At 37.7% G+C, this 288,358-nt stretch overlaps 2 protein-coding genes across 3 annotated transcripts; one reads left to right on the top strand and one right to left on the bottom strand.

The window, feature by feature from the left end:
* Positions 1–122,072: 122,072 nt before the first annotated feature.
* On the top strand, positions 122,073–262,356 carry LOC131044215 (acetolactate synthase small subunit 1, chloroplastic). Of its 2 annotated transcripts, XM_057977491.2 has the most exons (12): positions 122,074–122,479; positions 123,700–123,913; positions 176,905–176,988; positions 196,198–196,266; positions 196,371–196,454; positions 196,547–196,699; positions 196,814–196,903; positions 260,589–260,693; positions 260,785–260,907; positions 261,158–261,310; positions 261,620–261,685; positions 261,816–262,356. In XM_057977491.2, the coding sequence occupies exons 1-12, from the start codon at positions 122,247–122,249 to the stop codon at positions 261,897–261,899; spliced, it is 1,458 nt and encodes a 485-aa protein (XP_057833474.1). In that variant the 5' UTR covers positions 122,074–122,246; the 3' UTR covers positions 261,900–262,356. The 2 variants fall into 2 exon arrangements, with proteins under 2 accessions (XP_057833475.1, XP_057833474.1); XM_057977492.2 differs by lacking the exon at positions 260,589–260,693 and having other exon boundaries at positions 122,073–122,479.
* Positions 191,465–193,386, bottom strand: LOC131044216 (uncharacterized). Its single transcript, XM_057977493.2, has 3 exons — positions 192,969–193,386; positions 192,434–192,845; positions 191,465–192,323 (listed from the first exon to the last, which is right to left on the bottom strand). Exons 1-3 carry the CDS (start codon positions 193,194–193,196, stop codon positions 191,725–191,727), a joined length of 1,239 nt encoding a protein of 412 aa, XP_057833476.1. The 5' UTR covers positions 193,197–193,386; the 3' UTR covers positions 191,465–191,724.
* Positions 262,357–288,358: the final 26,002 nt, after the last annotated feature.

The following is a 288,358-nucleotide window of genomic DNA, read 5'->3' as shown; positions in this document are numbered from 1 at the left end:
ATGCATTGAGTGGTAGTCTTTGGGATTTATCCCATATTTATATTGTAATATGGAATTTTTCTATTTATATAGATTGCATTGCACCTTGGCTGTTGTGAGCTAAAAGCTCATGCTACTTGTTTCCCTCTAACACACATTGGGACTTATTGGCGGCATTTGGTGATTTGGCTGATTGTAGTGCTTGTGCTTGGAGGTACCCATGTTTGTGATCTTTTGGAGGTTTTAGAAACTTCAGTTGAGATAGTTGCTTAGCCTTCACTTTCATGTGAGACTTCCGTCATTCCTAATCTGCGAGATTATCATTGTCTTCTTCATTGGGATTCCTATTTGACAGACATTGGTTATTTGTCTTTGGATCTTGTTCGCTATAAAGATCTTCTACCTTGAATGTTACCGACAACTACATTAGCTCAAATGTTTTGTTGGGAAACATGAATTGGACCTCCCACTTGAATAGCCCCTATCCATCCATTTGTCTTCATATGTTAGGAATCTACATTTATTTTTTATCTACTCCTCTATTATATATTTAGGGGAGGAGCACTAACATTAATTTTGGGATCTGGGTTTGGATTTATTGGGACAATTAGAGGAATCCATTGTTGAGAGCTTGAACTTCCACTATTTATAGTAGAAATACTCTAATATGTACTTACATGATAAGGACACTCCAAGAACAGAATATTGAACTAATAGGGTTACTAAATTGACCAACATTTCTCAAACTATCAATTCTCCTTTTAAGATCATCCTGACTTCCCTTGCCCCCATAGCTTCAATCCTATCCAATTTTTCTCTAAGCTTATTGAGTTCTTTCAACAACTTGTCCTCACTCTCCCTCTACTTTACAAATGAAATGCTTTTGAGGAAAGAGTGCAAATATTGGTATCATTATAAGGTTTGAAAATAAAAGTAAACAGATCATTATACAAATAAGGGCCAATTTCTTGTCTTGTAGGTTCAATAACAATACTTACAAAGATATTCTTAGTAGGATTGGATATTTTAGGATTGACTTGAGAAAAGACTTTTTACTTTAGGTCATGTTCTAAATAGATTCTTTCACTTTCTTTCACAAGATTATTCATTATCTCATGATACATAGGACCCCTCAAATACTCAGCATTAACAACAACAATATTCATACTACTACAAGAGGGTGTAGCTTTATCATTTCTATCCAGACTTTGTCTTGGAAAAGGGTCTCTTGGAGTAGAAGGCTTGCATGTATCTTTTACCCTCTAGGTCTATTTTTCCATTTGAAGTTCTCCTACCAATTTCTTTCTAGGGTCACTTTGGAATAATTATCTTTTCTTGTCCATATTGAAAAATAAAATTCATATTGTGCTTAGCGGTATGGAGATTTCATCCTCAATGCCTAATTAAGGGGAAAATAATTCAAAGAACACAAGGGGATTAACAAATAACTAACACAATACTTTGTAGATTTTGACTCAAGGGAGAAAAATATGTCAACAACTTCAAACTCTTCCCATAGCATATCATTAGACTCAACAATATTTCTTGGTCGAGTAGCTTTTCTTTAATCCTCCCAAGTAGAGTCACCAATCATTGGTGTTCCCAACTAATTCCTAGTTGTTCTCTCAAGAATTTTTCATATTTTGTAATAAAGAGCATCAGGAGGCTAGCCAACAAACATGAAATGTAATTCCCTCTACACTTTAGGCTCTGCAAACCTTGGTGGGTTTTTCTTTCAATAACATTCAATAATGGTGAGAAATTTTAACTATATATTATTGTATTAGACAAATTCTCATAAATTTTGTCAAGTATTCATATGATACAACATGAAATTGGATAAATTATTTATAACATTTGAGACCCATCTATGAGAACACAAAATAATTAAGAATAACTTAAAAGTTTTCTATGACTTGTCATTTTGAAGGTTGGTTCTAGGTTTCAAGCATAACTCATTGTTCAAATTGGTACCTTGACTAGGTTACAGAGTGATACAATCGCATCTCCTCACAACAACCTAATGTATCTCAATGGATAGTTAGCATTATTTCCTAACAATAATGCATCCAACAAATGGCATCCACTATAACTCTACTTAGTAATCCCTATATAACACAACAATTTCAATACTTGGTTGAAAGAAATTAATTTATTGCTTGAGTAGAAGCAATTGGCAAAATACATATTGCAAAAAGATACAAAGATGAAGTTAAAGATCCTAGATCATTTTATTCATGAGAAATTTTTGTATTACATGTTGGAGACAATTACAACTAGAGCATTTTTATATTGCAACCAACATACCATTTCTATTACAAAGAACTTTCATTTACAAACTATTGTCCCTATAACTTAAGACAAAACTTGAAATCCCTAAACTAAGCCCACCCAATTACAACATCCTAGAAGAAGTTACAATGAGGCTTATGACCCATTTTATAAAATAATGCAAGCATGCAATCTTATGAGCCAGGACCATATGGCACATGCGTCTCATTTTGCATTTGACAAATAACATTTTATGTTAGAATATAATAGGATGTAATCTAATTAAAATTTTATATATCTCTTATATTGACCAAATATGGTTGAGGCCATTGAGAAGTTTGAACCTATAGTGGAGACATCTGAAGAAGACAAAAGTTGAAAGAGAACTTGGGCAACACTTCAAAATATCATTGCAGATGAAAACTATCACTTCTCATGTCATCAATCAAACTAAGATGTTGATGTTGAAATGTGATGACCAATTGAAATAACAATATACACTTATTCTTTGTATTTTTCTAACCATGAAACAAAGACTTTCTCTACAGACCATAAAAATGCTAACACCTTAGCAATTTTATCTATATGTGTATTGTACTTGTAGACTTTCATCCATCATGTCCCTTTCAAGGAGTCGGTTTTTATTTTCCCTTGGCCGAAGTTTTAAATATTGCATCCTCACATCTTCCATGTGGCGGCATGACTCGCGTTGTTTGAGCTTCTCTTTTCCCTTTGTTAGGAAGCTGCGAGAGGTTGTTGCGTGTCAGGTTGTCTTTTCACTCTCCTTTGGTGGACCTGCGATTTTAAAAGTGTTTTAAGTTTGTGCCATTTGGAAATTCCTCACGAGGCGCCTTATGCAGTTTTGTTAAATTCCTCGATTGCTCCCTCCTGCTGCCACATTTTTCTTGTAGAAACCACTGAGCGACCTTGGCATGCGTTTTGAGATAATCGGGCATTTGTCACCAACAGTACATAGTCCAATAATGGTCACGGGTTTTTCCATTTTGGTCCGGTTGTTAGAATATTTGGTGACGGTTGTGCTAAAGGTCGAAGTTGTTTTATCCAGCTTATCATCAGGTTGTTTCACAGTTATTAACAGTGTTGCCAACGGTGCATATGGTTATTTTTTCTCTCTATTTTCTTCGTTAGGCCGTTGGTTCTAGATTATATAAGTGATTCTTTTTGCTTTTGTAGGGGTTCATATTTTTTAGAAGAGAAATATAGACAATTGTTATGTGAATTGCGCCTTTAACTTGTGATTGTACTCCTGAAATTGTGATAATCAAATTGTGCCTATGGCCTTTTATGATCACTATTTTCAGTGTGCATGAATATTTTTCTATGCATTTTGTAATTTCGTATAACTTCTGGAATATATGTTGTAAGACTGTACAGATTAAACTATGTCTTTTTAACTTGTTATCTGATAGATGAATGGTAATTGTTGCATTAATGGGTTGTTGTTTATATTTCAATCTTGATTTTTTGGGCATGTAGATTGTTGAATGGGCCTTAGAGATGCATGTATGTGAAGTTTCTCTATGCTTATAGCATACTAAAATCATTTCAGTGCATCACTATAAAGTAGCTTTGTTTTAAGTTTCCCTTCTTCCCCTTTTCTCCCCCCATGTATAAAGAGTTGGCTTCTAAAATTTCGAAGGTCACTCAATGAACACATGGAGGTCCCCCATCACCAAGTTTGCCATAAGGTTGTTCTCCTAGAAGCACTTTTATTGATCAACAACTCTTTTTTTGGCACGCCCAGTGGGACCATTTTTGCTTACTTTGTCTAAAGAGGGTGTATGAGCAATAGACCAGTTACTAGAAGCCAAACTGCATCAAATCCAAGTTTATTGCTACCAACCCTAGTTGCAATCCAAGCGGTATCAGGAGTTGGAGTGCCTCCAAGAAATTTTGACACTTGGAATAGTGGGAGCCCTCTTATCCCACTTGTCCCTCCTGCTCAATGGGATACTATCCCTACCTCCGAATTAAAAGCATTACCAAAATTCATCAGAGATGGTTCTAAGACCCCAAGGAGTATTTACAAGATGTGGTCGATGTGTGCACTATACACAATGTCACGCAGCAAAATGTAGCATTAAGATTGCTTGCAACTCCTTTCAATGGAAAAGCCCAAGATTGGTACAGATCTCTCACGCAAAATTCAATAGGAAGTTGGGACCAACTAGGAGATCATTTCTTTGAGTGGTTTACAAAAAAGGGAGATAGATCTTCTGTTATGCAGCAAATGATAACGATAAGAAGGGCTCTGTTGGAGGCTGTAACTAATTTCAATACCAGATTCCAGAAGACTTGGCAAAGAATACCTATTGTTTACGGTGAAATGGATACAACAATAACAATATTGGAAGACTAAATGAATTCAACCACAAAAACCCTAGCCTAACAAAAACAAAGATCCACCATAACATATGAAGATTGCCTAAGACAATGCAAATCAAATGAAATCACAAAGATTATACCATTGTGTGGGGGAAAAAGTGAGACTAGGCTAACATGCCCTAATCTCACTTTCAACCACACACTTGTGGAATATGAAAGAGCCTAGAGATATCACACAATTGGCTACTTCTTTTTGTGGAAGAGAGAGCCACGGGATACCTATTAGGATTTCTATTCCTTTGTTGCAATTGAAAGATAAAATGATGCAAGTTCAATCCCTAACCCCAAAGTGCAAGTATGAATGAATAATGAGATTGCAAAATTGAACTTAAACAATGGAAAGCTATAAACACAAGGACAAGGCAAGAATAAAAATGTGTACCCGGTGTTAAAATCTGAGTGAAAATGTTCGGGACGGGGGTGCGGGCGCCACTGTCCTGATTCTGCCCCTGAAACTGCTCCGGAAACTGCTATTTTTGCACTCTGGAAAAGCTGTCAAAAATGCTGAAAATGTTGTCTGACAGAGGAACCAGGGCACCCAACGCCCCTGTCCTAGCAGGACTAGGGCGCCCCACGCCCCTGTCCTAGTCTTTTGCTCTGAAATTTGGTGGGAAGATCGGTCTCAGTCTGCAACTTGCGGCGTCATCCGAATTCCGAAACCTGCACTTATATCTGAAAAGGTGTTTTGGGCGGCTATATAGGGTTTTGCCTTAGTCAAACCCCCACTTCGGTGATTTCCACCTCCATGAATAGCCAAGTTGTATTGTAAAAGTAATGTGTGTGCAGACCTTGTGTGTGTGCAAGATCCTAAAATGCAAATAAGCAAACTAGAGCAACCTAGAAAGTAAACCCTAATTGCTTGTAAATGATAATGTAAATGCTCTAAATCAAGATGCAAAGTGATCTAAAGCATGAATAAGTGATATGTTGAAGCTTATGCAAAGACATGAAAACAACATGAAATCATACCCAACCCCAAGGGAGGGGTACAAGCCAATCTTCAGTCGGTGATCTCCTATTGCTCTTCAATGTCTTCAAAGCCCTAAATGGATGAATGAAATTGATGGATGCTTGATGGACGAATGTTGAATGTTGTTGAAGTCTTCAAAGATCTACTCTTTCGCTGCATAGAAGGTCCTTGAAAGCCAAAATTCCCATAATCGGATCCTTTCAAACGAAGAAAGAGAGCTCTTATATATGAAACCCTAGGTCGTAATTTCAACTTTTGGCTGACCTAGAGATTGAATATCCCACCAATTTCTTGGGGTTAAGCTTTATTTTATGATTGGATCGCGCTCCTAAATTTTTAGGAAAAATGTCCGGGACCATGTGCACTCCGGGCGCCATGGTCCTCTCCGGGTGCCATGGTCCCGACAAATTTTCACCAAATTTTCAGGGCCATCGGATATGATGATTTTAGAGAGAATCTCGAAGTTACAGGTGATTTTGAGATGTTTTGACCCCCGAAATCAAGCCCCCAAGTTCAAAATAGGACCTAATTAGGGTTTTTGATTGAATGATGTATTGGAAGAATAAAATGAAAGGGGCACACTTTAATGAAAAGGGCCCAACTTTATGATATGGAAGATGATGAAATAGAACCTTAGACCTAATTAATTTGATTAATTAAGTGCTAAAGGGGAAATGCAATGCAAAATACAAAATGCGCCAAGGCGGGTGCTAAACTAGGTGTGAAATTGTACCACCCTAGCAAGTGCGTACAATTTACAACGCTACAACCATCACATGTCCAATAGGGTTTGAATCTCCATTCTTCCCATCTCCATTGATCTTGCTTGATATATTTGCTCTTATATTTTATGTGTGCACAAGAACTCAACAAAGAACGGAATGTGGTTGCAAGTAGGATCGCATATGAAAAGCGTAGTATAGTCAAGTAGTCGGATAGTTAGTTAGGGTTTAATAATGAAGGAAGCATCTGCTTATATAGAAGACATCATATGAAATGGAGGGCTAAGATTGAGAGGTGTAAAAGGAGGTCGGCTATGATTAGAGGGTAGGTAGAGAAAATAATAAAATAATGAAAGGGGGTAGGTAGTGTATGAATTAAGAGATGAATGACATGTGTCATGGGTATAAAAGGTTAATGAATTAATTAAATAAATAAAGATTTATTTAATTAATAGAGGAAGTGGGATCAATTAAATAAATAAAATATTTATTTAATTTAGGAAAATGATAATTTAAATAAATAAAAGTATTTATTTAAATGAGAGATAAAGCTAGAAGAGGATAAATGAATTAATTAAATAAATAAAGATTTATTTAATTAATAGAAGAATTTGGCTAAAGTAATTAAATAAATAAAATATTTATTTAATTAGACTGGACAATTTTAGGTGTCTACATTTTGCCCCTCTTTGAGACAATGCAGCTTGTCGCGTTGTTTCAAAGAAGATAAGATGAATTGATACAGAGTTGCCCCAAGATGGGAATGATATGCCCCCTCGAGAGATTGGATGAAAATGTCTGGAAAGATCGCAAACAATCTCTCGATAAGAAAGAAAGGCTAGAATGGACTGACCAAATAGGATAGAGTGACAGAGTCACGGGATAATGAAGACTAACTCGGGAGACGAGGGCTAGGGTAGTCTATAAAATAGACCACGAGGGGAAAACATCCTCATTGTCATCTACACCTTCAAGAGATCAGAGTGCAGAGCGAGATAGAGCAGCAGTAGTCAGCAGTGATGGCAATGATTCACAGATTTGATCGTGTTCGTCGATTTCAGAGGCCAGTAGAGGCAGGAGAGCCGGTAAGTACCACAAAACCTCCTTGTACTTTGTCACATTAATTGTTTTCAATAATGCATGCTAGATAAGGTAATAAATGCGCTCTAGGATAGGGTCCAAAAAATGTCAAAAATGTCCAGACGCGTTTGTGTTGGTGCCAGGCGCGTCTGAGTTGGTGCCAGGCGCGTCTATGTTAGGAAAAGCGTTTGTGCAAAATGTGGTCATGTCTGTGTCATGCAGGCATGTCTATGAAATTCAAGCACGTCTGTGTAAGGGAGGCGCGTCTGTGCAAAGCATTGGCACGTTTATGTTTTTTAGGCGTGTCTGTGCAGAGCAGGCACATCTATGCAGTCTATAAGTGCGGTTATGTCAGGAAAGCACGTGTGTGTCTAAAAATGTGAATTTGTGTCTTCTAGGTCAAATCGACAGGTCTGTGATGAACATACGTTGTCGATTGGATAAGCTTTCTGAGAGGATACACTCAAGCAGGTCCTCTAGGGAAGACTAGGATAGGTCGAGGCACTTTGTGATGAACAGGGAGTACAAATATATGAGCAGCACTTTGTGATGAATAGTGAGTGCAAATGTGAGTAGCACTTTGTGATGAACAGGGAGTGCCAAACACATAGTACTTTGTGATGAACAGGGAGTACCACTAGGATAGAAGCAACACTTTGTGATGAATAGTGAGTGTCACTAGGATAGAGTACCATATGTATGTAGATAAAAGTAGCATTTTGTGATGAACAGTGAATGCCACTAGGACTGATATGATTGATTTTCTTGACTACAGAAGTATTTGCCTATGCTGGAGTCACGGGAGAGATTCCCATCGACTCAGAGGTTGCGACCAGAGTTGACGTTTGAGGACCGAGTTGTGATTGAGGCTATGGGATTGAGACATATTCTGTATGTGCCTGAGTTTCAGGCAAACATGGGATTGTTGACTGCACTGGCGGAGAGATGGCACTCTAAGACTTGCACGTTCCATTTGTCGATGGGTGAGATGACAGTCACCGTGGAGGATGTATATAGGATTCTACAGATATCGATCGATGGGGAGCTGATTCCTTATGATCGAGACGGAGACAGGGATGCCCTAAGATGAGTGTTCTAGGATCCGGCATTGGAGATGAGGGCTGGACATGTTGCTTGGCATACCATGGCAGCGACAGGGTTAGCGCTACCAGTGGTACTGGGAGGAGTGATTAGTGGGTTCTTGTGTCCAAACAGAGTGACACGAGGGTTGGCTATGGGCTGGGGAGGTGCACTGGAGACACTAGTTACTCAACACACCAGATATGCCTAGGGACCGTGCATGCTGGCACATTTATATTATGAGCTGCATCAGATTGTGTACCACAAATCAGTGGGATTGGGTTGTGGAGTGACATTGCTATAGGTGTGGGCATATGAGCATCTGCCAGTGACATGGCCGATACACTTCAGGGCAGGGGCCATGGATGCAATTTTGTGCATTTGTACGATATGATCACCTCGTAGCCACGGATTGGCAGGTTGGAGTACTGGCGGTGGGCTATAGATGAGATTGATATGGTTATATGCAAACCATACCTGGGATGCGAGCAGTGGGAGGATGATGCAGTAGAGCTACCCTACACCTTCCAGAGTAGGTATCTGATTGGGCAGATGCCTTATGTACTAGAGAGGCAGCTGGTTGACAGGGTGGGCAGGTAGTTTGGCAGGATTCAGCGGATGCCACGGGGTTCTGGTATGTACACGCGGACGATCAAGGATCAGGCACACTTTGGGCCATTGCTATCATATGATCAGGTTGTTACACAGCTAGTGGAGATGATGCCCTTACCCTGGGACATGTGGCCAGAGATCAAGGATGCCGACGTGGATGCAGAGTACACAGTGTATTGGGTCGAGCATCCATTCTCATGCCTGATAGATCTAGGAGAGCCGCTAGATGGAGATGGTGGTGGGGATGGTGACAATGATGGAGATGATGGAGGGAGAGGCTGACAGAGGAGGCAAGGTGTAGTTGGAGAGAGGAGGGTGGCGCCACAGAGGGAGGGTGGAGAGGACAGATAGGCTCAGATTGTGAGGGGTCGCGGTGGATTGCCGCTACAGGTGCCAACAACATAGGGTCCCAGATAGGTGCAGGGACAGGGACAGAGGTAGGTATAGGTTCAGCCACCAGTACAGGCACAAGCATAGGGACAGGCACCCGTACAAGGGGAGCCACAGGCAGAGGCACAAGGGGCCGAGGCAGAGGAGGATGAGCTGGTTGAGCTGAGGGAGATCTTCCAGGGACAGGCAGATAAGATCCAGGAGTTGGAGAGGGAGAGGGATCGACTGAGGAGACAGCTCAGAGATACTGAGCGGGAGCGGGACCAAGCCATTCAGTGCTACACAGAGGCTGAGACAGCACTGAGGGCTGGGAGGTAGGCGGCAGAGGACACAGTGGCTGGATATGCCTATGTCCTATGGGCAGGAGAGGAGATAGGCTACTAGCAGGATCTATATTATGGTGCAGTGCCACCAGATTAGCGAGCGAGGAGCTTCCACAGACCATCGCGGACAGCGACAGCTACGGGAGGGAGCCAGAGGTGATAGGCATCCAGCGGTGGGGTTATGGGTCCTCCACCACCACCAAATAGAGGGGAGAGGAGAGATGATCCTGAGGCAGGTCCTTCTAGGGCTTAGATTCCGTCGAGGCCAGGTGGCTCCGAAGGAGGGAGTTCATCATAGCCATAGAGGGCTCCCTATGTATCAGTATTGTACCATTTTGTATTATGATGTAGACACCTACGGGTGATTGTAGCCATGTGATTTTGACATCATTGTATCATAACACTTTTGATTTATATATATGAGATGATTCATCTTTGCGGTAGCTATATGCATGTGTACCTATGTGATGAGATGTTTCATGGTGTCTGTTTCTATGTGATGGATTATGATATGGATGCAAATATGTACATGATGAAATGCCATATTTTTGTTCTTTTATGTTTTATATGTTATGCATATGCAAATGTGAATGTATGAAATGCAGATGAATATGATAATGCAGATACTATTTACATGATGAGAATGTAAAATGTGTTAACATGTGTTGTGTGCAGGATGTGATGTAATTGTGATATCTATATGTATGTATGAAATGTTTAATATGTGGTAATGCAGGTGCAACTACATGAAATGCAGATATTTTTGGTGTGTCATTATACTCAGTCATGTGATAGTAGGCTATGAAGACTCAAGAAGGATGATGGAAGTCAATCAAGAAACGGGGATGGAAGATAGAAGATATGAAAGTGAAAGAGCTTCTTGTGTGTTATCATCATTCAGCTTTATTATGGCAAGTAGGCTATGACAATTGAGGCATATGTTTGACCCAAAAAGTCATTGTACTTGTTTGCATGGAGATAAGATAGTCACAAACAAGGAATGTCCCAATTCATACTAGACTCACAGTGTCCTCATATCCTTGGACAAGTCATAGCATTACTAAGAGACAATCCACAGACAGCAAAGAAAAAAATAGGTGACGATACCCCATCCTCGCCTTTCTAGTCAAAGACATCCTGAAAAAGCTAAAAGACATGCCACCAAAAAGATAAAATCAAAAGAAAACCAAGACTCGACACCAACATCCACTATAGTCCTCAAGTTTAGTGTCTCTTTTCACTTGTATAAGTCTTATTTGATTGTGGTCACAATGTTTACTTTCACAAAAAGGATAGATAGCACTGAACCATATGTTGTCTGAGTCTGTTGAAAGATTTGATTTGTTGAAGCACATTGTTGCTGCCGTGTCTCATCTGAAACTGACTGAATCCATGAAACTGATACTTTATTGTGGAGAAGACGGAACTTGATTGTGGATTGGCAATGCAAGTGTTTTTTTATTGCGGATTGTGCATGAATAGACTGAAGAAAAGTGGAAGAAACTGTACTCCTCGAAACATGTGATGCTCTCAGTTCCACAACCATCACTTAGACGTAGGATTTGCCTTAGCCACAGATAGGAGCTGATTTATTATGGATGGAAAAGGATGAAAATGAAGGTTATTATGAATGGCTAACCAATCTTAGGTAGATCAATAACAAGCCATGATGGGAATGGGTAAGTGTGTTATGAATGAATAGGTCGTGAGTGTGTGCAAAGTGAAGTGATGAAAGAGAATCCTGAAGGAGGGAGGAGCAATGTCTCTACGCATGGCGCTGGTGACCCATTTTTCACCATGGTACTTGCCCAGGGCGCCACCGAAGTGGTTTTCACCATTGGACGAAATTATTTCTTTTTACTTTTTTTGATTTTTTCAATGTTTTTTGTGTCACAAGGCGCCTGTTTGCCAGATTTTCACCAAGTAACGATTTTTTTGCTTTGTGATTTTTTTGTATTTTTGAAATTTTTGATTTTTTTTTTGTATTTTTGAATTAGGATATTCCAAAGAGCTATGTGTAGAACATGTGAAGGTGCATGTTGTTGATAGGATCCTCCAAAGGTTCGCCCTCTGTGGTTGAGAGTTGATATGCACCAGATCCATATGCTGTTGTAATGATGTAAGGACCAAGCCAATTTGGTTCGAACTTGCCCTTCTTCTCTCTATCTTGCTAATTTTTGGGGTTTTCTCTAAGAACCAAATCACCCACCTCAAATGTGCAAGACTTGACTTTGTGATTGTAGCTGTGACTCATTCGTTGTCGATAAGCCTTGAGATGATTAAAAGCAGTTTGTCTTCGTTCATCCAATAGTTCAAGTTCTTGTAAGCGAGAGACCCTATATTCTTCATCACTGATAATGTTTTGCAAAGAGACTCGTAAAGAGGGTAGCTCAACCTCAATAGGCAAGATAGCTTTAGTGTCATAGACAAGTGAATAGGGTGTAGCTCCTGTAGGTGTGCGGACACTTGTGCGGTAGGCCCAAAGTGCGGGATTAAGTTGGATATGCCAATTACGGCTAGCGTCGTCGACTGTCTTTTTTAAGATTTTAAGGATTGTTTTATTAGACGCCTCAGCTTGACCGTTACCTTGGGGGTAATATGGTGTGGAGAAATGATGGGAAATATGGAAGCGGTCACAAAGTTTATGAACATCCTAATTTTTGAAGGGACGCCCATTATCGGTGATAATGGAAACACGAATACCGTATCGACAAATGATATAGTTGAGAATGAACATAGCAATTTGTTTTCTAGTGACTTGTATGAGAGGCACGGCTTCGATCCATTTTGTGAAATACTCTGTGGTAGTGATAATGAATTTATGACCGTTGGAGGATGGAGGGTGAATCTTGCCTATGAGATCGAGTCCCCACTGACAAAAAGGCCAAGGAGTCACAATCGGTCGAAGTTCTTGTGCTGGCGCACGGATGAGGTCTCCATGAAGTTGACATTTCTTACATTTTCTGACAAACTGATATGAGTCTTTTTCCATACTGGGCCAATAATATCCAGTCCTGATGAGTTTCTTGGCTAAGGTAGGACCACTAGAATGTGGACCACATATCCCTTCATGTACTTCACATAACGCAATCTAAGCTTCGTCGCTTTTCAAACATCTAAGAAGAGTGCCATCTAGACCTCAACGGTATAGGATATCGGCTAAAATGATGTACCGAGAAGATTGGTGAATGAAAGTGCGACGTTGGTTATTAGATAGATTAGGAGGTAGGGTATTGTCACGAAGGTATGTGAAAATGGAACCATATAACTAGGACTTAGGACTGATGATACATATAATTTTAGTAGGAGTGATTTCATATGAAGGAACCAAAAGGTTATCCACCAAGAACTCATAGCGGGTCTCATTCGGAGGTAGATCGATCAGTGAAGCAATTGTAGCCATGGCATCTACGGCTCGATTTTTCTCTCTTGGTATCTGCTCAAAGTCTATCTTTGTGAAATTTTGTTTTAGGTCATCCACCATTCTTTTGTAAGGCATTAATTTCTCATCCTTTGTTTGGTAATCATCAGTTGCTTGACGGATTACAAGTTGAGAGTCCCCAAAAACATGAAGTTCCTGGATCTTCCACTGAACAACAATCCATAATCCTGTTGTTAATGCCTCATATTCCGCTATGTTATTAGTGCAAGGAAATGATAAGCGGTATGATTTTGGTATAGAATCCCCTTGAGGAGTTATAAAGAGGATGTCAGCTCCTGCCCCATGCTGTGTGTATGAGCCGTCAAAGTATAATTGCCATGGTTTTGCGTGTGACACTGTTAAAATGGATTCATCTGGAAATTCTGAAATTAGAGGAACATCATCTATCATGGGAGCATCTGCTAATTGATCTGTGATAGCTTGTCCTTTTATTGTTTTTCTGTCCACATACTCGATGTCGAATTCACTCAGGATCATTACCCATTTGGCTAGTCGCCCAGTAAGCGTTACTTTATTGAGAAGGTATTTTAATGGATCTATCCTTGCAACCAACTTAGTCTTATGAGTTAGCATGTAATGTCGTAATTTCTGTGAAGCAAAGACCACGGCGAGACATGCGCACTCAATTGGTGTGTAGTTTAGCTCATATCCCACCAATGTGCGACTGATGTAATATATTGCCTTTTCTTTGCCTTCAGTAACCTGTTGTGCTAAGAGTGCCCCCAGTGTTGTTGAAGTAGTTAATATGTATAGTAGTAGAGGCTGATCTGGAATTGCTGGCATCAAAACTAGCGGATTCAGAAGATAATCTTTGAGTATCTGGAAAGCCTATTGACAGTTATCATCCCATTTGGATTTGATGTTTTTATGTAGCAGGTGCTGAAAAGGATTACACTTATCTACAAGTTGTGCTATGAATCTTCGTATGGACTGGAGTCTCCCTTGCAAAGATCAAAGTTGACTGATATTTCTTGGTGGCTGCATCTCTAGGATAGCCTTAACTTTTGCTGGATCTGCTTCAATTGCTCTCTTTGAGACAATGAATCCCAGGAGCTTCCCGGAGGTTACTCCAAAGACACATTTCTTGAGGTTTAATCTTACTTTGTATTTTTCCAACCGATCAAAGATGACTGAAAGTATGTCCAAATGTGTATCTCTGTCTATTGATTTGCCTAAGAGATCATCAACATAATCTTCCACAGTAACGTGCATGAGGTCATGAAAGATAGTAGTCATGGCTCTTTGATATGTAGCGCCTACATTTTTTAGCCCGAAGGGCATGACATTCCAGCAGAAGGTTCCCCAAGGACAAGTAAATGTCATTTTGTGTTGATCCTCAGAGGCGATCTTTATTTGATTATAACCAGAGAATCCATCCATCAAAGATAACATCGCATGACCTGCTGTGAGATCAACAATCAAGTCAATATTTGGTAATGGAAAATCATCCTTAGGACAAGCTTTGTTGATGTCTCTAAAATCTGTACATATTCTGATACTCCGATCTAGTTTACTGACAGGCACTAAGTTGGAGATCCATTTGGGATAATCAATTGGGCATATGAATCCGACATCCAATAATTTCTCAAGTTCTACTTTGACTAGTAATGCCACTTGTGGATGCATCTTTCTTAATTTCTGTTTCACTGGTTTTGCCCCCGGTTTAACTGTCAAATGATGCATTACCAAATCTAGATCCAATCCAGGTATATCAGCGTATGACCATGCAAAGTTGATTTGTCATTCTTTGAAGAAACTTATGAATTTTGACCTTTCTGACTCCGTCAAAGATTGGGCCAGGAATATCTCTTCCGTACCAATATTTGTTTTGATAGTCTCCTCTACCAGCATGGATGACTTTTCCTCATATGATGCTAGGAGAATGTCGAGTCTTCCATCTTCAGGTGCCTCAGAGAGGTTTTCGCCCTCAGATATGTCCTTTCTTTTTACTTTTTTGGGATCAGACAGCGCCACAGTGTGGTTTTTTCCATAAGACCCTTGGTTTGTTTTTATTTTTATATTTTTGCGACTAGAAGGCCCGACACCCTCACCGAAATATGCCACGCTTTTGAGTTCTATAGTGTATCCCGCTTTATGGTCCCCAGGGGGAAGATCATCTCGTATGCCAAGATAGTCAATAAAAGCTTAATCATTTTGGAATGTGTCAAGCTTTGCAGGTCCTTCATGATCCCAGTCAATGAGTTGGTGATGAATGAGGGGAAGGCCTTTAATGTCTTTGAAGTTAGCGGGGCTAAGAGTAAAGATGCAGTTATATTCAGGTATGTCAAGGTAATTATCAAGGTCATCATTGGCACTCTCCTCATCAGCCTCGATCATGAATGAATCCAAATTATCATCACTAGTAGCGCATTTTGGGACAGGTGTTCTCATTCTATGTGATTTCGACCTAGAACCTAGAGACAAAGACTATATGGGTTCCTCTGGAGTTGTTTCTTGACCAACTTTGAATTTTTTATAAAATTCCTCTTCTTCTGTGGGTTCATCTAGCTCTCTAAATGTCTTGGTGAGCTCATAGTCACTAGAGGATTTCTCTGAACCCCATTCCCATTCGTTGGAGTCTGTGGAATAACGATTCTCTTGTTGAATTTTGGCATCTTTGATTTGTAATGCTCTTTTGTCTTTTGAGTCACAAAACCAAGTCCTTTGGAGTGTTCCTTTTTGAATGTCAATTTAGGTTGTAAAGGTTCAATGATGCCTTCCTTTCTTAACCCAAGAGGACTTTTGCCATCATACCCAATTTTTTGTAGAATCTTGAACCCTTTGCCATACTTTTCACATGGTAAACTGATGTGATCTTGTGTATCATATACAAGGTCTTTGTAAAGCATTTTGTATAAGTCTTCCTCTTCGAGTTCACCCCATTTTTGGAAGATTGTAGGATCCCATTCAAATGTAATGATAGATACCCGCTTAGTAGGATGTGGCGGTCCATATTATTTTGGTGAATTCATGACTTGTTGTAAGTACATGATCTGATTCAAAGTGTATTCACCCATGCCTTTGTCCTAGAATTTGCCCTTAAGTTCACCTTGTTTTGATGTCGAAGGTTTTAATGACTCAGGATCAATGTACGCAGAAGAAGGAACAGCTTCACGATTACTGGGAATGATGGTCTCAGTTTTTGGTCTCAAGTTATTGCAATATATGAATGGATTAGGATCTCCATTAACTGTTATTTCAACTCCATTGTGAGGAAACTCGATGCATTGGTGATATGTAGATGGGACCACCCTCATTTCATGAATCCAAGGACATCCTAGCAATATGTTTTATGTGAGATCAAGATCTAGGACTTGGCAAACCACGTCCTTCGTAACTGGCCCAACTCTGAGAGGTAAGGTGATTGTGCCTTTGGATGAACATTCTTCATCATCATATGCTTTGATGGTGATTTTGTTTTTAGAATTCACAGCTTTGTCGGAATATCCCAATTGTTTAATAGTGCTCAATGTACAAATGTTTAGACCTGCTCCTCCATCTATCAGGACTCGTTTTATGTGATGCTTGTGTATGAAGGCTTCAATGTGTAATGGTGCATTGTGTGGCTAACTTACGGAGGCGTCATCAACTTCTGTGAATGTAAGAGAGTGTGGAATGGAAAGGTATCCCACCATGGCTTGAAACTGGTCCACGTTCAGATCAGTAGGGACGATAGTGTCTCTCAAAGTTTTATCAAGAATGGCTTTATGTGCGGGGGATATGCATAAGAGCTCAAGGATGGAGATGAGCGCGGGTGTTTTTCCTAACTGTTCTACAAGGTCATACTCAGGCTTGGTTGATGAAGAAGTGGTGTTTTTAGCTGGAGCACCTTACAAAGTGAATTTACCTCGACAGGTTGTAACATGACATTCAGAGGTAGGTTCAAAAGAAGATCCAACACCTTTCAAAACAATCTTGGGTCTCTGGATAGAATTCTCAGGGGTTTTGTCCTTGATGATAATGGTAGAGACATAATTATCCATCGAGATGTGATTGATAGTTGAATGGTTCCTGGTATAGTTGGTCTGGTCATCTGTGGCTGTAGCTTTTCCCTTGTCATGCTTTGGGAATGGTTCCTTAAACATCTCATGTTCTTGATTGGATGAGTGTCCTTCAATCTCAATGTCACCTGTATCAATCAGATCTTGTATGATGTTCTTCAGTTGATGGCAATTTCCTGTCTTATGACCCTTGCTCTTATGGAATTCGCAATACTCATCATCATTCCACCAATTTCGTTTAACCTTTGGCTCATATGGAGGAAAATCTGGAATTGTGATTACTTTGTTTGCCACTAGCTTCTTGAAGACTGATTCAAGTGGTTCTCCCAATGGAGTATACTTCCTTCGTGATCTAGAAGTTGTTTGAGTGTTCACCTGATTGTTTGTAGAACTTGATCTCGAAAAAATGAATTTGGGTCGCATTGTATTGGCATCAACAACACCATCATTGACTGTGTTCTTGTTTTTATTCCAAAATCTTGGCTTATCTTTTCATTTAAAGTCCTATTTGTTTTCCTTGAATATCTTAATGACTCCTTGTTCAATTAGGACCTTCTCTGTTGCTAAGCCTTTTTCAATGATGTCCTTGAAGGTGGACAAACAAGGTTTCCTTAGATCATAGCCAATGTCTTTGTTAACATTTTGGGTGAACATCTCTACCATTTGTTTTTGTGGAATTTCACAAGAGCATCTGCTGGCTAGATTCCTCCATCTTTGTAAAAATGATGCAAAAGACTCTCCCTCTTTTTGCTTGGTGTTGCACAAAGTAGTGACTGATACGTCTATCTCTATGTTGTAGGATAAATGTTGGATAAATGCCTCTGCTAAGTCACCCCATGACTTAATTCCAGGTGGAAGTTGGGAGAACCATTCCATAGCTTGATCACCTAGGCTTTGTGGGAATAATCTCATCAAATATGTCTCTTCTGTTGCTACCTCAATGCAAGCTGTGAAAAACTGTCTTATGTGTGCCTTAGGATCCCCTTTTCCTCTATACTTATCAAATTTAGGCATCACAAAGTGTGTAGGAAATGGAGGCATTGGAATGCTCTTGTCAAATGGATAAGGACATATGCCTCTCATTGTGTATGTTGGATTTGGTGTATTTATGTCCTCCATTTTCTTTTGTAAGTCCCTGATTTGTTGTTCCAAATTACTCTTAGGTGGAGATTGACTTCTTGGACCATATCCCATGCTTGAGGCACCAATTGGAGGAGGAGCATGTTGCATATATGGATGATATTGATCATACACATGTTCATATGGAGGAGGTCTATAATGATGTTGCGTATATGGACCACTTGGTATAGATTCATGTTGAGGAATGAAATATCTACTTTGTCCATGTATACCATACTCTACAGGCATGTCATGTTCTAATGTGTTGCCCCCAAATTTGACATGGGGTTTCCTTGTGTCCAAATTTTGAGCATGCCTTTGAATATCCAATTGCTTTGGTAGTTGATCCTTAGCATTGGTATGTGATTGAGCATATTTTTCTGCATAAGACTTCCACAATGGTCTGCGAATGTGAGTATCATATGCTTGACCATGTGTGTATGAGACCTCAGGTTTTTGAAACAAAGATGATGGTGATTCGGGCACCATATGTGGTCCTCTATTGCCTCCACTATTAGGCCTCCTTTGATCCATGTTGGAGTGAGTAATGTAGTATGATCAGAATTGAAAAAGATATCATTGTCATACTCATAGGAACTCATGTTTGCAGACTCTTGAGCCTCTTTAGTTTCTCTCCTAGATTTTTGGGAACGAGTTTCAACCATGAACTAGGTATTGACCAAGATGTGTGAGACTAGATGAAAAATGGAAAGAGTATGGAAGACCAAGAGTTGGATGGAATGTAAATGAATCTGAGGTGTACTTGCAATGTCCAAAGTGTAAGACCAAGTATGTATGTAGTAGAGTAGGTGTGACTTCCAAAGAGAGGATAGTTTCTCTTGATGAGGTAAGTTGACCTTGACTCTAAGTAAGACCAAATGAGACCCAAAGGTGATAGACCTTGATGAGGGACCACTTAGCAAAATGTTGTTGTATGTAGTGTGTTGATAAAGTATGATGAGGACAAGCAAGTGACCTTTTGACTCAAGTTTAGACAAATGTGAATGTAATGTAAGGTGTAAAGCAATGATGGACTTTGTAAGACCCAAAGACAGGTTGAATGCTAGGTGAAAACCTGAAGAGATAACCTAGGAAGCTCAAGAATTCTGAAACTGACTATGTTTGTTTGCTGGACTGTAAAAGTTTTTCAATTTTGAACACAGACATGGTTCTATTTAACACAGACGCATTTCTAAGATTTTGTCAATGCAATGTTGATTCTGGGAACACAGACGCGTTTTTGCCCTTCACAAATGATGCAGAGGGAACAAAAAACTTCTTCCCTATCAGCATATTAAAATATCAATATCCATTTAAACTCATTCTTTAGAGGCAAACTAACAACTTCTTTCAATCATCTCTTCATTAATATCAACTTAATGCAATAACCCATATTCATGTTTCACATTTGAATCTTTAAAGTTCCCAGTCATAGACCTGTATTCTGTCATTCATAACTTTTGACCCAGATATTATTTTGCAAATCCCTTTGGTGAAATTTTATATAACTATACTTATTAAAACATATCCAAAACTTAGGAGAATCCAATGGTTAGATTAAACGTTATGGTCTCTGCACCGAGACCCATTTCTGCTGTCCCCAAATTAGACATGTGCATGCTCAGTCTGTCTAGGGCATCAAATATCTTTCACAAAAAATAACCAAATGACACCAAACCAATTTCATATGAAATATTTATTAATATAGATTCAAAATATGTAATCCATTAAATTTTCCAATTCTTAAATCATGAGATAATGTCAAACCATTGCCTGCAACTCCGTTGAAGACCTTTTAAAACCAGTTTTCACCAAAATATTCATAACTTCCACAAATCTAAATAAAAATGACTCAGACCAAATGGAAATGAAATATAATTCACATATCTATCCAATGAATCTATTTAGAGGTCATAATAATTTCATATGAATCTGTACCATATTCTGCAACATGACTGTTCTCAGGAAACCTCAAATCTGCAAACAACAACTTTCACCAAAACTTCCATAATTTCTTCATTTAGAAACATAATCAATCCAAACCAAATGGAAAAGAAAGGTACTTCACATATCTAACCATAAATTATACATTTTACAAAGTTTCCCAGGCCATACATGGTCGTACAAGGCCTGGAACCAACATAAAAACTGGAAAGCCAATCAAAATAACAATAGTAGAATGCACCAAAATGTATCAAAATGTTCTCCTTTCTTTCCTTTCTTTTCTTTATGATTTGGAACGACCATAAAATGACTTTTTATAGACTTTTGGTCAATTTTGACCTTACAACTACCTCTCATAACCAACTTTTAACCCTTTTTCAACTTTTGTTGCATTTTTGCAACTTTGCTTGACAACATTTTATTGTCAAGTTGACAACTTTTACACTTTTGAATAAATGACTTCATGGCTTTACAAAACACATCACATGACTCTTAAAATGACAACTAAATGACAATTTTACAATTTTGTTTGCCCTTAGGCATTACATTTGATTTTATTACATTGAATATCATATCCAAACATATGGATTAAAATATCTCTCAGGATCTCCTCCAATGTCTTGATGTCTAGGTGCTTCTGCACCAACAGACGTGGTTATACAACACAAACGCGGTTATATCAGACACAGATGCGTTTCTGTAAAATTTGTGCAATTTCAATCTGTGAAGTTATTTTGTGACCAAATCTGAATGTTTGACTATTTTTTCGTGACAAGAGGACACAGTGTTGATGAGGACTCAATGTTTACAAGTGTCTAGACAAAATGACTCAAAGAAAAGTGTGTTGTTCAATGTAAAATTGTTTTGCATACACTTGAAGACACAAAAGACACAATGTTTTGTTGTTTGGTCTTGAATGTTTGAATGTTTAAAATAAGTCAAGCACAATTCTTATGGTTGGCCAAGACAATAGTTGTTGATCCCACATGGGGTTTTACCCCCGAGGCTACGCTATTTAGAGCAGATACTTAGATGCTTGACCTCACTGGATTCACCCTCGGCACTCACTTCTCAAGTCAGCCAAGCATCAGTCCCCATGAAAACTCCCCGTCGCAAACTTTGTATCTCTACTAAGAACCGTATGTGTGTGGGCCACTACCAGATGTCCAACCTCCTGCCCCAACAACTAGAAGGATTTGGGCTTCTAAAACAAAAGGGTGCTAGTAAGGGCATCCGCTCATGTGGCCATACATGCGGCACTTTCAGCTCTGTAAATACAGAAGGCTCCCAGCTGGTAGGGGTTACGCCCTACAACTGATCAAATAAATTTGATCAAACGGGTTTATGGGGAGACATAGTCTCGGTATGAACTAATCAACACACGTTATCCATAGTTTTCACCATGAATACAGTTGTTTATAGTGGTTCAGAAGAGGTGGGTTTTCCTCGCTACCACTTGGATCATTCTCTTCTCACTAGTAGTCCTAATGACCACACAGGAAGACAGACCCTCTAAAGATTAAACAAAAAGAGCCTATTGCTCAAGACACAAAAGACAATGATTCAATTTTAGTGCACCAATTGAAGTGTTTGCTAGTCTATGAAAACAAGGCACACAATAAAAATCCAAAACCCTTGCCAAGGTCCTGCAACAAAGATTTGTTAGTAGTTTGGATTGTTTGAAATAATCACCCCTTCCTGCAAGCACACAAGCTAGGTAAATTTTAGATCCAAAAGACTTTGTGAAAATAGGGGCCTTCAACAAAATGATTTTGCTTTCAAGGCAAGCTGCACCAATTTCATTAGCTAGATCTGCAAATGTTAGCTCAAAATAAACCAGATCTAAAGATAAAACCGAATGACTAAAAACTTGAATCAATAAAAATCCGAAATGAAAATAAGTGTACACAAATGCGGTTACCCCAAACACAGATGCGGTTCTCTGACGCAGACACGCTTCTGTGAAACACAGACGCGGTTTCAGAATGCAAACGCGGTTTCTGGACACAGACGTGCCTAAAAACACCACAGATGCGACTAAAGAACACAAACGCGGTTTTCAGAATATGCAAAAATAAAATATTGTTGAGGATGTAGACGCGATCCAAGATGTCGCAAACGTGGCAGAAAACCATAAACGCGATCCGAAAGTTTGCAGACGTGAAAATACCAAAATGTCATCGAAAATGTCAGGTCTACAACTTTAAAATACAATATCTGCAACAAGGATGTTAAATGCAAAAGGGACAAGAGTCCCACCGGGTATGCCAAAATGTTTACGATGAAATGGATACAACAATAACAATATTGGAAGACTAAATGAACTCAACCACAAAAACCCTAGCCTAACAACAACAAAGATCCACCATAACATATGAAGATTACCTAAGACAATGCAAATCAAATGAAATCACAAAGATTATACCATCACATGTCCAATAGGGTTTGAATCTCCATTCTTCCTTTCTCCATTGATCTTGCTTGATATATTTGCTCTCAGATTTTATGTGTGCACAAGAGCTCAACAAAGAACGGAATGTGGTTGCAAGTAGGATCGCATATGAAAAGTGTAGTATAGTCAAGTAGTCGGGTAGTTAGTTAGGGTTTAATAATGAAGGAAGCATCTCCTTATATAGAAGACACCATATGAAATGGAGGGCTAAGATTGAGAGGTGTAAAAGGAGGTCGGCTATGATTAGAGGGTAGGTAGAGAAAATAATAAAATAATGAAAGGGGGTAGGTAGTGTATGAATTAAGAGATGAATGACATGTGTCATGGGTATAAAAGGTTAATGAATTAATTAAATAAATAAAGATTCATTTAATTAATAGAGGAAGTGGGATCAATTAAATAAATAAAATATTTATTTAATTTAGGAAAATGATAATTTAAATAAATAAAAGTATTTATTTAAATGAGAGATAAAGCTAGAAGAGGATAAATGAATTAATTAAATAGATAAAGATTTATTTAATTAATAGAAGAATTTGGCTAAAGTAATTAAATAAATAAAATATTTATTTAATTAGACTGGACAATTTTAGGTGTCTACACCTATAAATGCTCGTCCCCCTGTGGACATGGCTTTCGTATTCTATCTAAAAGATTTTAATTTTGACATATTTGTTATGATCCAATCTCTAGGAGGTAGCACTCTCCCAGACGCTTATGAGCTAGATGTCTGGGAAGAGAACAACCTAATTGATGAAGGGAAGCTCCCACCAAGACCACCAATGCTAGTATTTCCCAACTTGATAGGCCAAATTCCCAAGTCATCACCTCCGAGCATATTTGCCCCTCAATCTATGTAGTTTTATCCCAATTCTCAGCAAATGAGCACTCTCGTTCCCTCTGCTCTAGATGCAGACGTTAACAATATGAAAAAACTGCTTAGAACCTTTTCAAATGAAATTATCAACCTTAAGAGGAAACAAGCAGCGCCTGCCCCTTTTCAAAATTACCAAAGCACGAGACCCCCTTACCAGTAAAACCAATATCAAGGAGGTGTGAAAGCTAATTAGAGTCAGTCGAACAACCAGCTTGTGCCCGTGCCTACCCCTTTACAAACTATACCTCCCAATAACAATAAAGAATTGGTTGTTGGCCAAAATAACTTTCCAGATGACACCAATTCATGGTGCTTCCCTTTCAATGATGCTCATATGCCACGGAATTATCCGAGGGGGAACTTGCAACAGAAAGTGGTCGAGCAAAGGAGTCAAGGAATGAGCCCTCATGTTGGAGTTTATGCTTCTCTAGGTATGGATAATGCTTCACTTACCACTCAAATGCAATGCATGTCCTTAGAGAAAGAAGCCAAGATTGCTCCAGATCACGCTCTCTTTTCATGGATGGAGGAAGAGGAAACTGTCCTCACAAATGATGCTTCCACATCATCTATCAAGACACTGCAAGTGTAGTCTGATTATAACCTTCGCTCCAAGCGTCAGTTTATTGGAGAGCCTATGATACAACAGCCAAAAGCAAGTATAGAGGAGCCAGCATAATAGCTTGTTGTGGTTTCCAGTTCTCAAAAGGAAAAAGACTTTATACCTTATAAGCCCAAAGACTCAAAGGCTCCCGCTCCCACAATTTTTGACATAGTTGAGCAATTGAAGAAGGCTCCCATGAATGTATCCCTATGGGATATCCTCACCATTCCTAAATAGAAAGATTGTTTGCGGGAGGCACTCAGTGAAACCAAAAATATATCTGCTGAGTCAGCAGCAAATGAATCGCACACAAAGAGCAATGGACCTATTTCAGGAGACCAATCGCGAACCTCAGTGTTACTTACCAATGAAGACCTTGAGGTTGCTGCTAACATGAAAGAAGGTAAGTTGAAGCCAATCCTTTCTTTTTTACCCTCATAATTAGAGATAAGTTACTTCACAATTCCATGATTGATTCTAGTGCTAGTACTACTATCATGCCTAAGCAAATAGCGAAAGTTCTAAATCTGAAATATGAGCTTGTAAGTAGGGGAGTTATGCAATTAGATGGAAACAAAGTCAAGACTGTAGGCATTATAAAAATCCTTCTGCTTACTTTATTCGCTTGTCCTACCATCACTGTAACCCAATAAGTAGCGATAATTTATATTCCCCTTGTTTTCAACCTTTGTCTATCCCAGGATTTCACCGCGAAGGTCAGGGGATACCTCTCATCAAACTAGTCTCACCTTATCCTTAGAACTAAGCATGGGGCCAAGTTGAAGATATTGTTTGAACCTCTTCATTCAAAACACATAGCTATTGAAGCTATGATAAACTTTGAAGCCACCTCACACGTCCATTTATGGAGAAGAAATAAGATGTGTAGAGTTATTATAAGATGAAGAAATAACCAAAGACCAATCCACAGATCGGGAGGTTTTCTTGAATGAATTCATAGATGTAGATCCCTATGCGAATTACAATGCCACTAAAATTGGGACATATGTGATATTTATTGAAGACCAACCCATTCCTAAAGTGTCAAAGGACCCGCAAGATAGAGAAAAAGAAAAAGAAGACCTGACCTCCAAACTTTGGACCCTTCATTTTGATGGTGCAAGATGCAAGACTAGATCTAGAGTAGGCATTTTCCTTAGTTCCCCTTTCAGAGAGAAGACCTTGAGGTCTTTTCATCTTTAGTTTGCCTGTTCTAATAATGAAGCAGAGTACGAGGGATTAGTTCATGGCTTGAGCCTTGTAGAATGCCTCGGAGTCAAGTAGCTGAGAGTTTTGGGGGATTCAGAGTTATTCATCCACCAGGTTCAAGGAATATCAGCTGCGAAGCATGTCTGCATGTGTTCATACTGCCATAGAGTTTGGGACCTGATTGAGAGATTTGAGGCTTTTAATATTCAAAGGATTTCCCAGAAGAAAAATGAAGTTGTTGACCGCATCGCCACAATAGGATCCCAGTTTGATCCCGCATCATAATTATTAAAAAGCAAGCATCCAATTTAGGTAATTGTCAAACCAGCTATACCCGGCAATAACACCCATTGGCAAGTTTTTGAAAGTGATGAACATATAGCTATGGTCATCCAGCAATCTGAGGAGTTTGCAAACCAATTGCAACCTAAGGTGGCTGAGGCATATGGCAACCAAGTGATCCAGTTAAAGACAAACAAACTCCCGAAGGGCTTGATTACACTAGAAAATATTTTTGACTAAGAAGATTCTAGAAATGATAAAAGGAAATTCACAGTAGATAGAGAGGATTACACCAAACTCCATGTTGGGGATGGTCGGAAGCTCAAGGTAGGGAAAGATGTTCCCCAATGTGACGAAGACAGGCTAATCCATTTCTATGATGAATATATGGGGGTAATCGCATGGTCAGATGATGAGCTCCATGGGTACAATCTAGAAGTAATCCAACATACCATTGAGCTGAGTGAAGGAACAAAGCCTATCCGGAAGAAGCAATGTCTCGTCAATCCAAAGATAGAATCCTTGATGTCACAAGAGTTGCAGAAATTAATTGACTCTCGGATTATCTATTCGATTAAGCATAGCACCTGGGTTTCTAACTTGGTGCCAGTCTGAAAAAATAATGGAGACATTCGCCTTTGCATAGATTTTTGAGACCTGAATAAAGAGTCCTTGAAGTACCATTATCCTTTGCCTCCAATGGAAAATATTCTACATACAGTAGTCGGGTCTGAAATATTCTCTATGCTTGACTGCTTCTCTGGATATAACCAAGTCCTTGTCAAACTGAAGAACCAGAATAAAACCACGTTCACCACCAAATGGGGAACGTTTGCCTATCAGAAGATGTCATTTGGGTTGTCTAATGTTGGTCCTACTTTTCAGAGGGCCATGGATATAGCCTTCCAAGAGATAATTTAACAAGACAATTCTTATTTACCTGGATGACTTGACAGTTTTTTCAAAGCACAAAGAAGATCACTTCAACCATTTGGAGCTTGTTTTCCAGAAGTGCCTGGAGTTTGGCGTCTCTCTGAACCCTAAGAAATGCATCTTTGAGGTGCCTCAAGGGAAGTTGTTGGGACATGTCGTATCTAAAGAAGGAGTGTCGATCGACCTAGACCATGTGAAAGCTATCAAAGAGTTTTCCTTGCCAGTGAACAAGAAGGGTGTCCAATCGTTTTTGGGAAACATCAACTTCATCAGCCGATTCATTTCTGATTTTGTCGGGATGGTAAGATCGATCACCCTTATGCTTAAAAAAGATATGCATTTCAAATGGACTCCAGAGGCCAAGGAAGATTTTGAAAAGATTAAAGAGGCCATCTCATCTGCCCCTGTCTTAGCTAATCCAGATATGTCCAAGGATTTCCTCATGTACGTTTATGCTAGTACCTTCACTATTGATGTTGTATTAACACAAAAGGATGCAGAAGGTACAAGGGAGCATCCAATTGCTTTCCATTCAAAAATGCTAAAAGCTTATGAAGTCAAGTACAACTTTGTTGAAAAACAAGCATTCACCATTGTAAAAGGCTTGAAGAATTTCAAGCATTGCATTACTTGTAATAAGACAACTGTCTACATGGATCATCTTTCGGACCATGGATACATCATGGAAGGAGAAATCACGGAAAAGAGAGCCAATTGGATTACCAAGATCCTTGAGTATGACATTGATGTCAGGCCTACCAAGGTAATCTAAGGCAAGGGTCTCTGTGAATACTTAGCTCAAGAACCCGAGGATCTGTGAGAAATTCAAGACAAGACTATGTTGATGCATACAAAATCAGAGGAAAGAAGTTGGATTGCTGATCGAAAACTCTTCATGCAAACCAAAAGTTTCCCTCCAAACCTCCCTGCAGAAAAGAAAAAATTCTACAGGCTACATAATAGAGGCTATCAGTTGCTAGAAGGTATCTTATTCAAGTGAAATTTTAACGGAGTTCTACTCTATTGTGTGGACAAGCAGCAGGCTGAAAAGATTTTGCATGAGTTTCATAGTGGCCCCGCGGGAGGTCATCTTTTGACCCAAACAACTGTAATGAAAATCACCTGCACAGGCTATTATTGGCCCTCGTTGTTTAAGGACACACACGCCCTTGTCCGGAAATGCAAAGAATGCCAGTTCTACGTTGAAAAATGCAAAAATGCAGCCATGTCGCTTAGGCCTATAATGGTTGATAAGCCTTTCGCTCAATGGGGACTAGACTTCATAGGGATGATCAATCCACCATCTTCTGCTGGCCACAAGTGGATTATCACTACAACTAACTATTTCACATGGTGGATAGAAGCAGTGTTGCTGAAGAACGCAACTAAAACTAAGATTTTGAGCTTCTTAGAGGAGTTAGTTACAAGGTTTGGTCCGTCGAAGACCATAATATAAAATAATGCTAGAGCATTCATAGGGTCCAAGGTTACCCAGTTCACCCTAAGCCATGGCATTTATCTGAAGACTTCCTCAAACTACTACCTGCAAGGGAACGATTTGTCTGAGTCCACCAATAAAAATTTGATTTGTCTTATTATAAGAATTGGGGCAGAATATAAAAGAGAATGGCACTGCCATTTGAAAAGTGCACTCTGGGCGGATAGAGTGACTCCCAAACAAGTGCTGAAGAACTCCTGGTATAGGCTCGTATATGGGAAGGAAGCACATTTTCTAATCTTGTCAGAAATCCTAGCCTTGCAGCTCCTGAAATCCCTAAAGCTAGCGGAAAACAAACCCATGGAGGTAAGGTTGGTCGAACTCATGAAGTTACAAGAAGAGAGGGAAACAACTTTGGAGTCTTCTCAAAACCGACAACAAATCATGAAAAAATAGTTCAACAGAAAGAACTCGAAACCTAGTTTTAAACAAGGAGATCTCATCCTAAAGTATAATGAATGCAATGCTAAGCCAGGATACCATGCCAAGTTTGACAGCTTGTGAGAAGGTCTATTCTACATTTTTGAGTACAAAGGTTTTAACGCTTTCATGTTGGAAAACTCACAAGGCGAGCTATTGAAGATCTCAATCAATGGGATCCATCTCAAGCCCTTCAATTAAGCCTTAGTTATTTTTGTGTAAATATTGTAAATAGTGTGTTTTCAGCTTCCCCAGAAGCCCCTTTTGTTCGTGGTTAATTTTTTTTTAGCTCTTAAGCTCTGAGTTGTTTTTAGACCCAAGAAAAGAAAAAGCAAGAATTGATAAGCATTTTGAGTCAAAGAATCCATGATAATCCGAAAACCAAACTGTCTTGTATATTATATATGGTTTATTTACATATTTACATTCAAAGGAGGCTCTTAGGTCATTATATCATTTGAGAAAAATGCAAAATAGAGAAGGAAAAAGTTGTTGGTGAGGGAAGGCATGATTAGTCTTTGTCGTCATCTTCTTCTTTGATCTCCTCTTCGTCAACATCGTCGTCTTCTTCTTCGAGCTCCTCTTAGTCCCCAAAATCAGAGTCCGAGTTCAAGAAGCGCAGAACCACTTGGAGAATAGGAGGATTCTCAGGAGTCAAGATTCTTGGGAAAATGTAGTCCCAGAAGTCCGAGTACCACATTACCTCCCCATCTGTGTCAAACAAGATGTGTATCTTTAGCAAAAAGTCAGTTTCTCACCATGCTCAATAGTGGTGTGTCATTATTGACATGGTTTTGAAAGAAGAGACCAAGGGCAGCCATGGGACTACCTCGTCGTCATCAATGTAATGCCTCAGGTCTGAGGCCACAGGGATGCCCATAATGGGGTCTACATAGGCAATCACCTCATCCAACCCACCCAAATACTTCTTATGAAAAAGCAAGTCAGTAAGCTGCATGATAAGGTTTTTGGGAAAAGCAATATCCAACAAGGAGGCGACAAAGCAAGATGTGATATCTGTGTTTACACAATATCGGTCTTCAAAACCTATGAAATCTTCTCCCAAGACCCATTTGATACCAGCTAGAACTATGGGGTTTCTGTGGGTCATCATCCTTTGTAGACGATGATCTGAGATATTTCCTAAGAAAGTGACTTGATTGCCTATGCTCACTAGTCTAATGGGAGTATCTATTACTCCTATCCTAAGCAACTGCTTATTCCTATCCTAAACCACTGAGGCTTGATTTTCAATATGATAAAAATTGCTTTCTCAAGTAGTATTTATAGAAATTTTACACCTAGAGAAATATCAATTGCTCATTCATTAACTCAAGTTGGCGTTAATGGTGTTTATTTCCACACAGATTAGCCTTTAATCATCCCTCTTGTGCAGTCTTTTTGGAGGATGTGCAAATCATGAGCTACCACCATGCGTCCATCCGTGATATTTCCTTTTGCGGAAGATCTTAAGTAATCTCTTGCATATACTTGTTCGGAAGGCCTTCATAAATATGCATAGATCAAGGAGCCCTTCTACCCAGAATATTGTATTGGCCAGTATAAAAAAAATTTAAACGGTGGCGGTAAAGGGCATGGTGGCCTCACTATCTAGTGAGTTGGAAGTAATGCGCCAACACATGAATTAATTCTACACATATGTGCGAGTTGGCCACTTCATCGAGTTAACTCTCAGTTAACATACTATTCAACATGATTTTCAAGGATCCCACCCTCATGAGTAGGTTTTATCAAAGATGAAACGCACATGCAACAGCAAAACAAAACAAGAGCAAAGTTTTCCCAACATCTAAGGGTAAATTCTAAGAAAACAAAGTAGAATGGCATCATCTGCAGGAGATTTTGGCACCTCTTTCAATGGCCAGTATGTGGACATTTTCAAGGATGCGTCTTTTGCTGGCCATGTCATGCCTCCAAAGCCTGAACGCCCATTCACTAAAGCAAAAGCAAAAGGCCCTGTCAAAGACACTATTGTGGTTGCAGACAGGTTTGAAGATGTTTTTTATCTAGATCTCCACATTTAGCAGAAGACCCTCTGAGAGGCCACCTATCAGAGATGGAGGAAGAGTGGTTCAAGTAGGTATGCCTTTTAGCTTTGGTGCTCTGACCTCCCGCAATATATGGTTCCTATGGTACCTCATCACCCTGATTTCATTAATGAATGCGTTGAAAAGTTTACCCCAAACCTACCAATAATTGAAGGAGAAACACTAAGAGTAGTGATAAGTGTAGAAGTCATCAGGGATATGTTGTGTATCCCTCAGATTGATAGCAATACAACGATTTTCAAAAAAAAGACCATGGAGGGTTATTGGAATAACATAGACATTGTTGTTGGTTTCTATAACGACTTGATGCAAAGAGACTTGGAGACTGCTGAGCTCCCTCAATTCCCATTGGCTTACGGTGACCTCAAACCACAAAATATGAAATACATTGCACCTATGCTGGCATATATTTTTGGTCTAGATGATGATCAAAATATTTACCCATTTCAGACGGGTTTCCTGTTTAAGTTCCGAAGGCTGAAAAAAGCCTTCCAATTTGACTTCGTAGACTTCTTGGTGCATGAGATGGTGGGACAACTGATGAATTTCAAAAAGAAACATAGGTTCAAGTACACTTCTTTCCTCATCCACACGTTTCTACACCAGAATCCTAACTTCTTTATAGAATTCATGGAGCTTTCAATCTATGACTATCAGAATAGAAAGAATCATGTAACGATATGGACCCATTTATTGTTGCCACACATGATGCCTATTCATTTTTAGATGTCTTCTTAGCCCATGCAATGCAGGATTTGAGTAACACGGATATAGATTCAATCACTCACTTTTCAACAACGCAAATTGTCTGGATGACATCCAATGTTCTCTCATGTGATTGGTATCTAGGGTCGGACTTTTCATTCATCAAAACCCATGGGTTCACTTAGGAACCTTTTCGCCTCCCTCAGTCCGTTCCAAATCGCACTTTGGCCCTAGAGATGTTCAGGCAGCTGGTCATCATTGAGCAACACATAGGTTCAGGGAGACATGGGGTTTCCATATTAAAAGACAAAAAGATAATTGGACCCATTGTCATCTCTAAAAGACTCCATGCAGAAGGTGTTCTCACTTCAAATTTGGTTCAACTTGGCCTTATTGTTATTGATGATAAATGGATTTATGACCCAAATGGATGCCTTGCCTCAAGAAAGAATCCTATAGTACATGTACCATGCGGCCCCACCTGTGATTCATGGAGAAACCCTCGGGAAGATAACTCAACATTATACATAAGTTTGCATCTCATTCCCAAGGAAGAAAGACCGCCTTGGTTATATTTCTACAAGGTGAAATAAAAGCATAACCCGACCAAGAAATTGTCACTCCCTTTATACAAAAAAATGTAGGAAGATAGTTGTTCTGAGGATAAGAGGCATGACTTTTGGGTATATAGGCAAGAGATCAAAGAAACCAAAATAGGATTGGGAAATCTCCCTAGTGAGGAGACTTTTGAAGAAGAATGGTGGAAATATAATGACACTGAGCAAGATTATGATCCTCCTCCGAGCGGCACTGATGAAGAAGCTTTTGCAGAAGAAGTCAAGGTGCTCGGGGGAAAGAGAAAACAAATCAAGATCATTGCCCCAGGTCTTGCACCTAAGACCACATTTCACTCTATAAAGAAGCCTGTCAGAAGGCCTCGATCTCAAGTTTCAAGGAAGCGACCAAGTCAATCCCCAAAGCAGCAAGGTTCTCCAGAGGAATTTGTGGCCTCCTAGAAGAAGCAAAAGAACTCTTCTAGTGTTCCCGAGAGTTCTTAGGCTTTGGTCCCTGTATCAACGCAAGCCCCGCTTGCATCGACAACCTCCCAAGTGCAGGTACTATTTTCTTCCCCTCTTCTTTCTTCTCATTCCTTGGTTTCTATGTTGGCATTGTCTTCAATCAAGCCTGCTATTGTGTTAAGTAATCCTAAGATAGTCACATTATCTGGGACACCTTCGCAGACACAATTAGTTTCAGTCTCTGTTAGTTTGTTTGTGTCTTCCCTGCCTAACGTTGCCACTTTCGACACCATAGTTATCATGACCCACTTTGCTCAGAACCTGAGCTAGTCAAATGAGATATATTTTGTATCGTGTGTCTTCGGGTTTGCAAGTCATACACTCGCCGCCTCATCCAATATTGGGTCGTTGTTCTCCTCATCTACGGGTGTTTTCCCCGGGATTTCTCCTTTTTCCCCAAATGCACTCTCTTTGACAACTTCATCCCAGTTGCAAGCTAGCATGGCTCCTGTTCCTTTCATCCCATCCCCAAGAGCTCCTTTCGCAGAGCAAATGATCCCTTTCCCATCATATTTCCTTTAGTATGTGGATTTCACCAAGCTCACCTGAGCTCAGAAGGCATAGAAAAGAAAGGTTAAAGATTCCCAGAAGCCCGCGAAGTCTAGTATCCATACCGTTTTTCAGGGAGGATCAGTAGAATTTATTGTTTGCGGCCATGACACCAAATGTTGTCAAGCTAGCCAATCAAATGTGGCCCGAAGATTATTCTATGCATGCCATTAGCATCGATCTAAGTAGAGCCCGACCGCAAGAGAGGGTGGAAATCATGGAGTAATCATAGAAGGTGGTCTCTTTGGACTATCTGAAGTTTACCTGTTGCCTGGCGAATCTCACGGTTGAGCTGGAAAGAGTAAGAGTTATAAATGAGCAGTTGCTGAAGAAAGGAAACGCTATAGAAATGGAGAAGACTCGTCTACAATCAGCAATACTTCAAGAAAAGGGTGAGAAAGACAAGCTCCAAAAATGCATTAAAGGTCTCTGAGGGTCAACTACGAGCGGCGCATTATGCTAGAAACACATTAACCAAATAATTATATGATAAATCGTAGGAATTATTGTGCATGCAAGCCGCATCCTCAGATATGGCTCAAGTTCAAGCTCAATTGCAGGAAGCTACTACAGAAAAAGAAAAAGAGCATCGAGAATTGGTTAGCATTCAAACTCTTCTTGCAAAAGAAAGAGCAAGAAAAGATAAACCTTTGCAGGACTTCCAGAGTTTGCAGGCTCAATCCACTAAGGAGCTTCATGAGTCTAGGGCAGTCGTTGAGGATCAAGAGGCAGAAAACAATCGACTACAGGAAGAAGCATAGGTTAAACAAACTAGAATAATAATGTTGCAGCATCAAGTAGTAGAACAAGCAAAGGATTTTGAGGAAAACCGCGAGAAGTTGGAATCCAAAGAGGTTGAGTTGGAACTACTATCAAAACCACCGAAACCCCGACCTGCTACCTCTGCAGAATCCACCTATCTAGTGCAGGAGTTTCAAAATATGTATTGGGAAAAGATAAAGTAATTTGTTTACTTCCTAGAACCGGCTTTAAGGTTCTTAACAGTTTCCCATGGTTTGTGCGCTAAGGTTGAACCTTTCATTGAGCACACCATGCAAGCAGTGGCACCTAAAGTCTTTGAGGCTCATAATTTAGTCAATTGGCTTTACGTCACTCCCTCCCAAGAGTTAACTGCAGTAGGAATCACAAATTCTGAGGAGGTAATTCAAAAGATTAATTGTTTCATCAATTGCAGTAAGATGGCCAAGCAAGGTGCTTCTATTTTGCCATCTTTAAAGGACTTAATCGCTTTTGTTATAGAACACCTTGAAGGTTCCATAAAGCTTGGCCTACCCAGCCCCTTTCTTCTAGATGGCTCAGTCATGAAAGTTGAGCAGATCCTAAGCTTGATAGTGCAGAAGCAACAAGATCACTCATCCTTACAATCTTTGAGCAGCTCCCCTGGGGTGGTTGAATTCAAGGCTTTATTTCATCATTTGGCCAAACTCCTAACCATGCTTGAGTTAACCCACAAAGAACCAGAAGCGATTCCTTTCAAGGATGTCAGCGAGCTAGATCAGAATTTTCAGGCTCTCAAGGCTCAGGCTATCCCTTCCAAAGATGATTGGTCTCCCCTGCAACAACTTTTCAACAAGATTTTCAAGCCAGAGGTATAGGCTTCATCCGCGAACTTTGATTTTGGGTATCGGCATCCCGCAGGTGGTATTTTCCCAGAAGTCGTCAAGAAATGTAGACTTTCATCCACCATGCCCCTTTCAAGGGGTTAGTTTTTATTTTCCCTTGGTTGAAGTTTTAAATTTTGCATCCTCGCATCTTCCACGTGGTGGCATGACTCGTGTTGTTCAAGCTTCTCTTTTCCCTTTGTCAGGAAGCTGCAAGAGGCTGATGTGTGTCGGGTTGCCTTTTTCTCTCTTTTGGTGGGCCCGCAATTTTAAAAGTGTTTTCAGTTTGTGTTGCATGACAATTCCTCATGAGGCGCCTTATGCAGTTTTGTTAAATTCCCAGGCTGCTCCCTCCTGCTACCACGTTTTGCTTGTAGCAACCATCGGGCGACCTTGACATGCATTTTGAGATAATTGGGCGTTTATCGTTGATGAGCTAAAATAATAGCTCTTTATGTGTTCATGTTTGTTATGTTTTGCATGGTTTAAGTAATTAGACAATGTTGAGGGTATAGGATGTGTTAGAGGTTTTTGATCCTATGCATGATGAACATTAACCGAACCTTTCAAACTTTGTATTGTTTGTGCTAAATATATATTCCTGCAACTATGTGAATTACTATGATAATTTTATATGTGGATGAATGAATGTTATGGTTGACAGAAAATGAATATGTATGTGTTTGTGTGCTTTTAACTCATGATGCAGGAATACTTGGGTAATTGTAGAAGTGGTTCAACCATGCCAGAAAGGAGGATCGTGCCACTCAAGTCGTTAAAGCTAGGGTCAAGGCAATTGGAAGCATTAAAAGCAATGAGCAAGGCAATAACTGAGCATCTAAAGAATAGAAAAGCAGTTCAAGACTTATTTATGACTGTCTCCAGTAAGCGGCAATCTAATGGGAACCGTTGTGCTATATTCTTGATTATGAAATGATGAATGTCCCACAATCTTTACAGTTAACTCTTTCTTTGTTGTAATAAAACTTATGCCTATTCTCTTGGGCGTGGTTTAGGTAGTTAGTAGTTTTTTGTAGCTTTCTTATAAAAAAAAGATATGGACCTCCTCGCGGGGGTTAGACAAAGTTTTTGGAGTTAGACAGTATTCTCTCGGCTTTCATAGAATGTAATAGCTTTTGGAATGATAAATAAAGTGATGGTGTTTTGAACATATAAGGCTATTTGAGTTTTGGACATGCTCATCCAAGGGGGGCCACTTGGTGAACAATCATGTGTATTTGATTAGGTTAGTGTTATTTTGTTGTAGTTGTTGTTCTAGCATTTGACTATTCTTGCAGCCACTGGAACCAGAACCTGTGACTGTTCCTGAAGCCAAGGTGAACGGAGTAGTTCCTGTTTGTAAGGTTTGAACATTAGTGGTAGTTAGTTGCTTAAATCACCTTTCAATATTAAGATTTCTTGTAACATTTTAGTGATTACATTTTTGTATGTTTATGTCAGTAATTTACTTTGTTGCAGTAGAATAGAATGGTTTTTATTGGAACTTAGTGCACAAACTGTGCTGGCCCATTTCAAGTAATATGTCCCTGGGTTGACAAGTAAATGAAACCTTCACCATAGAAATGATAGCTATTCAGAATAGATGTGCAATCTGTAATGCCCCACCAGGAACCCTAAAGGAAAACAACACTACAACGCAAATAAAGGGTGAAATAATTTTTATTTTTTTAAAGATTAAGTGCATTAATTATCACATTGCACATTTAATAACACAAACGGAAGTCTATCCAATGAAATCCTAAAGGGTTACCAATGAAGATTACTTCGTAACTAAAACATCATCATAAGGTTAATCCAATTATCCATCTAATTAGGGAACTCAATTACATTTAATTAAAAACATATTCATAAACTGAATTTCACATTGAAAGATTTAAAGTGTTACAATATATTTACTTGCAATGAAGTATTTACTCATAAGAATAAAGATAACTAAAATAACATCCATTCAACTGAAATAAGATAATACTATTCAATAATTACATGGCTTACAATAGTACAATGAAATACATAAATACAATGCCAAGGTTACATATTTTACATATACAATGACCACATGGGTCTCAAATGTGTAATAATCACAAACATGAGCTGATACACGAATCACGAACCAAAAGTACACTGGCGAAGCCAATCCTCGCATGAAGGTATGAACAAAGATATCCAATGGGATGTGGCACTACCACCCGACCATGTGATCCCAAAATGGAATCACCCCACCGTGCTAGGAGATAGCAGAGACCCTCAAGCAAACATAAACAAGACAAGTACGACAGTACAACATTGTTGAAATGTGGCGATTGCTCAGCAAAGTACTGTACACTCAACACGTATCCTTGTCAAGGTCCGGGGTCGGGCCGGGCCCCGAGCGGGGGCTTGGCGGTGGCAACCGCCAAAGTGGGTGAAGCCCACTATGGGGGTTTGAGGGCGGTAGCCCTCGAGAAAAAAAAATTTGCCATTTTTTTGTTGATGAAAACTGACATTGTAATAAAACCCTAAAAAGGCCAACTTTGTTTGTTGCCCTAAAAATGCATGTTATAAGCGGCTGGGATGCTTAAGGCATTGTAATGTTGATGTACTATTTTTGCTGGATAATAAGAAAGATTGGACGGCTGTGTATGGTGGACGTAACCCATTTTGGGTGAACCACATTAAATCTCTGTGTTACCTGTGTCCTATTTTAGTCCTTTATCTTTTGTATTTAAATTTGCATATAATTGTTAGTTCATATTTGCTTCGGATCTGCTTGAAACCCTAACAATTGGTATCAGAGCGAGGTTTTCTATAAATTGGCAGGACTTTCAGATTTGAGTGGGAGCAATGGAGGATTCCAAATTCAAGGTCAAAAAGTTTAACAACCAGAATTATCAATTATGGAAAATGCAGATGGAGGATTACCTGTATCAAAAGGATTTGTGGCAGCCATTAGAAGGAAAGGCAAAGAAAGCGACCACAATGTCAGATGAAGAATGGGACATTTTAGATAGAAAGGCACTAGGATCCATTCAGTTGTGTCTTGCACCATCTATAGCTTTCAATATAACAGAAGCAAAAATAGTTGTAGATTTGATGGCGACATTGGCTAAGCTATATGAGAAACCCTCGGCTTCGAATAAGGTATTTCTTATGAAGCGTTTGTTTAATTTGAAAATGAGTGAGGGAGGATTTGTAGCAGAGAACTTAAATGAATTTAATACAATTATCAGTCAATTGTCTTCGGTAAAAATTACTTTTGCAGAAGAGGTTAGGGCTCTCTTGATTTTATGTTCTTTGCCAGAAAGCTGGAATAGCCTGGTTATGGCTGTAAGTAACTCTGTCTCTGGAAAAAATACTTTGGTATTTGATGATATTGTTGGTGTTATCCTAAGCGAGGAAATGCGAAGGAAAAGCACAGGTGAGACTCCAACATCATCAATTAGTGTTTTGAATGTGGAGAACAGAGGAAGATCAAAGGAAAGAGAAAAAGGCCCTTGGAAAGAGAAGTCATGAGGGAAGTCAAAGAAAGGATGCTCTCAATCTAGAGGAAAGAAAGATTGTTGGTACTGCGAAAAGCCTGGTCATCTAAAGAAAGACTGTTGGTCTCGGAAAAACAAAGGAGACAAAAATGAAAACGACAGTAAGGAAGCTAATATTGCAAGTAATACTTTACAAGATGCTTTAATCTTATGTTTGGATAATGTTAATGATTCCTAGGTAATAGATTCTGGGGCTTCATTTCATGCTACACCCCATAGAAAATATTTTCTAGATTATGTTCAAGGTGATTTTGGACAGGTTTATTTGGGTGATGATGAGCCCTGTCAAATTGTTGGAAAAGGAAATGTTGGTGTAAATAATTATTCATCTTGGATATTATTACGCTTACTTAATTTTACTTAGGAAATGCATTTCATAGTAGTTTGGGTATGAGACACTTGGGTGTTTGTGCCACATTGGGATAGTGTGTGTAGGAGAAATTCCACCTTTTATGGTGTTGATCTTGTTGTTACACTCCACTCTTGTTGTTACACTCCACATTCAGTGGGTGATCCACCTCATGTGGACTATTATATTATTTCTCCTACCTACCCACACCTATTTTCTACCTACCCTTGTTTCTTATTGAGCCACATGTCATGTTTGTGTGCTCACATATCCCTAGCCTTGCTTATATAAGCAAGCTCATCTAAATTGTATGTAACTATTGAATCATTATTATTGATCATTTTCTATTCATGAGAATACAGTTTATTCTTGTCCTATATTGTGTCTCTATTTTGTACATTTCATTGAGCTCTTGATCTTGGCAAAATCTCACATGGTATCAGAGCCATTGGGGCTTCATTGATTCGTCTTGAAGAGGCATTATTGCGATGTCAAGAGGCAGATCTGAGGAGCAGCATCTTTTGGAGGCGTCCTAGACCAGATCTGACCCTATCATTGCGTCCAGAAGGCCGTTTCCATGAATTTTGGTTATAAAGTCAGCCTATTTTGGTGAGAAAAAAAAATTCGCCAATTTTGCTATATTCGTACGGATTTCAAAAAAATTTATATATTCTTCAAAAAAAAAAATTTGAAAATATTTTTCAAAAAAAAATTGAAAAAGTCGAAAAAAAAAATATCAAAAAAAAATATCAAAAAGGTTTTTGGGGGGTCCGCAGACCCCCCCATGACCCCCGTGCAGAGCGTACCTGCGTGTTGCAGGTTGCAGGTGTACTACCTGCCAGACCGCTGTCGCCCGCACCCGCCGCAGCGTTTCCAGTGCCGCCACAGACCTTCGCCGTCACTGTCTGTCTCTCACCGCCGACGCCCAGGTCCCACCACGCCAGCTCCTCCCGCACCGGCCCTCGTCCACCGATTTCCGTGAACCGGCCACCGCTGCTGCGTCATCCCCGAGCTCCCTCTGCTGCAGTTGCAGCCCCACAGCACCCGCACTTCCCGCCAGTACCCTCCAGCGCCACCGCCGGCCAAAGACTTCCGGCGCCATCCCAGTCTCCTCCCGTCGGCAGTCAACCAAACCGGCGAACCCACGCCCGCCACGTGGTAGGCGGCCACTGGCTCACAGGTATAAACACTTACACATCAGATCCGTATGGTCGACATGCAGATGCCACGTGGCTCACACAGTCATCTTTCCGTACGCCATTTATACAGTGCCCAGTCAGCAAATTTGTACCGTACGGCCTGTACAGTCACCTGCCACGTCACTTGTCTGTACAGTACGGACGCCCAGTCAGCAGAGAGGCAAAGTTTTGCGATGGTCATACGGCCATCAAATTTAACACAGTCACTTACTAACATCAGGGCCACATCAGCAGGGTTTGAAAATTTTGCAGGCCCCTCTTATTGAGCTTTTTGATTTTGCAGTTCAACTTCAAATGGCCATAACTTGCTCATTTTTGCTCCTTTTTGGGTGCAATTTTTTTTGAAATGGGCTAGAATTTCTTGCTCTCTGCAGTGGTGAAGAAATTTTTTGATTTTGATGCACTTATTTTTTAGAAAATGCAGTTTTTGGTGACTATACCTGAGTAATCCCAGTTTTTGCAACTTCAGAGGCTTCGTTTGGGGTCATATGACCTCCTTTTCAGCTGCCATTTTTTTTGAAAGTGTGTATTTTTTTGTATAATTTCACATGATGCTATCATATTGATTCCATTGTAAGTAGAAATTGTACTTTTAGATTTTGGCCATTTTTGGCTCTCTTGGTACTTGTATATTTGCTTGAATCTCAGTTAGATTCATTGCACTATTGATTGAAGTCTCTTGTATCTCATTTGGAAAGTTGTAAAATTTGCATCATAAGTCCACTTTGCCTTGTTTTGCAAGTGGCTCATTGTAATCGCACTAAGTATAAAGTGCCAAAATCATCACTTTGGGGGGGTACTTTGATTGAGTGAATTTGGGGGGGTGTCTCTTGTGCTTTTTTGCTCTTGTGTTCTTTTCTTTTTGCTGCTATGGGTTCTTCTAAGTTTCCTCTCTTAACTCCTCATAATTATGCTACTTGGAAAATTGATGCATGGAGTAAACTTATGGAAAAAGGACTCACTCATTACATTGATGGAACTATTGTTGCTCCTACTGATCCTAAGGTTGATCCAGTTGGTCACTTGGATTGGCTCACTAAAAATATCATGGCAATTGGTATCTTAAGAAAGTATGTATCAAAGGATCTCATTTTTCATATTGAGAAATGTACTCTAATCAAGGATGCTTGGCAAAAGTTTCAAGACTTGTATGGTCAAGTTGATGAGATTAGGGGATATCAAATTGATAGTGATCTCACCATGTTAGATCCCAAGAACTTTGATACTATACAAGATTATGTCACTAAAGCAAATGAGTTGAGGGCACAACTCAAAGATTGTGGCATTGATAAAAAGGATACTCAATTGATATTCAACTTGATAGGCAAGCTTCCACAAGAATATGCAGCATTTGTTTCTAGTTTCCAAACCCATAGGATGACAATGGGTTCAAGCTACAAAATGCCTACATTTGATGCTTTCAATGAAATGTTGATCATGGAACAAACTAAGTTGATAAGCATGGGCATTCTTAAGGCTTCTAAGTCTCAAGCATTAGTGGCAAATCAAGGGAACAAAGGAAATCAAGGAAAGGACAACTCAAACAAGAAGAAATGGCAATCAAAGCCTAAAGAAAAAGCACCATCTTCTCCACAACAAGGAGATTCATTCTCTTCCAAGAGAGATAATTCACCAAAGAGGGAGAGACCTACTTGTGCTTATTGTAAAAAGATTGGTCATGAGGAGCATCGTTGCCATTCTAAGAAGATTGATGAGCTCACACATATCATCAAAAAGCATAACATTGATTTGCCTAAAGTCTGCAAGAAGGATGATTCATCAACTTCCACTTCCTCACATTCAAAAGGAAAAGGGCAAGCATTCATGGCTTCTACAAGTGGGAAGACTCACTCTTTTGGAACAAGAAAAGGAAAAGCTCTATGTGCTACTATCAGTCATGATTCAGAGAGATGGCTTCTAGATTCAGGGGCTTCTCATCATATGGCATCTTCGCAGTCTATGTTCTCTACATTTGAGCCTTGCACCATACCATAGATTTTGATGGGCAATCATACATACATGGATGTGATTGGGAAAGGATCTATTGACATTGGGGATAACTCCTTCAATGATGTGTTGTGTGTACCCCACTTGACAAACAATCTCCTTTCTATCTATCAAATCACACATGGCGCAACTAAGAGAGTTGTGGAGTTCACACCTGACTCAGTTTTCATTAGAGACTTGGAGACTAGAGCTATCATTGCGACTGGGGTGGTTGATCATGCATCTCAGTTATACTCCTTTTCAGATTTTGTTGATGATGATGATTTCACATTTGATGATTCTACACATGATGATCATACTTCTTGTGATAGTTCAGATTTTGAGGAGAACTTTGGACACTTCAACATGGGGATTCTCACATGTAACCCCATTCTTGAGTCTTGTATTTCATCTCCTCATATTGATATCACATCACCTATTGCACCTGATGATGCAGATAGTGCGACAGTTTTGCCTTCATGTGATTCAGTGCAACAGGATATTCATTGTCTTCCAGTTTCAGATTCATGGGATGATTACTTGACAGACATTCCAGATTTGTTTGTGGAATCCTACATTGCAGATTTGGGAGACATCATTGATAACATTCATCTTCTCTTTGATGAAGGTGATCCTTCTTCGATTTTTGCGAGGGCACACTCTGACCCTCTTGTTCATTCCCTACATGATCATTCTTTCAAGGTTGACATGATTGTGGATACTTATGTACAGCAGTTGGAGGAGGTCTCTTTATGTTTTGAGGAGACATGTGAGTCTTTGGGACATGTTCTACATCCATCTCCACTAGATCTTGGAGTGCCTTTTTCAGCAGTGTGGCACAGTTTACCACCTTTGGAGGGGGTATCTTTCAGCATCGACATGGGGACACTTGAGTAGTTTTTCAGAGATTCCATTCATCATGAGTTTTTTTCATACATCTTCCCTTCATGATTGGGGAGACTTCATGGATACACCTTTGGTTTTGTTTCTTCCTAACGGGAGGAATGTTGTTCGACGTTCGTGGAGCAGTTTCTTCATACATTGAGCTTCTTCCATCGGTGCAGATTCTCCATTGAGGGGGGGTCATAGTTTGACTTCTCTTCTTCTCTCATATGGGGGAGACTTTTTCCTCACATGGGGTTTTGTTCCTCACATTCTTCTATGAGAGTTCTCTTGTATAGCTTTCTTCTCTCTTTTGGGGGAGGGTTTTTTCCCATTGGGTTTTTCTCTCTTTCCCCACTTTGTGAGAGATTTCATTGCATTGGTTTGCATGCATTTGCATTTGTACATGGGTACCTAACATGGCCTCATAGCCGGGACCCATCTTGCATTGCTTAGTTTCATTGTAGACTTAAGTGCATTCCCCTAAGTTGCACTTAAGGAGGGGTGTTGGTGTAAATAATTATTCATCTTGAATATTATTACACTTACTTAAGTTTACTTAGGAAATACATTTCATAGTAGTTTGGGTATGAAACACTTGGGTGTTTGTGCCACATTGGGATAGTGTGTGTAGGAGAAATTCCACCTTTTATGGTGTTGATCTTGTTATTACACTCCACTCTTGTTGTTACACTCCACATTCAGTGGGTGATCCACCTCATGTGGACTATTATATTATTTCTCCTACCTACCCACACCTATTTCCTACCTACCCTTGTTTCTTATTGAGCCACATGTCATGTTTGTGTGCTCACATATCCCTAGCCTTTCTTATATAAGCAAGCTCATCTACATTGTATGTAACTATTGAATCATTATTATTGATCATTTTCTATTCATGAGAATACAGTTTATTCTTGTCCTATATTGTGTCTCTATTTTATACATTTCATTGAGCTCTTGATCTTGGCAAAATCTCACAGGAAAGATAAAGATCAAGTTGCAGAATGGTAATGACTGGTTTTTGCAGGAGGTAAGACATGTTCCTAACTTAAGAAGAAACTTAATTTCTGCAGGGCAACTAGGTAGTGAAGGTTGCATAGTTACCTTCTCAGACAGTATCTGGAAGGTCAGTAAAGGATCATTAGTAGTAGCTAAAGGTGCGAAGGTAGGCACATTATATCTGTGTACTAGTAACACTTACTCTACCTTAGCTGCTACAGATAAAGTTACTGCAGGGACAACAACAATAGATGTTGCAAGAACATATTCGATAATGTGGCACCATAGGCTTGGGCACATGAGTGAGAAAGGGATGAAAATCCTTCACTTCAAAAATCAATTGCCAAGACTAAAGAAGATTGATTTAGAGTTTTGTGAAAACTGTGTTTATGGCAAACAGAAAAGAGTCAGATTTCTCAAGGTTGTGAAAGAGAAGAAGAGTGAGAAGTTAGAGCTTGTGCATTCAGATGTATGGGGACCAGCTCAGGTATCATCTCTTGGTGGCTTTTGTTATTATGTTATTTTTTTTGATGACTCAACCAGAAAAACATGGGTATATTTCCTAAAACAAAAATCAAATGTTTTTGAAACTTTTAAGAAATGGAAAGTTTTGGTTAAGAATGAGACAGGAAAAAGGTTGAAGTGTCTCAAATCAGATAATAGAGGAGAGTATTGCAGCAAGGCATTTGAAGATTACTGCTCCTTAAATGGGATTAGAAAGCAGAAGACAGTTCTAAGAACTCTATAGGAAAATGGTGTGTCAGAGAGAATGAATAGGACTATCATGGAACGCACGAGGAGCATGAGATTGCATGTTGGATTGCCCTTAAATTTTTGGGCAGATGTTGTACATACTACTATCTATTTGATAAATAGAGGACCTTCAACCCCTTTGGATGGTGGTATTCCAGAGGAGGCATGGATTGGTAAAAAGGTAAATTATTCTTTTCTGAAAACCTTTGGTTGTGAAGCTTTTGTCCATGTTGATAAAGAAAACAGAACCAAGCTTGATGCTAAATCTCAGAAATGTACCTTCATTGGATATGGGATAGATGAATATGGCTATCGGTTATGGGATTTTGAAAATAAGAAAATAACTAGAAGTAGAGATGTTATATTCAATGAGAAGGTTATGTATAAAGAACAGATGCAGGAAAAGAAGCATGAACAAGACAAACAAGAATATGTGGTGTTGGATGAGATTCCTAAAAATGAAATGCCACAGGTACCTAATGCTCAGCAACAATAGAATGTCCCACAAACTCCTGCAAGTGTTAGATGTTCTACGAGGTCAAGTAGACCCCCTGAAAGATTTTCTCCTTCTCTGTATTCTATATTATTAACTAATTCTGGTGAACCAGAAGAATACGAAGAAGCAATGCAGGTGGATGCCAAACAATAGTGGGAGCTAGGCATGAAAGAGGAGATGGACTCCTTGATGAAAAATAAGACTTGGGACTTAGTCCCTTTACCTGCAGAAAAAAGAGTCTTGCCTAACAAATGGGTTTATCGGCTGAAGGAGGAGGAGCGAGGTCAGAAAAGATATAAGGCCAGACTTGTGGTAAAAGGTTTTGCACAGAAAAAGGGTATAGATTATGATGAAATATTTTCTCCAGTTGTAAAAATGACTTCAATTAGAACTGTACTTAGTCTTGTATTTGCAGATGATTTACATCTTGAAAAATTAGATGTGAAAACAGCTTTTCTCCATGGAGATTTGGAGGAGGAAATTTACATGTTGCAACCACAGGGATATGAGGTCAAAGGTAAAGAGAACTTGGTGTGCAGGTTGAAGAAAAGTTTGTATGGCCTAAAGCAAGCACCCCGATAATGGTATTTAAAATTTGATAGCTTCATGGCTGAACACGGTTATCATAGATGTCATTCTGATCATTGTGTATATTTTAAGAGATTGGATAATGGCAGTTATATTATCCTATTGCTTTATGTTGATGACATGCTTGTAGTTGGGTCTAACATAGAACACATAATGATCTTAAACATAAATTAGCTAGATCATTTTCTATGAAGGATTTGGGTGCAGCTAAGCAAATTTTGGGTATGAGGATTACACAGGACAGAAAAAATAGAACCTTGAATTTGTCCCAAAGTGAGTATATAAAGAAGGTGCTGAAAAGATTTAACATGCAGGATGCAAAAGCAGTTAGTACACCTTTGGCTAGTCATTTCAAATTGACTAAGGAGATGTGCCCAAAGGCACGGGAAGAGGTAAAGAAAATGTCTAACATCTCGTATTCATCAGCTATTGGTAGTCTGATGTATGCAATGGTATGCATAAGGCCGGATATTGCACATGCAATGGGAGTTGTGAGCAGGTTTATGAGTAATCCGGGAATGGAAAATTGGAATGTTGTGAAATGGATCCTTCGATATTTGAAAGGAACCACTATGAAGGCATTATGTTTCAAAGGATTTAATGCTGCTCTAAGTGGATTTGTTGACTCTGATCTGGCAGGTGATATTGATTCACGGAGGAGCACTACAGGGTATGTTTTTACTATTGGGGGAACTGCAGTCAATTGGATTTCTAGGTTGCAAAAGGTTGTTGCACTTTCAACCACTGAAGCTGAGTATGTTGCTACTACAGAAGCTAGCAAGGAGATGATTTGGTTACAATGTTTTCTGGAGGAATTGGGTCAGACACAAGAGGATCGCCCATTGTATACTAATAGCCAGAGTGTCATTCATCTTGCAAAGAACTCTGCTTTTCATTCAAGGACAAAGCACATTCAGCTCAAGTACCACTTCATCCGGACTGTTTTGGAGGAGGGTCAGTTATGGCTTGAGAAGATTCACACAAGTGAGAATCCTATCGATACGTTCACAAAGGCAGTTCCATAGGAGAAGCTGATTTCTTCATCAGTTTCTGTTGGTCTTCTTGATTGATAATTGTGGAATTTATATCAGTCGAGTCCTAGTGTTTTATCTGACGGATGTTGCATGTACAGTGGTATCGTATAGTATCAGTCTCCAAGTGGGAGATTGTTCGGTGTGGAGCCTGATCAGTCTCCAAGTGGGAGATTGTTGGAATGTGGTGACTGCTCAACAAAGTACTGTACACTCAGCACGTATCCTTGATGGGGTCCGGGGCTAGGCTGGGCCTTGAGCAGGGGTTTGGGGGTGGCAGCCCCCAAAGTAGGTGAAGCCCGCTACGAGGGTTCGAGGGTGGTAGCCCCCGAGAAAAAAAAATTTGTCATTTTTTTGTTGATGAAAACCGACATTGTAATAAAACCCTAAAAAGGTCGACTTTGTTTGTTGCCCTAAAAATGCATGTTTTAAGCGGGTGGGATGCTTAAGGCATTGTAATGTTGATGTACTATTTTTGCTAGATAATAAGAAATATTGGACGACTATGTATGGTGGACGTAACCCATTCTGGGTGAACCACGTTAAATTTTTATGTTATCTGTGTCCTATTTTATTCCTTTATCTTTTGTATTTAAATTTGCATATAATTGTTAGTTCATATTTGCTTCAGATCTGCTTGAAACCCTAACAAACATGACTCCACAATACCCAGGTGACTCGACTCACAAAACACTACTGACCCTAAAGAGAGAGTGTCATCGCATGGCTTACGATGGTTACCATAGGTAGGCCTCCATAGGTCTCGGCCCCCATCCTGGGTTATCCTGGTAACCTTTCCTGAACCCCTGGCTCCATCTAAGCATCATGCAGACCTTACCAACCTTTCATGAGGACAAGGTGGTAGGTTTTCCATTCTAGGCCTTCCACAACACCTTGAGCCTATACGAGCACACAACCATGTGCGGGGTGCAATATCTTAATTAACATTATAACTACCCACCCCCTAATCAATTATTAGATTATCACTTATTAACTGACTTTCGAGGGGTTATCCTGCCAACCACTTCGGGTGCAGCCCCCGCTTGAAATCCACTCTCTCATAGGACACTAAAAGGTACAGTGTCTCTCTACAAGAACCCTATGACGAAACTGATAGCCATATCTAATCCTGACAAAATACAGGTGAAGGATACACAAATCAATAACCCAGGATTGACCATTGGAACATAACACACAACGGTTCACATCAACAAGGTTACACAACTACACCTGACCAATAGGGCATAGCAACTATTATGACATGACAACAACTCAAACCAGAATTGCAACGTAAATAAGCTTTGACCAAAAATACCATTTACACTAAAAATCCTAATACAAACAATCTTTTTAAAACAGTCAAAAGCATTAAATACTTGCAATTATTGATATTCAAGAAATATAGAAAATACGACAAGGTAGGTAAAAGAGATTCAGAGTCGTCATTTGTCCAATAAGGCTAAAATTACCCACATTTAAGGAATTAAGAATAAACCCCCCCAACATATATTTATGATTAATTATAAATAAACCCAAATATATGCTTTCATGAAAATAAAATAAATTACGAATTAATTATATATATATATATAATAATATAATATATGTATATGAATATATATTCATCGAATATATACCATATAAATATATCACACTAAAATATATATATTAAAACGTAAAACTAATTTTCACAATATACTCTAATTCGCAAGAATAAAATATCATAACTTTAAAAAAACGTTATATATATATATATATATATATATATATATATATATATATATATATATATATATATATATATATATATATATATATATATATATATATTACTAAACATAAAAATAAAAATTATGAATCTCATAACTTACTGCAGCCACAATGTTGCACGCACAGGGAAGGCAAATAAAATGTTTTCTTGGTAGCTTTGCTACCATACAATAGCCTTGCTACCTTACGGTAGCAAGCTACCACCCCCAATAAATATTTTTTTTTTTTTAATTTTAATTTTTTTTCTTAGTCAAAGATTATAAAATCTCATCTCCAGCACTCTGAGAAAACAGAGTCTAATAAAATCATAGAATTGTTTTTATAAAAAAGAATAAAACTATAACTCCACAAAATAATTACTGGTAAAGAAATATACCAGAAAACTCCAATCTCTGAGACAAAACGGAGATTGGGAAAAACACCAAATCCCATACAATTTCCTTCACAAAGCCAAATTGGCTGAAAACTAATAAGATTGGCAATCCTCAATTAAATTTTTGGGCCAAAACAAGAATGGAGGAAGAGGAATTTTAACTCATAATTCCTACAAATTTTGAAACTACCAGAAAGAAAATAATTAATTGGGAGCACAAGAGGGAAATTTTGGTAAAATTTTGCCAGCATAACTCCCCCAACTTCACAATTTAAAAAAAATTACAACATATACAGAAAATCAATTTCATCCATAAACAAAAATGGAGGAATTAATTTCAAACAAAAGCATAACATGAAATAATCCATAGAAAGAGATTGAGATTGGAGGTGCATTTTTAATCAATAATGGACTGAGATTCCCATTAAATCTCATAACAACTATTTCAAAACAACTGCAATCATTTTACCAATTTTTCACACAACATACAAAAGAAGGGGAAGAAATTTTTATTTTTTTTTGTAAACAAAACAAGGTAGAGGCTATCCAACCTGTGAAGCTTTCTAGGAAGCAATTTGTGGAAGAGCTTCAATCCTGCAACCAGATTCCCAAACCAAATCCTTCTTCCAAAACAATTTCCAAATTTTACCTTCTCCAAAAATAAGCATCCCCTTCCCATGAACTCACAGGAATAAATAGAAAACTATTTCAACCTAAACTTTTAGGTTGAAATTTTTTCTCATTCAATCACAATTTCAATAATAAAAATTACTTTTCTAATTTTCTTCAAAAAGGTAAATGGGAATTTCATTTTTTTTTTTTTAATCATTTCTTTCTTCATGTTATTTAATTAACTTTTCTAAAAAGTGAAAAAAACAATAATTTAAGCTCTATTTTCATTTTTTTTTAAGTCTAAAAGACAATAGCATGCACTTAACTTTATTTATTTTATTTTTTTCTACTTGATTTAAATATGGTCACTTTTCCAATACAATGCAATTATCAATTTAAATTTAATAACTTCACTCAATTAACTAAGTCCATAACACAAAGGCATAATAATACATAAATTAAATACACCAACTATAAAATGATGCCATAGACTCAAATAAATAATCTAATCCACTAGGGCACACAAACTGAGAAAAACCACATGAAGATTCTGAAAAAGAAACGAACAAAACTCAAAGGCCGAACAAATGGAAAGGACGACCAACTGACAGCACTCACATGAGTGCAACTGAGGGTAAGAATTAGGGTCAACAACTATCTCCTCCACTCCCATTGGGCAAATAAGGCACGCTCAGACCTGTGAAGCCAGGTGGAGACAATACCCCGTACCTACCTGGTACTTGTACCTGCAATGTCCTGCATCATTGAACCACAAATGCATATAGACAAATATATATATAATCAGACATGACATGCACACCGATGGAGGAGAGTCGTGATGTTCCTTGTCTCACCAAAATGAGTGAAGGAAAATCATCCCCTCGCATCCCATATACTTGCAAACACGCAACATAAAAATAACACATCGCAATGTAAGGTGAAAGTGTCAGTCCATGATAGTAATCCATAAAAATAGCATTAATCATAAGTACTGAAATGCTGTAAGAAAGCATACATCGCATATCCAGTATAAACATGAAATTACATCGAATAAGTCTGAATAAAGTATAGTAGTAATGTAACAACTGAAAAGTCAACTACACTAAAATATAAGTCTAACAAGTTCGATCGAGAAGGGGTACTACACAATCCCTCAGTTCAGGTTTGAAGTCGCGTTATTGTTTTAATTGGGAAGGCCAACATTTTTGGCACCATTGTCGGGGATGGTGCCAAACTAAGAACCTATCATAGCCATGAGCTTTTAGTTTTTTAGTTATTTAGTGTTTTGGTAGTTAAGATAAGTTGTCAAATAATTTTTTGAATCTGCATGCATAGAAGAAGAAGAAGAAGAAGAGATGCTCGAGAGAGATTTCTTCATAATCACCCCGATATTAGAGGACTCAACCCTTATGAAGCACCAGATATAAATCCTTTTGCTACACTTTATCAAGCCCCAGATAATTTGGACTATCCTGCATTTCAACTTCCATAAACCGGCCTTCATTTTCTTTTTGGACCACCTGAAGAGGATCACTACCCTTTAGCTGTTTACCAAGGACTAATGGCAAGACGTGGAGGTGGAGGTAATCCTCCACCTCCAAGAGGAGCAATCCACCTGTTAACCCAACATTTGAATTTCCCATCTCTGATCTGCATGATAATGCTAACTCAAGAACATCCCAGCTTCTTCTTTGCCTGAGTTCTATGGGCTAGTTACAAAGGACCCAGACACCTTTCTGTTTGAATTTGATGTCCTTTGTAGGAGCTATGATTACACTACAGATGCCCATGGACTTAAAATATTCCTAGCCACTTTGAAATAATTTGCCCTGAGATGGTTTATGAGCCTAGGGAGCAACTCAATAGACACATGGGATGAGATGAAATGATTGTTTCTCGAGAAATGTAAGGATTATTGTAGGGGAACCGACCGCCGTGGAGATGATATCTTTAGGATGACACAGAAGGAGGATGAGAGTCTAGAAGACTATCTTGAGAAATTTATGTTTTGTGTCAAGAAGTCTAAACACGGTACTCTAAATGAAGAATCTCTCAAGTTGATATTTTTGAGGGGTATCAGTGATGAATGCACAGATTCTCTAGAACTTATGGGAGGAGGAGATATAACTCAATCATCATGGAATGAGATCAGCCAAATTTGTCAAAAGTATTCCAAGGCCACTACCAAGAAGAGTAGGCGTTATAGGCCTAGAATGTCTTCATCAACAACAAAAAGTGGAGTTTCCTAGATGAAATTAAGGCATCTTCTGAAGGATTTCAAGGAAGATATTATAAACAATATGGCCACTCGATTGGACACACTTCAAGACAAGAAGAAGCATGAAGAAGCTGAAGCAATGCTTGCAGAATTTTGTCCTCGTTGTAGGCAAAAGAAGGACTGCAGATGTAAATTAGTCGCCAATCTTGATAATCACCATGTCCCTGAATTCAAACCAGTACATGGAGATGATGAAAAACTCTTCTATGTTGCTCAAAGAAGGCCATGGGCCCCAAGACAAGGTATGCCTTCCGATCCATTATCTTTTGTTGGTTCTTATGGGAATTCTTATGCACTAAATAATCAGTGGCAACCTCCATATGCTGAAAACTTTGGAAATTTTCCACCTTAATCTTGGTATAACCCCCAAAGTTTGTGGTCAAATTATTCCAATCCTTCATACCAACGGCAACAGCCACAAGGAAATTGGTCTCAACCTTAATGGTCATGGCAGCCTCCACATGGAAATTGGCAACCAACTTCTCAATGGAGAGGGGACCAGCAATGGTAAAATCAACCTTCTTTTTATCTACATCCACCACAACAACCACAATAGCCTGCTATAATGCCACCCCCTATTCCTAATGCTACTACAGCTAAAGCCACTCAACTATCATCTCAACCCCTACCAAATCCAAATAGTAAAAACAACAAGTATATTTTGTTGATCCCAACCAGTACCCTGCATATTCTCTTAATATAAGTGATATTAATCTTAGATCAGGGACTACTTTGCCTAATCCATCTTCTCCGGTCATTACTGAAGTACCCTCAGAGCAAGCAGTATCAGATAACCCACCAGATCAGCCAGCTCACTCTACCCAAGCCTAGCAGCCTATAAGTTTGCCTTCAGTGAATAAAATACCTCCATTTCCTTAGAGGTTACAAGCTAAGGAGATTGACCAAAGTGAAGATGTGACTTTTGATCTCATTGATCGATTGAAATACATATGTGTTAAGATTCCATTATTTCAAGCTATCGAGGATGTTCCCATCTATAGCAATGTCATTAAGGAAGCATGTTTGAAGAAACCTGGTAGAAAAAAGAAGGATCCACAAACAATCCATGTGATGGGACAACTAGCTGATATTAAGTTGGGAAAGGTTACAATACCTAATTACTCCCATCTAGGTAGCCCTATTATGGGAATAGTCATTAATGGTACTCAGATTAAGAATGATCTAATAGATCTAGGAGTCACCATGAATATCGTGACTAAGGACATCATGTAGCAACTTAACATAGCCAATCTTCGACCTACTCCCACAGTCCTGCAGCTTGTTGATAGCTCTACTGTCTGACCCAATGGTATGGTAGAAGATGTTGTAGTTACTTTGGATTCTTGGGAATATCTAGCAGATTTCATGATATTATCTCCTAAGGCCACATTGGGAGGATATCCAGTCATCTTAGGAAGGCATTGGCTTGCTACAACTAATGCATACATTGCATGTCAGTCAGGAGATACAACCATTTCATATGGGAATTCCACTAAGAAATTAGCTCTTTATTCACTTGATCAGGAACAAGTCGTGTGGCATGATGTAGGGGAAGAGACAGAAGAAGAAGTTGACTATGTTCGTCACCTCATGATGATAAATAGAGAATCATTCATACAGCTTCAAGATGAAGATCGAGTGCTTTCCAATATTATAGAAAATAATTATGGCTCAGAACACCAAGCGCATGAGTTAACTTCATGTGTCTTGCACTCAATTTTCCTACCTCTCCCCTCATCCAAACTTCCTGTAGCCACAAATATATTGCACACTTTGTTACCGTAGGAGGTCCACACTTCTTCTCTCACTAAAGTGGCTCAAATCGACCTAACCACCAAGGTAGAAGTTACTCAAGATAAGTATTTAAATATTAATAATCAGATCATAGAGGCACAGAAGGCAACCTTGGTTGATCTACTTCAATTTCATAAGTAGGATTTTGCATGGGACTACTGAGACATGAGAGGGTTAGATCCTAAGTTGTGTAACCATAAGATATATATCAAGGAAGAATGCAGACCTATTAGACAATCACAAAGGAGGATTAATCCATCCTTAAGAAAAATAGTTAAGGAGGAATTGCAAAAATTGTTAAATGTTGGATTTATCTATCCTATATCAAATATCCAGTGGGTGTCACCTCTAGTTATAGTTCCTAAAAAGGGGGGTAAACGGCGAGTTTGTGTGGATTACAGGGAACTCAACTCAACAACTAAAAAAGATCATTTTCTATTACCCTTTGTAGATCAAGTTTTAGATTCCCTGGTAGGAAAACAATATTTTTCACTCTTGGATGGATTTAGTAGTTACAATCAAATTAGAATTACCCCAAAAGATCAGGAAAAAACCACATTCACTTGCCTTTGGGGGACATATGCTTACTATGTTCTTCCATTTGGGTTATGCAATGCTCCAACTACTTTCCAAAGAGTTGTCATTGGCATATTCTCAGACATTTCAAATGACTGCATGGAGATATACAGGGATGATTTTACTACTTATGGTTCAAAATTTGAAGAGGCATTGGATAATTTAAAGAAATTGCTGCAAAGATGTGGATATTACAATCTGTCCCTAAATAGTGAGAAATGTTTCATGATGATGCAGGAAGGAATAGTCCTGGGACATCATATTTCTAAGGTTGGTATTCAAGTTGATCCAACTAAGATAGAGGTAATTCTTAACCTTCCTATTCCAACCAAGAAAAAGGATGTTTGAAGTTTTCTTGGACATGTTGCGTGTTATAGAAGGTTTATCAAGGACTTTAGTAAGATAGCAGGGCCTTTATATTATCTCTTGTCCAAAGATGTTGAATTTGATTGGACCCCAGCATGTGATGAAGCTTTCCTGAAGCTTAAAAAAACATTGACTCAAGCACCAGTCCTCAAGGGCTTAAATTGGTCATTGCCCTTCCACATTCACATGGATACATACGATTATGCTATAGGTGCAATTTTGGGACAGAAAGAAGATAATTTAGAAAATGCAATTTATTTCATCAACAAGAATTTACAGAGACCATAATTCAACTACACTATTATAGAAAAGGAGATGTTGGCAGTGATATATGCACTTAATAAATTTAGGCATTATATAACAGGATATCAGATTTTTGTTCATATAGATCATACAACAATATGATATCTTATGAAAAAATCTTCCATTATAGGAAGATTGGCCAAATGGTTGTTGTTGATGCAAGAGTTTGATATCATGGTTTTGATAAACCAAGAAAAGCCAATGTAGTAGTAGATTATATTTCTAAGCTTTAGCTACAAGACATTCTTGTAGCAATAGATGATTCCTTCCCAAATGAACACCTGTTCTAGATAAATGTACATACTCCCTGGTATGTTGATATAGCAAATTACTTGGCTGCTAACAAGATTCCTTCTCACTTCTCTCCAAAAGAGAGAAGACTCTTGGTTGAGAAAAGTTTCAATTTCTCTTGGATTGCAGACTGTCTATTTTACACAAGACCAGATCAGATCTTCAGAATATGTGTTAGAGAGGATGAAACCTATGATATTCTTCATGCTTGCCATGATGAGCCATGTGGAGGACATTTTGTTGCCAAGAGGACAACAATCAAAATTCTTAATGTGGGATACTATTGGCTAGCATTACAAAAAGATGCAGCCAAATACAATAGAAAATGTGATGGGTGTCAGAGGATGGGGAGGCCTACCAAATCTGATGAGATGCCATTGTATCCACAGGTAGTGGTTATACCATTAGACAAATGGGGATTAGACTTTGTAGGACCAATTGATCCTCCTTCCAATGGAAAATCCTATATCCTCATATGCACTGATTATCTCACAAAATGGGTGGAAGCAAAAGCAATGAAGCATGCTAGAGATAACAAGGTAGCTAAATTCCTCTATGAAGAAAACTTTATAAGATATGGAGTGCCTAGAGAAATTGTTACATATCAAGGGCCATGTGAGAATTTGTTGAAAATAACCAAGATCTAGGGCACAATGAATACCACAATAAAGAGACAAAATAGATTGATAAGAATAAATTGTATTCTAATCAATATGAAAATACTAATCAACTGGATCATCAAGAATTATTACATATAATGTAGATGATCATGCTTATAAAGGCAAGGCTAAGAGACAAGAGAGCACACAACGATGACATGTGGCTCAATGAAATGCAAGGGTAGGTAGGAGAAATAGTAAAATATTTCACATGAGGCGGATCACCCACCGAAGGTGGAATTATCACTCCACAATAAGTGGATATGATAAAGTAATAACAAGGTCACAAAATAAAAGGTGGAAATTCTCCTACATACACACTCCCAATATAGCACATCTCCCTAGGTGTCTCATATGCAAACTACTATGTTATGCATGTACCTAAGTAAACTTAAGTAAAGTATAATTATATCCAAGATGAATAATTAATTACACCAACACCCCCCCTTAAGTGCAACTTAGGGGAATGCACTTAAGTCTACAATGCAACTAAGCAATGCAAGATGGGTCCCAGCTACAAGGCCATGTTAGGTACCCATGTACAAATGCAAATGCAATTGTAATCTCCCATAAAGCGAGGAAAGAGAGAAAAACCTAATGGGAAAAAACCCTCCCCCAAAAGAGAGATGAAAACTATACAAATATCTCTCAAAGAAGTATGTGAAGGACAAAACCCCATGTGAGGAAAAACTCCCCTCATATGAGAGAAGAAGAGAGACCAAGTATCCCCCCCTCAATGTACAATTTGCACCAATGTTAGAAGCTCGAAGTTGAATGAATAAACTGCTCCATGATCATCAAACTACGTTCCTCCCCTTGGGAAGAAACAAAACCAAAGGTGTATCCATGAAGTCTCCCCAATCATGAAGGGAAGAGGTATAAAAAAAACTCATGATGAATGGAATCTCTAAAAAACTGCTCAAGTGTCCCCATGTCGATGTTGAAGGTTACCCCCTCCAAAGGTGGTGAACTACTCCACACTGCTAAAAAAGGCACTCCAAGATCTAGTGGAGATGAATGTAGAACAATATCCAAAGACTCATGTCTCCTCTGAGGATAAAGAGACCTCCTCCAACTGATGTACAAAAGTATCCACAATCATGTCAACCTCAAAAGAAGGATCATGTAGAGAATGCACAAGAGGATCAGAGTGTTCCCTTGCAAAAATAGAAGAAGGATCATGTAGAGAATGCACAAGAGGATCAGAGTGTTCCCTCGCAAAAATAGAAGAAGGATCATCTTCATCAAAGAGAAGATGAATGCCATCAATGATGTCTCCCAAATCTGCAATATAGGACTCCACAAACAAACATGCAATGTCTGTCAAGTAGTCATCCTAATCAACTGAAACTGGAAGACAAGGAATATCCTGCTACACTGAATCACAAGAAGGCAAAACTATTGCACTCGCTACATCATCAGGTGCAATAGGTGATGTGATATCAAGAGGAGGAGATGAAATGAAGGGCTAAAGAAAGGGGTCACATGTGAGAATCCCCAAGTTCAAGTACCCAAAGTTCTCCTCAAAATCTGAATCATCATATGAAGAATCAACCTCATCAATAGGACCAAAATGTGAAAAGGAGTACAAATGAGATGCATGATCAACCACCCCAGATGCAATGATAGCTCTAGTCTCCAAGTCTCTAATGATAACTGAATTAGGTGTGAACTCCACAGTTTTCCTCATTGCCCCATGAGAAATTTGATAGATGGAAAGAATATTGTTTGTCAAGTGGGGTACACACAACACATCATTGAAGGAGTTATCCCCAATGGCAATAGATCCTTTCCCAATCACATCTATGTATGTATGATTTCCCATCGAAATATGTGGCATGGTGCAAGGCTCAAATGAAGAGAACATAGACTACAAAGATGCCATGTGATGAGAAGCCCCTGAATCTAGAAGCGATCTCCTTGAATCATGACATGTAGTAGCACAAAGAGCTTGTCCCTTTCCTTTATCTGTCCCAAAAGAGTGATCCTTTCCTTTATCCTTTTCTTTGGAAGAAGAAGCCGATGTAGACATTCTAGAAAGCAAACTGATTTTGTTCTTCTCAAGAAGATGTTTCAATTCATCAATATCTTTCTTTTAACAACGTTGTTCATCATGTCCTGACTTCTTGCAATATGCACAAAAAAATTGTCCTTATTTGATTTCCTCTTAGGTGAGGATGTGGAATCACCTTGTTGTGGAGAGGAGGATTGTGCTCCATCTTGTTGTGTCTTGGGCTTAGGTTGTTTTTGGTTCTTGCCTTTTCCTTTATTGCTTTGATTCCCTTTATTAGCCACCAATGCTTGTGACTTTGAAGATTTGTGAATCCCCATTTTGGTCAACTTAGATTGCTCAAGTATTAGCATCTTCGTGAATGCATCAAAGGAGGGAGAAGTGTATGAGGAACCTTGAGCTAACCTATGGATGTGAAAGCTAGATACAAAGGTTGCATACTCTGATGGAAGCTTGCCCAACAAGTTGTAAACCAATTGAGCATTTTTTTTGTGAATGCCACAATCCTTAAGCTTTGCTCTTAGCTCATTTGCTTTTGTGACAAAATCTTGGATTGTATCAAAATCCTTGGGATCCAAAGTTGTGAGTTCACTATCACGCTTGTAGCCCTTAATCTCATTAACTTGGCCATACAATTTCTCATAAATATCCCAAGCCTCTTTAATTGTAGTACACTTATCAATGTGAAAAATGAGGTCATTTGATACATACTTTCTAAGAGTTCCAAGTGCCATACAATTTTTTGTGAGCCATTCAATTTGAGCATTAGGATAAGCCTTAGGATCGGGTGGTGTTGTAATTGTTCCATTTACATAATTAATGAGTCATTTTTCCATTAGTTTACTCCATGCATTAATCTTCCATGATGCATAATTATGAAGAGTTAAAAGTGGAAATTTAGGAGAACCCATAGCACCAAAATTTAAAAAAACACAAGATAGAGAGAGGCACAATCACACAAGACACCCCCCCAAATTACTAAATCAAGAACCTCCCCCCCCAAAAAAAAAATAAAAAATGATGATTTGGCACTCTATACTTAGTGCGTGTACAATGGGCCACTTGCAAAAAATGGAAAAGTGGACTTGTGATTTCAATTTTACAACTGCCTCAAATAGGCTATAAGAGACCCCAACAAATACTGCAAGTGATCTAAACTGAGATCCAAGCAAAATACAAGTACCAAATAGGCCAAAAATGACCAAATACTAAAAGTACAATTTCTACTCAAAATCACTACAAACTAATGGCAAATTATGAAAGTAGATAAAAAATTATGTACTTAAAAAAAAGGGCACCTGAAAAGGAGGTCGTATGACCCCAAATGAAGCCTCTGAAGTTGCACAATTAAGAATTAGACAGGTAGAGTCATCAAAAACTGCAAATTGTGAAAAAATTATCCATCAAAATCAAAAAATTCCTCCACCACTGCGAAGAGCATGAAAAATTAGCCCAAATAAAAAAAAAATTGCACAAAAAAAGGAGCAAAAATGAGAAAGATATGGCCTCTTGAAGTTGAATTGCAAAATCAAAAAGCCAAATGGTGAGGGGGCTCCAAATTTTTTTTAAATGATGATGTCATCAATTTGTCAGGTTAAATTTGACGGTCGTCTAGCCATCAAAAAAACTTTGCCTCTCTCCCCATGTGGACGTCCATACAATATGGACTAATGACATGTCTGAATCAGAAAACAACACGTGGTAGACCATAGAGATGATGTGGCACCGATGTGGCAATACAAATTCCTGTGTTTCAGTATGTTGTGTGGCCAAATGGATTTGCGCCATGTGGCACCTCATGGCAATGACTATGTTGTCAGTGTGTCGGCCACCTGTGCAATGACATGGCTCCGTATGACCTCGTGCCCTAATCCTGCTTTGCCACTTGTGAATTAGGTCGATTGTCCTGTTGCTAAAGTGGTGCCCCTTGTGCAGGTCTCAGCTAATGGGGTCTTGCCACATGGCGCTGACATGCTGGTGTCACGTGGCCAGTGGGGTCGAGGTGGCATGGTCTGTTGGAGACCAGGCAACATGACGTGAATGAAGGGTAGCGCGGTGGCTAATAGGAGTGGTCGAGGTTGTGGTGGAGGCCGAGGTAGCGGGAGCAGGCTAGGAGCGGAGCTGACAGACAGAGGAGAACCTGTAGCGGTGGTCGGGCCGGAAGAAAAGAGGCGACCGGAAAACCAACTCAAGTTAGCGTTGACAGAGCAGACAATGGCCGCCTGTGGAGTCGGTGATAGGAGTTGTCACCACCGAATGAAAAATAAACAGTGCCTGTTGAATGTCGATGAAGAATGTACGGGGGCCTGCAAAAATAATGCAGTGACAATACGGTGTCGGGGGGTGTCCCCCTCGAAATTTATAATTTTTTATTTTTATTTTTTTTAATAAATAAAACTTTTACAAATATAATTAAAAAACTGTGATTTTTAAAACACATGCAAATTAAAAAAACCGTACAAAAATAATAATATTATTATTTTTAATGAAATCCATACCACTAGCCTTATAAGCAAAAAAAAATTATTCAAGACCCTGAAATCTGATTTTCACCCAATATAGGCAAATTTATACTAAAAATTCATGGAAACGGCCGCCTAAACACAACCATGAGGTCCAAATCGCCATAGAACACACCCAAAAAGAGAAGCTCCCCAAATCCGAAAAAGCAAGCCTCCAAAAGCTCTCCAAAAAGACTAATCAATGAAGCCCTCTAGGCTCTGATACCATGTGGGAATTTGTTGAAAATAGCCAATATCTAGGGCACAATGAATAGCATAATAGAAAGACAAAATAGACTGATAAGAATAAACTGTATTCTAATCAATATAAAAATACTGATCAATCAGATAATCAAGAATTGTTACATACAATGTAGATGAGCCTGCTTATAAAGGCAAGGCTAAGAGACGACAAGAGAGCACACAATGATGACAGTGGCTCAACGAGATGCAAGGGTATGTAGGGGTAGGTAGGAGAAATAGTAAAATATTCCACATGAGGTGGATCACCCACCGAAGGTGGAATTATCACTCCATAATAAGTGGATATGATAAAGTAATAACAAGATCACACCATAAAAGGTGGAAATTCTCCTACATACATACTCCGAATGTAGCACATCTCCTTAGCTGTCTCATATGCAAACTACTATGTTATGCATCTACTTAGGTAAACTTAAGTAAAGTGTAATTATATCCAAGATGAATAATTAATTACACCAACAGGCCACAATATACCTCCACCTTAATCACAACTTTGGTCAATGAGTATAATATCAAGCATAGGAAGTCTACCCCATACCATCCTCAAGTGAATGGTCAGGTAGAGGTCACCAATAGAGAGTTGGAGGCTATTCTAACAAAGACCGTAGCTCTACATAGGAAAGATTGGTCAAGCAGACTAGCAGAAGCTATTTGGGCATACATAACTACATGGAAAACAACTATTGGTTTTACTCCTTTTGAAATGGTATATGGGAAACTAGCAATAATGCCCATTGAGTTTGAGCATAAAACTCTTAGAACAGCTCTGCAGCTGAATATGAATCTGTCTGAGGCACAAAGAGCTCAAATCATGCAACTGAATGCTCTGGATGAAGTAAGTAAAATGGCTCTCCAGCACACAGAAGTTGTTCAAAATCAGCATACTAGGTAGCACGACAAGTACATTAAAGAAAGAAAATTCAAATCTGGAGATTGGGCACTTTTATATGACTCTAGGTATAAAGATTCACTGGGCAAGCTGCAGACTCATTGGCTGGGTCCATATGAAGTTGTTGAAGTTTTTCAAAATCGAGCAGTACAGTTGGCAACTATAGATCTTGTTAAGTTTAAACTTTTAGTCAACAGTCACAGATTGCGCCTGTATCACAAAACTATCACCAAAGAGGAATTCCTACAACAGTTTGACATGCAGCCACATGCCACAGTTCTTGTAGCTCATGCAGGGGGACTCTTTGTCCCACAGTCTTGAACCACTCTTTGCATGCAACCATAATAAATATTTCCACATCTTGTGGGAATACCTTTCTCCACAATCAATTATCCATCTTCATGTCATCTCATATCCTTTCTACATCATTTCATTCCATTCCACCTCACCCACTATATTTCATGATTGAGTGACCGTTCAGTTACTGCATTAATTCACACATTTCCAGGTACGCATATTATCCATTCTTCTTAAACATGTGTTTATTTATTCATTATGAAGATTATCATGTGTGATTCACATAATAAATTTTGCCATGTAAAGGTCCTTTTCCACATGTGTCACATTAGGTTAAGGGGGGTGTTATTAGTGAATTTGCAAGTTTCAATGATTGCACATCTTGTTCATGTAATTCAAGTCTGTCACTCAGAGTTTGTATTCTGAATTTTTAAACTTTTTGAAATCATTTTAAAGAGAGTTTAGGATTGATGTGACGGCTCGCAATAGTTTACACCTGAAATCTTTTTCAAGCATACTTTCCTACTGCCATTCTTATTGCATGGTACCGTGAAATATCCTGTAATAAAGATTTGTAATAAATATAGAGAAGGTCGCAAGATATGATATGGTAATGTGAATTGAGAAGGAAGTTCACAATTTTATGTTGAAGACTCATAGTGCTCCAACTCATTCTATGTTTTCAGTGTTGTGGCAGGAATTTCTTTGCTTAAGTAGCCATGGGAGGTGCGCCTATCCGCCATGAACTTGTTATTCACGATGCTTTGTTGAATGATCAATTGTGTGAACCTTATTTCCAGAATTGCGGGTAGATAGATTATTTCTTGAAGTTAATGGATTTTAATGAAGAAATTGTGCAAGATGAGAACGAAGGCCAGATTGTAGCTGGACATTCGGCTCAGCGATGGAATAGCCTTCCTAAAGAACTTAAATAGGTTGAGCCCCATTCCTTTCCTAATTATTATGCGGCAATATATCCACTCAGGAAAAATAAAAGAGAACAATTGGTTACCCTTAATCTTTCAGCTCCCCATTCTCATGTGGCCACTCATAGGATGTAGGGCTACTGATAAGCCCTGTGATGAATCAACAGAAGAAGCCAGGTGGGCCAGGTTGGAGAAAACAAAGGGATTCTACTGGAACCTAGCTACGGGAGGCACAGGATAGGGTACCATTGGTTATTTTAGGGTTAGTGCCCATGTGAGGAATTTTCCTACTACTGGAGGACCAGCAAGAAGTTAGGTTGGGGGGAAAAATGATGAGCTAAGATAATAGCTCTTTTTGTGTTCATGTCTGTTATATTTTTCATTGTTTAAGTTGCACAAGTGGACAATGTTGAGGGTATAGGATGTGTTAGAGGTTTTTGATCCTATGCATGATGAACATTAGCCGAACCTTTCAAACTTTGTATTGTTTTTGCTAAATATATATTCCTGTAGCTATGTGAATTACTATGATAATTTTATATGTGGATGAAAGAATGTTATGGTTGACAGAAAATGGATACGTATGTGTTTGTGTGCTTTAACTCATGATGCAGAAATACTTAGGCAACTACAGAAGCGGTCAAACCACGCCAGAAAGGAGGATCATGTCATTCAAGTCATTAAAGCTAGGGTCAAGGTAGTTGGAAGCATTAAAAGCAATGAGCAAGGTGGTAACCGAGCAGCTAAAGAATAGCGAAGCAGTTCAAGACTTATTTATAGCTGTCTCCAGTAAGCGACAATCTAGCGAGAACCGTTGTGCTATATTCTTGATTATAGAATGATGAATGTCCCACAATCTTTGTGGTTGACTCTTTCTTTGTTGTAATAAAACTTCCACCTATTCTCTTTGGAGTGGTTTAGGTAGTTAGTAGTTTGTTGTAGCTTTCTTATAAATAAAGATCTGGACCTCCTCGCGGGGGTTAGACAAAGTTTTTGGAGTTAGACATTATTATCTCTGCTTTCATAGAATGTAACAGCTTTTGGAATGATAAATAAAGTGATGGTGTTTTGAACATATAAGGCTATTTTAGTTATGGACATGCTCGTCCAAGGGGACCTACTTGGTGAGCAATCATGTGTATTTGATAACATTAGTTTTCTTTTGCTATAGTTGTTGTTCTAGCATTTGATTGTTCATGCAGCCACTGGAACCAGGACATGTGATTGTTCCTGCAACCAAGGTGAACAAAGTAGTTCCTGTTTGTTAGCTTCGAACATTAGTGGTAGTTAGTTGCTTAAATTATCTTTCAGCATTAAGATTTCCTATAGCATTATAATCATTACATTTCTATATGTTTATGTGAGTAATTTCCTTTGTTGCAGTAGAATAGAATGGCTTTTATTGGAACTTAGTGCACAAACTGTGTTGGCCCATTTCAAGTAATACATCCCTGGGTTGACAAGTAAATGAAACCTTCACCACATAAATGATAGCTATTCAGAATAGATGTCCAATCGCCGAGTTCAGGTTTGAAGCTGAGTTATTGTTTTAATTGGGAAGGCCAACAATCGCCAACAATATGCAGTTCAGTAATGATCACGGGTTCTTCCATTTTGGTCCGGTCATTAGAAGATTTGGTGGCAGTTGTGCTAAAGGCCGAAGTTGTTTTATCCAACTTCTCATCATGTTGTTTTACAGTTACTAACGGTGCTGCCAGTGGTGCATATGGTTATTTTTGCTCTCTTTGTTTTCTTCGCTAGCTCGTTGGTTCTAAATTATATAAGTGATTCTTTTTGCTTTTGTAGGGATTCATATTTTTGAGAGGAGAAATATAGACAAATGTTATGTGAATTATGCCTTTAACTTGTGATTGTACTCCTAAAACTGTGATAATCAAATTGTGCTTGTGGCCTTTATGATCACTATTTTTAGTGTGCATGAATACTTTTCTATGCATTTCGTAATTTCGTATAACTTCTGGAATATATGGTGTAAGACTCTACAAATTAAACTATGTCTTTTGAACTTGTTATCTGATAGGTGAATGGTATTTGTTGCATTATGTTAAATGGGTTGTTTTTTATATTTCAATCTTGATTTTTTGGGCATGTAGATTGTTGAATGGGTCTTAGAGTTGCACGTATGTGAAGTTTCTATGTGCTTATTGCGTACTAAAATCATTTCAGCACATCGCTATAGAGTATCTTTGTTTTAAGTTTTCCTTCTTCCCCTTTTCTCCCCCCATGTATGAAGAGTTGGCTTCTAAAATTTCGGAGGTCACTCAGTGAACATGCGTAGGTCCCCCATCACTGAGTTTCCCATAAAGCTGTTCTCATAGAAACATTTTTATTGATCAACAATACTTGGCATCAAAAATTACTTTAGCCTCTTTATTAAAACCACAAAACTAAATTCTAACCTATTATTTCATTCATTATATTGTTCAATAATTTGAATCTAGCTTCGCACTAGTACAAATGGATGAGCTTAGAAAATGAATGATTGTGCCAAATTCATTCTTTCATTGGATAAATTTGCTAAATTAGTCCATGGTTATGCAAGATTTTGGGCATGATTTTTTCTTCCATATTTTCCAACAACTTTAATTTTCCTTTGAGTTGTTGTTCAACTTTGAATTTGTATTTGAAATTTCTTCTAAAAAACCAAAATTCTCATTTGTATTAGCTAACCCATCTAGAATATTTGGATCAAATCTTGTACATTTGTAAACTTGTTGCATTGATAATGGTTTGGGTGTCAAATTGCCTAGAATATCCTTCAAATCTTCTTGACGTTGCAAGTACTTAACATAGGCACTTTTCAAATTATTGTAACCCTCCTCGATTTCTTCAAGTCCATTAATTGTCTTTTATAACCTTTTCCCAATCAAATCATCTACCATATCTATAACTCTTTTATTTCTATCTTCCTTAATTCTCTTGATTGTTCCTCAAGTTTATTTATTCTCAAAGCCAATTCTTCTTTATTTTGGGAAGGAATATGTGTTGTTCAGTCAACATAACATGCCCCATTTTTATTTTGGAAAAATAAAAACACCTCTTTGGCTTAGGTGTTAGCATGCCCAAGATTGTTGGCAAGTCTCACCAAGCCCCTAGATCTTAGATTTAGTTACTTCAATTGACAAAATTGTATTATAAAATGGAGAGTGTGTTAACAAATAAGCCTATGCTCATCTAAGAATGTTTTCAAAGTCAACTTCAATTGAGTTTTCCTAAAATATCTCATAGCATTGAAAAACAACCTAATTTTTCTTTTAAAATAGGTTAAAATTCATTGAAAAAAAAAATCACTCAACAAAATTAGACATTCCATAGCACCTAAAATTCCCACAAAAAAAAGTGAAGTCAGATGATAAAAAAATCCACCATGTATGGAAAGTGGATAAAAAAATAACTTAAATTGCCTTTGAAAGCATCTAAAGATTCTGTGAAATAAAGAAATTATCCTTTGCCAAAAAAAAATACCTTACCACAAAATCATTGGACTGAAATTTAATCATGGATGCAAAGAGCATTGCAAAATAACCTAAGTTGTCTTTTGGAGTTTGATAAAATTTTATAAAATGTGAAAGTTATTACTTGCAAAAATCCAAGTGTAATGCATCTAGACATATGTGCAATTGGACCCAGAATTCCCGTAATGTGCAGTTGGATCCAAAATTCCTGTATTTTCCAATAGGAAATTTTTTAATTTGATTAGTAAAATAATGTTATGTCATTTGTTTATTAATGAATTTTAAAACCTAGAAATTGTTTGAAGAAATTTTTTAAAATAAAAAACTTCTTCATAAATATTTAAAACATGAATAAACATCATAGTTAGCGGGAATTCAATTTCAATTAAACAATTTTTTTTGCACATGAATAATTAAAGCATGAGTAACATATTTTAAATCACCAAAAACATTAATGTCTTTGCAAATTTAAATTTGAAGTTACAAATTACAATTTTAGTGGTTTATTTTGCAAAGATATTGATATTTGATAAAGTTAAATTGTTTCTTTTGTAGGAAATTGAAAAAGTGTACCCAACTAAAATTTTAATTGCTTGTCCATTTTATGTAGCCTACTAAAGAAGGAATGTGTTGGGATATGCCAAGTGCCCGTTCTCCAAATTATTGATGTCACCCATATATGCAAATTTAAAATTGTCATAGTTGTTTAATTTTGAAGAGATTTTAATCATTGATTCATTGTAATTAAATTTTTGTTTCATGTTTCTATAGAAGGGCTAAAGTTATTATTTTTCAGATATAGATGGAGAGATTCTAAGTGATCTAACAGTCCTGTTGTTAGACATATTTCAGGGAATTATGCTAGGATTGGAGATCGTTGATTTTTGTGAGGCAAGTAAATGGAGAACAGACAATGCTTGGTCACTTCATGATTTTATGTTGCCTGGATAGGAAGATTGTTAGAGTATACTTGTAAAGATTATAATGTTCATATAAAAGATGGTCATTCTAATTGTGAACTTGACTATAATTTTTCATATTCCTTGAAAATATCACTCCTACATTAGAATTGAGGTGCACTTGAAGCATTTATAAGAATTGTATAATTTCATGGAAAATCGCACCATCTATGTGTAATTGTGATAGGGCTTGGTGAAGCGCATATTGATAAATGATATAATATTTCCAATTTTGGAGTATATTTGTGCAAAATCATTGTGAACTTAGATTTTCTAACCCTTGCCTTCCTCAACCCTTTATTTACCCTTTTCTTTTGATGTTTGAAATCTCTAAAATTCAAATATATTTAAAGCATCACACATTACAAATCTCATGATAAAAAGTGTTATGAAATAAATAATTTTAATCAAATTAAATATCATTGAACACTCATTTAAGGTGATTTATGTAAATTCAGTCTATATTTTTAGAATCTAGCCTTTGTTGCAGATCCAATGCATCCCTTTGCATAACAGTTTTACAATGAACATTAAATAAAACAATGCATTTTTTCTTTGTATGTGGATTGGTATTTTGTTCCACATTTTACCATGTTGCATGCTCTAGGTGGACAGTTATTGATTCAAGCTAAGGATTATATAAGGTGTCTCTCTATCAGTCTTCATGCATTCACATTTGTACATAAAAATTTATAAGGGTTTTTATCTTAGATCTAGTCTGTCAATGTAAAGTGTTCTTGTTATCTCACTAGAATGCTTCACATTCTACTACATTGATTGATATGGCCATGCGATTTTGTGAGGATGTTAGGGATGGTGTATTGGATCATTGATATGAGTTTCAAGTGTGTGTGTGCTCCAATGCATAGTATTCTTCATGTTGATGTCACACAATTCGTCTGATCTACACAATGTTTACCAAATCAGTTTTGTTTATCTTTTACACTAGCACTTGACGGTTGATTTATTTAGAAGACACTTTGTATAAATGTGTCTCATGATCCACATATCCTTCAATGATGGTCTACATGGTGTTTTTTCTTTTCCCCGTTAGTATTGAGAGTAATAGTTAGCAATTTGGATAGTGGTGTTGATATATGAGCTGACTGGGTATGTTCCTTTAGTTGTAGTTGATCCTAACCCATGTCATTTGCTTTGGAGAATGTGGTACAACAAGTTTGAAGTTTAGATTGTGTTGGTCAATCCATAGCCTATTTATAATAATGATGAATGCATTTGAGGTCGACCTATGTTGTGTTGCATGTTTTATGTGTTAGGTCCTATTTGAGCCAGCCTAATTGATGTTTTGGGATGTTATGGAGGATATATAAGGAAGAATAAGTCATTTATGGAGAATTGAGAGTTGATGTGAAGTTTTTGTGATGTGTGAAATCAATTAGTAATATATCAGGTGATTATGAAATGTGTGACATCTATGTGATATAATATTTGGGTTATAAGAGGACCACACCATCAACATTTGTCAAATGCTTCTTCTAAAATAATTCATATGATGTTTTTCATTGTATTCTCATATATTGCCCTAGAGAAGTGATCTTTAGTTTGCAAGTTCATTTGTATCTTGTCCTAGGGTAGTGTACCTACAGGTCTACTCAGGGAGCAATGAACTTCCTTGACAATGAGCCTAAAAGATGATAATATGATTAATCAATAAGGATCTGGTCAACTACTGAGAGGGTGGGTGAATCAGTCGATAGAAAACAAACTAAAATTTCATGAAATAATCCCAACTCATAAACAACTTGCAAAACTAATTGGTTTAGACATTGTACCATAAACTGCAACTGCACTGTCAAGTTTACCGGTAGACCAAAATACCAAAGATACAATGTAACAGATCTGAAACTCACATACCATTTAACCAAAACATTAAACCACTTTACTAACATTAGTAATAGCTCATTTTAGATCACTTCCAGTCATCTAAACATATCTAAGTGGCTTTACCAGTGAATCATATCAAAACATATAACCACAAAATCATTCACCACTTGACACAATGATTTTTGACGTGGAAATCCAAATGGGAAAAACCACGGTGGGGATGAATACCCACAAGTATTTTGAACTCTTTTGAAGTTCACCCTTTTAGGAGCCAAGCCTTGTTAGAAGCTTTACAAAAATGTCCTATTAGGAACAAATCCGGTTAGGGACCACCCGGTTAAGGGATTGACTATAATACCCTGTTAGGAGTAACCTCGATAGAGGATTTAAAATCCAAACTAATAGATCGCCTGGTTAGAGGATTTAGAAAGCACCAAGCCTGTTAAAGCTTACCCAGTTAAGGGATTTAACTGTTGTAATTGTTAGAGAACAACAGGGTTTTTGTTGATCTAGCAATAACACTATCTTGCTTAGTCAAATCCTTTTATGCTCCTAGCTACCTTCAAAACATTATGTAGATACTCCTTCTAGTTTGGAAATAGTCTCACTACCACACTTAACAAAATTGCCAACACTATTACAAAATAACTCATCGACCTTATAAGCAAATACAATAGGTCGGTAATACATCACAAAACCTAAGATCTCACAAAGATCACAAACATATCGGTTCAAACATGATCATTGGATTACATAACAATTGGTTGCATATTGTTCAAGACAACTTCGACCACTCCTGGATCACCACACATTGGATCCTGTAACTCATCATGCATTATTCACTTCATGATATGCATTTATTCTTTACCAAGATAGAATAGTTATCTCTACTCACCAAAACCACTTTGAAACTCATCACATGCATCATGCATACGTAGAATCTCCATCTTCGATCACCATTTGATCATAGATCAACATAATCGATTCACCAAGCTCCATCGGTTAGGGTTCAACATTTAAATAGGTTAGGGTTACCGGTTGATCACTCTGCTTGAAATACCAATACCAGTTTCCTTCACTGCTCTACTACCGGTTGCATTACTGCATCACTATCGGTTGCAATCCAACTCCATTACCGGTTATTATTGACATCAATGACAACACTATACTTCATTAATGCAATCTTCATGCAATGCCAACAAACTCCCCCTTTGGCATTGATGGCAATACAAATATCAATACCCTTTGATTGCGATGATTGAGAGTAATGTACATACACACATATAGGAATCCTAGTTTACATTTTTCATGTACTCTCATTCAACTATGTCTCCATGTCTTCAGCTGGTAACTAGCTATCAATCATATACAATTATTTTCCACATCAATCATACAGTTCTTCTCCCCCTTTGACAACAATGCCAAAGTAAATACCAATATCAATTGGTTAACCATTACATGCTTCACTGATCTACAACAACGATCTACAACTTGTTGCTCCCCGTGTGGAATAGCTCCACTCTACACCAATCCTCCTTCAAGATCTTCAATAAGCTCTGGGAATGATGTCTTCCACATCGGCTTAATTGACTTCATGTAGGGGTACAACCCCTTGCTGACCTCTAAGATATTCAAAAGTAGCCTTAGGTAAAGGTTTAGTAAAGATATTCGCTAGTTGTTCCTTAGTAGATACATGCTCCAATGACACATCTTTACTCTGCACTTTCTCTCTCAGAATATGATACTTTAGCTTGATATGTTTGGTTCTATCATGCAACACTAGGTTCTTTGAAATGTTTATTGCACTGGTGTTATCACAGAAAATCCTAACCGGTTCTAAAATTTTCAACTTGAAACCTTCTGGAATGTGTTTCATCCAGATTGTCTGGGTACAATTCATATACACTGCAACATATTCAGCTCTTGCAGTTGACTGTGATATACAACTCTTTTTCTTGTTGCTCCAAGACACTAGCCTTCCTCCAAGAAAGAAAGCTCCTCCGATTGTACTCTTCTTGTCATCAACATTTCCTGCCCAGTCTGCATTTGTATAGACTTTCAAATCAAAGTTATCTACATATGGATACCATAATCCATAATCAATTGTGCCTTTCAGATATTTAAACATTCTTTTAGTTGCTAGCATGTGTGTCTCCTTAGGGCTTTTATGAAATCTGGCAACTAATCCAACTACATGAGCAATATCTGGTCTGTTATGGATAACATAATATAGTTTACCTATCATTGACCTATACTCCTTTTCATCCACTGATGCAGAATCATCCTCCTTAGATAGTTTACAACCTATAACCATTGGTGTTCCAATTGGTTTACAGTCTCCCATTCCAAATGTCTTCAATACTTCTTTCACATATTTGGATTGTGTGATAAAAATACCTTCCTTCATCTATTGAATTTTCAAACCTATACAGAACTTTATCTCTCCTACCAAAGACATCTCAAATTCACTTTTCATCTCATTAGCAAAATCATCACACATGTCATCATTGCCTCCAAAAATAATATCATCCACAAATACCTCACTAACCAATATCTTATCTCCTTCAGTCTTGAGATATATATTGTTGTCTTCACTGGTTCTCTGAAAAACCTATCTTCACTAAGTGAGAATATAATCTTTCATACCATGCCCTAGGTACTTGCTTCAAGCTATATAGTGCCTTGTGTAGTTTGCAAACCATATCCTTTGCTTCAGTCAAAGCATAACCATTTGGTTGTTCAATGTAGACTTCCTCTTCCAATATTCCATTTAGAAATGTTGACTTCGCATCCATCTGATATACCTTGAATACTATGTATGCTGCAAATGCAAGTAGAGTCCTAACACCTTCCAAGCTTGCAACTGGTGTAAATGTCTCACCATAGTCTTCGCCTTCTTCTTGTGCACATCCTTTGCATACCAGTCTAGCTTTATTTTTGACCACTACTCCATCTTCATTCAGTTTATTCCTGAATACCCATTTAGTACCTATTACATTCTTGTTCTCTGGTCTGGATACTAGTGACCAAGTAGTGTTCTTCTCAATCTGGTCAAGTTCTTCTTCCATCGCCTTGATCCAGTGATCATCTCCAAAAGCTTCCTTTGTTTTTCTAGGCTCAATAATGGAGATCATACAAGAATTCTCTCTTATTCTTCTTTTAGTTAACACACTAGCATCTTTATCTCCAATAATCTGATCAGGATTATGATTGAGTCTAACATACCTTGGAATAACATGATCATGGTCTTTAGGCTCTTCTTCTTCTTCACTAGCTTCATCTTCTACAGAATCTACCTATTCAGGTTGAACTGGTGTTGCAGTATTCATTTCACCAACTTTTGGCTTCACCGGTTCTGGTTCCAAAACTAGAATGTAAGGTTCATCTTCCTCCTCCTTACTGATTTCTCTTGAATCTTCAGGAAACTCATCCACTCAGATATTAGCACTTTCAATGATCTTCTTTGTCTGGTTGTTGTAACATTTGTAGGCTTTTCACTTGGTGGAGTAACCAAGAATATGCCTTCATCACTCTTAGCATCAAACTTACCAACATAATCACCTCTCTTGATAAAACATTTCTACCAAAAATCTTAAAGTAACAGACATTAGGTGATCTACCATACTAGTATTCATAAGGAGTTTTATCCTTACCTCTTCTAACCAGTATCCGGTTCATTGTGTAGACAGTTGTGCTGACAGCTTCTCTCCAGAATGTCTTAGCTATAGTTCCTTGTATTAGCATAGTCCTAGTAGCTTCAACAACTGACCAATTGTTCCTTTCTACAATACCATTCTGTTGTGGTGTCCTTTGTGCAGAAAGTTGCCTCTTAATTTCATTGTCTTCACAGTATCTAGTGAATTCGTCTGAAGTAAATTCACCACCTTGATTAGTTCTTAAGCACTTGAGCTTTCTTCAACTTTCTTTTTCAACTAAGGCTTTGAATGCCTTAAACTTGCTAAAGGCTTTTGTTTTGTCCTTCAAGAATGTGACCCACATCATTCTTCAGCAATCATCAGTAAAGATCATAAAATACCAATCACCTTGAATACTCCTAGTCCTTATTGGTCCACAAAGGTCGGTATGAACCAAGTCTAGCAAATGTTCTATTGATAAAGATTTTCTCTTAAAAGTTGAGGATGTCATCTTCACTAACTGACATTCCTTACACAGAGCATTCACCGATTTGTCTTACTAAGGCAAACCTCTTACTGATCTGGAATTACTAAAATTTACAATGTTATCAAAATTTACATGACAAAATCTTTGATGCCAAAGCCAACTATCTTCTACTTTTGCAATTAAACAATTATTGACTTTAGAACTTAAATGAAACAAGTTACCTTTTGTCTGTTTGTTGGTTGAAATCAGTTCACCTTTGCTTCCATAGATTTTGTACATCCCATTCTTGAATTACAGTCAATAACCTTTGTCGTTGAGTTGAGCAACACTCAAAAACATTGTGTTTCAATCCTTCAACCCAGTAGACATCATTTGCATTGCTCTTTCCATTCAAAGAGATGGTTCCCTTTCCTTTTACCATGCAGGGTGAGTCATTCCTAAATCTCACAATACCTCCATAAAATTCCTTCAAAGTAAGAAACTTACTCCGGTCATCAGTCATGTGGTGTGAACAACCACTGTCTATAATCCAATCATCAGAACTATCCATGTGAGAGACTAATGCCTTCTGATCTAATGTCTCTTCTTTAATAAAAAAAAATACAATGTCCTCATTTGCATATTCTTCAGATTCCTCATTAGTAATCCTCCATCCTCTGCAATGAGACAATCTCTTTTGCCTTTGCCTTTGTACTTCTTATACTTCTCACATTTATACTCATTATCTCCATTTGGGAAGTTAGCAGCAATATGTCCAATCTAGTTACATACAAAACACTTCAAAGGTAATTTACCTTTGTACTTACCGGTACCTCTAGGTAACCACTTGGCCAACAATGCTTCAAGATCAATCAAACTGTCTTCATCATCAACCTCTTTGCTAGATCTAGACTCATGACTGTAACTAGCTTCTCTGGTTTTCTTTACCGATGGATTTGAAACTGAAGCTCTAAATGCAGACTCTAATCTTTGAACACTTCCATCAAAACCATTTAATTCAAATGCAGTTAATTTACCAATGATGGAATTAAGAGTTACCTTTGATTTATCAATAGACTTGATTTCTTGAATGGCTACAACTCGGATAGCGTAGACCGGTAGAAGGTTTCTCAACACCTTGCTAACCACTGTGGTATCCTCCACTGTACCACTAGCACTTTTGATCTCACTGACTATCTCCTTGATCCTCTGATCATACTGTTGAATGTTCTCTCCTTCAGCCATCCGCATATCATCAAATTTACCTCTCAAACTCTCTTCTTTGGAAATCTTAACATGCTCATCACCGCTATAGATATCCTCAAGTTTCTTCCACACTTCAAAAGCAGTCTCCACACCATGGACATCAACATACTCTAAATTAGACAAGGAACTGATGATGGCCTCCAATGCCTGATTGTTCTCCTGATGCTCCTTCTTTTGATCATCTGACAAAATCCCACTAGGCAAGTTATATTTAGTAACAACATGTTCCCAATATTGACTTCCTAATATTTTGATATAGATCTTCATCCTATCACTCTAGATTCTGTAGTTTTCCCTAGTGAACTTCATACCTTCTTTCTTCATCATGATCTCCTAGATATTTTCCTCAAGCTATTAGGCTTAAACACAAGAGGACCTGAAAAGCTCTGATACCAATTGATAATATGATGAATCAATAAGTATTTGATCAACTACTGAGAGGGGGGTGAATTAGTAGATAGAAAACAAACTAAACTTTCATGAAACTTAATCCCAACTCATAAACAACTTGCAAAACTAACTAGTTTAGACACTGTACCATAAACTGCAACTGCACTGTCAAGTTTACCGGTTGACTAAAATACCAAAGATACAATGTAACAGATCTGAAACTCACATACCATTTAACAAAAACATTAAACCACAGTACTAACATTAGTAATAGCTCATTTCAAATCACTTCCGGTCATCTAAACATATATAAGTGGCTTTACCAGTTAATCATATCAACCATATCAAAACATATAACCACAAAATCATTCACCACTTGACACAATAATTTTTGACATGGAAACCCAAACGGGAAAAACCACGGTGGGGATGAATACCCACAAGTATTTTGAACACTTATGAAGTTTGCCCTGTTAGGAGCCAAGCCTTGTTAGAAGCTTTACAAAAATGTCCTTTTAGGAACAGATCCGGTTAGGGACCACCCGATTAAGGGATTGACTACAATACCCTATTAGGAGTAACCTCAATAAAGGATTTCAAATCCAAACTAATGGATCACCTAGTTAGAGGATTTAGAAAGAACCAATCCTTTTAAAGCTTACCCGGTTAAGGGATTTAACTGTTGTAATTGTTAGAGAACAACAGAGTTTTTGCTGATCTAATAATAGCACTATCTTGCTTAATCAGATCCTTTTATGCTCCTATCTGCCTTCAAAACATATTGCAGATACTCCTTCTGGTTCGACAACAGTCTCACTGTCACACTTAACTGTTGGCATTATAACAGACAATAAGAGATTGTTGGCATTTCAATTAGGATATTGAGAAGGTTGTTGATAATTATGGATATAACTGATTAAGGATGTTTACTATCTTCACAATATTATTTTGTCATTGATGTCAAGAATTTGATTTTCTGATTTAGTATGATGTTGCCATATATTAAGAAGTGTGTTTTGAAGAGAATTAAGATGTCGGTAAAAGACACAGAAAGAATGTGATGAATAAGGGGAGGAATAAGTTATTCAATGGGCAACTATTACCGAGTTAGACAATGATAAGATCATGTTGTTTAGATTGTTTTGATATCCTACATATGCTATTGTTTGTAAGGTTAATACTATACTATGTTACCAAGCAAGGAACCTAGTCGATAAACCCTAAGGTTATCGCTATCGGTTAATGAAGGCGGAATGTCTATCGAGTGAAGTTTAGTATTTAACGAGTTGCAACCGAGTAATAATAGAATGCATTGGATGTATACATGCATTATTTAATGATGGAAGCTGATGAGCTGGTTATGATTAAATAATTGATACAACATGTATAATGTTTGTTAAGGATCTATGGCAATGGAAGATCGGCAGGAAGATCTACTGCTCAGATTGAACCGCAATACCCTAGCACAAGTTCCAAGAAATGTATGCAAGTTCCAAGGCAAGGTAAAACATTTTCCGATCTAAGGACACATTGAACCTAGTCAAGATTGAAGATTTGATGGCTATGATTGATCATGAGAAATGTGATCAAGGAGATTAAGCGGTTAGAAAATTGTTTATAAATAAGGTATTGTTGATAAACAATGCATGCGGGCAGATGTAAGCACAGGGATGCTACATAGTGATTACCAAGCAAAGAAGCTTGAAGACCTGTTTGAATAACAGAGTAAGGAGCCCAGTAGAGGGACAAAATAAGTCCTATGACTAGATTGTATTGAACAAATAAGAATCTACTTTAGCATTTAAGATGCAAAGTTGTAGACATACTCATTACTGTTGTTTATTTGTAAGTGACAGAAAATCTCTTAACCGAGTGGACTTAACAATCTTATTTGTAAATCCTCTAGCAAAGTGACATTCTGATTGAGTGTTTGAAACCCTTTAACAAGGTCACTTCTAACAAAGTGAAGATCCTAACAGATCTGAGGAAAATCCCTTAACTGGGTCACATCTAGCAATGTGTTTGTAATGTTTAACAGGATTTGCTTTTAACTTAGCATACTCTAGAAGAGTATATTTCTTAGTGGGTTCAAAATCCCACAGTGGTTTTTCCCTATTTGAGTTTCCATGTTAAATCTAGTGTTGAATGTGTTGTGATGTTATCTATTTATGAGTTTGCATGTTTTACAGTTTTGGTTACATATATCTGTTAAAGCTACTAAGGTTGAATCTATTGATTTCATGGAGGTTTAAGTTTGTATGATTCACCCCCCTCCCCCTCATCTTGTTAGCTTGGCATCTGTACTTAACAATTAGTATCAAAACTATCATTAACAAAATTGCCAACACTATTACAAAATAACTCATTGACCTTATAAGCAAATACAATAGGTCAGTAACACATTGCAAAACCTACAATCTCATAGAGATTACAAACATATCAGTTCAAACATGACCATTGGATTACATAGCAATCGACTGCACAATGTTCAAGACAACTTCGACCACTCTTGGATCACCGCACATTGGATCCTGTAACTCATCATGCATTATTCACTTCATGCTATTCATTTTTTCATTCCCAAGATAAAACAGTTATCTCTACGCGCCAAAACCAATTTGAAACTCATCATGTGCATCATGCATACATGGCATCTCCATCTTCTATCACCATTCGATCACAGATCAACATAACCAATTCACCAAGCTCCATCAGTTAGGGTTCGACATATCAACAGGTTAGGGTTACCAGTTGATCACTCTGTTTGAAATACCAATACTGGTTTCTTGCATTACTCTACTACCAATTGCATTACTGCATCACTACCAGTTGCAATACAACTCCATTACCGGTTATTATTGACATCAATGACAACACTATACTTCATTAATAAAATATTCATGCAATACCAACAAAAGAAACATTGTAATACCTATTTCATATATTCTGATTTGATTCTCCCTATGGCTTTCCTTCCTTGTTGTTCTCCCTTGGGTTTTCCACATAAAAATCTTGGTGTTCTTGTATGGTGCATGTTCTATTTTTTTTCTTCACTTCTGTAGATCTAATTTACTATTTAAAGGTTAATGAATGGTTAAAATTTAGTTTATGTTGATTCATACATCCTCTCAACATCCAGGTGTGTTCAACAATTGGTATCAAAGCAAGGTTCCTAAGGAAATAGTCTAAAAATTGGCATAGATCCTGCATTTGGACACAAAGATATTTGGAGTGATGTCGAATAGTGAGATTCTTTTGGAAGCTGACTTAGAAGCAATAGAACCTAATGAATGGGATATTGATCTCGTTGAGTGACAAGTTGATCTTGAAGGATAACTTTGGTATACTTTTGATGCTCTGAATGTTGTAAGAGAAGAATGTGAGGATTACAAAACCAAATTGAATAAGGCAGAAATGATGATTGCTAAATTGAAAACTCAAGTTTCAGAAAACAAGGAATACAAAGAAAAACTTAAAATGGAAGAAGATGATATAGTCAAACTAATAAATGAGAATGGAGGAAGGAAAAACTATATTGATAAACTCGAGAAGGCATAAATAGATATAATAAATCTAAAAATTCAAGTAGGTGAAGGAAAGAAGATTGTTGACTGTTTGGAGACTAAGCTTCGTGAACAAATAACCAAATCTATCAAACTTGAGGAAGAGATTGTTGTTTGATAAAGGAATTGAAGGATGCAAAAGATCAAATTTAGAAATGACTAAAACTCAAAGGTGGTAGTGATTTTCTTAATGAGATACTCAGTTTTTAGAAACCACAAAAGAACAAGGGTGATCTTTGTTTTGAAAAAGGAGAGAGTTCCAAGACTAAAGACACAAATGAGAAAGGAAAATAAAAGGTTAAAGATGATTCCAAGAAGACATAAGGAGATGGGAACATTTTCACTCAAGTCCAGAAGAAGAGGAAGAACTACAAAAGGTTTGTTCCAAATAAAACTGCTCAAACCAAGTACTCTTAGTCTTTTAATGGTATTTTTTCTTCTTGCAATAGGATTGGACATAAGGATATTGAATTTAGGAGTAACATGAATACATATAGGCCCTTAAGACTTCAACCATTTAATGATCATTGTTATGCTTGCAACAAATATGGTCATAGGGAAAATGAATGCAGTAGTAGAATGATGAGGAATGGTTTCATGAATATGAATAATGTTAAGAATGCTCAATATTTCAATGGTTATTGTTACATATGCAACAAATTTTGTCATAAGGTTGTTGACTATAAATATAATGTGAGGAGGAGTGGAAATTCTCTGCAACATGGTATTACATGTTATGATAGCAATAAATAAGGATATATTGCTAAGTTTTGCATAGAAGAGAATGTTATTTCTTTTGTTCCATAGAATAAGGTTGATCCTACTCAAATGAAGAAAGATGGAATATGGGTTAAGAAATTAACAAAAAACAAATGATGTGAAGGATGAATTTGTAGCTAAATATGCTATAGACTATTCTTTTGAAATTAAATAGAAAAGATATTGGTTCAAGGGGAGTTGTACTAGCAAATTTTTTAAACCCCCTTGTGAAGCATAGATTTTGAAATCTTCAACATATCAACTAAAAATGATATGGACATGTTGGTGTTGACAATTGATACTCATCTGGTGACTTTTGGTAGTTGCTTAATGGTCTAGGGTTGTCTTTGATGGCAACTCTTCTTGGTGGTTCGATTCGGCAGTCGTGATTCATCCTATCCGGAAGCTGGAGTTAACCTGTAGATAATTAACCAATAAAACAGGGCATCTCAGTATTGTTTTGGTTTGGAATGATCTCCGATGATTGTGTTGTTTTTGGTGATTGATTTTATGATCTCAGTGATGGGAAGATCCTTAGGAAGCATGTGATTATAATCTTTTGGTCTGGTGCTATGTTTTGTTCGAGATTGAAGCCGACTTGGAGCTACACGTTACACTTCTTTAAGCCAACTTGAAGGAGATTACTTTTATGTTAAGACCATATATATAAGATCAAATTGGCGATTGGTTTTCATGTTAACACTATTGTGGTGATCCATTTTGGTGCGATTGAGTGCAGTTCACGTGCGCATTTGGTTTATAGACAATCTGGTAGCTGACTAAGACAAAAATAGAGTATTTGCAGAGTGGGGACAATCAAAGATCTTGTGCTTAACCGAAACTCATTCTTGCATTGTCAAATGCTATCTCAGAGTTCATTTCATTGTATTCTCTCATTATAATCAATATGTAACTTAGTGAGACTTTCATGAAGGTTGTATCCTTTCGGGTCATTGTAATTGAGCAATGAGCCTGAATGCAAGTGCATTCCCCATCTATGTAGTATTTATGTACTCCTAGCCATAATATATGAATATTGTGGGTTCCAGCCCCACCGCAATTTTTTCCTTTATGGGTTTCCACATAAAAAAATTGGTGTTGTGGATCTGTGGTTTATTTGTTGCATGTTTATGCTCTTTTTTGTTATGCATTGCTAGTCGATAGATAAAGAATAAGTTTATGGATTTGATTTCCAGTAGAACACTGATTCACCCTCCCCCCCTCCTCTCAGTGATTTTTTATTCTAATAGTTGGTCTAGTAATGCTTAGTCATTTGGTCTAATTTTCACAGTAAATGCTTTCATTGCAAAGATTTTGATTGATCAATGTTATGCTAGAAGGGTTAAAAGCTGCTAAAACCGAGTGAACAATTAATGTAGCAGATGGGAGAAGTATATATATGCCATACTTGGTCATTTTTTACCTCATTCAAAGAATTCATGGTTGATCGAAGAGTTGAGGAACAAAGAGAAATTGAAAGTGCATCCATGCAAACCCTTTCTATTACATTTCTAGGTATTTATCGATACGTTTTGAAAAACCCTAAGTTCAAGATTTGAAAATGGCTACTCCTAGGGTTATAGATGTTGTAGATAAGACAAGACCTCATTTAAGAAATGACCATTCAAATTCATCATGAATGATATTTTGGTGATATTTTCTTGTGTGCCTGTTAGTGTTATTCACACCGAGGATATCCAGATTCACATTCATGCCCACATGGAGGAAATTCAGAGATGAAATTTTGTGTATTGTCTAAGAGATTTGTTGAGGCATCTAGATCTATTGTTGATGCCCCACAATCACCACTTGCACCTAAAAGAACTGAAGGATACTGGTGATACTACCACTCTTCCTACACCTTCTACAACAACACATAAATACATACAATGTATATATGTATATATATAAATATATATATATGTATATATGTATATATGTATATACATATGTGTGCATATATATACATATATGTGCATATATATACATATGCACACGAATATACAAACACACACACACATATAATATATATGTATATATATACACTATATATGTGTATGTATATTTATTTATGTATATAAATACATATATGTATGTGTATATATACATATATATACATATATATGTATATATACATATATATGTATATGCACACAGATATACAAACACACACACACATATATATAATATATATGTATGTATATGTATATATATATATATACACACACACATATATGTATGTATGTATGTATATGTATATGTGTGTGCATGTATGTATGTATATATATGTGTATATATATACATATATATATGTGTATATATATACATATATATATGTGTATATATATACATATTGTAGCGTCCTAAAATTGCGACACTTGCAATTTCGACTGCATTTGGGTCTTCATGATGGCGACGCAACAGTGAATCTGAATGGAGACCCCGAAACCTATTTACCGCATCAAAAACTGCATTTTTCAGCACCCTGGCCTGATCCTCCTTGCACCCTGCTGTCCCGGGAGGTGGGACCATGGCGCCCAGCGCCCTGGTCCCTGGCCCTATTTTGGGCCCGGTCTCTTTTGGACATCGGGTCTTCAAGTTTGCAATTTGATAAATAATCTTTCGAGGTTGGCCCAAGGTCGGAAAAATCAGTCTTTTAACCCTAATTGACAAGTATATAAACTACATTTACCCTCTCAGAAAGGGTAGATGAAAAAGGGAGGGACATATGTGTACAAGAGGCGGAAGCGCTAGGCAAACATTCAAGCATTCAAGCATTCCTTCAAGCAATTGAGCATTCTAAGTCTCCATTCAAGGCTAAGTGTTGCATTCAAGACAAGGATTCAACCATTGAAGAGGAGATCACTTACAATATACAACATACAACATCATTTACACATTCGCATGTAAGAATACAAACATTCTTACAACAAGGTTGCAGGTATGCGGTTGTAATTGAAGATCTGGAACCCTTGTGCAGAGATGAACAGATCCCCCTTCGTTTCGTTGATTTTTTGGAGGATTGTGTGCACGCCGGGCGCCATTGTCCCGTCAACTTTCGCTCAAATTTGCAGGACAGAATCGTCTCGACATTTTACTACTAATTCCAGGTCCGCAGCTTCATCCTATGTTTCTATTTCTGTCTGCAAGCTAATCTTTCTTACTTTCACCTACACTCCTAGTTCAATCCTTCTATCTAAATTCTTTACAAAAGAGGGTAGCCTTGTTGTCTCAACCCTTGAAACTCATTTAGAATCTAGTCTTGCATTGTGTGGGATTGGATCTTGTGGGTTTCAACCCCTCTTTTGAATGTAAAGTCTCTCCTAAGTGAAAACCGTCAATCCTAGTGACCTTCTCCCTCCTTGGATTGGAGTAGGGGTGAACACCTGGGGTTCGATTTTCCGCTTTACATTTTGGTGAACCTGACGTGAACATCCTTTCTGATTATTCATGGTTAGATCTGAAAATTTTGCCTTAATTACACTTCCATGTTTGATCTTTTACAAATTTTAGAGGTTAATTACATGAAAACCCTAAATTTTCTTTTTAGTAATTGAGCTTGCGAAATGTCTAATTGTTAATGCTTGTTTCAGATCTACCCTTTTATTGCAAATTATCAATTCATATTTGTGCTTTAATTCTGAAAATTAAGTGGTTAAGTGTCAAAACCCTAATTTTTAAAACCCTCTTGATTCAACCTTTGACCGACGATTTCACTGATCAAAACACCTCCAAATCGGCTGTAACTTTGGATTCCGCAACAAAATCATAATATCTTTCATCCCTGAAAATTTGGAAAAAAGTTGCGAGGACCGTGTGCACCCCGAGCGCCATTGTCCCCGACATTTTTTCTGAAATTTCAGGAGCTAGATCTTACTATATTTTTCTGCTAAAATCCAGAATCTTGGCTGATTTCATCAATTCTAACACTTTCAAAATTAAAGTCAAAATTGGTCTAGTGATTGCTTGGTTTAAGGCTTCTAATCATTCAAAAATTGTTGAAATTGAAATTTTGTGTCAAAATTGTATTCTTACTGTCCTAAATCTGAAAAGTGTGTTGGCATTCATTCAAAGTTTCAGTGCTTTATTCAAATTTTTGCAATTTGTGACTTTTGAAATTAAGTGTTTAATTGCGACAACTTTGATTTCCACTTTCAAAATTGAATTTTGCACGAAATTGAGTCAACTTTTAAATTTCAAAGCTTGCATTGCTCTTAGTATTCCCTCTAAAATCATAAAATTCAAAATTTCAGTTTCCCTCTCTTTTTCAAAATTCAAATTTTGCATTTTTCAACAATCTTGGTAGGGTTCAATTTTGAGATTGCAACTTTAATTTGGCCTATCTACAGATCGTAAAATCACTCAATTTTTTCAGATTAGCTTTAAAATCATCATAACTTTCATCCCTGAAAATTTTGAAAAAAGTTGCGAGGACCGTGTGCACTTTGTTCGCCATGGTCCCTGACATTTTTTTCAAAATTTCGGGAGATTGTCGTAATTGCATTTAACAGCTTAAATCTAGAAGATTGGCTGATTTTATTGAAATTTGCTACCTCTAAATTCAAAATCTTCTCTCTCTCTTTAGTGCATGAGTTTTACAGCAATAAGCCCTACTTACACTATTCCCATTAGACGAAGCCTTAGAATTAAGTCTTTCCAAGGTTTAATTACTGAGGAGATGGAACCTAATTTGAATGGCCTTTTTAATGAGGACACGGGTAATTCCCCCAATCCTCCTAATGATGAAGAAGCTCTCCATGAGGTTTCTGTAGAACAACTTTCGAAATTGGATAGCCAATTTGATGATTTTCAGCAATGGATGTCTCAAGAATACCCCGATAGTCAAGCTCTTTCCTTAATTGAGGGTCTAAAACGTATGGTTCAAAGTGATAAGAATGGAATTGATATTTTGCGTGGTATTGCACACATTATGGATTTGAATGTGATGCCTATGAAGAGTTGTGCTGAAATTTTAGGTTATACACAACCTCCTACTCAAGTCAATCATTCTATTCCTTTGACAACTTCTATTGCTAGTATACCTACTTTTACATCAAACATAATGACTACTTCTATACAAGACATTCCACCTATGATCACCAGTCATGGGGGCAATCCTTCCTCTTCAATTAACCCTCTTCCTTCATTCAATCCGACTTCTTCATTCATTCCTTCAATAAGTGTCCCTATTACATCTTCACAAATGAACATGGCGCAAGGGGGCAATTCCATTCCTCCTTGTAGTGCTCCTCTTTTCCAATCATCTCCTATGACTAACCATCATAGTGTTCCGCCACCTTATTCTCAATCAATACCTTCTTTCAATAACATAATACCTCCATCACAATCTAACATGTCTAATATGAACTCTTCGACTGAAGCGACCATTAACAATCTTGCACAAACTGTCTCTTCTTTACAGCAACAAATTGCTTCTATGAATCAATCTAAGTTTAGTGTGCCCACATTTGATGTTGCGAGCCCACTTTCTCTTGACATTGTTCGAGCTATCCCTCCTAAGCATGTTGAAATCCCACAGTTGGAGCTTTATAATGGTAAGGGTGATCCTCTAACACATGTCAAGACTTTTCAAACAATATGTACTGATTTTGCTCATGACCAAAGGTTGCTTGCAAAACTGTTTACTAGAACATTAAGAGATAAGGCTCTACAATGGTATTGCTCGTTGCCTTCCTATTCTATTACTTCTTTCCAACAACTTGCAAATGCTTTCATTCAACAATTTCAAAACAATATAGGTCCTAAAGTTACTTTGATTGATTTAATGCATTGTAAACAAGGTGTTAAAGAAAAAGTGACTGATTTCATTGGTAGATATAAGCATTTGTGAGCTCAAATTTCTTTTCCAGTACCTGACAATGATATTCAAAGAATCTTTATTTCTAATTTACAAAAAGATATTCGAGATAAACTTCTGTTTTCTGAGTTTACTTCTTTCCAACAGTTGTGTGTAACTCTTCACAATTATCAACTGACTGTGAGTCAAATGGAACAAGCAAATCCTATGGCTCCGAGTGATAAGGGTGATAGTAGTCAACAACCATTGGGGAAGTTTAAACCGAACAGAGAGTCCGTTAAGTTCAATGAAAACATCATCAACAACAATGTGAATGCAGCATCAGGTGTGCCTCCTATTTCTAAGTTTTTCAAGAAAGAAAGAAAGTTTACTCCTTTGAATGAATCGTTGCATAGTATTATGAATAAGTTATTGGAACAAAATGTGCTTACTCTCCCCCCTATAAAGCAAATAGATCCTACAAAGATTAATTCACCCTATTTTGATAACAAATCTTTTTGTCAATTTCATCGTCAACCTGGGCATGATATTGAAAAATGTTTTGCTTTAAAGGGTAAAATTCAAGATTTGATTGATAATAATACTATCTCTGTTTCTGGTGTGAATGATAAAGGCAACACATCTGTAGCTCCTCCTAACCAAAATCTTAAGATTTTTACTGATCCATTACCTTCTCATACCTCTAATGTGATTGAGACTAATGATTCCTCTTTCTCATCTGATGGTCTTGTGTCTATGAATTCGAATGTGATTAACTTTGTAGAGCAGCAAAAACTCCCTAAAGAACCTTCCATCACATTTGACTCTAGTGAAACTATCAGAGCACCTGATGGTCCTTTATATATAGTTGCAAAAGTCAAGAATACACCTTGCCGTGGAGTGCTTATTGATCCTTCTTGCATGGTTAATGTTATTACTGAAGAATTTCTTTTTACTTTGCAATTGAATCAAGTAATCTATGACAAAACAAATGTGGTTGTGAAATTATTTGATGCATTTTCTTCTCCTGCAATTGGTTCTATTACATTACCTATTGAGGTCCATAACAAACCCCTTGATGTGGACTTTGCTATTATTCCATCATCCGAACAATTTCGTGTGAAGCTAGGCTATCCTTGGCTGTCTTCCATGAAAGCTATTGGTTCTCCTATTCACAAGTGTTTGAAATTTCCCCATAATGGTGAAGTTGTTACTGTCAATTATAGTCTCTTTAAACCAGCTGAAAGAACTTCTAGCGTTCCTATTGATTATTTTTGGCCTAAACAATTCCAATCTCTTCCACCACGAAGTGATTATCTTTTCAAATCTTATCAAAAGTGGAAAACAGATATGATCCTATCTCTAAGTGAACCTCGAACACCCAAACTTGATATTCCTATCATTCTTGAGAAGGAAGTTCTTCCTTTGAAAGATAAAACTAATGTCTTTCCTCAAGAAGATTCCCAACCCATTCCTATGGATGTGACTATGTCTATGTCTAATAAACTTTCTAAAAGTAGACCTATACCTCCTCGTCATGATGGACTTGGTCTCCTTCCTAAACCAAATATTCCTCCTTTATATGGAGCAGTTCCTCCTCCTTCCTCTTATAAAGAGAAGAGACCTTCCTCTTCTCCTATCATCCAACCTAAGAGACCACAACCTAAACACCCAAGTGATAAGGATGAGAACATTCCTCCTCCTCAATCTTCTCAACTTCCTACTAAGACTAGATGAAATCGTTCTGCGCGTGAACGATGACGAATTCGTCATCTTAGAGCTCAGGCAGCTGCTTCTCAAACTTCACAATCTCCAAAAACACCTTCAGCTAGTATTATTCCATTTTCTCCTCAGCCAGAGATTGAGCCAAAATCTCCTAAACATAAGATGCATGATGATTTTGATCCTGTGCGAGTTAAAGATCCTATTTTCATAAATCTTGATGATGATATAGATGAAAATGTTATTCATGATGAAAATGCTACTCCTCTTTCTTCTGATAGTGAATATGAATATGTTGATGTTGATAACCATTTATCTAACGAATTTTTTTAAGCACTTATCCTAGCTCCTAGACAAGAACAACGTGGCTTGGAACACGAACATAGCCCTTCTTTGGATCTTGTGATAGCTCCATCTGCTGTGTTGGATGTTCCTCCTCTATCATGTTTCCTGCCTTCCCGAAATATTGATCAGCAAGATCGGGGGGTAGATGACGTGCTAGACTAGTTTCATTAGCATAGCAGACTCTCTTCCCCTCTCTTGATCTCTTTTGTTAGTTCTTCTATGTGTTATTCTCATTCTTCTATTTGTTGTCCTTAGTGTTGTCTACTTGAGGACGATGCAAAGCATTGAGATCTCTTTTGGTCTCTCTCATGTTGACTCAAAAGACACATGTGTTCCCTTCTTCTAGGTGACCTTCCTTGATTGGGGAATGAAGAACAATTATGCATACATACATATGATATACATGAATTATCATACAGCATACTGACCCCGAGGAAAGCAAAGTCACCTTGTGCTTTGTGTTTTGTGTCTATTATCCTTGGGTTTATCTCACACTTGGGGGCTAAATCCTTGTGATAATGTGCTCCTTTCCCTTCTCATTTCTTATGTGTATCACTACCTTAAAGAAATCACCCCCGATGAGGCGTGTGCGATCACTTTAACGTAGGGGGGCATACACCCCGTCCATATCTCTTCAAGATACTTGAAAATTTCTTGGCGAACTTAGCTTTGCCTTGAATATTTTTGGTACTTTTCTTGCATGACTCATAGTGAGGGAACCTTACTACTGACAGTCATGGTTCTCCCTCGTGATCTTCCCTTTTACTTTGTCAATCGAAGTCGTAAGATCCTTAGTCCACTGGGGGCTTGGTGTATCTTGCCTCCTTGACATGGTGAAAGTCTTTCAATGTTGTTTCCTTGTACTTTACCGGAAGTATGGGCGTACGCTTATACTCTCGCTAAAGTGGGGGCTAAATGTAGCGTCCTAAAATTGCGACACTTGCAATTTCGACTGCATTTGGGTCTTCACGATGGCGACGCAATAGTGAACCTGAATGGAGACCCCGAAACCCATTTATGGCATCAAAAACTGCATTTTTCGGCACCCTGGCCTGATCCTCCTTGCACCCTGCTGTCCCGGGAGGTGGGACCATGGCGCCCAGCGCCCTGGTCCCTGGCCCTATTTTGGGCCCGGTCTCTTTTGGACATCGGGTCTTCAAGTTTGCAATTTGATAAATAATCTTTCGAGGTCGGCCCAAGGTTAGAAAAATCAGTCTTTTAACCCTAATTGACAAGTATATAAACTACATTTCCCCTCTCAGAAAGGGTAGATGAAAAAGGGAGGGACATATGTGTACAAGAGGTGGAAGCACTAGGCAAACATTCAAACATTCAAGCATTCAAGCATTCCTTCAAGCAATTGAGCATTCTAAGTCTCCATTCAAGGCTAAGTGTTGCATTCAAGACAAGGATTCAACCATTGAAGAGGAGATCACTTACAATATACAACATACAACATCATTTACACCTTCGCATGTAAGAATACAAACATTCTTACAACAAGGTTGCAGGTACGCAGCTGTAATTGAAGATCTAGAACCCTTGTGCAGAGACGAACAGATCCCCCTTCGTTTCGTGGATTTTTCGGAGGACCGTGTGCACGTCGGGCACCATCGTCCCGTCAACTTTCGCTCAAATTTGCAGGAAAAATCATCTTGACATTTTACTGCTAATTCCAGGTCCGCAGCTTCATCTTATGTTTCTATTTCTGTCTGCAAGCTAATCTTTATTACTTTCACCTACACTCCTAATTCAATCCTTCTATCTACATTCTTTACAAAAGAGGGTAGTCTTGTTGTCTCAACCCTTGAAACTCATTTAGAATCCAGTCTTGCATTGTGTGGGATTGGATCTTGTGGGTTTCAACCCCTCTTTTGAATGTAAAGTCTCTCCTAAGTGAAAACCGTCAATCCTAGTGACCTTCTCTCTCCTTGGAGGGGGGGGGGAACACCTAGGGTTCGATTTTTCGCTTTACACATATGTATATGTATATGTATATGTATATGTATATGTATATGTATATGTATATGTATATGTATATGTATTATGTATATGTATGTATGTATATATACATACATATACATATATATATGTATACGTGTATATGTATACATATATATACATATGTATACATATATACATATACATGCATACATATATATGTGTATATATATGTATACACACACACACACATATGTGTGTGTGTGTATACATACATACATACATACATATACATGTAGATATACATATATATACTTATATATACACATATATATATGTATATATATACATACATACATACATATGTATATATGTATACGTGTATATGTATACATGCATACATATATACACACACATATATATGTATGCATGTATATATATGTATACATGCATACATATATGCATGTATACATATACACACACACATATATATATGTATGCATGTATATATATATGTATGTATATATATATACATATATATATACACATACATACATATATGTATGTATATATATACATACATATATATACATATATATGTGTATATATATGTATATATATATATGTGTGTGTGTGTATACATGTATATATATGTGTATATATATGCATATGTATGCATGTATATGTATACATATATGTATATATGTGTGTGTGTGTATACATGTATATATATGTGTATATATATGCATATGTATGCATGTATATGTATACATATATGTATGTATATATGTATACATATACATGCATACATATGCATATATATACACATATATATACATGTATACACACACACACATATATATATACATATACAGACATATATGTATATATGTGTATATACACATATATATGTATGTATGTGTATATATACACATATATATGTATGTATGTGTATATATACACATACATACATATATATGTGTATACACATACATACATATATATGTGTACACATATATACATACATATATATGTGTGTGTATGTATATATACATACACACATATATATATACACATATATAAGAGTGCATGTATATGTATTTATGTATATATATACTATATATACATATATACACACATATATATGTATGCATGTATATGTATACACTTATATGTGTGTGTGTGTGTGTGTGTACATACATATATATGTATGTATGCATGTATATATACATATATATGTATGTATGTGTATATATACATATATGTGTGTGTATATACATGTACATATATACATATATGTATATGTATACATACATTCATATATATAAATGCATATACACACACATACATACACACATAAATATGTACATATATACATATATAAAGGAGAAGAAGAAGGAGAAGAAGGAGAAGAAATTTCTATGTGAAAGAGATCTTGGATAAATAATGTAGATATTGGTGAAAGGGGGAGTGCATATACATTTTTAGTTTTATAGATGCATACATGATGTTGCCATCAATGACAAAGGGGGAGATTGTTCGCAATATGTGTTATCATTGATGTAAACTTGATGTCTGATAATATATTTTATCACTAAGGAGATGTGTTGAATTTTTTATTGATGTTGGTGAGGCATATTTGAGAGCAATTACGCCTCTAGCTCAGTTAAGTATCTAAAGATCAACAAGGAAGATAGTCTGGAGAAGCAACAAAGATATTCATGACAATATGTCAGTCCAAAGTTAGGGTATGTATTGATTCACATGAATCTTGTCTTGGTTATATGATGCATCATCTTGGTTGCTATTTACATATCCAAAAAGTAAGTTGAATAATGTTTGATAGCAGTCTCATACTTGGTGTCTGAAGAAAATTATCTAAGTGTTGAAACAATACATTTTTCCTTTTTATGTGGATTTGTAATTTTCTTTGCACTTTATCGTATTGCATGATTTGGGTGTGCAGTTATGGAGTTAAGCTAAGGAGTATGTAAGGTTCCTGTCTACCATTATTCATGACATTAACATTTGTACATGAAAAGTTATAAAGGTTTGTATCCCATATCATAGTCTGTCAGTGTAAAGTGTTCTTATTAGCTCATTATAATGCTTCACATTATACTTCATTGAGCATGTCAAGGATGATGTATTGTATCACTGATATGATTTTCAGGTGTGTTGGTGCTCTAGGGCACAATATTCTTCATATTAATGTCACACAATTTGTCTGATCTACATAGTGTTTACCAACTCAGTGTGTTTTTATCTCCAACACCAACACTTGATGGTTGATTGCTTCAGGAGATATTTTTAGAAAGGTTTCTTGTGATATGCATATCCTTCATGATGGTCCATAAGGTGTTTTTTCTTCTCCCCAATAGTATTGAGACTAATAATTTGCATTTTTGACAATAATATTGATATTTGAGCAGACACGCTTAGACCTGTGAGACCAGGTGGAGTCGATATCTAGTACCTGCAATCCTGAATCCACCACTAAATACAATACAACATATATACATCATAAATGATCGAGCATATGATAGAGAATCACAACGTCATATCATGCTCACAATGAGCGGTACGACATCATCCCTATCATAAAGACACAAGAAGACAATCACAATCATTGTAGCATCAACTTGGTCATCATAATCGTAGAGTATGATTAGTGTAATCATAATATCATCAAAATACCATAAGCAATATGATCCATCATGAATAATGAACACATATAAATAATCAAATATAGGTCCATCATCAATATAGTCTAAGGTGTATCAATCATCCACATAAGTCATCAAATAACATATGTCCATATAAAGTATATAATATCATCAATATCATCTGAGATATAAATAGAGTCATAAACATGAATCAAAACATCACATAAGAGTCCATATATGTCTATCAATGCACACATCAAAATGCAAGTCTAAGAGGGACACTACATCCTCCCCCCTTTGCCTAGGCTTACTCCTAGAAGTCTGAGAACAAATAGGGGTGAATCTCTTCATTCCCACAACATCCTCCCAAGTTGTTGATGAATCATCACTTTGGCCCCATTGGACCCTTACCTGCTCTATGTCCCGACCCCTGAGGATCAACCCTCGATGCTAAAGAATGCGCACAGGTTCCAAAGAAAGTTGCTCGTCTTCTACCTGTGATGCGTCCCAATCCAAAACATGTGATACATCAGGATGATAAGGCCTTAAAACAGACACATGAAATACATCATGGGTACAGGACAAGTTGGGCGGTAAGGCAAGGTGATACACTACAAGACCAATCCTCTCCAAAATCTCAAATGGTCCAACAAATCGAGGTGCCAACTTAGAGCCTTTTCCATAATAGATAGGACTCTTCCATGGACGCACTCTCAAAAATACCTTATCACCCACCGAAACTTGCCTATCCACATGATGAGCATCTGCATACTTCTTCTACCTGTACTACGTTGCTATCAAATGCTATTTAATACGTGTCACATGCTGCTCCATGTCCTTCAACATCTTTGAACCAAGAAGCACTCTGTCCTCCAAACGATCCTGACTTAAGGGTGTCTGACATTGCCGACTATACAATGCCTGAAAAGGGGACATGACAATCGAACTATGATAGCCATTATTATAGGCAAACTCCACCAAATGAATGTAATCCTCCCATCTAGACTGCTTGATATACATCTGCAACATGTCCTCCAACACTTTATTAACCCTCTCAATTTGACTATCTGTCTCGGGATGATATGCTAAACTAAAGTTTAACTGAGCTCCTAAATCATGTTGAAGGGAAGTCCATAATGTTGAGGTGAACACTGGATCATGATTTGATATAATCCATCAAGGAATACCATGCAATCTCACTATATCCTCCATGAAAAGATGAGCTACTGCCACTATTGTGTAGGAAGATCTTATCGGAGAGAAATGTGCCACTTTGGTCAACCTATCAACAGTGGCTATGATAGCATCATGATGACGTGAAGACATGGGCAATCCAATGATAAAATCCATAGATATAATGTTCCATTTCCAATCTGGAACTAGGTTTGACTACAACAAACCTGTTGGATGCTAGTGCTTTGCCTTCACACGCTGACACTCGAAGCAACATGACATAAAATATGCTATATCTCTCCTCATGCCTACCCAATGGTACAGTTGTCGCAAATCTGCATGCATCTTTTTGACACCTGGATGTGCCAAGTAAGGTACATAATGGGCCTTTGATAAGATCAATTCTTGAAAACTATATGAAGGTGGAACACAGATACGTCTCAAATATCGAAGAAGACCACCAAACTTCAATGAGTAGCCTGCATACCTTCCATCCAAAGATCTCCCTGAAGAAATCTCTTCTCTGACCTCCTGGTACCAACTATTTGAAGGAAAGGCACTAAGAATCATGCTTCTCAAATCCACATTGAGAGTCATCACTGAAACCTCATGCCTCATGCGACTCAAAGCATGCACTACCACATTCTCCTTGCCCTGAATATATCTCACCTCAAACTCGTACTCACACAAAAAATCCATCCAATGCCTCTACCTAGCATTCAAGTTTGATTTGTGAAAATGTACTGCAAACTGCGATGATCACTATGCAGCTGAAACCGATGCCCAAGAAAAAAATGTCTCCATCAAATCAGGACATGCACCACTGTCGCTAACTCTAAATTGTGAGTAGGATAATTCAACTCATTATCTTTGATCTTATGTGACTCATATGCTATCACTCAATCATACTGCATCAGAATTGCTCCAAGACCCTCTAAAGATGCATCTGTGTGCACCACAAAATCACCTAAAGAATCTAGTAGTTCTAGAATAGGTGCATTAGTCAAACACTCTTTAAGGATCCGAAAAGTTGTTTCACACTGATTTGACCAAACAAACTTCTTCCCTTTTCTCTAAAGAGAAGTGATAGGGTGAGCAATCCTAAACAAATATCTAACAATAACCTACAAGACCCATGAAACTATGAACCTCACCCACATTGGTGGGTTCTAGCCAATCCACAATAGCCTGGATCTTAGAGGGTTCCACTACAATACCCTCTCATGATATGACATGGCCAATATATCTAACCTCTGTCTGGAATAAATCACACTTCACCACATTGGTGTACAACTGATTCTCCCGAAGGCACTACAAAACCTGCCTCATATGCTCCTCATGCTCCTCCATTGATATCAAATAAACCAATATATCATCCAAGAATACAAGCACAAACCTGTCGAGATACATCATGAAAACTATATTCATCAAGCTCACAAAAATTGATGGAGCATTGCTGAGACCAAAAGGTACTACTGTAAATTCATAATGTCCATATCGAGTACAAAATGTTGTGCGATGAATATTTGCCTCGTGAATCCTCAATTGATGATACCCGAACTTCAAATCTATCTTAGAGAATACCTTTTCATCCTTAATCCGATCAAACAAGTCATCAATCCTCGGCAAGGGATATCGATTCTTCACTGTCACCTTATTAAGCTATCGGTAATCAATGCATAAGAAAAGAGAACCATATTTCTTCTTCACAAACAACACTGACACACCCCACGAAGAGACACTGGGGTGAATGAATCCCTTAGCCAACAACTCCAATTGCAATCTTAGCTCACTCAACTCCTTATTAGTCATGCGATAAAGAGCCTTAGATATAGGCTCTGCTCCTAGAACCAAATCTATCTAAAAATCAATGTCGCGCTTAGGTGGCACCCAAAATATTGCTAGAAAAAACATCTGAATACTCCTAGAGGATGGGATGACAATGAAAGAGATCATTAAAATTCTCTCCCTCATCCAAGTCATTCACCCTCACTGCAAACAACTGACAACCTTGTCGCACACATCACTTAAACTGCATAGCAAAAATCATGCAAAAAGAGATGGGTCATTGAACACCCACCTATCTCCACACTTTTCCCACTATCATCAAAACACTACACCCTCTTACCATGACAATCAATACTAGCCTGATGAACCTCAAGCCAATCCATACCTAGCACAACACCATAGGAACCCAAAGAGAGAACACAAAGATCCATTGAGGTGGTACAAACTCCCAAATACAACACACAACCATGCACAAAGGACTCAAATGGCACCTTGGAACCCGTAGCCAACTCAACCTACCACCTATCACCTTACTTTGCCATAGCAATCCCACATCACTCAACTACTGAATGAGAAATTAAAGAATCGGAAGATTTGAATCAAATAATACTAAGCAAGAGATACCACCTATCTCACCTATGATCTCAACAACTGTAGCGTGGTGCTCGACCTGATAGTTATCAACTGCCACAAATACATGATGGGATCTCCATGCATCACCTATTGTAGGCTCAAAAATAGTTGGCCTCTAAACTAACATCTATGTGGATCTCTGAGGGCAATGAGTTGCAAAGTGGCCCTATTTTCCACAAGTGTAGCAACTCCCTTTACCAAATCCCCAAGTAGTTGGAGGTGCACTAGACTGTTGAATGCTACCTCTACTAGACTGCTACTGAGAACTCTAAGTTGGTTGATAAGGATGAGACTGCCTATCTTGTTGTCTATCACGATCTCTATCCTACTGCAATCTAGCACCATGAACAAAGTTCTGATTTTGAGGATGCTTCTTCCGATATCATTGACTACCTCTAAAAGAAGAAGGATAACTCCTAGCATGACCTAAAAATTGTGATTGAGCACTTCTCACAATTGATCTTGTAACTAGAGCACTAACAGTCTGCACACTTGGCAAACCACCCAAAGCTAAAGTCAGGTTCTCCTCAACCAACTGCACCTTCTCCATAGATACCTCCAGGTCTTAGGGTTGAGAAGTCGAACCCCTCCACTGATGCGCTCACTAAGTCCTCTAAAAAAATATTGAATCAACATGGCCTCATCATTTGTTATCCTAGCTTACTGCTTAAGTTCAAATAACTTACGCTCGTACTGCTCAACTGTCATATTTTGCTACCTCAAATCATGGAACAAATCCACCTTTCTTTGCCTTCAATGATCTGGAAAGACTCGGGCATGAAACCGCACAAGGAATAACTCCCAAGAAATTATCGCAATGTCTAAATGCAACTTCTACTCCTCAATATGCCACCATGTAGACACAAAGTCACAAAGATACATAATCACACATCTAGCCTTGGTGTTGCTGCCATACGAATGCATAGTAAAACACCTGCCCGTATCTAGAAGCCAAGTCTCTGCCTCCATGCCACTACTAGAACCATCGAAAGTAGGGGTACAAGATCCCAAAAGATCTCTCATATGACTAGCTGCAACTCCGTCCTGATACACAACAACAACAACTCTCCTACGATCTCTCTCTCTCTCTCTCTCTCTCTCTCTCTCTCCTAATGACCAGAATTGTGAGACTCCTCCTACTGATTCTCCTCCTGTCTTGGTCCTAAGTGACCAAGAAGATCTTGAAGCACATCAACCAACTGCGGAATCACATCACCACCTTGTTGTTGTTCCTCATGGCATGACTCTTCAAAAATCTCGGGATGATGATTCTGTCGAGTACCCATACGACCACCATGACCTCGACCTCGAGCTCTAGCAGGCATCTATTGTCTAACCAAGACACAAAAGAATCAGAAGCTAAATCTAGGGCAACAAAAGAAAGAAAATAACAAGCAGGGATAAACCGTTTGGGCTACCCCATGCTAAGTGCTAACATGCAAAGTGGGCTCATGCGAAACCAGAGTACCTAGTGTATGAACATGGCTTTGATACCAGATGTAATGCCCACCAAAATACCCTAGAGAAAATGACTAAACTAACTAACAAATAGAGATATATTTTTTAAAATATCTACTAATGCAATATAAATAACTATCATTGCTCAAGATCATAGATTAACACATAGATGAATGCTTAAGACATAATGAACATAACCATAACCATAACAACATATAATGAAAACATAAATAACAATATAGTAACTATCTCTTATTACATACACTCATCTATTTATTCATTCCCTAGGGTATCTCAACGTCACTACTTAAACAACTCTAATACATAAACACATCTCCATGTAAAATATCATATGCACATAATACAATCATTTCCTAGTCATTTAATTTCTTATTAACCAAGAGAATCACTAACATCATATGCATATTTCAACACATCCCATTAACTCTTAAGTTCACATTTTAAAGCACCAATTCAAATGTTCTTAATTCCCATTTCAAATCACCTATCATGATATTATATTTCTCATGCAAGACACCTCAAATAAACCTAAATCATTTCATTCTTGAATTATACATCTAACACATCATAATCTAAATAACCATCTTTCACAATGGAACTAGACCATTCCTTAAGAATCACATTACAACTCATCAAGATTCTACTCACATACATATTCAAGAATCATAACAACAAATACTAAACTTCCTTCAAATAGGATTCCATATATACAAGACTAACTCATATACTACAAGAATACATATAAAATAATCATTCATTTGTTGATCCAATATGAAATCCAAATCTATATCTCTTACACATTGCATTACAACATATGCCATGATTACAACATCTCACATTCTTACAAACCATAATCTCAGCTACTATGTTATGTCCTAATGCATAAGAACACAAGCATAGGAGTACATATCTCTTTTACATTTGCAAAGTCGTCATTATACGATATATTACCTTAATACATAGAAACCAGTTCCACAATTATCCACATAATGAAGAATCATAGAATCCATATCCACGCACGCTAGCATCCAATGAAGAACATCTCAATGGAAGAAGGAATCAAACCATCCAACCATGTGGAACCAAATAGGATACACCCCCCATGCTAGGAGATGACATGGGCTTCCAATTCACACTCAAGACCTAGGCTGACACCTAACAACCAAGAGATTCAACATGACATCCACAAGATAACAACCAATGCAATAATCAAAATCTCATTACAAGGTTAATTATAAATCAATAAACTCCCAGAGGAATAGCAAAAAACAATGCATAAGGATTATGACACATGTAGGGAATAGTGTCATCACATGCTATCCTCGATATAGAAGGGGCCAAGCCACACCCTGATATACATATATGGGCTCTTATGTGATATTTTGATTCATGTTTATGACTATATTTCTATATCAGATGATATTGATGATGCTATATACTTTATATGGACATATGTTATTTGATGACTTATGTGGATGATTGATACACCTTGGACTACTTATGTGGATGATTGATACACCTTGGACTATATTGATGATGGACCTATATTTGATGATTCATATGTGTTAATTATTAATGATGGATCATAATGCTTATGGGATTTTGATGATATTATGATTACGCTAACCCTACTATATGACTATGATGACTAAGTTGATGCTACAATGATTGTGATTGTCTTCTAGTGTCTTTGTGATAGGGACGGTGTCATACCAATCATTGCGAGCACGATATGACATTGTGATTCTCTATCACATGCCTGATCATTTATGGTGTATATGTATTGTAAATATGTATTGTGTTTAGTGGTGGATGCAGGATTGCATGTATTAGACATCAACTCCACCTGGTCCCACAAGTCTAAGCGTGTCTTTATCCCAATGGCAAGTTGTTGGAGATGGCATGTGTTTCCCTCTTCATACTTTAGGCTTAAGCTATCTACCTTGTCAATTTGTGTCGTGGTGCAAGTTGTTGGTTAGAGTCTTGTGTCAATATTCAGCCCTTTGTTAGGTTGCTTGAGGTGTTGTGAGTATGTGATTAATATTTAATTAATATTTGATTAATATGGTATTAGTACTATAGCTAATTTATTAGATAGTTTAATTATTTGATTATTATTTGGATGATTATTTAATATTTATTTCTATTGGCTTGATTAATGTTTATTGAGTTTGATTTATTTAATTTATTGATTTATTGCTTATTGGTTATTATTAATTATTTATTTTTTATTAATGTTTTCTTATGTTGGTTGATTTTATATTTAATTGGATTTTATTTGTGTTGGTTTTTATTTATTTATTAATTGGTTTTGATTTATGATTCCTCTTGTTACTATATGTTTATTATGTTATTATCTTGTTATTACTTGGATAATCAGATATATTATATAGTTTACCTACCCTTTTATCCAATTGGTTGATTTTGTGGGGGTAAGTAAATAATATTATCAAATATTACTTACCTTGATTTTATGCATGGTAGGTATATTGTGTGGTTTATTGGAATATTTTGATTGGTCAGTGCATTTCTATAGTTTTGGTTTAATTTTTCTATTTATTGGTTTTGGTTGTGCGTTGTCGGGGTTGGCATCTCTGTGAATTTTGCTTGAAGATTTTGGATTTTGGATTGTTGGAGCTTGGAATTGGATTGTTGGAGTTGGATTGGATTTATTGTTCTTCTTTGATTCGCATTACCATCACTTTTGGATCCAAGTTGAAGGATCTTAACTTCCTGCATTTTGATTTTCAAAAAAGAATTTGTCTTCTCTATGTCTTCTCAAAGATTGTCTTCAGGATTAATAGGAATGTTATTTTATATTATGATATTATATATTGGTTGGGGAAGAAAATTTCATAGTTCTATTCATACATATGTTCCTGCGAGATGAAGGAATGTGACTGTGTATGTTGTGATTGCAAGTGATTGTCTTGTTGTGCTTAATGTTCTTGTTTCATTTTCTTCTTTATGGTCTTATAGAGTCTTTTTTACTTTCATTATGGTGTAAGAGTCTTCCCTTCACCCCATTGTATCCTTGGGTGAAGTCCTTCGCAATCTGAGCAAGTTCTGTGTAAGCTTGTGTGAAGAAGGTGCAGGGATTCAATGTTGAAATTCATTTGTGTGACTTTGTGAATCTAACTTTATGTTTTCATAGCCTTATTTTGTCCTCCCACACCTTCTAGGAGTGATATTTGTCCATTTTGTGAGCCTATGTGTGAAACTGGGCAATTTTGACACTTGATTTGTTCATTTTCTTGCATTTTAGCTTTCTACCTCCAATGCGCTATTATGCACTGCAAATGCGCTACAAAAACATGTGGAAGCACTAATATGAACCTTATATGTGCTAATCTATCTTATGAATGCGCTAGACTGGTCCTTGTACACGCTGAACTGCCTGGGTTTTTTGGTTTTGCTAGTTTTGTCCAATTTGGTCACTTTTCCGTATTGGGGCAAGTTCCAGAGGCTTTTGGTGATTGATTTGATGTTCTCAGAAATGTCTTATGATGTTATCTTGACCATTTTTTGTTGATTTGAGCTTTGGTAGGATGGTTTGTGCCTTACTGTTGAGTATTGCATAACTCCAACAAGAGGGATAATGCCTTGTTGTTGAGGGATATACTTTGAGAGCTCTAGTGAGAGGATTGTGCCTCATTGTTGAGGATGTATTTGGCTATTTTCTAGTAAGAAGTGTATGTCAAAAATGTGGTGTCAACCTGTAGGAGGGGAAAACAATTCAAACACATACATGAAACATTACATTAGAGGTTAGAAATCCAAACAAAGCAAGTTAAATGAATCTAAACTCTTTAAAATCATTCCATGTTCCTCTATCTCCAAGGATCTTCAAGATTCAAGGTGGCTCTTAGCTTGGAAGAGCACTTGATTCTTTAAGATGACAACCCAAAGAACGAGATTTAAATGATTATAAGATCTAAATGGAATGCAACCAAGATCCTAGTGATGATTTAGATATGAAAGTAGATGATGATAGAATGCAAGATATTGATATGAAGCTTGAACTAGTATGAAAATGATACTAAGATGAAGCTAACATGACATGAGATTAACATGATATATCTAAGATTATAATGCTATCAAAATGATCTAAAACGTTATTCTATCAAAGAGAGATAATATGCTTAATGTTATGAGACTATAAGTTTGATGCACAAAGACTTCATTGTTTTGAAGAAGGAATGAACTCTATTCACAGGGAAAATAGGGCAATGGATGGTCAAGATTGGATAACCCTATCAAGGGCTAGGATTGAAAGTTAATCAATCCATGTTTACAATTCTCACAATGAAATGGTGACAATTGTCAACAAGAGAATGCTTGAGAGGAGATGTAAGAAGCATTAAATGCTTGAGAAGACATGAAGGTTACCTTAGGAGGTAAGGGTTAAGGTTAGGTTAGGGTTATCCAATGGATAAATCTTTTACCCAAGGGGTAAACTCTTGTGCAAGGGTTAAAGGGATAACCAAGGGTAAATCCATGAGTGCTTGATGAGACCCCTGGGTTAGATGAAGGTTGATTTAGGCAAAAAGTCTCTAATCATGCCAAAAGGGTGAGTTAACCATTAATGGTTTGGAAGACTTTGGAGACAAATTTGTAAGAGTCCTTCCAAATTTGGGAGAACTCAACAAGTTAGATTGTTGAAGACATAAAGGCTTTATTTATTTTGGAAGACTTTCCTCCAAATTTGAGAAGTGACATCCTCAAATTTAGGGAAAGGGGATGATTGAAGGGTTTAGGCTAATTGATTAGGATTAGATGGGTTCTAGAATAATTTAGAAGTGGGGTTTAGGAGGCAAGTGGGAGATGTAGGAAAATGCAAGTGGGGGGATTTTTAAATAAATTTAGATTTATTTAAATGCAAATGAGATTTTAATTAAATGTAGATTTAATTAAAATGGGAAAGGGGATAAATTGATATTTTTAATTAAATGTGAATTTAATTAAAATGGCTAGAGGGTGGGTCTTTAATTAAATGGCTTAGATAGAAGAAGGGTATATTAATTAAATCTTAATTTAATTAATTGGAAGAATTAAGAATAATTAAATGAATAAAATTTACTTAATTCATTGTGCAACTTTTAGGTGTCTACATTTTGCCCCTCTTTGAGTTAATGTGTGACCACATGTTGATTCAAAGAAAATCTTGTCGGATATGATGCTTGTGTCGAAATGTCGATATGATGCCCTTGATTTGATGAATGATATTGATGATGCCCCAGATATGAAGAATTGATTTGATATGAAACTGATGTCGATGTGAAATTGATATGAAATTGATGTCGAGATTTGATACGATAATGCCCCATTGGGAGATCGTTTGTGCACTAAAGGCATGAATGATCTCTCAAAAGAAGAAGAATGTTATTTGAAAGATAGAAGAGTGGATAGTGATGACATGCATGAGTTTGATAAGATTGATTAGATTGATTGGATTGAGATTAAGATTGATCAGATTAAGATCAACTCTGGTTTCAGGTATGACACCTTTTGTATAAAACATGGATGATCGAGCGTCTGGTTTCAGGAATGATACCGCTTGTATAAGACATGGATGATCGAGTGTCTAGTTTCAGGAATGATACCGCTTGTATAAGACATGGATGATTGAGCGTCTAGTTTCAAGAACGATATATCCTGTATAAGAGCTGATCAAAATGTCTAGTTTTAGGAATGATACATCTTGTATAAGAGCTGATCAAAACATCTAGTTTTAGGAACAATATATCCTGTATAAGAGTTGATCAAAACATCTAGTTTCAAGGAAGATACATCCTGTATAAGACATGATAGAAGATAGCTTGGAAGAATGATGAAGATATAAAAGTGAAGAAAAATTCCATGATGATACAATAAATATGCATGTGATGGATGCAATGATGAATGATGAATGATATGAATTATGTTTCGATATGAGATTCTATGAGGATGATTTCATGCTTAGATAAATGCTCTTGATTTCGATTATGACGTGAATGTATGATTCATGATGAGATGAACGAAAATATGATGATGCATTGCTTTGATTTATGAGATGTGAGATGTATCTTGAAAATGAGATGTATGATAATGATAATGATGTGCAACTAAATGCAAGAAAAATGATGTGCAACCTAATGCAAGATTAAGATGATAATGATGTGCAGCTAATGTAAAAATTAATATGCATTATCGTTCTCAATGTTGCCATCTAATGTGATCAAAGTGCCAGTGCTTCCTTTGTTTTCATCATCGAGTTGTTGGGGTATGTTGAAAATTTATACAAGCATAGTGGTATAATTCAACCATAATGACCTGAGAAAAATTTACATGATTTTTGATTTTGCAAGATGGCACAAACATCAAGGTATAATTGAACCAAGATGACCTAAGTGTGGCTTGCATATAAACAGACAAGATTAAACCATTTATATGTGCAAAGTGGAGCAATGTCTTCAATGATATGCTTTGAATCACATTTCGAGACAAGTATTTGCATAGTACAAGTGATCGCTTCACAGACAAAAAATTAAAAAAATATTGGAGTCCCAATTACTTTCTCTAGCTCGATGCATTGTTGAGAAAATTTTAGAGGATCCAATAGTTCAAAAAAGTTCAAGTGTAAAAATAGTCAAAACTTCATGCAAGATGCAAACATTTTATACTTCAGAAAATCATCCATCATGTGTTGTGAATCTGTTAAGTGATCAACGTGTTGTTCTCTTGATTGTTGATTTGTTTGCTGGACATGATGTTCTTAGTCTATTGCAAGTTTTGAATTAGGACAGAATGTTGATCAATGTTGCCCCTAGCTAAATTTATCTCGACGTGGATATGTACAGTGATTACCAAGCCATGGTGGGATATGATAACATGATATTTGGTTAAACAAGGATAGTCACTACGCTAAGTATGTCCTGGATAATTTTATTTTGATAAAGTGTTGGGCGATGGTTGGTGGTGCTTGATTGTGGATATAAAAGTTTAAGAGCAAGGATAGATAGATGAGTTGTACTCTCACAAGTAGCGCCCGTTGCCAGGTCTTCACCAGTTGTTTTTATTGCATCTTTTTGTGTTTTTTGTATTTTTCTAATTTTTTTTTTTTTAAAATTTTTTTTATGTTTTTGATTTTTTGACTATTCCGTGCATTAGACTGCTCAAGTATAGTATTTATTCAAATGGATGTTGTTTGTTGGTTCATCGATCACATTGCCTTCTGAAGTTGTTAGCTGATAGGTGCCTGATCCATAGGTTGATATGATGACATAGGGATCTAACCAGTTAGGTTCAAACTTCCCTTTCTTTTCTCGATCCTGTTGATTTCTGGGATTTTCTTTGAGTATGAGATCATCGATTTTTAAAATCCTAGGAATGACCTTGTGATTGTAGCTTTGACACATGCATTGTTGATATGCTTTGAGGTGAGTATAGGCATGTTGTCTCTTTTCATCTAGAAGTTCTAGCTCTTGCAATCGAGTGTTTACTTGATACTCTTCATCTGGAATGAGGCCTTTAAAAGATACTCTGAGAGAGGGGATTTCTATCTCCAGGGGTAAAATTTATTCTGAGCCATACACCAATGAATATGGTATAGCTCCTATAGGTGTGCGGATGCTAGTTTTGTATGCCCAAAGTGTTGGATTGAGTTGCACGTGCCAATCTTTTCCTGCATCATTTACTATTTTCTTGAGGATTTTCAATATTGTTTTGTTGGATGCCTCTGCTTGACCATTCGCCTGTGGGTAGTAAGGTGTAGAGAAATGATGTTGGGTTTTGAATCGTTCACATAGTTCTCGCACATTCTTTTATTTTTGAAAGGTCATCCATTATCTGTGATGATGGTGTTGGCATATGTGCAGAGCATGATGACATGATGATATTGTATGTTATCATTGATGTCAATATGCTGAAGTATGAACCAGTATGGTGTAGTAAGCAAACTGGCAAGAGAATCGGTATGATGATGTAAACCGGTATTTGTGAAACCAATATTTTTGAAAAAATGAAGCGGTATGTTAATTCAAGGTGAACTGACATGTTGGTATGAGAATCGGTAAATGGAAGTTTTACATTGGGGTTTCATTTGGCATGACTACTGGTTGGTAGTCTCATCTTTAGGGTTTCCGATTGATGCATTTCAAGCCTGTGTGATTCAACCGATGACATCTTGTGATGAATTAGCATTGCAAAGAAGATCAGATAGTGTTGCCACGTCAGCCTTATGCATGTGAAGGATTTCCTTGAGGATCTTGCATGGAGATTGATCCTATCTACCTCGGGAATGTGTAAAGTCTCTGTAAATTGTGGAGAGTGTGTGATGGGTTATCAGCTTCCTGAAGCGGCAAAGAATGAACATTGGAGAACATCTTGAGATCCGTTCAAGACTATTGTATTCAATGCAGTGTGATTAACGGTCAGGATTGAACCAACTGGATTGTAAAACCTAAATGGTTAGGGTTTAGGGTTTATGCTATCGACCTATTGTTTCCTATAAGGTCGATGATATTTTTCATTTTGAGGTTGTTGGCAAATGGTATGTGTGTATCCCAGTGAGTGATAATTAATTCTTGTCAGACTGGAGAAGTGTGTTGATACCTACAGAGTGTGATTGCAGAAGAGAAGGAGCTTAAGTGGATCTACCTTAGCATTGAGTGTTGTTATCAGATCAATGTATTACCTGTTGACTTCTAACCATTTCAGCACTTGGAAAATCGCTTAACCGGGTAGCTTTAACAGGATTTTGTGTAAATCCTTTAACAGGGTGACTCAATTCAATGAGTTCTTCAAATCCTCTTACGAGGTAACCTTTAACAGGGTTCTAACCTTTAACCGGGTATTTAGCCATCTCTTATCCATGTGATCCCTAGCAGAATCGGTTCCTAGAAGAACCTATTGTAAAAGTCTCTAACCGGACTAGGCTCCTAAGAGAATGGACTTCAAAAGAGTTCAAGAACAACTTGTAGGTATTCATCCCCACCATGGTTTTTCCCAGTTGGGTTTCCATGTGAAAAATCAATGTGTCATGTGTGATGCCTTTCATGTGATGGTTTAGTGTTTTATGTCAAACTGGTAAAATATGTTGAACTAGCAGTCATTATATTTTTGATGATAGATTACTTGTTTATGCATAAGGGTGAAGAGGAAATGAGGTATTAGATTGTATGGAAAGCTAAGTGTTACCGGTTTATGTCTTTGACATTCTTACTATGTTTTACCGATAGTAATCTAGTTTAGATTGGTGTTAGTGCTTGCCAGTCAAAGTGCACTGTTTGCAGTCAAACTGATTCAGGAAAAATGTTTTTGCCTGTACTGATTCACCCCCCCCTCTCAATACCGGTTTGGTACTAACTGTTCATCATTTATTCATCAGATGGAACTTGGAATGCCATATCTGCAGATTAGATAATTAAGAATGAAAGAGGCAATTTGTTTTCCAGTGACTGTGGTCATGGGGACCGCTTCAACCCATTTGGTAAAATATTTTGTTGCAATGATAATGAACTTGTGTCCATTTGAAGATGAAGGGTTTATTTTACCTACTAAGTCTAGTCCCCACTAGCAAAAAGGTCACGATGTTGTGAATGGCTGCAATTCTTGTGTTGGTGCATGTATAAGATTGCCATGGATTTGGCATTTAGGACATTTCTTTGCAAAATGATAAGGATCCGTTTCCATTGTCGGCCAGTAATATCCTATTCTTAGAAGTTTTTTAGCAAGAGTAGGACCACTTGAATGTGTGGCACAGATACCCTCGTGAAGCTCTTGTAAAGCAGAGTCAGATTCGTTATGATCAAGGCAACAAAGAAGAGTACCATCTAGACCTCGACGGTAAAGAGTATCAGCAGTCAGAGTGTAATGGGCGGCTTGCCAGATAAACTTACATTTTTTATTTCGAGATAGGTCAATGGGTAGGGTATTGGTTTTGAGATAGTCGTATATTGCTTCGTATAACAGAGAGTCTGAACTGGTTAGGGCATAGATAACATGGGATGCATAATTGTCATAGGTTGGGGAAAATAGTTGCTCTACCAGAAACTCGTAATGACTCTGTTGTTCTAGAATTTGTAGGAGTGAAGTGATAGTAGCCATTGCATCGGTTGCTCTGTTGTCCAACCTTGATATTTGTTCGAAGGTGATGTGTACAAAATATTGTTTGAAATTATCCACCATTCATTTGTATGGTAGAAGCTTGTCATCTTTCGTCTAATAGTCATTGTTGATATGATTTATGACTAGTTGTGAATCTTCGTAGACTTTTAATTCTGTGATTCTCCATTCCACAGCCATTTTGATCCCTGTAACCAGTGCCTCATATTCAACAATGTTATTTTTGCATGGAAACATAAGCCTATATGATCTTGGTATGGTGTGTCCGTCAAGAGTGATGAACAAAATGCCAACACCTGAGCCATGTTGAGTGTAGGAACCATCAAACTATAGGGTCCATTGCTTGGTGGTAATAGTAAGAACATCCCTGTCTGGAAATTCAATCTCCATTGGTTGTTTATCTTAGAGTGGTGCATCAGTTAATTGATCTGCAATTACTTTTCTTTTGATAGCTCAACGCTTTGTGTAGTGGATATCAAATTCACTGAGAATCATTACCCATTTAGCCAATTTGCCTGTGAGAGTTGCTTTGTTGAGCAAGTACTTTAGAGGGTCAATTTTTGCTACTAGCTTGATTGTGTGAGCTAGCATGTAATGTCAGAATTTTTGAGAAGTAAATACTAGTATCAAACAAGCCTTCTCAATGAATGTATAATTGAGCTCATATCCATTCAAAATTCTACTGATGTAATAGATATCTCATTCCTTGCCTTCTTGATTTTCTTGTGCCAACAGTGCCCCCAATGATATGTTTGTTACTGATATGTAAAGAATAAGTGGCTTGCCTGCTATTGGAGGTACCAAAACTAGTGGGTTCATTAGATATTGCTTGATTTTATAGAATGATTCTGCATATCTGACTTCCCATATGAATGGTACATTCTTATGTAGCAAATGATTGAATGGTAGACTTTTATTTTCTAGTTGGGCGATGAACCGCCTAATTGACTGAAGTTGTCCTTGCAAGGATATGAGTTGGTTGATGTTTTAGGTGGTGGCATTTCCATGATGGTTTGTACCTTTGTTGGATCTACTTCAATGCCTTTTTCTGATACGATGTAGCCTAATAACTTGCTTGATGTTACCCCAAAGACACACTTCTTAGGGTTGAGCCTGACTTGAAATTTCTCCAACCTGTCAAAAAAATTCTCTAATATGCCTAGATGTTCTACTCGGGTAAATGACTTAGCTAGTAAATCATCCACATAGTCCTCCATGAAGGTATGCATCATGTCATGAAAGATTATTGTCATTGCTCCTTGATAAGTTACCCCAACATTATTTAAGCCAAAAGGCATGACATTCCAATAGTACGTTCCCCAAGGACATGTAAATGTTATTTTATCTTGATCCTCTGGAGCTATCTTAATTTTATTATAGCCATAAAAACCATCCATTAGTGATAACATTGCATGTTCTGTTGTGAGGTCTACAATTATGTCGATACTGGGCGAAGGAAAGTCATCCTTTGGACAGGCTTTATTGACATCTCTAAAATCGATACATATCCTGATGCTACCATCTGGTTTTGAAATTGGCACAATGTTGGAAATCCATTCAACATAGTCTATAGGTTGAATAAATACGACGTCTAATACTTTCTTTAGCTCAGTTTGACCACAAGTGCTACATGTGGATTCATCTTTCTCAATTTTTGCTTAACTGGCTTTGCTCCCGGAGCAATGGATAAGTGATGCATGATTAAGTGTGGATTAATCTTAGGCATATCTGCATATGACCAAGCAAAATTGATTTGCTTTGCTTTGAAATTTTTGATAAACCCTTATTTTCTGCATCTGTCAGAGATTCTTCTAAGTGTATATTTTTGGTTGCTTCTGTTGTACCAATGTTGATTGATTGCTCAATCAATATGGGTGATCGCCCCTGATAGTGTTCAAGAAGAGTGTCAAGTCTCCCATCTTTAGGTGTCTCAAAAAGGTTTTCACCTATAGATGCGTCCTTTATTTTTACTTTTTTGTGATCTAGTGTTACCATTGACTGTTTTTCAGCAGTAGATTCTTTATTTCTTTCATTTTTGCGACTGAGAGACTTGGCACTCCCCTGATTACAGATGTCATTACTTTGTTTGTTGGTAGAGTCTATTTTTGGGTTGACGGTAATGGATAATGGAATAATCATTTGGGAAAATTGGTATGTCATGATTTTCAGGTTCATCCCAGTCTATGAGGTCAGGAAAGATGAGTGGTAAAGAGTCATTGGGTGGGTCAAGTTCGGCTGATGTAAGCATTAGGATGGAGGTATCATCAAGGTTGGGTGGAATATTAAATAAGTTAATGATTTTGTCAAGGTCTTCAATGGTATCATCCTCCGTGTAGACTTGCTCGTAATATCGCTGCTCATTTTCCTTGGTGTCATAGATATTCTATGGACCAAATTCAAGTAGTGCAGGCTCTGTGCCTTGTTCTTCTTGAGAAAGGGGTGTATGACTGGCATTTGCAGCAATATCTTCAGTAACATCGGAACAACTACCCCATTCATATTCATTTGAATCAGTCTCAGAGGTATTATCCCAGATTCTTTTAGTGTTGTGGACTGGTATGTTGTAGGGTGAAAACAGGTGCTTGATGATTGATACTAGTCTGATAGTTTTCTCTAATTTTGTATCAGATCCCGCTTCTACTCTTTGTATCTACTCATATACTATCTCTCCTCAGGGAGTAGTGATGTTATCAGGGGGTGATTCCTCTTTGTTTGAAATAGGTTCTTGAACATGATGTACTTCTGCACAAGGTGTTTCTTTTCTTTGAATGGCCAACTCCTCGTGTGGTTTCTCTTTGTCCTGGTATTCATGTTCCTTTCGTATTGTTTCTGCTAATTCAAATAGTGCTTCCTGCCATGAGTCCTCCTTGTATTTATTCTTTGCCTTCCACTGAGGTTTTTGATATTTACTTGGTGTCTTATTTGGGGGTAGAGTGTGTTCATAGCCTTATCCTGTTTTGTCTTTAGAAAACTGTGAAGGAGGATCCAATGGTTTTATGACGCCTTCCTGACGCTTGTTGATAGGTCCTTTGCCAGTGTATCCCATTTGTTGCATGATCAGGTAGCCTTTTCCATACAGCTGTGTTGGTATAGTGACTTCCATAGTAGCTGCTCAGACTTCTTCTTCATCTTTGTATAACCAACTAAGGATGTCCTTCTCTTCTGATTCATGTGCTAGTGTGCCTAGTTGGATGAATTTGCCATCAAACTTGGTGATGGGTTGTGTTGCTTGATGTGTTGATGCTGAAGGTAGCCCATGAGATTTAGGCGATACTGGCAAGTTGATAAACACAAGGGGTCCAAAGAGTACTCTCCCATGCCTTGTTCTTTGATTTTCATCTTCTGTTTGAAATCCATAGATAAAGATTTAGGCTTTTCTTGCTGAAGATCTGGTGTTGAGGAAATTTGTTTTTCTATGTTATGTGGAACCAAACTATCTTGGGCTGCCCCCATAGCATTACAATGTTGAAAAGGGTTATGATCTGCTGATATAGAAATCTCTTGCCCATTGTATGGGAACTTAACACACTGGTGATAAGTTGAAGGTACTACTTGCATTTCATGTATCCAAGGTCGACCTAATAAGATATTGTATGTGAGGTCTATGTCTACGACTTGGCACATAGTGTCCTTTTGTATTGGTCCTACTTGAATTGACAACACCAATGTTCCCTTGGATGATCTTTCTTCATCATCATATGCTTTGATAGTGATATTTTTGCATGGATCAATAGACTGTTTAGAGAGGCCTAATGCACGGATAAGTTTTAAGGTACTAATATTGAGTCCAGCTCCTCCATCTATTAATACTCTTTTAACTCGATGTTTGTAGACCAAGACTTCAATGTGGAGTGGAGTATTGTGTGGATGGCTTGATGAAATATTATCATGCTCAAAAAAGGTGAGATTATGAGGCCCTGTCATGTGAGCCACCATGGCTTGAAATTTGTTAGTATCCAGATCCTGAGGTACATTCGTTTCCAATAGTGCTTGTTCCAAGATGTCCTTGTGTTTTGGTGAAAGTTTTAGTAACTAAAGTATAGATATTTGAGCACGAATTTTGTGCAGTTGACTGACCAGATCATATTGAATTTTGGGGATAGTTTTTGTTGCTGATGTATGCCCCTTTAAGACATATTTTTGAGCTCTGGTGGTTACATTGATTGATTCATGTTCGTGTTTGTCCTTGATTGTAATGACATTTACTTGGTTGTCATTGGTTGATATATGATTGATGGTGTTATTGTATATGTGATTGATACCAACTCCACATATATCATTTGATGTTGAAGCTCCATCCTTGTTGTAGTTTGGAAGAGGATTTTTAAAGGCCCCATGGTCACCATTTGTCTTGAGACCATTGACTATTAAATCACCTCTATCAATCATGCCTTGAACAATGTTTTTCAGTCTCATGCAATCATTTATTTGATGTCCTTTGTTTCTATGAAAAGCACAAAAGTGTGAGTCATTCCACCAAGGTGGTTTGACTTGTGGTTCAAAGTTGTTTATTGCTGGTAAGGAGATAATTTTGTTTGCCAACAGTTCCCTGAATGCAGACTCCAATGATTGCCCTAATGGTGTGTAAATGTGTTTAGGAAAGTTGTTGGCGTTACCTTGTGAGTTTGTATTAAGTCCTCGATTGGTGTTATCATTTTGGGTATTGTTGGTGTTGTTCGCATTTGAAAGTTGGATTGGTATTTGGTGCATAAGTGTTAGTGCCTTGGTTAGCACCTTTTTGATTCTTGGTAGCCTGAGGATTACCTGATAAGGCCAACATTGGTTGTTTGGACTTCATATCATTAGCTTCGTTTCCTCCTTCATTTCCAGTAATTTTGTTTCTAGTCCAGAACCTAGATTTGTCCAAGTTGTTGTTGTTGTTTTGGTTATTGTAATGAGAGTTGGATGAATTTGTTCCTTCTTTGAAAAATTTCAATATTCCTTTCTTTACACATGCCTCCTCTACTTGGATGCCATTTTCAATCAATTTAGAAAAAGATGGTATGCATTGGAGCTTGAGTATGTAACTCATCTCGCTATTCAAATTGTCAATGAAAATTTCCATCTTTTCTTTTTCGGGCACATCTCGAGGATATCTCGAAACCATCCATCGTCAATGTTGAAGGAATACCGTGAATGTTTCGTTGTTCTTCTGTTTGGTATTGCAGACATCTAGCATGGTGATGTCATGTTGGATGTTGTATGCGTATTGAGTGATAAATTTGTTGACTAATTCATCGAAGGATCTGATAGGAGGTGTGATTTTGGATAACCATTCCATTGTTTTCCCTCCCAAGCTTCTTGGGAATAATCTCATCAAATAGGTATCATCATGGGCAAATTTCAGGCTCATGGTACAAAATTCCCGAACATGATCACGCGGATCACTTTTCCCATCATATTTGTCAAATTTGGGAATGTTTGAATTTGGGGGAACAAGTACCATGTTTAACCTTCTATCAAAAGGATAAGGACAAATTTCATTCAAGGAATACCGTACTATTTATCCTTGTTGCATGTCTTGCATTTGCGTTTGCAGCATTTGCATTTGCTGTGTGAGAGCAACCAAGGGTGCATTTGTTTACTGAGGGAAGAGTTCTTCCTTCTCATTGTTTCTAGTTTGGAATGGTGTGTGTAGCGGTATGTTTTGCTCAGGGATGTTTTGCTCGGGTATGTTTTGCTCAGGTATGTTTTTCTCAGGGTCGCATGTGTCCTCTTCTCTTTGTTGTTCTTGATAAGTATAGAGTCGAGACCTTGTTCTAAAAATGTTTGTATCAAAGTCTTCAAGAATCCTAACTCCTTTGCTTGCGAGCATGAGTAGGTATTTTTCTTTGTCAGCCTCTATGAGTCTTTCCATAAGTATTTGAAATGAGGCACTTTCTTGACATTCTTGGAGGAGCTCTTCAGTGATCTCCATGTCTTCTAGATTTGGATAGTCGAAGGGATTTGATAATCTTTGCCCCATACTGGACTCTGGTTGTGTTTCGTTTTGTTTGTTTCGTTGAGAGCAAGTGATAGCAGACATCTAGTAGAAACTTTATATGATGAAGGGAACAAATTCCTCATCTGTGTTTTGTTCAGGAGTTGGCGGCTCTACTCGAGGTACGTTGTAAGTAATGCAAACTTCTAGGAAGAAAGATGGATTGATTTTTCCCTTGTGATTCAAGCGCTGGCTGAATGCCGCTTTTTGACAGAATTATCTACTCCTGAATGGTTCCTCGTCAAATTCATTTGATTTTTCTTGAAGATACAAGCGCATACGACGGAATAATGTTCAATGAGATTTGAAGAGTTGGCGATTGATGTATAGAAACCTATTCCATTTAGCAAGTTTCTGAGAACTAGGTTGTTGTTTCCTCAACTTAGTGTTGTGATAAATACTCTTTCTTCTTAGAATATGAGGAGTAGTCATGCACAGGTGATCAATGGTTTCCTTTGTTTTGTTTTGGATTCAAGATATCTTATTTGGAAACTTAAGTCTACTATTATCAAATGAAGGTTTAGATGCCCCCTCATGACAAAGTGCATCAAATGTTATGGAATAAGAGCTTTCCCGATATGGAAACTTGATTTGACAACTTTAGTTTGAAACAATTATGTTTGTGGGATAAAATCTGTTTGATTGGAGGACCTTTTGATGTGTGTGATGATGTTACCTGATTCTGATAGGAAAAATGTGTTTATCTTTTGACTAGTTTTTGGATTTTGACAACTTTGTTCTAAAAAAATATTGTTTTTAGAATAGTTTTGATACCCTAATTTTGAATTTCTGCCTGATGGTTTTTTTTGTCAGGAAAAATGGCTTCTTAAATTGTTTTTTGAATTTCCAAAAAAAGTTTATGTTTTGTTCTCTGTTTTCACAGTTTCAGCTATGTGCTAAGCCAGAAACCCAATGCGTTACCTAATGTTGTCAATGCGCTAGAGAATGATCTCAACGCGCTAAACTGCCCTTTTGATGTGCTAATTTAGACTGTTTGCTTTTGATTTAGTTTTGAAAATTATGCGCTAATATGTTCTGCCGATGCGCTAACTTTTGATCTCAACGCGCTAAGTTGTTGCTCCAAAGCGCTAGGTTGTTTTCAATAAGCACTAAGGTTTGAACTGTTGAATGCTTGGATTATTTACATGCTAAAATTCAGAACTGATGCGCTATGTTGAAGCTTGCACACGCTGAAATATGGTTGCAAAGCGCTAAGATGTTACTCTGATGCGCTAAACTGCCCTGGTTTTTGGTTTTTCTGTGATTTTTAAACTTTTTTCTCAACCGTGATGGATGATTTTTTGAAGTATAAAATGAAAACAAAGCATGAAAGAGATAACCATTTTGCTTAGTCTAAACAAAGAGTGTATATTCTACGAGGATGTGTTCAAATCCACAGTGTTTTGATAGGTTTGGATACAGCAAATACAATTCAGATAGACTCTTTATTCAAAGGTCATCGACAATACCATAGCCCACTAGTCTCGATACTCCGTCAACTCAAACAGCCTTGTCACCCCCTAGGGGGTGCCCATTTTTTTTGCCTTTTTCCTGAAATTAACTCAAAGTGAATTGCTTCACAGTTGAGTGGTTATCTTGGGATATATATGGTGAGTAATCTTGGGGGCAGATTCTTCCCCACCCTTGCACTATGATATTGCAAATGTCTAGATACTGATTCGACTCAAGGTTTCTAATGCTAAGGTTTGTAATAAGGCTTCTTGTTCGGATGTCAGTGATAAACTCCCTCAGGAGGCTTCCCAACCTTTAGAACAAAGGCTTTATGTATCGTAAAGATACTGGGGGAAGGCTAATCGTTGCACACAACCATTGAAAGGGACTTTCGTCACCCTCCACTTTTAATTATAGTGGGTTGGAACACTTGGTGTCAAAGCCGTTTCCCGCTTAGGTCATTCCCCTCACACCGGCCAAAGAATGGCTTTAAGAGTTGCTAACTCCTCGGGAGGGCAGGCCTGCTAAAGGATTTAAAAAATGCTTTAAAACACTGAAAATGTAAGAGTGGTTTGGCTTTTTGATCACCTAGTTAAGGGGAGAGCATATACCTTCCACTTTCGAAGCAAGACACACAAGTGTTCTTTTTATCCTTTTATCGAAATGATTTGTTAAAGTCTATATGGAGATATTGCTCCATAAAAGCATGGTGTTTATTTTATTTCCCCAAAACAGTGATTTTCTAATCTAATGAAAAAAAACCTGGTCAACAAAGCAAATAGTTCGACTTGGTCAACAAAATAAATCGATAAAGGGGAAGAATTTCCCTCTTTTAATTTGAATAAAATTTGACAAGTGAGGTTCTTTTACTTTGCAAAAATTAAAATTGATCCTTCTAAACACCAAAGGATGGTGAGGTTCTTTTTAAAGCTTTTTGCATAAATAAAAGTTGTTGGTTCTTTTTAGATGCCCTAAATGAAAATTTTCTCCTAAGAAAGCAAGAAATGTTTTTGTTGTTGTTCTTTTAAGGTATCTAAAGTGAAATGTGAGTTCAATTTTAGTTTAACAAGAAATGAAAGAAATTTTAACTTAACTAAATTAACAAAGTCAGTAAAATTAAACTACTTCAATCCTTAAGTAAAATAAACTTCACAACCTGCAATCAAACTGTTAGTCACCTACAGAAAACCAGTTAGCCAAAAAAATCTATTTCGTGGAATTCTACAAGTCTAATTTTTGAGGTCTCTGTTAGAATTTATTTCCTGCATTTTGTCTGTGATGCGCTATAGAATGCACTGGATGCGCTCCAGAAAACACGTGATACGCTATCAAAAAGAACTGATGTGTTGAACTGTTTTCCAGATGCGTTAGGCTGTTAAATTCAGGTGCTGAAAGCTAAAGGAAATATTAAAAAGGTTATGCGCTAAAGATGGGTTCCTACGCACTAAGAGATGAATCCAACATGCTAAACAGTAGACCAGATGCGCTAGGGAATGTTCTCTACGCGTCGATTCTCGTTTCTCGCGTACCTGCAAAGTTAGTCCTATTCAAAAACTGATTTAATAAATGGGGTTATGCCCCACGGTGGGCGCCAGAAATGTATGTCAAAAATGTGGTGTCAACCTGTAGGAGGAGAAAACAATTCAAACACACACATGAAACATTGCATTAGAGGTTAAAAATCCAAACAAAGCAAGTTAACTGAATCTAAACTCTTTAAAATCGTTCCATGTTCCTCTATCTCCAAGGATCTTCAAGATTCAAGGTGGCTCTCAGCTTGGAAGAGAACTTGATTCTTTAAGATGACAACCTAAAGAACAAGATTTAAATGATTCTAAGATCTAAATGGAATGCAACCAAGATCCTAGTGATGATTTAGATATGAAACTAGATGATGATAGGATGCAAGATATTGATATGAAGCTTGAACTAGTATGAAAATGATACTAATATGAAGCTAATATGATATGAGATTAACATGATATATCTTAGATTATAATACTATCAAAATGATCTAAAATGGTATTCTATCAAAGAGAGATAATATGCTTAATGTTATGAGACTATAAGTTTGATGCACAAAGACTTCATTATTTTGAAGAAGGAATGAACTCTATTTATAGGGAAAATAGGGCAATGGATGGTCAAGATTGGATAATCTTATCAAGGGCCAGGATTGAAAGTTAATCAATCCATGTTTACGATTCTCACCAATGAAATGGTGACAATTGTCAACAAGAGAATGCTTGAGAGGAGATGTAAGAAGCATTAAATGCTTGAGAAGACATGAAGGTTACCTTAGGAGGTAAGGGTTAAGGTTAGGTTAGGGTTATCCAATGAAATAAGCTTTTACCCAAGGGACAAACTCTTGTGCAAGGATTAAAGGGATAACCAAGGGTAAAGCCATGAGTGCTTGATGAGACCATTGGGTTAGATGGAGGTTGAGTTAGGCAAAAAGTCTCTAACCATGCCAAAAGGATGAGTTAGCCATTAATGGTTTGGAAGACTTTGGAGACAAATTTGTAAGAGTCCTTCCAAATTTGGGGGAACTCAACAAATTAGATTGTTGAAGACATAAAGGCTTTATTGCATTTGGAAGACTTTCCTCCAAATTTGAGAAGTGACATGCTCAAATTTAGGGAAAGGGGATGATTGAAGGGTTTAGGCTAATTGATTAGGATTAGATGTGTTCTAGAAGAATTTATAAGGGGGGTTTAGGAGGCAAGTGGGAGATGTCGGAAAATGCAAGTGGGGGGATTTTTAAATAAATTTAGATTTATTTAAATGCAAATGAGATTTTAATTAAATGTAGATTTAATTAAAATGGGAAAGGGGATAAATTGATATTTTTAATTAAATGTGAATTTAATTAAAATGGCCAGAGGGTGGGTATTTAATTAAATGGCTTAGATAGAAGAAGGGTATATTAATTAAATCTTGATTTAATTAATTGGAAGAATTAGTAATAATTAAATGAATAAAATTCACTTAATTCATTGTGCAACTTTTAGGTGTCTACAAGAAGAATGCATACCTTAATCTTGTTTATAGTTATGCTTTGTTTGATGAAGGCTCTTGCTTATATGTTGGCTTAATGGTTCAATTGTGCTTTAGTTTTGTATCAATATTGTTGTGGTGTTTTTTTCATTTCTTGTTGAGCCTTCGTGATGTTATTGTGATGTCATTATGGATTATGTTTTACCCTAAGGTCTTGGTCCATGGTTAGGGGGAGTGGGCTCTTGCATGTGTGGACCGACATCATGAGCAATAGACTGCTAGGGTCTAGACCAACCAAGGAACCACATGAAGATTTTTCCTTTGTAATTGCAAGTGATAACCTTAATAATTGATAAGTGGGTTTGGGTAACTAGGAATTCACTTAATCGAGATAATGAAGTTAATTTTTTGGTGCCCCACCTCACAGTCCTTGAGTATTGACTTGGGATGAGCTTAGGAAGACCGTTGGAGTGGTAAACCGATCTCCCTTGCTTTTCTCCAAGGTGGGGATGGTTCCATGTGTCTATTAGGGTGTGGCTTCGAACCTTCTATATTGAGGATATCATGTGATGACACTCTGTCCTACACGCGTCCATGATCCTTATGCCTTGTTTGTTGCTACGCCTCTGGGGGTTTATTGATTTATGATTAGCTTTGTGATGAGATTTTGATTATTGCTTTGGTTGTCATCTTGTGGATGTCATGTTGAGTCCCTTGGTTGTTAGGTGTCAACCTAGGTCTTGAGTGTGAGTTGGAAGCCCATGCCATCTCCTAGCACAAGGGGTGGATCCTATTTGGTTTCACATGGTCGAGTGGTTTGATGCCTTCTTCCATTGGGATGTTCTTCATTGGATGCTAGCGTGCGTGGATATGGATTATATGATTCTTAATTAAGTGGATAGTTGTGGAGCTGATTTTTTATGTATTAAGATAGTATATTGTACCATGACGACTTTGCAAATGTTTAGAGATATGTACTCCTATGCTTGTGTTCTTATGCATTAGGACATAATGTAGTGGTTGAGATTATGGTTTGTAAGAATGTGAGATGTTGTAATCATGACATATGTTGTAATGAATGTTCAATGTGTAAGAGATAGAGGTTTGGATTTCATATTGGATCAACAAATGAATGCTTAGTTTATATACATATTTTTGTAGTATATGAGTTCATGAGTTAGTCTTATATATATGGAATCCTATTTGAAGGAAGTTTAGTATTTGCAGCTATGATTCTTGAATATGCATGTGAGTAGAATCTTGATGAGATGTAATGTGATTCTTAAGGAATGGTCTAGTTACATTGTGAAAGATGGTTATTTAGATTATGATGTGTTAGATGGATAATTAAAGAATGAAATGATATATGTTTATTTGAGGTGTCTTGCATGAGAAAAATAATACCATTGTAGGTGATTTGAAAGGGGAATTAAGAACATTTGATTTGGTGCTTTAAAATGAACTTAAGATTTAATGGGACATGTTGAAATATGCATACGATGTTAGTGATTCTCTTGGTTAATAAGATGTAAATGACTAGGAAATCAATGTATTATGTGCATATGATATTTTAGATGGAGATGTGCTTATGTATTAGAGTTGTTTAAGTAGTGACATTGAGATACCATAGGGAATTAATGGACAGATGAATGTATGTAATAAGAGATAATTGCTATATTGTTATTTCCACTTTCGTTATATGTTGTTATGGTTATAGTTATTTTCATGATGTCTTAAGAATTCATGTAGATGTTAATCTATGATGTTGAGTAATGATAGTTATTTATATTGCATTAGTAGATGTTTTAAAAAGAAATCATCTCTATTTGTTAGTTAGTTATTTTCTTTAGGGTATTTTGGCGGGCATTACAATGTCATTGATCGAAAAGAGAATAAATAATAGAATTGCATAAGAATCTTAGGATTTAGGGTTTAAGGAATATAACTCATCAAATTTCACAAGAAAAACCTATAAAAAATTGCTAGTCCTAACACCTAACAACAGGGGACCCTAAATATTTTAATGTCAATACCTTTTGTGACTGTCTTTGGACTACCTATCACACTATGATAGGTGTATAACACTAAAACATAAGGTACAATATCTTATTGAAAATAAAGTGACATAAGTAGAAGGGATCAATAATAAAGTAAACATGTTTGCATCATCCTAAAATCTACATTCAATATTTTCTTACATTGAATTGATCAATCTAATTAAGTGAAAGATACTAAAGAGAATTCCACCAAATATAGTTATAATAAATATATTGGTGTTATTAAATAATCAAAAGCTACATTTGACATGATCAACAGATTCAACACTAATGTAAAAATATGAAGATATCAAACATGATGTGTATCATGAACCACTATACATGCAAGTAAGCATCATTGACACACATTATGGTGGTGTGATGATTGGTCTTAGAGTTGTAGTCAAACTAATACTAGAAACATGATTACCTTAAGACAATCAATGTGACCCACAAATTACAAAGGACTATCTATGCATTCTATTGCAATGCTCAAAGCCCTTGTGAAAGAGCAATTTCATAAAACTAAGACTTGATGAAAGGGATGAAATATCAACCTAATTCTCCAAAGGTAACAACAAAATTGCCTTCTTTGCACCACACTTTTGCTCTTTGAGAGATAATTCATTAAATATCGATCATCACCATTTTTGAATGCGCTTCATACCATCATGGGTCTTGGACTTTTGTGAAAGCACATTGGGGGAACCGACCTTTATTGCATACATTTGGCCCCTACCAAGGATGATCCATTACCCCTTGAGTTCACTCATGTGAGTAGTTAGCCATTTTTTACTTTCCTATTAACCACATTTAATTATATGTTATAATGTTATTTTTACAATTAATGTTATGCTATATATTCTTCCAACGCTTTCACTTCATCTTTCTACTTGGTGAGCAAGGTATACCTCTTTTATAGGTTTCATGTATCCATGCTTGCTCTCATTAAAATATAATTCACATGTAGTTGAATCAATCTTAGTCTTGGATCATTCTTAGTTATATAAGTCACATAGATTACATTGCCATTGCTTCTACTTGACATGTTTTCAAACTGTGTAAAAATTGTAAGCAAACTAGCTTCTTTTGAGGAAGTCGACAATCTTCTCTCCTCCACTCTACAACACATCTCACAATATTTTCTAGCATAATCCCTTTCTCAATGACAGGTTAAAAAGACATGAGTAGACATATGAGATCACCTTGATAACAAACATGGTTGCACAAGTTGGATGAGGTTGTGTGGTTTGGTCTAATCCAAGATTAGACAATATGACACAACTTAATTGATGACGAGACTACATGATACTCCTAGTTTAGAACTAGATTGCATGGCATAATCTTATCTATAATAACATTTTTAAAAAACACAACTTCATAATTTTTGTTTGAAAACTAGATCTTAGATTTTAATCATCAATCACTATATCACACATCATAATAAATCAACAAAGTTAAAATCTATGTTTTTGATATTAAAAAGCAGCCAAAATGCAAGGGGGCTGACCCATAGAAACATTAAGAAGATCAGTGGCAAGACCACTGACCGCATATAAACAACAGAGTTACAGTCTTTTGCCTCTATCAAAAAGAACTATCATTCTATGAGAGTTTATCAGAATTAAAGTAGTAATAAGCAGAGTTTTAGATATTTGCCACGCAGGGCAATTAAATCTATGTTACACAAAAATCTTCTTTTCATTTCCAATTATTATATGTAAAATAAAATTTACTATTTTTTGACAATAAATCTATATCACCCACGATAGGAAGCATTATGTTTCCCCAAAAATTTCGAAGCCAAGAAACGGTGAAAAATGTGGTTGCTTGTATATAGAAGAAGAATAAGAAGAAATTATTTTAATGTCCACGAGACTAAATATAGCCTATGGGACAAAAATGCCAACCACATTGGATTAAACACTGGTTGCCCTCTGAATTTCAACTCTCTTCTTATGTAGCGTGATGATAAGTGCTCCCAACTTCTCAACAATTCCCTCACTGAAAAGATTGTCTCAAGAGTTAGCTGTTAAGATGTTAATATAGCTATCCCTACTGTCCTTGAAAGCATCACATTCTAAAATGAAGTGTTTTTCCGTTTCCACTTTACCCGTTGAGCAAAAAATGCATACTCTCTCCTCCCAACCTTCTTTAGGTCTTTTCCAATGACCGGTTTCACTACGGAGCTGGTGAGAATTAGTTCTTAATTGAGCAATAAAGATTTTGGCTCTCCAAGGAATATTGGCCCCTATGTACATCTTTTGCTGATAATTACAAGTGGGGTTAAACTTTTCAATACAATATTTTTTCTTTCTCCCAAGGTTTTATCCCAAGTGCACTTGCGAAACTTGTCTATAACAAATGCTTTTATCTCCTTGCTATTGGTGGGGCACACATTCAAGTAGATATTCCATTTACTTAACCATTTGTTATTTTGTTGCATCCAATTCTTCTTTATTTTGTATGGAGTATCATTAAAGACAATCCCAGGCCATCAGTCCTCATCCATTTTTTCGATTCTTTTTAAGTAACTTATGAGTCTCGTCATAGCAATAGCCTCAATGGGTGCTGCCCCCACTTCACTCAACACAATGTCATAAGATATTGAATTTTTAAGCTTGAACTTGTTTGTAATCAAACGTTTTTGAATTTTCTCAAGTTGTTTCCATTGCAAGACAGAAGTATTGCTGCCCCACACTTCACAACCATAAAGGACAACTAGAAGCACTAAAAGACCAAAAAGAGTTTGAAAGGTCTTCTAGTCCCGTAACTCAACCTTTCTACACCTATTCTGAAAGGCATAAAACACTTTCTACCCTCCCAAAACTCTATTGTTTATGAACCCTTCCCAACTTAAGTTTTTGTTGAAGTCAATACCAAGGTACTTGTAATCCGTTACTTCTTCAAGAGTATTACCTTCAAAATGGAACACACGCTAGTCATGTTTTCTTTTGGTAGAGAAAATCATCACTTTTGTTTTGCTGATGTTAACTTGCATCGCCACAGTTCTATAAAATTGCTCAAGGGAGAGTAGGTGTTCCTGTAAACCAAGCAGACTTAGCAATAATGATAAGGTCATATGCATAAAAAAACTTAGCAATAATGATAAGTTCATAGGCATATAAAAGAAGTCTTATGACAAACTTGCCCAAGTGAACACGAGCAAAACAAAGCGAATACTCTTGAAGAATCCCAATTAATAGGACTCTATTAATTGGCAAAGTACGAAAAAAGCGAATACAATATCAAAGTCAAACAAAACCACTCGAGAAAACACACACCTGGACCACGCAATTTTAAACCTTGCAGAATCCTATCAAATGGTATGTTAATAGCAGGTCACTTGTAACTGTTTGAAACTCAATCTCCACGCAGGTAGAAGAGTTTATGAAGTTGTGGCTATGGAGACCATGCTCAGTTGTCAAGCCTCAGAAGCAACATTTGGAGTGGATCGCAGAAGATCCATTTTTTCACTTAGTAGATTGAGGGCACTTTGGGTACCAAATAAAAAGCAGCAAGCATATCCTCAGGTGTCTCTTTCCAACCTCTCTCACAATAACAAGGACATTTCACTTCGTTGCAGAGCAACCCAGGTTGCAGTACCCAATGCAGCCCCTGCAAAATCCATATCCAAGTAAGCCGTGCTTTTCTCTTTCCTCTTTCATGGCTTAAAATCCTTGTATACACACATGCATGTATGGAAGCACTTGCAATAAGTCTGTGTTAAGTATACATATATGTATATACACAAATATATAGCTTGCTAGCTCAAAATGGATTTGAGAACGCGTCCACCCGGACAAAAATATGGAAAGTGGGCTCTGTCCATCAGCAGAAATTTGGATCGATGTATTGGTCTGAATATATGCATCAGTATTCGTCTTTGCATATATGCATGTAAATATATACACGCAGATATGTATAAGTACACAGTGTATACACACGGATGTTTATAGAGTTCATACTATGCGTATGCACACGTGCGTAGATAGCATATGTATAGGCATATATTCACATAATTTTATAAAAATGGGTGTATATACAGTGTATATATACAGTACATATTATGCAACGTATGTATATGTACACAGTGTTTACACAATGTTTATAATGTTCATACTATGTGTATGCACACGTATATAGATAGCATATTTATAGGTATATATTCACATAACTCTATACACATGGGTGTACATACAGTTCATATATACAGTGTATATAACCTGCATATATACACTGAGTATATATGCACTATATATAGACCCATGTGTACAGAGTTATGTGAATATATGCCTATAAATATGCTATCTATACACTCGTCCATACACATAGTATGAACTCTATAAACATTCGTGTGCATATATGCCTATAAATATGCATATATACATTGAGTATATATGCACTGTATATAGACTCGTGTATAGAGTGATGTGAATATATGCCTATAAGTATACTATTTATACACGTGTCCCATACACATAATATGAACTCTATAAACATATCTGCACATACGCTATACACTGTGTAGATATACATATCTGTATGTATATATTTCTATATGTACGTGTATAGATGAATACACATGCATACAATCTGTGTATGTACAGATGTGTATACTTAACACACTTCCATTTATATATATGGAAGTGTGTTAAAGTGAATGATTTGATAAAGTGAAGGTTGAGGCTGTAATTGACATGAATGTAAACAGGGTTAAAAATGACACATAATCTCTGTGTTTGTGAGGGATGAAAGTGGGATGATAAACCGGATAGCAGGGGTGTTTGCTAGGATATGCGTGTATATGATTTGATAAAGTGAAGATTGAGGATGTAATTGATGTGCTTGAAACAGGGTTAAACGACACACAATATCTGTGTTTGTGGGGGATGAAAGTGGGATGATTAACCGGATAGCAGGGGTGTTTGCCAGGAGGGGATACAACATCGAGTCATTGGCAGTTGGGCTGAACAAGGACAAGGCGCTTTTCACCATTGTTGTTTGTGGTACAGACAGAGTATTGCAGCAGGTTATCCAACAGCTTTATAAGCTTGTCAATGTCTGGAAGGTCAGTTGTCCCTCTTCCTAGAAATTAGGATAACTTACTCAAATGCAGAAACTTATAATAATTTCATACATTCAACTTGAATAATTACTTATGAAATTGCAAAGCACATTATCCAAAATCACTTCCATCTGGCCAAAATGATATTTTCAAAAACAAAGTACTTATGTTCTTTCTCGTTTTCCTCTGCTACATTCTCTAACGCCCTTCAAAAAAGATTCATAACGAACGAGGTAGTTATTTGCATGCCTGACCAGCCAAACTTCAAGTATGCCTGGTATGAACTTGCACCTGCACATGTTACTTGCACTCTGTCATGTTTCACCTTATCACACGTTGGGTGCCGATGGGATGCATCCTGAACTTGGTATGCATTTCAATCTCGTGAAATACACCTAACCCACACATCCTATGCAAAGACTTATCAAAACAAAATGTTAAAAAGAAAAAGTCTGAAAAGTAAAAATGAGCATTATATAAGGATTTATAAACTCATAACAAAAACGTGCTGCAGTTTACATGTGGTTTGATTTTGAACATATATGGTAATTTTTGAAGTATGGGCATTAATAAACTTACCTCTCAATGTATGCTGTTTTATGTTAATTATTATGCTATTTTTGTGCTTTAGGTGCTCATTATAATCTCTAAGTTTTCTAATCGTTTTAATGCACATAAATAATCTCTGTCACTGGGCTCTTCTTAACCCCTGCTAGTACTCATATGGGTATGGTTTGTGTTACCCTGTGGGTTCACCTAGGGTCCCTCCTGGGCATACTAGGAGGGACCTTGGGCGAACCTGAGCCATACCCAGGGGGACCCAAGGGCTGCCGAAAAAATTCAGAAAAATGTCATTTTTAAAAAACATTTTTATAAACAAAAATGTGCCTATGTACATGATTTTGTCTATGGTGAGAAAATTGTGAAAATGGCATGCATTGTGAAGGTTTGTGAGGTGTCTTCGCCCACTAGTTTCAACAGTCTATTCCATTTAGACCTTCGAACACAATATTATTTGTTGTTACTTCAGCCCTGTCCTTTGTCGCCAAGGGTTTGGGACGATGCTTCTTGCTTTTTTGACTGTTGCTCATCTCGAGGCTGCCTGCAATACGCACCCCAGATGGCAAAACCCGTTTGCCTGTGTCTGCACTCGCTTCTTTTTGCCCTCCCTGCAACTTGTCTTCTAACGGCTGCAACCGTTTTCGCCAATCTGCCTTGTTCTTATTTGTGTCCATTAGTCCTGGATTAATTTTTTAATTCTGCTTTTATAACCTTTTAAAAACCAAAACCCGTCTGCCCCTTTTCTAAAAAAGAATAGGGTTAAATTAATAACCACGTGCCTCTTTCCCGAATTGCTGTAGGCGTACGGTGTTATCGTACGATGCTTCCTTGTGCGGTTGCCTGCTATGCTGGGTCGGGCTGCGTATGTGGACTGGGCCGAGCTGCGTGGTTTTCTTTATGCTGGTGCGGGGTTGTGCGGGGCTTTGTTTTAATTTTTTTATTTTGTGCGGTCTTGTGTGGCTTTATCCACCGTCGGTGTTCCACCGTCGGTGTTGCCACCGCACGGTGGTCGCACCGTCGGTGTTGCCACTGTACGGTGGTTCCGTCGTGATTTTTTTTTTTGGGACCGTACGGTCCACTGTACGACCGTTTTTAAAAAAAAAAATAAAATTATTTCTAATAGACTGTCAAACATCCTGACTGGAGGGTCCAGGTTCCCTCCGTTCGTGATAAACCTTTAATTTTGACCCATTGACGGCGTCTGGTATCTCCTTCCCGTCCAACGTCCACAACTTGATCGCCTCGTTGGCATTGACCTGGCGTACCTTGAAGGGCCCTAGCCATCGCACTTTAAATTTTCCTGGTTTGATTTCGTTCTTCTCGTTGAATTTCAACACTAATTGCCCAGGAGTAAACTTCATTCGTCGAAGATGCTTGTCGTGCCAGACCTTCCGTCTTTGCTGGGCTGCCTCTGTGGCCCATTGTGCCATCATTCTTTTTTCGTCCAACTTGCTTAAGGCATACAGTCTCTCTCTCAGGCTCTCCATATCCCCGAGTTTGTTCTCTACCGCAATGCAAAGGCTTGGCACCATGAATTCTGCTGGCACCACTGCTTCCTGCCCGTACATGAGTTGGAACGGAGTCTGACCTGTGGTCACCTTGTAGGTCGTTCTGTAGGCCCATAGTACAGAGGGTAACTTCTCCTCCCAATCTTCCTTTTCTACTCCACAGGACTTGTAAATTACCAATGCCAATATTTTGTTTGTGGCCTCGGCCTGGCCATTGGCACGTGGGTAGTACGGGCTCGATAATGAGTGAAAAATCTTGAACTCTGAGGTCAACAGCCGTATGACATGGTTCACAAAGTGGCCCCCCTGATCACTGGTCAACTGAATAGGTATACAATATCACGTAATGATTTGTTCATAGATAAATTTAGCTGTGCTTACTACAGAATTATCCGGGAGAGCCCTCGCCTCCACCCACTTAGTCAAGTATTCTGTTGCAACCACAATGTACCGGCATCGTTGTGTGCGGCTAGCCTTGAGAGGCCCTACAAAGTTGAGTCCCCATCGTTCGAAGAGTTCTTGTGCGTGCGACGGGTTGAGGGGCATGAAGTCCCGCTTCAGAGGTTTGCCCGCCCGTTGGCAAGTGTCGCACCCTACGACCCACTCCCTGGCGTCGTGATGTACGGTTGGCCACCAGAGTCCTGCCAGAAGCACTTTGCAGGCTGTAGTGTCTGGGCCCATATGTCCACTTGCGGGTCCTTCGTGTGCCTCCCTTAATACACTCTGGACTTCTTCTTCCATGACACAACGCCTTAATACCTGGTCTGGCCCCATTTTGTAGAGTAAACCGTTGATGAGCGAGAAAGACTTGTTCCTTAATACGAGAGTTCTCTGTTCCCCTGGGGGCATACCCTCCGAAAATCTGGACGTCGACAGGTACTCTCCAATCTTCTTGTACCACGAAGGGAGTACGACTATTTGGAACAAGTGCGCATCCGGAAAATCATCATTTACTCCCTCTGGAGGTTCCCTTGACTTAATCCGGGATAGTTGATCGACTATGACATTACTTCGCCTTGGTCTTACCACAATTGAAAATGTGAACTCCTGTAGTAGCAATAGCCAACGGCTTATCCTCCCCTGGATAATAGGCTTGTTTACCAAGTACATGAGTGCCTGATGGTCTACGTAAAATGTGAATGGTGTAGCCAGTAGGTAATGACGAAATTTCTGTACGGCATAGACCATGCCAAGGGCTTTGCGTTCTGTGGTACTGTAGTTCTTTTCAGCCTTCGAGAGCAACCTGCTGGCAAAATAAACGGGGTGGTCCAACCCGTGTCCTCCTACCTGGGCCAGTGTAGCCCCGATGGCATAGTTTGAAGCATCCACGTGAACGTGGAATTCCTTATCCCAATTCGGGTATGCCAGTATGGGTGCTCCCATTGACCTTGTCTTCAGCTCTTCAAAGGCCTTGCTCTGTGGCTTTGTCCAGATGCATGATTCCCCTTTCTGTGTCAACCTATCCAACGGGTGGGACATCGTAGCGAAGTTCTTAATGAACCTCCTGTAGTACCCCACATGACCAAGGAAGGACTTTATCCCCGTGACGTCCGTAGGAGGTTCCATTTCTACTATTACCCAAATCTTGTTTGGGTCCGTTTTCAATCCTTCTTTGCACACAATGTGTCCAAGCAATCTTCCTTGTGGTACCATGAATCTACATTTCTTCGGATTGAGGGCCAACCGTGCCCTCCAACATCTCTCTAGGCACTCCCCGAGGGTTTTTAGGTGGATGTCCTGTCTGCTGTAAATAGACCAATCGTCCAAGAAGGCTTTGAAGTTTCCCACAGACATCTTGTTGAAGATGTGCAAGATGATGCGCTGAAAGGTGGCAAGTGCATTGCATAGACCGAAGGGCATTCGGTTGTATGCATACACATCGTCCTCCACCACGAAGGTTGTTTTCAACCTATCTTCCTCCGCGATGGATATCTGGTTGTACCCAAAGAACCCATCCATGAAGGAATAGATTTCATGTCCAGCTACTTCCTCCAAGATGCTGTCGGTGAAGGGTATGGGAAACGGGTCTTTAATAGTGACAGCGTTCAGACACCGGAAGTCTACACAGATCCGGATCTGGTTGGCCTCTTTCTTGAGGGAAATCACAGTGGGAGACACCCATTCGTTTGTTTGCACTTTGAAGATTATGCTTGCTTCCAACATCTGCTCAATTTCGTTGTTCACCCGTGCAACATAATTCTTGTTCATACGGTAAGGCCACTTCCTTACCGGCTGGGCTCCTGGTACCAATGTTATTCGGTGTACACATAACTCTGGGGGCATGCCCTTCAGGTCCTTGTACGTCCATGCAAAGACATCCTTGTATTCAAGGAAAATTTTGAAGGCTGCAGTCTTCAACACTGGGTTCCAGTCATCTCCGACAACAATGATCTTGGGGTCACTCATCCCCCCGAGGTTTGTCTCCTTTAAATTGGCTTCCTGGTATTTAATGGGCTCCCCCTTTGGGAATTGGTGTGCCGGTGTCTCGTTCACTGAGGCCTCCCCTTCCTTGTACTCGCCATATTTTGGGGAAATATATATGGTTCTTCCTCGATGCTCAATACATTGCACGAGGGTGTAAATATTTCATAGTCTCCCATTTGCCAATGGAAGAGACCATTCAAGGAGTCCCCGTCGTCCCTTGAGCGTGCCTCCAGTTCTAACACCCCTTCGTCACTAGCCTCCATGTGGCGTCCGTCTCCGCCCTCCCCCAACTGGTCTCCCTTAGATTCCGAGTCGGAGGAGGATGCCAACTCCTCACTCACCATCTGCGTACGAAGATCGATCACGGACTTCCTCCCCACCTTTTCCAAGGAAAGAGTATTCTGCTTCCAGTTATGGTTTGCTTTTGCTGCAATGAGCCACCCACGCCTGAGAATGGCGTCATACCCTTTCTGCTTTAGGGGAATTACTACAAAATCCAGCACGAATGGCTGTGTGCCAATCATCACTTGCTGGCCCATGAGGGTACCAAGGGGTTTAATCCCATGTTGATCTGCCCCTAGTAGGTTGAACGTGGGGGGCCACAACATGGGCTTTCCCAGTTTTTTCCATGTGGCTTCTGGGAGCACATTTACTCCTGACCCTCTGTCCACAATAGTGTCTGTCAAGGTAGTCCCCAATATGCCCATTTCTACCATCGCCGATTGGTGTCCGCTGTTGACTACCAACAACATGGGGTCTACCGTGGGGCTTAGGACCTCCCTTAACGCAGGGTCGGTTGTGGGGCTCACGACCTCCCTCATTTTCACCTGTGAGGGTACACAGTTTAAGATAGCCGTTTTTAATTGCGGCATGGTCTCCAGGAGGTCTTGTATTCTCACGGGTACCTCCATTTGCAATATTTGTTGTAAGATTTCCTCTTCTCCCCTCGTTTGTGGCGGATTTGAGGTCTGGTGGCTGTTCTGTCCTCGTGCGGCTATTTCCTTTGTGATCTCGTCTCTTGCTTCCCGCACTCTGTCGGTCTCTATGTGGGGATTTGGGTATGCACCCTTTTTGGCCTACGCCCTTGTGATTGCCAACACTTCTGCTTTCGTGGGTTCTATGTTTAGGAGGTTTACACCAGGTTTCGGGCAATTTGCGTCCTCATGGTCGCCTGGCCCACACCATCGGCATAGGTGCTGAGGGTTGGCTTCCTTTGTGCAATCGGGGGCGAAGTGTCCCCATTGATTGCAGGCCCTACATTGGATCATTGGCCGGCCCTTGGCGTCATACTGGATCCGGTTTCTGCTATTGTTATTGTTGTTATTTCTTCCGCCGCCGCGTTTGTTATCCCGGTATCCTCCAGATGATGCCGTTGTGTTAGTTTGTTGGCCCGTACTCGCTGGTGCGGATGTCGTGGCCTGCTCCGTGAACAACACCTGGTTCATTTGCGTACTTCGGGTTTTCATGTTGTATGGGCACTCCTTGGTGGAGTGTCCCATCACTTGGCAAATCTCGTAGAATATTTTCTTCGGGCAAGTATCCTTTGTATGCCCCTCCTCTTTGCACTCAGTGCACCATATGTCCCCTTCAGTCCGACCGATGCTTCTCATTGTTTTGAACTCCCTCCTCATTCGCTCCATGTCTTTTTGGAGTGCTTGCACCCGCTTCCCAGCCTCGCCGTCGCTGCTGCTTTCCTGTGAAGAGTCATCCTCCTCGGACGAGCTATCCTTCTTTTTTTTCTTCGATGTCTTGGTCTCGCTCTCGAGATCCATCATCTATTGTATGCGTCTTCCTACGATGTCGGTGGGACAATTTTCATCTTCTTTCAGAGGGAGTGTTTCAGTCCCTCCACAAACCATCTCTTTTTCAACCCATCCGTTGGTTGACTCTCCATTTTTCCCAACAGTTCCTTCAGCCGCCGACTATAGGCTCGGACAGTCTCGTTCTTGTTTTGCTTTGTTCCATAGATTTCGGCGACTATTTCGTTGTCATCTCTCAGGAGGCGGAACTCTATCCCAAACTCCTTCTCAGGTCGGGCCATGTGCCGACTTTGGCCTTATCCATATCTGAGTACTAGTCTATGGCCACTCCCTTCAAGGTTGCTGGGAATTGTGTTACGGGTTACCCATTCGTCTTGATCGGTAACACCGTTTGCTGACCATATGGTTTCGCACGTTCGACAATGGTGGACGGGATCTTCCTTCTCATCGCAGTTGAACTTCGGTAGTTTCTGTTTACTCGCCATTGATGGGGGTCGTCTCCCCTGAGGTGGTTGTGGCTGTGTCTGGGCCCCTGCGCCGCTCCCTCCGGCGCCAGTGGTGTGTCCTGCATGGGTGACTGGGGGTACGGTGTTTTGCTTGTCGTGTATCGCACTTACAGCCGTACGGTTGTCCTCCCCTTCGTTCTCACCCGCGCCCACTCTTGGCTCCCTTTAGTGATCCTCACTTCATGGTGTAAGGGATAAGTTTCTAAACTGATCCCGAGTCTCCTTGACTAGATTCCGCCATAACCTTGTTTCCTCCAGAAACTCTTCGTGGCTCTGCACCCTACGGTGTTCTGGCGATGCGTAGAAATTTCCCTCGGCTTCCGCACCCTCCGTGACACCTCCTTGGTTCCCTTCGGGCCACCCTTCTGCAGGTCGTCCTTTGGCAAGTTGCCTCAGCCTCCGTCTACGTTCTACTTGCTGTTCCACAATTAAGGCCCTCTGCACGGCCTCCCACTCGTCCGTTTCTGCTTTTTTATTTCTATCTTTATTCAATAGGTTGGGCATTAATTGCCGTATATTTCCATAATTCACAATACATAAACCAAAACACGTCTTTATTAATTCATTTCGTCAGATACAACTCGTGTCAATGACACTTTTATTTGAATATAGAAGGTTCAAGGTTCAATTCCTTCCTGGCCTGGCGCCATCCCATTCCGCTTCCCGTCGGCTGCTATCTTTGTACTGTTGAAGGATCTGTTGGCGTCGCTCTTCCTGGGCAATCTCCTTCAGGCGAGCTTGTTGTGCCAGCGATGCCTGTGCAAGCAACCGGGGAAGATGGTCCATCAACCGATTTACTGCCGGGCTAACCTCCAGCGCTGTCCACACGGCACTTGGTGGGATTTCCGCCTTCGTGGCTTCTCGTCGGATGTATGTCTCGATTGCTACCCGGAGCAGAATTGAAAATTCCCTTGTTGGAGTGTCTTGTCCGTTGTAGAGCTCGGTTTGCGCGTCGTCGGCCTCTGGGTTTATCTCACCAACGGGTATGCCCATCATGTCCATGCGCCATCCGCGTCTTCCGTTCCGGAGTACGTCTAGGCAACGACGCCAAATGTTTACCTTCTCGGGTGAATAACTTAAAGCACACAGATAAAACACGTAATGTAGAATAATAATGCCATAGATATCAGATGCAATATAAGAGTGTTATTCCATTCATAATCGTTCTCTGTCACAAGTTACATTCGGAAGTATATAAAGATACCGAGGGGGTGCGAGCGCCAACCGTCGCACCGCAACTGCCACCCCTCGGTTGCCAACTAACCAAGACAATTACAACTTAATTAACTAGTTTTATTTTCATGTACAATATTGCCACCAACGAGGCTCTCTCTAGTTATTAGGATTTCTTGTCATGTAAGAAATTTGATTACAATGAGATGGTACTAGACAAGGAATTGTGATCTAACTCTTGAGTGTGTTGACTTAGATGTTATTGTTGCACAACTAGCCATAAAATAACTTTAGATGAGGCAGCTTGTACTCAACATGGCTAGCAGAAGTGGCATTGTAACTCACTGTGGTTAAAGTGAAATTGAACCAAATGTTGACTTTGATGCTTTTGAAGAAGAGTAATATGAAGATTATCAAATATTGTTGTATATGTGATTGTGTATTGACATTTGACAAATCCCTTGTAATGTCCCTAACTGGGATTCCCCAATTAAGCCCACTGTGCTGTTAATCCAGTTCAATAGTTCATTAATTAATAACTCAAGTTTATTTTACATATAACTGAAACAGTAACAGTAATAACAGATTCAAGTCGTATTGTATATCTATGTCTCATAATCTTGTATCTAAATTAACTGAAAAATAGATATGTCACAGATTGTTATGGTAATTGCAATTTAAGGGCCTATAAACCCTGAAGAATTTACTAAGATATAACTTAAGCAAAGTAGAAGAGATAAAGAAATATCTGATATGCTGAGGTGGAATCCAACAGACAAGTTAGGATATGTAGATTTATAAGATATGTGATTATGACAGATTCTAAAATCCTATTATTTAAACATAGGAACAGACTGTGGAGTAGGATAGCTAAGTGTGGTGCCCAAGAAGCCCTCCACTCTAGGCTCAAGGGCGGCTTAACCCCCGTGACCTCAAGTGGCCCATGCCATCAATGAGGTGGCCTACCCAGTGTGGCACCCTATCACCGTTCTCCTCCACTTACCATATCTATCCCACAATCTAGTTTACATATTTGTTCAACATGACAGGTGTGTGGACTGTTACAGCGAGGTGCCCTGGAAGCTTTTCCTTTATAGGCCCAAAGGCAGCACCCTCTGTGCCCCTTTGGCTTCATGGGACTCCCCGGTCTTAAACCATGAAGCGGCGTACCTAAAAGGTGACCCCAGCACCGTTCTCCTCACTGTAACTCATCCCCTTTGATCATGCTTACTTAAGAACAGTTCACCATAATTTGGATCTATTATGACTGATATGAATTGAACGTATTAACTAACATGGAATTTCCAGATATCAATGATATTCACAGTACAGGATATGCAGAAACATATATGTATTAGAATGCAGTGATATTATATATGTATTAATGTGCAGACATAATTATGATACTGTTGCAGAATATACATGCATATGTACTGGATCTCATACCAATGTATTGTCTTTTGAACTGCCTGAAGTGCCTGTGTGTTTCTTTATTTTCTGATGTTTTTTCCTTTCCTTTATATCTCTCAATGTGAGGGAGAGGTCACACCTCTTCATCATATATGCCCTTTGGCAAGAGACCCACCCTTTCACCATTAGCTCTCTTTGGAAGAATGCAACTCTGCCCTTTGAAAGGGACACAACCTTTCACAATCAGATCTGCACTTATTTAAATCAGATCTGCACTTATTTAAATTAGATCTGCACTTCTGATTCCCAAATTATCCCCTCTCGAATGAGGCTCTCTTCTCCCTTTTATACCTTATATTTGGGGGAGTCACAACTTATCATTTCATGCCTTTTGTCCATTCATTAACTTAATTAAATTTTTAATTATGTTTAATTATATTCTTTTAAATTTTATTTTTATTATTAATATTTACCATTAAATTCTATTTCAAAGTGGGGACATTACATCCCTGAATTATGGATTTATGAGTATTTTCATTTTTGCAATTCACAAGGTAATTAAATATTTTTTCATTGGCAACTATGATTATCACTGTACATATATATATTTCCTAATTTGTACCCATACCCAATGAATTTTTTTGCCATACTGCTATACCGGATAGCCATTCCCGTATCTGCATCTGTACTGGAACTGGTAAATTGTATATAATTATTGATGTATGACAATTCTTACATAGTTACTGCCTTGGACCTAGGTAACCAAGTTTTGGTATGCACTGGGGTGCTCTGTACCTCACATAGCCCTACGCATTCACACTTAACCAGCTTTGATAAACAATTAGTCAGATTTGGAGGCTTTTGTATTCTGTAGTTATAAAACAAGTTTTGGGGAGATCTGTGAAAAAAGAAATGAACCATTAACATTTTGAATCACCCTTCTTGATCCATTATTAGGATGAAAATTTTCAAAATACTGGAAGTACCTCTCTTAATAGTTGTCATAGCTATGCATGTTATTTGTATTTTTGTTACAGTGATCTTTTCTTACTATTGATTACGGTTGCTAACTCTGCAGTACAAACTAGTTAAGTAAAACATCTAGAAGTATTCAATTTGGTTTTAAACTTTTAACATATTTCTTCGTCATGGGACAAATCTTATGGGCTATTTCTTGCCAATTGGATATTTTATTTATAATTTATTAATTATCTAGTAAGCCCATTTTAAGCTTGCTAACTGACAAAGTTTTTGTTAGTGGTTGCAATTATTTTCTGCAATCTAGCATGGTAGCAATTGTCAGAAATAATTAAAAGTACTATTTTTTTTCAAACAAATGGCATAGGTTTATATTGGTGAAAGTATGTCTTAATAATAGGTTTTTTATCTTTATTAAATGAGAGAAATGTAAGATCAAACAACAATCTATTTGGACTTACTTTTTGTCATTCAGCTATCTGAGCTCTTCTTTGTGATTTCATGCGAGCTCCGATCTTGACATTAGTTGTAAACCTTCATCACTTTTGCTAAATATAAATAAGTCATGACTTGCAGTTAGAATTGTTGCTTACACAAACAAGGTTACAAGCTAAGTCACCAGGTTTGAATTCGAATTCGAAGTTCGACAACTTTGAAATTCGAATGAAGTTCGACGAAGGAAAAATTCGAAATGTATAAAATTTGAATTAAATTCGCCATATGTAATTTTTAAATTGTTTTAATAAATATATGTAATATATCTATAAAATTGCTTAAATAGTTTAACATTGATAAATAGATTTGAAATCGTTACAAAAAGATGACATATTTATAAAATATAAACCATAGGAAACATATGCTAGGGCACGAACGACAGGCAAAAATTGCAGGTGAACTTCTCTTGCAGGCTGCGACTATCATGGGTCCGCGACTACTTCTCCTGCACTCTGCGACTCACGAAAAATTAAAGATGTGTTTAAAAAATATTAACAGAAGAAGAAGGCCAAAAATTTATTTAAAAAAAAAAAAAAAAAAAAAAAATTTAAAGTTCGGCGAATTTCGAACTTCAAGGATGAAATTCGGCTGAACCTGGTGACTTAGGTTACAAGTGTGAAGCCTTCTCTAAAGCTGCTAAATGGTTAGAATGCTTACAGTAGGCAAGAAATATTGTGCAACTGTCATTTTTTTGAATTAGTGGGACTTAGTGTCCTTTGTGCTTAGGGTATGGAGCCAGCTTTTCTTTGGACACTCAAAGGTGAGGCTATTAATCTCTCACCCGTTATTAGAATGGGTGATTTTCTCAATGGTTAAGTGTGATTGCTAACCCAAACTAAGAAGGTGGCTGTATAACGACCCCAATGAAGACTTCCAAAATTTTGGTAATTATGCTATGTCAAAATGTTTGCTGAATTTAATCCATGAAGTTTGAAATTCCAGCATATTTTAAGAAAACCTGGGAAAATCATTTTAGTTTTCCCTAAAATTTGTATAGAAAAAGGCCTTAATATTTTTTATTTGGTTTAGGTTCAGATATGGGCCTAGGATGGTCTCAAGTTTATCCAAGATTTGGCTTGGGCTTCCCTGATTGTATTCAGCGTTTGAGAAGCCTCGATAAATTAACATGAGTTTGTTTAGTCATTTGCAGTGCAATCTATAGTAATGGCAATAAGTAGTAGATAAATCCAGTGCGTGACAAAAGAGAATCATGCATATTTCAAAGCAAGTCAAGAAATCCAAGTTCCGACCATGGGGATTTGAGGTGCAGATCCGTTTTTCTCCATGTTACCCCAAGATTTTGGGACAGGGACAGCAAGGGATGAGTTTCAGGGACAGCTTCTTTTGGGGCCATTTTGGGGGATTGTAGGGGACGGAAAAGGGGACTACTATATAAAAAATAGGAAAAATTCAAAATATATAGGAAAATTTCAAGTATTCATATGATAACATTTATAAAGCATTTATCATTTACGTTATAGATCCTTAATGCATAACATTTGTGTTGAATTGTGAATTCACATGAAATTCAATTAAATTAGCAAATGCCAAAACTTAGTTGCTTTCATAATTCATTGTCAATATGCATGTGATATAAAAAATAGTATACAAGTCAAACCAAAATGGCCAAAGGCTGCAAGTTTCATTTTCAACTACGATATGAAAACACAAAAACAAAGAAACTATACTGCTGTCCCTAATTTGCATCTCCCAACATTGCATCAAAATCTGAGTCCTCTTTCGAGTCACTGCCACTGTGAGGGTCTACCTCATTCAATGGAATTCCAACCAATCCCTCTTCTGCCTACCCATCAACTTGTGTAACATCTTCAAGATCAACATCCCATTATAAAGTTGGAGTTTATTGATACTCTAGAGTTCGACAATCTTGAAGTCAGAGAGCATTAGGCATAGCCACTAGCTTCTCTGCTTGTCTAGAGGTAAGCTGTTTCCTCTTGGTGGAGTTGAATAAGCTGTATGTGGGCCAATTTCTCTCTGCAGTAGAGGAATTGGCAACTTGTGAAATGAGGTGAATGACAAGCATCCTCAATTGTGGTGTATTTTTCCCGTGCCATGTCTATTTATCTCCATCTTTGGCTTATTGAATGTTGGAGCACAAAGATTGTTGAAGGCAAGCCATTTTGAGTGAAGCATTGTAGACTTCTTAACTGAATACGTCTTTCGAAAGGCCTTCATTAACCCTTCTTTCATCTCTTTGACATCGCAATGAGGCAGCCTTTTAACCTTTGGGCATGCCATTTGGGATATAGAGCAAAGGTTGCCATAGGAAGCGGGTTCATGGTGTTTCACCTCTGCATCACAATAGGATTACTATGTTTCTCATATATCCCAAACTAGGAGTCTTTGCCAAAATTGTTTGCTTTATCTTTCCAAGCATGTTGTCAAATGTCTTGTATATCTATCCAAGACCAGGAGAGTTTGTATCAGCATATCTAATGACATCTACAATAGGTGAGATAAGAGCAAACATATTTGTAAATTGCAAACAAAAATTTGAAAAAAAGTTAATTGACAAGTTAGAAACTTTGAAAGTTGAAACATTGAACAATAAAATTGAAATATTGAAATCAGAAATTTAATATTTAGTATCTAATAAAACCTGTGAAAATTAGATTCACTGGTAAAATATCTTAGTTCATATTAACTGGTAAAATATCTTAGTTCATATTAACTGTTAAAGATTACAATTTATAGAAATACAAAACACTGTAGAAATTAATGATATTACCTACCTCTATCTACCTAATACTGTAGATACATTAATGAAATCTAACAACCTAAGTTGACCATTAACAATATAAGAAATTATTATTCGAACACCCTCCCTTAATGGTCAATCTATCAAAAACACCAAGTTGCCCCCTGAATTTTACAAATTTATCTAGACTCAGAGACTTGGTGAGAATATTCACAGTCTGATCCACTGTCGGAACATACTGCAACTGAATTGATCCGTCTTCTACCAGCTTGCGGATGTAGTGACAATGAAGTTCGACATGTTTGGTACGTTCATGGAAGACTGGATTTTTGGCCAGTTTGAGCACCCCTTGATTATCGGTATACAAGGGAGAAGGACCTGTTTGTGGCATCTGCATGTCAAAGAGCATCCTTCGGAGCCAAACTGCCTTACAGCCTTGACTGTTCCCCAGTATTCGGCTTTGGTCGAGGAAAGATCCACGACTTGTTGCTTCTTGCTGCTCCAAGTGACGACACCAAAACCCAAACTGAATACGTACCCAGAAGTGGATTTTGTGTCATCCACTGATCCTGCCCAATCTGAGTCAGTATGATCAATCAAATTTAGATTGTTGCACCTGGTATACAGAATGCCATAGTCTGAAGTGCCTTTCACATATCGTAACACTCGCTTCGTTGCAATCCAATGATCAACTTTTGGAGTTGTCATGAAGTGAGAGGTGTAGTTGACAGCAAAACTGATGTCAGGTCTAGTGGTAGTGAGATAGATGAGGCAGCCTACTAGCTGTCTGAATTTTGTTTCATCTACTGCAGGTGAATCAGACTTGGCTGATAACTTCAGCCCTTTCTCCATATGTGTGGAAGCAAGTTTACAATCCTGCATTCGAAACTTATCCAGCAAACTGCGGGCATACTTGGAGTGAACTAAAGATAGTGTCATCAGTTTGCCACACTTTGACACCTAAGCAATAATGGAGAAGCCCTAAATCTGTCATGTCAAAAGCTTGGCACAAGTCATGTTTGATGGCTATAATCAAATGTGCTGAATTGCCAGTAGTGATCAAGTCATCCACACAGACAACAAGAAAAAATATATCATCACCAGAGAGTTTGACATACAAATTAGTGTCAGAGGGACTGCGCTGAAAATCATGTTCAACCAAATATGGATCAATCTTGAAATACCAAGCCCGAGGGGCTTGCTTTAGGCCATATAGGGCTTTTACCAATCTGCAAACCTGATGTTCCTTACCAAGAACCTTGAAGCCAGGAGTTTGAGTCATATAAACTTTTTCTTGCAAGTCACCATTGAGGAATGCACTCTTAACGTCCATCTGGTGAAGTTTCCATCCAAACTGAGCTACAATGGCGAGAAGAAGATGAATGGTACTCATCTTGGCAGTAGGAGCAAAAGTCTCCTCGTAGTCAATGCCCTCCCGCTGTGTAAAACCCCGAGCAACCAATTGTTGGCAATATGCAAGAATTGATTATGTGTTGTCATTGATGTCAACCTTGCTCCGGTTGGTTGCTGACTTGCTCCGGTTGGACATGGTTTTGGTAGAGTTTATTAGAGATTTTGCTCCGGTATGTTCAGTTTGGTTGATTCGGTTTTGGTAGGATATTCATGATGAGTATATGCATGTCATATTTAGTTGGTTCATGATTTGGTGCTTCGGAAGCTATTGTTTATGTTCTAGACTATCGGTTGATGTTCTTGGTCCCGGTTGATGATATTTGATGAAATGGTTAAGTGATTTTGATGCGGCTTCTAGAAATGGTTCTTAACATGCTAAAGGTGTTCTTGATCGTCTCCCAATTTTTTGCTGGCTTCGCATTGGCTGGCGTGAAGATTTGGTGATCCTATTTGGGTCCGGTTGGATATTCTGTGTTATTGATATTGAGGGTTTTTCCCGGTTGGTTTAACGTGTTGTGGTTGATCTTGGCGAGATTTCCGGTGGATGTAATTGTTTGGGATTTTGAATTAGGTCCATGCTATGTAATGCAAATCATAATATTGGTTCGGTGGTCGATCTTTGTATTGTGTAATGTAATTTTTGTAATTATGAGTTGAGGGTTGAGGGTTTAGCTGACCTTGTTCTCAAGGTTGATGATTTGTATATATAGGTGATATGTTCATGTAATTTGGGGATCGGTATTCTATCTGCATTATCTGAGAGAGGTAAATGTGCGAATAAGGATATATCATTCAACAAAGTGTTGTGGAGAGTTTGGTGTTGCAGGGTGGACATCTGTGCTTAACCGGAATTGTAACCAAGCATTAGGAGATGCTATTTCCACAGTTCATTTCCTCTGGATTGTAGTCCGATGATTATGTAAGTCAGTGAGACTTCCTTTTGTGTTGAGAAGTGTCCTCTAGGCTGTTGGCCTGATTGCAAGTGCAATTCCCATTGTAATATTTTCACATACTGCTGTAGAAGTATTATCTGATTGTGGGTAGGGTTTCCCACTGTGGTTTTTCCCTTCACTGGGTTTTCCACATCAAAAATATTGGTGTTGTGTGTTGTGTACTCTTATGCTTTATCTTTCACTGTGCTATTTTCATTTTGCTCTGGTAGAAGGTTTATAATTTGCATAATTGTTGAACTTGTGGAAAACTGATTCATCCCCCCTCTCAGTTTTCCTCTAGTTCATTCTAACACCAATCTAGCCTTGTACTTATCTAAAGTACCATCTGAATGATACTTGACTTTGCAAACCCATTTACAGCTGATAGGTTTCTTCCCAGGAGGCAAATCAGAAAGAACCCAAGTGTTATTCTTCAGAATACTATGGTATTCTATCTTGATAGCCTTTTCCCACTCAGGAATGCCTTTAGCCTCGGAATACGTTTGGGGCTTATGGATGCTGTGGATGTTGGCCATAAGTGCAAGGTTGACTGTATTTTGCTGCTTTCTCTTGTGGCGAACTAATCTATCCTCCAAAAGCTCATCATCACAAAGTTCTCCTATAGTCTTGCCCCACCATTTAGGCCTGAGGGTAGAAGTACCAACATCTAGCATTGGAGAAACAACATCCCTTGGAGTTTTCGGAACAGAGTCATCTGGATGGAAATCCTGTGACAAATCAGGTGGTGCTGGATTAGTAGATTCCTCATCTTTAGAGTCAGAATGCTCTGAAGCCCTCCCATCATGGGAACCAAGAGGAAGACGAACACCAACATCAGGAGTCTTCACAAATTGAGTTGCAGGACTAGGAGTAGTAGATGGCATAAATGGACCAGTAGTCTCATCAACCACAACATCACAACTGAAAATGAGATGATCTGTCTCCACATCAATCAACCTATAGGCCTTGTGGTTGTCGCTGTAACCAGTAAACACAGGTGTTTGGCTCTTTGAATTTATCTTAGCATGCTTGGCATCTGGAATCCAGACATGAGTGGTAGAACCGAAGACTTTCAAATGGCCCACTTTAGGTTTGTATCCTGACCAGGCTTCTTCAGGAGTCATCTTCTTAATGGCATGTGTAGGTGACCGATTCAGAAGGTAGACTGCAGTGTAAACTGCTTCAGCCCAGTATTTCTAGGAACATTGCGATGCTCTATCATAGAACAGGCCATTTCAGTAATGGTGCGATTCCTACATTCAACTACACCAGTCTGCTGAGGGGTGTATGGTGTGGTGAGTTGGCGTTTAATGCCATGTGTAGCACAAAATGTAGAGAAGTCATTGGAACAAAACTCCCCCCATTATCTGACCTTAGAGTGACAATCTGAGAACCGGATTCTTTCTCAACTAAGGCCTTAAATTGCTGAAATATATTGAACACATCTAATTTATTTTTCAGAAAATGCACCCACATTTTACAACTGAAATCGTCAACAAATAACAAGAAGTACCTGCAACTAGTAACAGATGGAGTGTTCATTGGCCCACATACATCAGCGTGAACCAATTGAAGGACCTTGGAGGCTTGCCAAGAATCACCATTTGAGAATGGTGTTCGATGTTGCTTCCTAGCTTGACAGGCTCCACAAACTCCATGATTTTGGGGTTGGATCTCAAGTAGACCAGTAACCAAACCCTCCCGATATAACTGAGAGAGATAGTGCACATTTAAGTGCCCATAATGCTGATGCCAAAGTGTTCTGATGGATGTACTCCTAGCAACCAAAGCGTGCTCCTAAGAATCGCCAGAATCAGCAAGTCTATACAAACCATGATCCTCAAGTCCCATAGCGATTGTAGTGCGAGTCTCCCTATCAACAATGCTGCAGATGGATGAACTGAAGATAACATCTAATTGAGGAGAATGCCTCATGATTTGATTGATGGAGAGGAAATTATGTTCCATGCCTGGAACATAGTAGACATCAAGAAAAATTAAATTTCTACCTCCTGAGTGAATCTGGACAGTGCCCTCACCAGCAACTGTGTACTCTTCTCCTCCGAAGATTACTGAATCTGAGAAGGGTTCAAATTTCATGAATCAATCCCAATGATGAGTAAAATGCCGCAAAGCCCCTGAATCAATATACCAGGCAAAAGAGTGGACTGGATCTGCTGTTCTCTTGGCCATAAAAGCATAGAAAGCAAATTCTTTCTGCTTAGAGTGCTCTGTGACGTTTGCCTTCTGTTGAGACCCTCCCTGCTTCTTTTGTTCAGAAGCCAATCAAATTCGACACTCGGCCTTCATGTGACCAAACTTATGACAATAATTGCACTGAACGTTCTTCTTCTTCTTGCTGTCCTGAGAAGAACCATAGCCTTTCGGTTGAGAAGATTGAGCCTTCCCTTTGTTCTTAGCAGAAGATTTGGCAGAGAATGCTTGCTGGGTGGAGGTGGAACTTGTTAGGTCCCAGAGACAACTGAAAGGGGGGGGTGAATCAGTTGTCTAATAATTTCAACCAAAATTAACTTAACCAAAACTCAATGCTTAATGCCGGTAAACCAAACTTTATGCCGGTAGACAGTTTTATCAGTTAATTGCAGTACCGGTAAATATTAATGAAACAAAAAGACAATAATATCCACAACACATAACACAAATATTTGTACGTGGAAACCCTGTAAGGGGAAAAACCACGGTGGGAAGCCTTACCCACAATCAAATGATACTACTGCAGATAGTATGTGTGTACAATATGGATTCTGCACATGCAGAAAGGCCAGCTGCCTAGAGTCATTGCTCAATCACAAAATGAGAGTCACACTGACTACAATTGGATGGTTAAATCCAATGATAATGTACTGCATAAAATAGCATCTTCATATGCTGGATTCAGTACCGGTTTAGTTTTGATTGCCTTCAAAAAAACCTTCCTTCAACCTTCAAATGATGTCTGCGTGTATAGCTCTGCTTATTTTCGCATATACCCTATTACAATTTTTTTTTTAAACGCATATCAATCTCACAAATGAGATCTTACATTTATACCATAACCTAAGACCAATTGAATAGGTCGGCTCACTAAAAGATATTACAATAAAATCAATTACAAATAAATCAATATCCGATGCATGATGTCGGCTCAATGCATTTACAATAATAATAAATCATCTCCATAACGTGCCGTACTGATCTGGAATTAATATGCCTGCCGGTGCATAACCTGGACCTATTTTGCCGGTAACAACAAATATGCAAACCCGAATAAACAAATAACCAAATCGCCAAAACCAAGTGATCAAATAATGTCTTCAACATAACCAAGTAGTCTCCAAGTCATTCCAAGTGCCGGTGAATAATATAATCTGCCGGTGAACCAAATACCGGTGAACCAAAGCCTTTCAGGAAATCGAAGATGAGTTCGAATCCTGTCTTGGGTGTAACCTCTTACACCCAAGCCATCCAAGGAAGACCCTTGTCTATTCCTTGCCTTGGGTGATGTCTCCATCATCCAAGTCCTCAGAGGGGACCGGCCAGATCTGTCTCTTCTTGGTTGAGTTTAATCAACCAAGCCATACATATGCATATCGGTTTTTAGTATATACTACCCTAAGGATTATCATAACCCTCCCTTAGGCTAAGAGAGTTTCCTCCTTATAGCCTCCCTCATGTGATTACATTTATAATACATTCCTTTGCATTTTATTACTATTTTCCATTCCATAATCAACATTTACATATTCCTGATTTAACATGTATTCCCTAACAAAAATGTTCATTATCCAATATTCACATTTATTTCTTAACATATATTCCTACTATTTATTGATATGTAGTTATTACTTATGTTTATACATATTTATTAACATCTAAGAAAAATCATTCATTACACATGTATTAAATTGTTCATTACTATATTCACTAACATATGTAATAAACCGTTCATTACTATATTCACTAACCTATGTAATAAATCATTCATTACACATGTATTAATTTGTTCATTAGTATATTCACTAACCTATGTAATAAACCGTTCATTACTATATTCACTAACCTATGTAATAAACCGTTCATTACTATATTCACTAACCTATGTAATAAATCATTCATTACACATGTATTAATTTGTTCATGACTATATTCACTAACATATGTAATAAACCGTTCATTACTATATTCACTAACCTATGTAATAAAGTATTTATTTTATATTCATCCACATATGTAATAATTGTGTTCATCATTCATATTCATTAACATATATAATACCAAACTGTTCATTACTACATCTACTAACATATGTATTAAACTTGTTCATCACTATGTTCACTAACACATGTATTAAGTATTTAATTTATATTCATTCACCTATGTAATAACATGTCTACCCTTCATATTTATTAACATATAAAATACTATATTCCCTCCTTACTTACCTGCTGCCGTAGCCTCCGGAACTGTTCTCCCACCACGTAGCAGTCCTTCCTCCTTTCTCCCCCCTTACCGTTGGCTCCTCTGCTCCCTTTATCTCTGTATAAACTTCTTGTTTTATAAGTAAATATAACATTATTTTTTCCTACAGCCTCCCCTCTCCTTCCCGTCTTCCTCTTATATCCCCCCCCTTTTATATGTGCCAAGGGACCGTTGGATGGGATGGGTCACACAAGTTCATTTAAGAAGCGACTCCTCAATTTGTCCGCTGACTCTTCAATGTAACTGCTGACCCTTTAACGTTGGACACAACTCTTTTGTTAATTGCACCATTTCACTTAATCGCCGTCTTCTTATTCCCGTTAACCATTAGCTTATTAATCGCTGCAATTATGAGAGCCTTAATTACTTATGGTTGTGTCTGGTATTTAAGCCTACATACTGTGATCACTTATTCAATTGCAATCCCTGTCCAAGTATCTTAATTGCTATTAGTAATGGACTGCCGTTGTTTCCTTAATATTAATCATTGTTCTTCTTTGTTTTTTTAATAGTCGCTAATACCTCAATTGCAATCAAATATAAATATTATTAATAATTGCTGTCTTAACCAATCAGTGATTATTATAATTATTTTTTAGATATATTAAATTAAATAAATAACTAATGAACTATTATATCAAATATACTTAATAAATAGTCAACTATCAAAACACTATCATATCAATTGATACGGGGCATGACCGATTTGTAATACTTGTTTAATATAATATTAATTTAAATATTTCAAGAATATTATTATTGATAAATACATATTTATTATTATTAAATACAAATAATTATTCGTTGATAAATATTATATTAATTAATAAATAATAATTGTTTCATTTATTGTATATTTGAATTAAATATATTAAATTAATAAATAAACATTTATTAATTAATAATTTAATTGCTACATTTAGGTTATATTCATTGATAAGCGAAAACATATATGAATCAAATAGTATTACCTATTATATTTATTAACACTACTATTGCCTAGACACTAATTATTAGTCTATCTAATGGCTGTAAAGGCAGACAGATCTGACATGTGTCGGATCTGGTCTGCCACTATATATGATATTATATATGACTTTCATACGTATTGCTAATATATAATATCCTCTTTAATTGTATTATTTATATCCTCTTTGTACTTTAATTGTATTATTATTTATTATTAAATATATAAATTATGTTGATAATATATAATATGTAAATCATAAATAATATTTAATTAATGAAATTTAAATAATCATTCATTGGTAATTATTATATTAATTAATAATAATAATTTCTTCATTTAGGGTCTCTACCTTTATCTCTGTATATATATAACGATCCAGGAGGGGGCATGACAGAGTCACACTGACTACAATTGGATGGTTAAATCCAATGATAATGTACTGCATAAAATAACATCTTCATATGCTGGATTCAGTACCGGTTTAGTTCTGATTGCCTTCAAAAAAACCTTCCTTCAACCTTCAAATGATGTCTGCGTGTATAGCTTTGCTTATTTTCGCATATACCCTATTACAATTCTTTTTCCAATCGCATATCAATCTCACAAATGAGATCTTACATTTATACCATAACCTAAGACCAATTGAATAGGTTGGCTCACTAAAAGATATTACAATAAAATCAATTACAAATAAATCAATATCCGATGCATGATGTTGGCTCAATGCATTTACAATAATAATAAATTATCTGCATAACGTGCCGTGCTGATCTGGAATAGATATGTCTGCCAGTGCATAACCTGGACCTATTTACCGGTAACAACAAATATGCAAACCCGAATAAACAAATAACCAAATCGCCAAAACCAAGTGATCAAATAATGTCTTCGACATAACCAAGTAGTTTCCAAGTCATTCCAAGTACCGGTGAATAATATAATCTGTCGGTGAACCAAATACCGGTGACTGTGCATAAGTCTCTGACTTGCCGGTGAACATAACCAAGGATCTCCAAGTGCTGATAAGTGTTGACAAGTGATGACAGGTGTTGACATCAATGACAAAACCATATCAACATATCCAAAATACCAACAGAACTGGTACTACTTCCAAATTGCTGGCGCCACCGATCTTGCTGTAAAAGCTTGTTACAAAGATCTGAAAACTTCAAATCGACGTCAGTGGAAGTGATATCGAGTGTTTTGATGAAATGCTCATATGAACGTGGGAGACTCTTCAAAGTAATGACCACCATATCTTCTTCCTCCATTTTTCGACCAATAGCTTCCAGCTAGTTGCAAATATCCTTGATCTTTGTTAGATGTTCCTGAAGAAATGTCTTCTCATCCATCATGATCGTGAAGAACATATTCTTGAGGAAGAATGCTCTGCTCTTGTCAGAGGTTTCATGGAGACTCTTCAAATGATCCCACATCTCCTTCCTTGTTTTGTTGGACGGTACCTGAGGTAACTGCTCATTGGTGACAGAGAGTTTGATGAGCATGACTGCTTCCCAGTTGCGCTCATCCCATTTGTCCTGATCTTTTCTAGCAGTGTTTGGACATTGAGACGTGCTTAGAACAACGACATCAAGACATCAGAACTAAAAAATTGTCAGCATATGCTGCTTCTAGGTGTTGTAGTTGCAGCCGTTGAACTTCTGGCTGTTTTTGAGCATTATATTCGTCAGAGATGCCATCACGTACCCTGAGGTCGAATTGGTGAAGATTAAAACCCTGACACGGTTATCGAGGCATAATTTTTTTGGAAGACCTAGAAAAATCAGACGAAGACCCAAAAGATCACTCGAAAAACCCACAAGGAATCTGTAATTAGAATTTTTTTCGACTAAAAACGAAGGGTCAAAACCCTAATCCAAGTTGCAAAAACCCTTGAAGAAAAAATCTGCAAACCCAAAAAATATTAATGGTAGGCGCTGAAAATAGACTGAGGGTTTTTTGAAAACCCTAGGCGCGGAACAGAAAGCCTAGTTGTAGGTCGCGTTTTCAGAAAAACACTAAAAAAACGACTTCAAAAAATTCGTGTCATAGATGATGTGAATACATTTCGCGAGTTAACAGAGATCGAAAAACCTAGAAGCCAAGGCAGAAAAAAAAGGGCAAAGCTAAACAGGCGCGAATAAAAACTACGGGTCGCGAAAACAAATTGCGACGTTTGACCTTTGCGCGGGAGGAAAAAAAGGTGGTTGTCGCTCGCAGAGCAGAAACGGAGCCCGCACAGACTTGCAGACGCAAAATCACATCGTGCAGGCTTCGCGCGACTGCAAACACGCGAAAAATCGCATTGAAGAAGATCACGGGTTTTGACCCACGAAAAAACAGGGATGGCGCTGCCGGAAATAATAGACCCTAGTCAGAATCGCGAAAAGGACAGACGCGAAACCATCGATTTTTTCTTAAACAAGTCCGGGATATTTAGGGTTAGACAGACGCAAAACCCCTAGGCCACGAATTTCACAGACACAGAAAACAGACACGGGTAGGGAAAAATCCACAAACAGACTCACGAAAAGACAGACAGAGCCCAGAAACCCTAGACGGCTCTGATATCATGTGAAAATCAGATTCACTGGTAAAATATCTTAGTTCATATTAATTGGTAAAGATTACAATTTATAGAAATACAAAACACTGTAGAAATTAATGATATTACCTACCTCTATCTACCTAATACTGTAGATACATTAATGAAATCTAACAACCTAAGTTGACCATTAACAATATAAGAAATTATTATTCTAACAAAACCAACAATTTATTAATAAAATTAGCAATTTTTTATCTCGTAGTGGACCACCAATCATCATCAAGGATTTGTTTTAAGAATTTTCCTCTAGTAGAGCTTGAATTAGGCCATCTACTCCACTCCGAATTCACCATCATTAACTATAGAGGCTCATGCACCTCAAACATCCTTTCTAACAAACTGAAGTAACTGGCATATCTAATCTCCACAAGTTTGAGGAATCCTTCTTTGAAAACATCTTGAAGAGAGAAAGTGACGTGTAGTGGTTGTAAATGAACATTTGCATGTCTCTAGCTTTTGTCACCACTTGGTTCACCCTATCTATTTTCCCTGTCTCTCAATGCATTGTTCAATGCATGAATACAACATGCGGTCCAAAAGATATGCTTGTAAGCACCCTTCACCATTATTCTAGCCAATTTGCACATATGTGCTGAATCAGTGACCCCCTGTACAACATTTCAAGTCCTACCCTCCTTTGAGGCTTCTTTCAACATTGTAAACTGGAAGTCTGCATCATTATGCTTTCATGAACAATCCACGGCTCTAGGAAAATTAGAGCCAGTTGGACATGTGACTATGACATTGATGGGTGGTTGATGTCTAATATTGGTCTACCTATCCATCACAATAGAATGTAATATGCCCTCTTGATTTTTTTTGAAAACTTTGTTAATAAAGAAGATACAATAACAATAGAAAATGGATGGTTTGCCGATAAGGAAATTCTGATTTGAATCTTTCAATATGAAATCACTCTCGGCTATAATATTTTTTAAGTGTTGACTTTCCAAACTAGCATAACAACATGAAATACTTCTACAATAAAAACATCAGTCCAAACAATGGAAATGCAACTTAAGTATGAAGTATTACAAACTTTCAGACCTGTAACAGCAGGTTCAGATTGATGACAGTCAACAGCCCACCAAAATCTGCATTTCCTAGCAAAATGGCAATCACCCAATATGGCGATAGGGTCAAGATTTCCAATAAATACACCCAAAACTTTCTTCAAGCACTCAAATCTTCTAATCAGCTGCTCCAAACACTGGAAAACTCCATTATCATGCAAGATACCTACTCAGAGATACCTGCTACGGCATACAGGGCACCATAAATACAGGGGCGGAATTTTCTAAAAATTCCAAACTCCATTTTTTGCTGTCCAAACTGCCCTCCATTAATTTCTGGAATTTTTCAAGTTATGTCGTCCACTTTAGAACATTTTCCAGCACTTTAACACCTCCCAAAGCTCTGTAACTGCAAAAAATTAACTCCTCTATCATTGGAGGTGACATGCTCTAGGAAAATTATTGCCAGCTTAAACCCTCTGATAAACCTTCACACCTTGGTCACCTAGTGCCTGGAATCAGATTAGAAGAATACCCACAAAAAGTTAATCAACTTCTTGATCTGCACGAGCATTTTGGTGAGTATGACCTGCATAATGAAGAGGTTTGACTGAGTCTGATCTGTGTTGTGAAAAGCATCAACAATCACCCAGAAATTAGCACCACAAACCCTGTAATGCATCACCAAAGTCCCCTCAAAACTGTTGATGAAATAGTTTTGGTCGATATCGTTCTTAACTAAACGACATAACTAATTTGCCTAATTGGCCTATCGGCCTTAGACAAATTAAATAGTTGAATATAAAATGATTAAAGTAAAACATGATTTGCATATTCATTAAATATATCGAGTCACATAAATCCTGTCAACCTTTAGGAGTCGTGATTAATAAACCGATGTGCAATTAAACTTAACCAATGCAAAACGTGTGATTGGAAACTGACATTTGAAGAGCTGCGATGGTTGAAGACTCTCTCAATTGGGTATATTTATGAAGGTTCATATTCTTATCCAATGCATAGAAAGCAGATTGTCGGCGATTATCAGACTATTCACAGCAGATAGTTCGTGGAAATTGTATATCACTCAGCATACATCTCGTGGAGATTGCATAGCAGATTGAAGACATATATAATAGTTTGTTGATAGTGTATGATTGAAGAAGACAATCTACAGCAGGTTGAGGATCAACAAAGGAATAGGATCAGATATTTCTCATATTATATTATTAATATATTTAGCTTCAAGAGTGAAGCCAAATCCTTTGTTAAATCTCTTGACACATTTGAAATATTAAAGTCATTTAATTGCTGGGTTTTTCACCTTTAAGAGGAAGGTTTTCCCAGGGTAATATTTGTGCGTTATTGTGTTACCTAATCTGATCATAAAACTTAACATTGTATCAGAGCCACGGTGAAAGAAGATCGTGATCAAATTCTCTACAACTTCTAAGTATTCTCTCCTCTCTCTTCGTCGAGCAGTACCTCTAAGTCTTGAAAATGGTGAACGGTCTTAAAGTCGAAGATAGGCTTGAAGGTGCATCTAACTTCACCTCATGGAAGTTCAGAGTGCTTATTGCACTTGAAGAAAATGATTTTCTTCAATTCATAGAGGAGAAGGATTTATCCGAACCTGAAGAGCATGAGGAGAAACTGCAATTCAAGAAGAATGGAATCAATGCAAAGAAGATATTAATCGACTCCGTAAGGGATCACTTGGTGCCTCTCATCTCCAAGATGACAACTGCAAGAGATATATTCAAGACCTTGGAGGGTTTATACGAGATTAACAACGTAAGTAGGGCTCTTGCCTTGAGACAACAACTCCACCAGATGAAGATGGCAAAAGGAGATTTAGTCATCAAAAATTTCAGAATTGAGAGATCAACTATGCACAATTGGGGATCAAGTGATAGATAAAGACCTTGTTATGCTAGCCTTGAATGGTCTGCCTCATTCATGGGAGCCATTTATTCAAAGCATAAGTGGAAGGTCAAAATTACTTAAGTTTGATCGACTTCGTGCAGATTGTATTCAAGAAGAATCAAGATTGATTGCCAGAGGAATCGTCAAGAGTTCTCAAAATGAAGATACACATGTTCTTGCCACTCAATTTACCAAGAAACGAAAGTATTGGAAGAAGGGAAACTTCAAAAGGAATAGAGATTTCAAATCAGATTCTGCACTTGATTCTAGGAAGAGGAAGAAAGATCTCTCTCGCATCCAGTGTTTTAGATGTGACAAGTTTGGTCATCTTGCAAAGGATTGTTTAACAAGACCTAATCATCAAGGAGCAAACATCAATGAAGTCTCATCTCAGAAGGAGGTTGAAGATAACTCCAATGGTTTTCTTTTCATATCAGCATTATCAAGCAATGTTCCTATGGACAGTGATACATGGTTAATTGATAGTGGAGCCTCTCGACATATCACTGGTCATTGGGAGCACCGTTCTGATTTAGTAGAGAAAGAGTCACATCTCCAAGTCATCATTGGGGATGATGCACGCTATGCTGTAAGACGAGTTGGTGCTACATCTCTAAAACTTTAATCAGGAGTTTCTCTACACCTAAGTGATGTATTGTTCGTACCAGGGATCAAGAGGAACCTAGTATCCATTTCAGGCTTGGAGGATAAGGGATATCAAATTGCATTTTCTGAAGGAAGAGTTCTTGCTTGGCCTAAGAACTCCAGCATCAAGACTGCTCGTGTGATCGGAAATCGACATGAGAGTTTATACAAACTCTCCAGTCTCCCAGTTCAAGCACTTATTCATGATTTTGCAAGTTACAGCGAACTTTAGCACAAAAGACTTGGACATCTTCACTTCAAGGCTCTTCCATCTTTGGAGAAGATGGTAAAAGGTATTCCTAAACTCATTCATGTAAATGATGGTACTTGTAAAGGTTTTGCTATGGGTAAAAATATTAAAAGTCCTTTCCATAGCAGTGAAAGTAGGTCTAAAGAAATACTAGATCTTGTACATTCAGATTTATGTGGTCCAATGTCAATTCCATCCCTAAGTGGATGTTTGTATTATGTAACTTTTATAGATGACTACTCTAGGAAGACTTGGATTTATTTCTTAAGGTCTAAAGAGTCTAATGAAGTCCTAGGTAGGTTTAAAGAGTTTAAAGCTCTTGTAGAAAATATCTCTGGAAAGAAAATTAAAATTTTATGGTCTGATAATGGAGGTGAATACACCTCGGGTAGCTTTCGTGATTTCTGTATTGAGGCAGGGATCAAGAGGGAGTTCTGTGTTCCTTACAACCCTCAACAAAATGGGGTTGTTGAAAGGAAGAACAAATCTATTTCTAAAGCTGCAAAAGCTATGATTCATGATCAAGACCTTCAGTTTGTTCTATGGGCAAAAGCCTCTAGAACAACAGTGTATATTCAAAATAGATGTCCCCATCGGATATTACAAAATATGACTCCTGAAGAAGCCTTCTCGGGTATCAAGCCTGACATCAGCCATCTGAGAATATCTGGGTGTCCTGTATATGTGCATATTCCCAAGGACAAGAGAACCAAGTTGGAGCCCTCTGGCAAAAGAGGAATATTTGTAGGCTACAGTGAAACCTCCAAAGCCTACCGTATTTACATTCCTGGACAGAAGCAAATAGAGGTTAGCAGGGACGTCACATTTGAGGAAGATGTTGCATTCAGGAAGTCAAAAGGCTCATGCATGGAAATAGATGATGAGACTCCTCAAGACATGGATGTTGATCATACTCCTGAGGTTCAGAGGGAGTCTACAGAACTTGATATAAGTAATGGTCCAATTGAACCCTTGGATCCCACTGATGGGCCTAGGGATATTGTTGTGTCTCGAAAGAGACCTCTTTGGGCACGAAACACTATGCAGGAAGCATAACAGGTTGCTGCTCCTAGAGGCACATTTAGAGAAAGCAAAAGACCACAAAGATTCTCTGGTTATGTTGCATTAATGTGTAATCTAATTGAATCTGAACCTTCTAGTGTAGAAGCCTCAAATCAACAAGTTTGGAAAGATGCAATGGACGAAGAGTACCAATCCATTCTCAAGAACAATGTGTGGGATATTGTGCCTAGACCAAAAGGGAAGTCTGTTGTATCTTCCAAGTGGTTGTTCAAGATAAAACATGCAGCTGATGGTAGCATTGAAAAGTACAAAGCTAGATTTGTGGCTTGTGGTTTCTCCCAACAAGAAGGAATAGACTACGAAGAAACATTTGCTCCTGTTGCTCGCTATACTTCCATTAGAACCATCATTGCTATTGCAATAGCTAAATGATGGAAGTTGCATCAGATGGATGTGAAGACTGCTTTTCTCAATGGCGTGATTGAAGAAGAAGTCTACATCAAGCAACTTGAGGGGTTCGTTATTCATGGGAAAGAGTCTCATGTGTGTAAATTGAAGAAAGCCCTATATGGTCTTGTTGTGCGTTGCACATGGTCCCTATCGCCGATAGGGTCCCCCCTTCCTATTTTGAGCCTTTCGTCTTTGCCCTGCTGAGTTTCGTGCAGAGTGTCTCGCGTCTTTTCGAGCGAGTCTGCAACTGGTCCATAAAGTGATGATATCAAGGAAATGAGCCGATGAATCCATCAGGCTAGTCTAGCCCTCAGGCACGAATGTCGAGAGTTTGTTCGAAATTTTGAAAATCGCCTTGGATAGGCGTAAGGTGATGGAAAGTGGCGAAGCCCGCCAAGCAAGAGCAGTGCGTCTAAAGGTCGCACGAGGACTAAAGTTGCTGTGTTTTTTTTCGCACAAGGGCTACGAAGTAGATTGCATAAGGTTTATCCCCGCGAATGTTTGTAGGATTTGAATGAAGGATGATTTTCGCCTACTGGTGAAGGAGCAAATTTTCTGGCTAAAATGTTGAAGTTGCGAAACTTGCCCAAATGCCTTAGAATTCCAAAGCCTCCAAGATCCAAATTTGTAGAATCTAGTGAAACTGGTCTGAGGTCCGATGTTATACGTAAGTTTTCAAAATTGCCTTAGGGGCCAAATTTCGGACCTAGAGGCCAAAAGGGGGTAAAATTTCACTAAGTTAAAAGTTGCTAAAATCACCCAGGGGGCCGAATTTCGGACCTTGGGGCGAAAATTTCAAAATTCGATGTTTCCCATTTGGTCTGAAAATAATGTAAAATGCTTTTAAATGTTGCAAGAGATAGCTCCAGGTCCGAAAATCACTAAAAAATGCCCAAATTCGGACCTTGGGGCGAAAACTGGAGAATGTGAAACATGCGAAATATTCCAAAAAGACCCTCAAGGTCCGAAAAACGCTTTGAAGCCCCAAATTCGGACCTTAGCTCCGAAATTTGAAATGATGGCAAATCGCAAAAGAGGTGTTGAAGCTCCGAAATGTGTAAAAGGACCCGCTAGGTCCGAAATTCGCCTTGAGCCTCCATTTTCGGACTCTGGGGGGGTAAATGGAAAGTGTATCGAATTTGTAAGAAGCACGTTTAGGTCCGAAATTCCTTTTAAAATTCGCCAAAAATGTTTTGAGGTTCGAAATCACTTAAATCCTCATTTTCGGACCCTGGGGGCAAAAATGTAAAAACATGAAATCTTGCAAAAGGACCCTTGAGGTCCAAAATCACTTAAGTCCTCATTTTCGGACCCTGGGGTGAAATATGAAAATACGAAAAGCGTCGAAAGTTACAAAAGGCTCCTCTAGGACTGAAGTTTGCGTTGTAACCCCAAATTCAGACCCTTGCTCCGAAATTTCAAAGCGCATCAGTTTTGCATAATACGTCTTTTGGTCCGAAATTCACATTAATCCTCAAAATCGGACCTTGGAGCCGAAAGTGAAAGGAGATGAAATTAGCGAAAACATCCATATGCTCTAAAATAAGTAGAATCATTCCCTAGGTCCGAAATTTCGATGAATACAAAACACTGAGAACCCCGACGTTTGTCTCAAAATCGCGAAATACACTTCAAGCACCCAAAAGCTCTAGAAGGTTAAAATCGTGAACTTTCCAAATCGCAAAAGAGGTGTTAAAGCTCCGAAGTTTTCTCCAAGGTGTTGAGCTCCGAAATTCGCCAGAAATTGCCAAAATCGCGAAGGACACCATGACTCCAAGGTTTTGCGAAGCTTGCAGATAACGTTAAAGGTCCGAAGTTTTCTTGCAAATAGTGTGATTCCTTCGAAAACCTTCAGTTCGCCAAAACCCAAGTGCTCCGAAGTTCGTCAGAAGCCTGAAAATCGCGAAGTGTGAAACGCGAAATTTGCAAAAGAAAAAATAAAGAAAACGTTATTGATCTGAAGTTTGCCCTTGGGATTGAATAGAAGGCCAAATTTAAATTTCAAAGGGCCTCCAAAACTCTCCAAGGTCCGAAGTTGAAAGGTGAAATCATTTGAAATTTTAAAGTCCTCCACTTCTCCAAAATCGCTGCGCACAGGCCCAGATTGGGAAATTCAAAATTTGATAACCCTCCCTCAACGCTGCTACATTTCGTGCAAAGAAAGATCACGTCAGATTTGAAAGGGAGACATAGCCAATTTCGTGTAAATCATATTCAAGGTAAAACATTGTATAAACTTTTCCAAAGCATTCAAATCCAGATTGCCAATTGCCCAGGGTAAAAACCATTTAAAACAATAAATTGTCTTTCGTCCAACAACCGCGAAAAGTTTAAATCAAGAAGATAACCGTTGAAATTCGAAACTTTGCAGAATCGTCCATCCATTTCACGCGGCAAGGTCGGGCAATCTCTCGCCATCCGCTCTCATCAGGTAAGTACGCTTTGTCTCGTATGATCATCTGAAAATGCTTAAATCGAATAGACAAATGTGTGAAATTTGATCAGAATGCTTGAATTTTTTGAAATCTGCATCTCTTTCGCTTATAAAACGTTGTTCAAACCACTCGAAATCTAGAATTCACTCCTAAGGTTTAAACAGAAATTGCATTTTTTCTTAAAACTTGGGAAATTTTTTCATGCTTTCTCTCTGTTGAAAACTAATCTAAAATCCAAAAAGTGTTAAGTATAAATGCACGATCAAAATCTTCATGAATATTTTGGTTTAAAATTGATCAAGCCCTTTTAGCTAGAAATGTCGCCCCATGTCCAAATTTTGAATTAACCTTTGAATGCTAGAGTATTTTCTATCTAGCTCGCCTTACTTCTTTTGTATCACCTCGTAATCCGTGTCTGGCTGTGCAGGATAAATGCCTAAGTCGGCGGTAGAATCATCTAAAATGCCCGCTGCAGCAGAGACATCGCGAGCATCCAAATCAGATATCCCGCGCAAGGTAGAAAGGATGAAGTATCAATATCAGAGGGGAGGATTGAGGGAGTCAAAAGTGCAGAGCGTTTGGGACAATGTCGGTGATACCGACCTTGGCCATATTGACATTCAAGACTTTAGGAATCGGGTCTTCTCACCTAACGCATATGGCAAGCCTAGACAGATGGTGGAAAGTGGCATCGCTCAAGCGGCAGGATTTCCTCCAGCAATACAGAACTATGAGCTAGTGGTCGAGGTTGCCCGACATTATGAGCCAAATTCTAGATTGGTGCTCCTCGAGAACATGACCATCGCCAACTTCACTCTTGAGGCCATTGGTGATGCATTTGACATCCCCTTTCCGAACAATCCCACAGCTACAACTATAGATGAAGCGCAAGGGGCATATGATATGAATCCGGCCCGATGCAAAGCACTGATCAACGAAGAATGGTACAAAGAGAAGAGGCTTTCAAGTGCCAGAATTGGGAAGAAGACCCCACGAAGTGATTTTCATAATGAGCATGGGGATATGGTCACATTACTCAGCTGAGTCATGGGACTTCCTAAGTCCAACTACTTTGAAGAGTGGATGTTCTATTTTACAGAGCAGGTCTTCGCTAGGAAGTCTAAGTTTGACTGGGCCCAGATCATAAGCGATAACATCCACACTTAGCTGATTGAGCTCGAAACGAAGACGTACTTCACCATGACCTCTTATTTGGTTTATATGTTCGCCAAGAACTAGCCACTGTGAGGATTGATAATGAAAGGTGAAATCGGGAATGGGCTTGGTTAGGTGAAGGTCTATGATTGTTACCCCCAATTGCACTACCAAGATATAGCTCAGAGGGAAAAGAGTAGCCCAGCTTATGCAGTTGGTCAGTATGAGCGCGTCAATGACGCCTTCACAATGCGCCTGGTCAGATTAATGCAGGGAGGATTACACATAAGACTCTCAGAGCAGGCTACCACCCTAGTACAGAGGTATGGAGCTTGGTTCATTCAGTTCCCAAGGTTCTCCTACATCCGAATAGCTGGCTTTGATGGTGCCCCCCTCCGACTTCCACGGTATCCAACCAACAAAGTAATTCTTATGGAGGTTGTGAGGCAGTCACACCCGGCCGACATCTTACTCCGAGAAAGCAAGCAGGCTAGATTCACATTCCCTATGATCATAGGCAACCATGATGTCCACTTGAAGACCCCTACCCTAGCAGAAGAGTCCCTTGCAGAGTTGGCCTCTTATGGCCTACATGACCATTTTCCAAGAAAATATTTCGATCATGATAATTTGGCGAAAAGAGCCTATGGTAGGCGGTACAGAGCAAAGGAATCAGTTGAAGACTATTGGAAGAATTGCTCTAGTGACTACGAGGTCAAGAGACGGGAATATTCTAGACTGAGTGTGTAGCAAATGCGACTCTTTGAATACCGTCGGGTCCCAGATCAGCTCACAGATTCGGGGAATTGCCTCCAGGTCCGGGAATTTGAAGCAGTAAGGCATCTCTTGCCAGGCGTTGATTGGTCCCAGGACCCAATCATTGATTTCGAGGCAGTCATGGCAGCCCCAGCAAGGTACACAGATCAATGGTTACATCAGCAGATTGAGAGGCTAATACATGGAGTCCAATTCACCTACCACCTAATGGGTAGCCTTGATTCTCAGTCCTCCGAAGATGAGGGAACGTCTAGTGCATCTCGGGAAGAAACTGAGAAACCAGAGAAAAGAAAGAAGGCTAAGGCTTGCAGAGGGACTCGGATGTCCAAAAGAACAAGAAGGGAAAAGATTCCTATAAAGAGACCAGAGGTCACTTCATCTTCAAAAGACCCCAGTTCGTCCGACGATGCAGTAGAATTGGATTGTATACCTGCTCCGCCTTCCCAGAGTGACATGATGCATTTGAAGCCAATGATCCTCCTGCGCTCGATATGCTAGACACTGAGCTAAGAGCCCTCGAATTGACCGAACTGGGTAACCAAATAGAGGAAGGAGAGATTCCATCCACCTAGGGGGTCAAAGTGCATGAACCTACTCAACAGAGCCGTCATGAGTTGCTGCTCCACAATACAACCAAAGATGACTCCACTGTTGAAGGAGAACAAAGGATAGATGAGACTCATGAGCTCGAAAGAGCTGAAGAACGACCATCACATGAAGATGTCAAGCAGTTGTTCAGCGAAATAGGGGAGAATTCAGCTGCAAGCAAAGGGCTTCACACCTCTTTCACTCCTTCGGTGGCAGGGCAGCTGCGAATCTGTGGTGAGTCGGCTGAGAACGTCAGAGAACAGAATGGAGACTTAACCTTATCATCAACCCAGATAGTGCCTCAAGAGTGGTTGATTGCCAGAGCCCAGCGCAAGGTTGCCACCAAACCACCCATTGATCTAGAGGATATCTTCTCGCGCACAGACCAAGCAAAAGCTAGGGGGAAGAAAAAGCCCAGGGCATATTCTAGAGTGACCAAAGACGAGCAAAGGAACCACACTCTTCACATTGGCACCCCTCCTGTAGACAAGCCAGTAGATCAGATTACACTGGCAGACTATAGCATCACAACTGTCCCCATCGGACGAGCCACTAAAGAGCAAGAAAAAGAAGAATTTAAGGATTCAGTGCAGAATATACTCAGGCAATTCGAAGAGATAACAGCTGAAAAGGACATGTGTCGGGCTCGTGCTGAGCAAGCCGAGGGATACATCGATCAACTCCTAAGGCCACTACACAATGCCTCCGAATCCCATATTCCCCCGACAGCATTGGCGCAAAGGACCACAACAGAATTTGAAGGAGTACGGGACACCGCAAAGGCCGTCAGGGAATGGATACAAGACATCAAGAAAAGGGGAGAGCAAATCCTTAAGGAAGTAAAACAAATGGCCCTCCATTGAGAGCTCACTCTAGTCAAGCTATTAGAGGTAAAGAGGGGATCCCTTCACATGCACGAAGTGCCAGCCACTACCCTTCCCCTCATGAGAGCTCTTTTTTGGACACACGCGTAGATTCCTACATTGTCCGCCATCCTAGATTCTCATAGCATCAGTGTTCTTAAGGAGTGGTACTGGACTATCACCATGAAGAACGACACCAAAGAAATTATTGACAAGGAGAGTGACGCATGTGAAGTGATTCTGGGAAACATGCAAGAACTAGGTAAGACCATCCTTCGATCAATGGTTTCGGGATGGATAAACGACTTGTCCGATAATGCAATCCAACCAGATTGGGAAGAAAGATTGGGAACGGATAGGATTACCTATTCCACTAAGGACTTGAGTTTTGCTGGTCAGTTCCATTCAGACATATTATGCTTTGAGCGTAATCGCTCCAGCTGGAAGGACGGTTTAAAGCACGTGGACCAGTATCTTGAAGGCATGCAATACAAAATTCGCCATCCTCCCGTGCCTCCATTCAGTCTGCTCTTCCAGTTATGTATCAGGTTCCAAGAATACGTTCACGAGGAACGGGCAGCAGGTCGTGATTTATGGCGGGAATACTTGCATGGCGAAGATCAATTTCTAGAAAAGGAGTGTGAGACTAAAATAGAGAAAGTAATTTCTCAAAAGTGCTTTTTTCCCTCTAAATCTTAAAAGTGCACTTTTGCACCAAAAAGTGACATTTGACTTTTGGTCAAAAAATGTAAAACTTTATTGATGCACCTTTTTGGATTATTTCAAATTGCTGTAATTATCCTTTTTGGGTAGTTATTGCCTATTTTGGGGTGGTTGTTGATATTTGCCTCCCATTTATGGGTATGGGCAGTCATGTTTATGGATGAATCTGGGCCATTTGTTTGGATTAAATCTAGGCCATTCATCCTGTTTTGAAGCCTATTTAAGGGACTGGTTTTCCCTTATTTTAAAAGAAATTCTGGGATTGTTGCGAAAGCTTCGGAGAAATTTACAGGAATTAATGCAAAAAATTAAGACTGTTTTCAAATTTCCTTGTGAGTGCATGGTCTCCTTCTTCACTTAATTTAGAAATCTTTCAGTTATGTTTATCTCTTTTGCATAGCATTTACAAGCAAGCATCTGATAGAATCCTCGCAATCCACACCATTATGGAACGACTGGTTGCCTTTCTTTTTGCATGGTTAATCTGGACCTTTCATTCTTAGTTCGGTTATCAAACACATACTATGAATGTAAAAGTTCTAATACTGTACTTGATAACATGAAAATCTTGTTTCTCCTTTGAAGATCGCACTGGATTTATGCAAACATTGTGCTTGAGCAGCTGGTGATGTTTAATCTAGTTTCTTGGAGGTGTCTGTCCGCTTGACTGAATTTGCTATCTTAGTTAGAATTTACATTTCATGTCTCTCTCTCTCTCTTTCTATCCTTCCCTCTTTTTTCCCCTTTTTTATTCAAAAAATCTGCAGTCTCATTAAAACAGTATCAAATTAACCGAAATCATTTGATAGAAAGATTATAAAAGTTCCAGGGAACTTATCTATAAATTACCCATTCAACATAAGTCCCCCTTGTGTTTCCAGCATAAACACATCAAGCCATTGAAAAATCCCGCAGTCAAGACCTGACAAAAGAAACCTTGAGGTTGTCTCCTTTGATCAAACTTAGAAAACAGCATTAGAGACTTCCTTATTTCAAGAGAGAGTAGGATAATCAGTTGGTTATTCTATTCTGTGTTGGCCGTATGGAGTTTGCAGCAATGTGATTTCAGACACGTCAACAGGTCTTAAATAAGCTCCTCAGGCTTGGTATGAAAGAATTGATAGATACTTAGTGGGTTTGGGTTTCTGCAAAAATGATGCTGATCCAAATCTTTACTTCAAAGTATTCAATGGTGATATGTTGATCTTGGTACTTTATGTTGATGATCTATTTATTACCGGAGAAGATCATCTCATTAATAGATGTAAGAAGGAGTTGACTTCAGAATTTGAGATGAAGGACTTAGGACTTATGCACTTCTTTCTGGGGTTGGAGGTGTGGCAGAGGCCCAATGGAATTATCCTAAGTCAAAGTAAATACACCATCGACATCTTGAAAAGATTTGGAATGATTGATTGTAAATCCATGTTTACACCCATGGAAACTAACTTGAAGAAATTAAGTGAAGCTGCAACTAGTTAAGATCTTGTGGACCCTACTATGTACATGCAATTAATTGGGTCCCTGATGTATCTAGTTAACACTAGACCAAATATTTGTTATGCAGTGAATGCACTTAGTCAGTTCATGAGTGAACCTAGACATATACATCTAGTTGCAGTCAAGCATATCTTGAGATACTTGCGTGGCACAGTTGGATATGGCTTTAAATACTCTTCCAGTATGGACTTGATTCTTGAAGGATATTCTGATTCTGATTGGGCAGGGAGTGTTACTGATCGGAAGAGCACTTCTAGTTGTTGCTTCAATTTGGGATCTGCTATGATTACCTGGTGTAGCAGGAAGCAATCTTGAGTAGCTCTGAGCACTGCAGAGGTAGAATACATTGCAGCATGTGTAGCAACTCGCGAAGCAGTGTGGCTTCGTAAGCTCCTTGCAGGATTGTTTGGTCAATCATTGGAGCCTACCATCATACATTGTGATAACCAAAGCTGTGTAAAGCTTTCAGTCAATCCAGTATTTCATGACAGAACGAAGCATGTAGAGATTCAGTACCACTATATCAGAGATATGGTACAAAGGAATGTTGTTCAGTTGAGATACATTTGTCCTGAGGAACAAACAACTAACATTTTCACCAAGCCTCTTGCAAAAGTGAAAACTGTACATTGTCGAGACAAGCTTGGAATTGTGGAAAATGAAGCTCTTGTTGAGAGGGAGTCTCAGCATCAGTAATTACCTGATATATATTATTATGCATTCTTCTCTGTGAGAGAAGTTTGAGGTATCAGCCGTTGTCATGCATTCTTCTCTGTGAGAGAAGTTTGAGGTATCAACCCTTGTCGTGCATTCTTCTCTGTGACAGAAGTTTGAGGTATCAACCCTTGTTGTGCATTCTTCTCTGTGAGAGAAGTTTGAGGTTCCAGCCCTTGTTCCACTCTCTGCGACTAGGCATGGTGGATCAACCCTCTGCGAGTAGGTATGGTGGATGTCATGGTCCTGCACTTGTGCATACTTACTTTCTGAGAGTAGCCATGATGAATGTCACTATGTGACTCAGTCATCAAGAAGGATTCCTCCCTAGCTAAGAGGGAGTGTTGATGAAATAGCTTTGGTCGATATCCTTCTTAACTAAACGACATAACTAATTTGCCTATCAGCCTTATACAAATTAAATAGTTGAATATAAAATGATTAAAGTAAAACACGATTTGCATATTCATTAAATATATCGAGTCACATAAATCCTGTCAACCTTCAGGAGTCGTGATTAATATACCAATGTGTAATTAAACTTAACCAATGCAAAACATGTGATTGGAAACTGACATTTGAAGAGTTGCGATGGTTGAAAACTCTCTCAATTGGGTATATTTATGAAGGTTCGTATTCTTATCCAATGCAAAGCAGATAGTTGGCGATTATCAGATTATTCACAGCAGTTGGTTCGTGGAAATTGTATATCACTCAGCATACATCTCATGGAGATTGCATAGTAGATTGAAGACATATATAATAGTTTGTTGATAGTGTATGATTGAAGAAGACAATCTACAGCAGGTTGAGGATCAACAAAGGAATACCTATTCCTTATTGCAGATCAGATATTTCCCATATTATATTATTAATATATATAGCTTCAAGAGTGAAGCCAAATCCTTTGTAAAATCTCTTGACACATTTGAAATATTAAAGTCATATTTAATTGCTGGGTTTTTCACCTTTAAGAGGAAGGTTTTCCAAGGGTGATATCTGTGCATTATTATGTTACCTAATCTGATCATAAAACTTAACAAAAACAGCTATCAAAAAACCATAAAGATTTTCATCATTTTTTGAAACCTTGAAGCCAAAAACTCTAATTAAATCCTCTGTGTTTCTTGTGTGAAAATACTAGACCAACTAGGGTGGATTTTTCACCATTGAAACTAGTAAGATTGAAGAGTGTTTTCATCTTCAACAACTCCTGGAAGAATACTAATTGCATCTCCTGAAGTGTGCAAACTCTCCATGAATGAAATGAGAGCCAAAACTCCAATTTATAGAGTTTGGAGGGAATCAGGGCATTTGAAATTTCAAATATTTTATTTCCCCCTGAAAAGCGCCCCCTTAGCATTTTAAAAACAACCGAAGTCCCTCATAACACTTAGGCATCCAAATTTGGGGACGAAACATAATACTTTAATATTTAAACACTAAAGTGAATAATTAAATGTCACTTTATTACTTTAGTGCAAATATTAAATAATACCATTCAACTTGCGAAAAACTTGCCCAGACATCGGAAAAAGAAAACAACCATGCCGGAACATAAGTGATGCTGAAGGATGATGATTGGAGTTGCAACAAGCACTGAGTATAAATAGCAGTGTTCTCCAAGGGTTGAGGAGAACAAACTCAGAAAAACCTAGAACAACCTAGAACTCTAGAAAGAGTGTTGTCACCAAGTAACGTCCACAAAGTTGTTGGAAGCCAAGAAACTGTAAACGAGCTCACCTAGAAACAAGAGTCTCCTAATCACCATCGAATAGCCTACGGGAACCCAATAATAGGCTAATAGGAAACCATAGCTGACTAGATCTAAGAAGGTGACATCACATCAAACAACTCATCCTTATCCAAGTTTTCCTTATATCCTCCATTAGCAAATTAACTTAAATTAACTTAAAAATATTCTTTGTCGAAAAGGTAGTTCATAGTTTATGATCTTCAAGGGGGACAAATGAGGGACTAATAGATACTACATTTTTTGTCATTTGTTTGAAATAAGAGGAATGGGCCAGATGAAATGGGATGGCATGGACATACTTTTTTTTGGCAATGGAAGACTTTGTCACATCCCATACCTGCGCATTGAACTTACTTGCAATTGTCCTTGGCCTCTTACTACACTAATCTTCTGCTTTCGTCTTGTGCCAACATTACTACTACCACTTCCAACCATGGATGGCATAGACATAGATGATTGTCCAAAAGAATGTATTGGCATTGTCACATCTTTAGACCTCATTCTGCTCCTTATGTAATCTATGAGCCTCTAACTTCTTATTCTCTTTTATGTGTGGACAAACCTTTACTCCAGGCCTGTAACATCCAAGACCATACCCTTGGGTAGCTCCCTCTAAAATCTGTGTTGTAAATATGAAACAACCACACCCTACTCCCCCTTGAATTTTTCATTTTAGCATCTATGGCTATCACAAGTTGAAGAAGAGGTTCTTTCTGAGTTAAAACGGGCCTTTTGCATAAGGTTTCAAGGCAATAAAAGGGCACTCAAATGGATTTGGTGGCTGTTCATCTCCACACCAACACTTACATATTTTAATGAGGCTGAAACTTATACATTTATTTCAGTTTCTTACACTTCATTGCCACTACTGTCATTGTCATTGCTGCTCATGTTGTTTTGCAAGATATGATGCAACTTCAAACTGAAAAAGAATTAAAAAAAATGACATTGCTTACTTTAGACTTTGAAAAAAAATTGAAAAACAAAACAAAATAAAATGATAGAGTTACATATCTCTTTCAAATTTTTTTGTTGTCTCACTACCAATGATGTCCTAGATTCAACTTCTCTTTAAGATTCTCCTTAAAACCTTGCTAAAAAAATATCCTTTCCCTTCAATTCCTGTTGCAATATTTTTGGACAAACAAAAAATGAAGTTGCAAATGAAATGAGGTTGTTTTCCACATTTAGGGTGAGTTGGGGTGTGGGTGGCCCACCAACAAGCTATCAAAATAATATTTTTTCCAGCCTTGGGAGTTTTTATTTTTTAAACTGTTGCTTTTTGTTGGGGACAACCAATCATCCTCTCTTGTAATCTGGGACATCCCCACACTTACGGGATGCCCCGTGTGTTTTTGATAAAAACGGCGATGGCTTGAGGATCTCCCCCATGTTTTTGCAAAAAGTGGGGATGGCTCAAGTATGGCCCCTAGGCATTACCCCATCCCCGAAATGCTCCAGAAATGGGGATGTGCCAAAATTTTTTAGGGATGCATCCTCAGTTTCCCTGGTTTTTCTGTTGTGGAGGGAAGGGAAGGGTTACTTTAAAGTGACATTAGCTTCATTGCATCGTATACACTGCCCCAAGCACAAATTACTTTTCAGAAAACTCTTAGTTTAGCTAATTTACTTTTGATTTTTTACCATGTTCGAGGTATAATCTTAATTTAGTTGATTTTAATCAAAGATTTTTTTGGGCAAATTTTATCTTCGCCAAATTTGAACGGTCCCAAACACGAAGATGGACACAAACCTTCTGACATAGCATGTAAGTATGAAAATATATACAACTTCTGATGTTTTTGCAATATATATAAACTCCGTAAATATGAGCTTCAACTTTGTTTTATTTATAACTTATCTTGTTTTCAGAAGGGCTTTTTGTATTTCCATGAGGCAGGCTAGGCTATGACCTTAAAAGGTTGCTCACCTTACTTCAACTGTAAAAGGTTATTTTTTTGAAAGTTTGGGGGGTTGAGCATATTAAATGCATTGTTTGGGTGTCCTCAAATTGGAAAAAATGGGTCTTGAAATTGGGGTACATCCCAAAAGTATTTGGGATGCCATTGGGTGCCTTTAGTGCTTGTATTGGCTATATGTGCAAGTACATAATTGTGTTGCTATCTTTTACGGTGGCATGCATGCTAAGGTTCCATTGCTCATTGGTGTAGGTCTTGTGAGATTAGAACCATGGGTTCATAATTGAATAAAATTATAAAATCCACAGGCATAAGAAAGAAGACTGATGCATGGTAGTGTTAGGTGACACAAAAAGAAGAATCTCATTATACAGAGGCTGACCTGGCCCATTAGGCCACTAGCCTCAAAGCAAAAGGAATGTGCAATCTGGACCAGGAACCAAACTATGGTCTAAACTGTATCTAGTACCACAAGCAATGCTTGTCTATGCTTTGCTTTAAAGATGAACAATACTGCTACTTCATACATGTTTGAATATTGGGACCAGATCAAGCGAGAAGAAAACCTTTGCTCTATAAAAGAAATTGGCATGTACATCCCTCTTCTCCATCAAGGAATGTAATTCCAGTTCTAGTCCCATACGATAGAAATGAATTTCCACTGTTTTTAGAATCATTATGAGGTGGTTTCACTCCTTTTAAAACATCTCTACCAAAGAGGGATCTCATGGAGATCAACCCTCTTGGTGACGATTGTCAAATGCTAAATTCTTGCAAATCTGATGAATAGGTCAATCACTTCAAGATCCCAACCTTGTGCACAAGCTTTGAAACTTGGCAGTCTCTAAACATGTTTGCCCAAAACAGGAAGCCAGTCAATGAAGGGCCATTCACAAAATCTAGTATAGACCCTAGGTTCGGGCCTTACAATCTTGAAAATTAGCCAAACCAAAACACCATGATATTGTACCACAGCCATTAAAAAAAATAAAATTCAACCCTCTCCAAACAAATGACCTCTAGCAACCTCCCTTGCCAAACCTCAAAAGCAAAGATAATAATGTTTTCTCCGTGGGGTAGTGCACATATACAAGGTCACCCATCCATCAAAAGCAGCCAAAAGCCCATTAATAATGAGAGCTAAATTCCTCCATCTTGGGCAATGCCATCTCTAGCTTGAAACCCAAGTAGAGTGAAAATAGTTTGAAAACTAAGTAGAGAGAAAATAGTTTGAAAGTAAATGAGCAAGCAAAAATAAGGTCAAAATGAATAAGTGAGTGTTGTTGAATCATTAGTGGCATTTTAGGTTTGTGTTTGATGTGTTTTTTAAAAATTTAAGCAAGTTCTTTTTTAATTGCTGCATATGGGCCTTTCAGAGTCTAGTGTTAGGATTCTTGAGTGTCTGTAGGTGTTTGAGTCCATAGGAACCCATGAGTCTAGGCATAAGACTCAACAGCTCCACAAGTCAAGGCTCTAGAATTGCTGGGGTTGCCTCATACTTGAACTCGCAAGTCCTGGCAAGTCCAATTACCATGGGATTCAAGAATGCTTCCTATTTTCTCCATGTAGTGATTGGGTCCCATAGTGACCTCCTCCATGAATGAACTAGAACACCTATAATGTATCTTCTTCTCATCTCATTGCTTTTTGAAGCAATTCATTACGAAAATCCTTTCCTTGCTACATGGTAACTTGTTTCCTTCACTAGCAAGAGAAGCCTTTGATTCTTTTTTCTTAAAGGCATCTATCGTAGCTTTATCATGTTGAGCATATTAATACTCTAGACAATCAAATCCTTCTCTCCTCCATGTAAAAATTTGCCTCAAGAATAAAACAATACCTTGATCATTTTTTCCAATTCCACAACATAATAGTTTTGTAAGGCCACCATCTCACATGTACAATTATTTCTATTTGCGATTTGGGCACCCCAAATTCTCATTGCAAATAATCTCATCAAGTTCCATACAGCTGTGCCATCCCATCAACTTGAGGATCTGATACAGGATGCCATCAACTGAATCCATGGTATTTTGGGGAGAGGAGAAGGGACAACCTATATCCTCTTGTCTCAGGAGAGGACTTCCCACTTGACCTGAATACTATAGCCAAGTTTGTAAAGTAACTTTGCAATGATTCCTTTTGTGTGTTTTTAGAGTGCTCTGATCTTGGGAAAAGTAGTGTCACCATCAACATCAATATGATAAAAAACATGATTAGCAACAACAAATGCATGCTCATGGTTAACAAAAATAGAATGTCATGAATAGAGGTAGAAATATCGACAACATTGGATTGAAAATAAGTACAAGCACTAGCTCAATGATTTGCACGCCTTTAGGTTTCTTCATACTTCTTAATTAAATTGACAAGCTCCTTTACAAGCTGTGAATTGAGTCATCTCAACTTGTCAATCTCTATGTTGGATGGAGCAATCAAATAATTCTTTCTTGAATAACTTCTTCAACTCAAACTACATCTCATTCTAAGTATCCTTCCCTTTGAGAAAAAAAGGAAATTCAGGTGAAATGTAGGTCAAAATCATGCTCACTGATTGATCTATCATCTTCCCTATAGAGACAGGCATCCTTCTCCTTGGCAGAAGGGATCTTTTCAATCCAATTAATAATCTGCTAAAAAAACTTGGTCTTGAAAGCAAGTGTGATTCTCAAGCCTGATAATCTACTCCATCTTTAAAGATACTATGACCACAAAATACATCTGCAAATGCCAAAATAAATAATGCCATTGCGAAGAGCTTTGAATTAGCTATGCAATGGTTTGAAAATGTGCTTATGCATGACAAAGTTATGGCTATTCAAATTTCAGATACCAAAATTCAAATTGCCCTTCCTCAAAATTCAAATTTAGAATCACAAAAGTTTCACATTTTAAAAATTGGAAGGAAATCACTTGATTGCACCACTCATCACTCTTAAATCAACTGAGTGTGCCACTTGTTCTGCATTGACTGTGTGTTGAGTCTGTTGACTGATTGCCTGTTTCAGTAAATTGCTAGTTGGACTGCTATGATTTTCTTATTGTGCTGATTGGGTAAACTGGCTTAAATAGGATAAAAAATGGCCATGACATATGTCAACCACTCAATTTGAACTTTTAGGAGTATTTGGAAATATTCCAAATGTTTCACATTGTGTATACCACTGATTCAGATGATACCATGTTTTGCTGCCAAGCCCCTACCATGTCACCACCGAGACAAATAAAATTCAAGAAAGACAGGATTGGGTTGAAGCTGTGACTGAAATTGCTCCAGTGTTGCACATCCTTGGTTGCACCAGATGATTGCCACTGTTGCTTATTGATTTGGTCCTGCTCTTGGTTGTCAATGCAAACACCTTCTAGCCTTTATTTGACCAGACTTGGAAAATCTTTAGGGGCTATTTTGAAGCCAAAATGAACTAATTTTTTGAGAAAAGATTATGAATCTTTATTGATCATTTTCAAGGAATACAAATATGCAATCAAATGTGGAAAATGCTGGAGATAAATGGGATTTCTTTTAGAAACCTAAGTTTTCCTACACAAACAAAATCTTCTAACAAGAGAGTTCTGAGAGCTGAATTATCTCTAAATGAGATCCTTCTACCTTCATATCTGCATGCAAGTCAAACGTAGGATTAAAATTTATTTTGCCGATGAATTTTGTTTGATCTCTATTTTAGTTTTTTTTTAGAAAAATAACCTTTTATAGAGAAATAATTGTGACCAAACACCTTATCACTTATTGCCTAGGACCGGAACCTGGGAAGTTTTAGCCTCTTGCTATAGTAGCATTGTTATTGGGTACGCCCTTAATGCATCCTGCACCCATACCATGTACGTCTAGATATTACGTACCCGAGAGTCTGGGTATGCCCAAGGTGCATAACTGGTGTACCTGAGCATACCCAAAGGCACCGAGTGCCAAAAAGTAACAAAAAAAGACATTTTTTGACCTTTATTTTGCATCCAAAAACCCTAAAATGCCCCTAAAAGCATCATTTCGCCCAATATAAAAATCATTTTGCTCTCTTTACTCTCTCTTTTCTTATTTTCTCTAGATTTTCTCACATCTAACACCTTGTACAGCTTATCATTGTTGCCCCTCAAACCTATTAGGGTCTCCACTCCCTTACCCCCACTAGTTAGTGGGATCTCTTGTCATATGAGAAATTTGATTACAATGAGGGGGTCTGGGAATGGACACCAGAATCAAGAACTTGGACAACTAAAATTATCACTATTAAATGCCAATTGATAAAGATAAATATTAAATATTTTACCATCAATTGGCATTTAATATTTATCTTTATCACTACCACTTTGGTATTTGTCATTGATCAAAGATGAAGGATCATACTATCAAATGTATCTTGTTTTACAATTTTTTGTCTATATATATATATATATATATGGACGTACCGAAGGGCAAAGAAAAAATTGCCCGTACACACGTACTTGGTAACCATACTTCTTGTCCGTAATTTTGTATTCATAAAATTGGACAACCCCTTTGAAATTTTTATTCAAAAATGAAGATTTTACTCTAAGGTATGCTTTCCGAGGCAAAATTATTGCTCCTTTCTGAACTGGACTAATCCTCAGTTCATTTTTGATCCACGTTTCAAATTTCGTCGCGTTCTGAGTTCGTTTGCTTGTTCTTTTCTTCAAAGTCAGGTTTTGTTCTCTGGATTGCGAGTGGGAAATTTTTCTTCTTTTGCAAGTAAGGAACCATTTTGTTTTAAGTTGTAAGAGTTTGTTTAAGCAATTACAAGTGAAAGTTTATGAAACATGTGTAACTTGTAATTTGTCTTTTCTTTTCTATTTCCCTTTTTGCCTTTTAAGTTGTTTTGTAGGAACTTTTTAGTCATACTGCAAGTGAATTTAAAAATACAAGTTTATGAGAATTGTAAGTTCTCTTAAAAGTTCCTATATTCTTTGTTTTAAACTTGTTATCGGATTTTAAAAATCCGATTATAAGTCTTTATGTGCTCTTTATGTTTTATGTGCTTTTGGTTGCTAGAAACCCGATTTTGGAGGTTTGAAGGAAAAAAGAATTTTTATAAAAAACGTAGTAGGGTTTTTATAACCCGATTACATCCTTTTTTGCTTCAAGTTTTACTTATGCCCTTTGCTTGAAGTCGGATTCTAGAAACCTGACCATGTTTTTCCTCTACAAGGGCAGTGAACTTGTGGTGGCTTGCAATTTGAAATCCAATTCTCATGCGAGTGGCGCCTTGAATGCATACCAACGTGGGGGTTTTCTGCTTCTATTTTTGCTGTTTTAGCTCCGCTTTTCGTGGCGCTTTGCCCATGTTTTCCGCTGTATTGTGATGCATATTGCATTCAACATTCAATGATAAGTGTTTGATGTCTTCTGGGATTCTTCTACCTTGCCATTTTTTGTGCTTTGAGTTGAATGCAAAGCCTTTTTTCTTGCTACAAGAAATACCAATGTGGTGGCTCCTTCATCTATTTATAGAGCATTTCGGGTCATCTCAAGTTCATTTTTTTGTCTAGGGCATTTGATCAAGCAAGGTATGTAATTTTCAGTTTTATTTTGCTTCTTTTTGTTGTTTTTAGTTTTCTTGTTTGATCAAGTTTTGTAAATAATCTTGCTCTTGTTCTAATTTCGGGTTTCTAAAAGATCTTCCCAAATTGATTGGTTCTTTGAATGCAATTTGTAAATTTGTATGATTTTCCCCTCTTGCAAATTTTTCTTATTTACTTGTATTTGGGATTTTGAAACCCGATTACAGGTAATTGTGGTAACATCGACCTTCCCCTTTGGTAAAAGGAGTTAAACATTCTTTTTTACAAAATTACAATGTTGAGAGTTTAACTCTTTCATTTAATTTCGGGTTTTATAAATCTGATTGCAAGTAGAAGTTTTTCCCTATTTCCAAGTTGTCAAGCTGAAAATGTCCCTTTCCATACTTATACATGATCATGCAAGTTTGTCATCATTGGTTAAAATCATTCTTTCCATCATTTTCCTCATGTCAAAATTCCTATTCTCACCATTGCGTTCATTCGTGACAGCTTCATTCATTTTTCCCATCATGAGTCTACTCGCAATCGGAATTTTAAAACCTGATTGTAGTTATGTCTTAACAAGAGTTTTTCCCCATTTCCATACTTGCAATATACCTTTCAAGATCCGAAATTGGTTAGGAGCTATGCCTTTAAAGCTTCTTGTTTATTCATCACTCCTCCAAGAACTTTAGGGCTAGGGTTGAGTTTTTCCTATTTGAAGAAGATAAAACGGCTTCTTCTGCAGATCGTGATGTTGCTTTGACACTTTTGGATTTTTATCGCAGCGTTATAGATTCCGGTTTGATGACCGATTTGCCAGCATCATCTTCCCACAAGAAGATGAAGTACAAGTATGACAAATGCCAAAATGAGATTTCTCCTTCTCAAGTTTCTTCTTCATTGGAGGAGATTAAGGATACATAAATCGGACATGTGGATATGTCAGATTTCCTTAAAAGGGTTGAAAAACCTAAGGACCACAACATGCAATGCTTGTTGGACAGTCATATTCATTGTGCTTCTTCTTTTCCAGTGGCTGCCCTAGAGCCGGAATTTGTTCTTGTTTGTGCCGCTCATTTTGATCGGGAAACTAGAACTATCAGAGATGATGATGGAGAAGTTGTTATCCGCCTAGACGCTAAAACCATAGAGAAGATTTTCAAAATGCCTACAACTCCTGTTTATGTAGAAATCTCAAAAGAAAGTGCAACAGAGTACTATGTTCAAAGGGAGAAGGAGTGCAAGCGTCATATTAACAAATGGATTCATGAACCCCGGACTTGTCTTACCCGGTGGGCCAAGTTGTTCCCTTGTGACTTCAAAGGAGAGATTGGTGACACAATTACTCTTTTAAGCAGGATCATGGGTTTAGAGCATTCTAATATCTTTGAACCATGGATGTATCAATTCATTGTACTCATCAGGCAGTCTCAACACATCTTTTAGGGTGAGATTATTAGTGATGCTTTGTGTGAATAGCTTTCCAAAGTTTCTACCACTTTGTCCTTCTACACGAATTCATAATTGGTATATATAGCAGCATCACTCAGACATTTTCTTTGTCTTTCTACCAAGGGTGATCGCTCGCTTGTGCTTGTGTGGGAATATTATGATCAGTTGCCTTTGAGACCCAGTAGGCTCCATTACAGAAGAGTCAAAGATGCTTTCTATGGTCACTACATGTGTTTATTTGATAAAACATTGAAGAATAGAAAGGTGTCAGATACTGCATGGGAGACAGTAAATGAATACGGTTGCTTATTCCTTCAGCTCCCAACTTTTACCTATATGAGAGTTGGATGCTACAACAGGCAGCCCTATATGCTTCCGAGATACCCAACTGATAAGATCATCCTTATGGAGTTGGGAAGACAAATTATGGCAGTTCATGCACAACAATCAATTCGACACAAAGCTGGAATGGGGATATCATCAAGTAACCCATTACAGATTGGACGATATTCCCTCATGACGTCTACAAAAGCTAAAGCCATGGAGACTGAGATGCAGGAGATCAAGCTCAAAAGGTTTAAAGCAAGGAGAAATTTTGATTACCGGAGCATGAAAGAAAGGATTAAAAGATCTTTCACACATGTGCATCGCATAGAGGACATCTGGGTTGATCTTCACACAGAGGAGGAAATTCGTAGGATGGACTATTGCAGGCTCAGACTTGAGCAAATTGTTGACTTGAACCTAACAAACATTCCTAAATAAATGATTGATGATGGGAACATACTCGACTCCGAGTATGTTGAAAAAAGAGTTGATGAAGCACCACTTCCATCAATTCAATGGTCACAAAAAGAATGTACCTCTATTATGGATAGATTCCAGCCTGTTTTGACTAACACCAATGCTTGGCTCAAAAGTAATGGTGTTAAACTTACCAAGATCAAGATTGGCAAAGATGATGATTCTACAGGGCCTATTGGATGCAAGTCTGAAATCAAAATTGATAACAAGGAAGGTGCATCATCTTCTACTACACGAATTAAGTTAAGAGTCAGTAGAGCAATGGTGATTCCTCTTGAAGAAGTAACAGTGAAAGGAAAAAAAACCTCAGCTTCATATTCAAGTTGTTGACTCCGAAGATCCGGAAGAAGAAGAAGAAGAAGATGATACTCCCAATTCTACAACTTCGGAGTCACTTCACGAAGTTCCTTCTCAGATTGCTTTGGATGTGCCCATGTCTTCGTCTGATACTGATGTGGATTCTTTTTCCACCATTCACATTGCTTCTGTCCTATTGAGTGTGTCTACTCAGAATGTGATTCCAATTTCAGCGTCAGAGCCATCTCTTGATCATTCACATGAGGACTTGTCGAACATTTTTGATGAGAATCCTGCATATGCTTCTTTACCTAGCTTGTCGCTGTAAAAAATTGATACTTCTGTTACCAATTTTGACAAATTCATGATGCAATCATCACATCCTTTGGTTACTGAGCAGGCAATGATTGCTGTTCAGACATAAACTTCCCCTAGAGTAACAACTATTGTTCAAATGGAGCCTGTTTCTTCACCACCCCCAGCTATTTATGAGACAAATTCGATGGCTTTACCTCCATGGCTAAGCTCCTTCACCCCTAAGAGAAAGAAGCTGGAAATTTCTCCTGACATCTTTGATTTTCAGCAGCTTAAAAAGCCTAAACCAAAGGCTACAAAGAGAGCGAAAACGGTTTCAAGAGTGATAGTAGACAGCGACAAAATGAAAGTTGCAGAAATTCTTGAACCAATTGTTGACAAGCCGCGTGAAGAGATGCAAGCTTTTTATTACAGAATCACAAAGGTGGAACTTGGTAAGCAAACACATGCAGTTGTCATGCATGATGCTCAGCATTCAGTGACTTCATTGGTGCAGCAATATGATGAACTTTTGGCCAAGAAAGACAAGTTGAAAGAGGAAAATTTGTAGCTTATCTCAATGATCCAAAGGATCACTAAATCTTTCGAGGAAGGGACCAATCCTTCAACTTCTTTTGTCTCAGAAGAATCAGTCAGGGAAATTGAACAAGCTGCTTAGAAAGTGCGAGCAATTTATTCTTGGGTAGATCAGATTTTTGATCTATGTGCTCAGGTCTTGAAGGAAATGTTCCAGTTAATGGTCAAGCTGGAAATGACCAAGGTAAAATTGAACCAAACTTCTGAGGTTTTCAAACAGAATTTGGAAAAGGTTGAGAGTAACTTAAGGGTTTGGCATAGGCTGCCACAAGAAAAGCTGGATGTTCTACAAGAGAATAACATCATTCCTACCAGAACCATGTATTTAGAATTTGGAGAACTTTAAGAGAATAAATCTCTTGTTCTAAAAGAACTTATTCAAGAAATTGATGATGCCTTGAGATTGCGCATGGAAATGGTGCAAGATAATGTTTCTCGTTTTGAGAAAATCTCTTGTAAGATTGTAAGTTAGGATGAGGAATTGTTGTCTGAAGAATAAGTTCTTTCAGATTTGAGAAGAAAGATTCATTAGGAATTGGGAGTTGAACAGTTTTCAGTTGCATCAATTCAGGCTTTGGTGAAATACCAAACCTTTCTGCAAGAAGTTCAAGCTATTTTGGAGAAGCATAGACTTACAATTCTTAGGTGTTGTGATGTTGTTATCAAAACGGTTGTTGTTACTAAGAATACCCATGAGCCAAATCCTGATGAGTTGCAAGGAATCATCCAGAAATTTGAAGAATACATGGCCAAGCAAGCTGCTACATTAGTTTCTTTGATACTTAGTTTTGATTTCAGAATTGTTAAATTGTAATTTTCTTTTTGACAAGTTTACTTGTAAAAACAATTTTGTAATTGCAAGTTAACTCATCACTTGCATTTTTGTGATTACAAGTAAACCAATTACAAGTCAATTTAGAATAGGACTTGTAATTTAAATAAGTCTTAGTTAGTTGTTGAATAGGTCCGAGTTAGTTGGAATCCTCCCTCTTTTTCTCAAAGCTCCTCTCCTATAAATACTTGAGGGGGTCTATTGTAATTTTTATCTTTTAGAAAGCAAGCAAGTAAACTCTGCCAAAATTTACAGCAAGAAAGACTTTGCGCTCTTTGTGTGTAAGTTGAAGTTGAAAGGAATAAAAGAAAATCATTCAAGGATTTAGACTTTGTGCTAAATCTCTTGAGTTTTGTGTTCATTATTGCACTTCTTGCATGTGATTCTTGAGAGCTTAATCAAATTTGCTTTGCAGACTTTGTGCTGCAACTATTGGAGATTAATATAGATTAAAGTAAAATTCTTATCAAGGGAAGTTGTAAAACTTTGTGTCTACACTTGTTCTTGAAAGAAATTAGAGTAGAAATTGATTTGTGTTAAGTAAGAGTTGTGAGAATTTGAGTTTACACTCGTTCTTGTTTGTTCTGTGCTAAAAGTTGCAATATACTTCAGACTTTGTGCTTCTGTACCTTGCACTTGTTCTTGTAAGTTATTATCATAAAAGGGTAGATAGGATTTCAGATATTCAAAACTTTGCATTTGATATCATATTCCTGTCCCGGAGAAAGTGACAAAAGTCTTTGTGCTTTCAAGAAACTTCATTTTCTCTCTCTCATTTTGCTTTATAAGTTGATGCTGCTATTTATCTCCAGTTGCTATTACTTTTCTGTGAAGAGAAAAGAATTTAGTTTTTCTTGAAAGAAGAAGAACGACTGTTGTCTCACCCATATTAGATTAGTTTAGTTTGTAGATAGGGGGAGCCTTCCCTAAATTAGGAGACTTTATACTCACACATTGTGTCTGAAACCATAATTTTGCACGCTTCCCCAGGTGTACAAAATTTTCAACCAACAGTACCCATACTGGCAACTTAGCTTATAAGTAGGAATTTCTATGAGGAACGAGGTAATGCAATATTACACCCAAGATTGTTTTGTCTTCAAAATTGGGGTCGACTTCCTTGCTACATTGAGCTGGTTTGTTTATTGGTTGTAATTATATCAGATTTTTATTACTTCTTTCAATAAAAAGTTTTCTTTTAATTCTGTTTCCTTTCACATCTGAGCAATTTATATATTCAAAATTTTGTACATGGATTTCTTTTTCTGAAATTTACAATTTCAATTAATTTCAAAACATTTTTTTAGAACTTATCTAGGCTCAGAACATTGGTATCAGAGCAATGATTTTGTCAGCATGTTGCATGCCCCATTCACATTAAATTCAAATCTCTCAATTTGATTTTGAAGAAAAACTGATTGGGCATGGGGTTCTCTCAGAATTTGTATATTGAAGCTTACATCAAGTTGTTCACCTTCTTTGTCTCACAGTATTTTTATATTTTCAGGTAGAGGACCTTTCAAAGGAACCACAAGTAGAGCGAGAATTAATGCTTATGAAAATTAATGTTGATGCCACCCAACGTGCTGAGGTAATTTTCAATCACACACTTTCTCTTTTTCTTCCTTTTTTGAATGATGAAAAATTGCACAAATTTCAAGTACAAGAAACCAAAAATTGAAGTTAATGAACATGAATAAAATGCTTCAGTATTCTGAAATAATCATCTCTTTAAAGGTTGGGCTATCCTATTATTCACACATTGCCCGTACAATTAAAATATTTATATTTATATTTGAGCAAAAATGCACATGTGAATTTATATTTTAACAGCCGAAATGATATTTGTATCAATCCTATAATACATTAAATGTTAAAAAGAATACATTTATTGTCAAACAAAAAATTAGCACACAGAGTCACAACTACATTCACCAAAATATTTCTGTATACCAAGTTACTAACAATTAAAGGCCTCTGTAGGGTGATTTGAGGTGGTTTAATTTCATGTTTTTCCAAGGTACTTTGTTTAAAACTTTAATTACCAAGAGGTTTCTCCACTATGCAGCTTGTAGATGTGACATTTGATTTTTACATATCGTCTTTATACATGTTTTCATTAGTACCAGTATCATACCACCAACAATTAAAAAATATATGGAAGAGTTTGATAATCTGTCCCCAAGTAATTTTAAATGTGTATTCAATTGCATGAAAAGGAAAGCTGATCAACAATAAACAGAGTGACAATCTGAGGAAGAAGATTGATTCTTTTCATGTTTTCAATTGTACAAGCAACCTTCCTTGAAATAGATTGGTTGAAACTTCAAGTTAGCAGCAAAGTCTTATGGAGTCTCATTCTAGAGTTGTCAGAACATAGGTCCTGTTGCTTATGCATTAGTGGCAGAAAGTTCAAGCTATGCCCATATTTGGGCTTCAATCTGCTTATCCCTGAATATGGATCTAGTATTGAGATCTGAAACATCGGATAATAATTCTCAAATGCAATTGTTTCTACAAGCTGCTGACAGTGTAATACACTGAAAACAAGATAACTTGAAAGTAAGAAAAATATTCCTGCCATGTTTTTTATGTATGTTGTCTCAAGAAGAAATTGGGGGCAACTTGTTCAAAAAAAGGTTCTTAATACTAGACAATGAATTTATTAAAGGCAGATCACCGAGTACTTGCTTTATTCAATGGAAGAGCTAACCACAAAATGAGACATTTTCAGAAAATCAATGCTTCATGGATATGCATCAATCTCTCTGTATGCTTTGAGGACAAAGAATCTCAAATAGATGTGATTTGCATCTATTAAATGCATGTTTTTCAATATATTGAATAATATGTTTTTATCAATTTTCTTTCTTTTGCTAGTATTAAAATTTGCACCTTTTAATATGACACAAAATGAAGCAGATGTGCAATAGAAACACTCTTTGAATGAGAAGGGGAAATTCCTTGTAGATTGTTCTTTACAATCTAAATGGTGTCTTTTGTGGTTGTTCATGCTCAAGTTAGAAAAAGTAAAGATGTCTTTTTTGGTTTGACCAAGAGTAAATGGCTGACTTACACTTCAATTGGGGGAAAATGATTTTATATTTTTGGACAGAAAGAAAACCCTATGACGACTGCATGCTTATTCTGTTTAGCTTAAAAGCAAAGACTAAGTAGTGCAAGTATTACATAAGAATTGAATATGTTTAAACACAAAGACATGGTTGCTTTGATGGATTGAATCAAGGGATTAATAGAAAGTCACAATTTCCAACTTTGATTAAATTTGCAATACAAAGCTTGCAAATTCACTAAAAGCAATTCAATCTTTCTCAACACATTTAACAAATGATATAAAACATCTCAATAGCAATTCAGAAGCGATAGGCATTTAAGACATTAAATTTCCACAATCTATAATATAATCTGGGCATTATTTCTAGATTTGATTATGTAAGCTTTTTTTTTTTGCCTCATTGATGTTTTAGATCATGCTCCATCATCAAGATGAAATAGATAGGGAAGAGGATTGAAAAGATAGTGGCAAACCAAGAGAACTAAATAAATCAAGGGAATGAGGTGGCACAAGACCCAAGAAAAGAAAAAAGATAATATCAACCTACATTTCTATTGACACAAAAAACAAAAACAAAAGAAAAAAAGGAAAAGGAGAAAAACAATAAATTAGTTGAATATAATAGCATAGCAAGGAAAACAAAAAAGAGAATGAGAACAAACCTAGAAAAAAATAACAGTAACACTAAAACTCATTTTCACAATTTTATCACTTGAGGGCGAAATTAGGTATTTGGCACATTTTTTGTTTATAAAAATGTTTAAAAAAAATATTTTGTTATCTTTTTTCTTTGGGTGGCCCTTGGGTCCCCTTAGGTTCATTTAGGAGTGGCTTGGGTTTGCCTAGAGTCCCGCTCGAGCACCTCAGGTTTCTTGTAGGCACAAAAGGACTTGTAGGGAACTTGGGGTGCTCAAGTGGGGCCTTGGGCAAGCTTGGGCTGTTCCTGTTGTGGGACTGGCACTTGGACCTGTTTGGCATGGGATTGGGACCCTAGGGGGGCTTACTTGACAACATAGGGTTGAGGTAGTACCTTGTTACATGAATGTGTTGGTGGAGTTGATTGTTCCACACTTGATCAATGATCTTCCAAATGGAGGCAAATCTACTTGCATCCCTCCTTATAATAGTTTTGGATGGTCTCTTTGGCCTTATTCATAGCCTCATAAATGTATTCCATTGGGTTCCACCAAGCACAAAACCCTCACAAATGGCTTCAATTCTTATAAAGTAAAAACAATTTCAATTTACTAACTTAAAAGTTACAATGAAACTAAATACTTTTAAATTGAAGTTTAATGTTACCTTGAAAATCTCTGTAGGTTTCTTGGCAAAGACTTTATTAAAAATTATCTATGTGGTCCTCTCTCCATCAACTTTCTTTGAATATGTTGAGTCTAGCCATGCTTGAATAAAAAACATTTGCTTCAAGGATGTCAATGAATTAGAAATGCTTTGCAATATTAGAAAATCAGTTGCAAACCTTGTGACACCCAATCACACAAGCCTTATTACTCTTGGTATGCTTTTATTAAGTTGAGAACCCAAGGGCGATTATAAATATTTTTTGTTATATTCTTTGCATCTTCTACAATTGGGCCCAGCCAATCAATTTTGCCTATGTCCTCGAAAAGAATGTCAAGTTGATGGGTTGAACCTGGGGTCCAGAAATGTGTCAAATTCCTCTCTTGAAACAATCTTCTAGCCACTACATATGGCATTGTATTGTCAGTAACAACTTGCTTAACATTTTGTATACCCAACCTCTAATACAACCTATTCCAACATTAAGCCCAATGTTTTTGCATTCTTTATTTTTTTGAAATCATTGACTGACTTCAAGAAAATCAACTCACCATTTGAAGCCACTAAAAAATTGATGAGGGTGCAGTCCACCCATCTAAAAGAATTGTGCATCTAAACTTTTGGTATTGCTTCTTTTGATCTTTTACAATTGTTTTTGTATTTCCCACTTAATTGTCTTAGAGAAGGTGCCTCACCCCCTTTCCTTCAATGTTGTCACTAAATACTTCTAATACAGACTTTTGGCCACATCAAATTGAAGTTTTTAATACTAAAATGTTGTACGTGCCTTGTGTGTTTCTTTGTGTGCCTTCTTTGTTCCACCTTGTACCTTGTAGTGAAATTTTAGTTCCAGGTATGTTTCTAGGAACAAAGAACCCTTGCAACTTAGCTTTACTTGAGTTAGATGTAATGTCCCCTTTTGGGAGGACACTAAATTTTGCCCAATATACTTGTAGAATTATTGCAGGTTGTCTATTTTCAGTCTATTGTGCTAATATGGACAGATTTAGTTTGATGTTGTTTCCCTCTTTAAATGCACAGGTCTGTTGTTTATATCAATCTGATCTGCTGCCTATACTCAGATATATATGTGTGTGTGTGTGTGAAAAATCCTTTCTATTCCATCAAGTCGGATACTCTGGTTATTGATTTAATATTTCCTCTTCTTTTCCTTCAATGCCTGCTTTATTACTATTTGCAGATTTCTATTTGTGTTCTGATCTCTTTGATAAATGTTCATATCATTCTTCCAGATTCTCTTATAATTCTGACTTTGGTCTGCTTCTAAATCTGCTTCTAATGCTTCACATATTTTTTTCTATTCCATGGATCCCTACTTCTCAAATGAAAACTTCTCCACTTTATATCCTCCAATGTGAGGGAGAGTCACACCTCTTCATCATGTATGTCCTTTGGCAAGAGACACACCCTTCACCCTCAGCACCCTTTAAAAGAGTGTGACTCTTTATTATTTCTGTCCTTTGAAAGGGACACAACCTTTCACAATCAGTTCTTCACTTCTTATTTAAACCATATCTACACTTTTGATTCCCAAATTATCCCCCTCAAATGAGGTTATCTTCTCCCTTTTATATCTCATGTTTGAGGGAGTCACAACTTTTCATTTCATGTCTTTTGACCATTAACTTAATTAAATTTTAATTATATTTAACTATATTATTTTATATTTTAGTTTTAATTATATTTTTATTCTTTTGTATTTCAATATTATTATCATTATTTATTATTAAATTATATTTCAAAGTGGGGGCATTATATTAGATGAGGTGAATGTGCCATGTATGTAGGGATTGCTACTAGAGTCCATAGTGTCTATTGTATCTACCTGGTTTTTTGGTGGTAAATTAAGAACAATGGTTGCTTGTGCCCATCGCCTTGTCTGATTTCTTCTCATCCAATAACATAAGAAGTGCTATCATCTCTCATTTCTGCTCTTTTTGAGAACCTAGACATGCCTTGATGTCATGATTAGAAATGCCTACAAGATGGTATTCAAGGCAGTTGATGCCTCCACTAAGATTTTCATGCACCAGGTACAAATCACAATCCTTGCAACAATTCCCATTATGGAATATTTCCAAGCGGGGTCATGACATTGAGGGATTTAGTTCCAATCGGATGGCTTTCACTTGTTTAGTCCAAACCTAATGTGGAGTTGGATGCCATTGTATACTAACTTGCAACAATAATAAAAGGGAATATAATAGTGTTAAAAAAGTACAACTATGAACATGAATTTAAAAAAAATCATGTAAAATTTAAATGCATTTGAAAATTTGAATTGTAATATGGTAATATGATAATTGAATTAATGAAATTGACAAAAATAACAAGTTTTTACCCTAAAACACAAACTCTATATTTAGAGGGAAAAAGAAAATTGATTCACATAAACTTGTATAACTGTAAATCAGTAAAAAAAATTACATAAGTTGAATTTAATGCAATAAGTTTTGTAATTCTTACATGCTAGAAAATTAGAATATTTGTTTACTCAAAAAAGAAAAGAAAAAAAGAAACTAACCTACAAATCCAAATTCCAAAAGATCATTTTTCAAATCCCCTAAAGAATAATTGCAATTTGCTTGACAATGCTGCAATGTTGGTGTACGTGTCTAACTTTAGTGGATTGGGCTTATAAACGAAGACATTGGCACCAAAATATATTTTTCCTTGCCAGCTTTTACACTTCAAAAATCCTTATTCTTACCTCTTCATGGCACAGACCCTATATTATTATCTGCAAGTTTTTGAAACTTAACAGAAAACATGTCACAAGCAGATGAAGATGCTGCAGAAAATATCTCTTGAACAATCAACAGTGATGTTGATTTTAAAAAAAAAGAAAGAGGTGCATTCTATTGTCAAAAGTTAGAAAGTGAGGAAATGAAGGAATATAGGCTAAACTTGAAAGCTAAATGATAATCGTCACTGGCAAACAGAATGCTATTGACAAGCTAAAAAAGAAATGAATACAACTTCAATTTTTTTCTGAAGAACAAAGTATGAGATTCACATCGGACACACTAAATATACAATGGCAAGTCATGACTTTGGATTGCATAGTTAAAGAAATGAAGACAATCAATGACTATAGTGAAGATTTGCTAAAAAAAAAAAAGTAAACAAACAACTGCAAAATAGTTGGCTCAATAAATGATAAATATCAAAACAATATGCTGATTGGAATATTGTTGAAAATATTTGCAGAACATCAATGGAGTAAATAGTGAATTATTGAAGGGGAAGAAATAAATAAATAAATTGTTGCCCAATAGGCTTTTTCTAAGACCTGTCAATATTAGATTTAGGTTGATTTGGTGTTTCCTAAGTTAAATATTTTTATAATTTAGGTAAATTTTGTATAATTGCATGACTATCCAGATCATTCAATGACATGCAGGTAATCTGAATTACATTAAGAGTTAGTCCTAGCTCCTTAAACGATCATCTCTGCATGCCTATCTGCTTAGTTGAGCTAGTTGAGCTCACAAAGATTAACTAGGCAAATCTTGCTATTTTTGGGAGACAACATATTGGAATTTGAGTCTATCAATTACATCTCAGTTCCACCTCTATTCATGTTATAAAAAGAGGATGGATATTAAAGTCATTCATGGGGTTATAGAGATGTAGGTTATTTGTAGTTGTCAGTTCTGTATGATAGGTTTGCTCCTTTTTTTTGTGTCAAACCTGTTAGCATTATTCTATAGAATTTGTGAGTGTGGAAGCCCCAAGGCAAGTCTTGGTAAATCTGACAAGCATATAATTCCAACAGAAATTACCTTAATGTATGAGAATAACTAAAATAATTCAACAGTTCTTATAGGTTGGCATTTTTTAATGCACCTTAGATAATTATGTAGTAAATAAATTAGACTATCCTAGATATTCTAGAGATTCAGTTTGCATTTGTTAATAATTAGAAACTTGAGTGAGATGTTACAACATAGTCTCATCTAGTTTGATTAGGCTTAGACCATGCTTGATCGGTTAGGCATAGGTCTTCTGGACTTTAGTATTACAGAAGGCTAACTTGGAGCCTCTTTCAGTACCTCAAATAGAAAACTTTTCTCTTTAAGTGCACTCAGTTTGCATTATTCATCTGGTAGAAAGTTTGTTATTGGAGTATTTTAATTCTTTCAATTTCATTATAAAATTGTGTCCACTGGTCTCATAGAATTTTTTTGTTAGGTGATTCAGGTATCCTTTTTTGTGATCTTGTTAATTTTTGAAAGGGCTAAAATTTGAGGTGGTATCAAAGACACTGCTTTCAACCATGCAAATGCATTTTTGGGGGATGTTTGAACTTACCAATGAATTTAAAGATGGATGTTATAATTGAAAGGACCTGTTGATGTGTTTTTTATGACAACGCCTAACACAGAATAAAGTTGCCTAATGGTCACTTCACTCTCTCTTGATCAAAGTTAAACCGTATGCTAAGATTGCAATAAGATAAAACGACTAACTCTAAGGTTCTGGTTATGCAATGGATGTGACTCAGTTGGCTTGATTTGATATGTTGGTAATCGAAGGGGCCTTACGTTCGGATTGTTCTTTCACTTCTTTGTTGTGGCTTGGAACTTCATCATTGGACATGACAATTTTGTGATGCTTCTGCTTCGAACGAACTAAATTGGAACTAACTGAAAATAAAGGAGAAAGGGTTTAGAAAGATCTAAATCTACTCCTAAGGGCAGTGATATCAATAGATATTGCTTTAGTGGACAAATTCCAAATAAACCAAGCTTTGCTTCGCCAAGTTTAACTACAACTTTGCAAGAACCAATGCAATCTTCTGAGGATGTTGAAGGATTTTCACATTGAGAAAGTGCATTTGATCACCCAACACGACGCAATCCAAACGACTATTCACAATCGAACTTAGCATAAATTTGGGGGTTCAGGCTAACTTTACATTGCAACTTACAATCAGCAAGATGCAAAAAGTATGAACCATGGAAATTCATCAAACACCATTACATTCTCCATTGAAATCAAAACACTTTATCTAACAATTGAGAAAATAAAATTCTACTCGAAGTGAGGAAGGTGAAACCATGCAAGTTTTGAAAAAAATAACTTAAGTGGACACCATCAGAGAACAATGTTTCACTGTTATTATCTCAAAAACCTATCGCAACAATTTCGTACAAATCTCCCTCCCCTTTACAAATGAGGGGGTCACTCCTTTATATAGGGCCTCAAGCCATGATCACATGCGAAACCCTAATTAGGGTTTTCCCCAAATGATTCCCCACTCATGATGCAACAAGGTGGGAATCAACAATTAATACCCATTAAACCCATATACAATTAATTCAAACATGCCCAAAACGACATCCATTCGTGCATTAAATGCACCACTTTCATCAAATTCACCCAACATACAATGAATATTCCTCCATGCACAAATCAACCCATCCTGCCATAAATGCACCATCATTTCCACATGCGACGACTTCATGCAAAATGAATCTGTCATAATGCCTTAAATGTGACGACTACATGCAAAAGGAATTTGCCACAATGCCATAAATGCGATGGCCTGGCTACCACTTGGCGAGAAATCCTTGGAGAGAGAAAACTACAGGAGAGAGAAACTTTTGATTCATGAAGAATTTTCTTGAGATTTTGACTTTTCCTTGATCTAGGGAAGCTTTTCCATTGACTTTTCACAACTCCTATTTTTTAGGAATTTTTTCAAATTTGAGTTCTTGGGTCCAGGAGAGAGAAAATCCTCTCACGATTCCAAATCTCTCATCACATCCTCTCACGATTCCAAATCTATCATCACTTTGAAATTTGGATGATTTTTGATGCTCGGAAATGGATTTTTTCAAAATTTTTCCGAGGGGAATTTTCTTGTTCAGTTCATCCTTGATTCCTTCCTTAGAATTTTTTTTTTACCTTCAATTCATCCTGGGGTGGAATTCATGTTGTGGAGGAATTCTTCTTTGGAAAGAAATTTCTTCCTTACCCTTGTCCAACACTTCATCTCTAACTTGGGTGCTAAAAACACATGGTGAAGGAATTTTGCTTGAGGAAAAATCCTCCATACCCTTCATTTGGTGCCCATTCTTGACCTTGATTCTACTTTACCCCGAAGGAAGGAAATTCTTCATGCCTTCGCCAATTTTTCATGATTTCCAAGAACTATGTTCCGAAGGAAGGAATTTCCAACACTTAGTCAATTTTTTACTTTTTCCAAGAATTCTACCCTGAAGGAAGGAATTTCCATCACTTAGCCAAATTTTCACCTTTTCCAAGAATTTCTTCTGACAGAAGGAATTTCTAGCACTTGTCAATTTTTGGCTTTCTTGGAATTTTGTCTTGAAGGAAAGAATTTCCAATACTTAGCCAAATTCTCCCCTTCCTGGAATTTCTTCTTCTTGGGCGCAATTCTTCCTCGAGGAGGGGATTTTTTGAATTTTGAACCTTTCTTCCCAAACCTTGATTTTTATGTCTTGCTTCCAACCTTGGGCACATTTTGGATCAGAAGAAGAAATTCTGGAAATTTGTTCCTTGAGGAAGGAATTTTTTTGTGCTCTTTGAATTCATCATGTTCGTAGGGAGCTTTTCGACCAATTTTTCACATCTCCCATTTTTTAGGAACTTTTGGAAAATTTAGGACCCGAGTCCATCTAATAATGGAATTTTAAAAATTTGTACCAAGGGGAATCCTTGCTTTTTCATTCCATTCCTGGCCCTCAATTTCCCCTTTGCCTTGGAAAATTTTCTTCATTTTTGAGTTGCGCGTGGATTTCACTTGCTGATGGAATTCTTCATTTCATTCATTTTCCATGTCCATTTGATTTTGGAATCCTTCATCTAGCATGGGTGGAATTTTGACTCGAAGGAGGAATTTACGAAATTTGAAGTTTTCCAAGGCACCTCCCTTTTAGTGCCCTAACTCATCCTTGGGTGGAATTTTACACTGGGCAAGGAATTTGACTCTTTCACATTTTCCATGACATGGGCATTTTAGCGCCCTACTCCATCCTTGGGTGGAATTTTGCATGTGTCAAGGAATTCACAAATCTTTGACTTTCCATGAGCATGTGATTTTAGCGCCAAACTTCCTTCTAGAGTGCTATTTGCACGTGATCAAGGAATTCATCATTTTTCATGCTTTCCATGCTGACTTCATTTTAGCGCTAGCTTACCGGGTTCGCCTCCACACCCCCCTGGTTCGGGTCCGGTATGGTCCGGGTCCGATCCGGCCTTGGTTCGAATTTCCTAGGGGGTTTGACTTGGTTCGAACCTGGGTGGACCAAGATCGAACCAAGTCGAACCCGGGCGGACCTAGGTCAAACCCAGACGGCTGGGCGGCCCAAAACGGTTTTTTTAATGCAAAATTTAATTTTTTTTTGAAATCTGCCATGTAAAAAGTCAATTTTATACCCTGAAAGTGACATCTAAAGCATAATCTTGGCTCATTTCTCATCATTTGTGTTGCAAACAAAAGTTTTTTGATAGCAGGTTGAGAAAGGGTGAACAAAGTTTGGCTTCCAAGATCAAATAGGAGGAGTTGAATACTGATTTTTGAAGCTTCAACAAGTGTTGCAACATCATTTCCATACGTTTGCAAGCTCCCATTGGCTACAAGAGGTAGGTTTTTTAACATTTTTTTCCAACTATTTTTGTTTCACAAGTTGTCAAACATGAAACATTAATTGTTTTTCATTATTTTGTTTATGTTTTTGAATATGTTTATGTTATTTCTTGCCATAGGAACTAGAATGGCATCTACCTCTTCCTCCGTTGGCAATGAACAAACAATTACAAAACAAAGAAATGATCCGAATTCTCCTTTATGGAAGTATGTTGACATTTTAGACCCACTTCCAGGAGGTGGGGATTCCGTTGGAGATGCCAAGGATGTGGTATTGAACGTAATAGTTCATATTATCAGGTGGTAGGCCATTTGTGTGGAATAAAAGGAAGAGGCATCAAAAAATGCCTTGGAAAAGATGGTAAACCTATACCAGATGAGACAGTGATGAAATATTTTAGGGAGCATGAGGAGGCAGAAGAGAGAGAAGTTCGTAGATTGAATCAAATTGCAACAAAGAAAACAAGGGGAATGTAAGCCCCATCTAATCCCGATGTTGTAGTACAAGACCACCCCTTCTTTTCCACAAATGAACCTGAAAATGAACCACCCTTGACATGCAAAAGAGCAAAGGGGCCTTTAGAAACCGCATTTCAAAATGAGAGTAGAGACATTGCTGACCAAGATATAGAAAGGTGCATTTGTGCAAATGGGTTGGCTTTCAATGTTGTTCGCTCCCCATATTGGAAGCAAATGATAAAAAGTGTTAATGAAGCTCCAAGAGGGTATAAGGGCCTCAGGTTATGAGAAGGTACGTGGAACATTATTGGACAAAGAGGTGAAGAGGGTTGAAGATGCATTGAAACCCATAACGGATTCATGGGCTGAAACAGGTGTAACAATTGTTTCAGATGGTTGGAAAGATGCTAAAAATCGTCCTTTGATCAATGTCATAGCGGTGTCCCCTAAAAGGGCAATGTTTTTGAAAGCTGTGGATTGTGAGGGCCAAGTAAAAGATGGCCAATTTATTGCAAAAGATCTCATCTCCGCCATTGAGTCAGTGGGACCCCGCAATGTTGTCCAAGTCATAATGGACAATGCAAGAAATTGTAGAGCTGCTGGTTTGTTGGTTGAAGAACGCTATGATCACATCTTTTGGACACCTTGTGCGGTCCATTCACTCAATCTTATGCTACAAAGGATTGGGACTAAAATAAAATGGATCAGAGATGTGTATGTAGAGGCTGAGGACATCCAAATGTTCATCACAAACCACCACATGTCTCAAGGGATTTTTAGATCCTTTTTGAATTTGGAGCTATTGAACATAAGTGAAATAGTAATTTAATTTTACATTTTCTGATTTTTTTAATTTCAATGTTCATAATATCATTGTGTAAGCTATATTGTGTATTCTTCTTTAAAGTTTGGCTTTATTTTTTAATCATTTTGGCATTAATTTGTGTTATAGGTTGTTGAGACCCGTTTTGCATCAAACACAATCGTCTTAAGACGACTTGTGAAAGTTAGAGTGGCACTATGCAATATGGTGATCGACAACAATTGGACTGTATGGAAGCAGAGTAGCAGTGAGAGGGCAGAAAAAATTAGGGAGAGAATATTGAATGAGAAATGGTGGGATCTTGTTACATATCTCCTAAGTATCATTGAGCCCATTATGAGTATGATTCGCTCTACCAACATGGATAGGCCTCACATTGGTGAGATTTATGATGGCGTTGACTCAATGCTTGAAAAAATAAAGTTCACTATAAATGCAAAAGAGAATGATCCTGAGGAGAAATTCTTCAAAGAAGTGAAAGCAATTATTGTAGAAAGGTGGAATAAGATGACCACTCCTTTGCATCTTCTTGCCTATGCCTTGACGCCAAAGTACTATAGCAATCAGTTTCTTGATAAACCAGGAAGGATTCCACCATGGAGAGTTCTAGAAGTATCTGATGGGTACAAGGCAACATTTCTTAGACTATATCTTGATGATGATTTGCGAGATATTGTTACAAACGAGTTCATAGAATTCGCAAATGGGAATGGTCTAAGTGTTGAGGCACTTCGTCATAGATCCAAGAAGGATGCTCATAGCTGGTGGTACTTCCATGGTGCATGCTTCCAACACCTACAGCCCCTCGCTGTAAAAGTTTTATCACAAGTAAGTTTAATTAATTAAAATTTATCACAAGTTTATTTATAGTTTACTTTGTCTTCATAGGTTGCTAGTAATTTTTAATTTTAATTTTATTAATGTATAACTTTAATTGTTTACTTTGTCTTCATAGGTTGCTAGTTCATCTGCTTCAGAAAGAAATTGGAGCACATACTCTTTCATCCACTTTATAAAGCGCAATAGGTTGCTATCAAAAAGAGCGGAGAATTTAGTATATGTGCATTCCAACCTACGTCTTCTTTGACACAAACAACGTGACTACACACAAGGGGAAACAGAGATGTGTGATATAGAGCCAGAGCATACTGATTTGGATGCTCCTGCTTCTCAGCTTCTTGCATTGACACTTGATGACTTGGAGGGCGAGCAAACTTATAGTGCAAGTGCAAGTGGCGTTGGCTCATCTAATGTCAATGTCAAGGATGAGGAGGATGAGGAGGATGATGAATTGGCTGATCCATTTGATGATTAAACTTTATATTGTTGAAAGTTGAAACAATGATACTTGAATATTTTGTCATTTTGATATTAAACTTGATGTATATGATGCTATTATGGTATGATCATGATGCTATGATTACAAGTTTATGTTTGTTTTGTTGTTTATATGATGATATGTGACATGCTAATCTTAATTCGTGCTTATAGGCTGCACAAATATTAATATATATATATATAAAATTTACATGTTTTTGTGCTAATGAACCCAAACCCCTTTTCAAAATTTTGCCGTACCGGCATACCGGTTCTTCGAACCCAAACCCGAACCGGCAAGCTAGTTTTAGCGCCCTTTCACTCACCTAGGCACATTTTCCATCTGGAGAAGGAATTTCATGATTTTCACTCTTTCCATGATGTCTTGCTTTTGGCCCCCTACTTGGGATTTGGGCGTGGATTTCACTCTGCCAAGGAATTCCATGACTTTTCCGGATTTAGAAATGATCGTGTATATCTTGTCTTCAGTGTCAGCTTGCAAGGACCTGTCACAAATAAACTTTCGAAAAATAGATACTCTTTCAAAATGCAGTGTTAGAACAAAACAGGACGCAAGGACACTTTATAAAAATAGAAACCAAAAATAGTAAAGTTTGATTTCTGGTGAAATGAAGACATTTCGAGAGGTAGTGAAATCCCTAAAAAATAGGAACTTCCAAAAAACAAAAAGTTGCTCATAATTCACTCAAATTACATGTGTCAGTTCCTTAGAGGGTCTTGACTCCATTACAACATATAGTTTTCGAAAGTCCTAAAAGGAAACCCCTAAAATCTAGGACTAAAGGTAGAAACCCTAAAACTAACAATTCGAGCCCTAGACTTAACCAAAATCGCTCAAACGAGCTGCAGGCTTGATCAAACTGACCCCACTCACTTGCAAAACAAAGAGACTATCGAGACCGCCACCAAAGATCCCAAAAAACGAAAACCAAAAGACCAAAAGGGCCTAAAAAATAAGGGGTCCCATTTGCAATGGGGTGATGTGTGAAAACGTCACAACAAGACCCTTGCTTGACATGTTGCATACTCTGGAGCTCCAGATCTGATGGTTTCAGGCATTGTTGCCCTTTCCTAATATCTATAACTGATATGCCCATTTCCAAGATATGATTGGGATATTATGGACCTCTTATGAAGAAAAGAACTCTTTAAGATGCCCTGCTATGTCTTATATTAGCACTTCATGATTTGGAATTTTTTTATTTCCTATACAATTAACCCATTGAAACCAACATAACAGGTGTTAATGTAGGTTTGTACCTTTAGTTTATTCTTGTGTATGGGCATTAGATGTAGAGCTTGAGAAGAGATGTTGCACATGAGGGATGCACATTTGTGCATGAGATCATAGTTGAACTACTCGCGACTCGGCTCGACTCGCCAAGCCCCTGGGAAAAAAACTCGGCGAAAACTCGGGAAAAACTCGGCGAAAAACTCGGCAACTTAAAAACACGCTTAAACTTAGTAAAAAACGCATTTTTTTTGCAATTTTTAATGAGAAGATGCATCCAAAGAGTCAATAAATGATAACACAAAAGAAACAAGCTGATTCTAGATATATTTAAATGCAAAGTGTCTACAAAATCGCATCCTCATGAGGAATGCTGATGGCTGGAAGCCTGAAGCAAAATAGTAAATTACTAAATAGTTTTTGTAAAACCAAAAGTAAATACATCATCACAAATTACAATTACAACTTCCTCTTCCCAGCTCTAGCAAAAACATGGGGAGAGGTAGAACTAGAGGGTCTAGACTGTCTAGTCGTATAAGTCTGCTGCGGGACTGGGCGTGACTGTGCCTCCTCGCTCGGTATGGTTGATTGAGACTCATCCTCCATCCTGGATGAAGCTATGTCTCCACCTGCCTCTGGCACTGGCAATGAATCCTCATCCTCATCCTCATCCTCATCCTCCTCAATGTCATCCAGCCTGAAACCAAATCCACCCCCCTCCTCCATAGCCTGCCTCTCCAAATTAGTGATGTCAGTGTCGGAAAACAATGGAGGCTGCTCCTGTGATGTCCAATCACTGTAAGGATCTATATCATCCAAGTCAATTGGACCACCTTCTAGTTCCTCTACCTTCTTTACGCGCAATCGAAGATTATATTGCACGTAGACAAGGTCATTGAGCCGTTTCTGCGCTAACTTGCTCCTCTTCTTCGTGTGGATTGCTTCAAACAAGCTCCAATTGCGCTCACAATTGGATGAACTGCAAGGCTGACATAAGACTCTGAGGGCAAATTTTTTGAGATGTGGGGTGTTTCCACCCCAATTTTGCCACCAAGCATCTGCAAAATAAATAAAATGGAAAAGTTAGAAAGCAAAGAGAAAAGAGAAAACATAATTTATCAATCATTTTAGTCTTTAGATCCCAAAATCCAAATGGCAAATGTTATACCTGGGGTTTGAGTGGTTCTTCCTCTCCTAGCCAGCTCTGAAGAGAATAGCTTACCCCTTCCTCCCTCATAATTTTGGAGCTCACTCACAATGAGGTCTCTCTCCTCAACATCAGGTACCATCCTCTCAATGCATGTACTGAGGCCCTCCATGACTTCTCCATTCGAATCTGAGTAAGAACCCCCGAACCTAAAACGAGGGTTGAGGAAGTACCCTGCTGCATGAATGGGTTGGTGGAGCTGATTGTTCCACCTCCTATCAACAATTTCCCAAATGGGATCAAATTTGAGCCTATCCCCCTTGTAGTAATTTTTGATAGACTCTTTGGCCCTATCCATGGCCTCATAAAGATATCCCATTGGGGTTTTATCCCCATCCACCAAGCGAAGAACTCGAACCAAGGGCTCTGACACCTACAATTGAAAAATACAAATTACAAAAAGATCAAAATTTAAATAATGAAGTTACAAATTAGTAATGAGAGACTTGAATCAAGAATAACTAAAATTTAAAAATTAAAGTTTTGAAGTAACAACCTTCACAATCTCTGCAGCCCTTTGTGCAAATTGGTTGTCGAAGACTATGCATGCGACAGCCTCTCCTTCAGGCTTCTTTGAATAAGGTGAGTTAAGCCATTCTCCACTCACAAACATTTGTTTCAAAGAAGTCAATGCAGCAAGAATGCTTTGCAACGTCAAGAAAATCGTTGCAAACCTTGTGACACCAGCTCTCACCAAATCTTTCCCTTGCGTGTGTTGTCTCATCAAATTTAGGACCCAAGGGTGATTGTAGATATATTTGGTGATCCTCCTTGCATCTTCCACAACTGGAGTCACCCACTCAAGTTTTCCTATGTCCTCCAAAAGAAGGTCAAGGACATGTGCTGCACAAGGTGTCCAAAAAAGAGTGGGGTGCCTCTCTTGGAGGATTCTTCCTGCAAAAGAAGAATTTATTCTTAAGAAATATGCAACCAAGTAAAACAAAGCCCACAACAAATGAGAATATTGCTAATGCCTAAAGGTGATAATTCAAAAGGATTCTACCTGCTGACACATATGCTGTTGCATTATCTGTGATGATTTGCACCACATTCTCTACCCCCACCTCCATGATGACACGCTCCAACATTCCAGCCAATGTTTCTGCATTTTTCACCTTGTTGGAGGCATCGACAGATTTCAAGAACACTACATTTTCCTTGCAAGCGACCAAAAAATTGATGATGGTGCGGTTCTTGCCATCTGTCCACCCATCAGAAAGAATGGTGGAGCCATAATTTGCCCAATCAATTTTTTGATCCTCCATCACTTCTCTTGCCCTAGCAACTGCATTTGTGAGCAACCTGTAAGTGCAAAGTGAAATTAGGTATTAGTACACAATTTTGATTTAATAAACAAGAAATCTAAAAAATAATTAAAAATGAAATCAAGTGGACTATGTAGTAATTTACTAACCTCCCACTCAAATCCCTGCGAGAAGGGGCCTTGTACCCCTTTCTTGAAACTGTCATAGCAGTCACCAAATTCAACCAATAAGCATTCTCCGCCACATTGAATGCAATGTTGTTGAAGTACCAAAAATCAGCAATTGCAATGTCAGTTTTCTCATGTACCTCCTTATTCCATCCACTAGCCTCTAATGATGGTTGTCCTCCAGGTGTGTTTCTGGGCACAAAATAATCACCTATCGAACCTGATCGTTGTGATGGAAGTGGAACAGGGCCCCGGCCAGGTACTCTACTAGAGGAAGCAGAAGCAATGGGCGAGCTGATGGTCGGTTTGCGGATACGTGGGCCACGCCGAGAGCCCACTATGCCCTCAAGTGCTTCTTCTTCCTCTTCAAGGTCAATAGAAACACCTTGAGATTCAGCTATGGCTGATCTCATGGCTAGTTTTGCCCTCTCCCTTTGCAGTTTCTTCTCTTCCCCAGCTGCAAGTAAGGCATTCATTTGTCTTTTTATTTCTTCATTGGTCCCAAGGCATGCTCTAGCATCATGCCTATCTATTCCTGCAAGGTGGTATTTGAGGCGGTTGATGCCTCCATGAAGTATTCTCTCACACTTTATGCATATAATTGACCCAGGATCGGGTCCCTCATAGGCATACCTCCATGCCCCATCTCTAGCACCTCTAGGACGGGTGCCTATAAATCCAGATGGGCATGGATCTAGTGGCCATTGCTCCCTTGCCATGATTAATGCTTACTTAACCTACACATACAAAGTGCAAAAAAAAATTAACATTTTAGTTAAACAATTTAGCACTAAGCAAACTATCTACATTAGTTTAAATAAATTTAGACATCATTCGAAGTTTTTTTAAAAAAAAAGTAGGGTTTGAATTTTTTTTTGAAAACTAGATTCTTCAAAAAAATTGTGAAAATTCAACAAGAATTGTGTTAAATCTTGTGTAAATAACTTAGAAATGATTTAGACTACCTAGGAATCATTTGTAATCAATCTAAATGCAACAAAAAATAAACAAATTGTTTTAAAAAAGCATAGAAAAAAAAATTAAAAAACTTACTTGGAATCTGATTTTCCCTTCAAATCCCCTTCAAATCCCCTTCAAATCCACTTGGAATCACTCAATAACCACCCCAAATCACCTTCCAAGCCTTCCAAATGAGTTTCCCCCTTCTCAGCCCAAAACATAATTGGAAAACAAAAAACAAATGAGTTTTTAAGCCGTTTTCGGCTGTATAGAAAACACGGGCGAGTTTTTGGAGAAAACACGGGCGAGTTTTTGGCAAAAACTCGCCAAAAACTCGGCGAGTTTCCTGGCGAGTAGAAGTCATTACTACTCGCCAGGGCCAAAAACTCGGCGAGTTTTTGTGACTCGCCGAGTATTCGGCGAGTTTGTCATCTATGCATGAGATATTAATGAAATATACAAGCATCGGAGAAATGTTAAGATTGCATAGCAATTTTAGAAGACAAAATAGCGTTAGAGAGATGATTTTTTGAAGGTGGTTGTGGGTAGCTGGAACCAAATGTAAGTGCATGTAGCTGTAGTTAAGCATGATTATAGAGGAGATATTTTTTGTAATTTCCTGGCAAAACATGTATCTCCATCCTTGAATGATGTTTATTGCACACAACTGTTTATTATTCTGTTAGCTTTGTCAACAACTGGTCTTCAGCTTGTATAGATCATTCTTTTGTGTTTTAGATTTCTGTGGCATTTTAAAGCCAGTTTCTATGAGTTTCTGCTATTTGGTTCGTCTCTATAAATATTGGATAAGTGATAGATTCTTTGATTCTATTGTTGATTCAAGGTTCTCATATACCAGCTTCAGTTATTGATTTCGCATTTACCCATTTACTATTCTTGGGCACTATTTTTTAAAGAGAATGCCTCATCAAAATATAAAATAGCTAGATTTATCCCTCGAAATAATTTAGTTTCATTTAATTATTGAACAGACAAGGCTTACACTTGGGAAAGATATTCAGAAACAAAATTTTTGATGTGTGAATCGAAAGGTCGAGAATTTGGAAATGTTTGAGACACCCCATCCCCTTTCATTACGGGGAATCAAACGACCAATTCACCTAGTTCACTTAAATAATGTGTAAAATATCTTTCTAGATTGATCTGAATTTCATGGTTTAGTTTCTTAGCACATTTTTGGTGTTCAAGGTTGTTATAATGTTTTTTTATCCAATGTATTTATTTTCCAAATCAATTTTCCGAGATGATGGAATTATCTGGAGTTGTGAGTAAAAATGTGCATCAAACTAACATTTACTGATGTCTTATCCAGGTTCTAGGACTCGTGGATATCTTCAGAGGCCGAGTGGTTGATGTATCTGAGAATTCATTAACAATTGAGGTTTTGTATGTTTTAACCATCACATGCTTTCTATTTTTTTTGTGTTAAAGAATATTGCATTGAACCCATGATCTTCAACTTTTGCATGGGATTGGACGTTCCAGGTAACTGGTGATCCTGGAAAAATAGTTGCAGTCCAAAGGATTTTCAGCAAATTTGGGATTACAGAAGTTGCAAGAACCGGCAAGGTTGGCCAGCTGCCATATAATATACCTTTTATTATAAATAGACACAGTTGATGTGTGGGGAAGCTGGCTAATGCTGCTTTTCATTTCTACAGATTGCTCTAAAGCGAGAGAAAATGGGTGCAAAAAATCCTTATTGCAGACTATCAGATATATCTTCTATGGAAGCAGAAAGTGAAAATCTAGAACAGCGTATTGTTAGAGAGGGCCTTAAAATTCCAAAAGTGAATGTTGATTTATCATCTGGAGTATGTACTGAATTAATCCTTTCCTCTTAATAGATTTTTAGCTCCTTCGGTAACATCTTTCAACTTGCTGTCATCTGAAGACGAGTAAAATCTTTTCAATTGACTGTATTTCAGGGTGATGTTTATCCAGTGGAGCCTTATGATGATGATATTTGGCAGAATCAAGTTCTTGATGCACATTGGGGTGTGTTAGAGGATGAAGATGTAAGTTGAGCCATACAATTCTCAAAACAAACTCAAATCCTTTGGGCTCTGAAGCGGTAGAATACAATCAATTCAAAAAAATTACTGCTATTTTAGTGTATTGTTAATGTATTTGTTGTGTTGTGATAAAAGTTTTAATTACAAACTGAAATCATTGATTTTTCCCCAGTGTTGGTATGTACTAGGGTGTTGAACCTTGCTCTTCGATTATCTCATGCTTCCAAATTCTCTTATTATGAAAAGACACACTGTTCTTAGGTCTCTGTATTTTATGTTGTTGCCCAAAATTATAGCTACAGAAATACGACACTTTCACTGTACTCATTTTATTATTAAGGTAAAGACCGTCTTTAAATTTCATGGCATCACAGTCACTGACATGGCTCGCTGTAAACAAAATTCTATGTAAGTGAAAGAAGATTGCAAGAGCCAAGAACATTATGTATTCACAAAGAGGAATTCTATATTTATGATAAAATAGGGGTCTCATTGTTTGGAAGTTCGTCATATGAGTATATATAGCATTGTACAAAAATTGCATGATACTTGTTCTGGTATTTCAGAAACTGCCAGGAACAGACCTGCAATAGCTAATAGACAATATCTATTGCAGAATGTAAATGTTACCATCTCATTTAGTTTATGATATAACTTGCAGCTTGTGAGTAATCAGTAATGCAAATGCTTATATTCGAGGGGAAGAACAAAATGAAAGTTTCAGTCTGAGTTACAATCTGATACATGTAGTCCACTTTGGTCTGTATCTAGAAAACTAAACAGCATATTTTTTGCTTGAACTAGGCTTGAATTAATATGATTATTGCTATCTGTAAATAGGATTTTAGAGGGTTCTTCATAAATCCTGTTTGAATACTACTGTGGGAAACTGTGAGAATATTGTGACCATAGTAGCTGGAATCTTTTGGAAATTGCTGAAACACGTGAGTCCTTGTTGCATTTATTGTGTGAAGTCAAAATGGTTTGATAGCTAGTGATGCAAGAGCATTCAGAGTGTAAGAGAAATATTGTATCAACCAAAATTATTTTCTTTCATGTGTCTCATTTTGTAGGTTTCCAAGTAATGTTCTAGTTATCATACTCTTACCACAGAAGCTATTCTTATTGTAGAGGCATATTTCTTTTTCTAGTCGCTGTAATAGCACATCAAAGTTCTAGACAAGAGATCTTATATTCATCACCACAAATTGATTCCAGAGCTTCTATTTGATATTAGAGCCCAAAATGGTTTGATTATGCATTAATGTGATGTGATATCTCAAATTAGCTGTTGATGAATGAATAATATGACTTGCCAAATTTCTTATCAAGGAAGATCCAATTGGGCTATGTGATAAACCCACAAGTTTGGTCTAATGTCCCCTTTTTAAGCATCAGCTATTTCTATAAGTTAGCCCGTGACTTTGGTCCCCGTAGGCTAACATGTTGATTAGGGGACTCTTCTAAGGGTGTTCTATGGCTCTTCATCTGACCTTTTGGTACTTATATCAATGTTCTTCAGCTCAGTGTCCCAGTTTATTTGTGGTATGCCTTCCTTAAATCATTCAGGGCTTTTTGATATACACTTACTATTTTTAGAAGTCACTTGGACGTTTGGATCATACTTACTATTTATAGTAAGTCATATTAATGGGTATCTGGGCTATTTTTGGATAGCCCATTATTGCAGAAGTTGATAGTATTATGGCAACTTGAGTTTTTATGGATATTATATTGAATAACGTTTAAATAATGAAGTTAAATTAAATATTTAATTTTACATTATTTAATATAATAAAGTGACTTTATAAAGTTATTTTATAAAGTAATCTAATAAAGTGACTTTATAAAAGTTATTTTATATAGTAATGTATTAAAGTGACTTTGTAAAAGTTATTTTATAAAGTGACTTTTAATGGTGCTTTGGGAGACATTGATATTATAAAATATTAAAAGTCCTGTTTAATTTAAAAGGTGCAAACCCTAATTAGGGCATTAGGATGAAAGCATTATAAAATGGTACTTGGGAGCTCATTTGGCATATACTTGGTTAATTTATTTTCTCTCAAGAAGTTGGGAGCTCTAGCTTCATTTGTAGGAAATTTGAGGACAAAAATCCTTGGAGTTTCTTGGTGGTTTTGAAGGAAAACCCAAATCCATCTTTGGTGTGGATTCATCCAGGATTCACCATTGTGCTTCATTATCAGACTGTTGGAGGTTTCATATTGAAATCTCTCTAGAGGATTTGATAGGCAAATTTGTGAAGTCTACAGGCAAGACAAAACCCTCCTTTTTGCTCATATCTCCTAGGGCATCGCCTATACCGTTCTAGGTATCTTTGCATATGAATTTCCATAGCTGGGTGATGGAGATTGATATATAATATGCAGGTTTAAAGGGCTTCTTGAATTTATTTAAGAGTGTTGCCTGGCAAGGTAATATCAGGACACACTGTTATGAAATAGGGTTTGTGCTAGTTGAGTTAATGTTCATTGAAAGCATTGAGCATTTTCTGATATTGGACATTTGAGATTAGAGCATTATCTTCAGCTTTTGGTTGATTTATAGTGGGAGAAATCGTGGATGTAATATTTCTCACTGTTGCTGATCAGTGTGTCAAGAAGCTACAGGAGTATTCAGTTTACATTTTCAGATCATCTTGAGCCTTTCTAGTACCCAGTTTACATGGTGCATAACTTTATGGGGTCATTTTCAGTTTGAAGGAAGAATGTTATGCATTTGTTGGTGTTTGGTTGTGACTGAAACTAAATTGCAGACCTGTTGAAGATATTCAATGAACTTTGGAGGTGATTTCGGTATGTTCTCAGACCTGTAGCAGCAAGGATCTTAATTTCTGTATGTATTCTTGTTTGGTTTAAAAGTCAAGATCATCTATTGGAAATTCGGCAGTAAGAAATAATATTTCAAAGAGATTATATTCAGATTTCAATAGCAAAAAATAATCATACTGCAGTTGTCATTTTAAACTTGATTGCATGTGAATGCTCATTATATTCTGGCATTACATAACCCTGGTATACAAACCTGCAATAAGAAAGATCAATTTTTGCATACAAACATTGAAAACATGAATCAGACGAGTCAAGCAAACTGTTTGACGAAATTACTAAAAGGCAAAAAATTTTATGGCTACATTTGGGGTGGGATACTTCACTTGGCACCAACATTTGAATACATATCCAAGCTAATTAGTCCTATGGAGGTTTGTAAGTAGAATACCATCAAGTTTCATTGCTTACATCTTATGTAACAACCCACTCTACCTTTTATTTTTTTATTTTTGCAAGATAAAAGATGCAGTGCATTGTCTTCAACACTATCTAATCATTCAGATTCCGGAGTGGGCAAGGTGAGAGCATACAGTGCCTCCAACCACAGCTAATCTAATTGAATGTAGTTACAAATGATATGGTGGAAAGCTGACCAGAATACGCAGGCAGCAAAGCCATTCTAATCAACACCTCTTAGGCAGACTACATAAAATGACATGCAGGTGACAATTCAGCCTATCAACACCTTGTCGGCAGACTGTGTGTGTGCAATGCAAGCCATTAGCATAATTTATAAGCTTGACATTGACCAAAATGATTGATAATGCTAGCTTGTTCATTGCCAAATAGGTTGAATGATTATGCTATAAAGGTTTGCGGTAAACTGTCCAACTTGCAATATAAAAAGTGCACACAAAGATAGTTTCTGGTGATAGTACCATTTGAGGGGTTTCCATATTAAATTTAAATGCATTAGAAATTGATAATGGGTGAAGTAAACTGCTGCAGCAATTAATTTATATTCTAATCAGACTTATAACACTACTGCACGCACATAAATTTGCCTCAAGGACTTAGTTTAAACATAGAATATCATTCCCACAACATAAAATCTTTATCCCAACTGAAGTATACCTCTAATAGTTGATGCAAGAGGCTGATGCAGGTCTAATAACATTTAATAACTGTTGTCACACTGTCAAAACAAGTCTGATACACTTTTATAACATGCTGCAAACTCCTCTAAATGCTGATGCAACACCCTAAAATGCTGTCACAACCCTAAACTGAAATACCACTAAAAGGAGTATACCAAGAGTCGATATTGGATGTAGAAAAACATCCAGCAACAATACCAACTGAAAAACCAGAAATGGAACAACTCAGAGGAGCAATCCTGACTCATGTGCAACACACAAATCAGCTTATCACACCATGGAAACCCCAAAGTCCAGTGCAAAGGTGATAGGAATGAAATTGGTGATGCTAGGCAACTCCAAACACCCAAAATAACAGAATAAAAATCCAAAGCTTCTTTTGAATATTCACACGCCCCTCCTTTGAACATGTATGGCTTGCCTGTAGATAGTACAACCTCTTCAAAATCTTCTTTGAATCTGTATGGCCAGCAAAAATAGCATGAAGGACTAAGGAAATATTAGATAAAACCCTTAAAATTAATCAAGTTTGCATTTTAGAGATGTTTAAGATTTTATAAGGAGGTATGTTCAGCAAGGGAAGGCATTGTTATCGCCTCAAACACCTCACAAAAACTTCAAAACTCTACTGAAAATTTAAACAACATCAAAATCTTCATCATGTTAAAAAATAAAAATAAGAAATGTCTATCTTTAACAACAATCTGAAAAATCTTTACTTGTAGGCACAATTGTCATAATCACCAATTACAGCTAGGAGGGTTTTCATCCCTGAAACTAGATTTTTTAGGGGGTTTTTGTCCTCAAGAAATAGGAAAATTGAAATCTCCTTAGAGCAAATAGCAGATATGATAAACGGTAACCCTTTTCTCTTTATAGCTCCTTTTTTAATAATTTTTCTTGGTGAATAAAATATTAAAGTTGTTTGGCTTCATATGTTAATGTTTGTGTACGCTGCAAGAGATTTTATTTTTCCTGCGATGGTTGTATAACCATTTTGTTGGTATCGTGCCTTACTTTTATCAGTTCGTCTTTGTTCGAAGATATTGATCTCTGCATTTATGAGTTCCTTCTTAGCTGGAACTGTTTCCGGTTTCTTGTTACTTGTCACCGACCATTGCATATTGCCTTTGGCTTCATGGGAATTTCGCACTTGGTGGAAGCGTCTTATCGTATTACATCCGATAAGAAGTGCAATGGTGTCAACGTATTTGCTGCTTGTTGGTGGCTGTTTATGAAACGTAATTCAATGTAACTGCTGCTTTGGATATTGGGCGTGTGAAGTGTTGGCTCTTCGTCTACCTTCACTATATTCATATTCGAGCTTGCTTTGTCATCACACGGTTGTTGCGGATTTGTATTTTGGGGGATGCGTGAAGTTTAAGGGATCGACATATATAAAAAGCCTATGTTCAAGTCGTATTGTAGTAGCTATCAGCTTTCTGAGACATTATCAACTTATTTTGTTAATTGTCAAGTGATTAAGCTTGTGAAGCTTTGTATCAGATTTGTGCCTTTAATAAAGGTTGATATTTGGTGTGGCTGGGTTTTTCATGCTCAGGTGGAGGGTTTTCCCAGGATAAAATTCTGTGTATCTTGTTCTTGTGAGATTTTTCTAAGTTTCAGATTTCTGTGTCTTACCTTTTTGGTTCTAAATTTAACATGGTATCAGAGCAAGTTTGAGGCTGTCTCCCTCACAGGAGGCCTCAGGATTCTGGGAGGGTTGCTTGTTTATTGTTTGGTGTTATTCGATCTATGTTTTCTGAAGACAACGCCATTCTTGAAGCTGCGACTTCATTTCTTCCTATTTTGGATTTCTTGAGCGGCCTTGCAAAACACAACGAGATCTCTGTAATGCAACTGATTTGAGGGTATCACATTGTGTGAGGTCCACTTTATTGTTTTGGAAGGACAAGATCACGGCTTCTCTGTGTCATTGCTCTTATTTGGCATCTGCATCCTATTAGCTTGTGTTTGCTGTGATCATTTATCACATTGTTGTCATTGCTATAATCTGCAATCTTTGTCTTGTTCAAAGGAGAGAACACTCAGTATGTGGTGTATTTGAGTAGACCTTAATGCATACCAAAAGATTCCTGATATAAAGAACAATGTTGGAGGAGTCTTATGGGAAGATAAGACTCAACTACATGACTAACTCAATGGGAACCGGCAATAAAGAGGTGGAGGCTACACATGTTCTAGGATCGTGGTCTTTTCAGCTTCAGAGGGAGCCTGACATCCAGCTTCAGAAGGAGCCTGTCATTTCATTAGAGGCAACCTTGGACGAGGAGGTCAGAAGGTTGATATCAGGTTTAGAGGGAGCCACATCATCATGAAGATTTTGTTAATGCATTTTTCTCTATGATGGAGAAATTTGAGGTCAAAGCCCCTGTAATGTATTTTTCTCTGTGATGGAGAAATTTGAGGTGAAAGCCCTTGTAATGCATTTTTCTCTGTGATGGAAAAATTTGAGGTGAAAGCCTTTGTAATGCATTTTTCTCTGTGATGGAGAAATTTGAGGTGCAAGCCCTTGTTAATGCATTCTTCTCTGCTAGAGAAGTTTGAGTTGAAAGCCCTTGTTCCACCCTCTAGGAGTAGCCATGGTGGATGTCATGTTGAGAGACTCCATGACAACATCACGTTGAGTGACTCCATGATGAGAGCTTGTGTTTATTTCAGTCATGGGAGTAGCAATGGTGAACATCATTTTGAGTGAATCCATGATGCTATCATGTTGAGAGAATCCGTAATAAAATGTTGCTTTTTACACATATGGGTGTAGCCATCGTGTTTGTCATGTTGAGAGACTCCATGACTTGAAAATCAGAAAATAATATCTCCTTTGCTATGAGGGAGTGTTAATGTTTGCATATGCTGTAGGAGATTTTATTTTTCTTGCGATAGTTGTATAACCATTTTGTTGATATCGTGCCTTACTTTTATCAGTTTGTCTCTGTTTGAAGATATTGATCTCTGCATTTATGAGTTCCTTCTTAGCTGGAAGTGTTTCCAGTTTCTTGTTACCTGTCACCGACCATCGCATATTGCCTTTGGCTTCATGGGAATTTTGCACTTGGTGGAAGCGTCTTATCGTATTACATCTGATAAGAAGTGCAATGGTGTCAACGTATTTGTTGCTTGGTCGGTGGCGGTTTATGAAACGTAATTCAATGTAATTGCCGCTTTGGATATTGGGCGCGTGAAGTGTTGGCTCTTCGTCTACTTTCACTATATTCATATTTGAGCTTGCTTTGTCATCACACGGTTGTTGCGGATTGTATTTTGGGGGATGCGTGAAGTTTAAGGGATCGACATATATAAAAAGCCTATGTTCAAGCTGTATTGTAGTAGCTATCAGTTGTCTGAGACATTATCGACTTATTTCGTTAATTGTCAAGTGATTAAGCTTGTGAAGCTTTGTATCAGATTTGTGCCTTTAATAAAGGTTGATTTTTGGTATGGCTGGGTTTTTCACCCTCCACTTGATTTTTGGTATGGTTGGGTTTTTCACCCTCAGGTGGAGGGTTTTCCCAGGATAAAATTTTGTGTATCTTGTTCTTGTGAGATCTTTCTAAGTTTCAGATTTTTGTGTCTTACCTTTCTGGTTCTAACTTCAACATCATATTCACATTAATATTTAAGAACCCTTTTTTCCTCTCAAGTCACTTTTTAAATAATTAAAATAAGTTGTCAATATAAAAACATAAAAAAAGAACTTTTGACAACTTAATTATTTAATTTACTGTTCCCTTTTTTGGTGCCAATTAGCCTATGGGAAAATATGGAAAACAAGCTAATGGTGAAAAATTAGGGTTTCCACCATAAGATGTATGAAAACCACTAATTTTATGTCTTGGGGACCATTACATTAGGGAAAGATAGGAATTAGATAGATCTAACCCTAAGAGGTTTGAATGCTGATCTAATTCGAGGGGTGTTGAATGCCTCTTCTTTCCCTTGAGTTGAATTGATTTATTGAAGATGCTGAAATTAGGGTAAATGGGCTGAAATTGAAGTAAATATGCACAAACAATGAGCTACAGTCGTCGGATCAAGCCACAAACTTGGATCTGAGGATTGTAAGAGGATTCAGATCTATTACCAGAAGGAGCTCTTGATTTATCGGGACCTGTGTGATGGTCGCTCTGGTCCTCCGCACTTTTCGCACTCTGATGGGGGATCGATTCGTCTTTGTAAATAAAGATTATCCTGAAGTTCGCAGCTCCGTACCTGCTTCCTACACACAAAAAGAAGGGGGAAAAGGTTGGGAATAGGGGTTTGCCTAAGTCAAACCCTGGTTTAGGATTTAATCTTGAATCAAATGTTGCATATACTGAAATAAATAATGGAAGGATATACCGCAGATCTGCAATGACTAATAATGATGCTTTGCTTCTTGAATGTAATCACATATGTTGTATGAAATGTTATGAACATGGCAAAACCCTAATCACACACATGCTTGCATATGAATGTTGTAATTTGCTCCACAATGATTGAATGAAGAATATGCAGCCTTGAAGACCTCTGGAAATGCTTGATGATGAATGCTTCAATGCTTGAATTCTTGATTGCTTGAATGAAATTACTAGTTATGAAATTAGGTTGATCAAATGCACTTATATATAAGGATCTAGGTCAATTTACCAATTAGGCTGATCTCCAATGGTCAGATTGAGCCACCGAATTCATTTCCCGCCGAAGAGATGGGTTTCACCCTCTCCTTGAAAATTGGGCCCCAAAGAGGGGGACTAGAGTGCTGGTGGTGCCTTGGTCCTCCTCAATCAAGGGCCAAAATTAAGGCCCAGGGAGGACACACCTCTAGAGAGTCATTTGGTAGGTATTTAAGGCATAAAAGTTGGAGTTAAGGCACTGAATGGACCTAGATAGGAGATGAGGGGGAGATGCGCTAAAGTAGGGGCACAAACATGAGGTGTAAATTGGCTCGGTGACAATTTACGATGCTACAAGTTGAATATTTGCTTACGTGTGAGAAGGGGACATTACAGCTCTCCCTCTCTAAAATTGCTTGTTCCCAAGCAATTGCAAAGTAAGATGCTCCAAAATTTGCTCCCTTCCCATATAGCATCTTCAATTGGAAGATTTTTCCATTACACTTGATATTCTTTGATGCCCCTATTCCTCAACTTCCTTTCTTTGTATTCAATCACCACCTTAGGAATTAAGATGAGCTTCCCTTCATCCAAGAGAGTTTAACTCAACAAAAGCAATTGGATTGTGACCCAGTGGCTTCTTAAGGCGTGAAACATAAAATACATTATGCACCTTGCTACCTTCTGGCAGCCTCAACTTGTAAGCTACTTCTCTAACCTTCTGTATGATCTTGAATGGACCAAAAAATTGTTGCTTAAGTTTCTCAACAACACTATTGTGAAGTTTTCACACATTGCCCCATTGCAAATGGGGACCCCTCTTTTTACTTGTTAGCATAGGTGTTTTTGCTTAGTTTTCTCAACTTGGCAACGTTTTTGGGTTTCTTAGTCTCCTAGCTCTTAAAGAAGGTGATGTCTTGTCAAATTGGATGAGAGAATGTTGTTCAATTCATGTAGTAAGTATAGATTTCATTCTTGGTAGGGATATGTTCAGGTTTGGAATAGGTGAGTCAAGTCAGGAATTCCTAGGTTGAGATGTGGAATGAGGAAATTTTTTGAGGATTTAATCTCAAGGGCAAAATGCATGTTTAAGGTGGATTTCCTCTAAGAAATGCACCTCTAGGTCAAGGTTCCCCTTCAATCCTTGCATAAGTTGAGTTTGCCCGTAATGTCCCCTTTACTGCTCTAGTTTGTTTTGGGGACTGATGGCCAATCCCAAGACCCGTTGGTCAGTCAGAGGCAGAAATTAGGGTTTCCTATTTTCTAGGAGGATGTTTTGGCAATTTTGGTGCTTGCATGTTGGAGTTTTACAGTTTTGATTTTGGATTCCTTCTGGGTTTTCGAGAAGCTTCTCAATGATGATACACAAGTAATAATCAATGAAGTTTGGTAAACTTACTATTTTTAGTAAGTGGGGGTGAGGACAACTCATTTTTTTGGGTTTTCAGAGAGCTTTGCGATGGTGTGACATGCAAATGAATCTGAAGACGTTTCCTGACTTACTATTTTTAGTAAGTTGTGACAGCTGCTCAGAATGTGGTTAAAATGCATTTGGTCACACTTACTATTTTTAGCAGTTTACTATTTTTAGTAAGTGCTATTTTCGTTAGGTTTGAGTGGTTCAGTTCAGAGGCTATTTCTGGTAGTGCAGTTTTCAGTACTTTGGCCTTCAGTTCACTTTGGCAGTTGTTCAACACATGGGAAAAGTATTTTTAATATATTTTAATGCCCCCCTTGGCCTAGGTGTATGACTTATGTATTTCTGGTTATGACTTAAGGGGATGACTTGAGGTGAAGTATTATTTATGTCATAAGGTTGGGCGATTAAAATGGTCATTTAATAAAAAATACACGTTACCAAATAGGTTTAAAATAATTGACAAGAATTTGATTCTATAAACAAAATTTTATGATTAGGAAAATGGCTAATAGTTTATATTGTTTTATAGATATTAGTAGATTACATAAAAGATTAATGATGGACTGTGTTAATTGACTCACATGGCATTAAGCATCAGCTTACCACAAAAAATAACTAACACCTATATATCTTCTCTATAACTATCTTCTAATTATTTTTAGAGAAGATATATAGGTGTTATCAATAGTTTTATTATTTTAATTATTTCTAATACATCATATCTAAGTACATTCTAATAGTCTATAAATGGCCTTAAACATTAATACCAGATATTAATAGTAGGCCATTTAAATTAAGATAGTTTTAGTGAAATATTACGTTAGTTATTTTTAATAATAACAAAAGAACATTAATTGTAAGAAGAGATTGATATACCTAATCATATCAATGCTTTAATATAATAGAGTTAAGTTAGTCATTATAGAACTATATAATTAATTTAGTTACAATGGGGGGGTTATCAAGAGCAATAATATTATTTTCATAAATTATATTTTATTAAACTAATTAGTTTGATATTTAATCTGTAGTTATTAGATTATTGCAATTGCTATTAGCTAATTAAACATATCAATTAATAATCTAGTTAAAATATTAACTAGATAGAGCTTATAACTCATTAATATTAGCTTATAGATACCTTAATCATTTGTGGAGGGCAATTATGTATTCTTAGACACATATAAAAATACATATTATCATATTTAATTGTGATTCACTAATATAATTATAGTAATATGTCCAATGTATAGATTATCTTTAATTATATCTTGGTAATATTTATTCAATTAGCTTCTTATAAAAGGAATAAAAATAATAGTGCAATATAATGTTATAACTTTGATATTAGATAACTATAATATAAGGTTATGGCAATAACTTGTCTAGAAAACATTAACATAAGCATATCATAAGTTCTCTAGCATCTATAGTAATATACTGACCATAATATGGAAGTTCTATAACCTAATATTTTGAAAGACCAATTATAATTTATAAACTAATTAATTATAGTTAATTGGTCAACACAAAATAAAATTATATCTATATATCTCATAAAAGTTCATTTACTTTTAAAGTATTAGTAATATATTAATTAGAATAATACTTTTTATTCTATTAATATATACTCAATTCACCATAAAATAATGCACATCTTATATATAGGATTAAACAAAGGCAATTTAACATTTTAGGATCTGATAGTAACCAAGGTGACATATAATTATGTATATTAACTTATAGTCAATACATAACCACAATAAGCTTTGATAGTCGCCAAACCACTGCTTTTCATGATAGTGAATAATAGTTGAGGAAAAATATTTTATAAAGTGAAATATTAATAAGGCAAGATGGACGCCTTATGGGAAATAATTTATTTTTATAATATATTTCACTTATCTACCTTGGACGCCACATTATTATTTTATTTTCATTTTTATAAAGTATATTTGCTTCTATGTGAAGGTCGACTTGGAAAGGAGGGGAAATGAAATGCAAATTTCAAATTAAGGTGAAATTCGTGTGCATTTGGGTTCGGCATCCATTTGGAGGGAATGTGAATTTTAATTTGGAGGCACCAAGGTTATAAATAAGAGTGTTGGGCTCTTGTTTTCGTATCCATGAATATTTGTAACGAAGTGTTGCCGAATTTGTGCCAGACTTGTGCTTCGAAGTTGAGAGCTTCCTAGCTTTTGCCAGTTTCGTGCTTGAGAGATAGCACCTAGCTGATTGGAGAGCCTATTTCTCATTCAGAGGAATAGATTGAGCTACTTTGAGATGGATTTTGTCATGGCATTTTTCAGTTTTCTGAGTGTTGGTGTGTTTTTGTATGTTGCTGGTTTGTTCATGGCTGAAGCAGTTTTTCGCTCATATCTCCCTGCTTGATTGTTTGTTCGTTCTGGGTATTGGCTCATTGGATTCTTGTCTGCTAGGCATTCCTTCTTGTTAATTTTCATGAATTAAAGTGAAGAGATGGATTTTTAAGGCAGATTGCCCCTCTACAGGCAGGCCATACCATGCTGGAGTAACATTGGAATGCGTGCATTAAATTTTTGGGGCTGCTTGGCTTAGTTGGTAGGTTGGAACTCGGGCGTTCCCTTCCTAGCTCTCATTCGCTATTGATTTGGAGCCATTCGAAGGTGTTTTGAAGGAGATATGGACTTCACAGTGCTGTTGGTCTAATTTTGGTAATGCTGATAAACTATATCAGATTTGGTAAAGTGTTCATTTTGGCTTGTATTTTCCAGTTTTCTTGTTTGTAGCTTCTTGGAGTACCTCCTTACATATATGGAGATTTGGAGCTCTAATGTATTGATAGTATCTTGCAGAGTTGCTCATTGCAAGGCTTTATTCAGTAGTATTGAAACGGTCCATTTCATACTGCATTATACTTTCTTGTATTGCTCACTGCATAAGTGGAAGAGGCTGGCTTCGCTGCCTATCTCTATTTCATTTTGTACTCCTGTCCTCTCGCTGAATAAGTGGTTGAGTGATAGTTTTGTTATTTCTAGTCCTCCCGTTGAATAAGTGGTAGAGTGATTGTCATTTGCTTAATTTCAGTCTTCTTGGTTTGTAATTGGCTGGTTATACCGCCAAGTAGTTGTTTAGTTTCAGCATTTCATTATCCTGCTGAAAAGTGGAAGTGGCTGGTCTAACCGCCAACATGTATTGCTCTCAGCATTTCATCTTGCTAACTCTAATGGGCAAAATTATTGTGTTTAAAAATTGAAAAAATTGAGGGGGACATTTCACTGCCCTTCCAAATTCTGGAATTGAGATAACGATTATTTCGAAATCCATGTTTGAAGTATGGAATTCAAGAATCGGAATGTGAAATGATTCCAAAGATAAATGGAGTGAGATCATGGAAATTCACTTGATAAACATGGAATTCCAAGATTGAGATAAGGACAAAAGATGAGAAAATTTGCTTGACAAAACATGAATTTTAAAATGAAAGATGTCAAGGAAAATTGTCAAGGAATGAAAGAAAATTCCAAAGTTGAAATGAAGAATATTTTAAATTCACAAGGTGGAAATAATCTCAATAAATTTCCTTTTAGGACTTGGGAATATCCCAAAATTTCCTTTCCATGGCGAATTTCCCCTCTACATTTCCATTCTAAGGCAAGAAATTTCCTTCCTAATGTCTAAAATGCGCTCCATCTAAGGAAAATTCCATGACAACAGTGAAAATGCGCTCTAAGGAAGGAAATTTCTTCCTTATGTCTCAAATGCACTCCCAAGGAATGAATTCCTTCCCTATGCTCCAAATGCGCTCAAAGTAAGAATTCTCCCTCCCTTCCTAATCACACTCAAGGGTGTGTTTAAAATATTGCAAACTAAGACATTAAGTTGACATTTCGAGGGAAGATTGCATTCATTTACTTTAAATTCCGTCTGCTTAGTGTAATCTCGCTCTATCAAAGAGGAAATTTCCTCTAAACATCTAAAAACTTCCCAAGGTAATAAGGAAAAAAATACTAAGGGAGGGGGCTATTCCTTCTACCAAGAGAAATCCTGCTCATTTTATTGCTTGATACTCATGAAAGTGTGCTCTAATCAAATTTCCTTGGAATACATGAAATCATGCCCTCAAAATTTGGTTGGCGTACATGAAATCACACCCTTAAAATTCCTTGGAATACACAAAATCATGTCCTCAAAATTCCTTGGCATACATGAAATCACACCCTTTAAATTCCTTGGAATACATGAAATCATGCCCTCAAAATTTCTTGGCATACATGTATTCCTTGGAATACATGATACTCACGAAAATGTGCTCTAATCAAATTTCCTCCCTACTTTTAAATCGCGCTTAAGGAGATGCATGGTGAACTAAAATGCTAAGTCGGCCAAGGAGTCAAGTGAGGAGTATGTTGTTCCTTGGCATACATGAAATCACGCCCTCAAATTCCTTGGCATACATGAAATCATGCCCTCAAAATTCCTTGGCATACATGAAATCACACCCTTAAAATTCCTTGGAATACATGAAATCATGCCCTCAAAATTCCTTGGCATACATGAAATCGCACCCACAACATTTCTTGAAGGGTATGGAAATGCGCTCAAGGTGAAATTCCTTCTCCCCTTCATTTTTGCACCTAAGTATGCATAGGTAACATAGGAAACAAGTAAAGGAAGTGAATCAATTTCAAGTCAGAATTCTTTGGTGGTCATAGATTCCCGCTTGGAAATTCATGACCAAGTCCTAATCATGCCCTAGTGTGCAAGAGAAAGTGCAAGTTTCATATTTTTCATTGTTTATATTAATTCACTTGCATTTTATTTGAGGATTAACATATGTTTATATTTACAAAATTAGTGATTTGTGGTGTTTGATCTTTTCAGGAATCATGGCTAGGAACTTCAATGATGTACAATATGAAGGATGGGCATTCAAGGAGACATGAAAGATAAACATCAAGGAATTCACAATGTGAAAAGAACCAACGAAGAGGATTACTCTACAATGGGAAAGACTTTACAACATTGACATGGAAGTAATCAAGTTCAAGGAAGATTAATGAAAAGGAAGATCAACATTGCAAGATGAAGACTCAACAACGACAAGAGGATCAAGGATCTCAAGGACAAGCATGTTAATGCAAAGACAACATCTACGACAAGAGGAAGCATGTGGAATGATGAAGAATGAGGCAAGCAAACAAATGAAGGATAAAGATAATGATGAAGAATGAGGCAAGCAAACAAATGAAGGATAAAGATATCCCACTAATGCAAGGGAATAATCACATGCTTCCTAAGGATCTTCTCATTCAGTAGGGGTTAATAGTTAATAAGAGTTAGAAAATAGAGTAGTAATTGGGATGTCTATAAAAGGCTTCACCTTCTCATTTTGTAGGGTTAATAGTTAATAAGAGTTAGAAAATAGAGTAGTAGTAGAGTGGGAGAAGACCAGGGATTGTTGCCAAGACTATGTTGAAATAAACATATGATTTTATTGAAGATATGGTGGATTTTGTACGAGTTTCAACATGTTGCATGGTTTCTACTTCTCATTAGTGTAGATTTGTTTCCTTGAGGTCGAATTAGTTGAATGAAGATCTTGTTATTGATTAATGGTGAAGTCTATATGTTCATACCATTTGCAATTTGTTGATTGCCAATAGTAGTGCATGGTTAGTCTGAACTTGATTGAAGCTTAACTTCAATTGCTCTATGCTCATTGTTTATGGTGTTGATGTGCATAAGTGATATGGAAATCATTTGCGTACCCTTAGGAGATTGCACCATCTTTGTGTAGTAGTGCATTGTTAGTTTGAACTTGATTGAAAGCTTAACTTCAATTGCTCTATGCTCATTGTTCATGGTGTTGATGTGCATGAGTGATATGAAAATCATTTGCGTACCCTTAGGAGATTGCACTATCTTTGTGTAGTTGTTTCCCCATGGCGAAGAAAAGCTTGGTTTGGTTTCGCTAAGTCAACAATCATTTCTTGCATTGTTAGGTGTTAGATTAAATTTCATTAAATCCTTTCCCTTTTGTCTTTTGTTTGAGTTTGAATCAGTTAGTTTCTATGTTCTAGCAAAACGTAAGTCCCTTTGTGTTGCCAACAAAATCACATCATAATCACTGAGTCTATCCAACATTAAAGTCGATTGTTCACATTGTAAACCTTGGGGTCACCTTGTTCGATCACAAGCTTAACATTCAAGGTTTCCTTCTTCAAGAAAGGATAGAATACTTTGTATTTTATTTTGTTAGAGTCAGGGATCACTGAGAGGGGGGGGGGGTGAATCAGTGATCTGCCGGAAATCAAATTCACAAACTTATTCTTTATCCACCGGTTATCAATGCATAACAGTAAAGAACATAAACAAGCAATAAATAAACCATAGATCCACAACATCGGAATTTTTACGTGGAAACCCGGAAAGGGAAAAACCACGATGGGGCTGGAACCCACAATATTCATATACTATGGCCAAGAGTACATAAATATTACATAGATGGGGAATGCACTTGCATTTAGGCTCATTGCCTAAAGTTCACTGCTCAATTACAATGACTCGGAAGGCTACAACCCTCAGGGAAGTCACACTGACTTACAATTCAATTACAATGAGGACATACAGTGAAATGAACTTTGAAGTAGCATCTGACAATGTATGAATGAATTCCGGTTAAGCACTAGATCTTTGATTGTACTCGCTCTGCAAATGCTCTATTTCTGTCTCAGTCAACTACTGGATTATCGGTGAACCAAATGCGCATGAGAAACTACGCTCAATCGCACCAAAACGGATCGCCACAACTATATCACAATGAAAACCAATCGCCAAATCAATCTTATATATCCGATCTTATAAAAAATAGTCTCCTTCAAGTTGGCTATCAAAAGTGTAATGTGTAGCTTCAAGTCGGCTTCAATTGTTAACAAAACATAGCACCGGACCAAAAGAGTATAATCACATGCTTCCTAAGGATCTTCACATTCACCGAGATCACAAAATCAATCACCGCAATCACCGGAAACTTTCCAAACCAAAACATCACTGAGATAGCCTTGATTTACTGGTTGACTGGCTACCAGTTAACCCCTGCTTCCGGACAAGAGGAATCATGACCACCGGATCGAATCTCCAAGAAGAATTGCCATCAATGACAACCCTAAACCATGATCAAGCATCGTAAGTCACTGGATGAGTATCAATTGCCAACAATCTCCCCCTTTGGCATTGATGGCAACACGTGTGAAAAATGGCTAAGTGTTGAAAATTGTGAACCCTGTACACCGGATCAAGAATGAAAAAATTCTAAGGCTCCCCCTTAGATCAACAACCCAAAAATCTGCATCACCGAACTGTACACTCCATACATAATCAACTTGTACATTTTTCACCTTATCTCTCCCCCTTTGACAACAATGCCAAGGATAGGGTGTGAAACAAAATTCCTTGTACATATATACACACCGGATGATCAGATCTATACATACTTAAGTACATTTGCATATGCAACCTTAAGGAACCCAAAATAGGTGTTCAACCCTGCCGGCAATTTCTCCAAATTTGAAACAAAACCGTTCAAAACATAAGCATGGAATTCTATTGCTGTCAACTCAATTGGAGTCTCCTGAGACATATTTTGAATACAGTCCATCTTATGGCACATCGAGGTGTCTAACCGGGGACCAATTAGGTTTCGGAGTTCACCTGCTTGCCTCTGCATCTTGTCCTTCTCTCTCTCCAGATCACCAATGTGTCCCATAAGAGTCAAAATTTGACCTTCAACATTTCCAGTCAAGTTAACCATCGGGTCATAAGCTTGGGAAATTTGAGCTAGCTGACCTTTGCAATTATCTATCTGCTTGTCTATTTCAGTAGAAAAATTTGTCAAAACTAGACAAGACTTATAAATCTTACCACCTTCTTGTAAGGCCTCATCAATTAGTTTCAATTCTTTGTCAAGTTGAGCCTTATCATTTGCAATCGTTTGCAAAAATGTTTGTATTTTGGCATCTTTGAATTTCTCCATTGCTTGGCGGGCTGATGCCTTGGTCAAAGAATCAAATTGAGTAGATATATGATCTACCAAGTGCTGAAGCTTACCGAATGAACTGGCATTAGCATCGAGTTGCAATTCCAGTACAATCTGTTCTAAAACTCTAACTATTTTATCAATAAGCTTCTTCTCTTCAGACTTAGATTGTGCTAACTCTTGACTAGCTTGAGCTTGAAGAGCAGCGACAACAATCGTTCTTTTTGCTGGAGACATTTGGTTAAACGCCTTGTCAAAATTGATGTTAAATTGAGGAAAACTCCCTTGGCTTTGTATTTTTGAAGTGTCAATTGCCATGAGGATTGGAGTTTTTGTTACTTTAGCTTTCCCTTTGATCTATTACTCTTGTTTTTCCTCTTCCTTTTTCTCTGCCTTATCATGTCCGGTTTTATCTTTATCCTTTATGGGTGCCTTATGTGCACCGATGTCACCACTTGGTGCACCAACCTCTGCCTCAATTGATTTGTCCTGTGCCTTGTCTGCCTCAACTCTGTTGAATCCAAAACTTGTTGCTCTGCAACATCTTGTGTATCTTCCACCTTTTCTTCACCTAACACCGTGTTGACGTGGATGAAATCGCATCGCTGCAAACTCCATACAGCCAACGCAGAATAGAATAGCCGACTGATTATCCTACTCTCTCTTGAGATAAGGAAGTCTCTAATGCTGTTTTCTAAGTTTGATCAAAAGAGACAACCTCAAGGTTTCTTTTGTCAGGTCTTGATTGCGGGATCTCTCAGTGGCTGGATGTGTTTATGCTGGAAACACAAGGGGACTTACGATTTTTCCATCGGATGATAGTGGTTAATTTGATGCTGTTTTAGTAGGGTTGCAGATTTTCGAATAAATAAAAAAGGGGAAAAAAGAAAGGAAGGATAAAGAGGGAGAGAGAGAAACATGAACTGTAAATTCTAACTAAGACAGCAAATTCAGTCAAGCAGACAGACACCTCCAAGAAACTAGATTAGACATCATCAGCCATTTAGACACAATGCTTGCATAAACTTAGTGCATTCTTCAAAGGAGAAACCAGATTTTCATATTACCAAGTATGATATTAGAATTTCTACATTCGTAGTATATATTTGGTAATCGAACTAAGCATGAAATGGTCCAGATTAACCATGCGGAAAGAAAAGCAATCAGCTATTCTCTAATGGTATGGACTGTGGGGATTCTATCAGATGCTTGATTGAAAAACTGCTATGCAAAATAAATAGACATAACTAAAAAAAGCTTTCAAAATTAAGTGAAGAAGGAGACCATGCACTCACAAGGAAACTTGAAGATAGTCTTAATTCATTGTATTAATTCCTGCAAATTTCTTCAGAGCTTTCGCAACAATCCAAGAACTTATTACAAAAAGAGGGAAAACCAGTCCCTTAAATAGGCTTCAAAAAAGATGAATGGCCTAGATTAAATCTAAATAAATGGCCCAGATTCATCCATAAAGCAATGCTGCCTATACCCATAAATGGGAGACAAATATCAACAACTACCCCAAAATGGGCAATAACTACCCAAAAAGGGATAATTACAACAATTTGGAACAAATTAAAAAAGGGGGCACAAAAGTTTTACAATTTGTTGACCAAAAGTCAACTGTCACCTTTTTGGGACAAAAGTACATTTTAAGATTTTGAGGGGAAAAAGCACTTTTGAGAAACTATTTTTTCCATTTCGGTTTCACACTCTTTCTGTAGAAACTTGTCCTCGCCATGCAGGTATTCCCGCCATAAATCACGACCTGCTGCCCGTTCCTTGCGAACATATTCTTGGAATTTGATACATAACTGGAATAGTAGACTGAACGGAGGCATGGGAGGGTGGCGAATTTTGTACTGCATGCCCTCGAGATACTGGTCCACGTGCTTCAAACCGTCCTTCCAGCTGGAGCGATTACGCTCGAAGCATAATATGTCTGAATGGAACTGACCAGCAAAACTCAAGTCTCCAACGGAATAGGAAACCTTATCTGCCCCCAACCTTTCTTCCCAGTCTGGCCGGATTACACTGTCGGATAGGTCATTTATCCATCCTGAAACCATTGATCGGAGGATGGTCTTACCTAGTTCTTGCATGTTCCCCAGAATTACTTCACATGCGTCCCTTTCTTTGTCAATAATTTCCCGGGCGTCATTCTTCATGGTGATGGTCCAGTACCATTCTTTGAGAACATTGATGCCATGGGGATCTAGGATGTCAGACAATGTGGGAATTTGCGCATGTGTCCAGAAAAGAGCTCTCATGAGGGGAAGGGTAGAGGCCGCCACTTCATGCATGTGAAGGGATTCTCTCTTTACCTCCAACAGCCTGACTAGAGTGAGCTCTCGATGGAGGGCCATTTCCTTCACCTCCTTAAGGATCTGTTCTCCCTTTTTCTTGATGTCCTGCATCCACTCCCTGACGGCCTTTGCGGTATCCCGAATTCCTTCAAATTCAGTCGTGGTCCTTTGTGTCAATGCCTTTGGGGGAATATGGGATTCGGAGGGATTGTGCAATGGCCGTAGGAGTTGATCGATGTATCCCTCGGCCTGTTCAGCACGGGCTCGATACATATCCTTTTCCGCTGTGATCTCCTCGAGTTGTCTGAGTATGTTCTGCACTGAATCCTTAAATTCTTCCTTTTCCTGCTCTTTTGTAGCTCGTCCGATGGGGACAGTCGTGATGCTATAATCTGCCAGTGTTATTTGATCTGCTGGCTTGTCTACGGGCGGGGTGGCAACATGAAGAGTGCGGTTCCTTTGCTCATCCCTGGTTACTCTAGAATATGCCCTTGGTTTCTTCTTCCCTTTAGCTTTTGCTTGATCCATTCGCGAGAAGATATCCTCTAGGTTGATGGGTGCTTTGGTGGCGGCCCTACGCTGAGCTCTGGCGATCAGCCACTCTTGGGGCACTGTCTGGGTCGATGATAAGGTCAAGTTAACATTCTGTTCTCCTATGTTCTCAACCGGCTGACCACAAATTCGTAGCTGCCCCGCCATCGGAGGAGTGAAAGAGGGAGGAAGCTCTTTGCTTGCAGCTGAGTTCTCCCCTATTTCGCTGAACAACTGTCTGACATCCTCTTGTGAAGGTTGCTCTTCAGTTCTCCTGGGCTCATGAGTTTCGTCTATCCTTTGTTCTCCCTCGACGGTGGAGTCTTCCTTGGCTGTATTAAGGAGTAGCAACTCGTGACGGCTCTGCTGGGTAGGTTCATGCACTTTGACCCCCTGGGTGGATGGGATTTCTCCTTCTTTTATTTGGTTACCCAGTCTGGTCAACTCGAGGCCTTTTGGCTCGGTGTCTAGTACATCAGGTGCAGGAGGATCATTGGCCTCGAATGCATCGATGTCGCTCTGGGAAGGCGGAGCAGGTACGCAATCCAACTCTATGGCATCGTCGGACGAACTAGGATCTTTTGAAGATGAAGTGACCTCTGGCCTCTTTATGGGAATCTTCTCCCTTCTTGTTCTTTTGGACGTCCGAGTTCCTCTGCAAGCCTTAGCTTTCTTTCTTTTCTCTGGTTTCTCAGTTGATGTCCCTTCGTCTTCGGAAGACTGAGAGTCAAGACTGCCCATCAAATGGTAAGTGAACTGGACCCCTTCATGGACTAGCCTCTCGATCTGATGATGTAACCACTGATCTGTGTATCTTGTTGGGGCTACCATAACTGCTTCGAAATCTGTGATTGGGTCCTGAGACCAATCAACGCCTGGCAAGAGGTGTCTTACTGCTTCGAATTCTCAGACTTGGAGGCAATTTCCTGAGTCCGTGAGCTGATCTGGGACCTGATGGTATTCAAAGAGTCGCATCTGCTGCACACTCAACCTAGAATATTCTCGTCGCCTGACTTCGTAGTCATCGGAGCAATTTTTCCAATAGTCTTCAACTGACTCCTTTGCTCTGTATCTTCGACCATAGGCCCTTTTTGCCAGATTATCATGATCGAAGTATTTTCTTGGGAAATGGTCTTGGAGGCCATAAGAGGCCAATTCTGCAAGGGACTCCTCTGCTAGGGTGGGGGTTCTCAATTGGACATCATGGTTGCCTATGATCATAGGAAATGTGAATCTAGCTTGCTTGCTCTCTCGAAGTAAGATGTCGGCGGGGCGTGATTGTCTTGCCACCTCCATAAGGATTACTTTATCGGTTGGGTACTGTGGAAGTCGAAGGGGGGCACCATTGAAGCCAGCTATTCGGATGTAGGAAAACCTTGGGAATTGGATGAACCAGGCTCCGTACCTCTGTACTAAAGTAGTAGCTTGCTTCGAGAGCCTGATGTGCAACCCGCCCTGCATTAGCCTAACCAAGCGCATTGTGAAGGCGTCATTGACGCGTTCATACTGACCAACCGCGTAAGCTGGGCTGTTCTTTTCCCTTTGAGCTATATCCTGGTAGTGCAGCTGCGGGTAACAATCATAGACTTTCACTTGACCGGGCCCATTCGCGATCTCACCTTTCATTATCAATCCTGGCAGTGGCTGGTTCTTTGCGAACATATAGACCAAATAGGAGGTCATGGTGAAGTACTTCTTTGTTTCGAGCTCAATCAGCTGAGCGTGGATGTTATCACTTATGATCTGGGCCCAGTCAAACTTAGACTTTTCGGCGAAGACCTGCTCTGTAAAATAGAACATCCACTCTTCAAAGTCGCTGGACTTAGGAAGTCCCATGACTTGGCTGAGTAAGGTGACCATATCCCCATGTTCATTATGAAAATCACTTCTGGGGGTCTTTTTCACAATCCTGGTGTTCGAAGGCCTTTTCTCTTTGAACCATTCTTCGTTAATCAGTGCCCTGCATCGGGCCGGATTCATATCATATGCCCCTTGTGCTTCGTCTATGGTTGTAGCTGTGGGATTATTTGGAAAGGGGATATCAAATGCATCACCGATAGCCTCAAGGGAGAAGTCGGCGATAGTCATATTCTCCAGAAGCACTAATTTGGACTTTGGTTGGTAATGTCGAGCAACCTCTACTACTAATTCATAGTTCTGGATTGCTGGAGGAAAACGTGCTGCTTGGGCGATGCCACTTTCCACCATCTGCCTAGGCCTGCAATATGCGTTGGGTGAGAAGACCCGACTCCTGAAGTCCTGAATATCAATATGGCCAAGGTCGATGTCACCAATGTTGTCCCAGATGCTCTGAACCTTTGACTCCCTTAATCCTCCCCTTTGATACTGGTACTTCATCTTTTCAACCTTACGCGGGATGTCTGATTTGGATGCTCGTGAGGTTTCGGCTGCAGCGGGTGTTTTTGATGATTCCACTGCCGATTTAGGCATCTATCCTGCATAGCTGGACGCGGATTACAAGGTGATACAAGAACGGTAATGCGGGTTAGATAACAAAAGAAGTGCTCCAGCAGGCCGGGATTAATTTAGAGTTTAGTCCGGACATGGAGCAATATCATTTTAGCTAACAACTTGATTAACTTTAACCGCAGCATATTTTGAAGATTTGTGACTACGCATTTATACTTATCACTTTTGGATTTTGGATTAATTCTCAATAGAGGCAAAGCATGGAAACTTTCTTGAGTTTGAAAAGAGATGCAATTTCTGGCTAAACCTTGGGAGTGAATTCTAAATTTCGAATGCTTTGAACAACGTTTTATGAAAAAGAGATGCAGACTTCAAGAATACAAGCATTGTGATCAAATTTCACGCCTTTGTCTACTTGATTTAAGCATTTTCAAATGATCATACGCGATAAAGCGTACTTACCTGATGGGAGCGGATGGCGAGAAATTACCCGATCTCGTCGCGTGAAATGAACGGACGATCCTGCAAAGTTTGAATCCCAACGGTTATCCCTCTGATTTAAATTTTCGCGGTTCGGTGGACGGAAGAGAATTTATCAATTTTAAACGGTTTTACCCTTGGCAATCTGAATTTAAAATGATTGAGAGGGGTTGATGCAGCGTCTTACCTTCTTATTTTCGGACCTTGGAGAGTTTTTTTTTCAAATTTTGAATTGCATTCTCTCTCCAACTTTGGATTTTTGATGAATTTGGAGGTTTCGAAGTTTAAACTTGGTTCCACCCAGCCTGCATGAAATTTAGAGCTTGAACGTTATTTGCAAACTTGGAGATTTTCAACCCGTTGGCGAATTTCGGAAGTCCTTGGGTTTTAGGCGAGCTGGAGATTTTCGGAGCCTGACGCACTTTCGTGACTTTTCAAAACTTCGGACCTGAGCGCCCTTATTCGCACGCTCTCGCAACTTTAAACTTTTGCCTTTCGGAGCTGGAACGCGTTTTGGCAAACTTCGGAGGACTTCGCCGTTTTCGTTGGTTTTTCGGACCTGAAAGCCCCTCCAAACTTCGGCGATTTCGGAAAAACTTTGGAGGACTCGCCGCTTATGTTGGATGCTTTCGAAACCTCGGAGTGTTTGAATGAATCCGCAAGCTTCGCCAAACTCCTAACTATGCCATCCTTCGCGATTTTCGTGACTTCTGTAGTCACGGCACTCTTTTCGCAAAAAACTTTGGAGGACTTCAAGATTTCAGATGATTTTCGGACCTTGGAGAGTTTTTAAAACATCTCGCATTTCATTTTCGCGATTTCGGACCTAGGGTCCGAAAATAACATTTCGCGTTTTAAACTTTTATCAAGGGTCCGAAAATCGGCTTTTGCGTTTAACTTTATTCTCTTCTCAAGGGTCCGAAAAGAAGGACTTAAGTGATTTCAGGGGTTGGAGGCGTTTTCGGACCAAGGAGAGTTTTTTCTTTAACTTCGTGTTTCACTTTATTCCCAGGGGTCCGAAATTTGGACGCTTTAGTGATTTCGGGCTTTCGGACCTCAAACGCGCTTTAAAACATTTCGCACCTTTTAAACCCAGGGGTCCGAAAATAACATTTCGTGTTTTACCTCATTTTCTTGTCAAGGGTCCGAAAAGAAGGACTTAAGTGTTTTCGGACCAAGTGCGAGTTTTTGGCTAATTTCAGGGGTTTTCGTGATTTAAACTTTCTATCCGAAGTTTCGGACTTTGAAACGCTTTTGCCAATATTAAGAAGACCTCGGACCATTTCACATTTTCTAATTTGTCCTAGGGTCCGAAAATAGACACTTAAGTTCTTTTCGGGGCTTGAAGCGCTATCTTTGCAACATTTTAAAAGAACTTTGCATTGCTTTCGAACCAAATAGGGAGCATCTGCTTTTGAAATTTTCGCCCCAGGGTCCGAAATCTGCCCCTTAGACAATTTTGGAAACTTGCACGGAATGACGAACCCCCTACTAGCTTTGCCAGGTTCCACAAATCTGGATTTGGGAGGCATCAGAATACTAAGGCACTTGGCCGGGCAATTCGATCTTTCATCAGCAGGCGAAAATCATCTCTCGCCCAAACCTTGCAAAGGTCGGGTGACAAACTTTATGTAATCGGCCTCAAAGCTCTGGCTTGGCGGGGATCCGTCAATTCCTACCATCTTACGCCTATCTAAGGCGATTTTCAAAACTTTGAACAAAGCTCTTGGCGTTTACGCTCGAGAGCTAGACTAGTCAGGAGGACTCATCGGTTCATTACTTCAATGTCAATTAGTTTATGGATCGGTCACGAACTCGCTCGAAGAGACACGAAAAACTCTGCTTGGAACCTCAGGACAACGATCGAAAGCTCAAAACAGGAAAGGGGACCCTGTCGGCGATAGGGAGCGTGTGCAACGCACAACACACCGGAGGGATCTTTGACTGAGTGGCTTGTGAATCTACTTCTGGAGGGGAAGTCGTTTGTAGCTGCCTCTCAGTGAGAAATTTCTTCCATATCTGATCTCCTCCACTCTTCCAACCATAAGGCTGTATGAATGGCTGTCCCTGACACCGAATTCAGTCGGTTAGACTGATATACCTTATATCCAATGACCATTGCAGCAAACTTCACATCGTTGTCTTTAATTGTGCTGATCCTCATTGATCTACCATCAAATTCTGCACTGGTTAACTTGTTAACCGTAGGGTTTGTGACCTTCCGCAGTACTGGCTTCTCACCAGTTTGGTGCAAGCATGTAACTGCCCTAATTGCCTTTGGAGTGATCTTGTAGGGTTGATCTAGCCATATAAACTCGTGATGAATTCTGCTCAACACATATCTCACCCATTCCTTTTCATCAAATGACGGAAAATTCACGAACTGGGTGAAAACCTTTCTCTGCAATTGCATGAATTCCGGCTTAGGGTTACCGATTTCGTCCATGATACTGTCGGTATAGAGATCCAAAATGTCTTCAGTGCTGGTTTCTTTGATCTCACAGTGAATATACGCCCGTATATCATCAACGTGCAAGACTCTGTGTGGAATGGAAGAGAAAGCTCCATCCGGGACGTCCTCCATGGATTTGTAAGGATGCTTCTTAAATACATGACGAGTTCTATCTTTGACCTCAACAACCAATGGCGTAGCAATGGAAGAAGAGGATGCCATTTCAAATTTTCAGAAATTCAAACTCAGAAATGCTCTTTGAGAAGTACCTCAATTGATCGTCAAATGCCCTAGTTCACTTGCTGGATTGCTTCTATCTCTCTGATCACCTGGAAGTCTTCATCGCCTTGTTCTGCAGCTCGAGAATACCATTCGCAAAGTGAAGAATAACTCTTGTATTTGCCCTTTGAACTTTGCAAACCCTAATTTCACTTTGGAATAAATGCACCTCAGATATCCAACTGGATGCCTTGTTTAGCTACCTGATGTCGAAATCAACCATCTGAATCCCGGATATCAACTGAAATTCAATTCCTGCCATATGTAATCCATTGACTATAGATCTCATCAAGGGGTACTGCAAGATTTGCATGAATTTGCCTCCCCCTAAGGCTAAAAGCCCTAGTTATCGGATGAGGGTTCTGCACCGGATTCAGGTACAAATCCACCATCTGCCTTAGATCCATCTTTCTTTACCCACATCTTCTTATGCTGATCTCTGATCTCATCAACCTTTGCCTTTCCCTTTTCATCCGATTTGTTCTTATCTATTGGAGCATTGTTCTTGTTTCTGCAGTACTTTGCAATGTGACCGATTTTGTTGCATGCTCCACAAACAACATTATTCTGCATAGGTCTGAAGTTCATCTGATTTGGTCTTGTCCTGCACTGATTAGAGATATGTCCAAACATTCCACAAGCATAGCATCTATTGTTTTGAAAATTGTTCATTACTGCTCTGCACATATTTGACTTATGACCAAAGTTATTGCATATGAAACACTGATCGGTAAAGGTAGGAACATTATTCATGTTGTTCACTCCATTATTCATCCTACTTCTGCATTGATTTGCCATATGACCAAACTTATTGCAAGTAAAGCATCTACCATTGAATTTATGAGCTTTAGGTTGTCTTACCAGAGGATTCTTGCTCTTCTTCTGATCAGGTTTTGCATTGCCTTGTCCAGATCCAGAGGATTCACCTTTCTCAAATCCTAGACCTCGCATGTCCTTTCCAGGTCTCTAACTTTCAAGCATCTCATCAAGCCTTGCTGATCTAGCTTTGAATTTGTCTTTGTATTCATTGGCAGTAGCAAGTTCATCCCTCAAGGTAGCAATCTCAAGTTCTTGACCATTATTCCTTGATTGTGTCAACTCAAGCTTCAACTGATCATTCTCATAGGTAAGCCTGAAGCATTCATCAACTCTTTCCTTCAATGATTGTGCCAGATTCTCTTCATTCTTCTTCTAGTCCTCAATCTCCTTAGTTAGCCTCATCACAATGGATTGCATCTCATTCTTCAAAGCAAGATTCTCTCTTTCAAGCTTGTTAACTTCATCAACTTTATCCTGGTATTCCATGATCTGCTCTTCTTTCTCCTTCAACTTGTCTATCAATTCCTTCCTCTTCTCTCTAGAGACATTTGCTTTATCCTTCAGGTCATTAATGAAACATCAGCAGCATTCAGGTTCTTCTTCAAGGTACAAATCTCATTTCTAGCTGCATCAAGATCCTCAAGTGCCACACTGAGTTGTCTCTGAAAACCAGAATCCATTCAATCAATCTCCTGAATAGGCTTCTTCAGAGGAACTAGGCTTTGATACCAATTGTTAGAGTCGGGGATCACTGAGAGGGGGGGGGGGGGGGTGAATCAATGATCTGCCGAATTCACAAACTTATTCTTTATCCATTGGTTATCAATGCATAGCAGTAAAGAACATAAACAAGCAATAAATATACCACAGATCCACAACACCGAAATTTTTACGTAGAAACCCGGAAAGGGAAAAACCACGGTGGGGCTAGAACTCACAATATTCATATACTATGGCCAGGAGTACATAAATATTACATAGATGGGGAATGCACTTGCATTCAGGCTCACTGCCCAGAGCTCATTGCTCAATTACAATGACCCGAAAGGCTACAACCCTCAGGGAAGTCACACTGACTTACAATTCAATTACAATGAGGAAATACAGTGAAATGAACTTTGAAGTAGCATCTGACAATGCATGAATGAGTTCCAGTTAAGCACTAGATCTCTGACTGTACGCTCTTTGCAAATACTCTGTTTCTGTCTCAGTCAGCTACTGGATTATCTGTGAACCAATTGCGCACGTGAAACTGCGCCCAATCGCACCAAAATGGATCACCACAACTATATCACACCGAAAACCAATTGCCAAATCAATCTTAGATATCCGGTCTTATTAAAAATAATCTCCTCCAAGTCAGCTATCAAAAGTGTAATGTGTAGCTTCAAGTCGGCTTCAATCTCTAAGAAAACATAGCACCGGACCAAAAGAGTATAATCACACGCTTTCTAAGGACCTTCGCATTCATCGAGATCACAAAATCAATCACCAAAATCACCGAAAATCTTTCCGAACCAAAACATCACTGAGATAGCCTTGATTTACTGGTTGACTAGCTTCCGGATAAGAGGAATCACGACCATTGGATCGAATCTCCAAGAAGAGTTGCCATCAATGACAACCCTAAACCATGAATGAAGCATCGAAAGTCACCAAACGAGTGTCAATTGCCAATGCCAAAAATGGTGAAACATCCTCCCAGAGGTAGGAAACCCTAATTTCTACTCCCGACTAGCCTACGAGTCTCTAAGATAGGCTAACGGCCAATTGACCTAGTCATTGCTGAGAAGTGGACATTATAGAAAGTGCAATCAGACCTCTTGAAGGAATGCTACAAGACATCAAATGCTCATCCTTCATCAAAAGGTTTTCTATGTTGATCGGGGCTCTTATGAGGTCAAAGAAAGTGATTGTCAATGCCTTGGAAGAGCAAAGGAGGTCACCGTCAATGCCATTAAAGAGCAAAGGAAGTGACTGTCAGTGCCATTGAAGAGCAAAGGAAATCAATTCGGACTTTCCCAGGGCCAAAGGAAATTTTACTTTACTTAGTCAAATTTCGCCCAATACACCTCATCTCACATCTCACAAGCCAATGATGATGATCAAATGGAATAATCATTCATTTCCTAAGCTTTGATAACTAACTAACTTCACTTAATCAAGAGAGAGAGACTTGATGTGATTTCCTCCTAGACAGTTGAGAAACTACACCTGGTCAAGGCAAAGGCTAATAGCAAAAGACTCTACCACTATCCTAGAATGCAGAAAAAAGTGGGGGGTCCCCATTGCAATGGGGCAATGTGTGACTACGTCACAATAGACTCCACAAAAGGCTTATGTCATAGAGGATTCTGAGCAAGAGTTAGCCTTCAAAGTTTTCATGGCCTTACAACCAACGGATTAGTCAAATGATTCTGCATGATACATTGATTCTAGAGCATCTTACAATTTCACCTACAAGAAAGATTGGTTAATGGATTGTACGACTTGCTCAGATTTAGCGATCATTGATGGTGGTGAGGAGTACATAGTTGTTGGCACAGGAAATGTGCAAATATCTTTTGGAGGGAAAATTTTTATTTTTCTCAATGTGTACTATAAGTTGAGAATAGAGCTCAATTTGCTCTCAGTGAGTCAAATTATTTAGCATTGTCCCAATTTGGATGTCATATTTAGCAAACACATGCTATATTGCTGACAAGGGATCGAAGAATACCATTGTTGTTGGTATCGAAGATCATGGTTTGTATTGACTTGTTGAGATTGGAGAGGTTTAGGAGCATGCATTTGCCGCCAAGAGTGCATCAGATATTAGTACACTATGGCATCAATAGTATGGGCACCACAACTCAATTACGGAGATGGCTTGGTGTATGTTAGAGAACAAGAGTGCTGCCAAGAAATTTTGGGTTGAGGCAGTTTATCTTTTCAACAAGTTTCCAACATAGGCAATGAAGGAGAAGAACTGAAAGGAAACTTGGTTTGGTAGGAAACTAAAAGTGAGTCATCTTAAGGTTTTCGATTCTAGATGGAAAGAGGACCAAGTTGGACTCGAAGAGTCAAAAGTTAATGCTTATAGGGTACAACCACAATCGTAAATCCTATAGGCTGATTGATGTCGACACTAACCTCTTAATCTTTTGTAGGGATGTTGTGATTGACAAAGAAGCTGGGCCCTTTCAGCTCTCTTTAGAGATCAAGCCTATTGAAGCATTGCCTATCAAAGCATTGCCTATCAAGCTTCCATTAGCTTCACCTGAAGTGGGGGGGGGGGGAATTGTGGATTTTTAGCATGTGGAGTCTCCTAGGAGGGTGACATTTCCAAAAAAATTTCTTGAGAACCTGGATGAGCATCTAGATGCAATAGAACACAAGCAGCCAAGTCATGATGGAAATGCTGATTTGGATGGAGAGGTTTCTAAAAAGAGACCCAAGTGATGAGAAAACACCATTGCTAATGCTCGGGATGATGAAAAGGTCGAGGATAGATTATCTAGAGGAAAGATCAAGTAGAGCATAGGTAACTTTGCTCTTATGGCTAACATTTAGGAAATTTATGAGTCATTTGTGTTTGAGGAAGAAAAAGGAAAACCTGAATGGGAAAAAGCCATGCAAATTGAACATATGAGTCTTATGAAAAATAAGACTTGGGTTCTTTTAGATCTTTCACCAAGGAAGAAACCAATTGACTACAAATGGGTGTACAAAGTCAAGTACAAAGTTGTGGTACATTGGACAAGTACAAAGCATGGCTGGTTGCAAAAGGGTTCTTACAACTAGAAGGTATTCACTATGAGGAGACCTTTGCTCCTATAGCAAAGATGAGCACTGCCCATTTAGTTCTAGCTATGACAACATAGTGTGGTTGGAAAGTCCGTCAAATGGACATAAAGAGTGCCTTCCTCAATGGTGACTTGGAGGAAGAAGTGTATATGACTCAACCTCAGGGTTTTTCAGGTGACAAGAAAGGAGCATCATGTATGTCGATTGACAAAAGGGCATGATACATTAAGATTGACATGAATTTAGTTCAATAGAGATTCCAAAGAAGTCCTTTGGATCCAAATCTATACATCAAAGTGTAGGCAATGAGATCATTTTGCAAGTTAATTTACATAGATAATATCATCATTACAGGTAGTGAGATGCATTTGATTGAACAAATCAAATGTAATTTGAGTAAGGCTTTTGACATGATTTGGCATAAGCTTCGTACATTACTTCCTAGGTGTAAAAGTTTTGCAGACAGGTGGTGTTATTTTTATTTTTCAATCTACATATGCCAAGAATTTGCTCAACAAGTTAAAAATGATAGATTGTAAAATCTCATCTACACCTATGGTGAAAGGTTTGAAGCTTTCAGCCAAAATAGACTCAAAAGGTAATAAATGAGCCAAGATTTAGGCAACTATTGGGCAACCTTATTTATCTTACAACCACTAGACATGATTTGAGCTATGCAATGAGTTGCATTTCTTGGTTCATAACAGCACCAAAGGAAAAGCATTGGGTTGTAGCGAAGCAGGTGTTGAGATATGTGAAAGGGACACTTTACTTTGGCATTCTATATAGTCTGAGAAGAGATCCTAGGCTGGTTGGGTTCATAGATTCAAATTGGGTAGGTTCTGTTGATGACAAAAAATTCAATTCTAGATATGTTTTTCAATCTTGGCATGGATGCAGTCACATGGACCAACAAGAAGTAGCTCCTTCCTCCACAAAGGCAGAGTATTGAGGAACAATCAAAATAGCATGTAAGGAGATCAGAGAAACGAGAATCGCCCGGACTCGCCCAAACTCGATGAGTCTAGGTTCAAGTCATGCCTCCCGAGTCTGTAGAGCTTCGACTCAGACTCGGCCGAGTTCAGGAGGCAAACTTGTCAGACTCGCCGAGTTGGCGAGTTTGGTCTAAAATAGCCAAACTCGGCGAGTCCTGTGCCTGAAACTTGGCCACCGGTTGGGTTAAACAAAATGACAAAAAAAAAAACATTTTAAAAAGCTTTTTAAACTTTTTTTTTTCTCGTTATATATCCTTAGCCCCTAAAAGTGAACTTCATTTCATTCACTTGCAAAAATAGGAGTAAAGTGAGTTGTGACGAAAAACAAGGGTGCATTGAAGAAAAACTAGCAAGGAGGAAGCTCAAGATTTCTTCCATTTATCACATTGGGGCTGCATTGTGTTTGGATTTGGTGCATCAAGAGTTGGATAGGAAGAGTTTGCAGCTCATTTCAAGCTTGTTGTAAGAGGTAAGATTGTTTCTTTTTTAGGTTTTTTTGTTTCTTGTATGCAAAAATTCCATTTTCTATTCATTTATTTTGAAAGTTTACATTTTCTTCCAAAATCTTTTGTATGTTACTATGTAGGGTTTGCAAATTTTTTTTTTTTAAAAGTAGGGTTTGACAAACCCTATAATTTTTTAAAAAAACATTTACAAACCTGTTGACGTGTATTTTATACACAATCATACACAAAATAAAATACCATTAGGCATCTTATCCTCTCTTGAGAAAATAGTCTCTAACTGTTGAAGATCTGCAAAAAGGATCAGTTAGATGGACTCCAAGGTTCTTTTAGTGGGGTCTCCACGTGTGGACAAGCTTTTTAGTGGTATGATGTGATTTGCTGTTTCCTCCAAGGGGTCTTACGTATTCAAAGCTCGAAGATTTTACTAAACTAAAGGAACTTTCAAAAAAAAAAGCAAAAGATAGGGTTTAAGAGGTCTAATCTAGCCTAACCCTATGAACGACTTAGCATGAATGAGATTTGGCAAGACTCAACCAACTTCAATTTTGCCATAAGATAACAACTCAATTGAAATTAGTGCGAACTTCTAAGGTAATAATGATGTTCAATGCATCAAAGACCAAGGACACGACTACGAAGGTACATATCCTAGATACGACAATGCTTGAAGGTTAAAGACTCAAAATGTTCTCCAGTCGACCACGCAAGGCTTTCCTACAATCAGCAAGAAGCTAGTGGTTTGGATTGCGAATCTTACCAAATATCAAATCTCACACTTAGTCTTTCAAATTAACAAACTACTTTGATTGAGCGTGATTCAAGTACATCCAACAACCATGAAGATAACTTAAGAAATTTGCAACAAAACACCATAACTTCAATATTTTATTGATTTCCAAGTCATCATATACAACAATTGCTTGAGTTTCTCTCTTCAAGACTCAATCTTGCTACAAAATAAGAATTACTTCTAACTTTAATCTCTCTATTTTACTCTTATCTGACTATTCGACTATTAACTATTACCAAATGAAATGAAAAATGGGGGTATAAATAGCATCCCCAGTTACAATGAAAGGTCCAGATTGAAAGTAAATCAACGGACAAGATCATGACACCTAAACCCTAATTAGGGTTTGTTACAAATGACCTCCTTTTTACTGAACAATATTAAATACATAGCCAAATATTAAATTCGGCACAAAAATCTAGGAGGTATCAACCAATGAGAAATAAGATGTCATGTCATCTGTAACAACCTTTCATCTAGAATCTTATTCCCTTTCCAATTCTCTTCGAACCTCTCGAATGGAGATTGCCCTCACTGGCACATCGAAGGTTACCTTCACCTGAATTCCTAGGATTAGGATTGCCTTCACTAACACTTGCTCCACCTTCGGCTGGTTTCTCTTCCAAAGTAAAAGACATAGCTATGCCTTGTTCCCTCAACTTCTGATGCTGAACGTCTACCCATCTGCGAGTACAAAACAAGACTGGTGCCATCAAATCATCTAAATCCACGGCCTCGGGCTCATTCCAATTTAAACTTATTGTTTTGCTTTCTCTATCATATGAAGACTGGATGTGCCTGTCGTTGTCCTGAGCTTGGTCGGCCACTCTGTAAATCTTACATTTCCTGATGAAATCCAAAGGCAATCTAGAATGTATCTTTCGTTTCACTTCGAGATCATCTAAGAGGTTCATCACAAAATCTTCAATTTGGTGCTCATGTTTAAATCTTTTACCGACCGTCTCCTCTAAATGTCCATATGGATCAAAACTATTCCTCCAAGCAAAAGATGAAAAAGAATACAAGGCTAACTCCTTCTCTGCGTCATCCATGGCTAAGACATTAGGACATACCTCAACTGAATTACCCAAAATAATAGGTACCTGGACTCCATTCTGATGTCTGTGTCTGAATGCCTTCACATATGCTGCCAACTGCCTTGTTACTTCAAGTAACACAATTCTGTCTGTCGGGTACCTCGGCAACATGTATGGAGGTAAAGGACATCCATGCACTCTAATGTAAGTGAACTTGGGAAACTGAATGAACCAAGCATCGTACCTCTTGATGAACTCCTGGGCATCCTGAGACAATCTGTTGTGAATCCCTCCTTGCAACGTCCTTGTGATGTTCATCGTGAAAGTATCATTGACTAATTTGTAGTTCTTCCCTGGTGGATGATGCAAGTAGGTATAGGATTCACAAGCTCTGACCTCGCCGGGTCCTCTTCCAATCACTCCTCTGTGGGGTAGTCCTGCGTACTCAACGCTCCTGATTAAGGCATAGATGACGTATGAACTCATGTGGAAGGACTTAGTAGCCCTGAGTCTTCTCAACTGTACGTCTAAGCAATGGCTAATTATTCTAGCCCAATGTATCGTACCCTTTCCTTGAACAATCACCTGGATGAAATAAAACATCCATTTCTCAAAATAGAAGGCATGAGGTGCTCCTGTAACTCTGTTGAGCATGGTAATCAAATCTCTGTACTCCTCCTGGAAATCAATCCTGTGTGGTGTGTTCGGTACTTTGCTCAGACGGGGACGACTCTTGAGTAGCCAGTTCTTGTTGATTATGCTTAGGCAAGCATCTGGATCATCATCGTACATTGATCTGGCTCCTTCAATGCTCTTGTATATCATGTCCCTGTGCTCTGGAAGATGGAAGGCTTCACTTATAGCTTCCTCTGAAAGGTACGCCAAAGTGTTCCCCTCATTGGACACAATTGTCCTGGACTGTGGATTGTAGTGACGGGCACACTCGATCATCAACTCGTGGCACTGAATAGCTGGAGGAAAACCGGCCGCCTTGATGATGCCATTCTCTATAATTCTCCGGGCGACAGGTGATGGCTTGCCGATGTAAGGGACCTCTCGAAACTTCTTCGTGCTAAAGTTCCCCAAGTTGGTATCTCCAATGTTGCTCCACTTCGACACGATCTTGGTCTCCACCTCTTCGGTCTTCTGATCTTCTTTCATGAGAGCCGAGCGGCTGGTGGATGCTCCCGCCTTTGGGGTCGCCATACCTACACAACATTTCATTATAAGAAAAAGATTTTGCAATAAATAACGGTGAATAAGAGAGACAAATTTTTTAGGAAACCTCATGATAAGTCTCTAGAGTTATCATTTCCTAAAAAACAACGATTGAGCTAAGAGATTCAAAATTCAAAATTGCAAAATTTGGAATATGACGATGAATGAATAAAGCAATAATAATTAAATCGCCATACCTCGATAGAGAGCTAACTCTAGAATGCAAAAACAAAATTCGCCTAGGCAAAAATTGAGGTATAAGATAATCTTCAATATGATCTCCTCAAAATTGACTTCGCCACCTCTGGAGAGAACGTGATCTTCAAGTATTGCCTTAGACGTGGTCTTAAATGATCTTCAAATTCGCCTTTGGCGTGGTCTTAGATGGATCTCCAAGTTCGCCCTTGGTGTGGTCTTCAAATTCGTACCACCTTTTGATAACTAAGCGCCACCCTTGGATGAATGAAACTCGCACCACCTTTGGTCTTCAACGCAATTCGCACTCCACACTTAATGATATACTTCGCATCACCTTCGCTTCTTCCTCAAGATCGCATGTGAAGGATAAAAATAATGATGTGAAAATGAACATTTCACTCCCCTTATAAATAGCGCGTTCATCCTTTCACCCCTTAGGCCGACTTGACAAATAAAACCATTTTTTAAATGATTTGCAATAAAATAACAAGGCCGACTTGCTTAATTGGGCGTTTCAAATTGATTTTATATTAATTAAATAATTAATTATTAATGCCTTGCGTTTTTTAAATGAGAATTTCGATTTTTAATAAAGGCAAAAAATAATTAATAAAAGATAACGCCATATTAAATGCTAAATAAAAATGGATTTTCAATTTTTTAAATCGATTTAGCATTTAAGGAAAATTTGAATTGTTTAATTTGGCGCTAAAACTGGAAAACAAAGGGACGTACCTCATTGCTCTGGTCCCTTGGAGAGGGACAGGAGCGATTCATGATTTTTGTCTTGACTTTTGCATTTCTTACGTCCAACTCCTTTATCTCCACGTTGAAAATCAATCATCTTGATGGTCCTTCGAATTTGATCGCCTTGTGTGCGCATATGGGTGTCCTTTAAGTGCATATCGCCCTGGTCCTTGTCCAAAGGACAGGAGCGATCTTCTAATTTCCACGTTCAATATGCATCTTCTATCTTCGATCTTCATTGTAGGGCGAACAACACCTATGCTTGTTCCTTTTGCGTTTGTTTCATTTGTCTTCATTATGTGTTTGGATGCATTAAAGGGATCATCGCCCTTGTCCCTTGGAGAGGGACAGGAGCGATCCACGTTTTCTCCTTAACCTTGGCAAGTTTAAACTTCAATCTTCGTTGTGATGTCTTCCAAACGATGCCCCTTACCTTGCTTAACCTCGCCTTGCCTCGTTTTTGAAAGAATATGCGTGTTTTTGATGATATCGCCCTGGTCCTTGCCCAAAGGACAGGAGCGATGTGAGCTTTTACCTTGATTGGCCATGTTTGGACGTTCAACACTCTTGCGAATTATCTTCAAACGATGCCTTGGACCATATGCTATCTTATGACGTCTTGACTTAGCTTGAACTTGAAGCAAAACAAGGAATCCAAAGCAAATCGCCCTGGTCCCTTGGAGAGGGACAGGAGCGATATAGTCTCCATGCTCAAAATGATGATCATTTCACGTTCAAAACTCTTGCATATCATCCTTTTATCATACCATGGACCCTCTAAAACATTGCAACATCTTGTCCTTACGTAAATTTTGCATGAAATGACCAATGCATTCAACATCGCCCTGGTCCCTTCCTGAGGGATAGGAGCGAAATAGGCTATAGGGTGTCAATCTCTTCATTTTAACGTCCTTTGAGTGATTGCGCATGATGAAGACGCCTTGAAGTGTCCCTCGCCACCTTGTCTTGACTTGTGTCGACCTTGACCTTTGGAGGAACGACCTTGAACTTGCGTAGGAAGTATCATCACCATTGTATCGCCCTGGTCCCTTGGAGAGGGACAGGAGCGATCCTTCCCTTGTGGCCTCTATCTTATTTTGCCAGGTTCCAAATTTATATTCAACGGACTCGTCCTTCTTCACTCCATTCGTCCATGCCTTGACATCATCTGTAACTTTGCAAGAAAAGCAATTATATCAAAAATCGCTCTGGTCCCTTCCTGAGGGACAGGAGCGAACTAGGCATTTAACACTGTTATGGACGTCCCAAAAATCTTCAATTTATATTCAACGCATTTATCTCATGTTTTCCCTTGTTTTTGAACGTAAACTTGCCTTGACCTTTGTCTGGATTTTGCATAATGAAGGAAATCGCTCTGGTCCCTTCCTGAGGGACGAGAGCTACAAGGTACCTCGCCCTGGTCCCTTGGAGAGGGACAGGAGCGATTTAGTCAATATAGGTCATTCTCCTTCGTTTTTGCATCTCAAATTATATTCATTTGGCAAAGCATCTTCCTTCGGACCCTTTCAAATTGTTAAGTTTTCAAAATCTTGCAAGGACAAGGCGAAATTTGAATTGTAGCTCCGGTCCTTCACTGAGGGACAGGAGCGATTTTCCTCCTGGAGGCATTTCTGTGCTCATGAAAATCTTCAATTTATATTCAATGGAAAGATATCGCCGTTCTCCATCACTTCCAACTTGAAATTTGTCTGGACTTTGCAGGGATGATGAGATATTTGAAAATGAGCTCCTGTCCTTCACTGAGGGACAGGAGCGATTTTGCTCCTACAGGCCAAAATAACATGATTTTTCACATTCTAACACTTCACGAGGCGAAAACAAATCAATTCCAATGCCCAGGATCAAAATCAAAAAAGTCAAAATTTGGTCAAAATATTCAATCGGACAAAAATTCACATTTCACTTTCAATACTTAGACAAATTTAAGCTCTGCATTAACATTCCAATTGAAAATTAGACCAATTTGGCGAATTCATTGCATTCAAAATTTGCATCCTAGAAAAGGAAGCTCAAAAGCTCTCAAAAACGACTGGATTTTGGCTTGAAAGGACAAAATTAAAACCCTAAGGCTTGACCCTAAATCCAGACGACTAACCGACTAACAAAACCCTAAAAAAAACGAAAGCAAAAGCGAGCGAAAAACGAGCAAAAAGAGGGGGTCCCCATTTGTGATGGGGCGATGTGTGAAATGGTCACAACAAAACCCTACCTTAGTTTTTTTGTAAAAATGTTCAATGAGAATGAATGCACAACAAAGAATGAATGTATTAATTTCTTTTTGTGTTTGTAATGTTTTATTGCAACAACCTTCACTTTCTTATTTGCCTCAAGTTTCACAAAACTATCATACATTGTCTTCTAGTTCTTCTAGATCCACCATTAGAAAGGACCTTGCTTGAAAATTTCATGAGGATTTTCCAGGGCAAAAAAAGGGGCAGACAAAAGTGTTTTTTTTGCAAAACAATATTCTATGGATTCATATATAGATTGAAATACCATATTGTTGGTGTGCGTGGGCATGATGCCGACCGATGCATTGAAGCAACGACTGAGGCCATACACGAATGCTATGTAATGGTTGAAGCAATTGAAAACAAAAAGAAGCAAAAGGATGATCTCGCGGCCATTGGAAGTGGGACAGCTTTAGGTTGTGTTGGAGGGCCTTCTTCCATGCCTCCATATCGTCCCACTCACCATGCTACTGCTGGTGCTAGTGCTTCTGCTTTTGCAGGTGCCACTACTCATGTTCCTAGCACTGCCAGTGGTAGTGGGAGTGTTAGCATTGGACCTAGAACTCATAAATCTAGGTTGGAAACCTTCCTTGCGCCTCGCACTACTCCTGGGTCCTGTTGTGACGTCTTCGCACATCGCCCCATTGCAAATGCGGACCCCCACTTTGCGCTTTTTAGAGTAGAAGTTTTGCCTAATTTCCTAGTGTTTGCCTTTGCCGATGAGAGGGTTTTTGAATTTTGAATAGGATGATGTGTTTAAAATGTCAAGATGTTAGAGTGATCCTGAGTTTTGCCTAAGTCTAGGGGTTGCCTTAGGGTTTTGATATATTCTTGCTAAGTGTTGACCTTCTTGAGCGTTAACGTGTTTTTAACACGTGTGTCGGTGATTTTAAAGTGCCAAGGTATTTCCATACCTTTTTGTAGTTGTTTTCTCGCTCCTAGGTATTATTTAAGTTGATTTCACACTTTATCCTGACAAATTTCCTAGTGTTTCGCTCAATTTTTTGGAAAATTCGCCTAAGTCCAGTTCAATTTTGAAGTTTCTAAGCGATTTTGAGTGGTTAAAATGCCAAATTCCTAAGGGAAATCCATATTCCAAGGGTTAGAAGGTCAAGTTCCATGCTAGAAGTGCTTTTCCCCTCATATTCCAGACTACCCACCCTTTTCCCCCACTCAAAATCCACACTACACATGGGTTTCTTGTAATGTCCCTACTAGTTAGAGATTACTGTCCGACAAAACAAATTGTTAGAATACAACATATGAATCTATATATATATATATATATATATATATATATATATATATATAAACCATTTTTAATTTGCAATCTATCTTTAATACTTAATTAACATAATCATAATTTTCATCTAATAAAAAAGGATACGAATGCCATACGGAAGTATGTCCTTAGGCGGCCGTGAAGCTCGCCCTCTTGGAACCCCTTGGTTCCAAGCCCTCCAGGAAATCGAAGATGAGTTCCAATCCTGTCTTGGGTATAACCTCTTACACCCATGCCATCCAAGGAAGACCCTTGTCTATTCCTTGCCTTGGGTGATGCCTCCATCATCCAAGTCCTCAGAGGGGACCGGCTAGATCCGTCTCTTCTTAGTTGAACTTAGTCAACCAAGCCATACATATGCATATAGATGTTCAGTATATATACTGCCCTAGGGATTATCATAATCCCTCCCTTAGACTAAGGGAGTTTCCTCCCTATAGCCTCCATCATATAATCACTTTTATATTACATTTTCATAATTGATTACTACTTTCCATTCACATTTACATATCCCTAACTTGGCATGTATTCCATAACATATATTCAGAAAATGTCCATTATCAAATATTCACATTTATTAACTTATATTCCTAACTATTCATTGATATGTATTTATTAACATATGTCTATTCATATTCATTAACATATATAATACCAAACTGTTCATTACTATATTCACTAACATATGTGTTAAACTTGTTCATTACTATATTCACTAATATATGTATTAAGTATTTATTTTATATTCATTCACATATATAATAACATGTTTATCATTCATATTTATACCATATTCCCTCCTTACTTACCTGCTGTCGTAGCTTCCAGAACTTCTCTCCAACCCATAGGAGTCCATCCTCCTTTTTCCCCCCGCCTCCCCCCCAGAATGAATGATTTGATTTGTCTTATATAACTCTTCACAATTGAATAGTTGTGCTCTTTGAGAGCTAAAGAGCATGCTTCGTTACGGGATCGTGTCACTTCATTATTCCAATCACACCTCTTGTTTACTATTGTTATTATATAATCCATTATTGGACTCCATTAAAATTGCATGATTGGTTGTTATGTTTAACGGATGGTAATTAGTTATCATGAGGTCTCCTTGGTATGAATCTCCTTGGTATTAATCTCCTTTGTTAACATAAAAATGATCTCTGTTAAGGGTAAGGCAGATTATCAAAGGTTTATGCCTTAGTCTCGAATGATTGCCTTTGATAATTATTTACCATGGGTATCTCTTGCAGTCTTACGTAGCTTTGAAGGATCATAAACTCTCCGTCTAGTCTTCAAGGTAATTTATTATCAATTCTCATCTATAATCGTATCTTGTTTAGGATATGTCATTCGTTGATACTTATTATGGTCGTTGACTAATTCCGGTCTTCTTTTTATCAAATGCTATCTTCTATGCTTGTATCGAATATTAATATCACTGCTATCTTTATTGATCAAGCTGTCACCTTTGTTTTCTCATATAAATATAAGAGATTAATCTTTTTAATTAATCACCACCAAAAGGTCATCATCACCATAATTGTATGGTTCATATTTCACTTGGAAGGATTTTTATACTTTTGCAAGGGAGACCATTCTGACATGCGTCAGATTTGGTCTGCCCCAAGTTTATCATTTGATATGCTAGCAACAGCAATCAAACCCAAGGAACCGGTGAGAACTTTTTATTTGTGATTTGTAATAATATAATATTGTATAATTTATATTATTAATTGATGAATATGTAATTAATATTAATATTTAATAAATATAAATTATATATTGAATCTTGTTTATTATTATTATTATTAATATCTTATTTAGTTCATTCTATTCATTTATTTGTTTATATATATATATATTTATATTTATATTTTTTTTATTTTTTATATTTTTAATTGTATTATGATTTATTATTAAATTCTATTTTAGAATGGCATTATCATATTTTGATTGTTTAGATGGTGACATCATATTTCCCCTGAAATCCATACTGGCTATGATTTTCCACCACTGTTTATCCATGCTTAGATCGATTTTCCCCTGGAAGTGCTAAAATTTGGCTAAGTGTCAGGATTTTCTAGACTGCCATCGATTTTCCACGAGGAGTGCGGACTATAGTGCGGACAACGTTAAGGATGATTCCATGCCTGGATCGATTTTCCATCAGGATGTTTTGTGACGAGTTAGTGCAGATTTTTGTGCAGACTCCCAGTCCAGACCCAAGTTGATTTTCCACTGAGAGCATTTTAATGAGTTTTGAGTCCGGATTTTCATCTAGATTGAGGTCAAAATTCCACCAGGGAGTATTTTTTGCAAATGAAGTGAATTTTTGTGTGGATTCTTTATGCATGCCCAAGTCGATTTTCCCCTGGCCTATTTTATGTTCAAGTTTGATGAAATTTTGTCGGGATTTTTATCCCAACATGGGGCAAATTTCCCCCAAGAGCATTTTAATGATTTTTAATGAGTTTTTATTGGGATTTTTATCCCAACATGGGGCGATTTTCCCTCAAGGGTTAATTTTGATCTAAATTTTGGAATATTTTAAATAAATTGACCCCAAATTTAATTGTTTTTTCAAGTGTTGACGATTATTTAAAAATAAAAAACAATTATTTGATGACTTGCAATGTTTTAAAAAATTAAAAAATATTTCCTAGGCAAGTTGATTTTTCCCACAACAAGTGTAAAAGTGCAAATGTTTTATCCCACATTGCTTGTGTGATGAAAACTCAAGGTAAAAACATGTGTAAAGAGGGGTGACCAACATTAAAATATCATTATATTTGCTAAGTGTGATTGCTAAGTTGCTGATTTGGGTGATTTTCTCCAGCTGAGCGATTTTGGTGAAGTGTCTACTTGACACATTTGGAGTTGAAAGTTAGTTTTGTTGTTCATTTTCTGCCTATTCCCAGTTGGGCGATATTTCTTGGCAGCCATTGGAGCAAGTTTTTGAGAGTAATTTTCAGATTTGGGAGGTGGCGCCATGGCTGAAGTTGGACGCTTTTATTTGGGAGGCCGATTCCTCCATATCTTGATGAATTTTGGTGATATTTTTTAGTGTTAAGGGGCTGCCATTATTTTCAGACCTTGCTGGGAGTGATTTGACCTCCATTGTTGGCTGGGAACACATTTTCAGAATTATTCTTCATTGCCCAGCTCATCCACACTAAGGCGATTTTGGTTAAGGGCTGTTTGAAAGATTTTTTAGTGCATTTTTAGGGGTTGCCATTGTTGTTACAATCTGAAACTCCATAGTTGCAGGTTGTCTTCAGACTGATTTTCATTTCCAGCCACTTGCCAACTTGAAAATTTTTACTTGGGCGTCATTTCTTATGAGTTTTTTGGGCATTTGGTGGAGCTTCCATTGCTGATCTAAGTCTGAAACTCCATTTTCAGATTTGTCTTCAGGCTTAGATATTTTTTACCAGTGCTTTGTTTGTGCCCAGATTTGTCAAACTCCACTTTCGGAAGGTGGAAATCCATCAAATACAGGTGTTTCCTATGACTGCGACAAGTTTAAATGACTGATTTATTGAAGTTGCAGGTTGTCTTCATACATTGGGCAGCCATTGTTGGACCTTGGAAGGGTGTTTTCAGACTTTAAGAACTAAAAATTAAACTTTTCCACACCCTTTTCCAAGCATTTTCAGAATTGTGGTATACTTCTGGGCACCATTTTTGACATTTTTTTGAGTATACCAGGTTGTCTTTAGACTGAAACTTCATTTCCAGCCACATATTTGTGCCCAAATGTGACCATTTCTGAGTTTTGAAGGTAAAAATAATTCAAATGCAAGCACGTGACATGGCTGTGACCACTTCCAGCCATTGATATTCATCATTTTCAGAGTGTCTTCAGACTTTCAGGGGGTGTATTCAGACTTAGGAATCAGAAAATCAGACTTCAATACACCATTTTCTGAGTATTTTCAGACATTGGAGGGCGTATTCAGACTTAGTCCTCAGAAAATCAGACTTTTATTACAACTTTGATATCAAAAATCAGTCACTTTCTAAGTGTTTTCAGACCTCCAAGTGATATTTTCAGACCTGACATTTCGTAACCTTGGAGTTGTCTCATTTGATCGCGAAGCATAGCATATGAGAGACTTTGTTCAAGAGAGGATAAGATACCTTGGAATTTTATTTTGTGTTCGCATGTGCATAAAACACACATCAACAAAATTGGCGCTAGAGGGAGGGCTGATCATTATCAAGCTGTTCATAGATAATCATATTCGCAAGGAGTTATCAAGGACTTTTGTCCCTCCTTCGTGCTCAACAGAATTGGCACTAGAAGGAGGGCATGATCGTGATGAATGCCTAAATAGCTAGACTTCAGATTCTATCAATTCATGTTTACACAGTGTTCCACGGAAACACGTTTCCCCCTCCCAGGCCCAAGTCCCCTGTCCCTGAAATATTTTCCCTTTGTCCCCTTTGTCCCCGCGTCTCCGCATCCCCCCATCTCCAACGGCCGTGGAACACTGCGTTTACAGGAGTAATCTTAATGACTTTTTTTTCACCCTCCTCCCGCGCTCAACAAAATTGGTGCTAGAAGGAGGGCCTGACAGTGAATACATGCATGAACAATTAAAGGTGATTGTTGGATTATCAAGTGGATTCGCAAAGGACGCTGGAACCAAAATGAGCTTTCAAGTTGAATTCGAGATTTTATAGATCTCTCTCTTATGTCAAAAATCCCCAAAAAGTGAAAAATTTCAAAAAATAAAAATAAGAAAATGGAGCGGCATCACCAAAATGAGCAGGAAGTTGATATCCTTCAACTTTGGTGGAGATTGAATGCGCAACTGTATCCGCGTAGCTTGTCCAAGTTTGTAAGGCCAGGACAATGTAGAATCCATGAGACAAATGAACATGATGAAATGCATTGCTTGACATTCTTGTAAAGGATAGAATTGGTTCTACAAGGAAAAATATTCTTTTGGGATGCGCTCAAGCCAGAGTTGTGCATAATCCCTAATGATGATATCCATGGAAATGATTCTTTCTCAAGATTCAAGTTGAGAGTTCAGGAACAGATTGAGATGGTAATGTACAACTTGAAGGCGTGTTGCTTCCCCGTTGGTGTCGGATTCACAATGCACCTCACTTAGAATTCACTTGTCTGATATGTGAAGAAGCTATCAACCAAGTCAGATGCCAATTCGGATTGCCAATCCCATCCAGAGAAGAGTATATTGTGGATAGATCTTGGAGTGCGTACCTTGCAGCTATATAGTATAGAAGAACACAAACACAAGGCATCGCTACATCATCCGATAGTGAAGGAAGCCATTTGCAAGTTGATGATACAAGTCCACCTAATGATCCATGCATTGCAGTTGATAACTTTCCATATCTTGCACCAAAGGAGGAGTATGTTAAGGAGGAAAATATCCAAGTTGAAGAGACAGTGACAGGTGATGATCAAGATGGTAGTCCGCCAGTCAAGGAAGATAATTATTCACATCCATTGCAAAAGGTAGAATTCCTTGATGATTTATCACTCTCGCTGCAAGAAGTTTCAAGTAGCAGTCGTGAAGGAGAGAACAATCATACGGAAATATTGAGCGAAGAACTACAAGTTATCACAAGTGAGCCCGGATATGAAGAACAATTCGAGGGGGCACTGAAAGGTCTTAAGGAAAAAGTACAAGAGGAGTCATTGCTGGCATTGTTCCGAGACAAGCCAGTTGCTGTGAATGGCATGATTCATCACCAACTTCGACCTCTTGAGGTATTGTTGAATGGGTTGCAAGGAGATAGTATGGATGAGCATTTAGTTTTGCAAGAAGAAAAGTTGAATGAAGAATGTCAAGCCATCCCGAAGGAAGAGACCTCCAACATTATTGAGATAGATCTAGAGGATGATGAACAATTCAGTGGGGCGCTATTACTTGAGATCATATACTAGAAGCGAATTGAGGAAATTTTTGAAGATCAGCTTATCAAGGAGAATCTTATTTTTGAGGACATGCTTATGGAGTTTCATAAAGATGCGTGGTTTATGCAAGATATTGAACCTGTTGTTACCATGGAAGTGAAGAGTGATGAGCAATTCGAGGTTGCGCTACTTCCAGTCTTAAGGACGCAAGGAGAACCAGTGAGCAAAGATTTGCATATCAAAGGTGCAAGTGGAATGATCCATCACCAATGGCAACCTCCTAATGTAGCTGACGGTCTCTTTTCTAATGAGGAACTGATGAATGCCAAGCGAGAATTCCTACCTGAGCATGAAAATCCCCAGGTTGTCTCTTTCCTTAATGCTAACTTTGAAAGTTTTTATGATTTTGATTATGGGGGTTTTGGGAAAACAAATTGCATTTGGGTAGATCATGGACCTAATGAATTATCCCAATTGATCATTTTGAATGGAGTTTTGATTGAATATGAGACCTACATTGTGAGAGCTTACATTTCCATATTCAAGGATGAATTTGCCCATTTGAGAACCATCAACATTGCCATGCTCCTGTTGCATATCCCGATAAACCATGCAAGGTCATGTACATATGTCATTTCTTTGAGTCATGTTCGTTCTAGGAGTTTTGTATATAGTTAGAGTAGGTTTTCTTTTCATGCATAGCTTAGAAGTTTTGTTGAGCCAGGTTGTTAATTTGATTCAAGATCCTTCGGTGGCTCAGGTTTGCTTTAGTTTAGTTTGCTTTAGTTAGTCGCTTTGCTTAGGTTAGGTGTCCTAAGTGGGAACCTCTATTTGTGAGGTGGGTGTTGTGTTGTCTTCTCGCATGCTAGTAAGATTTTGGATCTTATGTTCAGTCCATTTCATAGGTATCTATTCATGAAGTGCTTTTGAATCCGAGGTTGTTCCTCTCCAGCTTCCTCATTTGGTTAGGACTTGCACTTGACTTGGAAGAAAATCACTTATTGTGTCTGGATATCGACATCTTTCTATTACTATATTTTACACACTTAATTGATTGCTCTAAGTCATTGTGGTTTCTTAGGTGAAGTTGTGGCTAGTGAAAAATCTAAAATCTTGCTTCTAGCGCCAATTTTGTTGATGTGTGTTTTATGCACATGCGAACACAGAATAAAATTCCAAGGTATCTTATCCTCTCTTGAACAAAGTCTCTCATATGCTATGCTTCGCGATCAAATGAGACAACTCCAAGGTTACGAAATGTCAGCCTCTTGCCGCTGGTAAGTGCGCCTTGTGTGGTCAACTGGAAATTTGAGTATGCTTAACTTCAACTATTACGCATCCCTTGACAAACATCAACTTGGATGGTGTCAACGTTTGATGGTGATAGCCTGAATATCTTTAAGTATACCTTAGACGATTGCACTAAGCTTGTGTCAATACCTGTTTGTGAGACCTCGCCTAGTTTGATTCCACTAGATCTGTTCATCATTTCCTACATTCCTAGGCTTAGAATAGATTTCCTGAACCCTATTCCTTTTGCCCATTTTTTAGTAAGAATTAAGTTCGGAGTTTCATTGCCAAATCCTAAGTTAGTGGCATACTTATCCTGATCCATGATAAGATTGAGCATTCATGTACAATGTAAGTCCCCTTGTGATTCTAGCATTATCACATCAAACCACTGAACTTATCCACACGTCAAGACCTGACATTTCGTAACCTTGGAGTTGTCTCATTTGATCGCGAAGCATAGCATATGAGACACTTTGTTCAAGAGAGGATAAGATACCTTGGAATTTTATTTTGTGTTAGCATGTGCATAAAACACACATCAACAGGTCCCAACAGTCGTTTGAGAGCATGGGTTGGAACAAGGAGGTCCATGATGCCGCAAAAATGGCAGTTGGTAGGTTTTGGGTCTACGACAGTGTTCCATTCTTTATAGCCAGGTGAATGTTTATGTTTGATTGTTTTAATTTTAATACTTTGATTCTTCGTTTTATTTTTTCTCGTACATACTACATATTACATACTTAACTTATCTCATTTAATTTATTTGTGTCAGGTCTCCTTATTGGCAAGAAATGGTTGATGCCCTTACCATATGCGGGGTGGGGTTTGTACTACCACAATTTTTATTTTATTTTTAAAGAAAGATCACAATCACACCAATCGCCCGTTAGGGTTAGAACAATGCAATCCAAACAACTGAAAGAAACCCTACATCTTTCGATCATCGAGAGCCCAAACTGGGAGGGTGAGAGCATACGGTAGTAGGGGAGCGTTAGCCACAAACTGCTGAAAGTAATGATCACAATAATGGGCGGCAAGCCAGCCCCTTTCGCTTATCCAACGGGTAAACAAGATACTTGGCGGTAAACCAGCGAAGGCAACAAGAGCACACTCAACACGAATCACTCTACCGCAATGTTTCAGCAGGAGGACTGAACGCAACAATAAAGCTCAACTCGACTGCTTATGCAGCGGGAGGATCATTACAAACATAATATCACTCAACCACTCTCTCAGTGGGAGGACAGAGCAATAAAACTGAATTACATAACATGTAGGTGGCTAGGTTAGCCTCTTCCACTTATGTAGTGGGCAAGCAACACTCCAGAAATGGTTAGTAGTACTACTACTTAACCTTACAATATAGAAAGGGAAGATTATAGATGATATCCAATGCAGATTACAGCAATAAACAACTATCAAAATAACTCAAATCAAACCACTATTGCTGAACCGCAAACTGAAGTCAAAACAAGCATGACTAGCCTTAGCTGACAACACCAAAATGATCATAACTCACTCAAATGAAGTCGGAAACACACCAAATCAAATGCGAATGAAAGATATAACTTGGACGATGACACATGAACATGAATCCTGCAATCTAGTCGCCTTAAAATAGAAGCACACATCCCAATGCACCCCTGGAATGGTACGACCCAGCTAGATGGTACGATTTGCAACTAAAAATCCAATTTTCCAAACCAGCAGCTATAAAATTGCAAACTATATCGCCTCAATTCAACGATTTGATGAGCAATACCCAGATTGAAAGATTCACTTGGCCAAGAGATATGAGCGAAATATGGTTTCAGCAACTCCGCGACCAGCAGCAAGAAAACACTCCAAACCCACACAAAAACACTCCACAATCTGCAAAACACTCTCTAACAACACTGGAAATACAAGAACACAGCTAGGTACTATCTCCCAAGTACGGAACTGAGACTTAGCTAGGAAGCCACACTTTGAAGCTCAGATTTCAATCGGCAAACCGACAGCATAATGGGGTAAAATTCTCAAGATAATGCAAATGAGAGCCCAAGGCTCTTATTTATAACACTTTCCCTCTCCAAATTCAAATTCAACTTCACCCAAATTCCCCCCAAAATCAAATTGCATTTCACTCCATCACGCCTCATGTGTTTGGCGTCCCCTTCGCAGGCAAGAAGTTCGATATTTTCCTTGGTGAAGAACTTGCAACATAAAATGAAGTTAGCACATGAAATATGCCTACTTTTTAACGCCACTGACTTAGGAAAATAACAATATAGATGACAGATAAATATTTTCCCTTAAGTTGCCCATAATACAAATAATCAGTAATAAAAATAATTAAATATTAAACCTTAGGATAAGGAAATAATATTTAATTAAATAACTTACAACTCCAATACTGATCAATACTAAAAACAAGGATGAAGCTGTGCGATGAAGACCACTAAACTGTGCTGGATTAGAGCCCTGTTTGAGACTGCTAAAAATAGAAAAGTTCAATACTGCCACTTATTAAAAATAGTAAGTGATAAAATATTACTCCAAAAAGCGTGATCTTCGCACCCAGGGAAAGAGCTTGGAAAGCTCAGAAGAATTGCATCATCCAAACAACCAAACCCCAACTAAAAATAGTACGTTCACACTTCACCACAGAGTCAATTGCATGTTATGCCACGCTGGAGTTCATGGAAAACCCAAAAGGAAACCATAGACAGAACTAAAGAATTCCCTCCTGATAAACCCTAAAAAGCTCGTGTAGAACTCCACAAAAGTTGGAAACCCTAATTCTCCTTTCCAAATAGCCTACGAGTCTCCGGAATAGGCCAATGGACCACTCAATGCACATCACTAAGAAGGGGACATTACAGGGTTCAAAGCCCCTTCTGAGTCTTATTTGAGGGGAACTATTTTGACTCAATTGGTGAATGATGTGAAGAAGGAATTAGGTGAACAATGGCGGATATGGAGCACTAAAGGTTGCACCATCATGACTGATGGTTGGACGGATAGGAGAAATAGAACTCTCCTTAATTTTCTCGCTTCTTCCGCAGGTGATTGATTAATTTTAGTTTCATTTAGTCATTAATTTTTTATTTTTCATTTAATGATTTATTGAATGATCATTGACCTTGCTTTATTTTTTTATTTCAGGGGGAACCGTTTTCATCAAGTCCATTGATGCCTCCGCCCATTTCAAGAATGCCACCTACCTATGTGGGTAGATAGAGGAGGTGATTGATGAGGTGGGTGAGGAGAACGTGGTACAGGTGGTGACCGACAATGCAACAAATTATGTTGCTGCAGGTAAACTTTGATTACAAACTAATTTTGTTTGCAAATTAATTACTATTTTGTAACTTCATTAATTACAATGCAACAAATTATGTTGCTGCAAGTAGACTATTGATGGAGAGGCACCCATCTATAGTTTGGACTCCATGTGCCGCCCATTGCATTGACCTCATGTTGGAGGATATTGGAAAACTCCCATGGGTCAAGAGATGTGTAGAAAGGGCGAGAAAAGTGTGCAAATTTGTATATAATCATTCATGGGTGTTGGCTCTTATGAGACAATACACAGAGCAGAAGGAGTTAGCTCGTCTAGGAATCACAAGATTTGCCACAAACTTCATCACATTGCAGTCCATGCTTCGCTGTAAGTCGGCCTTGAGACGTATGATTGTTTGTGAGGAGTGGTCTTCCTCATCCTATGCTGCCACCCCTGTAGGGAAAGATATGGCAGACTGCATTTTTGATGAGCGAGACTTTTGGATCCCTTGTGATGAGATAGTGAAGGTAAATTTTTTATAAATTCTACATTTTAACTTTTTGTTTTATAACTTATTCATCATATTCTCTTATTTGCTCATTTTTCTAAATTACACAATATTTTCAATTTTGCAGTTTGTTAACCCCTTGGTGATTCTGTTGCGAGTTGTGGATGGAGAAAAGCCCGCAATGGGCTACATATATGAGGGCATGGATAGGGCGAAGGGGGACATCAAATCCGTCTATGGAGGAGATGAGAGCAAGTATGGTCCCATTTGGGAGATCATTGATAGGAGATGGCATCATCAGCTTCATAGGCCCATCCATGCAGCAGCCTATTATCTGAATCCGACATTCCATTTTAGCCCTACTTTCAAGGCTGATGTGGAGGTCCTTAATGGGCTATACTCAATCATGGAGAAGATGGCACCTGCTGGTTCTACTCAGATAGAGCTTATTCGAGAGCTACAGTTATTCTCAAATGCACAAGGGGAGACCTCTCGTCCTATTGCCAAAGAAAGTAGGACAACTATGATGCTAGGTAAAAATAAATTGTAAGGCTTAATTTTAGTTTTATTGTATATTGTTAAATGAGTGAGATTGATTTTATTTATTTCTCATTTCAAACTCAAATAATTGGTGGAGCTGTTTTGGCCCAATGACACCAAATCTTCAGAAGTTGGCCATTCGCATCTTGAGCCAACCATGTAGCGCATGTGGTTGTGAGTGCAATTGGAGTATGTTTGAGCACATACACTCCAAGAGGCGCAATAGATTATCCGTGGAGAAGACGAATGATCTCGTCTTTGTTCACTACAACCTTCGCCTGAGAATGAGAAAGAATGCATTAGCTGACATCTCTCCTATCATTCTAGATGAGGTGATCCTGATGCAGAGTGGGCCATTGAGACAGATCCTGTGGCTGTCTTTAGTGATGATGACATTGATTGGATTGACCAGGTAGATATAGAGGCTGAGGTTGTAGCCATGGCAGAGGAGGAGGGAGAGCTCGAGCAGAGACAAGAGATTCAGAGGCAGATAGTGACACAGATGTTCCTGATGTTGGTGAGCATGGCATGGTGTCACGGGGAGTGGCTATGGCTGCCGAATCATCCATGATCAATGCTTTTACTTTTTGGGCCCTCTTTGAATTTGATTGCCTCCATACACTTAAGAGGTTGTTGATGACAATGGTATTCAATGACTTATGAACCTTCACAAGTCATCTTTAAATGATTGTGTGATTTGAATTGAATTTTAACAATCTAATATGGTGTAAAAATGAATAAAACAAGTTGAAAACTAAATGAAACAATTAAAAGTTTATAACAAATTTAATGTAAATAAATTTTAAGAAAAGTCCATAGGGTGTAGAACAAACAAGTAAGTTGTTAAAACATATGGTTGATGGTTGTAGGTTCCAATCCTTGGCTTCAATTGTTGCATGATTAAGGGAAACTCATGTGGTTGGAGGTTATAAGGATAGCATTATTAGGAGGTTGCAAATGGTTCCTACCTAGTGCTAATTCCTTCGTATAAAAAAAAGTAAATCAAAAAATTTAATATTGAAATTTCATAAACTTGGTGTAAACAAAACTAATCTAGAGGACTTGAAAATGGCTTGTGGCATATGATCATTTGTCATGAACATTTGAATCTCGGTTTGTTTGTAGATTTCTTTGATCCATTGGATTTGTGTGCCAATTTTCTACGTCATCAAGTAAGTGGATGAAACATGGTTGCCTCTATGAGGATGTTGAAGAAATTTGCATCTTTCATGTTCCCCTTACAGTGAATTGCCCTAATAAACATTGCCCCCTATGGGCACATTGCAATATCGTAAATTAAAGGCTTATTTTTTGTGATTTTTTTGTCCATTTGAAAATATATATGCTCTTGTTTTGGCCCACAAAACACTATTTGGTTCACAAAACACTATTTGGTTGGAAAGATGTGTCGACAATCATTTTTCTTTTTCCAATGAGGTGGTGCCCACCTTTTCATATTGAGGCCTTGTATAACCTATGTGTTTGACTAATAGCTGTCTTTGTTTCCCTCCAATATGGTGATCTTAGAAGTTTGAAAGGAAGCTCAATGGCATAAATGCAACACACAATATGTTCATTTATCTCATTCTAAAATGCCCTCTAGTGGCCCTCTCATACAAGAAACAAAGGGGATACTATCTTCTTAGGAATATAGTGTCACAATGAAAGGATGTATGTAAACCACTATTAGAGAAGTAGAAGATGGTCTTGAAGATGGCACTTTCTATTTTCTATGTGGGGATACTATTTTCTCTCTGTTTGCACTTTCTACTACTTATTGCTCTTTGATATATGAAAGAATTTACTCCTTTGGAAACCCCTATTTGTTTGGTTTTGGGCAAATATTAATTCCTTGGTTAGCCGATTTACACAAGTGATCTTTCACTTGATCATATGAGCTCTTATGCTTATTATGGCATTGACTACAATGGAAAAGAACTCCTCCCTAGGGATTTTCTCAATCATTGTGCATGTTGCCAAAGAGGTAATCCTTGGTCAAATTTGCAAGTCATTTCCATTTTCTAGGCCTATTTGTTTAAGGTGTAGTTTATGATCTTCCTTTGGAGAGGATGTAGTTCTCTTGGGTTTGAGTCTTAATCATTTTCTTGGAACTTCATGATTTTGCAGGTTTGCATTTGAAGTTGGCATGGAATGATTGGTGGATTTTCATGGAGACTAGAGAGATTATGGTGAGGCTAGATATCTCTTCTACTTAGAGATGTGTTGAAGTGTTACTCACTATGAGGATTTCAGTAAAAAGATCGAGGAGCCTACACCTAGTTATGGATGTGAATCCATTATGACCCGAAGAGAAGATTGTTATTTATATTGCTTAGTGTTGTATGCATGTGGCAATCTTGTATCCCACTCTTGGTTTACTTGGTAGGTGAATGATTTGAGAAGTATTGCTCCCCTAAATTTTAAATGCATTCTTTAATTTGTATTGTGTCTTCTCATATGAGTGTGTCGTGAATATCAAAAGTCCCTTGCACTTGTTATGAAGATGATGCATGGTTTTATGGATTTTAGTTGTTCTCTTTGTTTCTTGGTCTTGAGCTATGGATCTAGTTCTAAGTATTTAGCTGGAGAGGTACAAGAAATGGCATGTGGCTTTGGGCATGTTGTCCTCATTTTTGTTTTAAAAAATGAAGGATCATTACATAAAATTTGTCAAAAAATGAAATTTTACTCTACGACACGCTTTTCGAGGTAGAATTTTGCTTCACCCTTGGACTGGCTTAATCCTCAGTCCATCCTCGAACCACGTTTCAAATTTCATCACATTCTGGGTTCGTTTGCCATATCTTTCCTTCAATTTCGAGTTTTTTCTCCCTGACTGTAGGTGGGAAATTTTCCTTAAATTGCAAGTTGTAATAATTTCCTTTGTTTTAGTCTTTGTAGGGAAATTTTTAGCTAATTACAAGTGCACTTTATGAAAAAAGAACTTGTAACTTACTTTTTATTTCCCCCTTGATGCTTTTTGGCTTTTTAAAGTCATAATAGGGTTTTTTTGGATAAGTTACAAGTTAATTTTAAATTGCATATTTAAAAGTCACTTGTAATTCTTTTGAAAAATCCCTATTTTAGTGTTTTTGCTTGTAATGGGGATTTTATTCCCCTATTACATGTGTTAAGTTATTAAAACTTGTTGAAGGGATTTTATTTTCCCCTTTACAAGTTATTATAACTTGTATATCTCTCTCAAAAACCCGATTGTGCTTTGATTGAAAGAAAAGTGACATTTTAAACTTGCATTTGAGTGTTAAAACCCGATTTCTCCGTAAAGGGAAAATGAAGGCATTTAAAACTTGCTATTAAGTCTTAAAAACCCAATTTTGCCTTGTTGAAAGAAAAGTGAAATTTTAAACTTGTAATATGAAAATAAAAACCCGATTTTCACTATTACATGTAAAATGAAACTTGTCATTCACTCCCAAAAACCTGACCAGCCAAGGAAGGTGATTTTGTTGGAGATTCCAAGCAAATTTCGTGGAGATTTTTTGGGAAAAAGAGGCGTTTTGGACTATTGCCTATTTCCATGCATTTCCGAACTCATATCACGCCATTTGGAGGTTATGTTTGCTGGTTTTTTGGTCTAAAACAGCAAACACGTGTTTGCCAAAACACCAGGTTTTTGTCTTCCAAGATGCCATGAATTTCTTCTCTCCCATATCGTTTTGCTTCCTCAACCCTAGGCGTTGAGATTTAAGGGAGATTTGACCAATTCTTTTGCCCCTTTGCAAGGTGTTTTTGCTGCTAAAAATGTTTTTCAAAACGTGGCTAGGGTTTTGGGAGTTCGCTTATTGCTTATTTAAGGGATTGTCTTCTTCATTCAAAGATTGTTCATCTTTTGAAGAGGCATTTCGAATTGAAGCAAGGTATGTTTTCTTTTCTTCTTGTTTCATTTTCTTGTTTTCTTATTTTTCCATTCTAGTTGTAAATATATGTATATGTTGGTTTTGCCCCAAAAATCGGTTTTTGTGAGAGAGATTTTCCCCTTTGCAAAGTAATTTGTGAATCGCATTGTTCTTCCCCATTTTCCCTCTTTACTTGTATTCGGGATTTTAAATCCCGATTACAAGTTGGATGAAAATAATTGATCTTCCCTTATGGTTATAAGAATTTAACCATCTTTTGTTGAAATTCCAAGTTGCAAAGATGAAAAATACCCATCCTTCCAAAATCGGGTTTTTAGAACCGGGTTGCATGTTCAAAGTTCTTCCCATTTTCTTGAAAATGACATTCCCAAAACCTTCCCATTTTTGTCCATCCATATTGCCTATATCCGTACTTTCCGTTCACGGCATTTCCCACAAGTCTAAATCTCATTTCTCACTCATTTCTCCATTTTCCGTTTTACAAGTATACTTGCATTCGGGTTTTAAAAATCCAATTGCATGTTCATTCTTCCCAACGTGTATACCTGTAAAACTCTCCCCAAGATTTGAAATTGGTCAAAGTCAAATCTCCACCATTCCCATTTATTTCCCATCTTTCTCTCACAAAGTCGTGAAGTGCAAGGGTTGGAGTTCTTCCCATTTGAAGAAGGAAAAATGTTAGTTGCAGTTGATTATGATGTTGCCTTAACACTTTTAAGTCTTCATCGCAGTATACCAGGTTATCCTTCAATGTCAGATTTACCATCCTCTCCTATTCCGAAAAAGATGAAGTATAAATATGACAAGTACCAGAATGAAGTTTCACCTTCGCAAGTTTCCTCTCCTTTGGATCACATTAAGGACACAGAGATAGGGCATGTGGACATGTCAGAATTCGTCAAGAGAGTGGAGGATCTGCAGGATAGCAATATGCAGCGGCTATTGGACAGCCACATTCATCATGCATCTTCTTTTCCAGTGGCTGCCCTAGAACTTGAATTTTTTCTCGCTTGCGCCTATCACTTTGACAAGGAGACGATAACCATTAAAAATGATGATGGTGAGGCAATAATCCGCCTTGATGTAGATACAATTGAGAAAGTCTTCAGAATACCACCAGCACCTGTTTATATGGAAATTTCAAAGGATAGTGCAGACGAGTACTATGTCAAGAGGGAAAATGACTACAAACGTCATATTAATAGGTGGATTCATGAGCCATGAACTGCCTTCACAAGGTGGGCTAAGGTGTACCGTTGTGACTTTAAGTGGGAAATTGGAGACATTATTACTCTCAGTAGGATGAAGGGTCTTGAACACTCTAATGTTTTTGAGCCCTGGATGTATCAGTTTACCATGTTCATAAGGCAATCCCATCATATATCATGGGGAGAGATTATCAGTGATGCTTTATGCGAGCAACTTGCAGCAATCCCTACCACCATGACTTTCTACATGAATTCATACCTAGTGTATTTGGCAGCGTCACTCAGACATTTTCCTGGTCTTTCTACTAAGGGTGATCACTCGCTTATACCTGTGTGGGAATATTATGATCAGCTGCCTTTGAGACCCAACAGATTACATTTCAGAAGAGTTCAAGATGCATTCTTTGGTTACTTCATGTGCCAATTTGACAAGACTCTAAAGAACAAAAGGGTGTCAAATGAAGCATGGGAAAGAGTCAATGAGCATGGGTGCTTATTTCTCCAATTCCCAACTTTCACTTATGTGAGAGTCGGATGCTACAGTGGGCAACCATACATGCTCCCTAGATACTCGATCGATAAGATCATTCTTACGAAGTTGGGAAGACAGATCATGGCTATGCACGCTCATCAATCTGTCAGACATAAGGTCGGAATGGGGATTTCTAGAACAAACCCATTGAAAATTGGTCAGTATTCTCTTGTCACATCCGTCAAAGCCAGAGCTATGGAGACTGAGATGCAAGAGATTAAACTCAAAAGGTTTAAGTCCAGGGCAGATTTTGATTACCAGGGTATGAAGGAAAAGATCAAAAAGTCCTTCATGCACATGCATCGTATTGAGGATATCTGGGTAGATCTCCATATAGAAATGGAGATTCTCAAGATGGACTACTGCAGGCTTACTGTTGAGCAGGTTATTGATCTGAATCTGGTGGACATTCTGCAAGGAATGATTGATGATGGTAATGTGCTCGATCCAGAGTACGTCTCATGAAGGGTTGAGGAAGCCCCACTTCCTTTAATCTAATGGTTGCATAAAGAATGCACATCCATTCTTGAAAGATTTCAGCCTATCTTGGCTAACACCAACACTTGGCTCAGAGGTAATGGTGTTAGACTCATCAAGATCAAGGTTGGGAAAGAAGATGACTCTATGGGGCCTCTTGGATGTAAGTTTGATATTCAGATTGACAACAAGGAAGGTGCATCATCTTTAGGCACCAGGATCAAAGCTTTATGTCCATGTGATCGATCTTGATAATCCAGAAGAAGGACAACAATCAGATGATGCTCCTAAGTCTCTATCTTCGGATTCACCTCATGAGATTCCTTCCTCAATTTCCATGGAGATGCCTCTTTCTCTCCTGACATAATAGTGGAAGAGTCTCCTTAGAATGCCGTTCCTATTTCAGTAGTTGAGCCACCTCTTGATCATCAACAAGAGAGTTTGTTGGAAATTCCTGAGGATACTCTTGCATGTATCCATTTGTCAGAGATTGATACCTCTACTACTGGCTTTGAAGAATTTATGAGGCAATCTTCATGACTTTTGGTTACTGAGCAAATCATGGTCACCATTCAAACAGATACTCCTTCTAGGGTGACCACAGCTGTTCAAACAGAAACCGCTTCTCCTTCGCCTTCAACAACTACTAGAGGAGAACTAGTCGTTTTACCTCCATGGTTTAGTTCTTTTACCCCAAAGAGGAAGAAGTAGGATCTCCTGATGTCTTTGATTATCAGCAACTAAAGTAGTCTAGCCCAAGGTTGCTAAAAAGGCCAAGACAATCTCAAGAGTAACTGTTGACAACAATAAGATGAAAGTGGCAGAAATTGTTGAGCCCCTTGCGGATAAGCCACGTGACGAAATGCAAGCTGCTGATTATAGGGTTACAAGGATAGAATTGGGTAAACAAATGCATGAAATGGTCAAACATGATGCCCAGCAATTCGTAGCCTCACTAGTTCAGCGGTATGATGAACTTCTAGCAAAGAAAGACAAGCTAGAAGAGGAGAATAGGCAACTTGTTGCAGCTGTTCATAAAATTACAAAACCTGTTGGTGAAGGGAGTAATACTACAAGTTCTTCCGGTTCACAAGGATCAAATCGGGGAGTTGAAAGAGTTGCTTAGAAAGTACAAGCGTTGGATTCTTGGGTGGATCAACTTCATGATCTGTGTGCACAAGTGCTGAAAGACATTTTCCAAATGATGTCTAAGTTGGAGACCATTGAAGAAAAAATGAATCACACCTCCGAGACTTTCAAACGAAATTTTGAAAGGGTTGAAGGTAGTTTGACAACAATTTGGCGCACAATGCCCCAACAACAGTTGATTGTTCTTCAGGAGCACGCCATTATTCCTTCCAGGGTCATGTAATGTACTTGGAATTTGAAAAACTTCTAGAGAATAAAGCCCTTGTTCTCAAATCCCTCATTGAGGAGATTGATGATGCAATGAGATTGCGGGTTGAAGTATTCCAAGGTGTTGTTTCCCATTGTGAGAAGGCCTCTTGCAACATAATGAGTCAGAGTGGAGAGTTGATACCAGAAGAAGAAGTGCTCGCAGATCTAGAGATGAGGATTCATAATGAATGGAGAAGCCAACAATTTTCAGCTGCCTCAATTCAGGTTTTGATGAAACATCAAATTTTTTTGCACGAAATCTAGTCCATCTTGGAGAAGAACGACTTTATGCTTCTTCGATGCCATGATACCATTGTGAAGACCATGGTTGTTGCCAAGAACACCCACGAACCGAATCCAGCTGGGCTACAAATGATCATCCAAAAGTTCAAAGGATTCATGTCTTCACATGCTGCAGCTTAAGTGTTTTTCAACACTTAGTTGTATTTTTCCAGAATTGTAATTTCTTAGTTGTAGTTTTTCTTCTGACAAGTTACATGTAAAAACCTTTTGTAAATTGCACGTCAAGTCTTTACTTGCACTTTTTTAATTACATGTAAGACAACTACAAGTTGTGTTTAGTCAGGACTGTAGTTGGAATAAGTCATAGTTAGTTATTGAACAAGTCTTAGTGGTTGAGAGAATCTCTCAAGTTAGTGAGGATCCTCCCACCTTTTTCTCAAGACTCCTCTTCTATAAATACTTGAGGGGTCTATTGTAATTTTTATCTTTTAGAAAGCAAGCAAAAAACTCTGCCAAATATACAACAAAGAAGTCTTTGAACTTTCATGTGTGAATTCAAGAATTGAAAGAAATAGAAGGAAATTGCTCAAGCTTTGAGTCTTTGTGCTACATTCTTGAGTTTGTGTTCTATATTATCTTTCTTGCAAGTGTTTCTTTAACAGCTTAATCGAATTTGATTTGCAGTCTTTGTGCTGTAAGTATTTGAGATTAATATAAACTAGAATAAATATTCTTTTCAGAGGAGCTGTAAGAATTTGTGTTTGCACTTATTCTTAAGAGAGTTTAGAAGCAGAGTTTGTAAGAAATAGCTGTGAGTCTTTGAGCTTGTACTACTTCCTACTGTTTTATGTAGAAAAGAATAAGGTATTTTCAGTCTTTGAGCTGTTATAATTTGTTCTTGAAAGCGTTAGTATAGAAAAGAGTAGATGGGACTTAACATAATCAAGACTTTGAGCTTGATATTGCTGTCCTGTCCCAAAGTAAGTGACGGAAATCTTTGAGCTTTCAGCAAATTTCATTTCCTTTCTCTCATTTCATTTCAAAAAGTTGTTACTGCTATTTTATGTTAAATTGCTATCACTTTTCTGTGAAGTGAAAATGATATTGGCTTTCTTAAAAGAAGAAGAAAGACTGCTGTCCCATCCCATTTTATTTTTAAAGTTGTAGATAGATAGGGGGAGCCTTCCCTTAATTAGGAGAGTTTTACTCACACACTGTGGTTGAAACCACAATTTTGTATATTTCCCCAAGTGTGCAAAATTTTCAACCAACAGGGCATTTTCCTTTTGTTGTGGGAATACATGTTCTGTTTGATCTACCTTTGGAATGAGAGTTTTACATCTATTGCTACCATGTTGTCATGTTTTGAATGTTAGATGTTGATATCCTTTCATTTCGGAAAAGGTGATGGAGATCTTTACATAGCTTGGTACATATTAGTGTTATACAAGGATATGGTTTGATTTGTAGGTTCTCTTTGTGGTTTTGTTTTTCTTCCTCGATGTTGGTATTCACATTACATTAGATTTTTTATGTCTGTGGATCCATGGTGATCACTATGTTTGTTGTCATGTGTTGTTCATTGTTCTTTGGTGACAACATGGAGGTTCTTTGATCTCTTTCTTTTCATTTTGTGTGGGGAGCTTAGGAGAGTTAGAGACTAGTGGTGGTAGATGTATTGTAGTAAATTTTGTGGCATATTGTTGTATGTTTCCTCAACATTATGCAATACAGGAGTTAGACACATGCTCTATGTGAAGTATTATAAGTAGACTTGGTATGCCGTGATCTATTTTTCAGATTTTGACATTGCCCATATAATGGGAGTTTTTGGATATGTTAGGTTATTTTCTTTAATATCTTGGTTTGTAGGTTACTGATGTGATGATGAGTTTGCATGTTTCATTGTTCAGGATCTATGAGTTATGCAATTGTATGGGCTGATCACCTATTTGATTGCAGTGGATGACTCGGATGTGGATTGTCTATATCCACGAGATTGATTCAATGTTGATGCAAACTTTGTTAGTTGACCTTGTTTGTGGTCACTTGTGCATTGGCATGTTGCATTCAAGATAGGAGGATGGATATACAGAAACTTGATTGCAGTGTTTTGGGTTGATATGTTGATGGCATGAAGTTCTAGTTATGATTGTTTGAATGCCTTAGTTAGGTATGGTTAGCTTGGGTGAGTTGCAATTTGTTGTGGTTGCTAATACAACTTGTATGAGTAAGGTAGCTACTCAAAGCCATTTGTGATTAGTTGAATTTGAGAATTGGTGTAGGTTTTAGTGGTAGTTGATATGTTACACCTTGACATGCTCCTTGTTTAATCTTGGATGACATGATGCGAAGTTTTTTTCTTGATGGTGGTTATCATGGTTGCTTTTGCATGTATCTTGTTGGAGCACGAGAGCACGATGAAGATTCATGTGGTACATGATTGGCTAAGGGATGTTTTTTCCTTGTTTAGGACTCCCATGGATGTGTTTACAATGTATGATGTCAAGTGAGAGGATGTTAGGATTAAACTGCCATCTATGTTGTAAATCCTATGTCATATTGCATGGCTCCAACATCCTTGGAAAGTGTCCCTAGGCACTTAGGGTGTGTTTGTAATCTTTTATTCTCACCATTATTTGTAATAAACTCATAAGGGATGAAGGTTTCCACAAGCAATGGTAAAACTGACTTGTGCACATAAATATTTAATTGATTTTTCCCATATGTGGATGCCTAGAATGGGATGGTAAAAGACAAGTGAAGAGAACAAAAAATGATTGTTGGGCTTCTCCAAGTGGGTGTTTGAAAGAGACAACAGGTGTCTCTTGATTTTACTTCATTTGTGGCATTTCATGTGATGTTTCATTTCCAAGTTTGGGTGCCTAAGTTGGAGGGAAATTTTTTGGAGCTAAGACTCTCGTCCTTACGCATTTGTAGAGATAAATCAATTGATGGGATGTTTGGAATGGAGTCATCTTTGGGCACCAACTTTGGTGAAATGCATCTTTTTACAACTGTATAAATTCAGCAGTCAGCTCCTTGGATGTGGAAAATGATTTGAATAGTTGAAAGTAGAGTTATATAGCCGGTACAAGAACCAAAGAAGAAACATGTTGGAGCACAAATAGGTTGTTCACAGGTACACAGGTGATGCCATATTGGAGGCAAAGGGAAGTATGGAAGTGTGTGACAAATTCTAATCTTGTTTTAAAGATAATGCATACTTGACCTCTCTTCTTGGTGAAGTTTTTTGCTGCAAGGGTTTCTCCACAAAAATCCTATGTCATGTGATGCTTTTGTGTTGCTGATTTGTGCGTCTTTTCTGCTATCTTATGGTGATGCTGTCTTTTTTTAATTTCCGTTACAAGTTCACATAAGGTTGTGTTGTTATGCATGTTAAGTTGGTTGTTTTTTAGCATTTTTACAGAAGATGGATCTAATCATGACAATTCCACGTAAAGGTAATTTGATATCAGATTTGCATACAAATTTCAGATTTTCATATTTTAGTAATCCAAGCTTGGTATCTCACCAATTGATGTCATAACTTGACAACAAATTTTTAATGATAATTCATTGGCTGGAGATTGAAAATTTTCCAACGCTACTTTGATAAACTTGGCAACATAGAATTTATCAATAATAAAAGTATTAAAAATTATGATTCCTTGTATCCGTGATAGAATGTAAGCTTATCATTGTGCAATTGTCTACGATTGCCTTTCAAAAGAGTTTGGATACCCTTCAAAAAAATGCATATGAACTCAAACAAAAATTATTATAATTCAATTTACTGGTAACTTAACCAAAAAGAAAGTCATGTCCAAATATTATGCTAAGCATTTTGTGCATGTTCATTCTTAACACCATTATTCTAACAGAAATTTGAATATTTCTTTCTTATTGGGACAGAAATGTTTTACACATTTTTCTTTTTATATTCATTATTTTTCAGTATCTATTTTAAGTATTGTGCCACTAATGATGATGACTGAGATTTTTTTCTTCTTTTTGCATTTCTCCTGGTTGGTACCTCCTCTTATGTGGGCGATTGCTTTTTCTTGTGTCTATGTGCAAAGATGATCTCTAGATAATTATCATCGACGTTTCCCATTACTGATTCCAATATTTAAATGCTTATTAAATGCATTAAATTTCCTTTCTGTGTCTTATGAACTTGGATTTCAATGCAGCAGGAATGATACTTTTATTTTGCTCCTCCTTGTAGCATTGGTCTTCACTTACATGCTTTGCATTCCAAACCCATTTTTTCATATATTAAATTCTTTATATAGTTGCTTTTAGTAATTTGACAAAGTTGAGAAAAGCTTAATCATCTTGCACATCTTAGTTCTCAATTTATTTATTTATCTTTTGTTTAGTCTTGCGGACTGTCCTCTCACACATTGTCAATACTCGTGAATGATGCTCCTGGAGTTCTCAATATTGTGACTGGTGTTTTTGCTCGTAGAGGCTACAATATCCAGGTTTGACAATTTTTGAAAAAGTGTTCTATATTGAAGAGTGCAGTGCAAACTATCATGATAGTAATCCAGTGATTTGGCTGTATATTTACAGAGCCTTGCTGTGGGTAATACAGAAAAGGAAGGAATTTCACGAATAACTACTGTAGTTCCTGGAACAGATGATTCCATTGGGAAGCTGCTTCAACAGTTATATAAAATTGTCGATATTCTCAAGGTTAGGACAGATGATGTATTATTCGATTTGATGTCTGCAATAATGGTTTGTTTCTACTATTTCCTTTTTGGTGAGCTGAACACTATATCAGACAAGCACCTTGAGAATAGAAGGATGTCAGATGGTTGTAACAAATTACCAAGCAGTGTCAGCAGTACTTCAGGCAACATAATTCATCAGGGAACAGAAGTTAATTTATTATGGGTTCATTGTACATTGCTTACTGCTTACATGGAGTTCAACTTTGCAGGTTGAGGATATAACACATTTGCCATTTGCAGAAAGAGAATTAATGCTTCTCAAGGTTGCTGCAAATAGCAGTGTGCGTAGAGATATCTTAGACATTGCAAATATCTTTCGAGCAAAGCCCGTCGATATATCAGATCACAGTGTTACACTTGAGGTATTCACCTTCATTTCTATTCTTTCTTTAATTTAAATGTTTGTTATTACTGAATTTTTTTGTTATTATCAGTCATAAGAATATTATTTTTATTCTCAATAGCTACATGTTTATATTGCTCGCTTTTATGTTCATTTTGAAAATACTGTAATTAAGCATAAAGAAGGTGCTTTCTTTTGAAGATAATAAATTACTGAGCAGTAGATTCTTTTGAGTCATTCATCCATAGATGAATTTATTTCAATTGGAATTGTCTCAAAATCCAGACAGGATAAGTAAAGAATACTGAACTTATCTCTCTTGTCTCAGCTCACAGGGGACTTGGAGAAAATGGCTGCATTGCAGTTGTTACTTGAGCCCCATGGAATATGCGAAGTCAGTGGCTCTCCCATACTAGTCTAAAATTAGTTTTGATTCTTTTTTTTCTGTGGAGATAATTATCACAAGACAGCTGTTGCTGTATTATGCATGCCAGATATGATGTTGGTTGGTTTTTGCTCTATAGGTGGCTAGGACTGGACGAGTTGCGTTGGTTCGGGAGTCAGGTGTAAATTCCAAGTATCTAAGAGATTCCTCACTCCCATTATAATGATAAATTGAGGTTTATCTTTAGTGCTAATGTAAATAAATACTTTGCCTAGTAATGCAATATTGAGTAACCATTCCGTGGTTTGTTAAGAATTTTTTCAGCATGCAGTATCTTCATGCAGCAACATGAACTAGTAAAATCTTGCAGATTAGAGTTTGGATGAGGCTAAACCCTGGAACGTGAACCTTGAAAACTAATTAGTAAGTTCTGATGCATTTGTGCTGAGTTTATAAGCAACTATTTTTCAATCCAGCTATTAAGTTGACCAGTGATTGGTGCAGTTCATTGCTTCAATTCTATAGGCCTTTGGTGATTTTAAAACCCAACTATTATAGAGTGGCCAGAAAGATAAAAATCAGAGATTGGCCATGTTCATCTATCCTACGTTTCTAAAAATGGCGCTCTTCCATTGCCATGGTTATCATGAAATAATGAATAGACCTAAGAAGATTACAGTTTTGGTGTTGTCTGTTTTAACTCATTGAGAGGTTCCTCTCAGAGTAGCCTCTTTTTCAAATTGTGAACTATAACTCTTTCATCTAATTTTAATCAAATGCCAGTTAATTATGTGGTGGGGATGACTGTCTGAAATAGGGAGGATATTAAAAAGTACAGATTTATTGTTTCCATGGTATCATTGTTTAGGTGCAACCAGATCCTGCACTGTTATAGTTTGGTTTTGTTTAAAAAGGGGTGGGTAGTGTCTGGTTTCCTTGGGAGCAAAGATTGTTGTCAGACGATTGAAGCCTTAGAAGTGGGATTGGAGATTCTTGGAGTCTTTCATGAAGATGTCTCTGTTATGGTCTTTTAAAAAATTCTGATCAGACTTGCTTCTTATAACACTTAAATGATGGTTATACTATAGCTTGGTACTACATGAAGACCAAGTTCATATGAACATTCAAGCTCACTGAAGATGAGCATGATTTGGTAATTGAAATCTCTCAAATCCAAAAAGAGGAACATGAATCCAAAAGAGATTTTATAGCCCACCCGAACAAATTGCTAAAGAATATCCCCCATGCCTCTAAAGGAATTCTTACCTCTTACAAAGTTGACCTGGTAATGGGTACAAAATGTTCTGGGCACGGTACCCCATGGGATTGCACAGGTACTGCAGATCTGTCCCTGAATCACCCAGGTATTTCATGTGACATACCCGGGTGATTGTGACACAGATCTGTGGTACCCTGTGCCTTGAAGTGTTGAATCTTCTAAGACAATCTCTTGGTATTGCTTACATGACATTTAGGAGTTTTCTTACTTGAGTTTTGTTTAACATGGTTGGAAAACTCAGACCTGACAGCCCTAAATTTTGACTCGGACTTGGAAAAACTGAGCTATGACTTGGCACATGAGGTTCATGGTTCCTTTTCTGGCTTGTGAGTCTGCACAAGTCTTGCACAAATTTTATTTCGATGGTTTCACACACAGTTGGAAAACTCAGATTCTGCAAAATCAAAGCAAAATGAAAACAATAATCTCTGTAAAAACTTGGGATTTGCCCCCCCCACCAAAAAAAAAAGTTAAGCGGAATCTTGGCAAAACTTTGCTGTGACTCAACAAGTACACGGCTGTGGCTTTGTGAGTGCTTGGCCATGACTTGGTGCACAAGTTATGCAGTTCCCTTTCTGATTAGCATGCATGAGTCCTATTGATTTTCTTTCTATTATTTAATAGACCTTGTTTGTGGAAGATTTGTTGAGACTACCATAGAGGGAATGCTGAATGATAAGCTGGTGAATTCAAATCACATCTGCCCATTGTAATTTTGCTTCTATTTTTAATTATCATTGTAATATTGGTGCCAATAGAGAGTTTATTATTTCTGCTCACACAAACTATTTGGGAACTTAGACAATAGATTTCATGCCAACCGTTTGTCAAAATTACTTAGTCAATAAGTGGAAGAATTTGGGAAAACTCAGTAAGGGTTTTTACACAAATCCCATAGGATGGGTCCAAGTGTGCATAACAGTTGTGTTCTAAGTGAAAGGAAATACAAAACAAAATTTTCTATAGTAATCCTTTGAGGAGAGTCACAAATTATTCAATCAATACAAATTTTAGTATTATTTTGGCATAGTAGCTGTTGATACTTACATATTGCAACCCCTTGTTGGTGTATCAAATGCACTTAGATTTTACAACATAGAGAACATCAACAATTGGAAGTCTTGCAAGTGAATGGCATCAAAGTGTAGAGGAACCTCTGAGATTGAAAGGTAAGTTTCTTGTCCTACTCTAGGTAAGCTTAACTCAAATTGGGGTGAAAAGAATAAAAATACCATGTAATTAATTGGTGATGCTCAAGAATAGAAGGCCTTTCTAGTTGCACAAGGATTACTAACACATGATTCTATAGTCAACAAAAGTAGAAAATACATATTTTATATTTACAACAATAAAAGGCAAGAGAACAAATGTTTGAACAATCCTTTGCTTACAAAAGGTCAACAGTTGTTTACAAAAAATAGCAAGTTTTGAACACATGAACCAAGGTTTACACGAGTGCAAATAAAAAGCTAGATAGAATTTCTTGACAAAAACCATGAATAAACATAGAGAACGAGGATTCCATTGTTAGAAACAATGTAGTGATAGGAAAATACAAGCAGTAAGAATAGATTGCATAGTGATATAGGCTACTAGCAGTTTGAGATTGTATAAATAATAAATTCTATTTCCAAAGGTTTGCATCTGTACAATGTCTAGTACATTACATATCAGAGAAGGGAAGAGAGACAAGAAGATCAGGAGAAAACTAAAATAATAAATGCCCGTGGTCTGCCATATTAATTCTCGTGTCATGATTTGAAAATATTCCTACCAAAATGGAATGCCACCGTTGCAAACAAAATTATAACTGCCATCAACATTGCTTGCCATGATCAATGGTTTGAAGTAGAGGAATAGATTTTGGAACCACATAGGGGAGTGAACTATGAAACAACTCTTCTCCATGAGTGCCTTGCTGTAACCCCCTTTGTTTTCTACCACAAATCCTAATTTTCCTCGTGTCCTTTATTTTATTTTCTTCTTTCACTTCTTGTGGACACTCCTTTTGAATTTAAAATGAAAATCAAACCAAATATTGCATGTTATTTAAAACCGAGGTCATTTTAGGGCAAATATTTTACATTGGACAAGCTCAAAAACTCCATAAACCTCTGTGAGCAATTTTTTTATTTGCATCAGTGGTTGCAACTTTTTTATTCTTATAACCATTTGATGCTTGAAATGTTTTCTAGTCATCTGATGGAGGTTGATCTAAGTTCTAACAATAGCAGATTATTCTGGGTGAAGGAATCATTTTATTTTACAGATGGGCTTATCATGAAATTGGTGAGCTCCGTTTTTAGATGTGCATGCATAAATGCACGGCTGTAGCTTTGTTCCTTTTCTTATGACCTTCGTGGGTTTCATTATTGTTGCTATGTGTAGGCTCCACAACATCAAATCATTCATTATCTTTACCATGGTGAGGCACCTTGGAATATTATCCAAGCTCTCAGAATTGAAATTGCACTTGCTTAGAAATTTACCACTCGGCGAATGCTCAACCAATATATAGTTTATGAACTATTTCTTTATTGTATATCACACAGGCACACTTTCTATTAATTCCTCAACTTGTATACTTGGAACTGTGTGCATTCACTCCTGCTAGTATACTATAAAACATGGCCTGTAACTTAAATTTTATACACAGCTGCAAAATACATGCCTGGGGGCATTTGTACCCTACATTTTCCCATATATCTTCTCTTCAAACATCATTTACCATATCTTTCATCGAATAGTGTTGTGGCCTTGTAGCTTTATGCTTGAAGGCTCCAATGTTTAATATGTTGCAGGTAAATACTGATCACAATCTCTGTTTTACATTTTTTCAAACTTGAGTTCCCTTTCAAGCTTATGGTTTAGCAACCAGCCAACATGTTTGCCAAAGTAGGATCACCCATGTTCTCTAATATGTGCTCAGTTGGTATTCAATCTTTCTCAGTACATCTCAAGTTTCCCTTGGTACACCATGCAACTTATTTGAAGAAATTTTTTTATTTGTATTTGCCACTCCATTTAGTACAAGTCACTACCTCAGATCTTGTGATAGTAGACTGATGGTTGGTGCAAAATAATAGGTCCCACAACAGTAGATTAATGGTTGGATAAATTAGTGATACTAAAAGTAAATTTGTGACTATTTAAATGCCCCTAAATTTTCAGTTAGATATACGAATATATTGGGATGTGAATTGGTTTGAAGAAATTTTGAAGAACTTTGTTATGCTATTTTATTATGTTGTCTTGTTATGATTGACATGCTGTACTTATGCTAAGAAAAGGGGCTTCATTCTTTATAATTGAAAAGCCACCGACCTAGCGAAGTAGGTTTACTTAAGTATGTTACATGCATTTGTTTTATAAGTAGAGGTGGTGTGAAGGAGATATAATATTTTGTGGAGCATATAGTAAATACCACATCATTCATAATTTATGTTGAATTAATGCAAACGGTTTGCAGTAGAAGCAACCATAACAACAAAAGATCATTCTGAACACACAAATGCAAGCTAGCACCCATTTGTGAGATTATGTCTATTAATGGTTAGTTGTTCATTTATTTGTTTTTGTGTGATTTGAGGCATTTAGATTGCTGAACGAGAGTATTGGGATGCATGTCAATTGCAATTAATTGATCGACTGGTTGAATGGAACAAGATTTGCCTCTTTGTGGCTCATGCACAGATATAATTTAAGCAGAACATTCCACTGTCATGAATGTAAAAATGGGTAAGTCAATCTATGTTGCCCTTCAAGGTCTTGGTTACCGTTACTATACAAATATTATTAAACGGGAAATGTGATCTTGAAGACAGGATCTGGGAATCATCGTCCGTTCATCTCCATTTACCATCATTAGATTTATTTTTAAGTTGGCAATGTGGGAATACATATCATTACATTTATACTTTATTTTCTGTAGCTTTTTCATGATCTAGTTTCAAAATTATTTTTGTAGTATTACAGTTTCTGTGGCATAATAGAATATTTTTAAAGCCGACAGACACTTCCCTTGTTGATCTTTCCTTTCCAAAATAGTTGCATACATACCACTCAACTTCATTACCTGCAACCCTTGTGTACATTGCCACAACAATTTTCACAAATACATTGACATTGAATTTAAACTCCATCTTATCCCATCAAGTAGTGCCATAACTAGCTTAGTTTTATCTGATCATCTGTATTTGTTTGCTAGCATGGCAACTGCAATATCATCTTTGTGTGCTTCTAACAGATTTCTTGGCATAACGCCATTCTACATAAAAATATTTGGAGTAACCTTCAACTCCCGGTTGGTTCTCTATGTTGGATGCCACACCTATACTTTTGCTAATATGTTATTGAGAATTGTGCAAAATTTGGTTCCATGTCCTTGAACCATAGTTGAAAACTTGAACTCAATAGGCCCCAAAAATTTAAAACTCAAGATCTGGCAAAAGGTCAACAATAGCTTGCCAAATTTATCAAACATTTGAAAATACATAAATTTTGAAAATATTCTTAAAAGAGAAATATATATTGAATTTGTAGAACATATTATTGATTTCCATCATATATAAATAAAAACTTTGACTTTAATACATAGCATAGACCATAAAACAAATTTAACCTTTGAATACATATTATTAAGTATTGATATAAATGAAAAATATAAATCATAAATTTCGTATATGACTAAAACATAAAAAAGTTTGTTGTTGATGAGTGAGTGTTATTGAAGTAGATTGTATACTTGCAATATCCTCAATAAGAGCCTTAACAGGTGTCTCATTCAAAGTGATAGGTCAAGTTGTGTGAGAAACTTGCCCCTGACGACTAACCAACCTCACCTTCTACATTCTCATATGTTGCCACTTTCGCTTCTCATTCAATTTCCTCCCTCTCCAAATTAGCTAACTCGTCATGTATTAGCAATGGACCCACATCATTATCAAGCTTATCAATTCGATTTTGATATGGATTGATGTCATTATGGTTTAAGTGTTTCATATGAACCTTGCCCTTGTACCTTTTCATACATACGAAGGTTGTAGCACACAAACAATGTCATTCAAGCGTTTTTTAGGCAACCTATTGTGCTTCTTTTTGTAAATGGCCACAAAAATACTCTAGTTGAGTTCACAATCAAAAGCACTAAAAGGCTAAGATAAATTGTGAATGACAAGTTTTTGAAGTTTATGCATTGTGGTGCCATAACCTTCCCACCACAAATATTCAAGGATAACAATTGCTATTTATAGCTTAGTAAAATTAAAAATTAAGATAAATAGTAAATTAAAATTAAACATGTTTATATTATTTGGCTATGGAGTAGCTCTCCTACAAATGCAAAATTTGGAGAAAACAATGCCACCCCAACATTCTTATCATTTTGTATCTCATCAAGTGTGAGGTCTCGAAGGTTCTCATCATCAACCAATCCTTCAGTACATGTGTTGAAGCCAAGAAAAACCTCTACAATATATTTGAAAGTAGAGCATAATAAATTTTGAGAATTCAAATAATAGACAACAACATGAATATGTTCGGGTGAATATGTTGGGGGAGTTGTTGATTCCACGTCCAACCAATAATGCATCATATGGGTTCATATTTGGTCTTGTTTAACCCATACAGATGCAAAATTATCTCTTTGGCCTTATCCATGGCCTCATATAGATATCCTAGGAGATTTTGATCTCTATCTACCAATGGTAGAACCCCAACCACGGGTTTTAACACCTAAATAGTAAATTTAACAAAATCAACAAATTTTAATATAAAAAAATAGAAATAGAAATTTGAAAACTTACATGGATGATCTACTCCATGACTTTGGCAAATCTACCATGAAAAATGGTCTGCATGACCTTTTCTTCAACTTTCTTACAATAAATAGAAATTTGAAAACTTACATGGATGATCTACTCCATGACTTTGGCAAATCTATCATGATAAATGGTCGGCATGACCTTTTCTTCAACTTTCTTACAATAAGGACTCTCCAACCATCTTCCACTCACAAACATTTGCTTAATGTTAGGCATTGTAGCTAATATTCTTTGCAAGGTGAGATAATTAGTAGTGAAGCGTGTGACTCTTGATTGGATGAGATCCTTACCATCAATATACTCTCATAAAATTTAGGACCCATGTGTGGTTATAGATGTACTTTGTGATATCCGCATCTTCAACCACATTTTTCACCCAACTTAATTTCGTTAGGTCTTTAAAGAGTATATCAAGATAGTGGGCAACACAAGGGCTTCAAAATAATATTGGGTGCCTTGCTTGTAGAGGTTTACAAACTACCACATATGCTACAACATTGTTGGTCATTATATGAATAACATTTTTCATCCCTACCTCCACCACCTCATCCAACATGTTGCAAAAAGTCTATGTTTTTAATTTCATTAGAAGTATCAATTGATTTTAAAATACTAGCTATCCCCTTGAAGCCATTAAAAAGTTGATGGGTGTCCTATTATTGCCATCCATGCACCCATAAAATAAAATGGTGCAACTTTTCTTTTCCTAATTTTTAATTTGTTCTACTAGTTAGTGTGTGTTTTGGATCTCATCCTACAATGATAGCCCACTCAACCCATGATGATTTGGGTCCTAAATCCCTTAATTTTAATAGTCAATGCTTTGACTAGTTGTTCTAAATAAGGACTAGAAGCAACATTGAATGGATTATTATTGTAGTACCAAAATCTTGCAATGTCAACTTTGCCTCATGTTGTAATTCTCTATTGTATGTAGTACCTTCCAATGAAGGTTGTGCACGAGGAGTGTTATGAGGAACAAAAAAGAATACCCACACTTCATGACCCTCATATCCGTGGCCCAATGGAAGAATAGCCTCGCCATATCTCCCTATGACCTTGTAAAATTCAAATTTGGAATTGGGGTTGCCATTGCATCCATTTTTTCTCTCTTTTTTTTTTCTTCACTTTCTCATATATTGCAAGGAGTGCTTTCGTCTCAACCTCTGGACCATCTATTGTACATGATGTAACATCTTAGCAAGCTATCTGTGGAAAGTGATATTTGAATCAATTTATGCCACCATTCATAGGTTTAGTGCAATGGATAGAGATAACGTCTCCTTGCCTTGCACTTGCATCCCATGTTTCCAGCAAGGATCCTTTTGTTTGCCACCATTTATTCTACTTGCAAAAGTCATATTCTTTTAGAAAAATACAAATGAAACCTAGCAAAAGGGAGACAACTTTAAAAATTAATAACAAGGTCATCCATTTAAATTTTAAACCTTTTGTCATAACAGATTTTCATAAAGAAATAACAATCACAACTATTAGGAACATAGTAAATTATAGTTTTGAACCTTTATCTTGATTCTTATTTATTGTGTTGGCATAATGGATTGAATAAAAATATAATAGAAACAAGTCGATTTGATTTTGCAATGTAACATAGAACATATTTGTTATAACTTGTTTTTTTGGAATTTGATTGATGTGTGTTGTGTGTTGTGTGAGGGTTTTCAGTTGTTCACAAGCACTAATTATACATCTACCACAACTTTAATAAGATGTCTAGAGTAAATTTGAAGTAGCTCAAATGCTTTTGATACATATACTTTTAACAACATTGTAGGGTGTTGAGAAATACTTATGTTCACACTAGGCTCCACTTAAAACATACAATTCAGCATGAAAATTAGAATTATCAAACCATATTGAGATGAGTTGTGGATAGATTAGCAAAACAATGGCAACATAATCCCTCCAACAATGAAAAATGAGATTACTAGTCAACCAAAGATACCTTATCAATGAACAATAAATTTTCAAATCTAAATGTAATTGATAAAATCCAAGAAGAGTAGAATGAATCATACTTGCAAAGACTACATTGGTAAGGAATTGTTGTTATGTGAAATTCCATCTAAGTTTTTTGTCTATTCATGTATTTCATAATGTACTTATTGATATGAGGATCATATTGATTTGCTTCTCCTTGTTTCTTGAACAATAATATAGTAATAAGTATACCCACTGTGAATATTGTAGTAACATTGTAATATTGAAAAAGAGTTAATAATATGGATTGGTTAGAAGTTACCATGGCTGTTAGTGTTGTTATAGAGGAAGCATCTATACATTGTGGTACAATTTTTCATTTATTTTTTCCCCTAAAACCCTATTAGCTAACACTCACAATCTATGGCATTTTGCATATTTATTTAAGAGGGTAAAAGGAAAAAGCATAATTGGATCCATCAAATAGTTGTGTCTTGTTTGAAGAAAGACCTTCAACTATTGTGTGTGCAAGCTTTTAAGCTTCTCCAAGGAACTTAGCTCTAATACCAATTGTTAAATGCATAGATATACTTCTTGAGGGGGGGTAAATCAATATATACCAATTTTTACTTTAAAACCAATGCAACATTAAAACTATTACCACATCTCGCAAAATCATTAAAACAACTATGCAAGTGATAAGCAGATTCATATATCAACACATTAGAACACCAGGTATACGTGGAAACCCAAAAGAGAAAAACCACAATGAGAACAATTGCTTGGATCTATTACCCAATTCTAGCCTCACAAAATAATAAAGAACTTACAATGTTTTGCAAGCACCAACCCACAAGAATTTCAACCTATGTTAGAGACACCAATCCTATAATCTAAAGAACTAACTACCAACTCAAATTATGAGGCACCAACCTCAATCACAAATAATGTATAGGAAATACAAAAGATATATCATTTAAAACGTAAAAAATTTACCGTGATCATCTATATGATCTAATCTGCAATAGAACACTCTCAAAGTGTGTATAAGATATGCATCATAATTTTCTCACTTCATCAAATATCTACTTCTCATTGAGTATATACATCTTGCACAATTTTTTTCACATCCACAACTCTCCATTAGAATGGAAATGATTGATATTATATATTCTTTCTAATGTCAATGACATCTTCATGTTGGCCTAGAACATATTTACAATATCCACACATTGACCACAAGAACAAATCAAATGTCACACTAGGAGTAATATCACACAATGTGTTACCTAACATGAACTCTACTAATCATGTTGATCCTTAAGTTTGCACTCTTGGGAACAACCTTATGGGAAGTTTAGTAAATAAGGGACTTAATACACGTTACTAAACAACATCCAGGATTTTAGAAGCTAGCTCTTCATATAATTGGGGGATGAAAAAGGGTTAGAAGGAAAACTTTGAAAAGATCTAAATCTAGGGTGAAACACCAAATTTCATGAGATTTTTTGGATTTGGACAAGAAGTAAGGAATATGCTATCTCAGAACAAGAGTACATATTACCACCATCTCTTCATTGTTAGGAAGAGAATAAAGCATATTAGGTCAATCAGACACATAATACAATAATTATATCTCCCTATGAGATGCACCTATTAAGACTAAATACAAAGACATTTCTTATATTCAGACATCACTTACTAATACTTCGGATTCACTAGATTAGCATGATATAATATTAAATCAAAATAATACGGGATTATGAAGGAGTGTAATCATACATGATTCAGAACCTATATGATAGAAATGAACTTATAAGAGCTAGAAATTCAGAAAATGTATCATACTCACTTGTACATAGAACTCCAAATCATTCATCCAAAGATATTTTAAACACACAGTAAAGGCAATTTAAGCATAGTTTGATCTTTCATTCTTGAATTGAAATTAAAGTCTCAGAATAATAACAAAGTCTTCAGTACCAATAAAAAAAATAACAAAGTCTTCCGTGAATTATGAAAACAATGATCTCTAATAGTAATTGCTAACCACTCCCCACTAATGCAAAAAACCTGAAGGTACTTATAGAACCAGAATTCTCAAATCCCAAAGCCCCTGAAAATAGAAAAACTCTTGCATAATTATCGCGCTGAAATTCCACTTGATGGTTGTTGCAATCATCTTCACTAACGATATGAGCATCATCATGAGTAGTTAATCACAATTCAATAAAACTCCATCTGTGACTCTCACCACTATTATGTACTTGCAATGATCATGAGTACAGAGGGTCGAACCATGTGAGTGAGTCGTTATCTCTGTCACTTTTAGAACCTTTTGATTAGCTGTTGAGTATCATCTCTAAAACAAAAACTCCAAATCTCTTTACTTATGCTGGGAGATGTGGCAAGCCGACAAACCTTCATGAATAACCTTCTAGCTTCTTTTGATTCAAACTCATGAGACATCAATGTGGTGGCACTTCGGGAATGCTTTTAGAACCTAAGCTTCTTTCAAGACATGACGCACAATATTGACAAGGGGTGGTTGCGTGCACCTTTGGAAGAAAGATTGCACCGAGAGCTCCCAAAACATTTGTCGACTTGACATGTCTCAATGTAGCACGCAAGCCTACAACTTTAACCAAACATATCTGAAATACGAAAAAAAATAAATTAAATGGGGAACAAGGAAATGATAATTGATACCAAGGCGATAGAAATATCAAGACCCGAACGTATTGTAGATGAGTCTACAGATTTGGCGACTCTATGGGGTTCCTAGCCGATGGGAAAAACAACCCAAAATCTCTGGTTCTACATCAAAATTTGCCTCTAAAGAAAAGGCTACAACTTTGAAAGAGCAAACTACAGGGGCAACCAATCTGCATTAGATGGTGGAGTATGAAGTTGAAGTGATCCATAAGCTTTATCCAAATTAATCATTTCTCGGAAAGAGATGTTTGTTGAAACAAACAGAGCAACTTCTATATGAAAACTTAATCGTGCCAAGGATTGTATAATCTGCTCATCTCTGCTACATTTGGATCAAGACATATCATTTGCAAGAAAGATTGATCATGTTGCCTTTGATCCAACAATCGCCTCATCTGTTCTCCATCAAGCACTAGAGACATTCTTTTCCTCTCAAAGCCCCTACATGACCTTCAATAAATTTATTTGCTCTCGTGGCAACCAATCTTCTATCACCAATGCCAGCAACAATTAAGGCATTGTCATTTTTAATATATAATTTTTCCTTAAGGGACATTGGTTCAGCCACTTTGGGGGCAATGGTCTGCAACATGTGTTCAACTATAAATCCAACATCCATTCTTAACTTATGAGCATCAGCAATATACTACAAAGCTACTCATAAGGAATCAACAATAGCCTTGATCTTCTTCCAATATGAAATATACAGTTGTTGGAGCATTGGGATGAAACTTAGTTGTCGGATAGGGGCGGCTAGATCATTTTGCAAATTCTGAATCTGCAAATGTTTATCTTTAAGTTCATCTTGTAGTTTGGCGACCTTTTCAAAACAGGTGACATTTTCTTGGCTCATCTCAACTAACTCCTTGGTTCTTGCCTCTAGGGCAACCTCTACTGTCTGTTTGTTCCATTCCACTTCATCTGTCAGAGACCGACTGACCTGTGATTACTGCCTTAGAGCTTGCAATTGCTGACTTAATTCTTCTTTTTCCTTCCTTTTTGCAATGCAAATAGCTCTTGCTTCATTTAGATCTGTATGTAGTTTAGCCTTTTCTGCTCGTACCTCTTCAATTATTGTTGATGTTCTTTCTCCACACTCTTTCATCAGCTTGTTGTTTTTTGAATCTTTGCCCCCAAGTTCAGCTTCTTTTGCTCGCATATTCACTTCCATATTTTTCACCTTTTTTTCTAGTTTGGTATTGAGCTTGAGGTAATCAGACTTTACCACCTTCTATGTTTCTTTGATGAATTCCACCTGGGCAAGCTGAACCCATACAAATTTTGATTGCATGAACTATATAGTGTTCTAACCGCATCTGTCCTTCAAGCTTGACTACATTGGGTGTTTTTTACGAGATCTGGATTGTACATTGGTCTTTATCAAGCAAAGTCTCCATCTTCGTGGTAGCGAGCTTATTTGCATCCTTAGCTCTCATTTTCAATGATCTCTCTAATCATGCATGTTTTGATGCACAAAATTGATTATCTAGCTTAGTTGGAGAACTGATGAGTTGTCCTACGAAAGGGGATCCATGGGGCAAAACAAGTGGATTTTGGATAGCCAACGTTTGACCTTGGATCCTAGGAGAGACAAGCCTTAGAAATCTCAAAGTTCCCAGAGAAAAAGTTGGGATACTTTGCAGTGCAACTACTGTATTAGGAGGACTCATTAAATTTGTTGGAGTTGATGGAAGACTTGTTAGGGTGAGAGGGGGCCGGGCATTATGAACTATGTAGCTGAAGATATCATCATTGAGGATGGAGGCTCATAAACAAGGGTTTGCAACAATGTTAGGGTATTTACCATAGTTGAAGTGGTTGGTGAACTAATCATAGGCAACAAGAAAACTTGCATTGTGGGTTTTGAGATTAGGGATGAATGGGCTCGTGCATTGATTGTGGTTTTGGGAGATGTAGAGATTGGGAACCACTCTTGAATAGTGGGGATGTCATCCAAGGGTATTGAAGAGAATGAGAGTACAAACAAAGAGACCGAAGACTGAAACAAATAAGAGGGGGAGAAAAGCGTACCTGTGTAGTGAGGGTTGAAGGCATCTGCGAAGCATCCTCAACTAGTTCTAGATCTCTAGATTTCTTGGGATTTTCTCTCTGTGATTTTCTATTCCTTATTCAAGATTCTAAACGACTTCTATAGACATTACGACTACTTGCATTTGCTGAGGTCCGATGATTTGTCTCCACACGACAATCTTTCCTCTTCTCCTTCCTAATGCTCAAGCACAACTTCTTCTATTTCTTCTATCCCTTGTTCTTGTGATCAACCTGAATTCTCATCATTCCCTATAATCAAAATTTTCATCTTCATCAATTTCATCAATTTGTGAGGTTATATCTCTGATCTCTTGCCAAAAAATCCATAAATCTACTATTTTAGCTTCATTCTAATCCCACCCTCATAAAGTCTTCTTCAAATTGGGGGAAATTTTGCAAGTAACTTTGACACTATCTACAACAATGTAGAAACTAAGCCAAGGAGGTCTTTATCGGCTTGGTATGTACGATAAATCTACATAAGTTCGGGCATTCAACTCCATTGGATTACTTCTTTCTTCCCAATACTATATGGGTTGATGCATTGGGGCAAATTGTTTACTCAAATAATTAGTAGGATCATAGTCCTAGGGGTCCCAAATATGATCAACCCCTTGAAACGCCAAATTGGTTGTCAATAAGAATTCTGCTCTCCTTTTCTATAGGCCGACTCCCCCATATGTGATTTGGGTTCTCTATATTATAGTTTTCCCCCTCCCTACCCCCATCTAACCATCAACCACAGAGAGTTGTCTAAACAACTCGAGAGCAAGGGTTCTATTTGTCACATATGTAGCTAACTTGAAAGGTTCCCCAGTGAACCCATGCAAGTGAATCATGGTAAAATTGGTTCCATAAAACTAGTCATAGTGGGCATGTCTCTCAGTCAGCCATCACATTTTCTCATCTGGGAGCCTAGCGGGAAGCTGTTGGAACTCTCTGAGAATGGTGAATAAAAACTAGTCTGCAAAAGCTTAGTAATCATAGGTTGTAGACAAAACAGGGATCCACATAATGATTGGGTTTCTCTTCGTCGAAGCATCAACAATGTTCAATCAGATATAGCATATCTTTGAAAGAAAGAGATGTTTGATATAAAATCATGCACACCAAGAAAGAAGAATACCCGAACATACACTGAGTGCTAATTAAAACCTTGTAGCTGCTCTATCATGTTTTCTATGATTATGTCTACAAAATCTAGTCGAAACTAACCTCTATATGAGCGAAGTTTATATCCCAAGGCTAACTGGAATTCATCAACATTGCCATCATATTCCAGACTATAAATAGAAGCCATCATTGAAAAGGCATATTGCAAATTCTGTAGAAAATATTGTATGGATATAGGGAAGGCAAGTAATTTTGTTTCACTTCTTTCTCTTCCAAGATCAAAATTAAAGAAGTTGAGCCATTCCCTTCTATGCTCAGAACAATACTTCATCTTATTTAGGTCAAACATTTCAATCCTAGCTAGATTGGTAAGGATACACAACATTTATTGAATGGGTTTTGCACTAATAACGACACATATTTCTCCCTATTGAGTAATCCTTGTCCATGCATCAAAATTTGATGCTCAAGCTTGTATTAGCTCGGGGTATGGATGAACTAATGAAACCATAAATTATGGGAGACCTGAAAACCACAATTGGATTTCGATAGATGCAAGTTTTCCCTCACTTTCTCTTTTCCATCTTCTACTTAGGGCACCTTCACTGATGGTTTTAGGATTCTTTTGAATCCTTGGGTTGACAATATTCTTTTGGTTCACATGATCTAATCTTTTGGTACCTTCCACAAGATTCTTTGTGGGCATAAGGGTTGAGGCATATGATGCATGTACAAAAATGTCAACGTGGGAAGATGAAGCCATTTGAGCATAAGAACTAGAATCTACAACAGGTGTATGTGAGAATTTCCTTTGGAAAATGTTGTTTGATGGCTACCTTTTATAAAATTTTGCTTTTGTACCTTCTTCTACAGTATTATGCTTTTGCTCTAACTTGGCCCATGCAAGATGAATGCTAATCATGTGTAATTACTTTCTGAATGCTTGCTATTATAGGCAACTACCACCTTTTTGGGGGAAAAAGCCAGGATTACATGGGGATTACTAATATCCCATCAAGCCACCACTTAAGAAATAATATGCCTCAAAAAATGATGCAAAACATAAGATGGGAGTGAGCAATTAAAACCTAGACCTAACAGATAGATGACTGTTGGCAAACCTTATATGAAAACCTAGCATCTTGTACCTGTAGCATCATAAATTGTCACCGGTCCAATTTACACCTCATTTTTGTGCTCCTACTTTAGTGTGTCCTATCCTCATCCCCTTTCTAGGTCTATTTTGTTGGGAAATAGGTGTTTAACACCTTGCATTATAATGTTATAATTGTAATATTTATTTATTATGTGGTTTCTCATGGACATGTAATGTAATGTTTATTCATTTGATGTTGGACATGGATGTGTAACATGTAGAGATTCCTTGAAAATATTCTTAGGGCCAATTGATAAGTTGTATTGTAACATTGGGATTATTATATTGTATTTATTTAATATTGGGGAAATATATTTAAAAAGAGAAAACTTAGTACCCAATATTAAATGTTGGGTCAAGGGTAGTTAGCACATGGTTTTGTGGCACATGGTTTTACTTTACCACTAGTTTTTTTTGTGTGAGCTTGGGTCTATAAAAGCAAGCACATGTTTAATGGTTAAGGTTGGCTGGTGGTTTTGGGTTGTCATGGTATTGAGTCCTTTGGAGGATTGCATTTGTGAAGTATGGCATGAGATGTGTGGATTCATGCTTGGACACATGGGAATGCGTTGGAGGGCTTGATGGTTTGAAGGTATTCATTGTAACTCTATGTTGTTTTTTGGTTGATTAATATGATGGAGTATGAATGCTTTTAGAGGTTGGGTTTTTCCCTCATGAGGCTTTTCCCAATATATATCTTGTGTTATCTTGTGTCTTGTCTATTTTGATCTTTGCATTATGGTGATTATGTAATCTTGTATGCATGATTTTCTCTCATGGGTTATGTACAAAATGGATTATTAGAATGTGGGTTTAAAGCATTATTTACTAACCTATTTGTGCCTATTCTCCAGCTTTGAGGCCATGAATAGTCTTTTGTGGGTTCTACCATGGGATACCCACCCCACTTTAACATTGTTTTGGTCCTAATTATGGTGGGACCAGGGTGTGGAACACCCTGGTTTGGACCATAGCACCACAAAATGCCATGGTTTTGCTCAATCTGGCCCCAATTTGAAATGGGGTAGGGGCTATATCTCATTAGTAAGATTTGATCACCATGGCTTCACATGACCATAGGGGGTTGGCCTAATCAGTAATTTACCTGAAGACCCCTATATAAAGACATCCTATCAATTCATTTTAGATTCTAGAATATACATTGATCATTCAGGCATCCGTGAAGCATTCATAATCAAGCATTTTTAGAGATCTTCAAGGTTGCATATTCATCATCAAGCATTGTGGAGTAAAGTCATGTCAATTTTTATGTAAGCATGTGTGTGTGATTAGGGTTTTGTCATGTCTATGCCATTTCATACAACATTTGTGATTACATTCAAAGAGAATTGCATCATCAACAACATTTGCAGATCTGAGGTATATTTCTTTAAATAATTATTTCAATATTTGCATTATTTCATTCAAGGTTGATTCCAAACCGAGGTTTGATTTAGGCAAACCCCTATTCCCAACATACTTCCCCTTCTCTTTGTGTGTTGGAAACAGGTACAAAGCTATGTTCGGGAAGGTCGACAGAGTTCATAGAGATAAATGGGTTTAGCTTATGATGACGAGAAATTTAGAGGACCATGACAAATTGATGCACCTTAGTCCCAAAATATCAGGCCAAACTTCAGGGGATAGATCTGAAACATATTATTTTCCTTAGATCCAAGTTGGTGGCTCTATATGACACCTGTAACTTACTATTTATATCAATTTACATCATAGATTCCTTATTTTACCCCAATTTCAACATTCCTTAGTTGGATTGAGGCTAGATCTATTGGCTAATTTGGTTAATTGGTGATCTAATCCTACTTGGTGAAACCCTAGTTCCAAATTACACCTCTACATTTGGGTGAACTCAACTCCTTGTATGCTTATTTCTGATTTATGGTCTTAGATCTTATTTGTAGGTGTAGACACCCATTTCTGTCCACTTAATTAAATGAATATTCAATATTTATTTGATTATTTAACCATCATTCAACTGTTAATTAAATTAATAGTCAATTAATTCTTCCTAACTATGTTCTTCTATTAATTAAATAAATTATTGAATTTATTGGATTTAATTCACTTAACCATATTCTGACAATTAACTAAATAAATAAAGCATATTTGTTTAATTAACCCTTCTTTCACACTTCAATTAATAAATATTTATTTAAATCTCATCTCTCACACTTAAATTAATAAATATTTATTTAAATTCCTAAATCCCTCACCTACTTGCACTTTCTAGAAAATGCAAGTTGCAAGTTAACCTCCTTCTAATCATCTCTAAAACCCTATTATTAGCCTAATCACCCTTTAATAGTTTGCACATTCCTAAATCAAAGATTAACCCAAAACCAATCAACTCAAACCTTTAATGGCTTCCTTCTAAAGTCTTTAAGCCTTTAATGGTTTCCTTCTAAAGTCTTCTTAAGCCTTTAATGGTTTCCTTTAAAGTCTTCAAGCCTTTAATGGTTTCCTTCTAAAATCTTCTTAAGCCTTTAATGGCTTCCTTTAAAGTCTTCAAGCCTTTAATGGTTTCCTTCTAGAGACTTCAAGCCTTTAATGGCTTTCCTTAAAGTCTTTAAGCCTTTAATGCTTTACTTCTTAAGTCTTCTTAAGCCTTTAATAGCTTCCTTTAAAGTATTTAAGCCTTTAATGATTTCCTTCTAGAGTCTTCTTAAGCCTTTAATGGATTCCTTCAAGTCTTCAAGCATTTAATGCTTTGTCCCCCACTCCTCTCAAGCCTTCCCTTGTTGACACTTGTCAACATGTGATTATCTTGAAGGAGACAACATGGATTGAGGATCAACACTTTCTCAAGCAATCCTAACCCTTCCTCCAACAATTCAATATCAACCCTTCATTTGCCCATTTTCCCTATAAATAGAGCTCAATCCTTCGTTGTTGAATAACCACAAGAGTTATTCATGCATTGTTACTTTGCTTAGAATTTGAGTGTTTTGTAGGAATGACTTGTATTATGTTTTAGCTCTTCCACTAGTTGGAATTGCTATTTAACCTCTAATACTTCATTTGCATCCCCATTCAATACTTCACATAATCAACCATCTCTCATCCTCCCTTTGACATCCCTTTGTGCTAGTGCTCAAACTAAGGGCATACTTCACATAGTAGTAGGATCTTGGAGAGGAGGAGGACAAGGAAGAGTCATGGCATAGGGAGTATCACGGGGAAGTAACTTTGTTTTATTTATTTCCTTACTAGCTTGTAGTGTTAATCTTCTTTGATTATGCTTTGGATGGATTTGTCTTCATGTTTTGCTTATGGTTGAAAGCTTGTTACTAACGTGAATTCCTATTGATGTTGCTAATCTCCATTTTCACGGTATTTCAGTAGGCATTTAGACAATGAATTTTACAATCATAAATCATATTGGCAATTGCATTACATAAATTTAGTGGTTACTTTCATACAAATCCTAATTTATTGTTATAAATTGACTTGTGGGTTGCATACTTTTTTAGTTGTATTTTCAGATCTGATTATTATGGCATGCTATTTTGATATTTAAATATATTCAATCATTGTTTATGTACTTGTATTAGTAAAAAAATCATAAAAACTGCACATTGTTATCTTTTTATCATGCATTTGGCATATGTTATCATTTGAAAAAGCAAATTGTTGTCATCCTATTTTCATTTAGTTAGTTTCATGATGCATTTATTTCATAGATGTGATAATGGCTTAGCCTCCCTTATTTCACTCTATCCCTGTCCTAAGGATATTCCTACCCATGAGTACATTTTGGTGCAAAAAGAGACCATTAACACTTCTTCCAAAACTCTCCCTTCTAAGGATGAAGTTTTGATGAAATATGTTGATCTTTCTCCTAAAATGTGCCTCTCCCACAAGGATATCCTCAAGGGATACTTTACTACCTTTAATGATCCATTTAGTACCTATGGTTTTGATTTTTATCCTCCTCATTATGACATGCTAATACAAGAGAATGGTTTGGTGCAAGAGGATGCTCTTAAGCCACAAGGATTTAAAATATATGAAAATCCCCTTTATGCACCTTTAAATGATTCCTCTCCTAAAGTTTCTCTCCCTAAAGAGGACATATTGATGCAAGACGATATTATAAATACTTCTCTTAATGATCTCCCTCTTTGGGATGAACCATTGGAGGATGATGTTGATTATTCTCTTAATATGTCCCTCCCCCATGAGAGTACCTTGGTGAAAGATGATGATATTATGATAAAAGAGGGTGATATGATTGACAATTCCCTTAATAACACCTCACCTTCTATTCATTTCAATAACCTCCCCCCTAGAGATGAAGCATCAATAAGATATGAGTGTTCCCTTCCTAAGGTTTGTCATGAAGATACTTTAGAGAAAGATGATAATACAATTTCCAATTATCTCTCTCCCAAAAATGAAGAACCTAATCAAGATCAAATCAATACCATTCATGTTGCTAATAAGCCTAAGAGTGGACTGAATAATCAACTTGATTATCATGCTATACCTTACACATATAATAATGAAGTGTGTGCTTTAGAAGTTGACAAGAACATACAAATTAAAGCACTGTATACTTTGTTAGTTCCTACAATATTCTTTCCTATTCAAACAAATACACCATCTCTTACTAAAGATGTTACTAAAGAAGAACTCTTGGAGGATGATTGGGGGTCATTAGATTCACACCTTTTTGTAGACAATCTAAGATGACTAAATTTGATAGTCAAATTTTTTATCCTAACACATGTCTAGATATTGATTGGGCCTCTTTAAATTTCAATCCAATTCCACCTAAGACAAATACTTCTCCTCATCCTACACACAGATACAATGGACAAGTTTTAGGATGTATACAACAATGTCTTGAAAGTCATGAGAAATCACACTTTACTAATGAAAAGATAGGTTTTCAACCTCTTCCTTTGTCAACATCCCTCCTCTGTTTCCTAGTAAATCCATGTCTTCTCATTCAAATTTGGCATTACAAAAAGATAATGTTTTGTCCAATATTCTTCACGCCAACTTAATTTCTCTTCTTGGGCCTAAATGAAGAATGAAACATAGATAACATCTTGAAAGTTCTACTTTTTGCAAGTATCATCAAATTCATGGTCATTGTACTAATGAATGTCAAGATCTGAAAAATTAAAATACAACAATATATTGAATTTGGTATCATAAAAATAACATGTGACAATAAATGACACATTTCTCATAATCATTTCAATTAACATTCAAGTTCCTATTATGTAGCTCTTCACTATGTGACATTGTTAGCTTACCTATTGGGGGCTCATTGCCATTCATGGTGGTATAATTTTAGGTGCAATCGTACTTAGTGAGAAACGCATTAGTCTATTTATTCTTGTCTCTATGCTTGGGGGGCAATAATATTTTCCTATATTTTTTTCCTCTTTCTAAGGTTTCACTACTTCCTTTATGGATTGTATTTTTCATAACTTAATGTCCTTTCTTGCGTGGAATTACCCTTCATGCGAGTACATTTGTGTTTTTTGGTTAGGACCTATTCCTTGCTTGACACGCTCAGTCTCTTATGAAAAATCTCTCCTTAGGGAATTTGTGATCCGTCATCCTAATTTTTCCTTGTCCTCTTTCTTGGGGGGCAAGGATGACATTTTCCTTCTCTCTCTCCTTTTTGAAGATTGCCTCTTCTTTTGTATTGCATTTTTCATAACGTGATGTCCTTTCTTGCATATAATTATCCTCCATGTGAGCACATGTGCATTCCTTGGTTAGGAGGTCTATTCTTTGTTTGAAACAATACATCTCTTATGAATAATCTCTCTTTGGAAGTTGTGTAATCCTTTTCTTTGTCCCTTTGTGTGGGGGCCATTGATTTTTTTATCCTTTCTAAGGATCCACATTTTCTTTGTTGAGTGGTGTTTTCTTATGGTTTGATGTCATTCCTTGTGTGAAGTTGTTGTTTTCTCAAGGATTCTCTCTTATGCAAGAGGTGTGTATCCTTGACTACAACCTCTTTTTTCCTGGCAATATGTATCTATTATAAACAAACCCTTCACATTGGGTCAAAAGTGTGTTGTCCTTCATCAAGAATCCCTTTAACATAGCAATAGGAGGAAGGAATGAATTCTTGTTCTCCTCCCTCTTGATGATGTTATTTTTGTTTAAGAAATCTCCTTGGAGGTAGATGTATTTTTTGCAAAGATCTCTTCTCCTGCAAGGATCCCCTTTACACTTGTCGCAATATATCTCTTTTTCAACTATCGTGTCCTTGCTTTTAAGAGTATTGCCTCTTTAGCTTGGGTTTATGAACATTGTTGGCTAAAATGATATCTCCTTGGTGTTGAAGGTGTGTATCCTTGATTCTAGCTTCCTTAAGACATCAACATAAGCCTATGATGACATCTTAAGGGGGGGCACACATATTGCCCTCTTTGTACTATATTTGTATTATATTTTTGTATTTCTTAAGTGGGGCGTTCATTATTGAAACCAAAGAAAACAAACTCTTATATGAGATGTTTCATGCTCGAAACTATATGCATAATTTATATGTCTTATACGAGGTGCACATTCTTAAAACCAGAGAAAACAAAATCTTAGATGAGATATCCTCGAAATCGGGCATATATTTGTCTTGCATGAGGTTACACATTCTTGAAACCAAAGCAAACAAACTCTTACACGAGATGTTCCTGAAACCAAACAACATAATTTGAATTTTCATTTCATGTCTTACATAGGTTGTTGCATGCTTGAAACCAAAGAAAACAAACTCTTATATGAGATTCTTAACACTTGAAACCAAACAATTGCAGTCACATTAAGATGAGTGGAACTAGCAAAACACAACTAGACTATTCTGACTCTCTTCCCGAACATGGATCACCTAGAAAAACACAACTAGCCTATGGCATCGATGTCATCTCTCGCTCTTCTTCTCATGTATCACCTAGTAAAACACAACTAGAATGTGATAGCCATGCCTCTCTATTTTCTTCTCTTCATGAGTTCATAGTTTTTCTATTTGTAGTTCATTGTTTGGTACATGCTCTTTCTCTTTTAATGTGATATCTTGTGTTCTTGTGATGGCATTTCAAGAATGATATTAGTGGTTGAGATATTTTGATTATCATGGTCTCTTCGGCTAGTTGACATGAGGTCTTGTGTTAGTTTTTTTCTTTTGTGTTGTGTGTCCTTGCATTTGATTGTGTGAGTTAAGATCCTAATATTAGGGGCTTGGTTCCTCAAAATTAGTGATGTATTATACTCCTTGTGATCTCTCCTAATTGCCCCTCTCTCTTTCATCTTTTAAATACTTTACCACGAGTATTTGGATAGGCTCATACTCCCGTTAAAATGGAGGCTAAATGTGGCGTCGTAAATTGTCACCAGTCCAATTTACACCTCATGTTTTTGCTCCTACTTTAGTGTGTCCTATCCTCATCCCCTTCATAGTTCATTTGTGCATATACTCAAGTTTTGAGGCCATGAACAACCTTTTGTGGTTCCTACCATGGGATACCGGCCCCATTTTAGCATTGTTTTGGTCCTGATTGTGGTGGGACCAGGGCATGAAACACCCTAGTCTGTACCATGGTGACCCAAAATGCCAATGTTCCACTCCATCTAGTCTCAATTTGAAATGGGGTAGGGGTCGTATCTCATCAATAACATTTGATCCCCGTGATTCCACAAGAACATTGGAGGTTGACCTGATCGATAATTTACCTAAAGACCCCTATACAAAGACATCCTATCAATTCATTTTAGATCCTAGAATACACATTGATCATTCGTGCATCCATGAAGCATTCATAATCAAGGATTTTTAGATATCTTCAAAGCTGCATATTCATCATCAAGCATTGGGGGGTTAGGTCATCAATTTTTATGCAAGCATGTGTGTGTGATTAGTGTTTTTTCATGTCCATTCCATTTCATATAATATTAGCGGTTACATTCAAAGAGCACTGCACCATCAACAACATTTACAGATATGAGGTATAGTTCCTTCAATAGTTATTTTAGTAATTGCAATATTTCATTCAAGGTTGATTCTAAATCAGGGTTTGACTTAGGCAAACCCCTATTCCCAACATATTTCCCCTTCTCCGTGTGTGCAGGAAATAGGTACAAAGTTGCATTTGGGAGGGTCAATAGAGTTTATAGAGAGGAACGGGTTCAACTTTTGACAATAAGAAATTCGAAGGCCCATGGCAAATTGGTGCACCTTGGTCCCGAAAGATCAAGTCGAACATCTACAAATAGATCGAAAAAATATGTTTTTTCTTAGATTCAATTTGGTGGATACATACAATACTTATAGCTTACTGTTTCTACCAATTTACATCAGAATTTCCTTATTTTACCCTAATTTTAACATTCTCACAATTCAACTTATAAAGAAGGAACCAAACCCTAACTAGTGAATCTAATAAGAAATCTCAGCCCTTTCCTTAGTTGGATTGAGGCTAGATCTATTGGATTCACCCCTCTTTCAATGTATTTGCTAATTTTTTCAATTGGTGATCTTATCCTAATTGGTCAAACCCTAGTTCCAAAGTGTAAGGAAGGTAAGTAGCAGAACAATTTCCTACACTAACCTTGAGAGGAGGGTAATGCAAAAACTTTTATAGATCGTTAAAATAGTTACACGAACTTAACAAAAATAGACACAATAGCATGTACACCATAACACTTTGATTTATGTGGGGAAAACCCTTTCGGGAGAAAAACCCCACTCTCCAAAAGCCGCCCAATATATTATTCAACAATGAACAAAATATTACAATATACTTGCAAAGCAAGCTCTTCACAACAGTACCACTAATAAGAGATTCAGAGGTAACTCGATAGCCATAAGAATCTTACACTCAACCTCTATTTCACGCACCTCATATATAAGAGATACAATACAAGAATCTGTCAAACGGTATTACAAAACTATGGGCTAAAACCACCCAATAAAGTAGAGCCGACCTTATCTCCATTCTAGATTCCCTATGCTGTGTCAAAACACACATCAATACGTCTATGTCCCTTTTATAGCTCATTTATGTGACTGATGCATTTTATATTTCCTATTTTAGTAGTACAAACTTCCGGAGGCCATAACTTGTGAATCGTGTGTCCTATTCATGAATTGTTTGAAACGTTAGAAAGATCGCAAAGTGCTTTATCACCTCGTAATTTGATCTATCATTTAAGCCCACTTTTTAGGGTGTTTCAGAACTTCTAAATTCATCAAAATTAAATTTAAACCTTTCATTGTACCCCTCCAAAACAAAAACTTTAATATCTTCACAACTAGTTGTAATCTTGTGACATAACTTGAGCAAAATGCTTATCTAGCCAACCAAAAGCTTCGAGGAGAATTTTGCACCATTTTTGTGCTCAAACAAAAACTTACTATAAATAGTAACTTCATGTAAATACAAGGTTGAGATACCATTTTTTCAAACATTGTCCCACTTGTCGAACACCTTGCAAGAGCGAATGGAGTATCAACACAATAAATTAATTGCTAGGGGCCATGAGGCCCATAGACTTTGAGCACCATTTGGACTTCTTTGTGCTCACAATCTTAGTTAAAGAATTTGCAAAATTCATCAAAGTTTATACCTTAACCAGATTCACCTTGCCATCTTCAACCATATCTCTGACAAAATGATACTAAACATTAATGTGCTTGGTCTAGGCATGAAATGTTGGGATCTTAACTAGGCAGATCACACTCTGACTGTTACAAGAAACTGTTACTGCACCTTGTTATATTCCAATATCTAAACACAGTCTCTTAAGTCAAATGACTTCTTTACAAGCATGAGTAGCTACCATATAATCCGCTTCTGTAGTGGACAAAGCAACCACAACCTGTCACTTACTCATCCAACTAATTTCACCACCAAATAAAGTAAATACATAAGCACTGGTGGATCTTCTGCTATCAATATCACTTGCCCGGTTTGAATCCACATAACCATGAATATCAAAGGAAATCACGTCTCCAACCAAATTACCATGATAACACAAATAATACTTTGAGGTACCCTTCAAATATTTGAAGACTCAAAAGACTGCATCCCAATGAACTCTACTAGGATTAGACATATATCTCGAAAGAACTCCCACTACTTGGGAAATGTCTGGTCTAATACAGACTATAGCATAAACCAAACTTCCAACTTCACTATGGTAAGACACTCTGCTCATGTCTTCCATCTCTGATGGAGATGTAGGACAATCTGAAACAGATAATTTTTTTCCAATTGTGAAGGGAACACATAATCGTCTATAATCCTGCATGTTGAACCTCTATAATATAGAATCCACATAGTTACTCTAGCCTATCCATAGATTTTTGTTCACTCTCTCTTCTAGTTTCCATCCCAAGAATATGTTTAGCTACACCAAGATCTTTCATTTCAAATTTAGCAGCAAGTTGAGACTTTAATTCTAAAATCATATCTTTCCCTTTACCAATGAATAACATATCATCAACATATAATACAATGTACATGAAATGATCACCATCAGATTTATAATAAACACAGTGATCTGATTTAAAGCATTCAAATCCCAAACTCAACACATGTATCAAATTTTTGGTACCGCAT

Source organism: Cryptomeria japonica, chromosome 6 (assembly GCF_030272615.1).
Source record: "Cryptomeria japonica chromosome 6, Sugi_1.0, whole genome shotgun sequence".
NCBI lineage: Eukaryota > Viridiplantae > Streptophyta > Pinopsida > Cupressales > Cupressaceae > Cryptomeria > Cryptomeria japonica.
This window is presented reverse-complemented; position numbering and strand designations above follow the sequence as displayed.

Excerpts from the sequence above, each read along its gene's own strand:
- LOC131044215 (XM_057977491.2), top strand. The coding sequence starts at position 122,247 with ATGGAGACCATGCTCAGTTGTCAAGCCTCAGAAGCAACATTTGGAGTG. Across the intron at positions 260,908-261,157 it reads AAATTGTCGATATTCTCAAG|GTTGAGGATATAACACATTT; the intron begins GTTAGGACAGAT and ends TCAACTTTGCAG. Across the intron at positions 261,686-261,815 it reads AGCCCCATGGAATATGCGAA|GTGGCTAGGACTGGACGAGT; the intron begins GTCAGTGGCTCT and ends TTTGCTCTATAG.
- LOC131044216 (XM_057977493.2), bottom strand. The coding sequence starts at position 193,196 with ATGAGACAACACACGCAAGGGAAAGATTTGGTGAGAGCTGGTGTCACA. Across the intron at positions 192,846-192,968 it reads GGGCTGCAGAGATTGTGAAG|GTGTCAGAGCCCTTGGTTCG; the intron begins GTTGTTACTTCA and ends TTTCAATTGTAG. Across the intron at positions 192,324-192,433 it reads AAGAACCACTCAAACCCCAG|ATGCTTGGTGGCAAAATTGG; the intron begins GTATAACATTTG and ends TTTATTTTGCAG.